At 46.1% G+C, this 288358-nt stretch overlaps 1 protein-coding gene across 1 annotated transcript; it reads right to left on the bottom strand.

Annotated features, from left to right (window-relative positions):
- Positions 1 to 81672: 81672 nt before the first annotated feature.
- Positions 81673 to 218188, bottom strand: AHNAK (AHNAK nucleoprotein). Its single transcript, XM_078660576.1, has 5 exons — positions 217953 to 218188; positions 146647 to 146736; positions 132435 to 132591; positions 131431 to 131618; positions 81673 to 108703 (listed from the first exon to the last, which is right to left on the bottom strand). The coding sequence occupies exons 3-5, from the start codon at positions 132589 to 132591 to the stop codon at positions 82601 to 82603; spliced, it is 26448 nt and encodes an 8815-aa protein (XP_078516702.1). The 5' UTR covers positions 146647 to 146736; positions 217953 to 218188; the 3' UTR covers positions 81673 to 82600.
- Between the last annotated feature and the right edge of the window lie 70170 nt (positions 218189 to 288358).

Genomic DNA, 288358 nt, shown 5'->3' on the forward strand with positions numbered 1-288358 from the left:
TCTATGGCAGGTGCTGTGCCTTTAGGACATTTTAAATCACAAACTTCGAATCAGCCAATCGCTTTATTAAAAGCCAAATCTTTGAGAGTAATTCCAGATGCCAGTAGAAATATAATAACCTCAAACAACATAGTGGTTAGCCAGCCCAATGATGGATGGGTGTGGGAGTGGGTGTTAACACCATCGCTGCTGATGATATTCCTCTCCTGTGCTGGGCCATAATAAAAACGGGTGTGGTCATGACGAGCTCAGCTTGTCATGAGCACCTGAGAGGTATATGCCGACGAGCTGAGCTTGTCATGAGCACCGAAGGGGTTATGACAGCCTCAGGGGATGGGCTGCATCACTGAGTGTCCATCAGGACACTACATTCATTCCAGAATCCAAACGAAAGGATGACAAAACAAAAGAAAACTACTGAATGTGTTGGTCTCTAGAGTCGATCATTAGGACAGCATTGAATGCATTGACTGAAAATACTAGCTGCAAGAAAACCTCTTTGCTCGCATTCACAATTTAACCTGCGTGAGACTGGACAAGAATGCTGGTTGAAAGAAGTCCAAAACCGTCTAGCAGCAGACCGTCTGGAGTCATTGCCAAAGTTTGGAGTTGGTCTGCTCTGCTGGTGCTCCAGATGGTTTGTGGTTGGTGTCAGCATTTCAAGATGAGTGCATTAGGAGAATTGTCGGAGTCCATTGTAAAGTGTCCATCATGAAGCATACTGTGGTGATGTTGCTTAGCTCGCTGAAGACAGTCTTGTTGTGGTGCAAGGCCTTGCTCCTCCTGGAATCCATTGATGGGGCAGTGTAAAGTCCATCTCTTGCGCTTGTGGAGGCCCCTTGGTTGAGTTGCCACAGGACTGCTTGTAGTCTGTGCTGGGACTGCTGGTGTGCCACATCAGGTTTGCTGCAAGACAGCTGAGGAGCCACTTTCTAGTTGCTCATGCAACCACAGGGGTAGATGGGTGATGGTCAAGACATGCTCTTGCAACCGGTATCATGATGGAGGCAGTCGCTGGTTTACTGATTCTTCGCATGGTCATTGGCGCTTCTTGCCTGTAGGTATAATGATGGTGTTTGACTCCACTCTAGTTGTTCAATGCTCCAGGGGTGACAGTGATGACAAACTTGCCAGGGACCGGTGTGGTGGAGTTGCCAGCCATGTGGAGAACCTGTACGATAGATGGACACAACTTGCATTGGTGGTTGCAGGCCTTCCTTCTTGGGTCATCAACAAGTTGGAGTAGTGGTGGGCATGTGTTTACATCCTTTCTTTGTAGATGCGTCTGCATCCTACAGCCTGGATGTTCTGAGTTGTGGAGCCGCCGCCAACTGTGTCTGGATGGTTACGTTGGGAAGTGTGGGGCAGAGACTCAGTTTGTGTATGCTTGTAGGCTTATTCTCCTTTCTCCCACTGTGCTGTCACCAGGCCACCCTCGTTTCACCTCTGTGGCTTGATCATGTGGATAGATGCGCTCCGTCAGTGGCTCCACTTGAGCACACCTTCCACGCCTGGTCACTCTTGATCTTCCCTTCTGGGTTTGGTCAGTCATCAGAGTTTCTAGTCTGAACCGGCTGGTGACATATACTTCCTTCCCTTCTTTCTCCTTGGTGCGTCAAGGAATCAGGCGTGCAATCTGGATTTGTATAGCACAGCTAATCACCATTGAGGTAATACAGGCGCTGAGAATGCTGCTGTAGGAGGCTCAGTTGAACAGCCACAGCACGAGTCCTTGTCTGAATTCCAGCAGTGAGGATGAGGTCCGTTGGTGCAGTGGAAGGAGCTTTCAGGACTTTGCAGTGAGGTAGGAGAAGGAGTGTCCTCCACTATTGCTGCGGTGGATGCGGGGGGTGTGAGCGAGGCAGAGGGAGGTGGAGTGCAAGTGTCTGGAGGGGAGGTGGAAGTTCAATCGGTGGTTGATGTATGTTGGTCCCTCTTTTTGGAGGGCTTTGAAGGTTTGGATCAACATCTTGAACTGACATCTCTTCTGAATGGGGAGCCAGTGGGGCTTCTTGAGGTAGGGGGTGATGTGGGTCTATTTAGTGGGGTCAAGGATGAGTCTGGCCGCTGAGTTCTATATTGTTTGCAGTGTCTTAAGGAGGTGTGAGGTGTTTCCTACATAGAGTGCATTACCGTAGTCCAGTCAGCTGGTGACTAAGGCTTGTGTGACGGTACGTCTGGTGTCGATGGGAAGCCGCTTGAAAAGCTTATGGAGCATGCGAATAGTGAGGAAGCAGGCAGATGATACTGTGTTGATCTGTCTTTTCAATGTGGATGTACTGTCCAGGAAGATGGCAGGGTGCCGCGTGGCGGGTCAGAGTGGGTGAGGGTCCTAGATCGTGGGGCCACCAGGTGTCATTCCATGGGGAGGGGTTGTTCCCAAAGATCACCACTTCTGTCTTTGTCTGTGTTGAGTTGAAGGCAGTTGTCTCTCATCCAGTCAGCGATGCTCGTCAGGCACCTGTGGAAGTGGGTCAGCATGGCAGAGGGGTACTCTGATAGCAAGAGGATGAGCTGGGTATCATCTGTGTAGGATACGATGTTTAGTCCATGCGATCTGATGATGTTGGCCAAGGGAGTCATGTAGGTGTTGAACAGGGTAGGGCTGAAGTATGAACCTTGAGGGATGCCACAGATGGTGTTATTGGGTTCCAAGATGAAGACTGATTATCTAGGTTCTTAAGGTGTGGAAGGAGGCGATCCACTTAAGGGTGTCTACATGGATCCCAATGTTGAGAAGCCTTTTGATCAGGACGTGTTGTGATATTGTCTCGAACACTGCTGAGAGGTCAAGGAGGATCAGTGCCTCCATTTTTCCTAGGTTGAGAAAGGATCTGATGTCATCTGTGGCTGCAATCAGGGTGGCTTCTGTGCTGTGGTTGGTGCAGAATCCAGATTTGGAAGTGTACAGAAGATAGTTGTTCTCCAGGTGTTTTGTGAGTTGGCAGTTGAAGGCCTACTTGAGGACTTTGGAGTGAAAGGGCAGCAAGGAGATTGTTGATAGTTCTTGGGTTTGTTGGGGTCAGCGGAACGTTTCTTGAGCAGTGGCTTGACTTCTGCGTGTTTACATTCTTCGAGGAAGGTGGCCATGCTGATGGATATGTTGAAGTTGGTGGTGAGCTCCCTGCTGATCATCTTACACCTGAGGTTGAAGATGTGGTGGGGGCAGAGGTCTATGGGTGCTCCTAAGTGGACGGAGTTAATGATGGCTGTGGTGCCTTGCATGGTGAGCTGGTTCCAGGTAGAGAGCAAGTGGTCGTTTTCCTCGTTCATGGGGGTGAGATGGCTGAGGATGTTGGTGGGTTGGGGTTCGACGTTTCTCTATATGTTGGTGACCTTGTCGTGGAAGAAGTCCTTTAGGGAGTTGCAGAGTTCCTGTGAAGGGGAGATGATGTTTTCGGTGGCAGAGGGACTAGAGAACTCTCTGACGATGTTGAAAAGTTCCTTGCTGTGGTTGGAGCTTGCTTTGATGCTGTCCACCAGGGAGCTTCTTTCCATCTTTTTCAGGAGTTGGTGGTATTGTTTGAGGGCTGTTTTGAATGTTGTTCGGTCCGTGGGCCCCATGTTGATGTGCCATTTCCTTTTGAGTCATTTGCAGTTGCACTTCAAGGTTCTTAGTTCCGTAGTGTACCAACTGGCTTGCTTGGAGGACCTCTTGAGCTTGGTGGGTTTGCTGGGGGCACTCTGTCGGCACAGTCTGTGATCCAGGTGGTGATGTTATTGATCACCTGTGCTAGGTTGGTTGCGGTGTGAGGGTGGGAGGTGTTGAGGGCATTAGTCCACTGCCTCTCTGAGCTGTTTGCAGCTGTGGTGTGGAGTGCCGGGTGGCTTGGGGGCAGTGCCGGGGGATCCCGCAGTGGTGAAGTAGACAATGGCATGGTCAGTCCAGGTGAGGTTGGTGACATGGCTGTACTTGATTCTGTCACTGGCCATGAAGATTGGGTCGAGTGTGTGTCCTGCGATGTGAGTGGGGTTGGTGACCAGTTGGGTGATGCTGATGTTGCTCATGCTTTCGAGGAGGTTGGTGGTGTGGTATCGTTGTGATTGTTGAGGTGAAAATTGAGGTCGCTATGGAAGATGTCATTTTCAGAGGTGATGGCGAATGGAGCGATTAAATCAGGAAAGGCATTGCAGAAACTGGAGTGAGGTCCTGGTGGTCTGTAGGCAAGGGTGCCTCTGATGGTGGTTTTTGCTGTTGGTTTGGAGTTGGAAGTTGAGGTTTTCCATGATTGAGGTGACGTCATCTGTGGTGGTAGTGCAGTGGATGGGTTCCCTGTGAATTATGGCAATTCCACCTCTATGCTTCTTGATGAGTTCTCTTGTACAATCTTCTTAGATGTCGGGCGTGGTTGAGGAGAGGTTGGGTATTGATGCGGGGTTGAGCCAGGTTTCTGTGAGGAAGTTGATGTCTGGGGTGAGGGAGGTGACGGTGTACCACATTTTGGTGGCCTGCTGGCAGAGGGATCACGCGTTGAGCAGGAAGCAGAGGCAGTGTAGATGGTCTGGAGTGGTTGCGGTAGGCATAGTGGAGGTCACTGTGTGTGCTGGAGCTTTGGTGCTGCAGTAGAGGCAGTGCCAGCAGGTAAACGGTCCTACTGTGGAATGGGGAGAGGTGCAGCAGCAGTTGCTGCTGCAGAGTCCTAGGTCCAGGCTTTGGAACTTGGAGGCGGTGTATCTTCGGGTGCCATAGAGCCAGGGATCCTGGCGCTGGGCACAGACAGGCTTGCCTTTGGTGCGTCTGAGCTGCGTCCTCGATAAGTAGTCCTCGGAGGTGGGAGGTGGGAGGTGGGAGGGGCTGACTGGAGTCAGGAAGCAGGATAGAGAGAGGAGCAGGAAAAACAGCAGGGGGATGCAAAAACGATAGAATACAACAAAACAGAAAAGATACAACAGCAGAAAAAGTATTACAATGAAGCAATACAAAAATGACAGCAGAACAATTGGCGGAATATGGGCAGAGTCCAAGTAAACAATGAGCAATACCTCAGCAGCAAGGGAGCAGGCACACTGACCAAGAGGTCGAGGGACTGCTTCGGTATGCACCTTCTTTCCAATTATGCTGTTGCTAGAGTCTCTTCTCCTTCTGAGTGCAGCGGCATGCACCTTCTTTGGGACTGGCCAACAGGGCCTCTCTGTGGTCAGCTGTCTCAATAGCCGACCACTGGACTCGGTGTTGGGTTTCGGCTTGCCGATGATCAGGGTGGTTGCTGATCCAGTTCTTCTTGTCTTCTCTTAGGCTATGTGGCGTCCGGCCAATGTGTCGTGTATTCTCTCTTCGGGAACCTCCTTGGAGGTCCTAATCCTTAGTGTTGCCTCTTCCGAGACCACCCTCTGTGGGTAGTAAGGGGCTAAGGTTATGCCTCCTTTCTCTGGGTGGCACAGGGCTTGCGCTTTGAGGCTTCACTGCCATCAGGTACGGTTGATGAGTGGTGACATGGTGTGCATAGAGGGTGCGAGAAGAATGGTCCTAGTGTCAGGACCAGAGTCGCAGCACCATACGCTTCAGTCGACCTTCTGGTACGGTCAAGCTTTCTCTGCACCTTCTCCTGCCTGGGGCTGTATACAGATGTCAAGCTTGGACAACAAATGTTGTGTTTCCCGGGTTCTCAGTCTTATTAGGGGGTAACACTTGGTGGGTTACACCGGGTCATCTGGGCTCCTGTGATGCCTCCACTCCTTTGTTGGATTGGAGCGCTCTCCTTTTCGCTGCTCATGTCCGCTAATCCTTTCCTCACCTCATGGGCAAATGGGTTTTGGGCAGTGCCTTGGTAATACAGGTGGGGGTTGTCTGGTGACAGGCTAATCAATAGCACTGCATCCACGTTATTCAGCCACATAGTGTCAATGTGCCCTCTGCCTACATCTCAGTGCAGGGCCCCTCTTTCCTCTATGTCACCTTCGACCACCTGTAAGCAGTGTAGTGCCTGCCTGCTGTCCTAACAGCCGCCGTCCTTGCTATTAGGAGATGGCGCCTGAAGAGTAGTGGAGCGATGGGTAACCTGGATGTAGTGTAGCTTGATGGCAGATGTGGAGCTGCCCCCTGCCCCACCCCCTTAGTAGTCTCTGTGAGGTAACTGGGCAAGTCAATGCCTGTTTGGGATGCAGCAGTCATTTCTATAGCGGTGATTGGATGGTGTAGTACCAGCCCTCGCCTCAAGGGGGCAGCAACGCGATCAGCTCGTCAGTCATGAAGGGGCCAGCAGCAGAGGCAGATCCATGGAGATCCGAGGTGAGTGCTTGGGGAGCACTTGCAGAACGTTGCAAAGAACACGCTTGGGGGCTGACAGCTTCACCCTAACAACTGTTAAGTGCCTCTGAGTTTTTTGTGCAGATTCTCTTTATTTTTCTGCCTGCCGTTTGGCCCCTGGCTGATAGGTGCCTCTGGAGCACCTAATTACTAGTCACTGGCTGGGATTGTAGCGATGAGGCCGGGCTGAGATCCTGTACTCTGGTGCCCTCTGGTGGCATACTAACAATACTGCAATACAGGGGCGATCTCCTCCATTTTCTTTTCTTATAATACCTTGTAGCCTAAGCCTTCGGTTTGCTGCACTGGCATCCGAGCTGACTAGCCAGTTCTCCACGACGCTGGCCTTTTCGGGATGTGGTGCTCCCGGGCCTGGCGTTCTGTTCGGACTTGGAGGGAACCTATTTCGAGGGGGTGGAGCTGCCGCCGGTTTTCCTGCTAGTTATTTAAGTTTTACTATATTAGGCACGAGCGCCCTCTTGTGGCAGCTGCGGGTGCCGTGCCGCTTTATACAAGGTTCCTTTCCCTGAGGGCACTCGACTCAGGTAAGTAGGGCCAGGAGGACTACCAGCATAGAGAAAGGTAAATTGGCAGCCTGGGAGTCCCTCTGCTGAGTAAAGAACTGAAGGCCACATGTAACAGGCATTGGAAATGTAATAGGTTTTGCATTTGTTGGATTTCGAGTTTTTGGTGGTGTAAATGACTATGTGTTATACCCATGTGTTATGAAGTGTATGTATGTGGTGAATAGTGAAATTATGTGGGTTGGATTGGAATTGTTATTTGTGGAGCAGCATAAAGGGCAAGGAAGGAGAAGAGGAGTGTGAGGCCCAAGGAAGGAAAGTGAGGAGAAGAGGAGCGTGAGGCCCAAGGAAGGAAAGTGAGGAGAAGAGGAGCGTGAGGCCCAAGGAAGGAAAGTGAGGAGAAGAGGAGCGTGAGGCCCAAGGAAGGAAAGTGAGGAGGTGAAAAGCAGAGTGAAGCACAAGGAAGGATAGTGAGGAGGTAAAGAGGAGCGTGAGGCCCAAGAAAGGAGAGTGAGGAGGTGAAGAGGATCGTGAGGCCCAAGAAAGGAGAGTGAGGAGGTGAAGAGCAGCATGAGGCCTAAGGAAGGAGAATAAGGAGAAGAGTAGCGTGAGGCCCAAGGAAGGAGAGTGAGGAAAAGAGGAGCGTGAGGCCCAATGAAGGAAAGTGAGGAGAAGAGGATGGTGAGGCCCAAGAAAGGAGAGTGAGGAGGTGAAGAGCAGCGTGAGGTACAAGGAAGGAGAGTGAGGAGGTGAAGAGCAGCATGAGGCCAAAGGAAGGAGAGTAAGGAGGTGAAGAGCAGCGTGGGGCAGAAGGAAGGACAGTGAGGAGAAGAGGCTTGTGTGGCCCAAGGACGGAGAGTGAGGAGGTGAAGAGCAGCATGAGGCCAAAGGAAGGAGAATAAGGAGAAGAGCAGCGTGATGCACAAGGAAGGAGAGTGAGGAGAAGAGCAGCGTAAGGCACAAGGACGGAGAGTGAGGGGAAGATCAGCATGAGGCACAAGGAAAGAGAGTGAGGATAAGAGCAGCGTGAGGCAAAAGGAAGAAGAGTGATGAGAAGAACAGCGCAAGGCACAAGGACGGAGAGGGAGGAGAAGAGCAGCGTGATGCATAAAGAAGGAGAGTGATGAAAAGAGCAGCGCGAGGCACACAGCAGCAGAGTAAGGAAGTGAAGATCAGCAAGAGGCATGCAGAAGGAGAGTGAGGAGGAGAGCAGCGTGAGGCACAAGGAAGGATAGTGAAGAGAAGAGCAGCGTAAGGCACAAGGACGGATAGTGAGGGGAAGATCAGCATGAGGCACAAGGAAAGAGAGTGAGGATAAGAGCAGCGTGAGGCAAAAGGAAGAAGAGTGATGAGAAGAACAGCGTAAGGCACAAGGACGTAGAGGGAGGAGAAGAGCAGCGTGATGCATAAGGAAGGAGAGTGATGAAAAGAGCAGCGTGAGGCACACAGCAGGAGAGTAAGGAAGTGAAGATCAGCAATAGGCATGCAGAAGGAGAGTGAGGAGAAGAGCATAGTTAGGCAGAAGGAAGGAGAGTGAGGAGAGGAGCAGCGTGAGGCACAAGGAGGGATAGTGAAGAGAAGAACAGCATGAGGCACAAGGAAGGAGAAGAAATTCACTTGTTTAAAGGACAAGATTCCCATAATTTCAAAGGCTGCATTGTTATACGAGAGTAGCTGCTCAGTTGATTTTCATTCTCCTGAAGGATTCCTGGTGTTAAGTGACAAAACCCATCACTGAAATCTTAGTTTTGCACCTCCACCCCTTTCGGATGCAAGAGCCGGGCCCAACATGCATAGCATTTGGGTTTGCGGCAACTGGAATATGCATTTGATGTCATGGCCGCAGATTTAAGCCAGGATATCTTTGCCCTTCATCTTCTTGAAGTGATTAAAATGTGTACCAGGGTTTGGTCAACAAAGCTTTTCAGCAGAGGGAGCCATGTTGCAACCAAGGGGGTTTTGGTATTTATTAATAATAAATACAATTTGAAAGAAAAGGGTAAATATATTTTGGACAGGTGGGTGTAACACGGTATTGATCAGAGGTTTCCAGCGAGGGGGCCAGTGTAATGTTGATTGACGTTTCTTGCCGCAACCCTCAGAGCTCTCACCAGGAGCATTTGAGTCTGGTTTCTTGGGATGCCTCCTAGTCACTCTGCAGGGACTATAGCCAAAAACGGGGAAATTTAAAGCGCAACCCGCAGCGGTGGAATCCGGGAGCAGCATACAGGGGTTACTGGCCAACATTGTTTTTCTCCCCGTCAACAGAATAGCTGGGACATACAATGCAAGTTTCAGCAATCTGTTGCACGAATTAGGTGAAAATCGCCATAATATAGTGTTAGTGTTATTTCTTCGTGAAATCTAGTTGGATTTTTTTTGGGGGGGGGGGAACTATATTAAAGAATCTATAAATTGTTCTGGAAATGAGACTACACTTGGAAAAATAATATTGTCGCAAAGCAGAAGAGCATCATAGGCAGTAGAGTCTCAACCAAAATGTGTACATTCAAGCTGTTTCACTGTGAAACGATTGAAGCATTGCACGCTAACATTCCATCTAGATCTTCAATGTGTGAGGACTTGAACACTACACCAACTGTAGTAGTGCATACTGGCCACAGTAGCACTGTACACAGGCTGCAGAATTGGAAATTTATCAACTGTAGCACTGCACTCTGGTTGTAGCACTACACTCTGTGGCCCAGTAAACTATTTATGGCACTCAACAGGTGACCTGCACAGTCTTTTGCAGTGCAAAGTAACCGCACTAAAGAGCATAGTATATAGCAACGCACCTTGTCTGCCACACGGGTCGCGTATTGTAGCACTGCTCACTATTTTTTTTCTTTCAGTTTTATATAGAGCAAACTTGACCCGGGGGGCATGGCTTGAACGCCGACGAGAATGGACGCCTGAGCTGTGAGCTCCGGTCCGATCTCGCCATTTATCCTGCCGGAGAGACTCCCCTGGTGGTGCTCGTGGCCCTGTGTGTGCTCCCTGCAGCAGTGAACCACCCGAGTGCATACCTGGAGCGGGTGGAGGGTTGTGACAGACCTCGGAGGGGCCAAGAGCAAAGGCCTCCCAGGGGACCCCGGCCATCTTGATCGGGCCTGCATCGGGCCGCTCATCCCCGGCCTCCAGTGTGTCTGCAGCCGACGGCCGGGAGCGGCGTTCGGGAGGCGCCTGGGGCTTCTTCCCGGAGAGAGCGGCCTAAGTACACCAGCGGTGGCGGCAGGGGGGCGATCAGGAGCGGCTCGCCGCGGCGGACCGAACCACCCACTTGGCAACTGGCGGCGGACTGTGCCCCCCCCTACCCCCCCCAGGGCAGTGGTGTGAACTCTCGGGGAGGCGGACGCCCTGGGGCGGGTCTGTGGTTGTGCCGGCTGGAGCCCGGGCACCACCCACGCATCAGGCGGACGGGCCGATCACGGTGAGCGGATTGTAGCGGCCGGCGGCCCCCGCGGGGGGTGGACTCCTGTTGGTGACCCGGATCCACGTGGAGAGCGCTGCCGTCCTGGGGGCTTGAGTGTGCGGCCGTGCAGGACGGAGCAGTGCTCGCTAAGCGTGCACGCCGCATTCTGGCCACCATCTGTTGCTAACGTCTTTGGGACTGCTTCGTCCCTCTCCTGCTGATACCACAGCTTTGCCCACTGAGGATTGCGCACCTGGGAGGCGCGCCTAGGCCCATAACGCTCCTGGGGACCTTTCCAGATCGGTGCGGACTACAACGCTGGCCTCACGGTGTGGCGCACTGAGCGCAGAGGCTACCCCCTTGGCTGCAGACGGCGATTGGTACCTGGCAGATGTCCTGACCTGAACTGGTGGTGGCGATTGATGGTGCTTTGGAGGGGCCTGGCGATGCGGCTGTGAGGCTGCCTGGGTGGACGGTGCGTCGCGGCGGCCCTGCCTAGGATGCAGTACTGCTTGCTCCGGCTCAAGCCACCAGGCGCAGAGGGAGACCTGAACTTGCAGCAAGAGTGTATAGAAGGTAGCGCCTTCCAGCTGCGGCTTGGAGCTGGGGACTTGGCGCCCGGGCGCATGACATTGGATGTTTCTATGTCGTAGCCGACTGGCGGGAAAGAACCAGGTCTTGGTTGGGAACTGTTGCGAAGCCCAATTGGATTAGCTCTTGCGTGCCTGATACGGGCCTCTCTGGGCGAAGGTGGAGTTCGCGGGTGGTGCTCTCCCACTGAGGACGATTGCAGGACTTGCGGACCTGTCGCGACGGGGGGGTTCCTACAGCTCGGGACGACCTTCATAGGAGGCTGGCAGGGTGGCCTCTCGGCTCGCCCATCCCACGACCTTGCTGAGGGTGACGAGTGACCGCCTCCTGTCCCTGAGACGGGCGTTTGGAAGTGCCGGGGCTTTGATATTGCACCGGGCAGTCGGCCCGGGGACTGCGAAATGGGGAAACCGCGCAAAGTGCCGGGGACGGCGCCGGTCGACCAGGTTGAAGACTCCCAGGACCCCCTGGAGCAGGGCTTGCCCGGAAGCCAGACCGCAGGACTGCAATAGCAGCAGATGGACCAGATCCTTAAGGCCATATCGGATACACGAACCGCGCTACATCAAGATATCGCGCAGGTGGCGACCAGCCTGGAATTATTAAAGGCAGACCACGACAAGTTGAAGGATCATGTAAAAAGCACCGAGCTGGTGCTGGAATGATTGGAGCCGGCTCAGAAGGCGACGGATGCGACGATGGGCGACCTACTGCGGCGAGTGCAACACTTGGAGAAGAGGGCTGAGGACGCGGAAGGGCGCAATAGACGCAACAACATTCGGGTGGTCAGGCTGCCTGAAAAAAATCGAGGGGACTGACATGGTCGCCTATCTGGAAGCGTGGCTGAGGGATGTGGTTGCCCCTGAGGGCCTGACACACTTTTATACCCTGGAAAGGGCGCATCGAGTACCGGCCCGCCCGCCGGCGCTGGGCCGCCCCCCTCGTCCTGTGGTAGCGCGCCTGCTGCATTTTAAAGACCGAGATATCATCTTGCGACAGGCCAGAGCGTCTGGCCCATATAAGTTGGACAATGCATCCGTCTCTCTTTATCCTGATTACTCTCAGGAGGTGCAGCGAAACCGCTTCTCCTTCCTGGCGGTCAAGAAGGCCCTCCGGGATGAGGGGGTGCAGTATTCGCTATTGTTCCCGGCACGCCTGAAGGTGATGGTGGATGGTGCGGCGACTTTCTGTGACACGCCGGAGGACGCCTGGCAGTGGTTGGAGCGGTACCGAGCGGGCACGGACGGCGCTGGCAAAGGGGATGTGCCACCTGAGGCACGCCCGCAGCCCCGCAGGAGCCGGCGCAACCGGAAACGTACGTCGCCCAAACGATTCCCATCGGCATCGCAAACGGATCTGGAGCGGTCGGCGGCCCTCCAGGCGGTGTCTGTCATCTCCGGAGCAACTGCGATGGCCTCCCTGGTGGAATCTGGTTCCCGACAGGGATCGGACAAGGGGGAATCCGGGGGCTCGGAGGAGGCACCCAGTGAACTACCTCAGGTCACCCCCCGGACTGCTGACGACCTGATAGACGAGTGACCCTCTGGGATGCTGCGTACTGAACAGTAAGGGGGCACGCTGGAACTGTGACATGGAGACGCCTGGGGTGGCTGTGGGGACATTTGCTGGACCTGATGGGGGGTTTGCTTTTCTCCTGATGTGGGGTGGGCTGGGGGGGAAGGGACCCTAGGGGAGGGGAGCGCGGGTGGGGCAGGGCGCTGCTGGGTTGAGGAAGTTGGTAAGTGCGAGATTGGACTGTGGAGCGGGGGTGGGCCACTTGCTGTCCAGATCGGTTGGTGCAGGGTCACCCCCTCTACCTCACGTACCTTGTGAGTCTCTGGTAGTTACCAGAGTGCCTCGTTAGCGGGGGTTTGGGTTTGGATGGGTATCATTGGTTTGGCAGCTGTTCTGGGGGAGGGTGGGCTGAGGGTTGTTGGGGTTGTTCTGGGCTGGGGGGGTCTATCAACGTGCCCACTAGGATGTGTGAGATCGGGCTGAGTTGGTGATTTAAGGGAACTGTCAGTGCGCCTGGGATTCTACTAATGGTTCGTAATGTCTATATACTGCTGAAACGACACAAGGTGCATGCCTACCTAGTCCGCAGAGGGATCCAAGTAGCTTTTCTGCAGGAGACGCATATTGACCAAACCGAGGGGCGGGCCTTGCAGCGCAGGTGGCCGGGCCAGCTGTTTTATACTACTTACTCGGCTTTTGCGCGGGGAGTTTTAATCTGGGTGAGGGCGGGGGTCCCATTCCAGCCCCTAGAGACGTTAGTGGATCCTGATGGGAGATATGTGGCTGTACAGGGTAGGCTTGACGGGAGGGATTTGACGCTGTGCAGTGTGTATGCCCCGAATGTGGAGCAATCGGCTTTCTTTGCGCGATTATCAGGGAAATTGGCGACAGTCTTAACGGGCACGGTCCTCCTTGGAGGGGATTTCAATTCGGTAACAGATGTGGAGTTGGACAGGTTGCACCCACCGCTTGCGCAGTCGGCGGTTCATAGGATGGCGAAAGGGAGACGGGAGTGGCAATCTATGTGGGGATTGGTCGATGCCTGGCGGACGCAGCACCCCGCCGAGAGGGATTATTCCTTCTATTCCTCCCCGCACGATCTCCATGTCCGGCTTGATAGTGTCCTCTGTTCACCGGATGTCCAGGGTCTGATTCGCCACAGCGAGTATTTGGCAAGAACAATTTCTGACCATAACCCTTGCTTGGTGATGGTACGGTGGTTCAGGCAGCGCCAGGCTATTCCCACGTGGCGGTTGAACCCGTTGGCGTTGGAGGACTTGGCCTTTAAGTCCTCGGTGCAAGACAGCGTGAAGGGCTATTTTGCGGCGAATGAGGGTACCGCGTCGAGCAGGGCCCTTGAATGGGACGCCTTCAAGGCGGTGATTAGAGGTGCCTGTATTTCGGCCACGGCGGGGGCCCGCAAGTCCCTCCTGCAAGACCTCGCGCATGGCGAAGATCGGTTGCGTGCGGCGGAGCGAGCTGGCCACGACGATCCCGAGGCTTACAAGGCTGTCTCAGCCGCCCGCGAGGAAGTCGCGGTGCAGACGGAGCGACTCCGCTGCTTCGATCATAAGGAGTATCTTGTTAGGGCGCACGCTGAGCGCGATAAGGTGGGCTCCCTGTTGGCTTGGCTGGCCAATCCTGCGGCCCGTGGCACCCCGATCTTGGCTTTAACCACGGCGGAGGGGCGCTTGGTCTACACCCAAACCGACATCAATGGTCAGTTTTTTTAGTACTATGCGCGACTGTATCAGAGCACGATGCCCAGTGCACCGGAGGGACTAGATGACTTCCTGACCGCCGCACAGTTGCCGCACCTTGAGCCGGAGCATGGGGACAAGCTAGGCGACGAGATCTCTGTGGGGGAAATACGTGCGGCCGTCAAACACATGGCTCGCCGCAAGACCCCTGGCGCAGATGGCCTACCGATTGAGTTCTATGCGGCTTACATTGACGTCTTGGCCCCGCGGCTGCACGCTGTTTATAGGGAGGCATGGGACGCTGGCGTTCTTCCTGCAACCTCCCGGGAGGCCATCATAATACCCCTCTTGAAGCGAGGGGGAGAGGCCGGCTCTTGCCTGTCCTACCGCCCCCTATCTATGCTCACGACTGATTACAAAATCCTGAGCAGGGTCCTCGCGACGTGGCTGCTTGCCCATATGTGCACATTGGTCCACCCGGACCAGGCGGGCTTCATTCCCCAGCGCACCACGGCCACCTGTGTGCGCCGCCTATTGCGGGTCATGGGTGGTGATTTCGGAGGGCTCCCGGAGGCCGCTGTGCTTTCGATTGATATCGAAAAAGCCTTTGACAGTGTGGAGTGGCCATACATGTTCCGGGTCTTGGAGGTGTTTGGGCTAGGAGAACGATTCGTGAAATAGACGGGTTTACTGTATAACGCGGCCACGGCTAGAGTGAAGACGGGAGCTACGATATCGGCGGCGTATCCGGTTGGCCGGGGGACGCATCAGGGCTGTTCCCTATCCCCATTGCTCTTCGCGCTGGCCATTGAGCCGCTGGCGGCTCATGCTCGGATGGGACGGACCTATGAGGGCCTGGCACTGAGGGGCGACCCTCACTACATCTCCTTATACGCAGATGATTTGTTGATGTTTTTGGCAGATACCGATGATTCCCTTCGTGGGGGCCAAGCTCCTTCTTATTCGCTTCGGCGATCTTTCGGGGCTGCGGGTCAATTAGGGGAAGTCGTACCTCTTCACGGTGGCACCGAAGGACGGTGAATCCCAGATGGAGGGGAACCTTCGCTGGGAACACCGTTGCCTCCCCTATCTGGGCACTCAGATTTACCACACTCAATTATATCTGCTGGAAGGCAACATCAACAGAGCGATCAGGAATCTACAGGGTTCCATAGGGTTCTGGCGAGCCCTGCCTCTCTCGGCAGCAGGTCGGGTGGCATTGCTGAAGATGATTGCTCTTCCTCGTCTACTATATTTATTTCGTACCCAGCCGGTGTGGGTGCCAGCGTCGGTATTTCGCAAACTTCGCTCCTTAACCACGGGATTCATCTGGGGATCAGGCAGACGCCGGGTCGCTTTAACAACTTTGATGCGTCCCAGGGCTGATGGGGGGTTGGCGGTTCCAGATTTTGAGTGGGACTATCTGGCGGCGCAACTCCAATGGCTTACTCAAGCAGTGGCTCGCGAATTTTGCGGTCCGAAGGGGCCGCAGGGTAGGCTTTTCCCGAGACACGTCATCTCTTTCATAGTGCTGGGCCAGAAGCTCGAATTAGGCCGCCTTACCCTCGAGGAGCGCACTATTCGCCTCTGTTGGCTCCGGAGTCACAGGCGCGCGGGCACCTCTGGGGATGTGCACGGCCCTCCCACATGGTGGGGATTGGTCGGCGCCGGCAACCTGGGAGGAACTTGGGTTGCACATGCTTGGAGACCTATATCGCGATGGGGCGCTGCTGACCTTTCAGGAGCTGCACGACGCTCATGGCCTCCCGCGGGGGGATTACTTGTTACATGCCGCCCTGGTAGCCAGTATCCAGAAACACTGAGGTGGGGGCCTTGCCGAGCCACCGACTTCTCTGGGTTGCCATTATTTGGGGTCATGGCAGCTGGCACTTCCAAAGCCGTTACGTGTCTATACCGGAGGCTTTCGACGGAGGCCATGTTGCCCCTGGATGTGCTGCGAGGCAAATGGGAATTGGATCTTGGGAGGCCCATCCCTGAAACGACGTGGCCTCACCTGGTTCGGCACGCCTGGAAGGGCACGCGGAACGCCAGGTTCCAACTGGTCCAGTTTTTTACGCTTCATAGAGCGTATTTGACGCCTGTCAAGATTTCGCAATATTTCGGTGGCGCCACGTCCCTCTGCCCAAGATGCGGCGCGGACGGAGCAGACTTCGCCCACATGTTTTGGTCGTGCGCAACGCTGGCGGCTTATTGGACTGCGGTGGTGACCTGTTTGAACGCGGTCACGGATCTGCGGATAGAAGTAGATATGGGCGTTTGCTTGTTGCTCTGGTTTCCGCACACTACCCGGACGAAAGTCACTAGTAAGTTTTGTGATTTGGGTTTAATTATGGCTAAACGAGAACTCACCTTGCATTGGAAGTCACGCCGTGGCCCTAGTTATGCGCGGTGGAAGGCGGGCTTTCTGCGCTGGGCACGTGCTGAGAGCTCTCTCCGACTGCAACAGGCCAGGCGTTTAGATAATGATAAGGCAATGGAAGTAGCTAGGGCATGGGAGGCACTGGTGACAGAGCTGCAGAGACCGGCGGATGGGTTGAGTGACGAGGAGGAGGCTGTGCTGTAGAGCCGGGGGCTGGATGGGTAGCCCGCTTTCCAGCGGACTGTTTTTTTTTTTTTTAACATAGGACTGGTGGGCGTGCACAGAAGTTGTCCCCCTAACGCTATTGGGTAAAATAGAGCACGTTACTAGAAGGAGGGTACTCATGGTTGTTGCATTTATATGAGTTGAGCGGGGCGCACTGACAGGGGTGGGGAGGGTCGTTGGGGGGGGCAAAAAGAGCTTACAGTATAAAAGGCATGACTATCACTGATTATGTTGTATTTTGGAACCGGTGCGTATTACTGTAATGTGGTACTAGATGTTCCTTCTATTTAAGAATGGCAATAAAAACTATATTTACAAAAAAAAAATAGAGCAAACTTGACCCGAAGGTATCAGGTATCAGGGCGCTTTACATGAGCATCAGTTTCGTTATAGATGGACACATTAATTTTTAGGTCTCGCCTAGCTATCGCGTAAGCGATGCTATGCGAGATATTAAGTAAGGGGCTTTCGAAAGTGCTCCCAAAGGCTGCAGGCGGATCGGGTACAGTGCATGTGCGCCGGGCGCGTGCACCATTTGTCGCAGCAGCAGGCAGGAGAAAGTTATTTAAGGAAATAGTGCTCACAGTCTGTAATTAAAACATCCCGATTAACAACCCAAGTAAAAGGGCCAGTCCTCAGGGGAGGGTATTAAGGAGGTACTACAAAGCCTATTGATGAATCAAAAGCAACTATTTAGATGTGACATGAATAGCAGCCGATTAAAAAGATGGGCGGACCTTCAAGGCCATACCTCATTACAGCATGTCTCAAAGAGACAGCGCAAGCGCTGCCTAGGCGAGACCTAAAAATGTTAGGGATTGTGATTTCCTAATTGCGATTCATTGTGATTCGCAATTAGGAAATCGCAATTCCTAATGTACAAAAACATAAAGCTTGTAAACAGCGATTCCTAATGGGGTCTCAATATCCCTATCTCATGAATAATAATGAAGTAGTTTGAAATGTATTGCTCATTATGGAATTACAGCCACCACAGGGATGGCGGGCTGCTAGGGTGAGCAGGGCACCATGTCTGTGATTGCTTTTTAATAAAGCAAACTTTTTTTTTAAATGCACTCCGTTTTCCTCAAAGGAAAACAGGATGCATTTCAAAAAATACAATTAATCTTTTAAGTTACATTTTTTGCGAGTAGGGACACTGCCTGCTCTTAACCCCTTCCATGCTCATGACGAGCTCAGCTCGTCATGCAGTACACTGGTCGTGTGCTTATGACGAGCTGACCTTGTCATGAACAATGGGATCCACGAGACATCAGCACCGGGGGGGAATTGCCTTAGCATTGAAGGTGTTAAAAAGTATTTGTTGCAACATTCAGAAAGGGGAAGGGATCCCAAGGGGAAGAAGCCCTTCCCATTTGCGAATGGTAACCACCACCTTTGAAGTGTTGGTAAAAATAAATGTTTTGTGACTGTAATACGATTGTAAAACATTCATACATATCACTGTGATTCGGTATTAGTAAGGTACACCGTAAACACACCCCTTTCAAATACTGCATTGCTAATCACAAATTGTGATTTGGTTACATGGTACTGAATCACAGTTTGTGCTCTGTACATACGTACAAGCCCTTTAGTGGTCGGAAACTGCAAAAATAATTTTGCCCATATGGCCCCAAAGCCCTGTTCCTTTTGCTTTCACTGTCTTCATTGGGGCCGTAGGTGTTCATCGGCTCCCGTCTGAGCTATCAGTTTAGGCAGGCAGGTTTGGCAGGGGAGGTCTCCTACGAGTACTTTTTTTTATTTCTCTCCTTCTCTCAGGCAGCTTGTTACAGGTGCAAACAGGGCCGCAAAGGGATGCAAAGGCTCTATCCTCCTCGGTGGTGGTGGAAGGTGACCAATATGGAGCGTGTGGTGCTTCCCAGCGCTCATCGTGGCTTTGATTTCCTGCCTTGCTCTTGTGCCGGTTTTTCACTTTGATCTCCTTTAGAGATCCGCTCCCTGTTCTCCCATGGGCTATTGCAGTGACAGCTCCTCCTCCGAGGTGGAGGAGTGTCGCCCCACTGAACAGGCCAACAAGGAAAAAATAAAATGAAAATTGCTCATTGTTATTGTCATTTTATTTTCCTTCCTTGCTCAGCTGGGTTGGGGAGGGGCGAGGCTGCTCTGCTTACAGAGCAGTGCTGGATGGATTTGCCCACTCCAAGTGTGCAAGACGCTTTGACCCGCCGTCTCTGGACAGCCAAACCATCATGCGCACTTTGCATGTTTTGTACCAGGCTGCATTACAGCCTGGGTGCAAAACATGCCTAGCCACCCATTCCCTGGCTGAACGCTGAACCACGGTGCTCAGACCATTCACAACAATTTGATTGGCTATGGGGAGCCTAGGAGCCGGGTGCTTCCTGCTACCTGCCCTGGAAGCAGGCGAAGAAGAACGAGAGGCGGGGCGGCAACAGGTACATGTTGTAATTTTTTTTTCATTCCCTCCCCCCTCTCCCCACGCACCCCTCCACAGCCATTAAATATTAGCTGCCACTGGGCCATTGCTGTTCGCCCCAGTCATTCATTGTTGTACTGAAGGCATGTGCTCTCTCTCACCCCTAGTGCGTGGTGGCGCCAGGCACTTCCTGCTCGTGGCAGTGCTGCTGCATGGCTGCCCTGCTTTCCTCTTTTGGAGGTGAGTACCTGGGGCTCTGTGCAATGACCGCAGAGCGGCGAGGCTTCATCTACACAGGGAGCTCTGCTGGTCCTTTGTGGGGTAGCTCAATGCTGAAGCAGGCTACTTACCCTCGGTAGAGGAATGAACTTGATTCAGGACTCATATCACTGTCACCTCTAGGTTGGCCTCACATGCACCAGCCTTTTCATGCTGAATCTCCTTTCCCTTCAACGCTCCCTCAGTCTCAATAGAAGGCGGGCAGCACTACAGTTCATGCCTCCTCATGCATAGCCTGAGGTGATAGGCAGAGTTGGTCCTCCTCGTCGCTAGGGTTACCACCTGGCATGTTTTCTACCGCTTCACTGGTATTTTAATGTCCCAGCTAGTACACACATAAGCAAAATCACCTACCCTGTATTATAAGCCCTTATCTTTACATACTTCAAACAGCAAATATAAATAGAAAGCACATTTAGATGTGTTCTAGTGCTGCTTTAACGATCCCTGAATAATCGCAGGAGGGGAGGGGATGTGGTGTAATGGCCAGAGCTGCCGACTTTGGAGCTATGAAACTAGGTTCGAGTCTCGGCGTTGGCTTAACATCCTGTGATTCTGGGCACATCACTTAATCACCTACTCTTCACCAGTGTGAAGTTGTGTACTTTAGGCCCGCATGCCGGACTCAATAACGACACAGACTTCAAGAATTGGTGAGGATAACTGGCCCAGGGCATGTGCACCTGGCCCCTTTTATTGGCAGGGTCACTTAACTGGTGACATTTTTGATGGATGGGTGTGGGGTGGGTGTTATAGCAGCCTCAAGGGAGGGGCTGCCTCATTGAGTGCCCAGCGGGACTCTACCTCCAGGACCCCTTATCTTCGCTACAATCTGCGAAGATCCAGTCAGCAATACAACCCGCATAATGAACACAAGATCTCTCAAAACAAAAACGCACTAGCTGTTCAAAATTAATTCTAATCATTCTGTGGTAGGTGCTGTACCTTTAGGGGGTTTTGAATCACACACTCTGAACCAGCCAATCACTTTTACTGATTAAATGCCAAATCTTTTGAGAGTACCTCCAGACATACTGGGAGCAATATAGTAACCTCAATCAACGTAATGGTTACCCAGCCCCTTGAAACCCTTATAGAGGACAGCAGACTGCTATCGCGAGTCATATTCGTGATTGTTTTTATTCTGACTTACTTCAAAGATAAAGATAAACCCGTCCCTAGGTTCACTCATCAACTTTGACTAACTAAGATGCTTCTGCTCTCATGACAGTAAAGCACCTTCCAGTTTCTAACCTTTCAATTCTCCACAGCACGACCGCCTTTATAACTATGATGGCTTGAATCCAACATATTCCTAATGACGCCAATCTTTAATCAGGAATTCCGGATCAGATTCAATATATGGACTGGACCCTTCACCCAATATTGAAGGGCAGGACATGAATCACTTCTAACCACTGGCATGGCTTTCTCTTGACAGCTCACTGGACTCTTCAGCAATGCTAGATTAACTATCGCATGGAATGAGTGCCCTCATCCCCCCAAGTATCGGTCAATCAAGTCCACAACTTTGTGGCCTAAATAAAATCACTCCAAGCTTAAATGATCCCACTGACATGATGACACCACCAGCTCATCCAGTGCTTGAGGCCACAGGGGCAATAACTACAACTTTATCAAAAATAGCGGCCATGATGGAAACTCATCATACTTATTGACAAAACAATTGGAACTAGAAAAGATTTAAAAAAAAGATCTGGCAACAATTTTCAACACTAAAAACCTATTTTTCAAAACACAGAAATCACTGATAAATACAGGAATCCACTCAGCAAATTTGGCCCAGTGGGATGAGATCATAAACCTGCTCCAACTATTATTAGGAAATTGAAATTAAAAGTCTGTGATCCCATCTGTACTATCGCCAATTTGTCCAAGGACCTCGAAGTCCACCGTGTATCCTGGTGGGTACACTGTACTAACAAACACCACAATAAGCGATGCAAACTCGGATTTAGATCCAACTTCCCTTTTAGGATATTTAACCAGTAATTCAACCAAACCCACTGAAAAAATTACCACAGGAACCGAACCACTACCAAAGGCGATAGCCCTAAATTCAATGGTGCACGACCCTTCACAACTGAACTTGAATCTTACAACCAACTATGGGACCATGTTTGGTTATAGCTGAGCACCTTATGTCCAGGGAGGCCATCAAATTGAAAATTGGAAACAGAGTTCAGGTTAACCACCCCAGGACGCAGACCCACCATTTACTCACCTGGGAAACATCCTTTACAACGCGGTGTTTACACCGCGGGGCCTTTACGACGCAGCCATCACAACGCAAGTTGTTACTACGACTTGCGCTGGATGGCGCTCTTGCTCAAGGAATAGTTTAATTTTCTATTTCAACACCTTCCCTACTGTTACGTGGGCTGGAGTTAGAATAGAAAATTAAAATAATCCACAATCCAGCGCCCTCCAGCGCAAGTCGTTGTAACAACTGTGATAACTGCATTGTAATGGTAGCGCGGTTTAAACACCGCGTCGTAATGACATACATCCACTCACCTAGAAACATCGAACAATTGCAATCAGATCATTACCTCAAACAAGGAGGACGAATCAATCGACCCGAATAACCAGTACTTGGCGCAGTCCTGTAAAAGTTCAATACAGATGGCCCTACCCCTGAAGATGGCCACAATGCCAAAATAACTATAGTAGGCTTCCAGTTTTTAACTAAAACCCTCAGTACAACCAATACAAATTCTTGCTATCCCTTGACAGCAGCACCAGTTCCAATATCCCAAACAACTGTCTCTGGGAATCATTCTCACATAAGCATATCTAGACAATACTCCAATTCAAACTTCAGAATTAACCAATTGTCCGGTTCTTTAAATGGTAACTCAATAAAGATAGATCCATCACAGAGTACTAGTCTCTAACAATCACACAATTCCTGATAATCTCATTAGACTTTGTCCCAGAGTATGTCTCAGAGGGTCAACACAGCATCTCAAATCAGAAACATTTCCTGAAGATATTGTCTCAGTTTCATGAAAGTAAACACATATGTTCGGATAATTTCCTGAAAGTCAAGTTTATTCATGGTCCTCTCACCAACATTGAAATAACCCTAATTACTTGGGCATCAGAAGCTATAATTTCAAACATCTGCCTGGGGTATCAATCTCACAAGACCAATCTCTTGAAAGTATCCCCAAATATTGAGACAACACTTGTTTCAGCATAAATCTCCTCACTCATTATTACCCTTTCCAATCACCCGTGGCTAAAAATTCCCAGAAATCTTAAAACCTTTACATAAATATGAGCAAAACCCTGGCCAATGAGCAACAGATCACGCTGAGAAATGCTGTAGAGTGTCAGTATCCAACGGTTAAGCAGTCATCCTTATATACCTAACCAAACCACACAAACTAATGTTACAGATAATATCTTCCTACTATGCTTCTGGAACATCGCTGGAATTAACCCTAATTTTCAGCCAGATGGCAATAAACCTAAGAAATTCTTCTTAAGTCATAATGTCGTATGCCTGCAAGAGTCATGGAAACTCAATTTCTTTAAACTCACCCACTACCACACATACAAAGGTTTGGCCAAGAAATACTCAATGGGTACCCTCAAGCTTGTTTGTGTGTGGGGGCAGAGGGCGGGGATCCCATAACCCAAATTCATAATTGCATCATTTCCAAAATATGTAGGATAGGATTAAAAATAGATTAAATCCTAAGAGTACTAATGGGAAACAAAAAAACAAATCAACTGCTACTTTTAAATATCTATTTTTCTCCAACAAAAATAAATCAATGTTTTTTTCTGTATTAGAAATTGTTCGAAATGGGTGTCTCTAGTTGGCAAGTTTGTACCCTGTCCAAGCAGGGTCCCTTCCTTCTAGTCAGGATAAAGGTGTTTACACACCCACAATAACCCTGGCTCACTCCCTTGGTAGCTTGGCGCGAGCAGTCAGGCTCAGGCGTATCTCAGAGACAATGTCTAAAAAGCATTTGCATATTAAACACAGTGAAAACCCTACAAATGGACACCACTACAGTTCGGAAAAATACAGTCTATTTATCTAACAAAACAAGACCAAAACAACAAACATCCGAAACACAGATATCAAAATATGACTTTTAAAAGGTAAAAAGAGTTCTGCCCATTGATGGACTCTTAGCACTAAGTACCTTGGATGCGTCAAAATTAAAGGATGAAAACTGGCGCAAGGAAGATGATGCATTGGTTCCTTACTCGCAGGGAAAGTGATGCATCGGTTCCTTGCTTCAAGGAGGTGAAGTGTCGGTTCCTTACTGGAGAGGAGGTGATACGTCGGTCTCTTACTGCGAGGGGAGGTGATGCATTGGTTTCTTACTAAAAGCCCAGCTTCAATGTAGATTTGGCACACAGGGGTGATACGTGAGAAAATCCAGGCGCTGCGTGGATTTCTGCAGCCGCAGATAGGTGATGCATCGATTTTTCCAGGTGCACGGCAGGGCCTGCCTCGGAGACGGAGTGGGAGTTTCGGACTTGAGAGATTCGATGCTTGGGACGTGGGATGCGGCGGTTTCTTCGGCCGCTGACAGGCGCTGCGTTGATATTTTCGGCTGCGGCGATGCATGTGGTTTAAGGGCCGCTGTAAGGGTGATGGATGGATTTTCAGCAACAGGAACACCAACACAACCTCCAAGGGCCCTGAATTGGAGTTGGCACCACAAGTCAGATCAGAACTCCCAGCAGTGGAGTTTAGGGATGCTGCACGTGTAGATGTTGTGTCCCTGAGACTTCTTAACAGGAGGCAAGCTCTACATCAAGCTCTTGGAGAATCTTCTTAAGCAAGATATCAAAGTAAAGTTAAAGTTCACTCCTTTCTGCTGTCCACAGACAGAAGCAGCAACTGCAGGCCAACCCAGCAAAGCAACACACAGAGAAGGGGCAGTACTCCTCCTGGCAGATCTTCAGCTCTTCTTCTTGGCATGGTCCTCTTAATCCAGATGTGTTCCATAGGTCGGGGGTGTTAGGTCCAATACTTATACCCCTTTTGACCTATTTTATTTTATTTATTTATTTTTTACAGAGTTTTATATAGTGCGAACTTGACCCAAATCGGGTATCAGAGCTCTTTACATAGCACCAGTTGCATTACATGAAGACACATTCATTTTTGTTGGGCACGGGGAGATTAAGTGATTTGCCCAGAATCACAGGATGAAGTCTTTGTGGTTTACAAGTTCCAACCTTGCCTGGCTTTGGCTCCAGACACACGTCAGTGGGGTGGAGACAGCACTGTGAGAGGACCAGCACAGCTCTATTCAGGGGCAGGTGACAACTCCTCCCATCACTCTAGTGCAGAAAAGGCCATCAGCCTGTTGATGGGCCATCAGCATATGCAGGGCACAACTCAACTCCCTTTGTGTGACTGTGTAGTGTGAATGCACACACAGGCACCTATCAGTCTAAACCAGATGTTGATTCCACAAGCAGGCATAGGTACAGGGTGGTTAAACAAGAAAATGCCCACTTTCTAGAAGTGGCTTTTTCAAACACACAATTTAAAAACCCACCTTCACTAAAAGATGTATTTTTAAATTCTGAGCTCAGGGAGCCAAACTCCGAAGCTCTTTATCTCTTACCAATTGAAAGTTACACTTGCAAAATATTACAAGGCAGCTCCAATGATAACCTATGGGAGAGCTAATCTTTACAATAGTGACAAACGAAGTTGGAAGTATTTTACTAACAGGACATGTAAGACACACCAGTACATGTCCTACTTTTCACATACACTGCACCTTGTCCACTGGGGAACCTTGGGCCTACTTTAGGGGTGCCTTATATGTAGTACAAGAGAAGGTTAGGGCCAGGCAAGAGGTTGCACTTGCTAGTTTGACATGGTAGTTTAAAACTGCACTCACAGACACTGCAATGGCAGGCCTGAGACAAGTTAACAGGGCTACTCATGTGAGTGGCACAACCAGTGCTGCAGGCTCACTAAATCATTTGATTTACAGGCCCTGGGCAGAACAGGCGCACTTTACTAGGGCCTTACCAGTACATCTAATATGCCAGTCATGGATAACCAAGTAGAATTGCAATTTACACAGAGAGCATATGCATTTTATCTCTGATCAGCAGTGATAGAGAGCCCAGAGTCCTAAAGTCAACAGAAACAGGTCAGAAAAGTAGGAGGCAAAAGGCAAAAAGTTTGGGGCTAAACCTGCAAAAAGGCCCAGGTCCAACAGAAATCCTCAAAGAAATTTGTGAACAGTATGCCTCACATCCGATTATTAATACAGGAGATTTTAATGACAACCTCTTACCTTCATACAACGAAGAACTCCCATCTCACGATTGCCCGGACATGTGTTTGGATGACCCGCTGATACCAGAATGGGCTGATAGGAAAAAGTGAGCCTGCAGCCACCTGAAAAACTGCTTTTTGAAATAAGGTTTCACACTCTGAATGGTAGATTTCAGACTGACCAACTGGTTCAACCTACATTTGTAGGCAGGAATGCAAAGAGCATAATTGACTATAGTCTTCTTCATTTCTCACACCTCTCCTAATGCAAAAATGTTAGATCATCCCTACCTATGAACAAGGGTGATCCAAGCCCCCAACAAATTGCCTTAAGATGGAAATATGATCTTTGGCCAATCAGTAATCATAGGAGCAAGATAAAAAGAAAAGAAATAAAGTGAAACAATAACCTAAAATAAAAAATATCTTTGTTAAAATTGCAAGAATTTACGGTCTCATGATTAAATCTCGTTAGCCTGGCAACTAATCCAGCTTTTGATTTGTGCAAGTGGTGGGAACAATTTCTAAACGTAGTCCACAGTTATGTATCCACCAGCTTCTATGCAATAATTCATCATCACTGTGATCAGGACAAATTGATCAAGGTACAAAAAAGGCGTTATAAACAGAAAATAAAGGAATTGCAGACTAAAGGCCATGTTTAAAGTATCACAATTGATTTCAGCCATTCAAACACTGAACGCTGTAAATGACAGAATACAAGTGACCCACACAATTAGCTCTACAAGAATCTCGTTTCTGGATGTCGACATTAAATTCAATGGTAGTGCTCTGGAAACATCCATTTACACCAAATCCACTGATCGCAATAATTTTCTTCATCATTCGAGTTTTCATCAACCCAGTCTCAAAAGACATTTACCATTTTCACAATTATTACGAGCTAAAAGAATTTCTTCAACAGTCGAAAATTACAATCATGACAGCAAGATGATCACAGACAAATTCTTAAAAAGAGGTTACCCCACCCAAGTAGTAAAAACAGCAAACGACAGAGTAACTAAAATTAAACGGACTGACTTACTCAAACCCAAAGACACTAAAGATGCATCAGAAACACGCAGTGTGTTTGTATGCAAATTTTCGACAGCAAGTAAAATGATCAAAAATACCATCAAAAATCATTGGCAAGTGTTACAATTAGAACCAGATTTCAACCAGATTTTCCAGCATCAACCTATATTCGCATACCAAAGATCTAAGAATCTCCAACAGATGTTAAAATCACAACAAGAGAAACCCAAAGTCTACAAAGGCACGATTCCTTGTCATAACTGTTCGAACTGAAATAATATTATCCCTGGAAATATTGCATTACATCCCTCCCAAGGGACCCCGATTCATTTGAAGGTTAATGCAACTTGCGACACCAGTAATGTGGTTTATCTCTTAAAATGTCCATGCGGTCTCCCATTTGTGGGCAAAACAAAGCGCAAGATCAAAATAAGACTAACTGAACATCGTAGTAACATCCGAACAAAGAATTTGAAATCCAGTCTAGCAGCTCATTACATCCAGCAAAAGCACACACTCAGCCAAATTCGTTTCCAGATTTTGAAGGTTGTGAAAAAACCAACTGGCATCGACCCGAAAAAATATCTTTTACAAAGAGAGCTATTTTGGATCCACAAAATGCACGCGATCATTCCAAAAGGGCTCAATGAAAGATTGGAATACAGTAGTTTCCTTTAACTCTTATTGAATGCACTCGCTCAGATTAAGATCTTTGTTCCCTCTTTGGCAGTTCTTCCTTTTCTTTCTTTCCTTTTTTCCTGTTCTCTTCTTTTCTCTTTTCTTCTGTTTTTATTCCCTAGCTCTCTTTCATATATATATTTTTTTCTCCCCGCAGTTTCTATCTGTTCAGTCCTAAATCTCTGCTCGCAGTATCTTCTGCTATCTAATTCAACTTTTTTCTAGCTGTATCATGCAACTCGTGAACTTACCATATTTCTATTTTTATTTCTGACATGTTCCCTAGAATGATGTTATGTTTACTCAGATGACGATTCCCCAGTCGTATTTTACTTTGTTCTTTGTTTTCTGTCATGTTGTAAATATATATCAGATCATGGTTACACATTGTCCATTTTAGTAGTTTCCCCCACTTTCCGTGTAGTTTCTTTCGTGGTTCAGTCATACGTACATTTCTCTTATTCACACTCAACTAACACGGCACGATAGTGGTCCGTTTTCACTGTTGCCAGCTAGCGGCATCCCAACACCCCCTCGGACTTTTCACAGTCCTATTTCTATCCTCATGCACTCGCCATTACCGTACGCACCCATTGCAGAACCGGGCGTTTACCACGGGGGTTCGGAGCATAATACAACTGGAAGCGGCAGACTTGTTCACTTCGGTAAGATGAGTTTCTATATCGCTCTTGACACTTCACCAACTCCGTTAGCAGTTGAGTCACTATTGACGCTTGTTCCCGCAAGCAGAACTCAGCACTACCTGTATTTCACGTGCACCTTTTGATCCATTGTTTAGTCTGTTCACGTCAGTATCGAGCACCTTGTTTCGCACCCACTAACTAGCACCAGCGTTAAATACATTATATTTTAATACGATTTGCCACGTTTTCTGCACCTCATTTTCCCACCTGATCTCGGTTGTCACCATCGCATCTCTCTCGGCATGTTCCTGTTTCTTCTGATTCAGCACGCCTTGCTTCTTCGATTAGTTTGTGTTTCGTTAGATTAGCCTCGGACTCCTGATATATTACAGTTACATATGGTTTGTTTTTCTTTAGACACTTGACCCCCTGAAGAAGAGCCAAGATCGGCTCGAAATGCATCGGGGTGAATCAGCACTGTCATAAAAAGATGAAGTCAATGTTTGGATAATTCATGTTATGAGAAATACGTTTGTAACCAAGAACTACTTTGGAACAACGCATTTATGATTTGATATGTGGACACTTTGAATAAATTGATGACCACAAGAACTCATTAACACGTATGGACTTCATTTATACCCTCATTTACGTTTTATTGGCGTGCTCAAGAGCCCCCACCTTACCCTTGTAAGGTTTTTCCGCTAGTTTACGCCAGCACCTCTCAGACAGAAGGTGAACCTATTGAGCACCCCGACTGTTTGAACCATCATTACACCTCACAGATTACAACCATCTACCAGGGAGTGCAGCGGTACTCTGCTTGTGTCAATGCATGTAAAAGGCAGGACATGTACTTTGAAGTTTTACATGTTTTAGTAGTGAAAAAACTCCCAAATTCGTTTTTCACTACAGCAAGGTCTATCTCTCCTCTAGGATAACATTGGGATTACCTTATTCCATCTTTTAGGTATACTTCCTAATTGTAAAGAGATAGACCTTTCAAGTTTGGTGTCACTGGACTCACAATTTAAAACCCCTACTTATTGTGAAGTCAGATTTTAAATTACAGTTTGGCAAATGGCACTTTTAGAAGTTGGCATTTGCTTACTTTAGTCATTTGGTGCCTTCTGCCTGCCTCTGTTCAGTCTGGGTTCGGTGACAACTTGGCTTTGTGTATTCCCTCTAGAAAGCTACGTACAAAGGGAGCTTAGGTGTGTCTTGATGGGCCATCCTGGGAAATGGGAAAGAGGAGCTGGGCACTGCCTCACACTTACACCTGAATAGGCAGTGTCCTATCCACACAGAAAGGGCTGCATACCCCCCCTGTAGCGAGTCTGGAGCCAGGGGAGGACAGGAGGACCTCTGTGCACTTCAAAGCTTTCTTTGAAGTCTCCCCCACTTCAAAGGCACAACTGTGTTAGAATAAAAATGCTTTTAGCCAAGTTCTCTGTGTTATGTACGGCTTAAGTTAGCATACGCTGCACCATTTTGTATTCAGCTGCCATTTTGATCCATGATCGAAACTAACTTCTGTCTCACTCTGTCTGCCTCAGCAGAAAGCAGCTGCAATATTTTTTTGTATTTCTCCAAGGTTGAGCTTCTCTGTACTAATGAATAGACTGTTTTTTTGTCATCACATATCTTTCTCACTAGATAGGCCTGCTCCCACCCTTAGAGCGGCGCTGAGATAGCATGTACCCGGTTCTGCGATTGCAACTCATCCTTCTGTATCTCCTTTCTTCACCAGCTAACAACTGGAAATTTCCAGTCTGGGCGTGTCTTTAGTGGCTCTGAACATGTACATTACCATGTTGGCAGAAATCACTCCCTCTGCAGCAATCTAAGCAGGCTGGTCAGACCGGACTCCATTCGAGTGTAATTCTAATAAATACCTTTGGTTTGTATTCTCTACTGTCTGACCGACTCTACATTTGTGAGGAAGTCTGAGAGGTGGTCGCGAGTGACCGGGGTGGCCACGTGGGATCGAATGGGAGGACAAGGGATCTCTGCACGAGAGTCTTGTACTCGCAGCTGCCCAGTCTGTCTGACCATCCAGTGATCATCCAGACTGAGGTCCTGAATGGCCAAACCCTTGGATCTGACCGCTTGGTCCGAAGAGTCGGCAGTGGAGAATAATCTCATTTGACCTGTGTGCACCAGGTGAGTTTGCTTTGGTTCTTTGTGGATATGGCGCCATTTTGATTTGTATTTGACACGGTCTGAGGACCGTCTTTGGACATGCGCTTGAGTTTGTTTGAGTTCTTTATGAACATGGTACCATTTTGATTTGTATTTGATGAGGTCTGAGGACCAACTTGGGTAAAGATATTTGCAAATATCTGCTAGACATACATAGAACTTGTTTTCTTGTGAAAATACTGTGCCTTGGTAAGGTGTTTTGTTTGGGCTGTTGTTGTTGTTCTGCTGATGCTCTATTGGAAGCAAGTCAGCCAGCGCCTCCAGAAGGCACCCCGAATTTCAATATGTACGTAAAACATGGCCTTGGCCCTATTATGTTTAGTACGCTATGGCACAAATATACGAGGTTACAATGCCAAGTTGCAGTGGCCGTTGACGGGCACTTTTGATGAACAGAAAATTAATTTACTACATGAAATATTTTGGGCAAAAAGGAGTAGGCAGTCGATGTTTGATTCCCCCAGAACATGGCAAAAGGAGGCTAAACAGTGAAGAATGAAGCAGAGATGGAGGCCCGGAAGGGGAGAATGCAGATATTGACTCAGAAAGCTGTAGCGCATGATAGAGAGAAAATAGAACAAGCATTTGCAATGAAATAGGTCTCACATTTTTGAGAGTTTGAGGTATTGGGATTGTAAATGATAATGCCATTTATTTATCTGATTTGAAAACATGCAAGCGGTGCGTAAACACGCACTTTGTACTTATAGTCGTTGTTTATGAGAAGCAAAGCTGGGGGTAACTGCACCTCTTTTACTGCCAGCCTTGCTTCTCGTAAGCAAGGGCTATAAGTACTAAGTGGTGTTTACGTGCCTCTTGCAGGGTTTCAAAACACATAAATAAAAGGCATTGTCATTTACAATGGCAATAGTTCAAACTCACGCAAATGCGATACTTATTGCATTGCAAATGCTTGTTTTGGATGTAACCACTTTCACTGAAGCAAAGAATCGCCTGCAGGGTGTTGCATGAATCGCTATCTTCCTTGTGTAGCGCTTGCTGGCTTTGCTTCAGCTGATGAATGGACTCACATAAAGTAAAAGCCTCTTTGCTTGGAATTCAGCAGTCGGTGATTGCGAGTGCATAATCAGAATAACAAGATTGGTGGCTCTCCGATCGGCATGCTTCTACAAGGATTCTATTTTTTCATTTAGTTGATGTGAAAAGTATCTAATGTCTTACATTTGTTCTAAGTAATCACCCCTTCATTCTCAGTAATTGAATTGTTATTTTTGTAATGCATAGTTTGAGCCCTTGGTGTAAAGTGTACATGAAATTAAAGTCTGCCTCTTTGGATGGGGCTGCCTTTAGGTTTTTTTTAAAAAAACACTGCAAAGGATGGCGAGTCTTGATCATGGGGTTTATTACATCTTTCAGCTCCCGGGATGCACACTTAGGTTCATTGGCCGTGGGGGAATTACAGCAATACATCTAACTGGAGCTTTCAGTGTCTCCGGCCCCATGTTAGTACAGTATTAATATTCATTTTGACGTCCATGCTTCGACTTCAAAGTGTGCTGTAGACATCAAACAGATTTGTGCTGAAGCTCCATTACAAGAGACGCCCTGCTAATCTAAACTGGAAAGATGAAAGCCCCATTAATCCGCAGCAGAGACTCAGGTTTGCTCAGATATTACAGCGAGCACTGTTCCTCCAGCTGTGCGAGGCTTGTGCCATAACTGCTGGACAGAGTACAGGACTAAAGTGAAAACTTACTATATTTCTAGAGCAATTCCGCTTTCAGCAAGTAGCACGGACCCCGCGGCTGCACATTATTATGAGATATATTGAATATGGTTTCAATCAAATATGCATTTGGTTCTTTGCCTGTTCCTGGTTAATTTCTCTGTTATTTATTAAATACTGGCCCTGTCGAGAAATGGTTTAATCATGTAACAAGCTGCAAATGCCGCATAATGCAGACACAAACCATAAAAAAATCAGTAACAATTGGCATTGAATAAGGGAACATTTCATGGCATGCCCACAACAACACTCTCCAGTTAGCAGAGAAGAGACACAGCACAGTGGGTTCACAATCTCAGCCCTTCTTGAGCACATACCGTCATCACAGTCCCAAACAAATACTGCAGCTGGCCAATGAAAAAGAAAACAAGAGAAAAGAGAACCAAAAGTGTGCGCGCACCACAGAGGAGCAGGGCCAGGAATCGAAACCAGTGGTGCGCATGCACCACAGAGGAGCGGGGACGAGGGAGCACGACAGCGAGGCGAATGCGCGCTGCTGCGCGTAACAGACACGAATGGGAATGGGTGGAGCAAAGGAGGGACATGCGCCTGCCCGTGCCCAATTGCATGCTGGCTTTTTTTTAAAAAAAAGCATGCAAAAGCCAATTGCGACCGGTGAAAGCAAAAGCACACGCACAAGCGTGTGCTCAGCTTTCTGAACCCCCTACATGAGGTCTTGTGCTGCGCGAGCAGTGCTGTGCACGGCAACGCTAGGCGCGAGACCTAATGTAGAATAGAATGTTCTGATAGGAAGTTTCGATTGCAATGCGAAAAGTCTTATGGTGCCCGAGAAGAAAATTATACATTTGTGGTGGAACTGTTAGATGCTCAACCTCCACCTCCATATGCCCCACAGAAAACATACCTTGCCATGCCACAGCCTCAGTCATCCGTTCCTCCTGTCTCTGCTTTTTCTGTTTCTTGTGCTATTGATCAAGCTGTTTCGGCCGCCGCACCTCCTGCCCTTTCTTTGACTTCGCCTTCTCCGGCTACAATGACTGCCAGTCTCTCTACTACGCCTATTGTTTCGGCATCTCTCTTGCCAGCCCTCACACCTACGACACAGTCACTAGCGACGTTGGTGCCTGGTACTTCTGTTGCTACTCCTTCCCTGTTCCTCCATCCCGACATTATTGAGCCGCGGAACACCAGTATGTGGGCTAAGGGATGGAGACTGGGCAACAGCTAGGGAGCGACTGGGGCGAATATTGATACGATCTGATGTGGGAGATGAAGAGAAAAGGGTGATAGCCAATAAGGCCGCTCAGTGGGCTCGTAACCCTTTTATAGTGTGGAAGATGTGTGGAGTGTGATGAAAGATTATGAGCCTTTTGTGCAGCAGCATGCCCTTAAGCACAAGTCGGCTACTTTGATTGGACTGTGACTGATGTAGCACCCCAGATTATTTATGATATTAGGAACCATGTATATGCTACTGATATGGCACCTGGTGAGGTTTTTGGAAATGTCGCAACGCTGTTGCTTATCGGAATAGGCAGCTTGAGAAGAGTCCAAGGACAGTATCCCAGTTTCCGATTAGGTAAGCCCACCCCATATATCACCCTGAACTACCAGAGCTACGTGATCAGCAGAATACTGTTATTAGACCGAGGGTTTAGGTCCGTTTCCAGGAACAATGGGTTTACACTCCGTGGAAAAGGAGTGAGGTTTTGTCCCTGAAGACTCAGCTACCTGACCCTAGGAACAATTCTACTGCATATTATAATAAATTGAGTGAGGCGGCTTCATCGACAGTGATGACACTTGCGGATATTGAAATGTTCTTTGGTTTACTGGTGCCCATTGATATTTGGAGGCAGGTGCACACACAGGACCACATTGTGGAATTGGGTGATACCTGGGATCAGATTAAAGCATGGGACCAGAAGAGGAAGCCTGGGGAGGGGCCTAAGGCAGAGATACTAGCTTTGCCTGGCTGAATTTTTACATATATGCACTCTCTTATTCCACGAGAAGGGTGGATTGGGACAAGTTAGCGGCATGTCATCAGAAGAAAGATGAGAGTGTGTCTGATTTTTTCACTCGGTTTGAAGGGGTGTTTTGGGATTTTAGGAGACAAGATTTGTCGGTGGAGGGAGGTGTCCGATTGTTCGTTAATAGATTTGTTACGAGCCTGCTTACTGAGATCACGACTCGGTTACAGGCCCCGGAGAGCACTCGGACTACCTCCTCCCCTTCTGTAATATTGAGTATGGCGCGGTATTATGAGCACAGGGAGAATGAGGAGAAGGTGGAGAAAAAGCGTAAAGAATTGAAGATGAAGGTGTTGTTGCAGCAGGCTTCTCGAGGGAGTGGCAGAGGTCGTGAAAGTACAGCCCGGCTGTTGAATAGTCCTGAGAGCACTCCTGACGCTTCCTCCAAAGCTGCAAACTCCCAACTCCCTCAGGAATAAATCAACGCAGTCAGGAAATCAACACTGACTGATTTAACTTTTCCCAAAGGGAAAGGGGAAGTGGACCGAGAAAACAAACATACAACAAATAAGAAAATGTTGTCTTCAGAAATAGTTTTCTCTTGTTTTGTGCTCCAGGCCGTCAACTGTTTACTTGGTACGTGCTACTGATTCCACGTAGTATTCTGAAGTTAAAAGACTTACCATCAATAACCCTCCAAAACATCTACTTTAAACAGTGATGACTAAAAACTCTGTTACTGACCATCAACTCTTGCGGCCTTTGTTCACACATTCTTTAACTCAGTATTACTCAGCGTCATTCTCTAGACCCTTGAAAATGAGATTAAAGTCAGAATGTGATCTCTCAAAAAATAATACGTTAACTATTTAACAGGTTAGTGAACTTAACAGAATTCTTCATGCAAACGTTGGTACCTGAAGTCTTCAGCACTCTCTTCTATGAATGGGGATCTGCAGTAGGAAGATAAAAAGGAAAGAACAACCCTTCCCTACTGTAATTATACAGGTTGCCTAAGTTTAGAAAAACCTTCAAACAGTTTCAAACAATTTGCTATTGTCCTTACATTAAACTCTATATATTCAAAAGTTTACAATAACCTATTGAACTATGGTTTCCTTGAGTTTGCCAAGGTTTACTTTTTAGTTAAGATCAAGTCACTATGTCTCTTGGCTTATTACTCACTCCTAACGCTCAACTTCTGTTCACCAATGTCTTGTATTGCCAAGGTTTGTAGTTTTACCAAGACTGTGCGCTTTTAAATCTTAAACTAAAGTTCTGTCTTTTTTTTAAAACAATTGTAGCATTGTTGTAGTTCTTAAATTAAATTAAGACATCAATATCTAATTTGTGAAACAAGAAAAATCTTACTGTCCTTTCATAAGTTTCTGGGCAGACTGGAGTCTCGAACTGCCTGCAGGCACAGGGGAAAGGTAAACGCTATTCCAGCTGACTTGCTGGGAAAGGAGCGGAGCTTCGTTTTCTAAGAAGCCTCCGCGCTGTCTAACGTGGACTGAAGCAGCCTCAAACTGCCTGCAAGCGCCGAAAGGAGGGGGCGCTGTCCCAGCTGACTCGCCGGGTGGAGAAACGGAGCTTCGTTTCTAGAGAAGTCTCCGCGTTATGAACGTCGACTGAAGGCTCTGAACAAACGCCCGCAGGCGCGAGGGAAAGAAAAGCGTAGACCCAGCTGGCTCGCCGGGAAAGGAAACAGAATCTCCACGCTGGGAAATGGCAAGCGGCTGAGCGACGAAGAGCGGGGAAGTATAGGCGGAGAGTTCAAGGGTTCAAGGCGGCTGGCTGAATCACGGACAAGGCTTGAAAGATCAGGAAACAGCGGCGCGCTGTCAGAAGCGCTCGTCAGGGAAATCAACTTTAGACGAAGCGCTGACGGTTGGGAAAGACATCTATTTATAGATGCTCTCCTGCACGCGAGCCAACACGCGCTCTTTATCCAATGAATACCAACCACGAGAAATAGCGCGAGCCCTACCCTCAAGGGGCTTACAGTCTAGACCTAAACAGAAAGCTCAATAAAACATAAATACACAATAAGCATTGTCAAAATCAAATTAAACCCTCCAGTTTAACCTCAACAAGAATTACAGGATTAACATGAGGTTACTAACTCATAATTTTGAAATTAAATATTAAATAGTTTTTTAAAACAGATTCACAATGCTTAAACTGCCTGTAGACAACCTGAATTATGTAAGACGAACTGTATCACCCCTAACAGTTCCCCCCCCCAAAGGTCGTCTTACAGGACGAGGTTTATCAGGATGTAAAGCATGAAAAGACCTGACAATTCTAGGAGCATGAACATTCCTTTCAGGTTCCCAAGATCGTTCCGAAGGATCATACCCCTTCCAATCGACCAAGTAAAACAAAGTACCCCGAATTCTCTTCGAATCTAAAATAGCTTTAACCTCATACTCAACATGATCCCCAACAACCACAGGCGGAGGTGGGTTATCAGGTCGAGTAGATGGTTCAAAAGGTTTCAAAAGAGATACATGAAATACAGGATGAATATTATATTCATCAGGTAACATTAACCTTAAAGACACGGGATTCAGAATTTTTTCAATTTGAAAAGGCCCAATAAACCTAGGTTTCAACTTTCTGGGACCCTCCAACTGAATATTCCTTGTAGACAGCCAAACCCACTGACCTTCTTTGTAAATAGGTGAAGACCTGCGATGAGAATCAGCAGTTCTTTTCATAGTTATTTTACTTTTAATCCACTGTTTCCTAGCCTTTTCCTGAATACTCAACAAAGCTGTCAATCTCTCAGACACAGCAGGCATGAATTGCTGGTCCTCAGGTAAAAGAATAGGAAGAGATCTGGGATGCTGACCAGTGAGAAAATAAAAAGGGGAACAACCCAAAGCAGAATGAGTGGTATTATTATAGGAAAATTCAGCCCAGGGCAAAACTTCATCCCAATGACCAGAGGAATTAGCCAATAAACATCGTAAACCCTGTTCAACATGCTGATTAACTCTTTCAGTTTGACCATCAGTTTGTGGATGAAAGGAAGAAGACAAGGCCAACTCAATTCCCAATTGTTTGCACAATTGTGACCAGAATTTAGATATAAACTGAGGGCCTCTGTCAGAAATTATCTTAGATGGAAGACCATGAAGCTTAACAATATTTGATAAAAACATGGTACTAAATTCCACAGCTGTGGGAATTTTCTGTAAAGGAATAAAATGTCCCATTTTTGACAACAAATCAACAACCACCAAAATAGTAGTAAAACCATTAGATTTAGGTAGATCAGTAATAAAATCTAGGCTGATAGTATGCCAAGGCTGAGGAGGAAGAGTCATTGGACGAAGTAAACCCATAGGAACTGCATGTGAAGCTTTTTGTCTAGAACAAACAGGACAGGCTTTAACAAATAACTGAATTGCAAGAATCATTTTTTCCCACCAAAAATGACGCTGACACAGATCCAACGTCTTATTAATGCCAGGATGAGCAGAAATAGCCAAGTCATGGTTCCAATGCATAACTTCATCTTGTAATTTTTTAGTAGGAACATATAATTTATTATCATGAAAAAACAAACCTTCTCTGACTGAATTCCCTTTTTGAGATAACCATTCTTGAATATTAAATTTCTTTAATTCAATTTTAACAGACTCTAAAAACCCCTCAGAATGAATTTCCGCAACTATTTTTTCTTTAGGTAAAATACTTGGTGGTTCATTTACAACATTTGTATCTTTTTCACAAACTAATCGTGACAGAGTATCAGACAGCAACTGCTTATTTCCTGGCCGATAGGTTATCAAAAAATCAAATTCACTAAAAAACTGTAACCACCTCATCTGTCTAGGAGTGAAAGCCTTCACAGTGGAGTAAAACTGTAAGTTTTTGTGGTCAGAAAATACTGTTATAGTATGTTTAGCACCTAAAAGATGGTGTCGCCATTCCTGAAACACATCTTTAATAGCTAAAAGTTCTCGTTCAGCAATAGTATAATTCTGCTCAGCTATTAATAGTTTCCTAGAAAAGAAAGCAATTGGATGTAAATGACCAGAATTCGAATCCTTTTGAAGCAACACTCCACCAATAGCAGTTTGGGAAGCATCTGCCTCAACGAAAAAAGGTCTATCTGGATCAGGATGAACCAAAATCGGGGCTGAAGTAAAAGCCTTTTTCAACAAGGAAAAGGCTTGATCTGCTTCTTCTGTCCAAGAAAATTTCCTCCCTTTTTTCAATAACTGAGTAATAGGAGTAACGATTTCAGAAAATTTAGAAATAAACCGTCTATAAAAATTAGCAAAACCCAAAATTCTCTGTGTATCCTTAATAGAAACTGGAATTGGCCAGGTTATAATTGCTTCAACCTTTTTAGGGTCCATATGGATACCTTCAGGAGACAAACAATAGCCCAGAAATTCCACCTTGGAAGCATTAAATACACATTTTTCGAATTTAGCAAACAGGGAATGATCTCTCAACCTCTGTAAAACAGCTTGAACGTGTTGCACATGTTCCTCAGAATTTTTTGAATAAATTAAGATGTCATCAATATAAACTATACAACAGACATCCAATAAATCATGTAAAACCTCATTAATAAAATATTGAAAGGCTGCAGGGGCGTTGCAGAGACCAAATGGCATGACAGTATATTCGAAAAGACCAAATTTCGTACGAAAAGCGGTCTTCCACTCATCACCTTCCTTAACTCTAATCAGGTGATAAGCACCTCTAAGATCAAGTTTGGTGTAAATGCTGGAACCCTTGATTTGATTAAGAAGTACAGGAATTAATGGTAACGGATATCTGTTTTTAATTGTTGCTTTGTTAACAGCTCTGTAATCGATACAAGCTCTCAAATCTCCCGACTTCTTGGCTACAAAGAAGAGTGGAGACGAGACAGGAGAAGTGGAGTGCCGAATAAAACCTAACTCTAAGAGCTCGTCTAAATATTTTCTCAAATAATCATTTTCAGGCTCTGTTAACGCATATATCCTGCTACAAGGTAGAACAGCTCCTGGAACCAGATCTATTCTACAATCATAGACTCTATGAGGTGGGAGTTTAGTTGCTTCAACTGGATCAAACACCTTAGCAAAATTCTTATACTCAATAGGGAGACTACTAATCTCCGCATCAAGAGTGGCACAAAAAAGCGGCATCACTGGATCTCTAGTTTCCTGATAACAATGTAATTTGCAAAATGAAGACTCAAGAGTAACAGTTCTTTTAATCCAATCTATTCTGGGATTATGTAATTCCAACCAAGGAATACCCAAAATGACCCCAAAGGTCGGCGCATCGATTAGATCAAAGACTACCTTTTCAGTATGACCATTGTCTGCCACTAAAGTCAATGGTTCGGTGTTAAATCTAATCATTCCAGAAGATAAAACCGAACCATCAACAGCCCTCACGGGCTCTGGTTCTTTCTTGGCAATGAATTTTAAATTCAACTTCTCGGCAAAACCAATATCAAAGAAATTTCCAGTGGCCCCAGAATCCAATAAAACAGGAATACTATGTCTCTGAAGTGTAGTTAGAATAAAAACCATTCGAATAGTGAAATGTTTAGGAATATGTGTAGTAATATTAGTAACAAACTGAGAGATCTTAGACGAAGAATTTCTCAAGGAAACGACCTCGGCTTTCCTCGAGAATTTCAGTTTTCCGACGGTTTTACCACAGAAGTTTCAATTGCCAAGACTTTTTTCTTAGTAGGTTTAACAGTACAGTCTTTAGCAAAGTGTCCAGACTTGCCACAATACAAACACAAATTACCCTTTCGCCTACGTTCTTTTTCTTCAGGAGTTAGTGGCCCCTTAAACCCACCCGATAGAACAGGTTCAACCAAAGTACTCTTAACTTCTAATTCTTTTTTCTCCACTCTAAAAGAACTTCTAAACTCACTTCTCGACTTTTCGTTTTTACGCTCACCCAACCTGTGATCGAGTTTAACCACCAGATCCTGAAATTCTTTAAAATCCTCAGGTAGATTAACTATATGTGCCAGAGAATCCTTCAATTCGTCTCTTAAACCTCTATAAAATAAAGAAATTCTTTTTTCTTCTGGCCAATGAGTTTCAGTCAGAAGCCTATTGAAAGTAGTTATATAGGAAATAAGATCTTTTGCTCCTTGACGAAGACTCAACAACTCATTATCAGATGCCTGAACCAAGGTATGTTTTGCAAACAAATTGGACATGGCTATCTTAAAATTTTGCAAATTATGAAGTAATGGATCATTATTATCTACCAAAGGCATCGCCCAATTTGCAGCTACTCCTCCCAGATAAGAAATTATAAATGCTACCTTGGAAGTATCTGAAGAAAAAATTTGGGGTTTACACATGAAATGTAATTGACACTGACTAAAGAAAGTTGCAAACCTACTGTTATCTCCAGAGAACCTTTCTGGATTAGCCAATGGAACAGGTGTAGGAGTAACTACAGTGACCTGAACTGGTTGCCCTTCTAACTGATCTCCCGAAGAATGCGGCTGACAAATGTCAGCTCCAAACCTTGTCGGCGCTAATACTGGTCTTTTCTCCTTAGAAGGATCTCTCCAGACTGAAAATTCTGCTTTAGTTTTTTCCAATTCCTGACGAAGCGATTGATTCTCCAATCGCAAATTCTCCATCTCTCCAGTCATCTTTTGCACTAATTGCGACAACTGTGAAACTTCCATGAGGGTGAGTTTGCAGGCTCGGAAGGAAACGTTTAAGATTTTGGAGGCTTCGTCTTCTGTTGAATAGTCCTGAGAGCACTCCTGACGCTTCCTCCAAAGCTGCAAACTCCCAACTCCCTCAGGAATAAATCAACGCAGTCAGGAAATCAACACTGACTGATTTAACTTTTCCCAAAGGGAAAGGGGAAGTGGACCGAGAAAACAAACATACAACAAATAAGAAAATGTTGTCTTCAGAAATAGTTTTCTCTTGTTTTGTGCTCCAGGCCGTCAACTGTTTACTTGGTACGTGCTACTGATTCCACGTAGTATTCTGAAGTTAAAAGACTTACCATCAATAACCCTCCAAAACATCTACTTTAAACAGTGATGACTAAAAACTCTGTTACTGACCATCAACTCTTGCGGCCTTTGTTCACACATTCTTTAACTCAGTATTACTCAGCGTCATTCTCTAGACCCTTGAAAATGAGATTAAAGTCAGAATGTGATCTCTCAAAAAATAATACGTTAACTATTTAACAGGTTAGTGAACTTAACAGAATTCTTCATGCAAACGTTGGTACCTGAAGTCTTCAGCACTCTCTTCTATGAATGGGGATCTGCAGTAGGAAGATAAAAAGGAAAGAACAACCCTTCCCTACTGTAATTATACAGGTTGCCTAAGTTTAGAAAAACCTTCAAACAGTTTCAAACAATTTGCTATTGTCCTTACATTAAACTCTATATATTCAAAAGTTTACAATAACCTATTGAACTATGGTTTCCTTGAGTTTGCCAAGGTTTACTTTTTAGTTAAGATCAAGTCACTATGTCTCTTGGCTTATTACTCACTCCTAACGCTCAACTTCTGTTCACCAATGTCTTGTATTGCCAAGGTTTGTAGTTTTACCAAGACTGTGCGCTTTTAAATCTTAAACTAAAGTTCTGTCTTTTTTTTAAAACAATTGTAGCATTGTTGTAGTTCTTAAATTAAATTAAGACATCAATATCTAATTTGTGAAACAAGAAAAATCTTACTGTCCTTTCATAAGTTTCTGGGCAGACTGGAGTCTCGAACTGCCTGCAGGCACAGGGGAAAGGTAAACGCTATTCCAGCTGACTTGCTGGGAAAGGAGCGGAGCTTCGTTTTCTAAGAAGCCTCCACGCTGTCTAACGTGGACTGAAGCAGCCTCAAACTGCCTGCAAGCGCCGAAAGGAGGGGGCGCTGTCCCAGCTGACTCGCCGGGTGGAGAAACGGAGCTTCGTTTCTAGAGAAGTCTCCGCGTTATGAACGTCGACTGAAGGCTCTGAACAAACGCCCGCAGGCGCGAGGGAAAGAAAAGCGTAGACCCAGCTGGCTCGCCGGGAAAGGAAACAGAATCTCCACGCTGGGAAATGGCAAGCGGCTGAGCGACGAAGAGCGGGGAAGTATAGGCGGAGAGTTCAAGGGTTCAAGGCGGCTGGCTGAATCACGGACAAGGCTTGAAAGATCAGGAAACAGCGGCGCGCTGTCAGAAGCGCTCGTCAGGGAAATCAACTTTAGACGAAGCGCTGACGGTTGGGAAAGACATCTATTTATAGATGCTCTCCTGCACGCGAGCCAACACGCGCTCTTTATCCAATGAATACCAACCACGAGAAATAGCGCGAGCCCTACCCTCAAGGGGCTTACAGTCTAGACCTAAACAGAAAGCTCAATAAAACATAAATACACAATAAGCATTGTCAAAATCAAATTAAACCCTCCAGTTTAACCTCAACAAGAATTACAGGATTAACATGAGGTTACTAACTCATAATTTTGAAATTAAATATTAAATAGTTTTTTAAAACAGATTCACAATGCTTAAACTGCCTGTAGACAACCTGAATTATGTAAGACGAACTGTATCACCCCTAACACCGGCAACTTCCTTGTACTAGCCGGAGTACTATGCCTGTAGGGCCGAATCAGTGTGCGTATTGTTAAGAGGAGGGACATTGGCGTAGCGAGTGTCCGGTGTTGTTGCAGAAAGTCGTGACCCCTAGAGGGCGAAGTTCTCATGGGCGAGGTAGTGATGGACAGGACAGAGTTCAACATGGCGCAGCCTCACAGGACCGCTCCGATAGTAACTACTTCGATGACAACAAGGGCGGACAGTATTATCATGATGATTATGGCATAGATGAGGTGACAGGAATATCTCACAGCTAGGACAACCTGGGACAGAGTGAGGGACCAGTTCAGATACCTGTGGATCAGCGCGGTCCTTTTGTTACTGCAGATTTGCATGACTCAGCTAAGGAATTTTGGGTGGATACAGGTGCAATGAATAGCTGTATCTCTCGTTCACTGGTCCCCGGGGCAGCCCTGTCTGGCCATAATAATGTTTCTGTAGGATTTTCTAGTGTACCGGTTGTGAGCCCCTTTTCCAAACCTCTTACACTGACTATATGTCTTTTTACTGTGGATTCACCATTTTTGTTGACATCTAAATGCGGAGAAAATCTGATGGGCTTAGATTTATCAAAGAAGTTGCATGAAACCATTTATTGTTCCCCGGAAGATGTTTATATGACAGTGGGTCCGAATGTGGTCAGCACTAAGAAGTGTCTGTCCAAAGATATACCCCTCCTTACTGAATTTAAGGATGTTCTACCCACATTGTGGGCAACGGGTGACACGGATGTAGGACTATTGCAGATACCTCCAGTTTCTGTTAAAATTAAAGACAATGCCATTTTGCCTCATATTCCTCAGTACAAAATACCGCAAGCAGGGGAGCGAGCCTTGTTGCAGATTATACAGGACCTAATTATGTCAGGAGTTGTTGAAGAGACGACTGCTAATGTGTGTAATAGCCCTATTCTTCCCATTCTTAAGAGGTCACCTTCGGGTTCCTCTGATGATCATCCAGACGTTTATCGTATTGTGATTGACTCATGCGAAGTTAATAAAATAGTGGTTCCTCAGTTCCCTGTGGTCCCTGACATTACTGCTCTTCTGACGATAACTCCTTCCTCTGCAAAATACTTTTCTGTCATTGATCTGAAAAATGCATTCTTCAGTATTCCAATCCATCCAGACAGCAGACACTTGTTCGGTTTTACACTAGCTGGCAGAAGCTTTAGATTCTGTTGAGCTCCTCAGGGCTATACTGAGAACACTAGTATATATAGCCAAGCTTTAAAAGCCCAATTGGACTCCCTCACGCTTCCCTCAGGTATGTCTTGCGACAATATGTAGATGACCTTTTCATCGCTTCTGATACTGAAAAGGGTTGCAAAGACAGAACGGTTAAATTGTTCTTGCATATGGTACTCCAAGGACATAAAGTATCCCTTTCCAAATTTTTATATTGTCGACAGGAGGTCACCTACTTAGGTCACCTACAATGTTGAAGGAGGGTAGGAAATGAACCCCTGAGCGCATCAGTACCATTGTTAAAATGCATATCCCTAAAACCTAGAGAGAGGTGCGTGCTTTTATTGGCATTATTTCCTATTGTCATCAATCGATCCCTAACTACTCATTACTAACAAAGCCTCTGCTGGCATTAACCATGTGCATGAACCCTTTCCTTGGACGCCTTAATGTCAGCAGTCTTTTGAGCAATTAAAAGTTGTGCTTTGCTCTGCGCCTGTGCTTGGTACGCCTGATTATGCGAAGCCGTTCATGCTATACGTACATGAGACGGCTGGTTATGTTCTCTCTGTTTTAACACAGGCCTTTGGAGGTGATAAACAGCCGTGAGCTTATTTTTCTGCTCTTCTTGACCCAGTCGCAAGAGCCCTCCTGAGCTGTCTAAGAGCGGTCGCGGCTGTGGCCATCTCTGTAAGGCAATCGGCTGGGCTGGTACTTGATACTGACCTCCCAGTCATGGTGGCCCATGCTGTGGATACCTTTTTGAATAGGACCAAGACGCAGCACCTCACCAGTGCACGTCTGACCTGTTAGGAGCTAACTCTCTTTGCACCACATGTCACGATCAAAACTTGTGCTACTCTGAACCCAGCCACGTTGCTACCCCTCCCTTCTGACAGTGAGGAAATTGACGTACATTTTTGTATCTTCCGGACGGAGGAAGAGACGAAAGGACAGGTAGACCTGACTGATGTTCCCTTATCTGACCCTCAAGGGGAACTATATGTCGATGGCTCTTGTTTTAAGTTACCAGATGGCACTACAACTGCTGCATACGCAATAAACACTCTACACAGTAGTTGAGACATCACAAGTTCCCTATCATTCGGCCCAAGCTGTAGAGCTCGTTGCCCTTATTCGAACCTGTGAGTTGAGTGAGGAACTGGCTGTCAATATCTATACTGACAGTCAGTACGCCTTTGGAGTCACCCATAATTTTGGGTGGCTCTGGGCAGAGAGAGTGGTTCTCACTTCCCATGGGATGAAGATCCAGCATGGCCCCCTAATACATAGGCTTTTGTCGGCTTTGACACTGCTCAAGAAATTAGCGATAGTAAAGTGCAGCACCCACAAGACAGGTCCCGGTAGGTGGGTGCCCGAGGTCACCATGTTTGAGGATACGCTGAAAAATGTCAAGGAGATATAAAGTGAGGCAACGATTGAAGAATTAGCAATAGGGCAGGAAAGCACAGCACATTTAGATGAGGAGGGGTGTTGGACTGATAAGTTAGGGAAACAGAGATGGATGCTACCAGATCCATATGTTCTTCCCGTAGTCACCATGGCGCACGGACCAGTTCATATCAGTGCTAAAGGTATTTGTAAGTTTTTAGATCCTGTATGGCAAAATGATAACATCCCGAAGACTGACGCCCATTTGGCCAAATATTGTATGGTATGTATGATGCAAATTCTGGCAAAAGTACCCCTAAGCCGCCTGGTAATTTTGCACCTTGCACTTTCCCTTTTGAGGTCCTCCAGATAGATTATATAGAAATGGATCAAGTCAACAATGTGAAATATATGTTAGTGGTTGTTTGTGCATTCCGTAAATGGGTTGAGGCTTACCCCACCAAAGAAAATACAGCCATAGTGACTGCAAAAGTACTCCTGAAGGAGTTCTTTCCTCGCTTCTGCTTGCCCCGTTTGATTTGGAGTGATAACAGAAGTCACTTTAACGTGAAAGTCTTTCAGTTAGTTTGTGAGGGACTACATATCAGACAAAAATGTCATGCTGCGAATCACCCTCAGTCAGCATGGTTGGTTGAGAAGCACAATGGTACTCTCAAACTGAAATTGGCAAAGATTCAGGACAGCACAGGGTTGCAGTGACCAGATGCTTTACCATTAGCTCTTTTGTCCACAAGAACTACATTCCAGGACAGGACTGTCACCCTATGAGGTTGTGTTCGGGCGCCCGGCAAATGTCTGGGGCGTCCCACATCCTCATCGGTTTTCCGAAATTTAATATTCTTTGTTGGTGGACTATCTGTATGAGTTAACTAAAAGGCTGTCTTCTATTCACCAACAGATCCAGGATTCTCTCCCGCCAGTACCTGAGGGGCCAGGACATGACATCCGGCCTAGTGATTATGTAGTAATCCGGAATTTCCTGAGAAAGAAGAACTTAGAGCCGAGGTGGAAGTGGCCAGTCCAGGTGCTCCTTGCCACCTACACTGCAGTCAAGGTCACCGGCCGAAAGAACTGGATTCATAGTCAACACTGCCGCAGAGTGCCTCTACCCTTGCCCTATGATCAGTGGGTCAAGGATGGATTAGGGGACTTAAAGTGGGAGCAAGTCCCACGATTTGTCCCCTTTTTGGATCCAAGCTCACGTGGACCCAAACTGAGGCTGAGAACAATGAGGCACTAAATGCAGCAGTGCCCCTGGGGATTAAGGCAATTCAAGAGTCTTTTCCCACCGGCCCCTCTGTGTCTGACCCCCTAGACCTGGGACCACTGTGCCGGGAAGAAGAACTGCTGTGCTGCTGAAAACACTGCCACTCTGCTGGCCAGCTGCTTTGCTTGGCTCTTGACTTGCTGAGCTGCCTTGGGTGAAACGGATTAGACCTGCATCACTTGAACCCAGAGTGATTCTGAGGGCTAGCTGGCTTGACTTCTGCTCCAAGTCTGAGGAATATCAAAGAGTTCAACTACCTGCATCTGGACTCTACAAGCTGTGAGTCTGCCCTGCCAAGTGGTCCCACCCCAGTCCTGGACCCTTGAAAAGGAGGCCTAAGGTGCTTCTACATCTAAAACCTGCGCATCCTCATGGGAACCGGCACATCTATGCCTTTGCATGAGTTGGAACCGGCGCATCCTTGTTTCTGTGTGGGTCAGACCAAGCGCATGGCCTTCAGAACCAGCGCATCGCCTTCGGAATTGACACATCTCCTAGCGATCATGAGTCACTAGTTACCTCAAAAACATAATTTTTACTTCAAAGAAAATCAACATTAGGAAGTAGGAGTGTGTAGAGCATGTGTTCTACTGCAGCTTATGCTTCACACCAATATTCTTACTCTTCTTGTCCAGTGGGGGGAGTGTCACCTGTTCCCTGCATAAGAGCTCTATTTTGAGCTGTGTGCGTAAGAAAGCCGGGTGAAACTTGGTTATAGATGCACAAAGGGTCTTGAACAACTTCCTCACAGGGTCCTTGAAATGCTCTGTTGAGCCCTTCTGCATATAATTTTGAGTCTGGTTAGGGACTAAGTAGTGTGCTCAGTTTTAGTTGTCCACTTCCTCATTGAAGTGCATAGGGACATTGTGTAGCGGTACTGCTCTATTACTGCATGATAGGCTGAGTGTCATCAGGCGGAGCAGCTTTGCCTGTGTTTGGCTCCAAAGAAGGGCCTTGCCTGTTATCGTGCCAAACAACTTCCTGTTCAATGTGCCCTGGATCATAATTAGTAGGGGAGTGGGTTTGCAGAGATCACTTTTTCAGAGTCTGAGTGTATAAACTATGCTGGGACATTAGTGATGGAGATGGGGTAGTGTCTTCATTTTTTCTTTTAAGGAGTGGGATTGGTCCTAAACTCTTCTGATATAGCCTCCTCCAAAGTAAGGCAACGTTGCTTGTGCAAAGGTTGTGTGGTGGAAGGTGGCTGAGTGGTAATATACAGTTCTCTGCCTAGTATCCAGCTTCTCATTTGCTCCATCTAAAGCATGTGGCATTTGGAGTCAAACGTTTACTCCATCTATGATTCGACCTCAATTCAGAAGGCTAGTCGTCTTCAAGAATCTGCACCTTTGCTTTAAGAACACTCTAGTGTTGAAGGTGCCTACTGACACCTCTGGTCTCAACTTTCCTGTATGCTGTACACTGTCGCACACATTTTTGGGAAGGTTTGTCGGTCAAGGCTTGATATTCTAAGCCATTCCTTGGCATGTAGTACTGACTCTTTTCAAGGTTAAACCCCAGACAGAAGATCCTTTGTGTGACCAGGGATGGTGTCCATCCAAGACCATGGGTATTGTGCTCAACCCTCAAGTCTCAATTACAGAAAGAACAAGCATTTGCAATGTAATAGGCCTCGCAAGACCTATTGTATTGCAAATCCTTGTTTTTCTATTTCTTTATTTTTGAAGCAATCGTGGCACCCGCGCTTTAAAACTAAAGCGGGGGTGCCATGATCGTAACAAAAGTAAAGAATAGAAAAATAGGTGTGCAGGCGCATTTGTTTTAAATTTATTAATGTATTAACTTTGGAAGCAATCACGGCACCAGCGCTTTAGCTTATCGTGTTTAAAGCTAAGGCATGTAAAAGTACAGAAATGAAAAAGAAATGGCGGCCCACGCTTTTTTTCTATTTATTTACTTTTCTTACAATCGCGGCACCAACACTTTAGCTTTTAACATTCAAAGCTAAAGCACGGGTGCTGTGATTTTAGCAAAAGTTAAAGAAATAGAAACAAGCATTTACAATGCAATGGTTTCGCCTTTGGAAAAGTTAGAGCTATTGGCATTGTAAATGACAAAATTTGTATGTGTTGGTTTTGAAAATAGATAAATAAATGGCAGTGTCATTTACATTGCCATTAGCTTAATCTCTCGCAAAGGTGCGCGGAAAGTAACAGCCAACTCGAGTGTCTAGTATTTACCATGAATAGTACGAAAGATACCGTGAGTCTACCATATAAAACAGGCTGTGGGAAAGAGAGCAGCCAGTGATGTGTACAGAGGCTGTGGGAAATGCACCGTCCAACATGCGAGCCGTGCATGTACCACAGGGAGTGATTCTGATACCAGCATAGCTATGTCGAGCATGAGGCGCGGGGAAAATACAGCAGCCAGCGTTTTTGTCTAACATAATATACTGTGGGAAGGAAACCTGCCAACGCGTGGACTAGCACGCAACACGGGGTGCAGGAAGGACAGCAGCCTGAGTCATGTGTGTGTAAGATGTAACTCAGGTGGAGGGAACGAAATCAAACAGCACAGACAGGGTGTTTGAAAGACGCCGGCCAACCAGTGGGTCTAACATGCAAACCATGCTGTGTGAAAGAGCGCAGCCAATACTGTGTAACACAAGAAGTGTGAAAACATTGGCCACCCTGTGGGTCTAAAAGGCAACAGAGGCTGTTGGAAAGAGACAAGCCAATAAGGTGGAACACAGGGTGTGAGAAAGACATCGGCCAACAAGGTGGGTCTAACATGCAATACAAGATGTGGGAAAGAGCGCAGCCAATATTGTGTAACACAGGAAGTGTGAAAAACATTGGCCACCCTGTGGGTCTAAAATGCAACACAGGCTGTGGGAAAGAGCTCAGCCAATGATGTGTAATACATGGTGTGGGAAGACACTGGTCAACCAGTGGGTCTAAAATGCAACACAGGCTGTGGGAAAGAGCTCAGCCAATAATGTGTAATACATGGTGTGGGAAGACACTGGTCAACCAGTGGGTCTAAAATGCAGCACAGGCTGTGGGTATGCGTACATCCAATGATGTATAACACTGGGTGTGAGAAAAACACCGGCCAACAAAGTTGGGTCGAACATGCAACACAAGCTGTGGGAAAGAGCACAGCCAATAATATGTAACACTGAGTGTGGGAAAGACACTGGCCAACCAGTGGGTCTAAATGCAACACATGCTGTGGGTATGCGCGCAGCCAACAATGTATAACACAGGGTGTGGGAAAGAGTACAGCCAATAATGTATAACACAGGGTGTGGAAAAGACATTGGCCAACCTGTGGGTCTAAAATGCAACACAGACTCTGGGTATGCGCGCAGCCAGTAATGTATAACACAGGGTGTGGGAAAGATATCGGCCAACCTGTGGGTCTAAACTGCAACACAGGCTGTGGGTATGTGTACATCCAATGATGTATAACACAGGGTGTGAGAAAGACATTGACCAACCTGTGGGTCTAAAATGCAACACAAGCTGTGGGAAAGAGTGCAGCCAATAATGTGCAACACAGGGTGCAGGATAGAAATTGGCCAACCTGTGGGTCTATAATGCAACACAGGCTGTGGGTATGCGCGTAGCCAATAATGTATAGCACAGGATCTGGGAAAGACACTAGCCAATAATTTGGGTCTAAAATGCAACACAAGCTGTAGGAAACAGCACAGCCAATAATGTGTAACACAGGGTGTGGGAAAGACACCTGCCAATATGTGGGTCTAACATGCAACACAGGCTGTGGGAAAGAGCGAAGCCAATAATGTGTAACACAGGGTGTGGGAAATCAGAGGCGGTTAACATATCGCAGAGAGCGGCAATTTTTGGGTCATACACTTTGGGTCAATATCTAACAGGTAAATGGAAGGACAAAAGCCGACCTGTCTGTATCTTTAAAGTGCAACAGGGGGTGTTTGTAAGATGCCCGCCCAGCCTTTGAGTCCTGCACCCAAACTGAGACCAAGAACCCACAATGCAGCCTGTTGGGCTGTCAGCAGCCCGGCCGATGGGTTTAAGATGTAACACAGAAAATGGGCTGCAATATCGACTGTGGGAAGACGACAGCCTAGCTCATGGGTTGAAAATACAATCACTACTAGAAGGATACCAGCCTACTGATCTAGCAGAAGACCATGCGTGTCTAACATGTAAAAGTGGCAAATATTATAGTCCAATCACTGAGCAGGAAAGATGCCAGCCAACATGATGGTGGAAAACGGCAGGGAGATCGGAGGAACGGGTACCATGAAACCATCCTATGGCGTGAAAAAATGTCCTTCCATCCCAGAGAACTGAGCCCAGCATAAAATAAAAAATAAGAACAGCCAGACCTAGACAACTCCAGCTAAATCTTATAAAGAAAACACAGCAATGCTGCGTCAGGATATTTATCTATATCACATGATTTATGTACAGAGTGCAGCCCTGCCACTGGGCAATGAAGCATGGGGGGAATATTCCATATCTAGGCTGTTACGGGGAGCAATATGCCGCCCTACCCATTACCACACATTAGAAGGGGTGAAGGGGGGGCTGCTCGCCCATCTTTAGGGGGGTCTGAATGAAGCTACAGTTCATGATTCGTGTTTCTCACTCAAAGCTGCTCAAAAGAAAGAGCTGGTATAGCGCTGGCTACTCTGGGCTGGCCACTGTCCTGGTTCCCTGCTTTTCTTCTCGCATGCTAGTGCCGCTGTAGCCCAGTCGCCCAATAGGATCAGTGTCTTGGCAGCTGTGTGCCCGGGGCGCAGTCGCCCGTCTAGGCTCAGTTGTTCCTGGGGCGCAGTCACCCGTCTAGGCTCAGTTGTGCCCGGGGCACGGTCGCCCGTCTAGGCTCCGCCGTGGCCCGTCTAGGCTCAGTTGTGCCCGGGGCACTGCCGTGCGCACACGCTTGGTGCCCGCACACCACTGAGCCAGGGGGTGCGTCACCCGTGTGACCTCGTATGCCCTGGGGGCAAGGCATGGGAGCGCAGCGGCCCACCTGGGCTCTGTGGCTGTCGCCGTTCACAGGCGAAGGCGCCTGGCCAGCCCCTCCGCGCAGTCTTTGTTAACTTGAAAGTCCAGCGTCCCCTCCTCGGACAGTCATGTGCGGCCGGGGGCGCACAGCTTTCATCCGAGAGTCTGATCACAACAGCAGTCCAGGAGGAGGGGTCCGAGCCCCGCACAGACACATGCTCTGTCCTGAGGGGCCCAGCTGCAATCAGCTTTGAGATCTTCAAAGCCTCGGGTGCGATCAAATGGCAAAGCCCCGAGACAGGAGGAGACACAACACGCACCCCCCTCCTCCGACCCCCACAGCCCCAGCTCCTCCTAACACAAGGTCCTACCTTCGCCCATCCAACCCCTCCTCCACAGTCCCTTCACTCACCTACTCATCCTTCCAAGTAATAAACACAGAGCACGTCTAACCCCACTCACCCGACCCTATTTCACATGATTGAACAACTCGAGCCCCGAATTTTACTCACGCGCCCCTTCTGAACACACAGCCCATACTCGCCCCCTTTCTCCTTAAGAAACTGACCAAACACTGCCCGCTTACACACCAGTCTCTGCTGTTCTCTTAGTCACATGCTCCCCAAACCCCCAATTCCATCCACCCTCCTAGGGTAAAGCGCAAAGGAGTGATTTGCAAAAAGAGGGATCCAACAAGAAAGAGAGGAAGAGGAATGGCGGAGAGGCTGATGGTGGCAGTGGGATGTCAGGAGGGCTGCAGTATGCCTTTGCCCTTGATGAATGAAGCTTACTTATTTGTGTTTTACATTTAAAATATAAATGTATTTTTCCTTATTGATTTTGAATAAATTCTCCTTATAGAGACAAGGAAGTCGATCTATTATTCTACAAGTACATTGTATAAATAAAACATACATCAAGGGCAAGTTCTAATCTCCAAGCACTACTTAGGTTCACTAGCAGCTGGAAACAAAATCTGCAAATGATACACAATTAACATCACGTTGACTAATGGCAAAACGTTCAAACACACGCATGCAGCCACACACCCAGTCATCACACATGCTACCATACACAAAATAGTCACTATCACAAATACTGCTAGAAACACAAAAGCACACAATCATCACATAAGCAGCCCAAATCCAATAGTCATAAAAAAACATCCCATATGCATACACAGCCATACGTTCACTGCTCATTCATGCAGACACACACACCACTCACCTATGAACACACACACACGGTGTCTATCACTATCGGGCATAACTGTGTTATTCGCTGTCCTGTTCCACAGCAGGGCTCTGCCCTAATAAGTTCCTGAGTACTCCCCATAGACTTTAGGATCTGGAGGGGGAAGGTGCGACACCCTCTCTACCCGCACCTCACATGCAGGGAATGTCACCTATTAAATACAATTTTAGGATTATGTTTGCTTCCTGCCATACACACACACCGTGTCTTGTCACAGCCGACGAATTTCAACAATTACAGTCCACAAGTAACGTTTCTGTAAGCTAAGAGTGTGTGCAGTTTCAGAAAGCACAATAATAGATTAAGTAAAAAATACACATGCATTAAGAAAATGGGCATGCTTTACCTAAGGAAGAAGAACTCCACCTCTGCAGAGCGCACGAGCGCACGGCTCATTTGCGAAGCCTGCAAATGCTATCTGGGAAACGATGAGGCTGCAGGGGGAATTTGCCGACGATCACACTAAGCTGAGTGTGTCTGTCGGACTGAACGAATGGCTGGCTGGATCAAGTGCGGCCCTAGAAAACTGGTATACGCAAAAATTAAGGAGAGCGGTGGCTTTTAAATACCGACAAAGAGCGACACCTTGGTGCGGTTCGAAAATAAAGGACCTTGTAGATGTTAGTAATGGTATTGCGTTTGGGGGAAATATAGTGAAAACAAGCACTAACGAGTGGCGGCAAAGGCGGAAAGTAACCTTCCCTCATCCCTATGTGTACAGGCTCCTGCCTGCCCTCCGTAAAGCGCACCGCAGAACTCGCATTAGTATTACAGCCACCTTGCTGCTACTGCTGAAATTGACCCTGTTACAGCCGCGCTTCTGCTTCCGGGTAACGTTCGTATTGTGCATGTATGCTGGACAGGCCAGGTAAAGAAACACAAGGAAACAAGGTCAATTTGCGATTCGGGGGCGTGTTTTTCGCCCTCTCCCCTTCCCATTGGCTGGAAGGTAAAATTCCAGCCAATGGGAAGAGGAGAGGGCGGTACTTAAAAAAAGACCCAGAAACGCCCCCGAATCGCGTCAAGGCGGGCCCTGAACTCAGTGACGCTCCTCTCCTCCAATGGCTGGCCAGCATTTACGAGGCCAGCCAATGGAGAAGAGGGGCGTGTTCAGGCCCCCTTACTACACACAAAAGATTTCAGCTCCGCCCACCCACTGCTTACGCAGTGGGACGGTAGCCGAAACCTAAAAAAGTAGATGTGCAGCTGTATTTTTTTCTTTTAATTATTCACTTTAAAAGCAAGCGCAACACCCGTGCTGTAGCTTAAGATGTTTTAAGTTAAATCGCGGGTGCCGTGATTGTAACAACGGTAAGAGTTTAGAAAAAAAAAGCGTGACAAAAGTCTACCATAAGTCGCTTGAGCCTGCGCCTCCACTTCATGCTTTAAAGCCGCCTAGAAGAAGAGCATTGTGCGGCCGCCTATGTTACTGATTAGAAGGCGCTCTGCTTAAAAAATTAATAATGACAAAATAGAAGTGCGAGCCACACGGCCGCCATTGTTTAAGATTTAGAGCGTGCTGCTCTACTAAAAAAGTTGTTTTAAATAGAGTTCGACGAGACGCGCTTGAGAAAAGAAAGGGTCATATGCAGTGTTACCATGCAGTTAAACTCCAGGCTGGGTTGCAGAAGCAGGAGAGCGTGTCCTGTTTGCAACAGCAGCTATGAGAAAGTCAATACTAAAATAGTGCTCAGAGGCTGTAATTAAAACATCGAGAACAACAAGACATGTAATAGGGTCCGTCCTCATGGGAGGTTACAACAAGAGAAAAGGCAGTGGTAAGGTGGGACTTCTAAGCCTATTGTCCAATGAAAAGCCACCATTTACAAAGCACAGTAACAGAAGCCAATTAAAAAGATGGGTGCAAAGTGGGCGGAGCTTAATACCCATATCCTGAGTACAGCATGTCTCGAAGAGAGCACAAGCGATGCCTAGGCAAGACCTAAAAAGGGTACTTATCTGTAACAATAGTTTTGCATCTGATGACTGCTCTGGATTTACATGCTGTATATACTTTCACCACCTAGTAATTGGATCTGGAAATATCAATATTTTTCTGTTCTTTTTTCCTTATGGGCTTTGACCAGTAGGTGGGTAATGCAAAAATCCCTTATGATGTCAAATATGCCCACAATGCCTCAGTATGTGGTCCCCATCTTCAGATCCCCCACTCTCCACCCCCTATGGTGATTTGTGCTGTTTTAGGGCTTATTATCAATTCAATCTAATATTTTTCCATAATTTTTACATGCTTTGCTTTAACCCACACCTAATTTTTGGGGATGTGGGTGAGTTGCATGTGAATCCAGAAACGTCCTCCAGCTGCAAACAGATAATGTTACTTACCCTGTAACATCTGTTCGAAGCATGTGCCGCTGTAGATTCACATGATCTGAATTCTCCTGTCATCACGTGTTGTGCTTGGACATTTGCAGGCTGTTTTCTTTGAAGACGCCATTCAAGTCTCTGGATGCAGTGTGACTCCTTCCTTATTGGGAACACAAATGGGCACGACTCCATGTTAAATAGTTTTTTGCACCGCGGTGAGCGTATGTATGGATTGGCTAGTGAATGTAACATGGTGCACCATGTGTATTGTGGTGTTTCCAATAAGTAAGAAGAGAAGAGATCTGCATCAAACACATGCTTCTGGGGATGAGGCCGGGCACATGTGAATCTACAGCTAGGAACAGTTTCTTGCAGGGTAACATTTTCCTTTTGTAGCATGTGTGGCTATAGATACCCGTGCTCTGCAGAGAATGCAAAAAAGTACCTTCTGTATGCGGTTGTTAGCCCATGGATGGTGCAGATGTAAGAAGCAAAATAGTCAATATTGTCTAGCCACCATAATCTGCTGGCATGCCAGGATATCCACACAGTAGATTTAGTAGATGTGAGAAACACACTTGGATGGGTCCTTCTTTAAATCTGAAGCCTTCTTAAGGTGACAACCAGAGCTTGAAGGTGGAGGCAGTTTTTTGTGCCTGGGGCTCAACGTCGACTCCCTCGGAAGATGTGCTCAGCCTCCACATGAAGCCTTTTATGAGGCGTCGAATGAGTGTCTGAGCCAAGTTCACTCTTGACCCTGGGTGTTTTAGAGGTCCCCAGGTCTTTGGCACCAGCAGGTCTTCTTCTCCATCCTCAGGATCAGAGGCGTTGGAGGAAATATCCCCGGGGCTGGGCATGGCGGGATGCTGGAGGACCTGGTGTCCTCTCCTTTCTCTGTGCCAGAGTCTTATTCTCAAAAGATGATGGCGGTGTTTGTTAACAACTGTTGGTCCATCTTGCAGTGCACACAATTTCTCTGCCTTCTGTACTGCAGGGTCTTTTTAGAGTGAAAGGCGAGGCAAGATTTTCAGAAAGCATTGATGAGGTCAAGAGAGAGGCACAAGTTACAGACCTTCTGATGGTTCAACCACAGGTACTTCTTGGTTATTAATAATTCTTCGGTCCTACTCCTTGGGGATTTTAACTTCTGGCCCAATGACCCAGCTGAAGATGCTGTATCTCGCAATTTCACCGAACTCCTCCTTAGCCTGAACTTTGTTTCCCGTGTTCTTTCCCCCATCCACATTCACGGCCACACTCTAGACCAAATTTGGACCCTCAATACCTCCGTTTCGGCCCCCACCGTCCAGCCTTGCTCTTGGTCGGACCACTTTTTGACCTCTTTTTTTCTGGACCTTAGCGTTACCCCTAATTCTTCATTTTCCAAACACACCTGGGCGGGAAATTGGAGCAGAGTGGACACTCTTGCCCTCTGCTCCTCTTTATCAGCTTCTGACCCAGACCTGGCTGGCCTAGCGCCATCTAAGCAATTGGATGCCTTGAACAGCTGGCTCCTGAGGGCCTGCGATCAAGCTGCCCCTCTGAAGCGTGTCACGATCAAACGCGCCCATGATGCAAATAAATGGTTCTCTCCCACCCTTAAGGCAAAAAAACTGGCAGTGCGTCAAGCAGAGAGAGCTTGGAGGCGTGCCTACTGCCCTCTTTCGAAACTTCGTTACACCTCCATCCTCAATGAATATAAAAAGGATATCCTTCTCGCTAAGACAGCCTCTTTTTCAGGGAGAATTCTCGTTGCAGAGAACCAGTCTAAAGAAATATTTGCCATAGTCCGTGAATTGGCTTCTTCTGATAGGGCCTCTTCCAAAATTCCCCCATCCCAGCTTTTGTGCAACTCCCTCAATAATTTTTTTGGGGAGAAAGTTGCACTCATCAAGGCTAAGATTCCACTCCCTTCCCCTACCTTCTGTGATCCCCAGCCTCCTCCCTCCACGTCCAGCCTGACTCATCTACCCCTCCTGACTAGAGAAACCTTCCTCGCCCTTGTGACCCGTGTTAAATCTAGATCCCCTGTGGATACTGCCCCGGCACATATCCTTCGCAAGATTCTTACTAACTGCTACCTTCCCCCCCCTCACTTTCCTCAATGATTCTCTTGAACAGGGGATTGTACCGGCCCCTCATAAAGCGGCCATTGTTATCCCCATTTTAAAAAAACCTGGGGCTGACCCCGCCTCTCCCTCCAATTATCGTCCCATCTCCCTGCTCCCTTTTCTGGCCAAAGCCCTTGAGGCTCATGTCACCCAGGTTCTTGGCGCCTTCGTGGAGGAGAGTGGGGGACTTGCTTCCCGTCAGGCTGGCTTTCGACCCCGGCACTCCACTGAGAAGATTGTCATCTCTGTGATGGACGAGCTTAGAGAGGGGCTAGATACCAACACTCCCCAGGCCCTCGTTCTTTTAGATCTCTCCGCCGCCTTTGACACGGTTGACCATTCCATCCTTCTCTCCCGTGTCAAGGCGGCGGGCATCAGGGGCCTAGCTCTGACCTGGATTAGCTCCTTTCTAAAAGATCGTTCCCAGGCCGTTCATCTTGCTGAATTTTCTGCCCTCCCTCACTCAGTTCAGTGTGGTGTCCCCCAGGGTTCTTCTCTCTCTCCTTTATTATTTAATCTGTACATTTTTCCACTCATGTTTGCACTTCAGCAAATGGAGGTCAACGTGTATAACTATGCCGATGACCTCCAACTCATTTTCCATCTGTCACACTCCCCAATCAGTATCTTTAATTTCCAATCTGTCATGCTGTTCATCAGTGATTGGATGAACTGCAACCATCTGAAATTAAATCCGGACAAGACTGAACTTGTCCTCACTGGTAGCACCCCCAGCCCCTGGTCCCCCAACTTTTGGCCTTCCTCCTTGGGCACTCCCCCCACGCCTTCCTCCTCAGTCAAAACTCTAGGGATTTCACTCAATAAACACCTCACTCCCCACTCCCAGATCAGTTCAGTTGTTTCTTCCTGTTTTTTTGCCCTCCGCACTATACGGAAAATTTCCCGATTCTTTTCCTTTCCCGCCCTAAAACTGATTCTGATGGCAATGGTCCTATCCCGGCTGGACTACGGGAATATTGTGTATAATGGCGCTCCTTTCGCCGCCTCCAGTTAGTCCAAAATCAGGCTGCCCGCCTGATTTATGGGCTGCCCAGATTCCATCACATTACTCCCCTACTCAAATCCCTACATTGGCTGCCCATTAAAGAACGGGTTCTCTTTAAATTGGGCTGTACCACCTTTCAGGCCATGGCGGGGACTGCCCCAAATTTAATTTCATCCGCCATTAGTGCTTATTGTCCCAATAGAGAGCTTCGCTCTTCTACTAAATTTTTTCTCTCTGTCCCCTGGTTTAAAAAAAGTAAATCAGGGGGTTTGAAATTTACTGTCCTTGTCCCCACCTTCTGGAATTCCCTTCCCCTTCACATTAGATCGATTTCCTCTTATCTTGAATTCCGCAGGGCTCTCAAAACCTTTTTATTTTCTCACGCCTTCCCACCTCAGTAACTCCGTCGCCCTAGCCTTGGGTTAAGCATCCCTCAGCGCCATGAAACCGTCTGGTATACGAGCGCTATATAAATTCCTGTAAATTCAAATTCAAATTCAAATTCATGAGGCACCATGGACAGTTCTGAATGGCAGACCATTCCATCACCCTGTAAGGATCAAAATTCTCTGGTATTGAAGGTCAATGAATAGGCCATGTGACCCTCAAAGGGTGTGGGGGCCCTGACATGTGGAGACTAAGAGTGCAGGCAATGTTCTTCGGAAGGTGTCCAGCAAAGAAACGTGATTGAGGATAGCACAGACTGGTTTTTCTGAGTATTCAGTGTCGAATTTTCACTGATTGGGCCCGAAAAAAACATGTGAAACATTTTGAAGCACAGAGCCCCCTCATTATATGGCAGAAACCCGCAGTGGTCGGCAATTTTCATATCCAGACCTGGTAAAAATGGCACAGAACTAGATACCAGTTTTCTCAGAACCTGTAGACCATATACGTGGGACAAGTATGTCACCCAGAACCAGCCAGCTTAAGCCTAGCAGAATCAAGCCAGGTCCTCCCTGGACCGAAACAAGCATCCTGGGACTGGTTTCGGGGCATCACCCCTCATCAGTCAGGCTAGCTTCAATCCAGTGGCGCAGTGAGCACGGGACCCACATCTGGGCATACCCTTCCCACTTAAGGTGACAACTGCAAAAGAAACAATTGGTGGGCAGAATGCTATACAATGCAAACATTCATCCCCAGTCACAAGGATCTGGGTTTAATCCATCATTCTTTTGCTCACCACACGCCCCAGTTTGGGGTGATGATGGGTGAAACCCTGAAACCGTTCCCAGGATGCTTGTTTCCAGTTCAGGTAGGACCTGGCTTGGCAGTTTGGGCGGGACAGTTCCCATAAGGAACAGGGTCAAGACTGATTTGCGTATAGCTGGGACCGAACTGGAGTGTTGTGGTGAGCAAAATAATGATGGATTAAACCCAGATCCTTGTGACTGGGGGTGAATGATTGCATTGTTCAGCATTCCGTCTATCAATTGTTTCTTTTGCATTAGCCTAAGCCTAGCAGCATAGGTCCTGTTGACTTAGAATTAGGCCATCTAGGCCTACCAATAATGCTTGGAACTATTGGGGGATTCTAGGAGGCCAATAACACTCAAATGAAACAGCCAGTGTACAGGTACATAAAAAACAACCTATCACACAAGCCGACAGAAGACACTCCCATAATCAGATTCCTTATGCACCTATTAGCGGGAACACTGTTGTACACCTTTAGTAAGGTACATATCAGAAATAGACGCGTACACCAGAAGAACTTCAGGTAAGAGTCTCTTTCCCTTACAGCTAGTCAAGACATTTCTAGAAGGGGTAAAGAGGATTGCACCCCCCCTTTTCTAGGTCAGTTCCCATATCTATGTGTAACCTGAACCTAGTGCTAACACAACTAATGAAGACCTCGTTCAAACCTATGCACAAAGCAGGAATGGAATTCCTGACAAAGAAGACAGTGTTTCTGATTGCCATCACCTCACTATGAGGTGTAAGCACTTTAAAAATCCTTGTGGTACAGGAACCATACCTCCAAATACTCTAGGGTAGGGTGGTCATGAGAACCAACCCACAAGGGGAACGAGGCAGGGGTGTCCACTGTCCCCCCTCTTATTTGCTTTGGCTGTGGAGCCGCTAGCGGCTAAGGCTAGGACAGGACAACATTATCAAGGCCTTCATGTACATGGACAGATTCACCACATTGCCCTATATGCAGACGACTTGTTAATGTTCCTGGCGAATTCGAGAGAAGCGCTCCGTGGAGGGAAGGATTTTCTCCCTGACCTTAGCAGGGTGGTGGGGCTTAGGGTGAATTAGACAAAATCCTGCCTATTCCCAACCATTGGTGATAAAGAAGGCCCGCAAGAGACTGCCGGGGTGAAATGGGAGTATAGATGTCTGACGTATTTAGGGCGGCAAATATATAATTCACAGGGAGATCTGTTGGAGGGCAATATATATGTAGAGCAATGAGATGAATGAAGGGCAGCTTTGACTTTTGGGGGGCGCTCCGTCTGTCAGTAGCTGGACGAGTGGCCTTACTTAAAATGGTGACCATCCCAGGACTGTTGTACTATTTTGGGACCTTACCAGTCTGGATACCGGCACAATTTTATATTCAACTTAAGAACATGGTCACAGGATTCCTATGGGGTACCGGTAGAAGGAGGGTGGCGCTGAGAGTTCTAATGAGATCACGGTCAGAGAGGGGTATGGCAGTGCCCGATTTCGAGGCCTATTACTTGGCAGCTCAATTACAATGGCTCACGCAGGTGGTTGCAGCTCGGCTTCGAGGGACGGAAGAGGTGAGGGATATCGCTGCGATTTCTCTCCCAAATTGTCCTGAAGTTACCGGTTTGAACCCATGATCTCCCAGTGGGCCTCAAAATAGCGATACAGAGTTGGAATAGGAGTCTGAAACGAGCTTGGATTGAAATTCCATATGCGCCTGACATCCCTCTGTCCATGTGTGAGGCATTACCTCATGGGGGTACCTGGAAGGGACTGACGAGTTGGAGAGAGAAGGGCCTGACCACTATAGGGGATTCATATGAAGATGGCACTATGCTCCCCTTTAACGACCTTCAGGACCGCGTGCCGCTGATTGTATCCCAAATGGAAGTACTTTGAACAAGTAATGTGAATTGTTTACCACAAACATGAGGTATTTCTTAAACTTGGAAGTAGGAACTGTTGAGGTCTATACTATATAGTCAAATTACTCCGCCGCCCAGACGAGGGTGCAGCTGGTCAAATTTTGGAATGTCGACTGGCCCAGCAGACATTTCTAGCATTGGCAGGGACCGCCATAACGGCGATTCAGGTCAATGCTTTGTAAGATTGCCATTCGGCTAAGGGAAGCGGCAAACTTACGAAAAAAAATTTCAATTGGGATTTTTTTTAATATAAAAAAATTCCCCCATGCCATGGGAGTTTCCTCCCATTGTTAGTGGGGCATCAAGCACTTTTTAATGCCACTTAGTACCAGGTTTTTCCTGGTGGTGATGGCATTAAAAAACAGCTGTATGTCTGCCCATCTAAATTAGGTAGGCGGACATTCAGCCAAACCTCTAATGGCCCATGCTCCATCAGGCCGTTGAAGGGGTTTAACCACAGCAGAGGCAGAATATGTTATGTTATAAAGTTTTCTAGAGAGCAGAGTTTACTCCAGTTGGAGCGTCCTGGCGCTAGGATTGCTGCCCTAACAGGAATAAGAGGGATAAAGAGGCAGCGCAGAAAACGAAAAAGCCTCAAGAGGGAAGAATAGAGCGAGAACCTGGTGAAAGCTGGTACAATGTCACTAGGAGGAATAGCTTTGTCTAAACAGCTAGGTTTTAAGATTTTTCCTAAAAGTAGCCTCATCAGTTTTTACTCTCAAAAGCAAAGGAAGATTATTCCATAGCCTGGATGCACAAACGATGAAAGAGCATCCACCCATTCCTAACCCTAGGACTCACCACGAGTGCAGTAGCCAAAGATCTGAGACAGCGGCCAGGGGAATAGGGTTTTACCAAGTCGAATCGGTAGCGAGGACCTCTGTTGAGAATTTTGTGACATAAACACATAGTCTTAAAGCTGGTATGCTTTTCCAGAGTGAGCCATGAAGTTCTGCCAAGGCTGGGGATACATGTGCTCGTCTTGGGAGCTTTAAAAGAAGGTGGGCAGCTGCGTTTTGCACTCTTTGCAGCCTATGGATTCTACTCTTGGGCTCTCCGATGTACAAGCTCTTGCATTAATCCAGCCTTGAGATTACAAGAGCCTGTATTACCGCCTTCCTGGACACGTGTTTCGCGTTCACACGCCTAATCCCTGCTTATGAGCGTTAATGAATGCGAAACACGTGTCCAGGGATGGCAAGCACACCAGTGAACACCCTCAAGACTCTAAACTCGGGTAGAAGCGCACCCGCTGATACCGACCACATCGAGCATCATGCTCCGGGGTCACACGCTGATGGGACGAGCAGTGTGCGACCTCATTCGGACTTACTATTTATACAGGCTCCCTTGAGCCAGTGGAGGTGACGACCTCGAGACAACGCACCTGCGCGCCTTAAGAGGTATCTGGACCTATGAATATTTTCGGCAGCACACGCAGCAACCCCGTGCACACGCCTAATCCCTGCTGATGAGCGTTAATGAACGCGAAACACGTGTCCAGGGATGGCAAGCACACCAGTGAACACCCTCAAGACTCTAAACTCGGGTAGAAGCGCACCCGCTGATACCGACCACATCGACCATCATGCTCCGGGGTCACACGCTGATTGGACGAGCAGTGTGCGACCTCATTCGGACTTACTATTTATACAGGCTCCCTTGAGCCGGTGGAGGTGACGACCTCGAGACAACGCACCTGCGCGCCTTAAGAGGTATCTGGACCTATGAATATTTTCGGCAGCCCACGCAGCAACCCCGTGCACACGCCTAATCCCTACTGATGAGCGTTAATGAACGCGAAACACGTGTCCAGGGATGGCAAGCACACCAGTGAACACCCTCAAGACTCTAAACTCGGGTAGAAGCGCACCCGCTGATACCAACCACATCGACCATCATGCTCCGGGGTCACACGCCGATGGGACGAGCAGTGTGCGACCTCATTCGGACTTACTATTTATACAGGCTCCCTTGAGCCGGTGGAGGTGACGACCTCGAGACAACGCACCTGCGCGCCTTAAGAGGTATCTGGACCTATGAATATTTTCGGCAGCACACGCAGCAACCCCGTGCACACGCCTAATCCCTGCTGATGAGCGTTAATGAACGCGAAACACGTGTCCAGGGATGGCAAGCACACCAGTGAACACCCTCAAGACTCTAAACTCGGGTAGAAGCGCACCCGCTGATACCAACCACATCGACCATCATTCTCCGGGGTCACACGCTGATGGGACGAGCAGTGTGCGACCTCATTCGGACTTATTTTTCTTTCTACTCCTTTTACTTACTCTGATCCAAATTTAGTTTCAGAATTGAGTCAGTGTCTAAAGGTTTGTTCTATGAAATTGTGTCTTTAAGTTTTGACCAGCAGTTCTCTTTGGGTTTTACATTCCCTTCGACTGCCTCCGGCTTCAGCGTCAATGGTGTTTTCAACTACGTCGGGTTTGTGTTTGGCTCAGTACCACATGCAACACACTAAAACCAAATGTAGGCATTTTTCCATCTGCTCAGAGTCCTTTGTTGTCTTTTTCGTTATCTTTTCTTTCTAGAGTTTGACAAAGGTGCCTTCCGCCTGTTCCTCTGTGCCACTTCCATTTTGTCGAGTGGTTATTAGTCATGACAGACCAAGAACCTTAAAGGAGCCCGTGTTTCTCCCTTATTTTAATAGTTATAGGGGAGGGTTGGGAGGGAATCAACGCAAGCCATACACCCTTCATGTGTATGGTCCTTGGGTAAGCAAAGAACAAACCTTAGATTTGTTCTTCTGACTGAGGTTATGGTGGCAGGTTGGGCAAAATCTAAAGGAGGTATTTTCCATGCCTAGGAGGAACTCCAAACCACTGACTATACATTATCTAACCCACAAAGTTGAAGCCAAAGTATAAAACCTGTTCTTGAGTCTTTCAGTTTTTTTCGACACCCAGTGTTCACTTCAATGATGTTCTATGCTTTTAGGTACTTCCTACTCTCTTTCAGCATGGCCCCTTGCCTTCGCTGATCTGTGACATGGAACTGTGGATGGTGCTTCCGAAACCAATGGCAGAAAAAACTTTTTGAAAATGGTGACCACGCATTGGGGCATTGTGGGTGGATGTTCCACATCATAGAGGGATGGCATTACCCACCCACTGGTCGACAACCAGAAGAAGGGAAAAATAAAAATATGTATATTTCTGGACCCAACCACGAGAATGTGAAATAATAAGATTGTGAATCCAGAAGAGTCATGCTGCAAAACAAGTGTGGACATTGTCCTGGGTGCGGGCTTTTTGGAGAACCCTGAAGAGCCTTGGTCTTCAGCAAATAGACATATCGAACGAGACGCTTGTCTGGACCACTCGTATTTCGGCGTATTTGCAGGCTGCTGGCGGTCTTGCACTTACATGGTAAAGGGGTGTATCAAAATCGACCCGTCACTATATTGAGGCGCTTAGAGCTTAAGGACTCGGGCGTTTGGAGTACATTGGTTATGCCCCTGAATTTTTAAGCCAGATTTATACATAAGAACTATGCGGCAGTTTATTGAACGTCGTATAGTTGAGCTGCTCGTTCTCTCTGAGGCATCCCATGGGAGCTAACTGTGGCGCAAATCGATAATCTGTATTATTGTGGGACTAATTTTCTCCTGAAGAAGGTGTTGGCTCTTTAGATATATGCCCACCGAAACGCGTCGATGCATTTGCTGAGTAGCGATACGCTAAGTCCGTGAAGCAACAACTCTAACCAAGATAGCATTACATGTGACAGAGCGAGATTGCATTGTTTTGGACTATTGTATCTTCCTCAGTTAAATAGGAACTATATTTTCCTTTCTTTGTGTTTCCCACTTGTGTACATTTATGTGTATTATTGCATGACTATGATTTTTTAATTGAACGTCTTATGGAACATGTTTTTAATGTATATCTGAATAAATTTGTATACTTTTTATGAAGCCATTATAATTTGCATATTTTTCCTTTGGCTCCTACTTGGATTGAATGTAGTGCTTGTAATTGTGTATTTTATGATATTCTTGCCCAAAGGGGAAATTCTGTTTTTGACATTTTCAGCAGATAGATACATTTGACCCTGGTCCTATGGATTGTTGGTACCAACTGTGCGTACCCTCATTCACCATTAAAGTCTACTCTGTTGACATTTTTTGTGACGGTAGCAGATGATGTATCAGTAGAGTCCTGGAGTTGCATCGTGAAATAGTGCACACACGTTCGATCAAGTTGTTGCTGAAAAGTCTTTTTCATGCCAAACAAGCGATTTCATTGCTGTCCCATGTCAGGCAGAAGATAGATTCGGTGCTGGTCTGACCATGTGGATTTTCATAAGCTCCTCTCCAAACTAGTAATTCTCATGTAGATACCTGTGTCTGAAGGAAGCAATGGCCAGTCCCAGGAGCCAGTGTGTGCCGAAGAGGTGGAGTCAACTTGTGAAATAAAGCGATGCCCCAGTTCTCACTGCACAGGTTTATCTGTGCCTGAATTAAGGCACTGCGAGTCCTTGGAGCCAGCGTGTGCCTGAGCGGGCGGAATCAACTCATGCTATAAAGCACTGCCCCAGGTCCCGCTGCACAGACCGCGCCTGGGCTGTGTTAAGGGTGGGCCTGTCTGCAACCGGAAGTTTCACCTCAATGGTCTGATTCTATATCTTCCTTGGCAGTAGGTGACTTTTTTTTGCTTCTGATTGATTTTTGTCCCAAGAGTGACCTAGCAGTTTATTAGGAATTGCTTGCCCTGCCTCTTTTTGTGACTGGATCCAATCCCTTAATTTGTAAATATTTGATTTGATTCCCAAGTTTCAGTGGCACTATGGTGAGAAGCAAATTAGGTATGCACAGACCCAGTGGTGTTGGAAATACTACTACACTGGATGGGTTCTTTGTTTCTCTCCTATTTTAAGCATTATGGGGGGGGGGGGTCAATGCAATCCATACACCCTTCAGGTCCTTGGGTAAGCAAAGTGCAAACCTTACATTTGTCCTTTTGACTGTGTTTATGGTGGCAATTTGGGCAAAATCTGAAGGAGGTATTTTCTATGCCTAGGAGAAACTCCAAACCACTGGTCATTAACAAGGAAATTTAGCTTGCTAAAAGGCACCTCTCATTGACTATAGACAATGTGGAGGTGCCCATAGTCACTACGGGGCATGAATCTTAGCCGGGACTAGGGGAAGGTGCTTGACCTGGAATAGCCTCGGAAACAAAATGGAGGGAAATCCCTGCTCACTGCTGCTGACCCCGCACTGCCACCTCCAACGACGGCACCTGTTGTGAAGCGACCAAAGAGGGGTAAAAACTTGAAAACGTTGGTGAGTGGTTCAGGGAGGCCATTTTCACAGCCTCCCATTATGCTCCACTTTAACTTGGAAGCACCTAAGAGTCATAGGCGTAGGAAGTGTGGGGGACACTTGAAGATGTATTCCTCCCCCTCCAGGTTTTGGAGGTGAAGGGACACTGGGTACAAGGGTGGGGGAATCAGGGGGACATGGAATACAAATGTTTAAAAAGAGGCAGCAATGTAGTCCCTGTTTAAACTTCACTCATTTTTAGTGTATTACAAATCATGGGGTCTGAAAAAAGAATTACGTTTTTAATGGGCTGCTGACTGTTTTCCCGAATCCAAGCTCGCAACGCTTGTTGCCCAGGCTGCTGCAGCTTCCATGAAACAGAGGATTCTTACCTGAGCTGTGTGCTGGACCCTAGTACTTCACAGGCCATTCAAAGGCCTTTTAAAAGTCGAGGAGGCCTTGTTTCTTTTTTAATTGCTTCTTGTGCCCCATGCAGTATGCACTCTATAGCCCACTTGCAAGGTGATCAATTAATGAATTGGCAGGGGGGGGGGGTGACAGGTAAACTGAGATGAATAGCCCCATTAGCATATCTCTCCCCATTAACAAATACACTGCAGAAGTACCTTGTCACACTCTTAACTACTACAAAGGCGAGGTAATGCAAGTTTCCTTTCTAAAATATAAATCTTCGGGGTCCAGCTGAGGGTCGCTTCAGGTATACAACGGGTGCCGAGCGTCGAGGGCGGTGTGCCAATTACGCTTCCACCCCCCTCCTGTGACCCATGGTGTGAATCCGTCACGCCTTAAAAGTGCAGAAACCGTAAATTCGGAAGCCTCCTAAACCAGGAGTAAATAGGAAGACAATTTTCTCTTCCTAATTTTTTGCACTTTTTTCACTATTTAATTTTCACTTTCACGCCCCTAGGTAAGGGTGGGCCTTAGAGAGTCCATACCGCCAGGGTTTTATTTCACATTGAGTCCTGATGAATGCCAGGTAAATTTATACCGTTTCATGGCTGAAACATGTTGACTGACTTAGGAAACTACCACTTAATTAATTGTGGACGAATTTCCTACACATACATTTTATTTTTAAGTCCTTAGTGATCATAATAATAAAGTTAATTTTGAAACACTACTGACTTTTTTACCTCTCACCACTCACTAAATATGCTTTGCACAACACTGCCTTAACCCACCAACCCGCTCCGCAGTAGATCTGGCGTTGAAGCACATGAAAGAGACGCTAGGTCTCTTTTGTGGGGCCCGATGATGAAGCATGTCATCACTAGGTGGTGAGTGAGGGCTTTCCTTAACGCCTTAAGTGAAGTCGTTTAATTGCTCCAAACCGGTGGTACGTCACTACCTTGGAACACTCTTGTCTTGTTTATTTGATTCATACTGGGGTATAAGAGTGTCCCACTACTCTCCCTGCCTCTCTTCTTGTTTTGACATAAAATATAAATGAGTCAGACAGTTACATTGTATTATCATATTCGCATTTCAATAGCGGCTTCCTAACTCTTGTGAGTCACAAGGAGCTGTAACTTTAATGTTTGACAGAATATAAATGTTAATGTCTGTTTTTTCATTTTCTTATTTCTTAGTGCCTTGAAACTATCCATAACATAGGACACTATTTCAACACACTCTTTATTGAAAAACGTTATATTCTGTCATCAGGTCCCATAAGTGATTTTATTTAATGGCCCAGCCCTTCATGTCCATCCGCTCTTGTCATTCCAGTTAATTGCTGCGTTTAGCAAAGTGTATTATGGGTGATGTAGGCACTGTTGCACTGTAAACTGCATGTCACATTTTTCTTCTACAGAAGCTGCTTAATGGGGGGTGATTGGGTGAATGCATGGGCCTTTTAACCCCTTCCGCGCTCATGACGAGCTGAGCTCGTCATGAGTAACGCTGCTTTTCGAAAAACGCAGCGCGCAGCGGGAAAACCGCTAGCGCGCATGCGGTTAATCTGCGTGCAGCACAGAGTTTGTACCTCTGAAGATTGGTACTTATCATCTCATACCAAAATAGACCAAACACAGGCAACAAGGCACTCTTACACTTTCCTCCATACATTAGAATCAGTCGAGAGCAGCCTATCTCTCACTCCTTTTCACCTCAAATTCATGCATAAGAGCAGCAAAACAACATGGTAGGAACACCACTCTGATCACTACATACAGCACTGGCATTAAACCATTAATAATGAGGTGAAACGTTTGCCCATAAAGTGTTACGATTTGTAAAAATGGCAATATAATAAATTAACACCATCACAGAAAGTGTCACATTATCCTCAACAATTTGCTTTTTACTGCTGCATAATTTAGCAAATGTTGTCACATAATTTTTTCAAGATTCTGTTGTTGCTGTTATCTTAAGATGGATAAACAAATGTATTTTAATGTGTAGCCAGATCAAGGGGATCTATCTTTCCTAGGTGTTTGAACCTTATTTCCCTTGATTCTTTTAAGGGGTACCTCTCACTTTATGATATAGTCACATAATTTGTCCCTCCCTGATCTGTGGGCAATCCATTGTTCTGAGAGTAAACTCAGTTGGTTAATATGGAGGTGGGAGAGTCAACAAACGAACAGGGTGATCCAAGTCGGAGCTGAGCCAAAGGTCTGGCCTGGCTCTTAGAGTCCGTGCACAAGTTGAGCACTGAAAATGTTTGCCATGAAAATCATACACCAAACATCACTTAAAATAGGATATTGTCTCTTCAAAATTCAAAAAATTGTATTTCTTTAACATCTTTTGATATTAATAAGTCACATTATAGCACTGCACTAAGAAGTATTTATTAAAAGTGATAGTTTTTAAACATGAACTTAGAACCATTTCGCTTCTGACAGTTGTCATGCGAATCCTTTATGCAGTATACACACAAATGAAGCTACCCGAGAATGTATTTATGTAACTGTGTCCCTCTCAACATCCTTCGGTCCTACAACTACACCTGGAGACAGGGATGCACTTCTAATTTTACAATGGGCCAGTGTGAAAAGTACATGGAAGGGCTCATTCCCATGATCATCAGGAAGGAGGAGCAGATGGATGCAGGTTGCCCGTGAGGGAAGCACCCTGAGGCAAGTGTCAGTACAGGGGTTCCTGAGCCCTTCTTCCATGTGGCATGAAACACCCAATATTGGGGTATCTAGGAACCAATCTATATAGGAGGTAGACACAGGTCCAGGAGACAATTTGGAATCTGAAATTGTCCTATTAGGAGCCTGTTTGTTTGTCCTGAAGAATGCTGCAGACTCTATTGAGCCACAAGGCAGAAATATGTTGTCGAGGGTAATCGTGGTGATGGGGTACTAGTTCCCCTTATCCACACATCTTGTTTTTAATACCAAGTACTGTACCCATAAATAAACAGAGTTTGGGGTGCCACATTGGTTTTTAATATACTTTTCAGACGGGCCCTTAAACAAATTAGAAGTGCCTGCCCGTCTCCAGGTGTAGGCCCGCTCTCCACAAAACAAAGTTTTTGGGAGAGCGAAGGGATGTCCTATGATGATGCATGACACCTAGTGGTGTGTGAGGACAATCGGTCACATTTTTGTGTATGCCCAGCATACCTATTGAGGGATGTTGAGAGGGACACAGTAATGCAAATACAAATAAATTCTCAGGTAGCTTCATTTGTGTATATACAGTAGGTTGGAGGCCAGCTCACCCTTGGGACCCCATAGCCTCTAGTTTCCTACCCTGGGTAATCCTAAGGGTGTGTGTGTTTTCATGCAATCCTTTATGCAGCCCACATTCTTATAAATAGATCAACATTATAGTCCATTAAATGAAACACAATAGGTTTTGTACAGCTGCTACTCTGAACCCATGTATTTGAAGGTGCTTTCACTTGCAATAGTGAAGAAAAAGGAAGATGGGTAAAATAAAATATTTTCTTAAGATCACAGAATTTGGTTATAGCGGGGAAGCCATGATTAATCCAGAATTTCTGGTTTCACTTTTATAGATCAGTCATTAAATTGGTATTTGTCTCTCCTTTTTACCTCAAATGTTAATGCTTTGTATTTACCTTTTTGTGAATGAGGATAGAGTGAGGGTGGCAGGCAGAAACCACATTAAAGCTCGGCTTGTCATGGGCTCGAGGTGCCAGCGGGACCCCAATCTGAGCCAGGCCTAGGCTTCAGGCTCGAGCCTGCTTGAGCTTTCAGAGGCTCATCCTTCTCTAATATGATTACTTCAGATAACTGTATGAATACCAGTCGGTACTAGTGCCTTGTGTGTTTATAGACCCATTAAAAATGTAGTGCATACTGCACACATTATAAGATAGACTGCCAGAAAATGTGGACAAAGACTTTAGGGGAAATGGACTAATTAAATTCTCTAGGTTTGCGTCATAAAAAAGTGATGCAAACCTAGGAAAATGTGTTCTGCTGGAATTTACTTTCCAACACGCATCCTGACTTGCATTAGAGTGCTACCTAACATGACATAAAGTAGAACTAAGTGCTACTTTGCAGAAAGGGTATGTTCAATGAGTTGTACATGGGCATTCCCATTAGAGGTGAACGTGCAAACAAATTAACAGGAAGAGCTGAGCCAGAGCAGAGTCAAGGGTCTAGCTCGCATCGAAGAACCCGTGCACAAGCAGAGCCCTGAAATACTTGCTATGTAATTCATATAAAAAACATCACGGAAAATATAGTGAAGCCTCTTCGAAATTCTAAAATGTGTATTTCTTTAAGATGTGGAAGCTTTGACATTAACAGGGAGCATTATAGCTCTCCACCGAGAAGTACTTGTTTAAAAGTGATAGTTTTCTACCAATGGTAGTCTGAACTCACATATTTGAATGTGCTTTTATTGACAATAATGAAGAAAAAATGTGTTTTGGTGAAATAAAATATTTTGTCTAAACTGCACAAGAAGGCCCATGCATGCTCTCTTGCCCCAGTGATGGAGATTTTAAATATTAAATTGAAAATCTCAGCCATGTATGGTGCAGAACTTTGGGGACATGGTAGGTCTGATGAACTCTGTAAGAAAGAAAACAGGATTGTGAGGACTGTCCTTAACGGTGAACAACCTTTACAACGTAACTTTTACAACGCACTACCATTACAACGCGGTCATTACAACGCAAACCATTACAACGCATTGCGCTGGGGGGCGCTCTAGGATAGGGAATACGTTTAATTTTCTATCCAACACCTTCCCTAGTGTCCACGGGGACTGGAGTTGGAATAGAAAATTAAACTTTTCACTATCCAGCACCTCTAAGCGCTATGCGTTGTAAAGGTTTGCGATGTAAAAACCGCGTTGTAAAGGCAGGCGTTGTAATAGCCTGCGTTGTAACGTCATACATCCGTCCTTAACCTTCCACAGAGTGCACCTCGTCTTCCCCAGCTCCTAGACATGGAGTTTTACTCTATTAATCATGCTATCACGGCTAGAACCATCATGTATTGGCTTAGACTTTGGTCTTCAGAGGAATTGGAATACCAAAGAACTTTGATCAAGGCACTTTTAAATTTCCCAGGGTATGAGAAAATCACTGGGCTTGTTTATGTTAAGTCTATACTTTTCAAAATAGGTATCCATTCTCTACTTTTCAAAATAGGTATCCCCTCTCTTTGGGATTCACTGGGCACAGCTAAGTCTGTTGTCCGCTACTTGGTTAAAATCGTTTAAAGTAGCATTTGTAGCTGAGGGAACTGAAAAGTGTCATAGCAGAGAGTATGACAGATTCGTTATTGGATATAAAGATTAAACCTGCTTATGAATTATTTTTCAACACTCTCTCTGACTTTATGCCCTTCGAACTCTATTACAAAAGGAGGAACAGGATTCTCAGGGTGAACAGGGGCAAGAAGTACTGTAGCTTGAAGTGCCCCTCCTGTAAACTTGTGGAAGAAACCCTCCATCACTTTCCTTTTTATTGCCCTTCTTATGCCAAAGCATGCAAGCAATGGCTAAAACCTTTGTGGAAACCTTTGGGCTTCCTGCAATATGCACCTGTACTTCAGATACTGCATTCCGATTCCAGTGAGTTGACTGTAGTTGCAATGGCTACGTTTTCGCATGCTGCCTGGCTTTCCAATATTCGTGGGGCTCAGTAATAAAGTATTGATTCTAGTGTGTCTATTATTGGTGCATTTTTTAATTGTACTTTAGATCCAAGTTCTTATTCTTTTTTTACTCATATTTAACCTGAATGCCATGCTGCTTGTATTCTACTTTTTATGTGCTAATGCACTCTTGTGGCATTGACACTTTGTATGCACTGGCTGCTTTTTACTGTTTTTCACCTTACTAATATTTTATCCTGCTTTTATACTCAAACTTTGAATTTATTATATATTGTGTTTTATGGATTCTGTGTATCCAAAATAAACTACTTTAATGATGATGAAATAAATATTTGCCTAATATCACAAAATTTATGCGGGGAGACTGCAATTTATTCAGGTTTTCTGCTTTCACTTTGTCCAAATCAGCCAATAAATGGGTATCAATTTGTCTTTTCTTAAGACTTTATTTTTTACCTCTTAGTGCATTTGTCTACAGCAAACTTAATCCAAATGTATTGGAGCACATTACATGCGCACCAGTTACAGTATACAAGATACGGTGCATTGTTTACTGGCATGAGGAGATTACGTGATTGGCGCAGAATCACAGAATGGCGAGCCAACGCCGAGAGTCAAATCTGGTTCCACAGTTAGAGTCAGCAGCTCTGAATGTAAGGCCACATCCTGGGTAGAGGGGAGGGTGGCAGGCAGAAGCCAACACTCCGCTCATTGTTGGCTCAAGGTCCCAACAGAACCTCGAGCTGAGCCAGAGCCAGGCTTCAAGCCCGAGCCTGGCTCAAGTTTTCAGTGGCTCGCCCACTTCTAATTCCCATACAACCATCCATGGTTTTTGATGCAAAGTCTTATTTACTAAATAAAAAAAAAGGCAGCCAGGACTTTGTGCCAAAAACTGACACCTTCACTATTTTATTTATTCATTCTTTCTTCTCTCCTACCTTTGTTTGCGTGGCACATGAAGATGCAAGGTTCATGTTTTTGTTCACATATTTTCTATTTACTTTCCAGAATGTAAATAACAATAAAGCCTAATTACAGACTGTGACGACGTGCCTTCCTTTCTTGCTATTTCACTTCAGAACTGTGCGACTTTATACATTTATCGAAGCTTGCAGTTCTCAGACAACAGGCACTTTCATTAGGATCAATGAAAAGTCCACAAGGCTATCCTTGTCCCCCTAGAAATATAGTGTCTCCTACACTCCTCCTAAGAATGATATGGTATAAAGACGCTGGCTGACTGTCTTCGCCCTTTGTATGAATGGTTGGATTCAATTGAACACAAATTATTCCTTCTAGGCTCTGGACAGGGGGCAGGGCCACTGGTGTATGCAAATCTACCAACTCTGCTGTCGTCCAAACCCCTGCGTCAATTTTACCCATGCCCATTGAGACTTTGGAACCCAGACCCTGGTTTCTGACTTGTGTTCAGGAGGCATGAAGCCATCACTGCCCGCTAAGGTTGATCCTGCCCTGAATATCGGGAGGCATATTGAATTTGTATTTGTACTTGTAAAGCGCACTGCTGCCCCAGCAACGGGGCGTCCTGGCGCTGTACTCATACCGCTGTGGAACCCTTCCTGGCTTTTCCCTGTGAAATATCCACGCCTGGGCACCCCCAAGGTGAAGCCAGGCATCCCAGCGCTGTTGGGGCCGTTGTGGAGATTAAGCAAGCTATTGCCCAGAGTTGCAGAGTGGGACCCATGATTAGAATAGGCACCGAGGCGAGAATTATCAGGTCCGAGGAAATTGAGCCCAAGACCCGCCGAGGCAGGAAGTGAACCCTGGTCCCGGGCCAGACCTCTGCATCAGGGTCTGCCGCTCTAACCATTGAGCCACACTTCTCCACGAAGTGCCCAATGTCAGAGATTTTACTAAGGTGCCACATGTTAATATGAGCGAATGTAGTAAAAGCAAAATCCCCTATCTACCGCCAGAGGGATGTCCGTATGTGGCGATTTTGTCAAAGTTCCTAGACTAGATCAGCATGTAACTGAGTCCATTGGGCAGCTAATGAAGACTATGCACTAGTTTCATTTGCATCTTTGGTGTAAGGGCAAGCTGTTTAACTGTATTCTATTTACCCAGAGAGTGGAGTGGGTGGACCCCTTGGATAAGGAATTCCAAGAGAAATGCATCATTAACTTAAGAAATACCCTCATTGCAGGTGATCTCCTACAAGTCTGACCTGTGGGTCCAACTGGAGGCTTGGAGATTAAGGTTTTGCGGCTGGGATTTTTTTCAGAGATTATGGGTTGGATGTGTCAGAGTCACCTTGTCCCCCAGCCACTGTGCCTCCCCCTTATAGGTAGCTCTTTACCAGTTTCCATTGTTAGTCTGCTCTGTTAAATCTACCAGATAACTATCGATGGCAGGGGGTTCGGATGCAAAATAAGTCTTGTATGTTGGCTCAGCCCCATTATTTGATTTCCCCGCTTGGCGATGGCCGCCTTCTCATGTAATCTAACCATTGAGCTGGAATATTGCTGGCATCCATGCTACAATGGGGCTGGACAATTAATTGGATAGAATTTTAAAGTGTGTTGGACTTTGGCCCTTAGGGCAGGTTCACCCCGAGACTTTTTGCTTGAAATGGTGACCTGGAGATGGTGATTTTTGGATTCTGCGCACTTTCACTGTGTCCCAGGGGAAAGTGCGTGCGCACTCTGAGTGCATGTGCTGAGCTAGGCCTGCCCGCCCATATGAATGCATGGGGAATGTATGTGTCCCTGGTAGTTCCTGATGCGTGGGGGGTACAGGCTTGAGTCTGGTATGTGTGAACTCGTGAGAGTGAATGCTGCGCAACGGTATGTGCGGCTTGTATGTGTCTAGTAGCGAAGCGCCATTTCTAGACATGGCTGTACGTGTGCTGTGAGGGTGCTGGCGTGTGATTGGCTGGAGCTGGCTGGCATGCCAGGCTCCAGGAAGTCTGGATGGGTCTGCCCGGTGGTGAGTGGGAGATTAGCATGAGTGATGTGTGGGAGGAGTGTACCTGTGTCCTGGATGGGCTGGGTTTTCCCCACACAATGCTGGCTCCGCCCCCCTGTGGTGTGTCTAATGACCCAAGCCCTGCCAGTGAATAGAGAGGGTGGTTGAGGTAAACAGAGTACTCAAGAACCAGCTGCGACTGGTTCCGCCCCCACTCTGCACCCTTAGACAAAGGAATGCACTGTATAAAAATGGGGCTGTGTCCCCACAGAAGTTGTTCTCTTCCAGGATCCTGAGGGGGCTGTTGCTGCTGCTGGGCCAGAGGACCGCCACTTGGGGTGTCTCCCTGCCTGGAGACCCAGTGTGCTGGCTCTGGGCCCAGCCTTGCCCCCCCCTGCCTTGCTGAAGGACTTTTTGTGGACCTTTATCTATTGCTAGCGCTGGTGAGTGCTTTCTGAGGTTCCTAGCGCCTGGGAGCGCTTCGTTTTCCTTCTAGCACCTAAGAGCGCTTTATTTGGCTTGTAGCGCTTGGGAGCGCTGTGCCTTCACCCCAGCGCTGAGAGCGCTTTATTTTGAATTATAGCGCTTGGAGCGCTGTGATTATCTGCCTAGCGCTTGGGAGCGCGCCAATTGCTGTGCAGGTGCCCACCCTGCTCGTGGTGGCCTAGCGAGTGCCTACCTCGCTTTATATTTGCTTTGGCGGCGCGGGTGCCACCCCGCTCCTCGCCGCTTTGTTGTGCCCGTGATTTAATCGATCTACGAGGGAGCCCACTCCTCGGATCATCTGGGAAGCCGCCTGCCTGCCTAGAAGCGAGCCGCCGCGCTGCCCGCGGCGACCCGGAAGTGGTGAGGCGGTCGGCCAATCAGAGCGCGGCCCCGGGAGAAGCAACCGGAAGTTCCGCCTCGCCGCCGGGAGAGGAGAGCCCAGCAGCGAGGAGAGCAGAGAAAAGGTGCCGGCAAGGCTCCGTCGCGGTGTGGAGAGCCCCGCCGCCCAGGAGAGCCCCGGGACCAGCGGGAGAGACCCGCCTCCGCTGGAGAGCCCAGCGCGAACCCGGTAGGTGCCTGCAGAAGAGGGGGAGCGTCGGGACACATTGCCGGTGTCCGCCCCGCCCCCTCTCTGTAGCGCGACCTCGCGCCTTTGTGTTTTGAGCCTGTGGGCTCAGGGGGCACTTGTGAGCGACCCGAGTCCCCAAGAGGGGGACTCCAACCCGAGCCAGAGAGGCTCCACCGAGAGAAAGCACCTCCGCGTTTGTGGAGCCACGAGGTGCCCCGGGGGCACCAGTAGCGTTAGAGCCCAGCGAGGCTCTTGGCCAGCATTATTGCTTTGGGTCCCCAGAGCGAGGGACCCCCCAGCCCAGCGAGGCTGTACCTTTCTGTTGCTGGAGCCCTGAGAGGCTCAGCAGCCCCCCTTGCTGGTGAGAAAGCCTAAGAGAGGCTCACCAGTGCCACAGTGGTGGTTCTTTGAGCCCAGAGAGGCTCCAACTTTGCGCTAACTTTCCCTGCTCCAGTTGCCCAGCACTTTGTGGGCAACTACCACGTTTAGGCCCTGACATTGGGACACCGGGACAGTCACAGGTGGTGACTGGTGAGTTTGGGGAAGTTGGTATTTGTTCTGCACCTCTGAATGTATTGATTATGCGTCATGTGCCTTTACACCTCTGAATGTATTGTGATGCATCATGTGTTTTCCTCTTTACACCTCTGAATGAATGTTATGCATTGCATCATGTGTTTTCCTCTTACACCCCTACAGGTATTGTAATACATAGGTGGTTGTTTTCTCCCTAGTACAGGTGGTGCTAGTGAGGTCCTGGTTACCAGTGATTACTGGTTGTGTGCTATTTTGTGCTATATTCTATGTACTAAGTGCTATTTCTGAAAGTGCTACTTCTGATTCCTGACAGTGGTCCAGGTGGCCCTGTCTTGTACATATCCCCTGTAAATTCTGCCCGTGCCTCTGGCACATTGTAAAGTGTGTGTTTTATCTAATGTGTTTTGGTGTAATACAAAGGCTATTTTTATATAACCTTGTGTGGAGTTTCCTTTGTGGTGGGCCTTTGGTTGTTGTTGCTGGGGTGCGTGCGCAAATACTTAGCCTACATCGCCTCCAAGTTTAGCCTTGCTGCTCGCGCCACGTTACCTAGAGGGCGAGTAGGGGTTATCTTGGCGTGTAACTCCCTTGCCCTGACTTGGGGGTGGTGGTCTCTGACTGACTTTGGCGAAAGCCCTGGCCAGCCGGGGATCCCATTTCCAACAAAGTGCTATGACATTATCCTAAGGCAAGCCATCTGGGTAACTTCTGATGGTTTTTTGTGAGGGTATTATTTTCCACTCTGTCCCCGCAACTCCTGCCACTGCCGGTCGAACCAGGGCAGGCCTTTGTGCTTGGTTCAGGAACAGTCTGGATCGACCGTATCTTCTAACCCCCACAAGAGTTGACTAATTCACTCTTTTTATGTGAGCTCCAGTGTGGTTTTTACTGTAAATTTACGGGGTCGTAGCAGCAATAATCAAGTAGGTAAGGGCCATGTCCATACCTGTCACATTATATGTGGATGACACCATTTTGCCGGCGAGGCCCTCAAATTTGCTTAAACTTTTGTTGGATGCCTTTGCCGATTTTAGACTTGAAACTAATTTGACCGAAATCTTTGGTATAGTGTGCGGGCCTAGAAATCTTAAGTCTCGCCATACAAGGTTAAGCCATTGCCAGAACCCATGAGTTTCCCTATTTGGGTGTAACATTTGACATCTCAGAGTGGTCCGACAAACTGTGCGACTGATCACTGATCTTTTCTCTTATTGATATTGTTTTCACCCTAGATGAGGTCATTGTGGCTATCACCAATAGTCCTGCCCAAAAAGCTGTTGTGGCGGTTGGAATCCCTATGGATCTCTACATGGTCAGTCTAGAATTCTGGGCACTGCTATTGTTATGAATATAAAGGCTGCTTGTGAGTCTGATTTTGCTCGCTCTTGGTACGCTGTGATTATTGTACCTATATTTTAAGAAAACAAAACCTTGCAAACCCCAGTTGCTTTCATCCGGTTTCCATCTTCGATTCTGCTGTGAAGATCATAGGCAGGATGATGCTTAATCAAATAACACCTGGATGCATACGAATCATGTTTTATCAAGAACGCATTATTGGTTCTGTGTTGGTCTAGGTACGATGGAACAATGTTTTAATTTGCAACTTTTGATCAGGAAGTATACTATTGCTAAGCATAGTTTCATCTTACCTGGCCTTCATGAATCTCTCCTGTGCCTGTGGTAGTGTTGCGAGATCAAAGTTGAGGGACATTTTAGAATCGCTGGGGGTTAATAAGGGCATTGTTACATTTTTTACGTGCACGTCATTACTATCTTGAAGCCTCAGTCAGATATGGCCCGAATGGCGAATGTGCGGAATCATTAAAGATATCTCAGAGGATTTAGCAGGGTTGTCTGCTCACCCTACGCTGTTTCTACTGTACATTAACAGGCACAAAACATTATTAATCAAGCAGGAAAGGAAAATGCCCATGGTTAAGAACAAGGCTGTGCCTGCATTATTATGTGAGGACGATGTCATTTTGCTGAGGAGAACCTCAAATGGGCTTAAACTTTTGTTGAATGCCTTTGTCAATTATAATTTTGAAACTAATTTGACCAAAACCTATGTTATGCCATGCAGGCCTAGAAATCTTAAGTTTTGCTGTCTTGTCATTCAGGGTAAGCCTATTGCCAGAACCCATGATTTTCCCAATTTGGTTGTAACATTTCCCCTTCAGGGATGATGGGCACTGTGTCTGACAAAGAGGATACAGAGGTTTTCAAATGCGGTCAGGTTCTTGTGTAATCTTGCACACTCTATCGGAAGGAGGCCTGTTAACCAACTTTTAGAAGTCTGCAAGAGAAAGTGCCCACCATTCTTAACCTATGGCTCAGGTGTGTGGAGATACAAGAATGTGAAGGTTCTGCAGGCCGAGGGGAATAGGGTTTGCAGATGCATTCTAGGACTCCCAGGTAGCTGTTCGGCTTGTGCAATTCATGAGGAAAATAGCCTCCCCTACCATGAAGGCTACATAAATCTAGCTCATTTGTTGTGGTGTTCAATTTGCTGCAACCCGCAGGCCACTTTTAATAAGAAGGTCTCTAATGACAGCTTATACTCTGACTGGAGGGAGGGGGGTCTGATTCTATGGCTTCCTTACACCAAACTAACCAATAATATGGTGGGTAGGTCTTCAATCTTCTCCAATCCCAGGGCATTAAATGCTAAAGAGAAAGGGGGGTTGAAAATAGATTTTATAACCCTGAAGAGGAAGGAAAGGGAAGATAAATGCCATACATCTTAGGGAAAGCACAACTATGGGTGTGGAGCAATATTTGAGCATGGTGTTCAATACATGGGAACGGATCTTACAGACCAGATTCAGGTTTGGGACGGTTATCATTAATTTTTCCCCTTGAGTCAGTTTGATCGATCAACCATTATGATATGTCCATGCAAGGAACACTCTGTGCAAAATGTATTGCTCTTTACTTTTTCTGAAAGTTTTACCGTGTATAAACTAAAAGATTTTAAATTCTGGTATTGAGGGCGATTGGTTTGGTAAAATGTAAGCCTGCCTTACTTTTTCTTCAGCATTTTAGCTCTGCTTTAGTATGTCTGAGCGTCTGCCCCTTTTGTGTCACAGGAAAAAGCTTACACATTAGCTCTTTCGCTGTAATCATGAGTTTTATTTATTAATTAATGAAATATCGGAATAGCTTGTACAGTTGAACAGCTCTGTGTTTCAATGTATACATAGATTTATTGTGTTTTTATGATTGTTTTTTAATGATCGAATAAAGCGTTCATAGCTCAATAACTATTCAGTTCTGAAGTTGTTTGTTGCAAGATGTACCTAGTGTCTTGATTATTGGTGCCCCAGTCCTCCGCTGTCAAAATCTTGCCTCCAGTCTGAAGTCGTAAAGGAAGCCATTGAAGCACATCTTCCGCCGACAGTGGGAAAAACCAATCAGGGGCGGTGACTGTGTCCGGATCATCAATCTATCAGGATTTATAAAGCACGGCTAATCACCAAATAGGGTATTCATGCGCCTGCAGGTCCCAGAGGCTTATTCGAACAGCCAGATCTTGAGGGCCACTAAAAATTCTGTAAGGGAGGTGATAGTCCGGAGTTGCATGGGGGCTGTTCCAGGTCCTGTTGTGATGTGGCAGAAGTGGTGTCCTCCTCTTCTGCTTCAGTAGATGCGGGAGTATGAGCAAGTGAAAGGGAGGCAGCGCGTAATATTATTATCGATGGTTGGTGGAAGTTCAGTCCGTACTTAATGTAGGCAGGTCCTTGGTTGTGTAGAGACTTGTGTGCGTAGGTCAGCAGCCTAAGATGGCATCTCTTCTGTATGGGGAGTCAGTGGAGTTGCCTAATGTGGGATGGGATGTGGATTCATTGGAGAAGGCCAAGGAGGAGTCTGGCATTAGTGTTGTGTATGGTTTGAAGTCGCTGTAAGAGGTGTGTGGCGATTCCTGTGTAGAGTTGCCATAGTCCAGTCAACTGGTGGTGAGGGCCTGTGTAACGGTGCGTCACGTGTGTTGGAGTAGCCATTTGAAGATCTTACATAGCATGCACAGAGATACGAAGCAGGCTGAGGAGTCGTTGTTCATCTGTGATTTCATTGTGCGCTTGTTGTCAAGGAGGATTCTGTAGTTTCTGGCGAGGTCAGAGGGACTGGTTCCGGGTCCTAGGTCGGATGACCACCAGGAGTCGTTCCATGTGTTGCTGCTGTTGCTGATGCATTGCAAGTTTCAAGAGTGGCATCACAAGTTACCTCAAAACCAAAATTACTTTGAAGAAAAACAGTTTGTAAACTTCCAAGCCCAACACTAGATGTAAGCAGTGTGCACATCACGTGAAGTACAGTACAGTAGCACATGATGCAAACTATGGTGTCTGCGAAAGTGTTAAGACGTCAAAACTAACATTTCTAAAAGGAAGGGCTCACAAACGGCCTTTATAATGGTAAACTAATGGTGAAGCACAGAACAATAAAATAGGGATGCAGCAGTAGATTCAAAATGTGCAGACGTCATTTCTTTTTCTGTAGTAACGGTGTAATATATATATATATATATATATATATATATATATATATATATATATATCTACACTTGATAGACGAACATTTTTTATTCGTCCAACTAAAGAAGCAAAACAGAAAGGCATGCGACCACAATAACATAAGCTCCTTAAGAACATTTTTTGATGAACTGTGTAGAGCAATAAAAAGATTTTACATTATTGTGAGACATAAGTGAGACAAAGCCTAAACTCTTAGGTTAATAAAACAGTTTATTTGCATTTTACAAAATCAATCTTACATTCCTTATCCATTTGCCAGTAAAGTGCTGATAGGTTTCAAAATAAAGACACATTTATTAACAGAATCTAAGATGAGCATCAGAAGAATGGCAGCTGCAAATCCACCTACTGCAGTCCGGAAAGGGATAGTCTTTTTTATATTACAAGTATGATGAAAAGAGGCAATGTATGGATCTGTGGAGACACCGCAGATGAACGATTACTCTACAAATTCCAAAATCCTGTTAGTAATTTTTTTTCCTGGTTTGGAAGTGCCAGCTAATTCCACCTTCCCATGTATAAGAAAAAGATGGGGCTAGGTTCTTGCGGACAAAAATACAATTACAAAAATATAGGGGGTTCTATGGGGAGTTCTGGGGTGCACTAAAAACCAGACCAAACTTCTGTTTGCATGAAAATATGCAAAAATCTGAAGGAAGCACGGCAGTGTCTCCACACGATCCATACATTTTACAGTGTTTTAATAAATCAGTTCTCCAAGCGCACAGTAAGTCCTGACTAAAGGTGAAAATATTATTTTCAGAAATAGGCACTGACATACAAAGCTCAGTGAAATGACAAATTATTAATATAAAATATATATCAAGCCGGTGTGTGGACGGCGACTTTGCATATTATACTCTGAGTGACACCAGGAACATTTTGTGCAAGGCTTACAGTTATCTTCAATACATGTTGGCTCTTTTCAGTGTTTGAACCAAGTATCTTCGGCACAAAGGAACCCTTTTCATGTCTGTGACCGTGGACCACTTGCAGTACAGCTATTGTTTTATTGCCAAGCTTTGGAAGGACACTTATGTTGTTTATATACAAAACGCACAAATGATATATATGTATTTATATATATATATTTATATACTTATGTACACGCACTAGAATTTTACTCTTTCTTTTTTGCTACTGTCAGCTCTACATTTGGAAGCTGGATGCCACCCTTTGTGCCACTGTCATTACTGGAAGATGAAGAAATTCGCGACTTCTTTGATGCCAGCGACACACCACTGCTCTCAATGTTCCCCATGTCCTCATCACTAAATGTCACTTCATAGGAACCCTTCGTTTTAGATCCCAAGCCACCGAAAGTGCCAAACTTTAGCTTTGAGTGCTTGCTTTTACCCTTCTCCCTTTCAATGGAGGCTGTGCCCCCTTTGGTTTCAACCATTCCACTCGGTGTAGTCGGCGGGGACAGATCTCGATCATCACTCAGCGAAGACGATCTGTGCCGGGGCTTCTTACTGCGGAACAGCGAAAAGTCAAATGTTGAAGACTTGGCTTTCGGGGATAACGCAGTGCCTTGTAAGTCTGCAGATATGTTGGTTTCTTCAAGACCACCCTCTGTGGAACCTCGACTTGCTTTGGAACTTTCTAATGCACCCTTTGAGCCAGATAAAGTTATAGAGGCCTCTGGAGGCTCCACACTAATGTCTCCTTTCCCCTTCTGCCTGGAAAAATTAAACTTGGGCATTTTCATTTTTGACTTTTTCAATTTAGTGTCCTGCTCTTCAAAGTCAGCTTCTACCTTGCCAGCTTGAATGCTAATGTCTGGTTTGGGGAAATTAACATCAACGCCAACCTCTCTCCCACTTAATTCAGGCCCTGCAGATGTGAACTTGGGCACTTTTAACTTGGGAAATGTCACAGTGCCTGATGGACTTTCTAAATGTCCTTGTGGCACAGACACTTGGCCCTGGGCTCCGGCGTTCAGGCTTTTGAACTCACTTGTAACCTTTGGTCCAAATAGCTGGAAACCCCCTGTAACCTTTGGTAGTTTAACATTAATATCCGATGACTGTGAAACCTGTGAGGCCTGATAATCCACACTAGGACCTTTAATGTTCATTTGTGAACCACCACTAATATTAATACCTGGACCTGCAATGTCAAGCACAGGAACTTTAACCCTCCCAGACAAATCTCCTTTGAGTGTTGGCTCTTTCAAAGTATGCCCTTTGGTGGATAAGCCAATAGATGACATCTCATTTTGAAGGCCCTGGGCATTATCAAGTCCCTCAATTTTTGTCCCAGGCAGGCCAAATCGTGGTAATTCACCTTCAGGCATTTTGAGCTTTCCTTTATCATTGCTCATCCTCAGACTTGGAAGACCCACTTCAACCTTTGATAGTTCATGGCCACTGTCAACACTGAAATCACCTTTTAATTTCGGTCCGCTGAGATTTATGTCTGGTGCCTCAACATTTGACTTGATATCAGGCACACCTATGCTACCTTGAATCTTGGGCCCAGAGATGTCAATATCGCCTTTTGGTAACACCACATGGAGGTCTGCATCTGTCCCCTGCACCTCTGGACCTGACAAACCAATTTTGGGCATTTTAAGGTTTCCTTCAAAACCTTTCAAAGTAGCATTATCAGAAGCATCTACACCTAAAGTTGGTCTCTGAATAATACCCGACAGATTAAGGTCTCCCTTGATTTTGGGTCCTTTCAGGTTGAGGTCAGAGGCAGATAGCTGTTGCCCTGAGACTGCCAAGGTTGGTGCATGTAATGTAGGTCCTTTAATGTTCAAATCGGAGGCTTCAACGTTTACATCTAGACCAGGAACTCCTGTCCCACCTCTAAACTTTGGACCAGACAAATCAATATCACCCTTGGGAAGTTTTACTTCAACACTGCCATCTACTTCCTTCAAGCCAGGTCCCTTAATGCCATGTTTGGGAATCTGAAACTTCCCTCCAAATCCTTTGACAGACACAGTAGGGGCATCAAGGACCACATGTGGATCTTTTAAATCTTTAGACACATCAAGATCGCCTTCGACAGTTAGTCCTTTAAGATTTAATTCAGACTCCGGCACTGATATTTTTGGATCAGACATGTTAACAGATGGCATCTCAATCTTAGGTCCAGAAAGCTTTAGATCAGGCCCCTTGATGCCTGGTGCATCCAGGCTCAAATTAACACTAGGTGCTTTTAAATCCGCTTCCATTTTGGAACCAGGCACATCCATACTGCCTTTGGGGCCAGACATGCTAAAATTGGGCAGTTTGAACTTAGATTTTTTCAGTTTTATGTCCGGACCTTCCATACTCACATCAGGCAGACTCCCGCTGCCACTAGCAGACAAATCAATTCCTGGCGGCTTAATATCAGCTTTCTTATTTTGTGAAGAAATATCAAAATCGGGGGAGGTTATTTCTCCCTCAATCTTAGGACTTGATAGAGAACCTTCTGATTTAAATTTAGAAGACTTTATATCAAACTCAACATCCGGAAAATGCATCTTCCCAAACAAGGCTTTCTTTGTTTTTGGAGCTTTGACGTTAAGATCTCCTTTAAGTGAGGCTTCAGGTCCACTAATGTCTACATCTAAATCGGGGGACTTCAGGTGTACATCAGCATCAGTATCAGGGACACTAACATCAAAGCCACCTTTCTTGCCTTTTATTTTGGGGCCACTCATATGAAATTTGGGCATCTTAAATTTTCCTTTCTTTGCTTTTCCTCCTATGTTTACATCTGGACTCCCAACATTCACATCTCCTTCTAGGGCACTCACTTCAAACGAAGGGGAAACAATATCCGGTTGGGGAGTTTTCACTCCGAACCCAAACATTCCTTTCTTCGCTTTGGGAATTTTAACATTTCCTTCCAGACCTTCAAGGCCTATTTCTGGAGTATCCACATCTATCTTAAGACTGGGAGCATTCAAGTCCACCTTGGGAGTCGTTATTTTAGGGCTAGAAAAATCAATGTTTGGTTTCTTAAGATCTACATCAAGGCCTGTTGTGTCTAATTTCCCACCTTTGAGTTTTGCATCAGGTATATGAAGGTCCATATCTAATTTGGGACCTTTAAAATCTCCGCCTATTTTGCCAGACAGGTCAACGTCACCATGTGGAATGCCTGCACTTATGTCCATTTCAGGGCTTTTAAATTTTGGGAGCTTAAATTTTGTCATTTTTATTTGTCCTTCAGGGCCTTTAATGTCTACATCTGGTGTTTCAACATTAACATCTGGGAGTTTAACACTGGGACCCTCAATGTTTGGGCTTGAAATATCCATGCCACCCTTCCAAGAGGGACCTTTCATGTCAATGTCTGGCATAGAAACTGTAGGGAGCTTCACATCCATCGAAGGCATCCTAAACTTGGGAAGTTTCACTTTACCTTCTGGACCTTCTAGTTCTATGCCTGAAGCATCTACATCCAATTTTGAACCAATAATGTTAAGTTCACCTTTTGGTAATGTTACATCAACAGCTGGACCTTTGAAATCGCCTTCTAATTTGGGGCCAGAAATGTCAACATCTCCTCCTTTCCAATTAGGTCCTTTTAAGTTCAGGTCAAAATCTGGCATGGAGACTTTAGGAGTATGCAATGATGGCATTTTAAACTTCGGACCTTCCACCTTACCATCTGGACCTTTAATGTCCATATCTGGAGTACTGACATCAATCTTGGGGCCTTTGATATCACCCTTTGGCCCTGTCATATCACCTTTAAGCTTTGGCCCAGAAATATCTACATCCCCTTTCCATTTAGGACTTTTCAGGTTTATGTCAATGCCCGGCATATGCATTGAGGGCATATTAAAATTGAGACCTTTCATCTTTCCTTCAGGGCATTCAAGATCTACGTCTGGGACGTTCATATCCACCTTTGTACCAGAAATGTCAAGATCCCCTTTAGGAAGTTGTACATCAATGTCAGAACCTTCCAGTTTAGAATGAGAAATATCAAATTTGGGAATCCTAAATTTGGGAATTTTGAATTTAGCCTTTGCTTCTGACCCTTCAATGTCAATGTCTGGATGTTCTAGGTCAACATCTGGACCCTTTATATCAAGTTCAGGGCCCTTTAAATCCCCTTCCAATTTGGGACCAGAAATGTCTACATCTCCTCCTTTCCAATGAGGACCTTTCAGCTTCAGGTCAAAGTCAGGAACAGAAACTTTAGGCATTTGAATTGATGGCATCTTTAACTTTGGACCTTTCACTTTACCACCTAGTCCTTCTATGTCTATATCAGGTGCATTGAAGTCAATGTCTGGGCCCTGAATGTCAACATTTGGTCCCTTCAATTCAACTTCCAATTTAGGACTAGATATGTCTACGTCTCCTCCTTTCCAATTAGGGCCTTTCAAGTTGAGGTCAACATCTGGCACTGGTATTGAAGGCAGTTTAAACTTAGGACCTTTCACCTTTCCATCTGGACCTTCTATATCTATATCAGGGGCATGGAGCTCAAATTTAGGGCCCTTCATATCAACCGTTGGCCCTTTCAAGTCACCTTCAAGCTTTGGCCCAGAAACATCTACATCCCCTTTATATTTAGAGCCTTTCAGGTTTATGTCAAAGTCAGGCGCAGAGATTTTAGGCACATGAATTGATGGCATCTTTAACTTCGGACCTTTCACTTTACCATCTGGTCCAGCTATATCAGGGACACTGATGTCAACATCTGGGCCCCTGAGGTCAACATTTGGTCCCTTCAAATCACCTTCCAGTTTGGGACCAGATATCTCTACATCCCCTCCTTTCCAATTAGGGCCTTTCAAGTTCAGATCAAAATCAGGAACAGTGACTTTAGGCACATCCATTGATGGTAATTTACACTTGGGACCTTTCAACTTTCCTTCTGGGCCTTCTATCTTTATATCAGGAGCAGTGACATCAATTTTAGGGCCCTTGATATCAACTTTTGGGCGTTTCAAATCACCTTCAAGTTTTGGCCCAGAAATATCTGCATCACCCTTCCATTTTGGACCCTTAATATTTAAGTCAGTATCTGGCAGCGATACCTTCGGTAAATTAACAGTCATTGAGGGCAGTGTGAATTTGCCACCCTTCAAATTTCCATCAAGGCCTTCAACATCAATTTCTGGAGCTTCAATGTCTACCTTAGGACCAGTTAGATCAATATCCCCTTTAGGCAACTTCACACCAAGCTCTGATTCTTCTGACTTAAGACCAGAAAATTTAAATTTAGGAAGGTTGAACTTGGGCATTTTTACTTTTCCTTTGGCTCCTGTACTATCCACATCTAGATCTGGTGTACCGACCTCTAAGTCTGGACTTTTGATATGAGCTTTCATACCTTTAAGGTCCCCTTCTAATGTTGGACCAGATAAATCAGCACCCCCCTTTAGCTTTTGCCCCTTCAGATTTAGTTCCACGTCAGGCATAGAAACTTTAGGTGATGAAATGTTTAAAGAAGGCATCTTGAATTTAGGGCTTTTTACTTTCCCTTCTGGTACCTCAATACCCACATCTGGTGCACTGAGATTGATTTTGGGGCCCGAAACGTCCATATCCATTTTGGGAGACTTGACATCGATGCTTGGTGTCTGGGCCTTAGAACCTGAAAAATTGAACTTGGGAAATCTAAATTTATGTTTTTTAGTCTTCACTTCTGGTACTTCTAGATCTACCTTTGGAACACCAATGTCCAATTCAGGTACCCTCACACCTCCTTCTACTTTAGCACCAGAAACATCTAGGCCGATGGAAGGGTCTGGCAGATCTGCACCACCTTTCCAGTTGGGGCCTTTTACATTTAAGTTGAAATCAGGCATAGACACTTTAGGTAGATTCATGGAAGGCATCCCGAACTTGGGATCTTTAACCTTGATATCAGGCCCTTCAATGTCTAAATTTGGAGCTTTGAGCGAAAGATCAGGCGCCTCAATATCAATGTTAGGACCTTTTAGATCACCTTCAATTTTAGGCCCAGAAATATCAGCACCTCCCTTCCACTTGGGGCCTTTCATATGAAAGTCCATATCCGGCATATGGACTTTGGGCATATGCATGGAGGGCAATGTAAACTTGCCACCTTTTACTTTTCCTTCTGGGCCTTCAATGTCTATTTCTGGTGTGTCAATGTCTACCTTTGGACCAGAAAATTCAATATCACTTTTGGGGAGGTTAACATCAATTTCACCTCCATCTACCTTCGGACCGGAGATGCCAAATTTGGGAAAACCAAATTTAGGCATTTTAAATTTTCCCTTTGCATCTGGAATCTCCATGTCTATATTTGGTGAGCCAACCTCAATTTCAGGACTTTTGATATCAACTGTTGGAAGGTCTAGGTCCCCTTCTAACTTTGGACCAGAAGCATCAGCACTGCCTTTCCATTTAGGGCCTTTAATGTTAACATCAAAATCAGGCATTGACATTTTGGGCATGTTAAAATTCATGGATGGCATTTGAAATTTGGAACCTTTCAATTTTCCTTCAGGGCACCCAATATCTACTTGTGGTGCGTCAACATCAATTTCTGGACCCTTGATGTCAAGTTTAGGACCTTTCAGATCCCCTTTGATTGAAGGGCCTGACATATCTGCACCTCCTTTCCAGTTAGGACCCTTTATATTTAAGTCCAAATCAGGCATAGACACTTTAGGTAGATGCATGGAAGGCATCTGAAACTTTGGATCTTTCACCTTTATATCAGGCCCTTTAATGTCCAAATCTGGAGCTTTGAGAGAAAGATCAGGAGCCTCAATATCAATGTTAGCACCTTTTAGATCACCTTCAATTTTAGGCCCAGAAATATCAGCACCTCCCTTCCACTTGGGGCCTTTCATATGAAGGTCCATGTCAGGCATCTTGACTTTGGGCATGTGCATGGAGGGCATTGTAAACTTGCCACCTTTTACTTTTCCTTCTGGGCCTTCAATGTCTATTTCTGGTGTGTTAATGTCTACCTTTGGACCAGAAATTTCAATATCACTTTTAGGGAGGTTAATATCAATTTCACCTCCATCTACCTTTGGACCGGAGATGCCAAATTTGGGAAAGCCAAATTTAGGCATTTTGAATTTTCCCTTTGCATCTGGAGTCTCCATATCTATATTTGGTGAGCCAACCTCAATTTCAGGACCTTTGATATCAACTGTTGGAAGGTCTAGGTCCCCTTCTAACTTTGGACCAGAAGCATCAGCACTGCCTTTCCATTTAGGGCCTTTAACGTTAACATCGAAATCAGGCATTGACATTTTGGGCATGTTAAAATTCATGGATGGCATCTGAAATTTGGAACCTTTCAATTTTCCTTCAGGGCCCCCAATATCTACATCTGGTGCATCAACATCAATTTCTGGACCCTTGATGCCAAGTTTAGGACCTTTCAGATCCCCTTCAATTGAAGGGCATGAGAGATCTGCGCCTCCTTTCCAGTTGGGACCTTTTATATTCAAGTCCAAATCTGGCATAGACACTTTAGGTAGATTCATGGAAGGCATTCTGAACTTGGGATCTTTCACTTTGATATCAGGCCCTTCAATGTCTAAATCTGGAGCTTTGAGCGAAAGATCAGGTGCCTCAATATCAAAGTTAGGATCTTTTAGATCACCTTCCATTTTAGGCCCAGAAATATCAGCACCTCCCTTCCACTTGGGGCCTTTCATATGAAAGTCCATGTCCGGCATATGGACTTTGGGCATATGGATGGAGGGCATTGTAAACTTACCACCTTTTACTTTTCCTTCTGGGCCTTCAATGTCTATTTCTGGTGTGTCAATGTCCAGCTTTGGACCTGAAATGTCAATATCACTTTTTGGTAGGTTAACATCGATGTCAACTCCATCCCCTTTTGGACCGGACATGCCAAATTTGGGAAGTCCAAATTTAGGCATTTTGAATTTTCCCTTTGCCTCTGGAACCTCTATATCTATATCTATATTTGGGGGACCAACCTCAATTTCAGGCCCTTTGATGTCGACTGTAGGGAGGTCTACGTCACCTTCTAGCTTTGGGCCAGAGGCATCAGCACTGCCTTTCCATTTAGGGCCTTTAATATTAAAATCAACATCAGGCATTGACATTTTGGGCTTTTGAAAATTCATGGAAGGCATCTTAAATTTGGAACCTTTCAATTTTCCTTCAGGACCTTCAATATCTACATCCGGAGCTTCAACATCAATTTCTGGACACTTGATGTCAACTTTAGGACCTTTCAGATCCCCTTCAATTGAAGGGGCTGAGAGATCTGCGCCTCCTTTCCAGTTGGGACCTTTTATATTCAAGTCCAAATCTGGCATAGACACTTTAGGTAGATTCATGGAAGGCATCCTGAACTTGGGATCTTTAACCTTGATATCAGGCCCTTCAATGTCTAAATTTGGAGCTTTGAGCGAAAGATCAGGCGCCTCAAAATCAATGTTAGGACCTTTTAGATCACCTTCAATTTTAGGTCCAGAAATATCAGCACCTCCCTTCCACTTGGGGCCTTTCATATTAAAGTCCATGTCTGGCATATGGACTTTGGGCATATGCATGGAGGGCATTTTGAACTTGCCACCTTTTACTTTTCCTTCTGGTCCTTCAATGTCTATTTCTGGTGCGTCAATGTCAATCTTTGGACCGGAAATGTCAACATCACTTTTTGGTAGGTTAACATCGATATCAACTCCATCCCCTTTTGGACCAGACATGCCAAACTTGGGAAGGCCAAATTTAGGCATTTTGAATTTTCCCTTTGCCTCTGGACCCTCTAGGTCTATGCTGGGTGATCCAACCTCAATTTCAGGACCTTTGATATCAACTGCAGGAAGGTCTACATCACCTTCTAAATTTGGGCCAGAATAATCAGCACTCCCTTTCCATTTTGGGCCTTTAATGTTAACATCAAAATCAGGCATTGACATTTTGGGCATGTGATCATTCATGGGTGGTATCTTAAATTTGGAACCTTTCAATTTTCCTTCAGGCCCTTCAATGTCTACATCTGGAGCTGTGAGAGAAAGATCAGGAGCATCAATATCAATGCTAGGACCTTTAAGATCACCTTCAATTTTAGGCCCAGAAATTTCAGCACCTCCCTTCCACTTGGGGCTTTTCATATGAAAGTCCATGTCAGGCATGTTGACTTTAGGCAAATGCATGGAGGGCATCTTAAACTTACTGCCTTTCACTTTTCCTTCTGCACCTTTGAGGTCTATTTGTGGTGTGTCAATGCCCATCTTTGGACCAGAAATGTCTATATCACTTTTGGGGAGGTTAGCATCAATTTCAAGTCCACTCACTTTTGGACTAGACATGCTAAATTTGGGAAAGCCAAATTTAGGCATTTTGAATTTCCCCTTCGTCTCTGGGACCTCTAGATCTATATTTGGGGAACCAACCTCAATTTCAGGACTTTTAATATCTATTGTAGGCATTTTTACATCACCTTCTACCTTTGGACTGGAGGCCGCAGCACTGCCTTTCCATTTAGGGCCTTTAATGTTAAAATCAACATCAGGCATTGACATTTTGGGCTTTTGAAAATTCATGGAAGGCATCTTAAATTTGGAACCTTTCAATTTTCCTTCAGGACCCTCAATATCTACATCCGGAGCTTCAATATCAATTTCTGGACACTTGATGTCAACTTTAGGACCTTTCAGATCCCCTTCAATTGAAGGGCCTGAGAGATCTGCGCCTCCTTTCCAGTTGGGACCTTTTATATTCAAGTCCAAATCTGGCATAGACACTTTAGGTAGATTCATGGAAGGCATCCTGAACTTGGGATCTTTCACCTTGATATCAGGCCCCTCAATGTCTAAATCTGGAGCTTTGAGCGAAAGATCAGGTGCCTCAATATCAAAGTTAGGACCTTTTAGATCACCTTCAATTTTAGGCCCAGAAATATCAGCACCTCCCTTCCACTTGGGGCCTTTCATGTGAAAGTCCATGTCCGGCATATGGACTTTGGGCATATGGATGGAGGGCATTGCAAACTTGCCACCTTTTACTTTTCCTTCTGGACATTCAATGTCTATTTCTGGTGTGTCAATGTCCATCTTTGGACCAGAAATGTCAATATCACTTTTTGGTAGGTTAACATTGATGTCAACTCCATCCCCTTTTGGACCGGACATGCCAAATTTGGGAAGGCCAAATTTAGGCATTTTGAATTTTCCCTTCGCCTCTGGAACCTCGATATCTATATTTGGGGGACCAACCTCAATTTCAGGCCCTTTGATGTTGACTGTAGGGAGGTCTACATCACCTTCTAGCTTTGGACCAGAGGCATCAGCACTGCCTTTCCATTTAGGGCCTTTAATGTTAAAATCAACATCAGGCATGGACATTTTGGGCTTTTGAAAATTCATGGAAGGCATCTTAAATTTGGAACCTTTCAATTTTCCTTCAGGACCCTCAATGTCTACATCCGGAGCTTCAATATCAATTTCTGGACATTTGATGTCAACTTTAGGACCTTTCAGATCCCCTTCAATTGAAGGGCCTGAGAGATCTGCGCCTCCTTTCCAGTTGGGACCTTTTAAATTTAAGTCAAAATCTGGCATAGACATTTTAGGTAGATTCATGGACGGCATCCTGAACTTGGGATCTTTCACCTTGATATCAGGCCCTTCAATGTCTAAATTTGGAGCTTTGAGAGAAAGATCAGGCGCCTCAACATCAATGTTAGGACCTTTTAGATCACCTTCAATTTTAGGCCCAGAAATATCAGCACCTCCCTTCCACTTGGGGCCTTTCATGTGAAAGTCCATGTCCGGCATATGGACTTTGGGCATATGGATGGAGGGCATTGCAAACTTGCCACCTTTTACTTTTCCTTCTGGACATTCAATGTCTATTTCCGGTGTGTCAATGTCCAGCTTTGGACCTGAAATGTCAATATCACTTTTTGGTAGGTTAACGTCGATGTCAACTCCATCCCCTTTTGGACCGGACATGCCAAATTTGGGAAGGCCAAATTTAGGCATTTTGAATTTTCCCTTCGCCTCTGGAACCTCGATATCTATATTTGGGGAACCAACCTCAATTTCAGGCCCTTTGATGTCGACTGTAGGGAGGTCTACATCACCTTCTAGCTTTGGACCAGAGGCATCAGCACTGCCTTTCCATTTAGGGCCTTTAATGTTAAAATCAACATCAGGCATTGACATTTTGGGCTTTTGAAAATGCATGGAAGGCATCTTAAATTTGGAACCTTTCAATTTTCCTTCAGGACCCTCAATATCTACATCCGGAGCTTCAATATCAATTTCTGGACACTTGATGTCAACTTTAGGACCTTTCAGATCCCCTTCAATTGAAGGGCCTGAGAGATCTGTTCCTCCTTTCCAGTTGGGACCTTTTATATTCAAGTCCAAATCTGGCATAGACACTTTAGGTAGATTCATGGTAGGCATCCTGAACTTGGGATCTTTAACCTTGATATCAGGCCCTTCAATGTCTAAATTTGGAGCTTTGAGCGAAAGATCAGGCGCCTCAATATCAATGTTAGGACCTTTTAGATCACCTTCAATTTTAGGCACAGAAATATCAGCACCTCCCTTCCACTTGGGGCCTTTCATATGAAAGTCCATGTCCGGCATATGGACTTTGGGCATATGGATGGAGGGCATTGCAAACTTGCCACCTTTTACTTTTCCTTCTGGACATTCAATGTCTATTTCTGGTGTGTCAATATCCATCTTTGGACCTGAAATGTCAATATCACTTTTTGGTAGGTTAACATTGATGTCAACTCCATCCCCTTTTGGACCGGACATGCCAAATTTGGGAAGTCCAAATTTAGGCATTTTGAATTTTCCCTTCGCCTCTGGAACCTCTATATCTATATTTGGGTGACCAACCTCAATTTCAGGCCCTTTGATGTCGACTGTAGGGAGGTCTACATCACCTTCTAGCTTTGGACCAGAGGCATCAGCACTGCCTTTCCATTTAGGGCCTTTAATGTTAAAATCAACATCAGGCATTGACATTTTGGGCTTTTGGAAATGCATGGAAGGCATCTTAAATTTGGAACCTTTCAATTTTCCTTCAGGACCCTCAATATCTACATCCGGAGCTTCAATATCAATTTCTGGACACTTGATGTCAACTTTAGGACCTTTCAGATCCCCTTCAATTGAAGGGCCTGAGAGATCTGCGCCTCCTTTCCAGTTGGGACCTTTTATATTCAAGTCCAAATCTGGCATAGACACTTTAGGTAGATTCATGGAAGGCATCCTGAACTTGGGATCTTTCACCTTGATATCAGGCCCCTCAATGTCTAAATCTGGAGCTTTGAGCGAAAGATCAGGTGCCTCAATATCAAAGTTAGGACCTTTTAGATCACCTTCAATTTTAGGCCCAGAGATATCAGCACCTCCCTTCCACTTGGGGCCTTTCATATGAAAGTCCATGTCAGGCATGTGGACTTTGGGCATATTTATGGAGGGCATTTTAAACTTGCCACCTTTTACTTTTCCTTCTGGACATTCAATGTCTATTTCTGGTGTGTCAATGTCCATCTTTGGACCAGAAATGTCAATATCACTTTTTGGTAGGTTAACATCGATGTCAACTCCATCCCCTTTTGGACCGGACATGCCAAATTTGGGAAGGCCAAATTTAGGCATTTTGAATTTTCCCTTCGCCTCTGGAACCTCGATATCTATATTTGGGGAACCAACCTCCATTTCAGGCCCTTTGATGTCGACCGTAGGGAGGTCTAAATCACCTTCTAGCTTTGGACCAGAGGCATCAGCACTGCCTTTCCATTTAGGGCCTTTAATGTTAAAATCAACATCAGGCATTGACATTTTGGGCTTTTGAAAATTCATGGAAGGCATCTTAAATTTGGAACCTTTCAATTTTCCTTCAGGACCCTCAATATCTACATCCGGAGCTTCAATATCAATTTCTGGACATTTGATGTCAACTTTAGGACCTTTCAGATCCCCTTCAATTGAAGGGCCTGAGAGATCTGCGCCTCCTTTCCAGTTGGGACCTTTTAAATTTAAGTCAAAATCTGGCATAGACACTTTAGGTAGATTCATGGTAGGCATCCTGAACTTGGGATCTTTAACCTTGATATCAGGCCCTTCAATGTCTAAATTTGGAGCTTTGAGCGAAAGATCAGGCGCCTCAATATCAATGTTAGGACCTTTTAGATCACCTTCAATTTTAGGCACAGAAATATCAGCACCTCCCTTCCACTTGGGGCCTTTCATATGAAAGTCCATGTCCGGCATATGGACTTTGGGCATATGGATGGAGGGCATTGCAAACTTGCCACCTTTTACTTTTCCTTCTGGACATTCAATGTCTATTTCTGGTGTGTCAATATCCATCTTTGGACCTGAAATGTCAATATCACTTTTTGGTAGGTTAACATTGATGTCAACTCCATCCCCTTTTGGACCGGACATGCCAAATTTGGGAAGTCCAAATTTAGGCATTTTGAATTTTCCCTTCGCCTCTGGAACCTCTATATCTATATTTGGGTGACCAACCTCAATTTCAGGCCCTTTGATGTCGACTGTAGGGAGGTCTACATCACCTTCTAGCTTTGGACCAGAGGCATCAGCACTGCCTTTCCATTTAGGGCCTTTAATGTTAAAATCAACATCAGGCATTGACATTTTGGGCTTTTGAAAATGCATGGAAGGCATCTTAAATTTGGAACCTTTCAATTTTCCTTCAGGACCCTCAATATCTACATCCGGAGCTTCAATATCAATTTCTGGACACTTGATGTCAACTTTAGGACCTTTCAGATCCCCTTCAATTGAAGGGCCTGAGAGATCTGCGCCTCCTTTCCAGTTGGGACCTTTTATATTCAAGTCCAAATCTGGCATAGACACTTTAGGTAGATTCATGGAAGGCATCCTGAACTTGGGATCTTTCCCCTTGATATCAGGCCCCTCAATGTCTAAATCTGGAGCTTTGAGCGAAGGATCAGGTGCCTCAATATCAAAGTTAGGACCTTTTAGATCACCTTCAATTTTAGGCCCAGAGATATCAGCACCTCCCTTCCACTTGGGGCCTTTCATATGAAAGTCCATGTCAGGCATGTGGACTTTGGGCATATTTATGGAGGGCATTTTAAACTTGCCACCTTTTACTTTTCCTTCTGGACATTCAATGTCTATTTCTGGTGTGTCAATGTCCATCTTTGGACCAGAAATGTCAATATCACTTTTTGGTAGGTTAACATCGATGTCAACTCCATCCCCTTTTGGACCGGACATGCCAAATTTGGGAAGGCCAAATTTAGGCATTTTGAATTTTCCCTTCGCCTCTGGAACCTCGATATCTATATTTGGGGAACCAACCTCCATTTCAGGCCCTTTGATGTCGACCGTAGGGAGGTCTAAATCACCTTCTAGCTTTGGACCAGAGGCATCAGCACTGCCTTTCCATTTAGGGCCTTTAATGTTAAAATCAACATCAGGCATTGACATTTTGGGCTTTTGAAAATTCATGGAAGGCATCTTAAATTTGGAACCTTTCAATTTTCCTTCAGGACCCTCAATATCTACATCCGGAGCTTCAATATCAATTTCTGGACATTTGATGTCAACTTTAGGACCTTTCAGATCCCCTTCAATTGAAGGGCCTGAGAGATCTGCGCCTCCTTTCCAGTTGGGACCTTTTAAATTTAAGTCAAAATCTGGCATAGACACTTTAGGTAGATTCATGGTAGGCATCCTGAACTTGGGATCTTTAACCTTGATATCAGGCCCTTCAATGTCTAAATTTGGAGCTTTGAGCGAAAGATCAGGCGCCTCAATATCAATGTTAGGACCTTTTAGATCACCTTCAATTTTAGGCACAGAAATATCAGCACCTCCCTTCCACTTGGGGCCTTTCATATGAAAGTCCATGTCCGGCATATGGACTTTGGGCATATGGATGGAGGGCATTGCAAACTTGCCACCTTTTACTTTTCCTTCTGGACATTCAATGTCTATTTCTGGTGTGTCAATATCCATCTTTGGACCTGAAATGTCAATATCACTTTTTGGTAGGTTAACATTGATGTCAACTCCATCCCCTTTTGGACCGGACATGCCAAATTTGGGAAGTCCAAATTTAGGCATTTTGAATTTTCCCTTCGCCTCTGGAACCTCTATATCTATATTTGGGTGACCAACCTCAATTTCAGGCCCTTTGATGTCGACGGTAGGGAGGTCTACATCACCTTCTAGCTTTGGACCAGAGGCATCAGCACTGCCTTTCCATTTAGGGCCTTTAATGTTAAAATCAACATCAGGCATTGACATTTTGGGCTTTTGAAAATGCATGGAAGGCATCTTAAATTTGGAACCTTTCAATTTTCCTTCAGGACCCTCAATATCTACATCCGGAGCTTCAATATCAATTTCTGGACACTTGATGTCGACTTTAGGACCTTTCAGATCCCCTTCAATTGAAGGGCCTGAGAGATCTGCGCCTCCTTTCCAGTTGGGACCTTTTATATTCAAGTCCAAATCTGGCATAGACACTTTAGGTAGATTCATGGAAGGCATCCTGAACTTGGGATCTTTCACCTTGATATCAGGCCCCTCAATGTCTAAATCTGGAGCTTTGAGCGAAAGATCAGGGGCCTCAATATCAAAGTTAGGACCTTTTAGATCACCTTCAATTTTAGGCCCAGAAATATCAGCACCTCCCTTCCACTTGGGGCCTTTCATATGAAAGTCCATGTCAGGCATGTGGACTTTGGGCATATTTATGGAGGGCATTTTAAACTTGCCACCTTTTACTTTTCCTTCTGGACATTCAATGTCTATTTCTGGTGTGTCAATGTCCATCTTTGGACCAGAAATGTCAATATCACTTTTTGGTAGGTTAACATCGATGTCAACTCCATCCCCTTTTGGACCGGACATGCCAAATTTGGGAAGGCCAAATTTAGGCATTTTGAATTTTCCCTTCGCCTCTGGAACCTCGATATCTATATTTGGGGAACCAACCTCCATTTCAGGCCCTTTGATGTCGACCGTAGGGAGGTCTAAATCACCTTCTAGCTTTGGACCAGAGGCATCAGCACTGCCTTTCCATTTAGGGCCTTTAATGTTAAAATCAACATCAGGCATTGACATTTTGGGCTTTTGAAAATTCATGGAAGGCATCTTAAATTTGGAACCTTTCAATTTTCCTTCAGGACCCTCAATATCTACATCCGGAGCTTCAATATCAATTTCTGGACATTTGATGTCAACTTTAGGACCTTTCAGATCCCCTTCAATTGAAGGGCCTGAGAGATCTGCGCCTCCTTTCCAGTTGGGACCTTTTAAATTTAAGTCAAAATCTGGCATAGACACTTTAGGTAGATTCATGGTAGGCATCCTGAACTTGGGATCTTTAACCTTGATATCAGGCCCTTCAATGTCTAAATTTGGAGCTTTGAGCGAAAGATCAGGCGCCTCAATATCAATGTTAGGACCTTTTAGATCACCTTCAATTTTAGGCACAGAAATATCAGCACCTCCCTTCCACTTGGGGCCTTTCATATGAAAGTCCATGTCCGGCATATGGACTTTGGGCATATGGATGGAGGGCATTGCAAACTTGCCACCTTTTACTTTTCCTTCTGGACATTCAATGTCTATTTCTGGTGTGTCAATATCCATCTTTGGACCTGAAATGTCAATATCACTTTTTGGTAGGTTAACATTGATGTCAACTCCATCCCCTTTTGGACCGGACATGCCAAATTTGGGAAGTCCAAATTTAGGCATTTTGAATTTTCCCTTCGCCTCTGGAACCTCTATATCTATATTTGGGTGACCAACCTCAATTTCAGGCCCTTTGATGTCGACTGTAGGGAGGTCTACATCACCTTCTAGCTTTGGACCAGAGGCATCAGCACTGCCTTTCCATTTAGGGCCTTTAATGTTGAAATCAACATCAGGCATTGACATTTTGGGCTTTTGAAAATTCATGGAAGGCATCTTAAATTTGGAACCTTTCAATTTTCCTTCAGGACCCTCAATGTCTACATCCGGAGCTTCAATATCAATTTCTGGACATTTGATGTCAACTTTAGGACCTTTCAGATCCCCTTCAATTGAAGGGCCTGAGAGATCTGCGCCTCCTTTCCAGTTGGGACCTTTTAAATTTAAGTCAAAATCTGGCATAGACACTTTAGGTAGATTCATGGTAGGCATCCTGAACTTGGGATCTTTAACCTTGATATCAGGCCCTTCAATGTCTAAATTTGGAGCTTTAAGCGAAAGATCAGGCGCCTCAATATCAATGTTAGGACCTTTTAGATCACCTTCAATTTTAGGCACAGAAATATCAGCACCTCCCTTCCACTTGGGGCCTTTCATATGAAAGTCCATGTCCGGCATATGGACTTTGGGCATATGGATGGAGGGCATTGCAAACTTGCCACCTTTTACTTTTCCTTCTGGACATTCAATGTCTATTTCTGGTGTGTCAATATCCATCTTTGGACCTGAAATGTCAATATCACTTTTTGGTAGGTTAACATTGATGTCAACTCCATCCCCTTTTGGACCGGACATGCCAAATTTGGGAAGTCCAAATTTAGGCATTTTGAATTTTCCCTTCGCCTCTGGAACCTCTATATCTATATTTGGGTGACCAACCTCAATTTCAGGCCCTTTGATGTCGACTGTAGGGAGGTCTACATCACCTTCTAGCTTTGGACCAGAGGCATCAGCACTGCCTTTCCATTTAGGGCCTTTAATGTTAAAATCAACATCAGGCATTGACATTTTGGGCTTTTGAAAATTCATGGAAGGCATCTTAAATTTGGAACCTTTCAATTTTCCTTCAGGACCCTCAATGTCTACATCCGGAGCTTCAATATCAATTTCTGGACATTTGATGTCAACTTTAGGACCTTTCAGATCCCCTTCAATTGAAGGGCCTGAGAGATCTGCGCCTCCTTTCCAGTTGGGACCTTTTAAATTTAAGTCAAAATCTGGCATAGACACTTTAGGTAGATTCATGGTAGGCATCCTGAACTTGGGATCTTTAACCTTGATATCAGGCCCTTCAATGTCTAAATCTGGAGCTTTGAGCGAAAGATCAGGTGCCTCAATATCAAAGTTAGGACCTTTTAGATCACCTTCATATTTAGGCCCAGAAATATCAGCACCTCCCTTCCACTTAGGGCCTTTCCTATGTAAGTCCATGTCAGGCATGTGGACTTTGGGCATATTTATCGAGGGCATTTTAAACTTGCCACCTTTTACTTTTCCTTCTGGACATTCAATGTCTATTTCTGGTATGTCAATGTCTATCTTTGGACTAGAAATGTCAATATCACTTTTTGGTAGGTTAACATCGATGTCAACTCCATCCCCTTTTGGACCGGACATGCCAAATTTGGGAAGGCCAAATTTAGGCATTTTGAATTTTCCCTTCGCCTCTGGAACCTCAATATCTATATTTGGGGAACCAACCTCAATTTCAGGCCCTTTGATGTTGACTGTAGGGAGGTCTACATCACCTTCTAGCTTTGGACCAGAGGCATCTGCACTGCCTTTCCATTTAGGGCCTTTAATGTTAAAATCAACATCAGGCATTGACATTTTGGGCTTTTGAAAATGCATGGAAGGCATCTTAAATTTGGAACCTTTCAATTTTCCTTCAGGACCCTCAATGTCTACATCCGGAGCTTTAATATCAATTTCTGGACATTTGATGTCAACTTTAGGACCTTTCAGATCCCCTTCAATTGAAGGACCTGAGAGATCTGCGCCTCCTTTCCAGTTGGGACCTTTTATATTCAAGTCCAAATCTGGCATAGACACTTTAGGTAGATTCATGGTAGGCATCCTGAACTTGGGATCTTTAACCTTGATATCAGGCCCTTCAATGTCTAAATCTGGAGCTTTGAGCGAAAGATCAGGTGCCTCAATATCAAAGTTAGGACCTTTTAGATCCCCTTCAATTTTTGGCCCAGAAATGTCAGCACCTCCCTTCCACTTGGGGCCTTTCATATGAAAGTCCATGTCCGGCATATGGACTTTGGGCATATGGATTGAGGGCATTGCAAACTTGCCACCTTTTACTTTTCCTTCTGGACATTCAATGTCTATTTCTGGTGTGTCAATGTCCAGCTTTGGACCAGAAATGTCAATATCACTTTTTGGTAGGTTAACATCGATGTCAACTCCATCCCCTTTTGGACCGGACATGCCAAATTTGGGAAGGCCAAATTTAGGCATTTTGAATTTTCCCTTCGCCTCTGGAACCTCGATATCTATATTTGGGGAACCAACCTCCATTTCAGGCCCTTTGATGTCGACCGTAGGGAGGTCTACATCACCTTCTAGCTTTGGACCATAGGCATCAGCACTGCCTTTCCATTTAGGGCCTTTAATGTTAAAATCAACATCAGGCATTGACATTTTGGGCTTTTGAAAATGCATGGAAGGCATCTTAAATTTGGAACCTTTCAATTTTCCTTCAGGACCCTCAATGTCTACATCCGGAGCTTCAATATCAATTTCTGGACATTTGATGTCAACTTTAGGACCTTTCAGATCCCCTTCAATTGAAGGGCCTGAGAGATCTGCGCCTCCTTTCCAGTTGGGACCTTTTATATTCAAGTCCAAATCTGGCATAGACACTTTAGGTAGATTCATGGTAGGCATCCTGAACTTGGGATCTTTAACCTTGATATCAGGCCCTTCAATGTCTAAATCTGGAGCTTTGAGCGAAAGATCAGGTGCCTCAATATCAAAGTTAGGACCTTTTAGATCCCCTTCAATTTTAGGCCCAGAAATATCAGCACCTCCCTTCCACTTGGGGCCTTTCATATGAAAGTCCATGTCCGGCATATGGACTTTGGGCATATGGATTGAGGGCATTGCAAACTTGCCACCTTTTACTTTTCCTTCTGGACATTCAATGTCTATTTCTGGTGTGTCAATGTCCAGCTTTGGACCAGAAATGTCAATATCACTTTTTGGTAGGTTAACATCGATGTCAACTCCATCCCCTTTTGGACCGGACATGCCAAATTTGGGAAGGCCAAATTTAGGCATTTTGAATTTTCCCTTCGCCTCTGGAACCTCTATATCTATATTTGGGGAACCAACCTCAATTTCAGGCCCTTTGATGTCGACTGTAGGGAGGGATACATCACCTTCTAGCTTTGGACCAGAGGCATCAGCACTGCCTTTCCATTTAGGGCCTTTAATGTTAAAATCAACATCAGGCATTGACATTTTGGGCTTTTGAAAATTCATGGAAGGCATCTTAAATTTGGAACCTTTCAATTTTCCTTCAGGACCCTCAATATCTACATCCGGAGCTTCAATATCAATTTCTGGACATTTGATGTCAACTTTAGGACCTTTCAGATCCCCTTCAATTGAAGGGCCTGAGAGATCTGCGCCTCCTTTCCAGTTGGGACCTTTTATATTCAAGTCCAAATCTGGCATAGACACTTTAGGTAGATTCATGGAAGGCATCCTGAACTTGGGATCTTTCACCTTGATATCAGGCCCCTCAATGTCTAAATCTGGAGCTTTGAGCGAAAGATCAGGTGCCTCAATATCAAATTTAGGACCTTTTAGATCACCTTCAATTTTAGGCCCAGAAATATCAGCACCTCCCTTCCACTTGGGGCCTTTCATATGAAAGTCCATGTCCGGCATATGGACTTTGGGCATATGGATTGAGGGCATTGCAAACTTGCCACCTTTTACTTTTCCTTCTGGACATTCAATGTCTATTTCTGGTGTGTCAATGTCCAGCTTTGGACCAGAAATGTCAATATCACTTTTTGGTAGGTTAACATCGATGTCAACTCCATCCCCTTTTGGGCCGGACATGCCAAATTTGGTAAGGCCAAATTTAGGCATTTTGAATTTTCCCTTCGCCTCTGGAACCTCTATATCTATATTTGCGGAACCAACCTCAATTTCAGGCCCTTTGATGTCGACTGTAGGGAGGGATACATCACCTTCTAGCTTTGGACCAGAGGCATCAGCACTGCCTTTCCATTTAGGGCCTTTAATGTTAAAATCAACATCAGGCATTGACATTTTGGGCTTTTGAAAATTCATGGAAGGCATCTTAAATTTGGAACCTTTCAATTTTCCTTCAGGACCCTCAATATCTACATCCGGAGCTTCAATATCAATTTCTGGACATTTGATGTCAACTTTAGGACCTTTCAGATCCCCTTCAATTGAAGGGCCTGAGAGATCTGCGCCTCCTTTCCAGTTGGGACCTTTTATATTCAAGTCCAAATCTGGCATAGACACTTTAGGTAGATTCATGGAAGGCATCCTGAACTTGGGATCTTTCACCTTGATATCAGGCCCCTCAATGTCTAAATCTGGAGCTTTGAGCGAAAGATCAGGTGCCTCAATATCAAAGTTAGGACCTTTTAGATCACCTTCAATTTTAGGCCCAGAAATATCTGCACCTCCCTTCCACTTGGGGCCTTTCATATGAAAGTCCATGTCAGGCATGTGGACTTTGGGCATGTGGATGGAGGGCATTGTAAACTTGCCACCTTTTACTTTTCCTTCTGGGCCTTCAATGTCTATTTCTGGTGTGTCAATGTCCAGCTTTGGACCTGAAATGTCAATATCACTTTTTGGTAGGTCAATATCGATGTCAACTCCATCCCCTTTTGGACCGGACATGCCAAATTTGGGAAGGCCAAATTTAGGCATTTTGAATTTTCCCTTCGCCTCTGGAACCTCTATATCTATATTTGGGGAACCAACCTCAATTTCAGGCCCTTTGATGTCGACTGTAGGGAGGGATACATCACCTTCTAGCTTTGGACCAGAGGCATCAGCACTGCCTTTCCATTTAGGGCCTTTAATGTTAAAATCAACATCAGGCATTGACATTTTGGGCTTTTGAAAATTCATGGAAGGCATCTTAAATTTGGAACCTTTCAATTTTCCTTCAGGACCCTCAATATCTACATCCGGAGCTTCAATATCAATTTCTGGACATTTGATGTCAACTTTAGGACCTTTCAGATCCCCTTCAATTGAAGGGCCTGAGAGATCTGCGCCTCCTTTCCAGTTGGGACCTTTTATATTCAAGTCCAAATCTGGCATAGACACTTTAGGTAGATTCATGGAAGGCATCCTGAACTTGGGATCTTTCACCTTGATATCAGGCCCCTCAATGTCTAAATCTGGAGCTTTGAGCGAAAGATCAGGTGCCTCAATATCAAAGTTAGGACCTTTTAGATCACCTTCAATTTTAGGCCCAGAAATATCTGCACCTCCCTTCCACTTGGGGCCTTTCATATGAAAGTCCATGTCAGGCATGTGGACTTTGGGCATGTGGATGGAGGGCATTGTAAACTTGCCACCTTTTACTTTTCCTTCTGGGCCTTCAATGTCTATTTCTGGTGTGTCAATGTCCAGCTTTGGACCTGAAATGTCAATATCACTTTTTGGTAGGTCAATATCGATGTCAACTCCATCCCCTTTTGGACCGGACATGCCAAATTTGGGAAGTCCAAATTTAGGCATTTTGAATTTTCCCTTCGCCTCTGGAACCTCGATATCTAGATTTGGGGAACCAACCTCAATTTCAGGTCCTTTGATGTCGACTGTAGGGAGGTCTACATCACCTTCTAGCTTTGGACCAGAGGCATCAGCACTGCCTTTCCATTTAGGGCCTTTAATGTTAAAATCAACATCAGGCATTGACATTTTGGGCTTTTGAAAATTCATGGAAGGCATCTTAAATTTGGAACCTTTCAATTTTCCTTCAGGACCCTCAATATCTACATCCGGAGCTTCAATATCAATTTCTGGACACTTGATGCCAACTTTAGGACCTTTCAGATCCCCTTCACTTGAAGGGCCTGAGAGATCTGAGCCTCCTTTCCAGTTGGGACCTTTTATATTCAAGTCCAAATCTGGCATAGACACTTTAGGTAGATTCATGGAAGGCATCCTGAACTTGGGATCTTTCACCTTGATATCAGGCCCTTCAATGTCTAAATCTGGAGCTTTGAGCGAAAGATCAGGTGCCTCAATATCAATGTTAGGACCTTTTAGACCACCTTCAATTTTAGGCCCAGAAATATCAGCACCTCCCTTCGACTTGGGGCCTTTCATATGAATGTCCATGTCAGGCATGTTGACTTTGGGCATATTTATGGAGGGCATTTTAAACTTGCCACCTTTTACTTTTCCTTCTGGGCATTCAATGTCTATTTCTGGTTTGTTAATATCCATCTTTGGACCAGAAATGTAAATATCACTTTTTGGTAGGTTAACATCAATGTCAACTCCATCCACCTTAGGACTGGAGATGCCAAATTTGGGATAGCCAAATTTAGGAATTTTGAATTTTCCTTTTGCCTCTGGAGCCTCTATGTCTATCTTTGGTGAACCAACATCAATTCCAGCACCTTTGATAGCAACTGTAGGAATATCTACATCACCTTTTAACTTTGGACCAGAGGCATCAGCAGTTCCTATAAATTTCGGACCTTTAATGTTTAAATCAACATTAGGCATTGACAGCTTAGGCTCAATGTCAACTTTAGGACCTCTCAGATCCCCTTCAATTGAAGGGCCTGACAGATTAGCACCACCTTTCCAGTTGGGGTCTTTCATGTTTAAGTCCAAGTTAGGCATAGACACTTTAGTTAGATGCATGGAAGGCATCTTAAGGTTGGGATCTTTCACCTTCATGTCAGGAGCCTCAATGTCTAAATCTGGAGCTTTGAGAGAAAAATCAGGAGCCTTGATATCAATGTTAGGACACATCAAGTCACCCTCAAGTTTAGGCCCAGATACCTCAACACCTCCCTTCCACTTGGGCCCTTTCATTTCTAAGTCTATGTCTGGGATGGAAGCTTTTGGCAAATGCATTGATGGCATGATAAACTTGGCTCCTTTCATTTTTCCTTCTGGGCCTTCAAGATCTATTTTTTGAGCATTGGTTTCTAGTTTTGGACCAGAAACTTCAATGTCAGTTTTGGGGATGGTCACATCAGTTTCTGGTGCCACTATCTTTTGGCCAGACACGCCAAATTTGGGAATGCCAAGTTTTGGAATTTTGAATTTAGCTTTTTCCTCTTGCACCTCTGTATGTATATTGGGTGCACAAACTTCAATTGCCCGCCCTTTAATATTAACTTTGGGGCCTTTAAGATCACCATCGACTGTAGTACCTGAAAGATCTGCATCGCCCTTCAAAGTGGGGCCTTTAAGATTAAGATGTACATCAGACATAGAGATTTTAGGCAAATCAACATTCCCGGATGTGACATTAAATTTGGGATCTTTTAGGTTTACTTCAGGTCCATGGATAGCAAGGCTGGGAGCTTGAAGATCAAGCTCAGGAGCCTCAACATCTGTCTTTGGACCTTTCAGGTTGCCTTTTAATTTCGAGCCAGAAATTTCTGTTGTATATTTTCCTTTTCCTTTGGGTAGCTCTATTTTTACTTCTGGGGCTTCAAGGTTTATTTCTGGACCTTTAAGGCCACCCTTTTGACCCTTAAAATTACTTTCAAATTTTGGACCAGATATATCTGCAGCACCCTTCCATTCAGCACTATTCACCTGTAAGTCTGCATCAGCAGACACCTTGGGAAGGTTCATTGATGAAGTCTTGAATTTGGGCTCTTTTATGTTTATTGTAGGACCCTGGATATCAAGATTGGGAGTCTGAATATCAATCTCAGGGGGATTCATATTCACCTTTGGACCTTTGAAATTACCTTCTGTGTTACTGCCAATTAAACCCACTCCTCCCTTTAGGACTGAGCCTTTCACATTCATATCTGTGTCTGGCACTGACACTCTGGGCACATTTACTGAGATCACTGCTTGTTTTACTTTACCTTCAGTGCAAATGTCTGGTGCCTCGATCCCTATCTTGGGAACAGAAAGGTCTGCTTGTAAACTCTGCCCTTCACCTTGCAAACTTGAGAAACCAAATTTTGGCATCTTAAATGTGGGCATGATTATTGTTCCTTTGGAAGGGTCATTATTAACATTTGGAGCACTGACGTCAACACCCGGAACCTGAATATCTATCTGATTCGTGCTAACGCCAGCTAATTTTATTCCAGAACGGTCAACTGTGGGGGGCTTGATATTCACCTGTACATTTGGTGAAGAAACAGTCTCTTTTTGTGGCAGTTTAACAACCGGATCTTCCACTTTAGGTTCGGAGAAGCCAAATTTTGGCACCTTTAATATGGGCACTTTGATTGTTCTTTCCTCTCCTCTCATGTCGCCATTCAGTCCTGGAGCACTTATGTCACCACCCATTCGAGGACCTTGTAAATCCATTGTAGAAGTCTCAATGCCAGAGTTTCCTTGTGCCATTGAAAGTTTGGCAACAGGGAGTCCAAGGTCAACAGTAGCCCCTGGAGTCTTAGATCCATGTCTTTCCATTGTATGAGTTGCAACTGTCGGAACCTTGACATCAACTTGTGAGGCTGAAATGACAACCCCTGAGTCAGGTCCAGCACCCTCGAGAAGAGGCCTTGAAATGCTGACAGGGGGAGTCTGCATGCCAACATTTTGAGTCATTGCAACCCCAGGGCCATGTATCTGTGTACCAGAAGTACCAAACTTTGAAAACTTGCTTATACCAACAACATTGAAATTTCCTGTGCCAATTTGGGCTCCTGTGCCCCCAGCAACAGTTGAGCTTTGGAATTTTGTCCCAGAAATATTCATTCCAGGCACCTCGATTTGAACAGACTTGGCATTTGCTTGGCTAACATCAATACTCGGTAAGTGGATTTCCGTTGTTCTCACCCCTGGGGGCGTGATATCCATCTGTATGTTTTTACTGTCTCTCACAAGTCTGGAAGATGTGGTCATGTGGCTGTGGAACCCCGAAACGGTCACATCTGGCTTCCCCACTTTCCAGTCTTTTTCTGTCGCGCCAGAATCAACAATCCTATGAGTGAACTCTGTCGGACCTGAGACAGTGATGCCACCATGTGCAGTTTGCATGCCTGCACTGCCGTCTTTAATCTGCAAACTTTTTCCGGACAGGTTAGCTGTTCGGATCACAGTTTTCCCCGTAGGTGTCTCAAATTCCATTCTGGACCGTTCTGTAAATTCTTGCCTCGGAATCTTTATCTTGAACTCAGGACTGTCGCTGTCAATGTTACTAGCTCCTTCTGACCCCATAACATCCACAGTATAAGCAGTTACTTTCCTTGTGACCGTTATGGTGCGACTTTGAGTTTCTGTCTCCGTTGGTTCCATTTCTGCTAAATCTTCAGATTTGAGTCGCGGCTTAATTTTCTTTGTGTAAATTCTTTTGTAGTCTTCATCATCGCCACTCTAGAAACAAGAAGGGATATATTTTTAGGAAAATATGAATTAGAACCCTCGCTTCTGCCACTCAATGCGGTAGGATCACAGGTGCATTTTCAGTATTTACTCACACAAACTGATAGATTGAAACTGATCAGCATGTGGCAGCCAGCAGGGCCACAGTCTGAGCGCTCAACCTTTTATTAATGTTGGTGCTCGGCTGCCCTACAGTCATGCACATTCTACTGGAGACCTTCCACCTCAGCCACAGTGTATGGTTAGAACACTCCCTTTACTGCTCAACCTGCCACAAGATTGTTATCAAGCTCACTTAGTAGGTTGCTCTTGTGCCCCTCTTGTCACCTATGCAAAATGAAAAGATGGTGGACCGAATGCTGAACAAATCAAACATTCACCCTCAGTCACAGATCTGGGTTAAATCCCTCTGGCTGATGAGTGGCGTTACCTGGAAACCGGTCCCAGCATGCTAGTTTGTGGTCCAAGGAGAACCTGGCTTGCCAGTTTGGAATGGACTGTTGCCATAGGGAGCAGGGTCAAGACTGATTTGCATATGGCTGGGTCTAAACCGTGGTGGCGTGGTGAGCAAAAGAAAGATAGATTCAACCCAGATATCTTTACTTGGGGGTGAATGTTTGATTTGTTTCGCATTCTGTCCATCATTTGCGTCTCTTTTGACTCTTGCAACCTAAGCTCCTATTACCAATCTCTAACTTCTGGTTCCGTTCTCTCCATTTCCCCCCATTGAGTTCTCGGATCTTTTCATCACCTGTAATCAGTATTTGGTGCATGGCCAATGGTTATCCGGCATGGATCTCAGCGACCATCTGCAACATGTCATGAACATTTAAGCGGTGTTGCCTGGTACACTGTCCTAAATGTTGTAATGCAGTTTGCTTCACGCTTACAAATGGGCAGCAGATTGTCCAGCAATGAAAGTAAGGAAAATGCTACTTACCAGTATGCATCTGTTCTTGGCATGTAGGGCTACAGAGCCACACACTAGTGCATAGATCGCCATCTGGTGGTGGGCCCGGATGATTACACTTTGTTGTTGTCTTGGAAGAGTCTTTGTTTGGTAGATGACTCCTCCTGTAGAGCGTTGTGCGCATGGGCATCGACTCCATCTTCAGATTGTTTTTCGCCATTGGGGAAATGATGGAGTTGTAGGAGTACAGAAAAAGATGTCCATGTCTAGTGTATCTAATTAAGATATTACTGGAATCGATATAGGTAGCCGGGGAGGCGGGTGGGGGTGTGTGGCTCTGCAGCCCTACATGCCAAGAACAGATGCATACTGATAAGTAGCATTTTCCGTTCGAGGCATATGGGCTGCAGATCACACACTAGTGCATTGATTGCAGAGCAGTTCTCTCCCTTAGTGGCGGCCACCAGTATCTGTTGCAGTGGTTTGAAATAACGTCTTGAGTACAGCCTGGCCCACACTAGCTTGTTGTTTTGCTTGCACATCTACACAGTAGTGTTTTGTAAATGTGTGCAGTGTAGACCATGTAGCTGCTTTGCAGATATCATCTAAGGGAATATTTCCTAGAAATGCCATATATGCCCCATATTTACGGGTGGAATGAGCCCTAGGGGGAATGGATAGAGTGCGTTTTGCTTTTTGGTAACAAATTTGAATGCATTTAACAATCCACCTTGCAATCCCAGCTTTTGAAATGGGATAGTACCTTTATGTGGAGGAAAAAAGGACACACACAATTGTTTTGTTTTACGAAATGGTTTTGTCCTATCAATATAGAAGAGTAGCACTGTTTTGACATCTAATGTATGGAGAGCTCTTTCAGCAACCGTCTGTGGTTGAGAGAAGAATACTGGCAACTCAATCGATCGATTGAGGTGGAACTGTGAAATGACTTTTGGAATGAATTTCGGGTTTGTTTTAAGAACCACTTTGTTGTAATGGAGTTGTAGGAATGGTTCTTGAATTGTTAATGCCTGGACCTCACTCACTCTTCTGAGTGAGGTAATAGCAATTAAAAAAGCAACTTTCCATGTAAGGAATTGTAATTCACACCTATGCAAAGGTTCAAATGGAGGACCCATAAGTCTAATTAGAACAACATTTAGATTCCATCGAGGGGAGGGTGATACCCTGGGAGGAATTATTCTTTTGAGCCCTTTGAGTCCTTCCTTCCATAAATGCTTAGATGGCGGGTACTCTAAATAATGACAGATGTTGACAGATGTTGTCTGTTCTGAAGATAAGCTGCTATAGCAGCAATATGTAACCTGATTGAGGAGTATGCCAAACTACATCTTTGTAGATGGAGCATGAAATATATGATGTTTTGGATAGAAACATCTAGTGGGTTACTGTTGTTATTTGTGCAATACACAACAAACCTTTTCCACTTGGCTGCATAGCATGCTCTAGTGGTGGGACGTCTAGCTTCGTTTTTAACATTCATGCAATCAGGCGGAAGATTGAGGTATCCAAATTCTAAGACCTCAGGAGCCAAATCGCCAGGTTGAGCTGCATGGGGTTCGGATGCAGGATCTCTCCATAGTTCTGTGTCAGTAGATGTGGAGAGAGTTTTATTTTTTGATGTGGTACTACTGAGAGTTCTAGTAGTGTGGTGTACCACGGTTGTCTTGCCCATGTTGGTGCTATGAGAATCAATATGAGGGAATGTTGCTGAAGCTTGCGTACCACTAACAGAATGAGTGGGAGAGGTGGAAAAGCATACGCAAATTTGTTTGACCAACTCATCCATATCGCATTGCCTTTGGACAATGGCGGCAAAGCTTGGGCATTTGGCGTTGCGGTGTGTGGCGAACAGATCTATCTCTGGTTGGCCCCACTTGTGAAAGAAAGGTAGAAGAACTGGAGGATGAAGTTCCCACTCGTGTATCTGTTGTCTTTGACGACTTAACAGGATAGGTAATGCTGAAAAGATTTTAGAGCTAGAGAATTGGCTAGCATCCCCAGATGATTTATGTGGAGTAGCTTTTGTAGCGGTGCCCATGTGCCCTGTACTGTGTGCTCTTCCAAATGCACTCCCCAGCCTGTGAGAGATGCGTCTGTGGTTAGCACCACCTGTGGAACTGGCTTTATGAACGGCCGGCCCATGGAAAGGTTTTTGGTGTTCCACCACTGCAGAGAGCGATGTGTCCGCTCGTCCACCACCACCAGATCTGTTATTTGTTGTTGAGCCTGGTTCCATTGGCTTGCTAAGCACTCTTGCAGGGGGCGCATTTGGAGTTTTGCGTGTGGCACTATGAAGATGCAAGATGCCATCATTCCAATTAAATGCATGAAGACTCCAGCTGGTAGTGAGTGTTGCAGCTGCAATTTTTGTATAAGAGCTTGCATACTTTGTATCCTTGCTGGATTGGGGGATGCAATTGCTTTGGAGGTATCTATTATGGCACCCAGATACTGTTGATACAGGGATGGTTGAAGATGTGACTTTTTTTTGATTTACTGTGAAGCCTAGCTTGTGTAGCAGGCAGATGGTCGGATGCGTGTGCTGCATGCACTGGTGGTATGACTTGGATTTTATTAGCCAATCATCTAGGTATGGGAAGACATGATTGTTGTCCCTTCTTAAGTGTACTGCTACTACTGCTAGACACCTAGACACTTTGTGAAAACTTGAGGTGCTGTAGTTTCTCTGAAAGGGAGTACTTTGAACTGGTAATGTTGACAGTCTAGTATGAAACAAAGGTACTTTCTGTGAGCTTGGTGGATAGGAATGTGGAAGTAGGCGTCCTTGAGATCTAAGGTGGCAAGGAAGTCGCCTTGTTTTAACAGAGGCAGAACCTGCTGTAATGTGACCATATGGAAGTGGTCGGACTGTATGTAAACATTTAGGGGTCTCAGGTCTAGTATAGGTCTGAGGGAACCGTCCTTTTTGGGGATAAGAAAGTATAGGGAGTAAACTCCTGTGTTTTGATGGCGTACTGGGACTGGTTCTACTGCATTCTTTTGCAGTAGAGATGCAACCTCTTGTTTTAGGAGAGTGAGATGCTCCTATGACATGGGACGTTGTCTGGGTGGTATTGTTGGAGGAGTGGAAGTGAGCTCCAGGCAATAACCTGACCGAACTATTTGTTTTACCCACCTGTCTGTGGTGATGGAGTTCCAGACAGGTAGGAACTGTTGTAATCTCCCCCGACATGAGTGGAATGGTCTGGGGGGAGGGGAGGGAAGTCAATGTTTAGGAGTGGAGCCATTGCGGTTGTTGTTACCTCTGCCTCTACCTTTAGTGTTGTTACCTCTAAATCCTCCTCCGTAATAACCTCTATTGGGCGAGGATTGGGTGGGCGCTTTATAAGAAGAGGAGTTTTCTGTTTGAAAACCTTTGGAGGCGCCCCTGTAAGAGGAGCGACGAAAGGACGCTCGGGGAGTATGAGTTTGTAAGGCCCCCATGGATTTTGCTGTGTCCGTATCTTTTTTCATTTTCTCTAGTGAATTATCAACTGTAGGACCAAAAAGATGTTGCTGGTCAAGAGGTTGATTCAGGATACTGGTCTGTACCTCTGGTTTGAACCCAGAGATGCGTAACCAGGCATGTCTACGTAACAGTACGCCTGTATTTATTGCACAGAGATCTTCAATCTGTGGGGCGCGACCCCCAGATGGGCCGTGGAGGCATGGCAAGGGGGTCGCGCTCTTCATTTACAAAATGAAAACGTCTGAGACGTAGCTGAAATGCTTTCCCTGGAGTTTTATTCATGGACTGGGAAATCTTAACCAGACAGACATCTAAACAGCCTTTCTACCAGTGTGTTGCTGGCCTGAAATAAATACTAATATGCACAACGAGTTAATCTGCAAATGTAAAGGATTTGCAGATTAACTCGTTGTGCACATTTCCATTTCTTTCAGGCCAGCAGTACACTGGCAGAAAGGTGTTTAGCTGTATGACTGGCTTCAATTTCAGAGAGTGCTGTTGCAGGTAATAGGCAGTAGCGTAACAAAACATGAGGGGGGTCCCCTGGAAGATATGCTGAAGGAGAGCCCCCACATGCGGGGGCCTTTGTTAGGCCCCTGGTTGCCCTAGTAGCATACTCATCTGTGAAGCAAATGATGACAGCAGTGACCAACATTCAGTCTAGCGCTGCACCAAACCCCACATCCATATATAAGATAATTTTTTGCGTTCAAAATTTTGTGATTAGAGGAGCAAATTTCTGCATGCTATTTACGAGGGACCGGTGAATACCCAAGCTATTTCTGGGTGCAGACTGCATTTGGGGGTCTAGAACCTAGATTTGTCGGTAAGAGGGCTATGTCTACCGCCATGTAATGCGAACTAAGCATATGTATTTAAAGTTAACCCTCTGAAAGACCTGAAGCCAATGCTGTTTATTTAGGCACTTTGAGAAGGACTGATGCAGTGTAAAGCAACACACAGACTTGCGCTGCGTTGCCTTACGCCATATCTAGGAGGCCATCAAAAGCCACGCAAAGTGACTTTGCATGGCCTCGTAGATGCACTGGCACTGCAAGAGGCTTATAAATAAGCCAGTATATTTTGGAAGCACCATTTTATCATGAAACATTTTGCACATTTTGCAGCGGTCTATCATATATTGCGTGTATTGCAAGTATAAAAAAAGGACTTACATATTCACAGTGCTTTGTGTCACAGGCTGTGACCTCATAGCTCTAAAGATACACTCCACTGCACCAGCCACAATTTAATCCTGTGTATCTCTGGTTTCACACAGACTTTTGCAGTGCATTAACTGATAGAGGTTTCATAATTTATTATAGTGCTTTTCCTACTGAGTAACAACTTTTTAAAATATATTTATTATTCATTGAAGCTGCCCTTATTTTATATGTAGCTACCAGACGACGAAAGACCTAAAAAACAGGTATTTTTAATGATGATGAATAATGTTCATCAGCCTCCAGTTACAGGCAGCTGTAATTTCCAAGCTGTCAGCATCCCATGAAATAAAGTATGGTTTCCTCTAGTGCCGTGCATTAAAGTTGCAGCCCGTGCATTGCAGCTATTATACCAGGGGACACTGGAATTAAGTGATTTTGCGGGCGCAGCGATTTTTAGCATAATTATAAATTTGCCGTATTTACCATATAATCCATCATCTGCTGCATAAGCTACTGATTTTAACCAAAAAAATGTATTTACTAAAAAGGTTTAAAAGTTACTAAAAACCAGCAACAGGTGTTGCCTCTCTGTAGAAGGCCCTTTGTAAAGCTGTACTGGTCTCCTTTTTGTTGCTTATTGCTATATTTTGGTTTTAAACTGGTACTAATGAGGTGCAACCACAGATTGACCATTTCTCTGGAGATCATTTATGGTTGTCAATGATAAGGACTCCCAGGTTCTAGAAATTTTTGTCAGGAGGGGGTCCTTACTCCTAAAAGATTTTGATGGGGGGTCTTGGCATCAAAAAGTTTGAAGACCACTACTCTAGTGACTGTGTCAGCAGTATCTGACACACAACGGATTGAGGTATTGGTGATGACCTTGCCTTCTTGTATTAAGTCAGAAGCCCTGGCCTTATATTGTTCTGGCAAATGTTGCATAAGTGTTTCTAGCTATCATAATGAGCTCGATCATATCTTGCTAACAGTGCTTGAGTGTTAGCAATTCTCCAGACATTGGCTGCTTGCGAGATGGTGCGTTTTCTTGAAGCATCTAAAAGCTTGGACTCCTTATCAGGGGGTGGAGCATCCCCTGTTGTCTGCGAGTTAGCTCTTGTCCAAGCGTTTGAGACTACTAATTAGTCTAATGGCAACTGGCCTTTGATGTATGCTGGGTCAGTTGGAGCCGCTTTATACTTCTTTTCTAGTCTGGGGTTAATTACCCTGGCTCTGACGGGATCCTTGAATACCTCTGGTGCGTATTTTATTACTCCCTTAGGTATTGGTAATGTGGTTGTGGTTTTATGTGATGACAGTAATGTATCCATAAGGAAGTCTTCCTCTACTGGATCAGTGTGTAAAAACACCCCATGAAAGGTGGCTGCCTTATGAATGAGTTGCATAAACCCTATAGTGTCATCTGGAGGAGATGGCCTAGAAGGGTATGCGTCATCTTGTGGCAGATCTGGTGCATCTGGCGCGTTTTATTCTTCCCAGGGATCATCCGATGGCCCAGGAATATTGTCTGGGTCATCTGTCTCATCTATGGGTTGCTCACTTTCTACCCCTTGTGAATAATTATCCTCATCGTCGTCATCCTCTGGTGCAGGGCTGTGCGTGGTGGATGGTGAGTGTGCAGGGGAAATGTCCAGTGGTAGCTCTGGCAGTGGTGAAGGAATTCTTATGGGGGAGGTTTGAGCATGTTTTTTGAGAGGAACTGGAGGTGGCTTGGGAGAGTCCATTTTCCTCTTCTCATGCACTGTAATTATATGTCCAGTCTTTGGATGAATACGAAGAGTCTTTTGTTTTGGATCTGGGCGGAAAAGCTCTTCTGTGGAATTATCCTTTTTCGGTACCGTCTTGTCTTGCTTGGGGGCGAATTGCTTAGAAGGTTTTACAGTGTCTATTGCAGTCTTTGGAGTAGATCTTGGTTTCGGTTCCGAAGACTTGGTGTCGTGCCCCTTGTTCGGCTCGGATGTTTTCGGATCCGGAATTATTCGTCCCGAAGAACGTTTCGGGTCGACAACTTTTGGTGTCGAAGTGTGTTTTTGGTGCCAAAGTGGACTTTGGGTCGACTTTCTTCGGTACCAGAGTTGGCTTCGGTTCGCTAGGCTTGGGAACTGTTTTTTCGGTGCTGAGCTTGTTTTCGGCTTGACCGGTTTCGGTACCGAGGGTTGCCTCGGTGCAGGAGTTAGTTTCCGTTTGAGGACATTTTGCTTGTTGGGACCGACAGACTGACTCGAGCCCAAGTCGCTTGGAGGTTTTTTAGGATTCTTCGTTGCCGAGCCGGAAGGCGGGGCATCTGAAGTTTTTGGTCGGTGTGCACCTGGACCCGGAGGTGGAGGTGGAACCGAAGCCTGTCCCGGTATGGGGGTGTGAACAGGGTTGATGCTTGTACTCATGACCTGTTGACCAGCTGGAAGAAGATCATCGTCTTCTGATTGTCAGTCGGCTCTGGAAGCTGAATTCTCTGTTTCAGAAACAATGTTGTCCTGCTGTTGTTTTTCGGACTCTAGATCAATTGGAGCCTCGTCTATGATGAGATCTGGTGTCGATGAAGAGGACAGCGCCATGTCTCTTCGAGCTAGACGGTCTCTGATGGTTGTCTTGGACCGGAACGAAAGGCAGGCCTGGCAATCTCAACTCTCATGCTCTGTGGACAAGCACAGATTGCACACCTCATGTAGATCAGTGTGGGGGGAATTTGTGTCCATACTGAGGGCACTTCTTGAAGGGTGTTCTTTCCATGAGCCAAAGGCCCAATGACGCAGTTGGGCCCGACGGCCCAGACCAAAGCTGGAATCGAGAAGCGCAAGCCTTTCTTTGATGCAGGTAACTGGAATCACGATCGTAGACGATACCGATGGTATGATGTAGGACTGGAAGTCGAAAGGAGGTCGGTAACGGGACCGAACAATCAACACATCCGAACCGGATGGCAGAAAAAAACAATCTGAAGATGGAGTTGATGCCCATGCGCACTACGCTCTACAGGAGGAGTCATCTATCAAACAAAGACTCTTCCCATACAACAACAAAGTGTAATCATCCAGGCCCACCACCTGATGGCGATCTATGCACTAGCGTGTGGTCTGCAGCCCATATGCCTCGAACATTATATATATATATATATATATATATATATATATATATATATATATTCCCTCGCACTCTGCCTCGTCGCAGGGGGAACACATTTATGCTGGTGCCATCACCGGGATCGAGGCCGTCTCCCGCTTACATCCAACACAAAAGTTTCAAAGTATTGATGGCACTCCACTCAGAGATTGTTTTTCAAGTTATTTAATGATAACAATTGAGATCGCCTACGCGTTTCGAACTGGAGCGTTCTTGATCACGGCATAATTTTAGACAGTCAGTCCTTCTTTACTTTCACATTAAATACACATGTAAGCAACTGTGCATTGTGGGACTTGTAGTGCAGTTTTTTCATGTGTGCGTTTGAGCAATTTAATTCATTGGACAAATTCGCGCATTATCAATTATTACATTTAAGTACACTTGTACCTTTGAGAAATAGGTTCTTGGGCTTAGTGCCCTTTATGTGCTTTTCTGTTTTCAAGTGTATCATAGCAGATAAACAATTCTGAATGTTTCTCCCTTTACCTATGTGGCCTTGCGGCGAAATGCTTCCAATGCGCTAATATCATTAAATCGCGCATTATTCTCTGATATGCCTTTGTGTGTTTGATCAGGGGTTATATTAGCTTTGGGCATCTGTATGTGTATGCATATACAGATGTGGTTGGGAGCATTTGAGGTTCACGGGCTGAGTGCCCTGGTCACCGCAGTTACTGACCGTAGGTGTATGGGAGTAGTCTGTAATATGTTTATCATAGGGTGCATAAATCTACAGTTCTAGCATGCAATGTTTTTCAGCAGTCACAGTTTGCAATAGTGTCAATATTTACAAATGTACATGTAGTTCAGCGTCTCCATTCAGTCCCTGTGGTTGCATCGTTTGAAATCTCATGATGAGTCTCGACTCAAGTCGTCTCAGATCCAGTTTCCTGTCACCGCCACGTTCGTTTTGGGGTGCCACCGCAAGGCCAGAGTATGTCATGTGCTGCCATGATTTTCCAGGGTGGGTAGCCATGTGCTTTGCCATGGCATACGAGAAGTCTTTGTTTTGGATCGCACGAGTATGCTCCAGGATTCGCTTTTTCAATGGACACGTGGTACTCCCTATATAGTCTTTCCCGCATTTGCATTGTAATATGTATACACAAAGGATGTTTCACATGTTATCACATCTCTTATTTCAAAGTTTTTCCCAGATGGATCACAAATATTTTTAAGATTTTTGCCAATCTGACATGCTTTGCATACTAAGCATCTTGTAAATCCTCTTTTTTTGATTTCTAACCGATTTCTAACCAGGATGGTTTTTTGCATATTTCGAAGTGGCTATGTACCAGGTGATCCGATAAATTTGGTGCTCTTTTGTAGCTCACTAGCGGACTCTCTCCTATGTCCCTGCCAATGTCACCATCCTTTTTTAGAACATGCCAGTATTTGGTTAATATTCTTTGTATTTTGTGACTCTCCTTTGTGTATCTCATTATTAGTCTTGGTTGATCTTCTAGTGTTGTTTCTTCCATTCGGGATGGTTGTTCATCTGTAATTATTGTTTCCGGTTGATTTCCTTTCCTTTTCTTTGGTAATGACCTTTTCATCTTTTTTCCAGATATCAGCATTTCGTCTCTATGCATTTCCCTTGCTGCGTTTTCTCCTCTGACAATATCCTTCATTTTGTACCCCCTCTGCATGAAGCGAGTCTTTGTCTCCTTAAACTTCTGTTCCATTTCATTTTCTTCGGAACAATTCCTTTTCATGCGGAGCAGCTCTCCATATGGTATGCTCCTTTTTAAACTCTCGGGGTGGAAACTCTGTCCGTGGAGAATGCTATTAGTGGCAGTTTTCTTACGATGTACAGTTGTCTCCAGTTTGTTGTTCCTCACATACACTTTCGTGTCCAAGAACTCTATCTCGCTGGAACTTAGGTTGAATGTGAATTTGAGGCCACCCTGGAAAATCATGGCAGCACATGACATACTCTGGCCTTGCGGTGGCACCCCAAAACGAACGTGGTGGGGACAGGAAACTGGATCTGAGACGACTTGAGTCGAGACTCATCATGAGATTTCAAACGATGCAACCACAGGGACTGAATGGAGACGCTGAACTACATGTACATTTGTAAATATTGACACTATTGCAAACTGTGACTGCTGAAAAACATTGCATGCTAGAACTGTAGATTTATGCACCCTATGATAAACATATTACAGACTACTCCCATACACCTACGGTCAGTAACTGCGGTGACCAGGGCACTCAGCCCGTGAACCTCAAATGCTCCCAACCACATCTGTATATGCATACACATACAGATGCCCAAAGCTAATATAACCCCTGATCAAACACACAAAGGCATATCAGAGAATAATGCGCGATTTAATGATATTAGCGCATTGGAAGCATTTCGCCGCAAGGCCACATAGGTAAAGGGAGAAACATTCAGAATTGTTTATCTGCTATGATACACTTGAAAACAGAAAAGCACATAAAGGGCACTAAGCCCAAGAACCTATTTCTCAAAGGTACAAGTGTACTTAAATGTAATAATTGATAATGCGCGAATTTGTCCAATGAATTAAATTGCTCAAACGCACACATGAAAAAACTGCACTACAAGTCCCACAATGCACAGTTGCTTACATGTGTATTTAATGTGAAAGTAAAGAAGGACTGACTGTCTAAAATTATGCCGTGATCAAGAACGCTCCAGTTCGAAACGCGTAGGCGATCTCAATTGTTATCATTAAATAACTTGAAAAACAATCTCTGAGTGGAGTGCCATCAATACTTTGAAACTTTTGTGTTGGATATATATATATATATATATATATATATATATATATATATATATATATATATATATATATATATATATATATATATATATATATATATATATATATATATATATATATATATATATATATATATATATATATATACACAGAAAATGTTTTCTGGGTAATAAAGGAATCAAAATAAAGAAGAATATTTCTGCACATACATCTTGCTGTGCTGGAAAAGGACAGAGATTTTAGAAAGGACAAGAGTATTAAGTATTTTTTTTGTAGCTCTGCTCATTTCACGTTAAATGACACAGCCCTAAAGTGCCCTGCAACCACTGAAAAGTGAAGGTAAACACTAACCAAATAGCACAAAAATAAGACAAGAACTAGCCTTACAGCGTGTCAAGCAGGACTGCTACAGAAAGAGCATGTGCCGCTCTGCCTTAAAGGTGCTGCCCCCAGGAGATTATAAAGCAATTAGGGCATTTCCATTTAAAGCAGTGGTGGCAGCCGAGAGAACCCGAAAATGTGCCATACATTAAATGCTACTTCTGGGCACAGAGGGCTGAAGACCCAACACTTAAATTGTGCCCGTGTTTTCCAGTGCTCAGCACCAGCACTTCATAGTCAGCACTGGCTCTAGTGGCAGTCCACCACATTGTGGCACTGTCTTTTAAATTTGGAGATGAGCTCAACACCGGTGAATATACAATGAAAATGAATAATACCATCCTCTCATGCCAGTATTATAGCTTTGTTTGGCCGGCAATAGACTGAATTGTCACACTTTTTGGAGTGCGATGGCTAGGTGTTATTTTAGTACTGCCATTGGCAGCGCTAGCAAGGCATGGGTGGTGCATGCTGCAGTGGCCTTCCGAGAAGGGCCCTGGCACTTCATATTTTTACAAATTAAGCACTGTGAAGACCTGACCATTAGCCTTCACCTTACCACTAAGCAATAAATGCTTGGCAGAGCTACTCAATCATTCTTTCGGACAGTCAGGATTTTAAATGGGCCGGGTCCCTTCGGGTCTCAGACCCGTTAGTAATTAAAAATGGACATTGAAATGGACACCTATTGGGCCAAAGGATCACAGAAGGAAAATGCTGCTTACCCAGTGTGCATCTGTTCTTGGCATATAGAGCTGCAGAGTCATATGCTTTAGCATAGATCGCCATCTGGTGTTGGGTCCGGATGTTTGCACTTTGTTTTTGTTCAAAGAAAAATTGTAGTTAGGCGGTAGGTGACTCCTCCTTTCGGTGATAGTGCGCATGGGCATCGACTCCATTCTTAGATTGTTTTGCCGTAAAGGGTGATGATGGAGTTAGTAAAGTAATAAAGGGAGATGTCTATGTAAATTGTATCTGAGTAACCTATCACTGCAACTGGAAAGGGTACCCGGGGAGGCGGGTGGGCGTTTGACTCTACAACTCTATATGCCAAGAACAGATGCCTACTGGGTAAGTAGCATTTTCCGTTAGTGCATATGAGCTGTAGATCATATGCTTTAGCATACACTACAAAGCAGTTATTTCTGAAGCAGTGGCTAACCTGTAGCTGTTGCAGTGTTTTGAAATTGTGTTTGTAAAACTGCCTGGCCCATACTAGCTTGTTGTTTTGCTAGCACATCCACACAATAATGTTTTGTGAATGTGTGTGGTGTAGACCATGTTGCAGCTTTGCAGATGTCATCTATGGGTATGTTTCCTAAGAATGCCATAAAAGCCCCTAGTTTGCGTGAAGACTGCGCTCTAGGGGGAATTGTTAATGGGTGTTTAGCTTTGAGGTGGCATATTTGAATGCACTTAACTATCCACCTTACAATGCCTGATTTTGATATTGATATTGGATTGCCTTTATGTGGTAGAGCAAAAGCTACAAAGAGTTGTTTGGTTTTCCTAAAAGGTTTTGTTCTTTCTATGTAGTATAGTAATGCTCTCTTAACATCTAATGTGTGAAGGGCACGTTCTGCCACTGAATCTGGCTGAGGGAAGAACACACACAAGGAAACAAGGGAACCTTACTCACTGAGGAACCAGTGTGCGTACTTTATATAAGAAACAGTGGTTCCGGTGGTGCAATAAATGTACGTTCATAAATTAGTACAAAACATAATAACAATTACAATTTGAGGGATTTGAGAGGGATGCAGGAGGGAAAAGCAAGGATCATAACACCAAATTTTTATATCATCATTGGATTTGTATTATTTCAAAAAGAGATAAATCAAATGTATACATTGTACACACAGTGTTTGTGAAAAGTGCAAAGTGTCCCAAGTGTATAGTGAGAACCACTGAGGCAGTTGAGTGACAACAAGTGAATTATATACAAGGTTTCTGCAGGGGGTATATTACAAGAAAAAGGAAAAAACGACCATGAAAGCAATAATTATAAACAAAAATGTTACAATGACTATCTTCAATCATAGACACTGTTTATATGGTTCATTTCCATAGGGCGTCGACGGCGTTTCGACCCGGAAGTGGATGACGGGTCTCGTCAGGACCAGGGGGATGTGGGACATCTGGGTGAAGCGAGCTCAATTGCTAGGTGGTGAGTGCCAACCATGCGTGAAATTAAGGGTAAAATACTTACAGTGAACCCAGCCGGGTACACTGTGGTCAGTATTATCACGATTGAATGCAGTCTGCCCCGCTCGTTGGTCAGGTGCAGAGACTGTGCCCACATGGGGCTGAAGTATGTAGGAGCGAACCAGGCCGCTGATGATGTTCGGGCTCGAACAGTTGGATTCAGACAGACTGTCAGAAGCGATCGCGCTCCAATCCCCAGGCATTTTCCTGGTTCACTATAAACTATCCGCCAAGAATACGCATCATCAGCGGCCTGGTTCGCTCCTACATACTTCAGCCCCTTGTGGGCACAGTCTCTGTACCTGACCAACGAGCGGGGCAGACAGAATTCAATCATGATAATACGAACCACAGTGTACCCGGCTGGGTTCACTGTAAGTTTTTTACCCTTAATTTCACGCATGGTTGGCACTCACCACCTAGCAATTGAGCTCGCTTCACCCAGATGTCCCACATCCCCCTGGTCCTGACGAGACCCGCCATCCACTTCCGGGTCAAAACGACGTCGACGCCCTATGGAAATGAACCATATAAACAGTGTCTATGATTGAAGATAGTCATTGTAACATTTTTGTTTATAATTATTGCTTTCATTTCGTTTTTTCCTTTTCCTTGTAATATACCCCCTGCAGAAACCTTGTATATAATTCACTTGTTGTCACTCAACTGCCTCCTTGGTTCTCACTATACACTTGGGACACTTTGCACTTTTCACAAACACTATGTGTACAATGTATACATTTGATTTATCTCTTTTTGAAATAATACAAAGCCAATGATGATATAAGAATGTGGTGTTATGAGCCTTGCTTTTCCCTCCTGCATCCCTCTCAAATCCCTCAAATTGTAATTGTTATTATGTGTTGTACTAATTTATGACCGTACATTTATTGCACCACTGGAACCACTGTTTCTTCTATAAAATGAGGGAAGAACACAGGCATCTCAACAGATTAGTTGATATGAAAGGCAGAGATGACTTTAGGTAAGAATTTGGGGTGAGTTCTAAGAACCTCTTTGCTTTGATGTATTTGCTAAAATTGTTCCTCTATGGTTAGTGACTGAAGCTCACCGACTATTCTTAGAGAAATGATGGCTATAAGGAAGACTACTTTCCAGGTGATAGATTTTATTGGACATTTGTACAATGGCTCAAATGGTGGACCCATGATTCTTGTACGGGCTATGTTGAGATTCCAGACTGGAGAAGGTGGAAGTCTGGGAGTAATGAGTCTTTTAAGTTCTTCCATAAAAACTTAAAAGTGGGCCCTCTAAAAAAAGACAAGTGCTGCCTATTTTGAAGATATGCAGCTATTGCAGCGAGATGCAAGCGTATGGATGTGTACACTAAATTAGAACGTTGTAGGTGTGATATATAACAAATTATGTCTAGTGTTGAAGCATCTAGTGAATCGATCGGATTGTTGTTACAATAAATGACAAACCTCTTCCACTATGCTGCGTAGCATGCTCTTGTGGTAGGGCATCTAGCCTCTTTGATAACATTCATACGGTCTGGCAGAAGATTAAGGTAGCCATACTCTAGGATTTCAGGTACCAAATGGCACGGTTGAGCTGATTAGACCAAGATGTCTTATCTCTCCATGGTTCTGAGTAAGAAACTTGGGGGAGAGGTGTTGTTTTTGGTGGGGATCTTCTGATAGCTCCAACAGAATTGTGAAGCAGGGTTGTTGGGCCCATGTGGGAGCAACTAGGATAAGCATCAGGGAGTGGTGTTTGAGTTTCCGAACGACTAATGGAATGAGTCTGAGAGGTGGAAAAGTGTAAGCAAATATCCCGGACCAATTCATCCAGAGTGGATTGCCTTTGGACAATAGGTGTGGATGCCTGGACACGAAATCTGGGCATTTTGCGTTTAGGTGGGTGGCGAACAGATCTATCTCTGGGAAGCCCCACATTTGGAAGAATGGGAAGAGAACAGGTGGGTGAAATTCTCATTTGTTTATCTGTCGTTGACGACTGAGCAGATCTGCAACTTGGTTGTCTACTCCTGGAGGATGTCCTGCTAGGAGATATATTTTTTGAGCTATGGCCCATCTTCAGATGCTCTGTGCTAGCTGTGAGAGCTGGAGAGAGTGCGTCCCCCCTTGCTTTTGTATGTAGTACATCGCTGTCATGTTGACTGTGTGAACCAAGACAGCTTTGCCTACTAGATGAAGTTGAAAAGCTTTTAATGCTAGAAAGATTGCTAGCAGTTCGAGATGGTTTATGTGGAGTTGTTTTTGTTGCAGAGTTCACATGCCCTGAATAGTATGTTTTCCCAGATGTGCTCCCCAACCAGTGAGGGATGCGTCTGCTGTTAGTACTACCTGTGGAACCGGATCGAGAAATGGCCGCCCCTTGGAAAGGTTTTGTATGTTCCACCACTGCAGAGAGCAATGAGTACAAACATCTATCAACACCAGATCTGATAACTGACCTTGAGCCTGGTTCCGCTGACGTGCTAAGCATTCCTGTAGGGGACACATTTGAAGTATTGCATAGGGAACGATTAAACTGCAAGAAGCCATCATTCCGATCAATTGCATGAACACTCGGGCTAGGGATGAGTGTTGAGGCTGAAACTGTGATATTAGAGCTTGCATGTTGCGAATCCTGACTGGGTTGGTGTACGCTAGGGCTTTGCGAGTGTCTATTGTGGCTCCTAGATACATTTGTGTTTTGGATGGTTTGAGGTGAGACTTGGTGAGGTTTACAGTGAACCCAAGCTGTGAAGCAGTTGAACTTTCCTTTGAGTGTGATGTAGGCAGCTTTGTTGTGATCTGGCTTTTATCAGCCAGTTGTCTAGGTAAGGGAAGACATGAACGTGCTGTCTTCTTAAGATGAGCTGAGAGTACTGCCAGGCACTTGGTGAAAACTCTGGGTGCTGTAGTTACTCCGAATGGGAGAACTTTGAACTGGTAATGTTGTCCGTCCACCACAAACCTGAGATATTTTCTGTGAGCAGGGTGAATGTGAATATGGAAACAGGCATCCTTTAAGTCTAGAGTGGATAGAAAGTTTCCTTGCTGAAGAAGTGGGAGCACCTGCTGGAGTGTGACCATGTGGAAGTGGTCCAACTGTATGTACAGATTCAGGTATTTGAGGTCTAGTATAGGATTGAGAGAGACCTTTTTGGGAATTAAGAAATACTGGGAGTATACCCTCTTGCTTTAAGAGGGTGAGATTGCATGTGCTCTTGGAAGAATATTTAGGGGAGTGCTTGTAAGCTCCAGGTAGTAACCATTTTGGATAATTTCTAGCACCCACTTGTCTGAGGTGATTGAATTCCAGACAGGTAGGAATTGGGAGAGACGTCCCCCGACATGAGTGGAATTATCAGGGGGTAGCGGAGGGAAGTCACTGTTTGTTTGCGGGGAAGTGCCTGTGGTATTACCTCTTCACCTACCGTTGTTTCCTCTAAAACCTCCTCTAGAATAAACTCTGGACGAGGGGGATTGGTTGTTGCCCTTGTAAGAGGAGGAAGCATTCTCAGTAGACCCAGTTTTTGAGACACCCCTGTAGGATGAGCGGTGAAAAGAACCTCTACTGGTAGGCAACTGTAAAACCCCCATGGACTTTGAGACCTTCGTGTCTTTTTTCATCTTTTCCAGCAAGGTATCAACAGCTGGGCTGAAAAGATGCTCTTTGTCAAAGGGTTGGTTAAGTATGGATTTTTGCACCTCTGGCTTAAATCCAGAGATTCTGAGCCAAGCGTGTCTGCGTAATAGTCTACTGGTGTTAACTGCATGAGATGCTGTGTCTGTTGCGTCTAGTGCACATTTAATGGCGGTGTTGGTAATGAGTTTACCTTCCTGAATAAGGTCATTAGCCTTAGATTTATATTGGTCAGTCAGGTGTTGCATGAGTTTTTCTAGCTCATCGTAATGAGCCCCGTCATAAAGAGCTAGCAGTGCTTGGTAAAGGCAACGGGCTAGTTGTTTGCTGCCTGTGAAGCTACTCTTTTGCCTGAGGCATCAATAAGCTTTGACTCCTTGTCAGAAGGAAAGATCTCACCTGTGGCTTGCAAGAGAGTCTAAGGGCAGCTGAACTTTAATATAAATACGATCGGTAGGAGCCGATTTGTATTTTTTATACACTCGAAGTCTGATTATTCTTGCCCTGACAGGCAGGCCCGGACTGGCCATTGCGGGCATCCGGGCACTCCCCCGGTGCGCTGCAAGGGTGGGGGCCGTTTTTGTTACAGGGCCGTTTTTGCAGCGGCCCTGTAACAAAATCGGCCGAAAACCGGCCCTGGCAAAGAGCGCGGTTGCACCCCCACCCCCCTGGGGGTTGGGGGTGGGGGGGGGGGCTGAGCACTTTGCCAGGTCCGGTTTTGGTTCCCAGTCTGGCCCTGCTTACAGGATCCTTAAAGACCTTGTCTGTGTGTTTTAACATGCCTTTCAGCATTGGCAAGGTATGAGTAATTCTTTGTGAGGAAGAAAGTGTCTCAAAGAGGAAATCCTCTTCTAAAGGCTCTTTATGAAGTTCTACCCCATGATAATGTGCAGCCCTGTTAGGGAGCTCGAGATAGCCAATGTTGTCATCAGGTGGGGAAGGTCTGGAGGGACACAAATCGGGGTCATTATCTGTATCTGGATCTGTGTGGTAATCTTCCCAAGCGTCAGTGTCCAGATTCTCATCCCCATCCCCATCATCCTGTGGGTCAGGTGTATTAGGCCTTGTTGGTTAATTTAATGGTGTAATAAACAAGTTAGGATTAGGAGGAGGAGAAGGATGTGGAACATAAGGAGGAGACGGGTTAGTGCCCACATTCTTATTCTTAAGAGGGATATGATAGTCCTCTGGCAAGTCAGCTGTTTTTTTGGAATGGTTGCCTGAATATGTCCTGTTTTAGTGTTTATAACCAGCTTTTTCTGTTTCGGGTCGAAAGTTGGCTCATTAGATGGAGGCTCTTTGGGGAGAGTGTCTTTCTCTTTCCGTGGAGATTTTGGCACCGAAGGTTTCGTCTGAGCCTTTGGGTGTCTATTGTTTTGTGTTTGAGCTTGGAGGGTTTCAGCTCAGAGACTTTGACCTTGGAGGATTTTGGCTCCGAGCCTTTGGCCTTGGAAAGTTTCAGCTCAGATTCTTTGGACTTGGAGGGTTTCGGCTCCAAGCCTTTCAGCGTCAAAGGTGGAATCTTCGGTCCCGAAGGTATGACTGATGCTTGGTCTTATGTTTTGTTGTCGAAGGTGTCGGTTCGGCTTCAGAGCAGGGCTGGCTCGAGCCAGAGCCAGTAAGCTTCTCTTTTTGTTTCAGAGCCGGGCCAGAGGGCCGGGCATCGGAAACATTTTGTCTGTGCAGACCTGAACCCGGGGGTGAAGGAGGGACCGGAGCATGTGTCTTATGTGAAATGGGCACAGGGGGTTTACTCACAGTACGCTGACTTGCAGTGATGTCTTCCTCTTCTTCCATGTCAGAGTCGGCCTCGGACACAGAGATCTGCTCTTCTTCCTCTGGCTCTTGTTCTGGATGTTAGATACCGGAATCTTCTCCGAAGATGCCCGGAATAGAGTCGCTCTGATGCTGCATTTCGTGTCGCCGAGCCCGACGATCACAAAGTGTCTTTTTCATTCGGAAAGATCGACTCATGTCACAGTCCTTCTCATCGTGTACCAGGGACAAGCAGAGCTTGCAAATTTCGTGCAAGTCTGTGGGTGGAAATTTCCCATGACACCAGGGACATTGCTTGAATGGAGTCTGTTCCATCGACTGCCACAGGGGTCGGCAGGGGGAGGCCCGGCGGCCTGCCTCGGGTTTTCCGATGGACGGTTTTTCAAATTGAGACGATGCGCATCGAATGACAAAACGTGATCGATAACAATAGCGTCGAGGGTAGTGGATTGCACGTCGAAGGGGTCAGAAAATGGTACAGGAGCGCAGCAATACACATCCGAACCCGTGATGAAAAAAACAATCTATGCATGGAGTTGATGCCCATGCGCACTATCAACGAAAGGAGGAGTCACCTACCTCGTGAATACAAGACTTCTTCGAACAAAAACAAAGTGCAAACATCCGGACCCAACACCATATGGCGATCTATGCTAAATCTACCGCTCATATGCCTTGAACATATAGTTTGTGGTTATGCCACTCCCTTAACTATGCAGGCCACGACCCTTTAGAGACACCCCAAACTTTTTGCACCCCACATGAAGGCCTGCAGGCAGTAAAAAAGGACGTCATTTAGGGGGGTCGCAGCTGCCTGGCTTGCCCCTTGCTACCCTAGGCACTGCTTTTGCGACCCATGGCCTCAAAGGTGGCAAAATCAGTGACTGGTACACAGGGGCAGCTTTTCCTAATAAACGCTGGTTGGATAGCCACTTGGCTGGTTTTCTGTCAATTTTTTTATTATACAAAAATTGATTAATATTATTCATTATTAGTGTAATAAACAATGGAGTAAATTAGCTGGAATATGACCCTATTGGGAAGCTAACGTTAGCAAAAAAATGCTATTAAATATATGTGGCATGCATGCTTGTGGGTGAGAGTATGTTTATGTGTGCAAGAGTATGTGAATACGTTTGTATGTGTAAGCATGGGCCTGTGAGTCAAAATAAAGGCTAAATGGTGTGCAATATCACTTCTGCTACCCTAGGCATTTTGTGAATTGCCGTCCATGGTAATCACATCCATAGAATTCACTCACATTCAAATTTGAAAAGCTACCTAGAATTCAAACAACACTGCTCACACAGAACAGTGTTGGCATCTGTGCTTACCAATCCTCATGGGGTGGGAGCCAACGTACAGACAGGAATAATTTGCTAGGACATTACAAATATGAGGCAGGTTTCAAACACAGCTACGGCATAGCGCAGCGTGAACCTGGGATTAGCTACCGATGTCAATAAATGTCTTGTGAACATTGCCGTCCCTCCTCCCTCTGCAACGGGTTTCATTTCTCTAAATGGGTAACAGAGAAAAAAGCAGCACCCTATTTTGGTGAATTTTAAAGTCTGACTGCATGATTAACGTAGATGACAGGAAACCCGACGGCATCTGCGGCCTGATTTAAAGCTTGTCGCCAGAGCGTAGGTATGAATAGTGCAGCAGGTGCAGTGACACAGAGGGAGGTTTTGCCACCTGACCGGTTTTCCACCTGCACCACCAATATTTTGGTGTCCCACCAGTACAAAAATAAGCAAAATCACCTTAAGCCGGTATTTTTAGCCATCATCTGTACATACAGCAAATATACATAGTAGGCACTTTTAAACGTGTTTCTAGCGCTGTGTTTATGAGCCATGACTAATAACTAAAGTAAACAAAGACAGAACAGTCATGTTAAAAATGAATACATACGGTTTCGTTTTTACTCCTTTTTAATATCACGTCCAGGCCTTTGCAGACTCTTAAAACAACAATAATGGACTAAGGGCTAGATGTAGGTAATTGTAAATTACCGATTCGAAAATACAGAATTTTACTGATTCGGTATTTTCAAATCGGTATTTACAATGTAGATTAAAAAAAAAAAAATCGATAAAAATTACCGAATCGTTAAGATTCGATAATTACCGAATCGGTATTTACCGATTCGGTAATTGCCATTCATTCCTATGGGCCTGGAGGCCCATAGGAATGAATGTCAATTACCAAATCGGTAAATACCGATTCAGTAAAATAGGGAAAGAGTCAAGGGTGGCAGGGTGTCACTTTGACACCTGTTGCACCCCTGATTGGTGCTGGTGTGCACATGTGGCATACATACATGCCCTAAGGGCATGTGTGTCTGCCACATGGCACTGGTGTAAATGCACACATTTGCATTTACAGAGGTATTCCTTATTTACCACCAATAGTTGGTGGTAAATAACGAATCCTTAAGGCACAGAAGCACTCTTCAGAGTGCTTCCTACATGTCATTTAACGATTCTGTAAATAACGAATCGGTAAATGATGATTCGGTAAATACCGATTCGGTATTTACCGAATCGGTAAATTTGCCACCTACGTAGGAAAAGTCTATTACCAGTCGGTAACGGACGATTTCGGCCGTTCCAGACCGGTAATAGCCTTCCTATATCTGGCCCTAGATTTTTCTCTTGGAAAGGTGGCAACCCCACACAGTAGTGCTGAGTCTTCCGGGCCCTGTGCCCTGTGAAAGTATGCCACCAACTAACCTGGGAAAGGGTGGGGTAATTGGTGGTGGATGGGATTTTAACCCCTTCGATGCTTGTGACGGAACCGTTCCGTCATCAGTCACGGCTGAGCTGTGCTGATGACGGAATGGTTCCGTCACGACCGCACCCTGTTCTGGAATGTCCAGCACAGGGGCGGAATCGGCGCCGCACGGAAGCGGTTAGCTAACTGAATCAAGGCCTGTGACGTTCTTGCTAGGCCACTTCTTGTGGCGTTAGTGGTAAGAGACAGTGCTCACAGCATTAAAACTTTTTACCATAAATTAGAAGAAAGGACGGCTGTCTCGGGCAAGCCCTGTTTTTCCTTCAAAACAAAAAGTCACAGTGGCATAACGAAACTTGAGGGGGCCTCCCTGCAAAGTACATAGAGCCCCCCAACGCTACAGACGCAGCCATGAGCTCTCATATCATGGGCCCGCCGCCCATGCACAATTCTGAAGGGGGGCCCTTGCAGCTCGGAGACCCCCCACCGCCACTGAAAACGCATGTATCCAGGGTCTTAGGTGTGCGACTCACCAGCACAACGTCAGGGCTGTTCAGGTTGAACGTCTCTGGAGACCAAGTCATTCCAGGCAGGGGGGATCGGTCCCCCTTTCTCTGTAGTTTCAGGCCCACGGTGTGGTGACCCATACTCGCTAGCAGATGCTTAACCTCATCTGATGACATCTGATCAAAGTAAACAGTGGCACCCACAATCTGATCACCTGAAAAAAAAAAATAGAAGTTCATGAACTGAATTCAGAAGAGGAACAAAACAAAAGACACAGTAAGTAGCGTGTCCTAGCACACATGCAAGGTAACTAAGGCATCTCTTCCAAGCACATTCCAGGGAGGAGCAGAAACCACTAATAAACATGGGAAGACATAGAAAGATGACAAATCCAAGCAAGCTCTGGGGCATAACAGCAGCGTCCGAATAAACACTAGCGACCCGCTTTCTGCCACCATGAGGGTCTAAAGTTGAGTCATGGTCTGATAGTAGGCTCCCGGCCAGCTCTCACAGCCTGGGACGGAGTGCTTGAATAGTGTCTCGGATCATGTCCCCGGAGTGAAGTTACAGTATGATATTGTTGAAGTGTGGGATCAGTTTCCTGGAGTGATTTTGCAGTCAGAGGCAAGAATCCTAAAGTGATGTCACCAACTGATGTTAGGTTGCAGGAGTGGTGTGCCAATGTTGCACTATGTCCAGCCATGGGCAATGGGCACAAGAATAGCCCTGGGGCACCCCTCTATGAAAAAGCGGATAGCACTGTACATTTTTAATCCTCCTCATTGCAGCTATGTGTCCCACGTGTATTGGTGAGAGCTTCTACAGGCAGTAGCTCGGGGCAGACCTTATTGGTGTCATGCTTCATCATCGGGTTTCATCCTGGTCCTAATAGACCAGAATTGGCTGAACCATTTTATAGATGTGCACAGAGGCACAAAGTGGGAAACATATGTATGGAATAAAATGTGGACAATATACATAAGCGATCATAGAACATACACACACACACACACTCACACACGCTACTCACCTTCTTTGACCACCCCGGTGTGACCTGCAGGAGAGTCCTCTACCAGCTGCTTAACAAAGACACCTTCTTCATTCTCTTCTAGGGTGATGCCCATGGAGCCGCTGCCCTGCCAGTTGGGCAGCAAGATCTCCCGCGTCTCTTCTTCGTCTTTCTCCATCTAAAGATCGACAAAGTCGGTCAACATGGGAGAACTACTATATTAAAAGCAATAATGTGAATGCAGACAAATACAAAAAAAACACCACTGCAGAGTGCTCTGGGGGAGAACATGTTGACTGGACGCTGCAGAGCTCTCCGCTGCCTTGTGGCTAGGTTCGTGTCATACAAAAGTCACATATTTGCAAACATTCACACTGCTATGTTTAATTCGGAATACGGCAATATGAAATAAAGAACACTGACCAACTTTGGAAAATTCATAAAAGCAGATAAAACAAATATAAAAGCTATTTGGGAATTTCAATAAGAAGAATGAGCTGTACATTTCAATACAGGTTTAGGCCTTAGAAAAGGAAACTCAAGGAGGGGTGACTAATCATTTGAAATATATTTGGTGATTTCCTGATGCAGAAAAAATTAGCAAATAGTAATATTAATTCTTAGTGCCATACTACAGCAAAGAGACTTGCACCTTAGCTGAGGGCTGAACACAGTCCAAGGTTTCCTGTACCACAGAGGAAAGGTGCGGAAAACTAGTCAAGGGGCTTGGTATCTCTGCTGTAAGAACAACTGCAATCAAATGATTACTTACGTGTAGGAGATGTTTTGCAGCTAGAGGACTTTCTGGATTCAAATGATGTACATTATTCTGCCATTCATTACTTGGGATCAGAATTGTCATCATTTTTTAGTCTTTAGCACTATTTTTTTTTTAAGTGAGCGTTGTCAATATATACTCTCACAAAAAAAGCATCCTGTACCCCTTTGCTCATACAAGAGTAATGAGTATTCAGTCTGGTTCAGGAGTCCCTCACATGTCGCCCACAAACGGTGCCCCTCACACACCCTATTGGTGTCATGCTTCATCATTGGGTCTCATCCTGGTCCCTATAAACCAGGATGGGCTCGACCATATTACAGGTAGCACTTTTGATATTTTCACTGACAGGTATAATTGTAGTGAGATAAAAATACCTAGAGGGTACCCAAGTTTCCATTTAATGTTGGGTCCCTCTGGTATGGTTAAAAACTAGGTGATATGGGTGTCTATAGAGGATATAATGTCCTCACACCTGGATTTGCATCAACATGTTTCAGCCCAGTTTTAGTGGCCACTAGGGCTCCGGGACTTTTGTCAGGACTTAATTGTTAGTACTCCTCAGTCCGTACTTGTCTTTGTCTAGTTACCTACGTCCTGCAATTCATTTTTTTTGTAAAGCACGACTAAACGTGTCATACATATACAGTAAAAATGCAGGCATACTTGCCCGTCACTGGAGCATATATTAATGTATGTAAACACAATGAGGGCCCTTGGAGATATCCCAATACCTAAAGGGTTCGAGAGGTATGACAGTAACCGGAGTACGTCCTCTCTAAATAGTATATATCACAAATGAATACTCCAATCGATCAACCAGTGGTCAGTATCGTTACTGAACCGACTATGTCCAGACCTGGGGACAAAACTAAGAAGAGGAAAAGAACTCTAGTGAAAGGTTGTACCTAACCCAACCATGAATGTGGGGAAAAAAATATTTTTTGTTTAATTACCCTCACACACCCTAGTGGTGTCATGTTTCATCATCGGGTCACCCCGACCCCTATAAGTCAGGGTGGGCTCAACCACAGTGTTGGGAGCTCTTTTGATAGATCAAAGTCAAGGGGGTATAAAGATAAAATACCTAAGGCAGATCCCCGCTTTCCCTTTATTTTTGGGTCTGTCTGGGTAATTAAAATAGTAAAAGTGGGTCTTTGTTGGAGTATTATGGTCCTAAGATCCTAGTGCCGACATGTTTCAGTCCGTAACGTCCGAAAAGGTCCTGGACTTTCTTCAGGTGAAAGATGACCCCCTATGTGAGGGAACTAAGAGGATGGGAGGCATATATTAATGCCTGCCATACAGAAAGAAATGAGAACATACACACATTAATGATGTAAGTCTAGGACATTCAACTCTGAGCATAAAACACAAGCTTCTGATATTTTTGTAACACAAAAAGGACGAACAAAACAACCTATTGTGCACGGCCATGTACACAGAAGCAAATGTGGTGACAAGCATCGCTTCTAGGGAAACCTCGCTTTACCAAATCAAGGCCATTGTGAATTATTACCAACTGTAACCACATACTCATGCCACACCACATATGTGTATATACCCCAGGGAGTATTCAGGGTTACCCCATTTCACAAGGACAGGCTAGAGGGAACATCCCTGTAGTCACATTCTGTGGGAAGGATCAGTCAAAATTGTAATATTCCCACTGAATATAGTTCTGCTCCCCTCTTAACACTCCAAGGTACAGGTGCTGCTATTTCACCTATTTGAGCTCCGCTCCATCCCGCCTTTCATGCCAAGGCATGGAACTGCCGTTTAGAGCTCTTCCTTCCATGTGCATCATCACCCATGCTTCGACACCCAAACCCATTGTTACGGTAGCTTTACCCTGTGCATTATAGCGCACAGATGTGTATTGTTAATATTGTTTAGCCTTTCAAGTAATTTCTTTTTCAGCCTTCTGGCCAATTTGAACATATGTGGAAGGCTGTCCCTCTAGAGTTCCTTGCCTTGATATGAGGGGGGGGGGATATCCCACCAGTTATTTATTCTCTTTGCCAACGTGTATTATTAGCATCCTGTCAACAGTGGAAGAATATGCCTGATTCCGCATAACGACTGTGTTGTGATTCCGCATACCATTATCCCGCAAGTCTTAATGACGACTTGCAGAGGGGGGGCGCTGGATGTTGGAATAGTATAATTTACTATTCCAACTCCAGTCTGTGCGGAAAGTAGGCTAGGTATTGGATTTTAAATCCAACCCCCTCCCCCCCTCCGCAAGTCGTCGTTCCGACTTGCGGAGTAATGGTATGCGGAATCACAACGCGGTCGCTGCAACGACCGCGTTGGGATTCCCTGCGGACAAAAAGTTTCGTTATAAACTTTGTTTACCACAGTGGAAGCATCACACAATTAGGATTATGTCAGTGGTAGAAGTATCAGGGTGGTAACGTAAATACAGGGCTTCCTATGCACTGCACACTACTTGCGGTTTATAGCAAAACCTCTCAATACAGGTACCCCATGTTAGTATTTCAATTAGTTGATTTGTAAGTCTAATATTCATCCTTGATCTCACTACTCACTGGATATAGTGTTGTATAGTGTGTCTGTGACAGGTTAGTGGAATGGCATCATCTTCCTGAATGCAGCATGATCCACGGGATTTTGTCTTTTAGGCCAATTGTATCCGTTTTTAATTTATACATCCATCTCTGCTTTTGTTCGTTTAGATTCGTGGTGATGTTGTTACTGTTGTTATTGAGTTTCTCTACTGTAATTTTGAAGTCATTTTCAGGATGGCCACCTAGATGTGATGTCACTTTTGTTGTGACCCGTTTGCATCTAATGGCGCTTCGATGCTCAGTAAATCTCAAGTCTTGCTTTCCTGGTTGTCATTCCCACACATTTTTGTTTATATGGACATGTTATCAGATAAATCATGTTTGTAGAGTTGCATTTAGTGGGGCTCCCCTGTTCCCAAGGATATCTCAGTCCTAAGTCAATAGTTTTTGTGTGTGATGCAAGAGAGCCAACTGAGCATTAGCCACATGGAATATGTCCCCTCACTTGGGGTAGGCGTCACTGTGTGTTGTGATTCTATTTTTTTAAGGGGTCTCGTGTGGATTAGTCTGTACCAAATGCTGGTGTTTCTCTTGAACGAGAACAGTGATTTCTTTTTTTTTTTTATTGAGGCCGTCACTATTCAGTATGCACCAATTCCTATTTATTATTTTCTGGACCTCATCGGACATGCCTGCGTATGTAGTACCACAGATACGCAGTTGTGGTTCGCTTTTCTTATTCCATGCTTAGAGATTTTCTCTATGGCTGAATCTAGCTTTCTTTTCTGCTTTTTCTATTATGGGATTTTGGTAACCTTTCTGTCTGTCAACTTATTGCTTAACAGCTTGACCTTGGTTCTATAATCTATAAGATGGAAACAGGTGGATCTAATTCAGAAGAATTGCTCTACAAATAAATTTTTTCTAAGGCCACAAGGGTAGGCACTTTTGACACGCAATGTCTTGTCATATGTCACTCCTTTAATGACATCAGACATAAACCCCAGAAGCCCCACATCTGGGCACCCTCAGATTCTTTAATACAGCATTCATGCCTTTCTTCATGTTATGTTCCCCTCTCTCTCCTGTTGCAAATCTGGCACTAATTTTCTGGCAGAGGTGGAAGGGTCGCATGTGAACCCAAAAAACCTTCAAGCTGAAAAAATACTCATAAAAGCTAATTAACCATTTCATTTTGCAGCATGAATCTTTCTGGATTCACATGCCGTGCATAGATTGTATAGCAGTAATTTTGTACCTGCGGGTTGTTGTGTGGGAAAATAATTTTTATTTGGTAACAGGTGTTAAGGTACTTCCTGTCCCACCTGAGCTGCTTTGTGAGCTTGGAATGTCCACACAGTAGTGTTTGGTGAAGCTAAGTACAGAGGACCATGATGTTGCGCTGCAGATGTCACGGATCGAGGCATTTGCTATCAAGGCAAATGTTGTTTTCTTTCTTGTGCAGTGCGCTCTTGGTCTCTCTGGTGTCACTCCTGCTGTTGTGTGACATCTCTGTATCATTTGGACTGTTCATATTGCGATAGTTCCTTTTGAAACCGGTGCTCCTGGTTGCTGGGGCAAAGACGACAAAGAACGGAGTAGTCTTAATATTTGGTTTCGAATGTAGTGCATCACTGCCCTTATTAGGTCTAGTCTTTTAGGGACTTGTTAGGTCTGTTGCATTAGTTGCTGGAAAGAAAATGTCAGTTGTATAGTTAGATGTGAAGCACAAGGCTATCTTGGGTAGAAACTTTAGGTTACTTCTGATTATTACCATGCCCATATGAATTTGAAGGTATGGCTCCAGAACTGTGAGGGCTCGGAGTTCGTTCACCCTGCATATGAACGTGAAGGGTACTCCAAGGCCGTCTACAAAATGGGGAATTGCAGCCCTGCAGTATGCATGGGTTCAAAAGGTGGTTTCATGGCTTGTGTTAACGCCAGGTTTAAATTCCACATAGGTGTGGCAGCGGCTCTGGGAAGTGCCAGTCTTTTTGTTCCTTCCAGGAACCTTTCAACATCTTGTTTTTCAAATAAACCTTTTCCTATTACACCTATTGTGTACGCTACAATGGCTGCTGGGTGTACCTTTAGTGAGGTGTAGGCAAGCCCCATATCCAGTAGACATGATAAGTATGTTAGAACCATGACATCCCCCATTTAGGTCCTGGGAGTTATTTCTTTGGAGCACAACCATCTGAATCTATTCCTCTTTGCGGAATAGTATTCTCTCAATGTTGGTCTCCTCACTTCTTTTAAGACTTACACTTCCGGAAAGAATAATGGAAATATCAACTCTAGGTCTTCAGGAGCCATGCTGCTAAGCTGAATGTTTTTGGTTCTTGGCGAAACATCTGACCCTTCTGGTTGGTATATATGTCTGGTTGTGGTGGAAGGACATTGCCCTACACTAGCCTCACTAGGTCAGTGAACCAGGTATGTCTGGCCCACTGGGGTGCAAGGAGGATAATCTTCTTTGTTGTTTGTTTGTAGTTCTCCATCATTAGGAAAACCTAGGAACTGATCATTCTATCAATAGGGCATTCACCAGTGACTGGTGGTTTGGGTATCTGAATGTAAAGCTTTAGCAATATCCATTTTCCTGGGCTGTGAACAGGTCTAGATGTGGAGTCCCCCCACCTTTGTAAGATCCCATCAACCACTCTCTGATTCATCTCCCGTCATGTGGGGTGTTCTTCGGTCTTCCTCTGCGTTATGTAACCCTGGTAGGTGGACTGCTACTTTAGTTATGCATCTCTGTATGGTCCATGCCCATGTCCTGTGCTAGTTTGGCTAGCACGTGAGAGCTTGTCACCAATCGTTTTGCTTTTTGTGGGAACATGGCGGTAGTGTTGTCCATCTGAATAAGCACTACCCCACCCTTCCTTTGCGACTGAAACAGCTAGAGGATAGGAAACCTTCTTGAATTCCATCACATTTGTGTGCGTCACGGCCTTAGGTGGGCTCCAAAGGCCCCCGACATTCAAGATCCCCATCCCTACCCCATGGAGGAAGCTTCTGTTGTTATGGTGACTGAGGGAGGGGGTTATTTGATAGGCCTGTCTACAGACCTGTTCCTTGAGTTCATCCATTGCATCTCCTGGTGTGACAACCACTACTAGATCCTCCCAACTCTGCCTCGCTTGGGCCAATGTCTCTGTAACCATTCTTGTAGTGGTTTCATGTGGAGCCTGGTATGTGATATGAGTGGTATGCAGGATACCCTCCACATCAGCTTCATCCCAGTCCTCCCTGTCAGATGTACCTTTCTGGTAAAGGCAAACTTGCTCTGTCAATGACCTGATTTTCCTCTCAACAAGGAAAGCTTTATCTTCCTTGGAATTTAGCCTTAACCTGAGGAATGACTTCTCCCTTTCCAATTGAGGGCATGATTTCTCCCTGTTGACGGAGTGCCCTGGGTTGTTTACAGTTGTCATTAATATCTCTATACTGTCCTGGCATTGCTTGAGCAGCTTTTCCTTTACCAGCCAACCTTCTTGGGATAAACAGAAGTACCTTTCCTCCTCAGATGCCCTACTACTGCAGCTAGGCATTTAGTGAACACCCTTATGGCTGATTTTATCCCACATTGGTAATAAACCTTGTCCAGGAAGAATCTCAGATAACTTTTGAGTCTGTCGTACATTGGTATGTGGAGATTCGTGTCCTTGAGCTCTATTGTAGCCATATGATCCCTTTCTCGTAGAGGTGGGATGACCTCCTGCCGCATTGCCATTTGAATCTTTTGCGTTTCGATGAACTGGTTGAGGGCTTTGATGTCCAAAGTGTGTCCAAGAAATTTGTCTGGCTTTGGGACCTGGAAGATGAGCGAGTATACTTTTTGTCCTTTCTCTCTTTCAGTGGTTATTTCTATTGCGTTTATCCTGCCCCAGGTCTCCCACTTCCAGTCTGAGATGTATTAGATCTACTTTGCTGTGTGCTCGTGGGTTTGGCCTGATGTTAGGTAGTGGTTTCAATAGTTCCATGCAGTATCCGCACTAGAGGATGTCAAGTTTTCATTTGTTGGAGGTGATGTGGTTCCGTTTCTTGCGGGATCCTCAGATTCTACCCGCACAGCTATTGTGAGTAAGAGGACCGCTGGATTTAAGCCACTTGCTGCTGTGCCCCACACCCTTTGGTGCTGCTGCTTCTCCCCGGGCCCTCCCTTGAAAGGACTGTCTTGGCATGTTTGAGTATTGGCATTGCGTTGGCCTCCCTGGCTCGACCCTGGTGGCGTGAAATGACCGTGAGGTGTTACTGGCTGTGAACCTCCTGTTGTGGGTGCTCTCTATCTTGGAGTTGAAGCACCTTTGAATTGCCCTCTTAAATCAAAGGGCCGCCAAGGACCGGACAGTGTCATTATCCTGCTTCATTCTCTATAGGGAGTCGTTGACCGGTGCTCCAAAGAGGCTTTCTCTGGTGAACAGCAGGTTTACCACAACGGCTTGTACTTCTGGCACATGTAGCATCTCATTTCTCCAGAGAATTGTTCCGATGCTGAACTGCCTACAGGCTGTATCTGTTGCAGCGAGGGCTGACATGAGAGGCTTATTGACTTTCCTTTATGAATTATATTTTTTGCCTTTTTCTGGTACTGCTCAGGGAGGTGCTTTAGGAGACTCGACTTGTCCTTCCTCTGCAGGTGCCCATGCCGGTTTGGGAGGCACACAAGTTAGCAATCCTCCATAGGACCGCTGCAGAAAGCTCAATTTTTCCTCTGGCCATTTCCACCTTCTTGCTTTCCTTGTTGGGTGTTGGTCCCACTGCTGCAGTGAGGTTAGCCTTTTATCGTGCCACGGAGACCATTATTGAGTTGGCACCACCACAGCTCCTGATGTAAGCTGGGTCTTGATTAGAAGGTCTGTACTTTTTTTCTACTCTTGGTGGTAACTGCCTTGCCATGCTTTCTGAATGCTTCTCTCCCTTGGTCCAATACACTTGGGCGCATGGGCAGAAATTGGTTTTCCTCTGAGAAGGCAGAAGTGTTTCCAGAAGGAAGCAGGATTCGGTCTGCTCTTCTTTTGAGTAGGATATATTAGGTTTCGACAGCCCTTCTACAATTGCACTGTAAACAGCTATGGCGTCTGGAAGCGAGGGTCTCGAGGGTTATGTGTCGGCTACCTCCTCTGGTGATTCGGCATAAAAGTCCTGCTAACCTTTGGAAATTCCATGTTAATAGCGTCCTGCTTTGAAAATTCCTCATGCTCAAAAGATCTCCTCTTCGTGTTCTTCTGTTGGTTTTGGAATTGTTGGCACTTCCAGTTCTTCAATCTCGATCTCTGCTGGCATTTCCTTCAACGTTTGGACCGAATCCTGTATCCCTTCATGGAGTCGTCAAAATCTTTCCCCCCCCCTTCTGATCAAACCCACCATCTCTTCCTCAAGGGTTATTTTCTTATTATTGACGTTGAGCGCCTTCAGTTCGACATCGACTGTCCAATGTTTTAATTTCGGTGCTGAGAGCTACGCAGTATTCCTTCTCGCTCCTATGCTCAGATCACCCTTTAGGGTTGGGCCGGTTCAGACTGTTTGCCACCTGTGGTATCCCTGGTTTTAGATATAGGGGGTCTCTGACCTGGTGCTCGTTCCCCACCACCTTGGGTTATACAGTTTGTGTAGTTTTGGGATGCTTGGATTCCAAGGCACTCTAATTCTCCCCTGGTTGCCTCTGGAATAAGACGTTGTGTTTGCAGCCTTCAGCATCTCTCAACATTGATTTTTTGATGACCCCTCCCTTATGGCACCATAATCTTGCCTCTGCACCATTTCGATACCCTCTCTTGACTCATCATCACTGCATGTCTCCATCTCCTTCCTGGGGGTGTTTGTGCACCTGTTCCATGGCATAGTGCCTACCTTTATTTTTCTCTAACCTTAAGTGTTTTGGCTGGAATTCTGCTCAGACGTTGCAGCCCTCCATCTAGTGATCCTTCGGCTGGAATTCTGCTCAGACGTTGCAGCCCTCCATCTAGTGATCCTTCGGTAGTCACAGGTTACACACCTGTCTTTCTGAGCAAATCTGCAGTGGTAGTCAGGTGGGAACCTGAATGGTGTGTGCTCCATGCACCAACTGCATTCTCAAGCCCACAGGTCGATGACAAAGTGGGCCATAGGGGGGAGGAAAAACTGATTTCCCTTGACATCCTGTCAAAAACTGCGGATTTTCTTCCAAATCTGGCTTCTTTCTTATGCTTTTCCAGGGCTCACTCCCTGCATTCAGACCCAATGGTTGAAAAAAGAATCCGAAAACAGCGAGCACACTGGGGCTTCTGAAGCGTACTTCTGTTGTCAATAAAGGAGGGACACGGAGCACATTTTTAAATGCTAATTTCTCAAAATTGGCTTAACAAAATGCACGCTTTCGGAGTAAACTTCATCCTTTTTTGCCTAATTTGGTGTAATACCATTCAAACATTTTTTCTTTATCGAAGAGCAAACTGTCCAATGGGAATTAACAACGGAAATTACACTTTTGGGATCCCTTTTTCTTGGCCCCTGCTTGACGGAGCAAAACAAACCTTTACATGGAGGGTCCAATATAGATTTTTTTTTTTTTGTGTCGATTTGTCAAATGGCATCAAAGTTAATAAAAAATATGCCTTTCCTACAGAAACTCTGACCTAACTATAACTACACATTGGTGTCTGCCAATGTTTGATGGACAGAGACGGAAAATGTTAGGAGTTTTCAGTGTTCATTGAAGGTTAGTGTATAGAAGTAGCAAGGGGTTTTTGGGGTTCAGGAATGGGTAGTGTATATGGGCAGTGAGGAGTTTTAGGGTTCAGGTATGGATAATATATTGGGGTACTGAGGTTTTTTTAGGGTACTGGGCTGGGTAACATCCAGTGGTAAGGAGTTTTTACGGTTCCAAAATGGGCGGTGTCTTGGGCTAATAAAGGAGTATTAGACTTAAGTGGTGGGTAATGATTATGGTTAGTAAGGGAACTTGAATATATTGGTATTTTAAAATGAATGTATATAAATGAGGAACATTTCATTATTAAAAATATTCATAGTGTAATTTTAATTTTTTTTAATTAAATCTAATAAAGGTAGCCTAAATAATTATATCTATATAGATATCTAAGTACATGTGTGCAAATATTATATACACACACACTATAAATAATATGTATAAAATAAATAAATCGAGTTAGAAGTAATGCTTACATGCAAAGGAAAGAACTGCAGCGAACCCCAGCCAGGCCGCAGACAACCTCACGAAGTGGATCAACAACTGCGCGGATGAACTCGCCCCACTGAGGACCCCGCCCAGCAGACCCGGCAGCAAGAAGGCCCCATGGTTCACCGACGAACTCAAGAGCTCCAAGAAGAACTGCCGAGCCCTCGAGAAAGTCTGGAAAAGGGAACCGACACCGGACAACAGGACCTCCTTTAAACTTGCCACCCGGAAACACCACCAGCTGATCCGCGCCGCCAAGAAAACAGCTTTCAAGGACCGGTTGGACAACAACGCACACAACTGCAAGGAACTCTTCAACATCGTGAAAGAGCTTTCCAACCCCAGCGCAGGAAACAACGACATCACCCCATCGCAAGACCTCTGCAACTCCCTCGCTTCATACTTCCACAACAAGATCGCCGACATACACAACAGCTTCAACAACCAACCAACGCACACTATGACCGAACAACCACCCCCCACCACCACCCTCCACGCCTGGACCCCGATCAGCACCGAAGACACCATCCGCACGATGAACTCCATCCACTCCGGATCACCGACCGACCCCTGCCCTCACCACGTCTTCAACAAGGCCGACGCTGTCATCGCACCCCACCTGCGAGACATCATCAACACATCCTTCGACACCGCCACCTTCCCCGAGAGCTGGAAGCACGCCGAACTCAGCGCTCTTCTCAAGAAACCCACAGCGGACCCCACCGAACTCAAGAATTACCGCCCCATCTCGCTCCTCCCGTTTCCAGCCAAAGTCATCGAGAAGACCGTCAACAAGCAGATGGCCGCCTTCCTCGAGACGAACGGATCCCTCGACCCCTCACAGTCCGGCTTCAGAGCCAACCACAGCACCGAGACCGCCCTCATCGCCGCCACCGATGACATCCGAGCCCTGATGGACAATGGAGAAACAGCGGCCCTCATCCTCCTAGACCTCTCCGCGGCATTCGACACGGTCTGCCACCGCACCCTAGTACGGCGCCTCAGCAACATCGGCATCCAGGACAAGGCGCTGGAATGGATCATCTCCTTCCTCGACGGAAGAACACAGAGAGTCCGCCTACCACCGTACAAGTCAGAGGCCTCCGAAGTCATCTGCGGCGTCCCCCAAGGATCATCTCTGAGCCCCACCCTCTTCAACGTCTACATGAGCCCCCTTGCGGCCATCGTACGCAAACACAACCTCAGCATAATCTCCTACGCCGACGACACCCAGCTGATCCTCTCCCTGACCAACGACCCCGCCGCCGCCAGAGCCAACCTGCACGAAGGGATGAAAGAGGTAGCCGAGTGGATGACGACCAGCCGCCTGAAACTGAACTCGGACAAGACAGAGGTCCTCATCCTGGGCTCCTCACCCTCCGCCTGGGACGACTCCTGGTGGCCCCCCGCCCTGGGCACCGCACCCAAACCGACTGACCATGCACGAAACCTGGGCGTCATCCTGGACTCCTCCCTCTCCATGACCAGGCAAGTCAACAACGTCTCCTCGGCGTGCTTCAACATCCTACGCATGCTACGGAAGATCTTCTGGTGGATCCCCACCGAGACCAGGAAGACCGTCACCCAGGCCCTCGTCACCAGCCGACTGGACTACGGCAACGCCCTCTACGCCGGTACCACCGCCAAGCTCCAGAAGAGACTCCAGCGGATCCAGAACGCCTCAGCCAGACTCATCCTCGACATCCCACGAACCAGTCACATCTCCGGACATCTGAAAGACCTTCACTGGCTCCCCGTCAACAAAAGAATCACCTTCCGCCTCCTCACCCACGCACACAAAGCCCTACACGACCAAGGCCCGAGCTACCTCAACAGCCGAGTCAACTTCTACGCTCCCAAACGCCACCTCCGATCAGCCAACCACGCCCTCGCCGCCGTCCCCACAGGAGGAAGGTCCTTCCTCCTACCTGCCAAAGAGCAACTAAGGAGGAAGTCCTTCTCCTACCTGGCCGCCAAGACCTGGAACTACGACCCTCAGACTCTCCTGAAACTCCAGCCCCCCAGCGCCTTGAGACCCTACGGGTATGTAGAGCGCTTTATAAGTGTCATTGATTGATTGATTGATTGATAGATGTAAAAGGTACTCCTGATGTAAGGACATGTGACATAAATGCATTCCAGATGTAAAAAAACGCAACATAATTACTTCAGATGTACATTTGTAACAGCTGACGTTTGCTCAAACTAGTCTGACAGTAATCCTTATACGTCATCTACACTGGACCTGGGTTGGACTGGAAAACCTCCTGTGATTCTGGGCAAATCACTTAATCTACCCGTGCCTAAAATGAATGTGTGTCCTCATGTAACGTAACTGGTGCTATGTAAAGCGCTCTGATACCCGATTCGGTTAGGGTCTAGTTCACGCTATATAAAACTAGGCAAAAAAATAAAGGAGGGCATTCGGGCAATGGGATGGTGTCTGTGTTACAGCTGTGGGGCCCTTTTCTGGGCTACGTGGAGGACGATTTGGTCTGTGTCTGTGCTGATCAGCTGCCACCAGCAGCCTAGTGGGGGCCTGAGTGGCCTTACTGGAAACAGATGGGTCTTCATTGCCTCCATTTTACTATTCTCAGTCTTTCCTGAGTTGGACCATTAATGTATGCAGATTAAGCAGAGGAAGGGGGGCTGAGCAAAAGTGGCCTTACTGATTCAGATGTGGTTCACCAGAGTGAACTAATCCATGCACAAAGAGTCCTGGCAATATTTGCATTTTTGTTAATCTCAGTGAAGTTAAGAAACATGTCTCTTTTAGATAACCCTCCTCCTCCTTTTTTATAGTACTTAAAACACTGAAGCAGTGTTTTGCGAAAAGGCGTAATCTGCATATGTGGGGCACTTTTTTTAGGGTGACCTGCCCTATTTTGCATTCCGGTCCAACCCTGCACTAGACGTGAATGGCTTGGAGCGTTCATGTTTTTAGGTCGAGCATTCAAAACCTCCTATATATACACACTTTAGTATATACTTATATGTGTATGTACTTTGTGGGCTCTGGAGATCAGCCCTAGGACTGGTCTGCTTCCGCTTAGGGACTTTTTTTCCATTCAACTGCCTCCATTTAACTGTCTTGATAGAAAACGACCAGTAGAGGTCAGTAAAATACCAGGATTTCTTTCTGCTGAGGGACTTTCTTATTTTTTTATATTTCTGGCAACTGCCTCTATTTAACTTTCTTGATAGAAAACGACCAGCAGAGGTCAGTACCACACCCAAAGACAATATTTTTTCAAATCTTGTATTTTCAGTGATATGACCACCGAAGCCCTGATTTTATATTTAAAAACAGAGCTTTGGACGATACCATTTCTTACTGAAAGGCAATTTTTCTTCCCATTTGTTCCTATACCTGGTGTGTCACGCAATTTAGTGCTTACTTTCCCTCCTTGTTAAAGAACAGTAGATGTTTCAGCACCCAGGCTAATGTGCTACATAGCTAAATACATAGAAGGTCCCAAAGGCGAGACCGATTGCATTGCAAATGATTGTTTTTTTATAATTTCCCATTTTGAATATATGTACACGCAGTGAGACAGCGAGACCGCCAGATGGCGCTGTCCTCCTACAGCACGCGCTTCTCACACTTGTTTTTCGTCTAGCAGTGAACGGGCCCATCCCTTCTTTTGTGCCAGATTCCAGGCCACTCCCTTGAGCCTGGGAGCCCGGGATGAAAGGGGCTCCGTGAAGGAGGGAGGGAGGGAGGGGTTGTGAAACACTCACCGTGAGGAGGCTGGTTCTGGATCGAGTCCCTTCCAGAAGGCTTTCTTTTCACTCGCTCCTTTCAAGTAATCCTTGCATCAGGCTTCCAGGCTGGAGAAGAAAGGAAACAAGTTCTGATTATTGACTTATTCAAGAATATTTCAAAGCGAAATCTATCGTGAATGCTACGGGGCTACTTATTTCTCTCCAACAATGAGCACTTTTGTTTGAAATGTGCAGACCACGACACGCTCCCTATATATTGCACACAGGCCAGGCTAGAGCAACCCAGAACACTGTCCCTACAGACGGACACAGACACACACAAAAATATTAATAAGAACCCCTGCTGAGTAGAAACAACTTATTCACTGTTGACTACCATGCCTGCCGGTTTTTATACACATAGATAATTCAGAAATTTATTTTTGTAATTTAGTTTGTGATTTTATGTTGTGCAAAGATGGCCCGGAGGCATCAGGGCGCTTTACAGGATAAGTTATCAAACAGTCGCAGCAGGAGAACACTAGAGTTACAACCTAGTAAGAGTTAGAAGGGATGTATGTCACTACAACGCATGCTTTTACAACGCATGCCATTACGACGCAGGTTTTACAACGCAAATCTTTACAACGACTTGCGTTGGGGGGCGCTGGATAGTGAATAGTTTAATTTACTATTCCAACTCCAGTCCCCGTGGATAGTAGGGAAGGTGTTGGATAGTAATTAAACTATTCCCTATCCTAGAGCGCCCTCCAGCGCAATTCGTTGTAATAACTTGCGTTGTAAAAGTTGTATCGTAATGGTAGTGCGTTGTAAAAGTTGCGTTGTAAAGGATGTTTCCCGTTAGAAGCAAACAATCGAGAGTAAGCGAGAAATCAGCTGTGTAAGAGTATAATTCCCAAACAATCCACATAGAAATATATTTGAGGTACACTATAGGGGGGGGGGGAAGACATTCGAGGATGAATGGGAAAAAAGGAATTGAACCCATGTGACGTTCAAAGAGAAGGGTTTTGAGATCTTTTTGCAAGGTGTCATGGCACGTGGTCATATGGAGAGTTGCAGGTCCATATTCTTGTGGTATTTCCAAAGAGACTGGTTCATTCATCGCGCTCGGGTGAAGGCGGGGGGGCTGAAGGTAAAAAGAATTGAGCGTTTCTTACGCCCAGTTTTGCACCTGAAATTTTAAATTTTTCAGTTCGGTATGCAGGCGAAGAGGAGGGCTGTGTAGTGTGTAGTGCTGGCAGTTTTAAATCGGTCTCTCGTCTCCACAGGCAACCATTGGAGGGGTAGCAGGATGGGATAATGGTGGTAAAGTATCTCGTGATAAGAGACAAAGCAGGCCCCGGCATGTAGAACTGCTCTGCGTAGACCTAGGTGAACTCTGAGGATGCCTGAAGGAGTGAGATACAGTAATCAAGTCTGGGAAGTGCCAACACCTGCACGACTGATTTTAGGCTCTGTTCCCATAGAAGCTTTAGTTGGAAGCAAGCGCTCTTGGTTATAAGCTGGTATATTACTCTGGATTTTTTTTTATTGATTTTTTTTGCAGTTTTTTTTACATAGGGTGAACTCGACCCGAAGGTATTGGAGCACTTTGTATGCGCACCAGTTACATTACACAAGGACTGATTCATTTTTGGTAGGCATGGGGAGGGGACATAAGTGATTTGCCCAGATTGAGCTGACAGAGACTCAACCCTGGTTCCCCAGCTCCAAGAGCGGAAGCGCTGGCCGTTAAGCCACATCCTCCCGACTCAAGGGCGAAACCAAGTAAATTGGCATTCTGACCAATGATGGGGTGGCACTCAAAGTCGGAGAGGAATCCCATCCAATCTTGTTCAGATGCATTGGCTTTCTTGGGAGAAGCAAGAAGGAATTCTGTATTTGCAGGGTTTAGTTTGAGGTGGTGATTCGACATCCATGATTAAATTCTTATCTAGGTGTTGATGGGAGGGTGATGTCATCCGGGGAAACAACCTTCAAGTAGATTTGGGTATTGTTGGAGTACTGGCGAAACCAGATCGCACAGTTCCTAATGGTCACACAGAGGTGCTTAAGATATATATTGAATATGGCGGGGGAGAAGACCGAGTATTGGGGGAATCCTTGTTCCAAGCTAAAGGGCATGGATACAGAACTTCAAATCTTCATGACTTTTAGTGGTTCGTCAGATAGGATGTGAACCAGTTATGGACTCCACCTTTAATTGCCATTCGATTCTTCGGGGTGTTTATCAGCACACAGTGGATTACTGTGTCAAATGCTGTGGAGAGAACAAGGCGGCATGAATTTCCAGTGTCTTGGATGCTGGGAGCATTGTCTGCAATATTGAGAGTTGCAGTCTGTGCTGTAGCCCTTGCTGAAGCCAGTTCAGAGACTGGTCAAGGAGGTGGTTTGTGTGGAAGTGAGATGAATGTTGGGAGGCCACGCAGTTTTCAATCACCGCACGTAAGAGCCGAAGGACGGAGACTGGACAGGCGTCATTGGTGTCCAATGATTGTCTAAAAGTTGAGCAAACCTCTCTTCTAAAAACAATCTGAGAGAATAGCCTGTTTGAGGGAGGAGTTGACAAGGGTGATCCACAAAGTGGGGTAGCTGTTTTGCGGGGTCTTTAATGATGGGGCCAGGGATGGTATCACTAAGATGGTTTGAGGGCTTCGCCTTCGATATTGGTACCAGTAGTTCGGTCGATGAAACTGGGTGGGAAGAGGACCAGAGCCACTGTGCTTTGCAAGATAAAAAATGTCCTCGCTTTATTGCGAAAGGTGGCTGAGTAGGGAGGCGTTGCACTTTTTTGTTGAAAAGCTCCACAAAGACATTGCATAAGTCCTCGGAGGACTTTTATGAGCACTGGAATAACGGTTGTTAGTCTGTTTGATTACTTAAAATAGGAGTTTAGGTCTGTTCTTAGCAGGGTCATGGAAGAATCTGATATGTGATGACTTGGCTCTAAAGATGTGGTCTGTGTAGTTTCATTTTGCAGGGTGTGAATTCTTCTATCAAGGATTCCATGCAGCTGTTGACATTTTCTGTGGCCTTGTTGATGTCAAGTTGGGGAACTACAAGACTATATTTGGGGGAGCCAGGTTAGCAACGGCTTTGATGTCAATGCTTCTGGTGTCCCTAAACCAGATTTTCTCCTTCGGTTGACTGGAGGTTGTAGTGTAGGGAAAGGGCAGCGCGTTGGGGATTAGAAGGTGGTCAGACCAGTCTACCGGAATGTGATCAATGCTTGTTCAGAGGGGGCACCATGGATATGATCCGATCCAGAGTGGAGACCTTGCAATGTATGAGCTTCTGGCAGTGTTGTCGGGAGTCACTGTGCTGGGAAAAGAGTCAAAAGTGTCCATTTGTTAGCTGCCCTCGGTTCCCCAGTGAAGATTGAAGTCACTAAGGAAGATGATGTTGTCCTAGATAATAAGTGGGATGTGAAGAACTCCATGCAGTCTTCCGACAAAAGTAGGGTCATTTTCGCCTGCGGCTTTCGGGGTGGTGTGTGGGAGCAGAGGGAGTAATAAATACGTTCACTCTGACATTGGGAGCAGTGCCCAAGAAGATTTCCAGAGAAATGCACCGGAAGCATTGAAAACAGTTTAAGGAAAGGATCCTGCAGTTTGGTGTGTTTCGGGGAATCACAGCTAGATCCCACCTTGTCGGACTTCTTGGTCGCAGCGTAGGATGGAGTACAGCGAGGTGGTAGAAGGGGCAGAACACTGAGCTATCATGGATCCATGTTACAGTGAGAAACATGTCAAGGCTGAAGTCCTTGCTCTTTTCTAAGATCTCATGGCAATAATATTTGAGTGCTGAGCTGCAGTTATGGAGCACAGAACAGAAGGAAGGTCTGCTGAAGTTATTCAGGGAGGGTGCTGTCAGTAGCGGCTGCTCAGAATTCGAAGTGGCGAGTCAGCGGGGGGGGTGGGTACAAAAAAACCAAACAGACAACATTTTTTTTTAAAGTATAAAACATTGCTTGGCTGCCGCCCCCGCCTTGCTCCTCTTCCTATCCTCGACTCTGGCTGGTGTACACTCCAAAATGCCAATCCCGACACTGCTGTCATGCTGGGAACACCATTACCCAGCATGAGGGGTGCGGTGGGATTGGTCTGAGCTGCCTGGTATGGTGCTCAGACAGTGGGAGACTGTGCCTTTTCTCCACCCGGCTGTGCATCACAGCTCGGGTTGGAGAAATGCTAAGTGCGCATGTCGGTTTGGCTGACCTAAGACAGCCGGCCAAACCATCATGAGCACTTAGCAGTGCCCATCACTCCTTCTCCCTACTGTGATCATCAGATTGCATTGCCCCGCCCTCTGACTCTGCTCACTGGCAGCCTACAGGTCCGATAAAAAGAAAAAGATTAAATTGCTTTATCATTTTATTTTGCATTTGTTTAAATCTGCTGCCACTCAACAGTAGGGCGACGTTCCTCCGCCATAACAGAGGAGCCGCCCCTGGGTGCAGCAGGGACCTGGATAAAGTTAGAGTGATTTTGAGTGGATGAGATTGTTTGATTTTGGGTGGTGGTATGACGTAAGTCAGGGCGACAGGCATTCTTGATGATGGTAGTAATAGGTAGGTAGTTTTGCGTTTGGTTCGGTGGCTGATTGTCAGGGGGTTCGGTGTTTTCATTGCTCTGCGCAAGATTCTGTAGATCTTTTCTCATGGAGGGGATAATAGGTCTGTTTCGATCTAGGGGAGGGGTTATCACTGGAGATACCAATTGGCTGTAATTTATTATTCTGAGAAGGATGTTCTAGACAACAATTATAAATTGTAAGCAAGTGGCTAAATATAGAATGCTTGTGTAAGAAAGAAGATTTTCTTGGTGAGATGTGATAAAGAAGACAGGAGTGCCATAGAAGGGGGGGGGGGGGGAGACATTGAGGCTCAGGTAGGGGACTAGTGCTGTGCTTCTGAAACAGATCTCAAGTGGGGGCTGTGGTTCAGATGTGCCAGTGGAAGGGAAACTAATGGGGGGAGATGAGCAAGGCCCAGAATGGTAGAGGAAGCCGGGGAAGAGGACATTTGATGGGAATGGTGGATGCCGAAAAGTGTAGGGTGGCTTAAGTGGAAAAAGAGTTTGGGAAGGGAGGCCGGATATTAAGTACCAGGTAGCTGAGGGAGAGGTGTTGGGGTATTCGCGAGGAAGGCGTGGGGGGCGTGGCTGGATAATTCTGGGTCGATGAGGGAGAGATGGTGGAGTGAGGGGATGGGAGAAGGGCAAGGGAGCATGGACTGTGAGATGGGGGATTTGTAGCCAATTAGAGAGAAGAGGCCCGGGGATGTGAGGGGGGTAGTTGTTTAGGTGGGATTAGGAGAAAGGGGAAGATGGGTGGGGTGGGTGGATGGGGTGCATGTGAGGGGGTTAGTGGGCTTCGGAGCGAGAGGTGGTGGTGGTAGGAGGGCTAGGTGGACGAGGAGTTTGGAGTTGGAATATTTGGCTCGTGGATTACCTGGAGAAGGAGATAGAGGGCGTGTGAGCAGAATCGGAGGAGAATATGTTGAACAGGGCTGGATGGGAGTCAAGGAATAAGGGTCCAAGAGTAGGAAAGACACTGTTGGCCATGGCCAAGATCCTGCCATTAGCTTGGAACAGGATTGTCTCATTATTAAAAATGAGGTTTGAAAGGTTAACTGACAAGGTGAGAGGAGATTAAAGTTTGCGACAAAAGAGGATGCCGGTCAGTGAGGAACGTGCAGATTATTCTGTAAGGAGCAGGACCACCTGTGCGTGTGGTGGGTGAAGGGGAGCAGGTCAGTTTTGAGGGCTGCTTTCCGAATGCTATGGTATTAGCCTGTGAAATCTCCCAACATCTTCTGTTTCACGTTTGTTTATCAAGTATTTAAAGAGAATTGCTGGAAATGTGATTTTGAAAGCATTGATGTCGGTATTGGAGAAGCATTTCATAGGAAATGTGGGATTGGATTGCGTCATCGCCATGGTTAGGTGGGACTTGGATCAGACGCATTACGACAAATAATGCGCACTGGTTTACAGAAAGAAAATGCTGTCTTTAATGCCACAGGGTTAGTTAGAACAATTACCTTTCATACTTGAATTTCACCCAACCCCTTACATTATCTTTCCATGCATAAGGCACGGGTGCCGGTACCCATTCCGGCATCTGCACAGCTCCCTGTTGTGCCTTCCCTCCTGTGTCACTTATTCAAGCAGTCCCCTGGTTGAGCCTCCACGTAAATCTGGGCCTTTATGCGTGGCATGTGACGGGCCCCATGGGCGCCATGGAGCTGCCACTGCCACCCGCTAGTCCATGGGTCTCTGGTCGGCTTCCTGCCTCAAGGACACAAGATCGATAGGGAACTCCATCTCCCCAGAGCCTTTTACATGAGGTCATCAGAACCAGTGGCAGATGCACAAAGGGCTCCTTGTTTAGAGTCAACTCGTCTGTCTGGTAAGAAGTACCCAGGGGGCATAAGCACTTCTGCCCGCCTGGATGCACAGGACATCAAAGGGCTGGGGCCAGACACTTACGCCAGCCTGGGTGCCTAGGGCACTCTACGCTACAGTTTGGGCCAGGTTCCTGAATGTACGTAGCACTCTACACCAAACTAGTGTGTAGATTTTCCCTAACTTCTTGCTGCTAATTTCAAGTTATCCTTCAGCTGAAGATGGATTTTTATATTATAATATATATATTTTTTAATTGTATTTTGCACATGAATTGGCTGATACATAAATGCTTTTTGCACAATCTGGGATATGTATTGTCACTTCAATCACTATGCTGCTAATTCTAAATTCTATTTGCAGAAGGTGCTATGTGTTGAAAACTCTGTATAGGTTTTATGATATTATTTTAGGTAATAATTTGTATGTATTTTTATTGTGGACCTCATTCGAGTTCCAAATCTTTAAATAAATATTGAATTGAAGTGTGTAGATTTACAGGGCACTGGGCTATGCCACTTTGGCTGATTATCTCAGTCCTTGAGTACCATGGCGGATTCCTCTGCCAGCCTGCCTGCTTAAACACAGGGCTTATATCCGCTGGATAGTTTTGACAGGCTAACTTAGCATAATGACCTTTACGACCAGGCCCAAGTACCTCTACCCCTAAGACAATCCAAGCAGCTGTACTGTATGGGCATTTCAGCTCTACCTAGGGTGACCAGGAGACACGGGTGTGCTGGGCAGCCCCTGCTTTGTTGATCACCTGCCCTGGCAGATTTCACAAAATTTAGCACCTGTCCCATCACCTTAAAGAGGATTGACTGATCACTTAAGGAGGCAAGTTGTTATGAGTTCAAGTGCAAGATTAGTTACCTGCCTATTCAGAAATCTATTTAATTAACACTTCTGATTCTCTGTGTAAACGTTGTATTTAATGCATTTCCCTTGATGCCCTCGTGTCTGTGTTTTCTATATTGGGGAGTGCTGTCTTTTAAGTCATTGTGTGCCCCTTAGTCATTGTCAAATTACTTCTATTTTTGTTAAATGCCCAGGTTTTTGATTTCCAGAATCTAGCCACTCTACCTGTCTGTGCAGATATATACTCCTTCACTTTTAACTATGGGTGTGATGCAGGATATTCGTTAGGCTGAGAAGTGACCCCCAGCTACCTGAACTGCTGTCGAAAAGGCACCCAGTCCACGCATGTCCCCCCTGGACCCTTCGATTCATCGCCAAAGTTGCAGGGGCAGTGACATAAGTAGGGAGGAAGGAGATCGCGAAGTAGACCATCACCTCTCCAAAATGTGACACGTATTTTTGCACACGGCAAAGTATGCACAGCACATACTGGTTGTTGGCACCACGGTTGCTTTAAGGGGGCTGGATTGCATGAGGGTCTCTGCATGTTCAGAGCACCAATATCGTCCCTTGTGGCAAGTACCTACGACAGAACCACAGTGTCTCCACAACACTCTCCGACAACCCTTATTCACAGCTGCATGGTACAGCCACTGGGCCATCTCCTGCCGTGCGGAGGACTTCATAGCTGTAGAGTACCTCCACAATGCAATCCCTGTGACACAGCCTTCTTTGTAGCTGCAGGGTACAGCAGTACTGCTACCACTTGCGAAATAAAGAACCTTCATTGTAGTTGCTTGCTGCTCTGCCACCCCATGCACATGGGTGCCCTTCTATGTAGGTGAATGGTGCAGCTGCAGTGCCACTGCTCGCTAAAGAACCCTCACTCTAGATGCGTGGTGCAGCTGCAATGCCACCGCTCGCTAAAGAACCTTCTCTCCAGATGCGTGGTGCAGCTGCAGGGCCACCGCTCGCTGAAGAACCTGCGCTCTGGATGTGTGGTGCAGCTGCAGGGCCACCGCTCGCTGAAGAACCTGCTCTTCAGATGTGTGGTGCAGCTGCAGTGCCACCGCTCTCTAAAGAACCTGCTCTCTAGATGGGTGGTGCAGCTGCAGGGCCGCCACTAGCTAAAGAACCTGCTCTCTAGATGCGTGGTGCAGCTGCAATGCCACCGCTCGCTAAAGAACCTTCTCTCCAGATGCGTGGTGCAGCTGCTGTGTCACCACTCGCTAAAGAACCGTCTCTCCGGATGCGTGGTGCAGCTGCTGTGTCACCACTCGCTAAATAACCGGTTCTCTAGATACATGGTGCAGCTGCTGTGTCCCCACTCCTAAAGAACCTTCATTAGATGCACTGTGCAGCTGCACTGCCACCGTTCTCTAAAGAACCTGCTCTTCAGATGCATGGTGGAGCTGCAGGGCCACAGCTCACTGAAGAACCTTCTCTCTAGGTGCGTGGTGCAGCTGCAGGGCCACCGCTCGCTAATAAACCTTCTCTCTAGATGCGTGGTGCAGCTGCAGGGCCACAGCTCACTGAAGAACCTTCTCTCTAGGTGCGTGGTGCAGCTGCAGGGCCACCGCTCGCTGGAGAACCAGCTCTCTAGATGCGTGGTGCAGCTGGAGGGCCGCCAGTCGCTAACGAACCTGCTCTCTAGATGCGTGGTGCAGCTGCAGGGCCCCCACTCGCTAAAGAACCTGCTCTCTAGATGCGTGGTGCAGCTGCAGTGTCACCACTTGCTAAAGAACCTGCTCTCTAGATGCGTAGTGCAGCTGCAGGACCCCCACTCGCTGAAGAACCTTCTCTGTAGCTGCGTGGTGCAGCTGCAGGGCCACCGCTCGCTGGAGAACCTGCTCTCTAGATGCGTGGTGCAGCTGCAGGACCCCCACTCGCTGAAGAACCTTCTCTGTAGCTGCGTGGTGCAGCTGCAGGGCCACCGCTCGCTGGAGAACCTGCTCTCTAGATGCGTGGTGCAGCTGCAGGGCCGCCAGTCGCTAACGAACCTGCTCTCTAGATGCGTGGTGCAGCTGCAGGGCCGCCAGTCGCTAACGAACCTGCTCTCTAGATGCGTAGTGCAGCTGCAGGACCCCCACTCGCTGAAGAACCTTCTCTGTAGCTGCGTGGTGCAGCTGCAGGGCCACCGCTCGCTGGAGAACCTGCTCTCTAGATGGGTGGTGCAGCTGCAGGGCCGCCAGTCGCTAACGAACCTGCTCTCTAGATGCGTGGTGCAGCTGTAGTGTCACCACTTGCTAAAGAACCTGCTCTCTAGATGCGTGGTGCAGCTGCAGGGCCGCCAGTCGCTAACGAACCTGCTCTCTAGATGCGTAGTGCAGCTGCAGGACCCCCACTCGCTGAAGAACCTTCTCTGTAGCTGCGTGGTGCAGCTGCAGGGCCACCGCTCGCTGGAGAACCTGCTCTCTAGATGGGTGGTGCAGCTGCAGGGCCGCCAGTCGCTAACGAACCTGCTCTCTAGATGCGTGGTGCAGCTGTAGTGTCACCACTTGCTAAAGAACCTGCTCTCTAGATGCGTGGTGCAGCTGCAGTGTCACCACTTGCTAAAGAACCTGCCCTCTAGATGCGTAGTGCAGCTGCAGGACCCCCACTCGCTGAAGAACCTTCTCTGTAGCTGCGTGGTGCAGCTGCAGGGCCACCGCTCGCTGGAGAACCTGCTCTCTAGATGCGTGGTGCAGCTGCAGGGCCGCCAGTCGCTAACGAACCTGCTCTCTAGATGCGTGGTGCAGCTGCAGGGCCGCCAGTCGCTAACGAACCTGCTCTCTAGATGCGTAGTGCAGCTGCAGGACCCCCACTCGCTGAAGAACCTTCTCTGTAGCTGCGTGGTGCAGCTGCAGGGCCACCGCTCGCTGGAGAACCTGCTCTCTAGATGGGTGGTGCAGCTGCAGGGCCGCCAGTCGCTAACGAACCTGCTCTCTAGATGCGTGGTGCAGCTGTAGTGTCACCACTTGCTAAAGAACCTGCTCTCTAGATGCATAGTGCAGCTGCAGGGCCACCGCTCGCTGGAGAACCAGCTCTCTAGATGCGTGGTGCAGCTGGAGGGCCGCCAGTCGCTAACAAACCTGCTCTCTAGATGCGTGGTGCAGCTGCAGGGCCCCCACTCGCTAAAGAACCTGCTCTCTAGATGCGTAGTGCAGCTGCAGGACCCCCACTCGCTGAAGAACCTTCTCTGTAGCTGCGTGGTGCAGCTGCAGGGCCACCGCTCGCTGGAGAACCTGCTCTCTAGATGCGTGGTGCAGCTGCAGGGCCGCCAGTCGCTAACGAACCTGCTCTCTAGATGCGTGGTGCAGCTGCAGGGCCGCCACTCGCTAACGAACCTTCTCTCTAGATGCGTAGTGCAGCTGCAGGGCACCCACTCGCTAAAGATCCTGCTCTCTAGATGCGTGGTGCAGCTGTAGTGTCACCACTTGCTAAAGAACCTGCTCTCTAGATGCGTGGTGCAGCTGCAGGGCCGCCAGTCGCTAACGAACCTGCTCTTTAGATGCGTGGTGCAGCTGCAGGGCCACCGCTCGCTAAAGAACCTGCTCTCTAGATGCGTAGTGCAGCTGCAGGACCCCCACTCGCTGAAGAACCTTCTCTGTAGCTGCGTGGTGCAGCTGCAGGGCCACCGCTCGCTGGAGAACCTGCTCTCTAGATGGGTGGTGCAGCTGCAGGGCCGCCACTCGCTAACTAACCTTCTCTCTAGATGCATAGTGCAGCTGCAGGGCACCCACTCGCTAAAGATCCTGCTCTTTAGATGCGTGGTGCAGCTGTAGTGTCACCACTTGCTAAAGAACCTGCTCTCTAGATGGGTGGTGCAGCTGCAGGGCCGCCACTCGCTAACGAACCTTCTCTCTAGATGCATAGTGCAGCTGCAGGGCACCCACTCGCTAAAGATCCTGCTCTCTAGATGGGTGGTGCAGCTGTAGTGTCACCACTTGCTAAAGAACCTGCTCTCTAGATGCGTAGTGCAGCTGCAGGGCACCCACTTGCTAAAGAACCTGCTCTCTAGATGCGTAGTGCAGCTGCAGGGCCCCCACTCGCTGAAGAACCTTCTCTGTAGCTGCCTACTCCAGTGCTATCCCCACCATGCATGGTGCAGCCAGAATGCCATATCTTGCTAAAAGAATTTTCTCTGTAGTTGTGTGCTGCAGTCACATTACCATCCATCACCCAGCCTTTTTTAGCTTTTGTAGCTGCGTGGTACATCCACGGTGTCACGTAACTTGCCAAAAACCTTATTTGTAAAGGCATGTGCGCTCAGAGTGCCCTCCCTGCCAGACAGCCTTCCCTGCAGCTTCAAGAGACACTCGAGTCGCCGAAAACAACTTTTTTATTTGAAAAAATATTTTTATTTTTCAGTTTGCTGCGCCTGTCGCACTGGTTTTCTGTGATCCTCCTTTAAAGTTTGTGTGTGTGCCTGAAAGTCACATTTAATCGTTACTGGCTTAACTTCATGAGAGACAAGAAATCTTCAAGGGAATCTTTAGCTCCGCGAGGCACTTATAATGTGGGTGAAGTGCTTTGGACCTAGTAATAAACAAAAACAGATGGGTGACTAAGATGTGCTGTCAGGCAGTGGCGGCTCCTCCGCTATGGCGCAGGAGCATTGCCTCACTGCTTTTGAGCAGTGTAAAGGAAAGGAAATATAAAATGATAACTTGGAGTTATTAACATTTTATGTTTCCTTTGTTGGCGGGCGGGGCTGCTCTGCTCACGGAGCAAGCCAGGAGAGGAGTGGTTTGCCCACTCCTAAGTGTGCAATGAATGTTTGCTCTGCCCTCTCGGGAAACCCAAACCAGTCATGCGCACTTTTCCCCTTCTCCATGCAGGCCGCCTTACAGCCTGCATGGAGAACCAGCCCATGCCCCCATTCCCAGGTTGAGCATTGAACCAGGATGCTCACAACCAATCACAATGCTGTAATGCAGCGTTGTGATTGGTCTGGGGAGCCTGGCTGTTTTTCCTTGCTCCTGCTTCACGAGGAAAGCAGGAGCAAGGGACAAACACACGGGACCCAGAGCCAAGGTGTAGAATGATTTTTTTAAATTTGTTTTACATGGTTTAACCTTGTGCCTGCTCTCGCACCCTCCCCCCCGCCTCCGTCTCACCACCTGTGAGTCATGCCAGCTGCCACTACCTGTGCTGATGCGCAGTGAATCAGGACACTTGGACCCCTAAAGGCCCTCACATGGTTGTGTAATGTTTCCAGACCAGTGTGGGCACGTGCACAAGAAAACAGAAGTGTTAAGTGACCCACGTCTCCAAGAACTATCTGTGGCCTACACACAACTGTGCATACCTAGGACAATGGCTGCAGAACGCACATTTACTTCTGTAAACGAAGGTTTGGCCATAACGGGCAATGCCCAAGGTGTGGTGGACCCGTTCTCCATTTTAAGACAATCATTGGCAAAGCCTATAGGTTTTTGCTTGCATATGAGGTTGACTATTTTTTTAAAGCATGCTGCTGTGAAATGCAAAACCAAAAAGTATTGCTTTCAATATACAGTGCAGCTATGAAACAAAGATTGTAATATATGATGAGTCAGTGCACTTTTGAGATGCAAAATAGTCCCCCATATGGGAGGCGGAATGATACACCAAACAATCAGTATCTTGTGATGAGAAAAAAGAACAGTCCAATGGATGGAGCCAGGGCCCCCTCTAAGAATATTTTAAAGAAGTAGTAATAATAAAGCTCTGTATATTTTAAAGTAGTAGTAACAATAGGGCTCTATATATTTTCAAGAATTAGTGACACTAGATAATCAGCTGTCAAACCAGACTTTAGAAAAAAAATGTTTTAATTAAATACCGTTTTTTTTTAGATCATCATATTGATCCAGAGCAAGAGAAAGGCAAAAAAATAGAAAGTGGAAAGAGAATGAAACAAAAACAAAATAAAGTCAACAAAAGCTCAAAAAGTGAGAACGCAAAGATATTGCAAGAGCCAGAGAAAGTAATAAGACGTGTGAGGTGGTTGAAAATAGAGGCATGCCATGCGCTCGCGCTTGGGAGCCTCGGTATTTGGCAGCAGTCGACATTCCCTTAAGAAGCCCTTCGAGTCCCAGTAGGTATTTATTACAAATGAAGCACCGCGTGGTAGCTCCCCCGAAGCTGTGCGTTAGACAACTCCCCCTCTGACATTTCAAGTGGTACCTGCCGGCTGCCAGTGAGGTGGGTGCCGTCGAACGCGGGACCTACCTTCAGAGGGGGGCTTCGGTGAGCCCCTCGCGGACTGTTTGCAGGGAGTGCACGAGGTGGGAGTTACAGTACAGTCTGCGTCTGGGTCCTTGTTTCTGCAAAGGCCCCACCGGCTGCCTCAACACGTCATCCGGAAAACTACAGAGGATTTCAGACTTTGACCCTCTGTCCTACCTACCAAAGGGGCCTAGGGCCTGATGTAATGCGTGCCAACCCCGCCCTCCTCAGCGGCAAACAGTAGACCCACCTGTCGAGTACTTTTTGGACATTTGCCAGTCTGTAGTGTAGCACAGGCGCTCATGCAAAACCAGTTCTTTTGCACGGAGCCAGGCCTGTGCGCAAACTCGCACAAAGGGTGCTGAAATACCACGAATTATAACAATAAAATAAAAAAGAACAACTGATGGACAGAATGGGCAACAATGTCAATCATTCACCCCAGTACAGAGATCTGGGGCTAAATCCATCGTTTTTTTGCTCACCATGCCATTCCTGTTTAAATCCAGCCATATGCAAATCAGTCTTGACCCTACACCCAATGGGAACAGTCCAGCCCGAACTGCCAGGCCAGCTCCTCCCTGGACCAGAAACAAGCATCCAAGGACCGGTTTCGAGCTTTCAGCCCTCATCAGCCAGGATAGCTTGACTCCAGTGGCATGGAGAGCACGGGACCCATATCTGTATTTCCGTCCCACTGGGGTGACAAATGCAAAAAGAACAATTGATGGACAGAATGCAGAACACTGTCATACATTCACCTCAGTACAGAGACCTGGGCCTAAATCCATCGCTTTTGTTGCTCACCATGCCTTTCCAGTTTGGACTCAGCCATATGTAAATCAGTCTTGACCCAGTGCCCAATGGGAACAGTCCAGCCCGAACTGCCAGGTCCTCCCTGAACTGGAAACAAGCATCCTGGGATGGTGGGACCCTAAACCCTGTTACCCTGAAACCGGTCCCAGGATGCCTGTTTCCAGTCCAGGGAGGACCTAGCTTGGCAGTTTGGGCTGGACTGTTCCCATGAGGTCAAGACTGATTTCCATATGGCTGCTGAGTCCAGGCGCGCAACACCCATTGGAATCAAAGGGCTTCAGACAAGCTCCCGGGCACACACAGGTCTTTAAAAGACCATGTGCATGTTAATGGGGCTTAGTTGTTGTGTCACCCCTTCCAAGAGCCCCTGCAGCTTCACTCTGCCTATTGCTTAAAGTTTCAGCCCCCTTCCCCCGAAATGTGGCTCTAGTTGCGCCTCTGGCTGAGTCCAAACTGGGGTGGCATGGTGAGCAAAAGACCGATGGGGTGAACCCATATCTGTGAGGGGGCGGGGGTCTTTGAGTCATTCTGCATTCCGTCCATCATTTGTTGCCGCAATACCACGAATCGTATCCACCCAGGTGTGTAACGCCAAACTGCCAAGGGGTGCACCGCACACGCCCTCCCACACGCGCACTTTGGCAAACAGAACGATCGGAAGGGACTGTGCCTGCCTTGCGAGCACCTACAGGTGTGTGAATTCCCAAAATGTGGCGCACAGGTGCGTGCCAGGACATCGGGTCCCGCAGAAGCACGTGAGCTCCTTGAACTGACGGCGCCCTCTGCTAAAAGCTGGGCAGAAGCCTGGGCTGCCCGACCCCGCACCAAGCAGAAAACACACAGCACAGCCTTGAGAAGAATGTTTCCCTTCCCTGGGCCACACCCTGAAATGTGAAAAATGCGCTCCCGAAACACCAGAGCGTCTTATTAGGGAAAAACAAACACATCATTTGTCCTGCTGAGGCTGGGGAATGAAAAAACAAAACAAAGATGTGAACAGAAAAAAAAAAAAAGAAAAAAAAAAAAAATTGGCAGTGATCGCTGAGCATCGGGGTTGTAAAGTTGCGCAAGCCAGAGGCCTTCCTTTGAACACGCAGGAGGGCAGGGCATTACTTCTTCAGGGGAGCGCCCTCCTGTGGCAGAGCAAACACACTTCTCCTTCGGGCACATTTTGTAGGCGCGCAGGGCTTTGCCGGGGGGGGCATGGCGGCTGCAGAAGGGCGCAAAGGTGGTGGTGAATGGAATGGGGTCAAAGGGCCATGGTGGCAGAGAGGGCGCATGGGTGGGAAGAACTGTATGCTGGGGAAGTAGGAGGGATGCGCTACTCCTACACAGCAAGGGGGGGCAGGCCCAAGATGGAGAGAGTAAGGGAGGGGCTCCTTTCGGGGACTGGGGCCACACCAGTCTAGGGCCCCAAGAAACAGCCGTGCACGCGCGCACAGGCAGATAAGGAAAGGAGGGATGCTACGGAGAGCTTTGAGGGACGGAGAGGAGCTACCTTAGTAATAATTCAGAGGGCATCTGCAGATCGATATACTACCAACAGTAACCCCCCCAGAGAGACAAGGAGTTATCCAAGCGCCCACCAGCACGTGGCCCCAAAGTCGGGCTGGGACAGAAAAAATAGGACTGAGCATCCAAATAACAGTGAGTCACATTAGTGAATCATATAGTAAAAAAAAAAAAAAAGGTGGCACCATCAGGAAGATGGGAAAAACAACCCAACTGGCCATATAACTGTCCCAAAACGGCTAAATAAAACTGCTCCACACACTGATCTGTCAGGCAGCCCATCAAGCTTGCCTGCTGATGAGCCCTTAGCTAGGGCGAAACGGGTCCTGGCAGTTCAGGCTGGACTATTCCCACTGGAGCAGGGTCAAGGCTGGGTCCAAACTGAGGTGGCATGGTGGGCAAAATAAGACTGGATTGGGGTGCGGCCCGAGTGATTACCTCTGGCTGAGACTAATCCAGGAATTCCATCCATCACTGTTTTATATACTGATTGCTATATAGGCCAGTCCGACCCTCAATGGTCCAATCGGTGACCAAGCATCCACTGAAAGTATCACGCACTGGCCACGGCTTGGTGTTCCCACTACACTGCAGCTAGTTATCATCGGGCAGTGAGGATTGCAAAATACAGGGTGGGATTGGGATCAGAAATAGGCCTGGGCACCCTAAAGAAAAAGTGACCCACATTTACGGATTGTGCCTTTTCGCAAAACACTGCTTCAGTGTTCTAAGTAGTATAAAAAAAGGGGTGGAGTCCCCTTGGGAGGCATGTTTTCTTAACTTCACTGAGATAAAACCATGCAAATGCTGCCAGGACTCCTTTTTCACTGATTATTTCACAATGGTGAACCACACCTGAATACAAGTGCGGCCACTTCCGCTCAGGTTCCCTGCTCAATCTGCACACATTAAAGGGCCGGCCCGGCGAGAGACTGCGAATGACCCCTCTGCCCGCTGGTAAAAGGGAGAGGTAATAGTGGCCCATCTGCCTCCAGAGAGGTCGCTCATGCCCCCTCTGGGCTGCTGGTGGCATCTGAACTGCACAGACACAGCCCAAATTGGCCACCAGGCGGCTCAAAAAAGCAGCCCACAGCTGCATCAGATCCACCCCAGAGATAGCAGGGTGGCCCTGGCTACGCTTTGGCTCACACTGGAAAGGAGGCCTCACACCCACTTAGGCTTGTTACGCTGGCTTTGGAATAAGGGATAGCAGTCAGCTTCCAGCCTCTACTTACAACAACCTTGGACAGCAGTGCCATCCCTCAAGTTGCACTAGTTTTGGGCCACAGCCACCAGTTCCCACCGACATTGTACAGCAGATTCTTGGGCAGTGCGACCGGTGCCACCGCACCGGGTGCCGACTTCAGCGGGCGCAGAGTTTGCAAGTTTATTTTAGTATTAAAAGCACCTGCTGCCACCTTCCTTGCCTCCAGCAATTTTCAGACAACAATACAAATGTCAAGATAACTCTGATGATGAATGTTCTACCCTGAGAGAGATGGAGTTTTGTCTAGTTGAGGCTTGGACTGATAATAAAATAGCACAGAGGGTTAATGTGCCTGCTTCAATGAACGTGTACCATGCAGATCACAAAGTGCATATAATATAAATAGGTCAGTGCATTACTGCTTTTCTAAGAGACATCCTTTTGTTACTCGTAGTTTAGAAGTTAAAATCCAAATATAGAATAGTGAATTATTAACTGTTATCAAAGAACTGAATGCACACTACAAAGTATAGATTAGAGCATAGATTAACGTTGCAAAAAGGGTTTATTTGGATAGAAATTGATTCTTATTATTAAGGAGAACCCCCAACGATTGGTTTCATTTTTCACTTCTGAATGTGTGCTTCTGCAGACCAAACACTAAAACTATACTGCTTACCATTATGGATGATGTCACTCCTACACCTTGTAGTCCTCGTGTCTTTTGTTGCATTTCCTATACACTGAATAACACACACATGATTGATTGTCTCTGTGGAATGTGTACGTGATAGAAAGTGCTCAGACACCTTACATTGGTAAGAGTGATGCTATATAACTAATTAAATGCATCAAAGAGAGAGAGTACTTTTGCAGCCTTGAGGGGCGCTGTTAAAAGGGGGTGGTGAGGGAAGCCTTCACCATAGATGGGGGGATGGCGCCAACACTGTCGCACCGGGCACCACAGCGCTATAGCTGAGCAGACCCATCAGAGGCTGGCACAAACCCCTCTCGTGGTCTGCGCCACTCTCGATTCGGTCGGCTCCCGCCCTCCTGCACCCAGCACCCAGCAGGTGTGGGTGTGGCTGCTTTCACAAGAGATACAAATCCCCCACCAGCAGAGAGGCTGGGCTGGGCAGAGCCTCGGGCAGGTCTGCGTGTTTACTCACAAAGCCAGGCAGGAAGGGAGCTTCCGTGGGGCGAGACGAGAACAAAGCCACAGCGGGTCTGTGGCCCAGAGACAATATTGACAAGGCGCCTTTCCCACTCTTAGCAACACACACACACAGGCCCTCCTGGCGACAAGGACGCATGCTGCTGTACCAGGCGGAGGGCGTCCACTCCTCACTGGGGGGCTTCGTACTCCCCCGCCCCAGACAATGTGTACATGCAAGGACCGTCTGAGGCTCTGAAAGCTCCCCTCCACACAGCCTAGGCCCCCCGGCGTTTCAGATCGAATCTGACGCCACTTATACCCTGTCTCTACCACCACTTGTCCCAGAGGTTTATGGTTCAGGCTGGGCTTCTCGGCGCGACAGAGGCTCGTCAAGCTGTTTACAAACTCAGCTTATCTCGTTCAGCGAAAATGTATATTATTTACGGTTCAGAGAAAATGGAGTCTGGCAGCAAGAAATGGTCGCAAGATATTACCATACTGAAATGAACCGAAAAAAACGCGCATTAGGGTTGGTAGGCCTGCATAAAAATAAAGAAAACTGTTGGCAGGCCTCAAAACTATTTTTTTAAATAATCTTAACTCGTCGAGTTACATCCTCAAACATTTCTCCTTCAAAATGCATGTCTTTTCCGTAAAAGGTGACAGCAAGGTCACTATAGGTTCTGTGGCTATCATATGAGGTCCTTGGAGAGGTTTGTAGATGTAGTCGCAGCGTCGCTTGAGGTAAATTCGGTCAGTGAAAATGGAGGTGACTTGTGAGGATATAATTATGCACTCTGGAAAGCAGAGACAGATGTACAGTAATATAGAAAGTACACAACATTTTCCAAAAGTCCCCACTGTTTATAAGTTGGCTGTTTGTTTTGTCGCCATCGTAAATTGAGTTTGCCTTGTGAGAGATTATCTGGGCTGCCCCAAGTAAATTGACTCGTGCTGTAAGGTCAGCGGGGTGATCAACCATAACTCAAAGGTCTTGGCTGGGTGATTTAATATCTAGGTTATGTAAGTAATAAGAATGGTTTATTCAGTTCTGTTTTATGACGTGTAAATAAATACGATTATAAACTACAAAGAGAGTTCTGTTGGGTGGCACAATTCGTGACCAAGAATTGTGAAAATTGTTGACCATTCAATATTGACAGAAAGGGTCCAGAAATGTCCCCCTCCAGAAAGAATGTCGACTTCTTTTTGAGAGAGAAATATTCAAAACAGAGTACAACCACAAACACACAGCACAAAAAAGAAGTTTTCTAATTCAATGTATTCATTGTCATATATCCCCAAAAATATCACTTTTTTGATATTGGTAAATGATCAGCTGCCAATAACACAAAGAATACATATAATGAGTCACACAAACACATACAGGGTTAAGATTCTTGGTCAAGAATTGTGCCACCCGACAGAACTCTTTGTAGATTATAACTGCACCCAGGTTCTGAGGGACACAGGGCAACCCCATTATACTTAATGGTGTAAATAATTACAGCCGGAGAACTCTTTTTCTCTAACACAACACCCAGTCGCTTGCTATTATAATTATGGTGGTCGGCTACAGTGTGATGATGGCAAATATAGCTACTCATGGGACTTTTTGGCCCCCATGGGTGGAGGGGGTCCCCACCGGTTACTCATAGGACCCGGATCCCCCAGCATGCTCCCCGCTCCCTCCCATAACTTTACAACCCACATGAAATCAACCACAGAGATTTGTGTGGGTGTAAAACGGCCATGTTTAATATTTTGACATCTCATAAACATGACAAGGCATTTCAAAATTCATTATATACAGTTATCAACACAATTTCATTCTTGACTTCGTGATCTTCTTCCGCCAGGTTAAGATTCTAATCCTCCAACCAACACTAAGGGGGGCTTCTGGCTCCCCTCTTCCATGCCGTGCATCCGCGCGAGGTGGAACCCACCTGCGCCCCATGAGGAGAGGGCCCCCAACCTCTGATCCTTGTCCGCCTTCTCCGGGGGCCCACCCTCCGACCACCAGGCTGACCAGGAACCCAGGAGGCTCGTAACCTGTCGCCCTAGCCTCCCCAGCCGGGGCCCTATTTCACAGCGGAGAGCTTACCGTCTCCCCCCCTCAGTGCTGGCCTAGGGAGTACGCAAGGCGGACTCCCGTCTATTCCGTCGGTCAATTTTACTGTTCCAAGGTCTTTCTACCGCAACACGCCCCTCTAATCCACTGAGCTAAAGGGACGGGTGGGTGGGAGTTTAAAACTAGACACGGGGGTGGAGGAGGGACGCTTCTGGGAGGCCGCCACCGGTCCGGTGCAACCGAGGAAGGAGAGGCAGGGGGCCCTGCTCCTGGGACCTAAATAGGTCACCAGGCTCCGCCCTCTGTCACACCGGAAGTGCGTCCTCCTGCCCCGGAAGAGTTAAGCGGCCGGTCGCCCATTGGGGCAGACCGGACGCCCCTATCTAGATAAGGTAGGGGCGGGGGCCGGGGGGCCGGGCCCTAAGTGCGCGCTCACCGATGCTCCGCTCGCGCTTGGCATAGGACCCGGATCCCCCAGCATGCTCCCCGCTCCCTCCCATAACTTTACAACCCACATGAAATCAACCACAGAGATTTGTGTGGGTGTAAAACGGCCATGTTTAATATTTTGACATCTCATAAACATGACAAGGCATTTCAAAATTCATTATATACAGTTATCAACACAATTTCATTCTTGACTTCGTGATCTTCTTCCGCCAGGTTAAGATTCTAATCCTCCAACCAACACTAAGGGGGGCTTCTGGCTCCCCTCTTCCATGCCGTGCATCCGCGCGAGGTGGAACCCACCTGCGCCCCATGAGGAGAGGGCCCCCAACCTCTGATCCTTGTCCGCCTTCTCCGGGGGCCCACCCTCCGACCACCAGGCTGACCAGGAACCCAGGAGGCTCGTAACCTGTCGCCCTAGCCTCCCCAGCCGGGGCCCTATTTCACAGCGGAGAGCTTACCGTCTCCCCCCCTCAGTGCTGGCCTAGGGAGTACGCAAGGCGGACTCCCGTCTATTCCGTCGGTCAATTTTACTGTTCCAAGGTCTTTCTACCGCCACAAAGGTGATCCGGGCCCACAGGTCCGTCACCTTCCCCCACCTGCGCTCTGAATGAAAGACCCTTATCCTCTAACCCAGCTATGTGTACCGATGTCCAATAACTGCACTCCATCGGTGCGATACCATACGAAAACCATTTGGTGCGGAATGTGATACCAGCGGCCCTTCACTGAGCACATCTTGGCTACTTCCCCCCTGGGCTGCATCTAGAAGCCCTGTAACTGTACTCCAACCTTGTGATACCTCACCTCACCGGAGACCCTCCGGGTGGAATGTTACACCAGCGGCCCTTTCCTGAGCACAACTTGGGCAATTCCTTTTTGCGCCGCCTCACCGAGACATTCCAGGCTCTCGACTTCTTCCCGGGGCCACCCGTCTCGGGGACAGCCGTCTCGACACAAGAACATTGTTCCCCTTAGGCCTACCGGCCATACCACTCGCCGCTGACATAGTCACCTCGTAGCCTGACGCACGAACGAGTGCCCCGTGCCCCCGCTACCTTCGCGGGCACACTACTGAACAGGAGAGAAATAGAAAAGTCAAGTATGGTCATTGGCAAATCATCAGCATTTCTGACACAACCATTCTGGCCAAATGGGTCTCATACAATCGTTGGACGACCAGCGCCCGACCTATTCCATTGTGCTGTCTGGTACGCCTGCCTCAGCTGTTAGCATTGCCATACCTATCCTGACAGGGAGGGCCGAGTGTCCCAACGCGCTCAGTCCCAGTCCCACTAATGCTAACCCAAACGGCTTGCTTTGGTACCGCCACCCATAGATGACCCACAACCCGTACCACCCCAGGCCTGACCCACTCCTGCTGTGCGCCTGGGAAACTGTTCCATACATTCCTATGGAAACGGACAGCCCGTTTTAATTCCGTGTATTCCTAAGACAAACTAAGTGAGCACGACTGACTGAGAGAAAGGTGGTGTACAATTTCCATGATCATGGGGGCCAGGGCTGTCCTGTTCTGAGGATGCTAAGACTAGGCGGAGATTCAGGTGACCCCGTGCGCTCGCTGATCCCCGAACTTAACGTATACGGAAGGGGGAGCATGGAGGCTGTCTGCCCATAAAACCTAGTCTATGATATCCCAACCTGACGGACGAGTATAGGGTATATGGGAACTACCCGCTAATTACAGGTGAGGTCCTATGTTATCAGACAAGGTGACAAGACCAGTGAACTCTCGCTACTTCTCATTAACCCGAATCTGGCCTACTCCCCAGGATGATATTTGACATGAAGTGAATTAATAACGCAGTTTATCTTATGGTTTCCACTCCTGAATTAGCAGTACCGTGAAACCGTATGTACACGATAAGCAAACTGTAAGCCACTGAGACCACTATGCAAGGTACACACATGGAGTTATCCCCATTTGTCTCACGTACTAGCAATAAACCTCTTTATTCTATGGTAAGGGAGCACTCCTGTCCTATTTAGATCGCACAGAGCGGTAGCAGTGACAGCCTGACACAGGCACCTTGTTCAAGAAGAATTATTCATGTACACAGTCATTGCAGAGTCCCTCGCAGCTACCTGAACTTCAATTCTTGTACGTTCTGCCCCTACTGATCCCTTTATTCCCCAATAAATATCCACTGACAACCAGTACAGACTTGCACCCTCACGCCAGTCTGTTCCCATTACATTCCTCTCCGGTCTTATTGTGGATCTGCAAACCATATGCATTTACCATCCAAAAACACAGCCATCAAACAATGGCACTTAATTATATCCAGGTCTGATTACCGAAATTCTCATACATGCAGACACAAAGGTCACAGTAATTCAGACTAGATCCATTAAAATTGCTAAAACCACAATTTCGCAGGGATAAACAATTTGTCACTCTTTGCCATGTAACACTTACACCTCCAAGAGCCACTCCTCCGAGAACATCGTTCACGATGCATAGTTTAGGATGATTGTCAATAATGGACATTTTTGCATTCACCCCTGGATGAAACTTTTCGGTTGCCCAACTAAAGAAAAGTAACGCAGTAAATTATGACGCCATCCATTCAAGCCCTTTTCTCCTTTATAAGAGAGGGATGCTTACTAGACTGCGTTTTCTCTGTATTTGCCTTTTTTAAATTAAATGTATTTATCTGCATCTATTTGGGGGCTCTGTTGTTCTGGTAATCAGGCTGCAATTTATTTCTATAACATATCTTCATATAGTAAGTAGTGGTACAAGAAATCGGTTGAGAAGGTAATGAACCAGTAACTTACTGGTAGCCCTTGTTACTCTGAGTCCCCATTTCTCCCATGAGGTTACTTTGGCTCCCCATTTCCTGCCACAATTACAAACCTTTAGTTCCCCTATTGGCATTACAGGAAGTATGGCAGGGGGTCATGTAGGGGCTGAAAAGGCAGGGGAGACACATAAGTATATTATGGGAAAAGGGGGAGGGAGGGGGGGGCATTCAGACTAATTCGCCAGTCCCAAGAGGATATTACTATTAAATCGATTTAAACTTATATTCGGGTGCCCATGCCACTTGATATGAATGCCCCAGGCCTCGCAACCGCTTCGGGCACGCCGGGATAATCTCCCCATGAAAAAGGAGCAATGGTGACCAACCGAAGAATGGTAGACAAGTATGTTGTGTAAACAAAATTATTTCACACTACTGGTTCAATGCATGGTGAGAAACAGTGAAAAAGGTGGCATTTCAAAATTACTGGCATGATACCAGCTAATGTTATTCTATTCCTTCTCTAGGGGCACAGAACATAACAAAATTAAAAGGTGCAAAGCCTTATAGGCCCAAAGATGCAGGACTAAAAACCACAGGTCCAAACAACAGCCCACTTAGATGAACACAGTTCCCCGCTCAGACTGACTTGCCACATGCTAGTGATATTGATGCAAACAAAGGGGGTGGCACGGGCCGAAATAAATGGTTTAATTTCTTTTTGAAACATCCGGTCAGACGAAGACCTGCCGGCAAGTATTGGATATCCGACAAGTGTAAGCCAAACATTGAGGACAGGGCCACATGGAAAAGATGAAGACAATCCCAAACTGCAGGAAACACTTTCATGTTTTAATGCAACGGACAAAACCATAGGCTGAAAACAGGTGACACGCAAGATCAAGTTCAGCTAAAAATGCATTTAAGTAAGAAATGAGGTTTCCGTTACACACTACCAGAGGCAGCAAGATCAGTTACTCAACCGACCGGACACCATTAGTAACTGCCCGACTGGGACGGCACCCGTGAGCAGGGATGTGCCTTTAATATGGAACCTTACCGAGGCCGAAAACTACAGTTCTTATGTTTAATAAACTGATATCTACTAACTGTGAATACTTTTTTAAAACAAATCAGCCGCTAAAGGTGAGGCCCGAACTCATAACCTCGTCATGGCCCAGTGCGAGTACTGCAATACAAGAACCACGCGCTAACTGATAGCGCCACCGGAGCTCGTTAATAGAATCATCACAATTATGGACAAGTAGCTAACACAACGTAAGTCAGGTAGTTGCTCAAACGTACGGTGGAATAGAAAGGAGTTTAACTGCATTTCCGTACACTCATGCTCTTTTAAAAGCCAACCCAGATGCGGCCATTTTCACACTGGTTCATGGAAAAACACTTCCACCTGGCAGAACAGGACATCCATTTCAAACCAACTTGCAGCAGAAAAAGGTGGGTCTACCCGGGTTAACCAGTTCGGATATAATCCCCCGTTGGCTCGTTCCTGTGCAAGGCCGTCACACCGAAGCTGCAGGATCTGCAAAATTCACTACTACTGAAAAGCATACTCCGCCGATCTAACGCGCACCAACGTGCCTATCGATTTTCTGGCATGGTAACGTGGAATTTAAGGGCTTCTGCCTCTCCACAGCCCCCTCATTTTTCTCCGCACGGTGCACCGACCTTAGGTAACACGATTCTGTAGTTTTTCCCTCACCATAACCGCCACAGCCTATCCAGCGCAGCGCACTGTACCGCAAGATCATAGAGTCATGAAGCATCCACCGCCGCCTAATTTCCTGACCCTACACCACCCGACCCATTCAGTCCCCGAAATGCAACCGCAGGCCCCGATGTGACACCATCCCAAGGCTCGAGCCGTGGTCCCCCCTCCCTGTATGAAGGCCCCAGGATAACTGAGCATTCACGAAGCTGCATGGTTTAGGCGGGAAACGCGGTCACCGGTTCCGAAAGGGCGGGAAACGCGGTCACCGGTTCCGAAAGGGAAAGACCCACTCCGACTCCCCAGCAAGGTACCAGCAGTACTGCTCAAATCCGACTGAAAGGGAAAGACCCACTCCGACTCCCCAGCAAGGTACCAGCAGTACTGCTCAAATCCGACTGAAAGGGAAAGACCCACTCCGACTCCCCAGCAAGGTACCAGCAGTACTGCTCAAATCCGACTGAAAGGGAAAGACCCACTCCGACTCCCCAGCAAGGTACCAGCAGTACTGCTCAAATCCGACTGAAAACACCTAAACTTTGTCTGTACAAGGCCTTCTGTGCCGGGCCCTAACTGGCCCGTGTGTATTTTCCCCGTCTACTTATCCAGCCATGCCAGGCCCTGATACCGACCCCCTCAGCCCACCCACGTCGACCAGGAAGGAGCCCACAGGCCCAGGGACCCTGCCGGCAGCCGCAGACCACAGGAGCAGACTCAATACCCAGACACCCCTCCCGTAATCCGCGGCTGCACACAGGCCCCCCCGGCACCCGACTCCTTACCTGACGAGATGAATGGCTGCAATCCGACGCGCTTCTCCTCCTCGTCGTCTCCCATCACGCACTCGGCTGTGGAAAGCCTCGGACATCCGCTCCTACCACCGGCCAAGGGAATTCGGGAATTTAAAAATTTACACTAAGTTTAAAACTAGACACGGGGGTGGAGGAGGGACGCTTCTGGGAGGCCGCCACCGGTCCGGTGCAACCGAGGAAGGAGAGGCAGGGGGCCCTGCTCCTGGGACCTAAATAGGTCACCAGGCTCCGCCCTCTGTCACACCGGAAGTGCGTCCTCCTGCCCCGGAAGAGTTAAGCGGCCGGTCGCCCATTGGGGCAGACCGGACGCCCCTATCTAGATAAGGTAGGGGCGGGGGCCGGGGGGCCGGGCCCTAAGTGCGCGCTCACCGATGCTCCGCTCGCGCTTGGCAATCACATTGCCCAGCGTAATCATTGCACATTTCTTCCTGTGGAAGGCACAACAAACCTGAACATTGTCTGTAGCTGGTGCCAGGAGGTGAACACTGGAGACCAACCCTACCCTCCGCTGAGGAGGTAATACACTATAGGCTAAAAAACACCATATGGTTTGTACAGGTCTTAAAAACTGCTAGATGGGTTGATAGTCCATAATATATTTATGACCTGCTGTGTATTTTTTAAATAACAGGTTTATTTTGGTCCTCTTTGCTTGACAAGGATACTTTTCTCCCCAAACAGTAAAATCTTTATTGAAAAGAGTAGGTTAAAGTTCCAAGTCTCAAAGGTATGTAGTAAAAAGAGAAAAATGTTAATTTATGTGACTGGCGGCCCTTTTGTTAGATAAGCCATTTGTTGCGGAAGACGCGGTTGGCAGCTGCCCTACGGAATGCTGAGCTAACAATGGGGCAGTGATTGCAATGGAATGTCAGGTTATGTTTACCTTTATGGGAAGAATGTGGATCCCAGTCCTGGATGCACCTGAGCTTTCCAGGTTTTCCTTATTCAGAGGTACTGTCACAATTACAGATTAATTAACTGGTAAGAAGAAAAACAAACTAAGAAACTAATGTTCTAGGCCGCCCTTTGGCTACAATGCACGATTCGTGGGTGTGACGCGACTTCCATAAATTGTGGAAAATAACTGACACCATACACAAGTGAAACTATTTTTTAAATCCACCACTTTAATGTATATCATTAGAGAAAGATAATAACTAACCAACATTTAAAGGAATGCCTTTGTAACCAGAAGTCAAGTATACAGTCAGGGAGGAATAACAGATATTGTAGATTTTCTTAAGGCAGTCTTCAAACATAAGACTTTCCCCCCTAATGTTCAGGGAGCCTGGAATGAGCCCTGCAGATAAATGTTCCTGCCCTACACTATTGTACTGGACTTGCACATTCTCGCTACTGAGCTCTCAAATACCAGGCCCATGTCGATTGGGAGTGGCAGAAACATTACACATAATAAAAATCCATGAATTAAAATACATATTGGGTCAAATGTACCATATCGGACAAGGGTGGGATGAAAATGGGGCTATTCCCATAAAATTAACCCATGCCGGGGCCTGTCCATAAAATGTTACCATTGCAAATTGCGAAGGAACTCGAAGTATAGCCCCCCCTCTGCCTGTCAAAAAAATGTAGAGGCGGGCAGAATATTTAGTGAGAAGCGCATCTACCACCACTCGGAGTGCGTACAGGAATTGACAGTAGTCTCGGTCAAGAAGCTGGCCTGCTGGAATGGATCTCACTCTTGCAGCAGGCATGCTCTCCTGCAGCGGGGCTGCTGCAGGGTCTCATTCTTCCAGTCCGCCTGCTTCAAAATGTCCTTCTCACTGCTGATGGCCATCAGCTCCTCCTTTGCCAGAATGCACTTCAAGTCTGGCTCGATAGTGCAGCTGTCTGACTAACCTATTGCCAGGGCCACTGGAATTATGCGGTGGGGAGGGTCAAATTATGCAGCAGGTTGAGTAAATTATGCAGCAAGAAAAGTCACATTATGCAGCATTATGCGGCACATTTTGTGATAGCATTACTTCATTACAGTGCTTTAAATGGGAAAAAATAAGTGCAGGTTATCATTAAAATGAGCTAGAGGTGTAGTGAGTGGGCGGGGCTAGGGGCGGGGCTAAGGGCAGGACATGATGATACTTAACGACTTCTATAATAGTTGCAGCACACACCAAAACACATAATAAATGTGTTTATATAAACAGGTTAACTCATTACACAAAATGAAAGAGAAATGCAATAATATGTTAACATTTCCTTTTTTTGCAATAGTTGCACCTTCTTAATGCCATACTGTTAATTGCTGTTTAGCACAATACTATATATATTTTTGAGCAAGTGAGTAGGAAGAAACTGAAAATACCCCCACCTCGAATCAAAGCTCTTATAGCACCAAGCAAACAAAGCAAATCATCATGACCCCCCCCAGAAGATATCTCTTGTCTCTTCTATCGATCTATCCATTCATCCTTTCATCCAACGATTTACCTGCTGATGTCCACCATTTACCCTTTACATTCTGTTGTCTATTCATTTTTTCATCCATCATTCAGTTGATTTTCACCATCCCGTCTGTCCACCCTTCATATTCAAATCTATCCATCCTTAAACCTATCCATTCATCTTTTCCCTCATCCATCTCTTTATCCACCTTTTCACTCATCCATCAATCCTTTCGCTCATCTATCCATCAACCCTTCACTCCTTATTACATCCACCCTTTCACTCATCCCTCCTTTCACTCATCCAACATGCACCCTTTCATCCACCCTCCCTCCCTTTCATTCATCCAATATTTCACTTATCCACCCATCATCCACCCTTTTATCAAATCATCCACCCTCTTTCACCCATCCATCCATTTACTCATCCAACCATCCATTCACTCATCCATTCATCCATCCATCCATCTGCACATCTACCCTTGCTCATTCATCCATCCACTCCCTACTACGTTATTTATGAAACGTTGTCGCCGAGCAGACATGTACACACAAAGGGCCACCCATTTTCTTTATAATACCTCCTGAGAGTGTCTTGATTCTCTCTCTCACTTTTTTCTGACACAAAACAGGCATACAAATGCAGGCAAACGCACAAACATTAGCAGGCACACAAAAGACTTTGCTATGTTTAAAGCCATGTTATACTCTTCACCATGGCTTTTTTAATTGCCACTGCCAGGGGATTGCCAGGATTCCTGTGTTTGCGCAAATGCAGAGGATGATGTGAATGTGGCTGACAGCACATTTCCTGAATCGACCCCATAGCGGCAAAGGTTGCAGATTGCTATGTGTGACATTTTCATAGTAATTATGAATGATATTTCAATGATATGAGTGACACTTTCTCACTAGCAAAATGAGGGAATCGTATAAATATCAAAAATGACACTCATTTGAGTATAGCTGCTAATGTTTCAGATTGCTTATGTGTGATATTTTCATAGAATCAGTGGATTTACGAGAGTCAGTCAACAACTAGACACTTTCTTGGCACCAAAATCATGGAATGAAGTCAATGGAAATAGACAAATATCAGAAATCACACTCATTTGAGTAACAAGGAAGTCAAACTCGGCAGCAGGTGCTTTTGAAGCTATTATTTAATTTCAATAAAAATCAGCACCCTCCACCCCAACCTCAGCTTCAGGTGCAGCCAAACCACATGTAACAAAGGGATCTCTGTGACAAAAACAGCAACTCACTGAGCTATCCACATACAATACAGTACAATACAATATGCCTTTTTGAAGGCACATTAACCATCTACACTACTTGATGGTCAGAGTGCAAACTGTTAGTAGGGAAAACTCTGACCTCTCTCCAGCGGCAACAATAATCCCGAGTTATCTTTGACTTAGCAAGTCTAACTGTGCTGAGAAAATAAAGGGTGCTGCTTCGTAGTGTCACTGTCAAGCAGGGATGTTAAACACGTTGCACTACTAATAAATCAGCAAAACTGCTAGTTGAGACAAAACGTAGTGCATATTCAGCACAGACAACTCTAGTGTGCCCATTTGCAAGGCCCTATGCTGTGCTGGAGCCCCCTAATCATTTTCGTAACAAACATTTTAAATGTCAGCAGCAGGAGAATATTACATTATCTCTTTATGGCTGTCAGAACGATCCACGCGGGGATCCCTAGCCTGTCTCTTCGTCAGAGAGTCAGACAGTGAGCCCTGCTGCAGGGTCTCTGCCTGTGCCACCTGCTCCCACTATGAGACTCACACTGCCGCGGTGAGTCTGGGGCAGAAGTTGGGCTCTGCTAGGCACAGCAATAGCACATCATGTCGAGGTCAGGAGGAGGTTCCTTTAACTCCATGCAGCAGGGGAATTTCATGGGGGCACCGGGCCCGGCAGGAAATGAAACATCCTGCCACAGCATTGGCATATAAGAAACAGACCGGCCAATTGAGGCATTTGGTGTTAGGAAGGTGGGCACCTCAGTGCAGAAAGCAGTTAGATTAGCGCTCCAGGGGCCTCTTCCATCGCATTGTCTGGGCATTAACCCTCAGATCAAGAGAAAGGACGTGTGAGATTCCTCCGCCCTTTCCTCTGATAACATCTCTATGTTCAAAGTGTAACCCTGCACTGACTTTTCACTACCTGAAGTGCTACGCTTTGAAAATCACAGGCCCACACTAGCAGGTAAAATGACTCTCGACCCAGCTCTGTCAAGCACAGCATGACGGCGAGCACCAGACATTATGCAAAAAAGAGCCCTGCTGGGGCTCAGATGGGGGGGGGGGGCTGCAGCAGTGGGGCCTTGGCTGCCAGAGACACGTTCCACTCCTGCTCACCAGCACCTTTTGATGAGTACCAGTACTCTCCTCGGAAGAAGAGAAGTGCCAGTACTCAGAGTGATAAATGTAAGAAGTGCTGGTACTCCGTACCGGTGAGTACCGGCCCATTTAATGCACTGCTTCATTACTTTGTCGTTATTAAAATTGTTAACACTGTCTGGGCATAGGTTGCACCTCTGTTTAACCCCTTTACCATGGCACGAATTTCGCTGGGGGCCATCATAAATCATGGTAGGCGTGAGCTAAATAACGGTGATGGATCAAGCCCTGATCTTTGGACTGGGTAAGAGTGGTCTGCTTAATTCAGACACTCTGTTCATCACCACCCCCTTTTCTAAATCGTTTTTGGCCACTATAGGTGTGGCAGGGTATACTCAGACATGATTCCCTTGCTCACTGCTCCATCAGGATTCAAGCAAGCCGGGCCGACGAGGCTGAAATGCCAGAGACCGGTCCCCGGTAGCTTGTCTCCTTTCTGGTGAAGAATTGGCTTGGTAGTTTGGTCTGCCCTGTTCCCATGATGCACTGGGCCAGGGACAGACTAATTTGCATATAGCCAGGTTCTGAGCTGGGATGGGGCAGTGAACTAAATAACGGTGATGGATCAAGCCCTGATCTTTGGACTGGGTAAGAGTGGTCTGCTTAATTCAGACACTCTGTTCATCACCACCCCCTTTTCTGAATCGTTTTTGGCCACTATAGGTGTGGCAGGGTATACTCAGACATGATTCCCTTGCTCACTGCTCCATCAGGATTCAAGCAAGCCGGGCCGACGAGGCTGAAATGCCAGAAACCGGTCCCCGGTAGCTTGTCTCCTTTCTGGTGAAGAATTGGCTTGGTAGTTTGGTCTGCCCTGTTCCCATGATGCACTGGGCCAGGGACAGACTCATTTGCATATAGCCAGGGTCTGAGCTGGGATGGGGCAGTGAGCTAAATAACGGTGATGGATCAAGCCCTGATCTTTGGACTGGGTAAGAGTGGTCTGCTTAATTCAGACACTCTGTTCATCACCACCCCCTTTTCTGAATCGTTTTTGGCCACTATAGGTGTGGCAGGGTATACTTCCCTTGCTCACTGCTCCATCAGGATTCAAGCAAGCCGGGCCGACGAGGCTGAAATGTCAGAAACCGGTCCCCGGTAGCTTGTCTCCTTTCTGGTGAAGAATTGGCTTGGTAGTTTGGTCTGCCCTGTTCCCATGATGCACTGGGCCAGGGACAGACTAATTTGCATATAGCCAGGTTCTGAGCTGGGATGGGGCAGTGAGCTAAATAACGGTGATGGATCAAGCCATGATCTTTGGACTGGGTAAGAGTGGTCTGCTTAATTCAGACGCTCTGTTCATCACCACCCCCTTTTCTAAATCGTTTTTGGCCACTATAGGTGTGGCAGGGTATACTCAGACATGAGTCCCTTGCTCACTGCTCCATCAGGATTCAAGCAAGCCGGGCCGACGAGGCTGAAATGCCAGAGACCGGTCCCCGGTAGCTTGTCTCCTTTCTGGTGAAGAATTGGCTTGGTAGTTTGGTCTGCCCTGTTCCCATGATGCACTGGGCCAGGGACAGACTAATTTGCATATAGCCAGGTTCTGAGCTGGGATGGGGCAGTGAGCTAAATAACGGTGATGGATCAAGCCCTGATCTTTGGACTGGGTAAGAGTGGTCTGCTTAATTCAGACACTCTGTTCATCACCACCCCCTTTTCTGAATCATGACGGCCAGGAGCCATCAGAACTCCGCCCGCACAGTCGGGGAATTAATATCGCGTTGGAGGAGTGCCAACGTTCTGACGGCTCCCGGCCGTCATGAGCACACGACCTACCGTGACTCATGACGGCCGGGAGCCGTCATGAGCACTGAAGGTGTTAACACCAAAATAGAACAATAAGCAACCAAATGGTGACCAGTCAAAACTTTCCAAAGGACCTTCCACTGCGCTGCAACACACATCGCTACATTTTTACTCAGATTTGAACTATTTGAGCTAGAAACAGTTCTTTTTGTTAAAATCTGCAGATTATGTGGCAGATGACGGATGTGATAAATATGTCAGATCTACTATTATGCGAAAAATCGCTGCGGCTACACAATCGCATAATTCCAGTGGACCTGCTTATTGTTACATAAAAAATATGTGAAGTAGGCTCTTTGCCTCCAGACACAGAACTTTCCCCCTCACCCAATTCTATTTGATGTTGGGTATATCAAAGTGGCGGCTCCTCCGCAATGGCGGGAGTGCGTCACCCTACTCACTGTATAAGAAAAATGAAACAATAATAAAATAATTTTATTATTGTTTTATTTTTCCTCTGACAGCAAGTGATGCCGAATCAAGTGAGGGGAGGGCCAGGCATCCTGAGTGACAGCCAGCAGGGAGAGTATGAGTTGTTGGGCACTGGAAGTGCACAGGACGGTTTGGCCTACCGTCTTAGGCCGGTCAAACAGTCATGCACACTTTGTTTGCTCCAACCCAGCTGTATTGTACAGTCAGGAGGAGAAAAGGCAAAGGCCACCAGTCACTTACTGAGCGCCTAACCAGGCCGCTCGGACAATTCCTGGCGCTGCTCTCGAGCCACATCTGGATTGGATGGGAGTGGTTGATGGACTGACTTCCGTATACTTCTACACCAAGGAGGCATGTGATTTTTTCTATTATTTGCCCTGCGCTGCCCCATCATTCTTTTTTAGCAGCAGCCGCCCCTGGTGTATCGTCCCACCTCCCTTAGAGTACTTGTATTGCGATGCAAGTTGGAATATTTTATATCTGACAAGCGGTGCTTTAAACTGACGGATACCGAGTAACTACATTGGTTTCCTTTTGAACGGGAGAGTGCCAGCACTCAACAGTAATCAGATCTCTTGGATATGGAAGAGCTCCACATACATATTTCTATTTTCAATCACCGCTAAAAAGTACACAGCATCATCACGCAGCAAATTATTTATCTCACGGGTGTTTTTTTTAAAGAAATATATTTTTTTGATTTATTTATTCAGCGCCCCAGGCATTAAAAAAAATATATTCCAGTTAGGATTCAAAGTGTAAGCCAGACATGTTTGCGCTGCTAATGCTTTTCATATATGAGAAGCTTTGCTAACTTAAAAATACACACTTAGGATACCCTCGCCGTTGCCCAGGGTTCCAGTGAAAGCCACCATCGTCTCAGTGGGCCAGACAGAGCAGCCGCCCTGGCACTGGGCACCATCGTGCCCGGGTCCAGCGAGAGCAGCCTGCGCCGCTCAGGTTTCCAGAGCAGCTGACTGCAGAGGTCAGGGACGGCGTCCTCCTGAACCCGGGCTCAGTTTACCGACTGCAGCACATTGCATCACTACCAAGTGCTGAAGGGGGGCTTGATACCTGCATTCAGTCCCCGTGGCCCTGTGGGCGATTGCGCACTACTTATTCACACACTTCCTGCATCCCAGAATTTCACTCCATTGGCAACAGCCAACCGGGACTTCCGGTGGGGCTACTGTTGAGACCCGAGGCGACTGACGGGCTAAAGTTCCAAAATCTTTATGGTATTAAAAAAAAAAAAAAAAAAAAAAAAAAAAAAAAAAAAAACACTCCTACATTCAAAATAGGTCCAGGCAAAATTTCATTTACGCTATTTAATTGCATAATTTTCAGCATATCGTGTTTCCTATATTTTGAGCTATGGGAAATATCGCTGATTATTCCAGGTGAGGTTGCGTATGTAAACCAGTTCGTGTAAAAATTCTATTATGGGAGCAGTGGGACAACCAAAACGTTAGCAACTGGGCCTTTTTGTTAGTGTGAAACGTGTCCTGGCAAAATGCCAGACCGTAATTTAATCTATTTTTGGGGACAATTTCCATATTTTCCACTATGGAAATGAAGCTCATTTCAACCTGGTCTAAAGACAAACGTGGCAGTGACGTACATACCTACGGCACTACAAAACTGAAAGATAGCGAGCATTATATATAAATTCGGCCTAACGGCTAGGGCGGTCAACCTTGAATCTGGGGAACTGGGTTCGAGTCTCGGCAATGACGCTGATCATACTGTGATTCTGGGCAAATCACTTAATCTCCCCGTGCCTAACAAAAATGAATGTTGCCACATGTAATGCAACTGGTGCCTATGTAAAGCGCTCTGATACCCGATTTGGGTCAAGTTAGCTATATATAAAACTCTGGGGGAAAAAAACTTTTCTTTTTTACCTCCCGGATTTGAACTCAGTATAAGGGAGAGTACTGGCTCCTCAGGAGCAGGGACAGCAAGTTCCAAGTAGGGGTGGGTGGAATTCTGCGTTGTTACCAAAAACTGCAGCGAGATTCTGTGGAGTTCTGAGAGCAGCAGAATTCTGGTTTGTCACACTGATTTTTAGCAACAAGAGCTTGTCCTGCACTGTAAAATCAGCATGAACGGCACCACGTGGCGTGCCAGAGGGCGCTGCTTCTTTCTGCCGCTCAAGTAGATTCGCTACCTGAGTAGTAGGTTTCGCAACGCAAGTGACAACTTTTTCAACGTGAGCGTTAGCGACCTGCCACAACGCCTGTGTTGAGAAATCTCAGCTGGAGGCGGTCTAGCGCTCTTTTTTTCCTTGCTCTCACCCACCAACTTAATGTTCGAGGGCTACATGCCAGAAAAATTCTGCCACATGGCAAATACTAAGTTTTTTGCTGAACTCTTTGCTGCAATACTCAGCAAACTCTGTCGGACGAGCGTAGTTTACCGCCCACCCATAGGCCCAAGCTGACTGCTGCTGCATGTTCAGCAGAGGAAACAATCACTAAAAAGCAGACTTCTGGGGAAGGACATTTATCCTCAGTTTATCTGAAACACTTTGTTTTCTGGCAGCAACCTTTCTCACACCATGTTTGAAGCACACTTTTGAACTTTGCAGACCTCACTCAACATCTCCCCTATACGTCAAACTACATCAGGCCAAATGAACCATGCACTCCAAAAGGGGTCCATAGAATGCAATGCAAATTAGAGTGCTTCGAGGCACTGCCAGGGGTATAAAGTGCTATACTGGTTCTACAATGCAATACAACATACTATGGTTCTTGGAGTACTTGCTCTGCCATAGAACGCTACTTATTCTTCTTGTGTCCAACTAAACAAACCGTATGAATATGAAATTTCACAGTGTTCGTGAGTGGTACAGCATTATTAAAAATGATTGTGAAAGAGAGGTAGCATAAAAGATCAGCAAATGTACACCACCGCAAATTCCTGCTGAAAGTGGACATGGCCTCGTCACGTGTCACTAATCATGTGAGCTGGTTATTGTAAGAGATCACTAAATGTGTAAATGGTCTTAAAATCACAATTAACTAGCATAGAAAATCACCCTTAGAAATGAGTCCATAGCCTTAGAGATAAGAACATTTTTTTGTGAACCAACCAAAGTGAAATATAGCCAAATATGTAACCAGGTACCGTAAATAGCTTTCAGTGTAAAAGTAACCACCAGCCTGACTCACACCTGCCAACTAATAACTTCTAGTAGTTTAAGTATCTGTTTGCTTCTATACAACTTGAGTACATTAAGGGGCTGATTATGATGTCGGTCGGAAAGCAAAAGCGGCCTCCTGATGGCCACTTATGGTCCCCCCTGTCAATCACTGCACCACGTGGCAGGCACTGTGTGGTGCAAACACAGGGAGATGATGGACGGAGCACTGAAACTTTTCAGATACTCACCCCCAGTCACAGATCTGGGTTGAATCCATCATCATTCTTTAGCTCACTTTGCCACCCCAGTTCAGACACTGCTATATGCAAATCAGTCTTGACCCTGTGCCTCATGTGAACAGTCCAGCCCGAACTGCTAAGCCATGTCTTCCATGGACCGGAAGCAAGCATCCTGGGAGCAGTTTCGGGCAAACAGCCTTCCTCAGCAAGGCTAGCTTGAATTCAGTGGCAAAGTGAGCAAGGGACCCACGTCTGGGTATACCCTGCCAACTGTGGTGCCTGACACGCGGTGCAGGGAGTAACAAAAACTCCAATTTCTCTATGGGTGCATGCAACCGCACCATGTGTGGACGCATTGTAATAATGGGGTCAGGACTGCCAACCAGAGACCGCAACGGTGTTCAACATCGTAGTGAGGCACCAAGAGTTCTATTACTTGTTAGTTCTCCCAGGATCGAGACGAACACATGGATCTGAGAATTCAGGAACAAATCTGCACGTTTCCCCTTTCGAGGGGAAATAACGAGCTAAAATCCACAACCACGTACACCAGCTTGGACGAGGTGGTAAACAGGTGCAGGCTTGTTTGGAGGAGCATGGTGGCACGGGATTTGAGTGAGGCAAGAGTCCTCTGGGTTGGGAGAACAGCCACACTGTCTCAAAAGGCACTATCCCAATCCCTCAAGCCTGAGGCAGTCCTAATTCAGAAGTCTGGTTCTTCAATCATGCCACAGGCCCAGTAGTTTCATAGCAGGCACTGTGATCTGAACTGCCTCTAGGAGCTTGAAAGAAGTTAGGGTGTCGAGTTGGGTCAAAAGTGATGGATGGAGACATCTGGTCACCAGTTAGTTCACCAAGCGCATGGGGAAGGAGGGGTCTTAGTTTACACACATTTAATATCAAAATTACACACATTTAATATTAAATTTCTACAGAGGATCCTGGAAGAAATTCCAATTTTGTTCCAGTCAAGATGGTGGCAATGAGTAAAATGAGCTTAAGAGAGGGTGCACAGAGGAGTCAGAGGGGTGGGTATGCCACCACAGTCCCTTTACCTGGCACAGCACACGTAGCAGCCCTGCATTTACAACATCTGTGCACGAAAATGCAAAAATAACTCAGCATGGTCAGGGGAGGAGCATGACCGGCCCCTGCAGCACTTAGAAGAGGCCACTGGACACAGCATGGGAAGAATTCCTGCCACGCTGGCTCAGAAATGTTTAGATGCTATTTTAGAATAAGCCACATGCCTCTTTCAACATGTTCAGACATTCCTCGGCTGCTTCCCATGGCTCAGCCAGCTTCACTCTAGCAGAGGGCGAGGGCTGAGGGGAATCCCTCGTCTCTCGGCTGGGGCCCTTTGGAGATGGTGAGGTGAAAGTGTGGCCCTTGTGCCTCAGCCTGTTATGGAAGAGCCATAAGCTATGAGTGTGCACTGGAGCCGCTTGTACTTCACGAGGTGGCATAGACGTCTTTGTACTGGGATGGAAATTGGGTTTTGTGCGGACACACCTGACTCAAATGAGCCTATAACTTTCTTCTGTGCATCTGGGAGGGGGTTTCCAAATTCGCCTTGTAGGCATGAGACAGTTTCAACTTGCTCAGACTGGATTTAATATAGATGATACTGACCATGCAGTGGGTTTTGGAATATGTTTGGACATCTTTAGATTGGCTGAAAGGAAGGTTCGGTTTCACATGGGGTGAGATTTTGTATTTCATGTAAATACTGAAAAATAATTTGGATCGCTCCAAGCTGAGCTGGAAGCAGTTAGTCTGATCAACTCTAAGATACTTAGAGCCGTAGCACCAAGACACTCCTTAAAACATCTGTGAGCTTCGCAAATGCGGGTTCATCATCAACTGGGCTCAACAGGGGACCGAGTTTCTTTTGGCTCATAAGACAGAGGTCTTAACTACCTCAAGCAACACTGGGCCCTTTATAGTAGGCTTGAGAAGGGATCAACAGTTGCTTTCCTTTGTTAGCAGTCCAGCTAGGGACCTACTATGGTGCTTCTTCAGTGCATGCTTTGGTACGAGCTAAAAAGGTACCCGATGCCCAGCTTGGTGTCAATCAACGCAAACTCCAGAAGCCCCATCGTCTTGGCTTGCACAGACTTGAGGTGTCAGTAGACATCCTGGATACGAGGTCAGGATGGCTAAAGGCTATGGATACACTCATGCAGAAAATGGTGATGTCATCTGGGTAGTGAAACGACCAAGTATCACTGTTTGCCATTGGCTCACTTACATCTGGCTGTACTTCATTATAATTTTCAGGCCAAGGATCATTACAAGAAATCGCATGGATCCCCAACTACATGACGAACGAGGCCTTTGCAGCAAAGTTCACGAAAGGGCCACTTTCTGGTGCTCATAGGCTCCAAAGGTAAACACTTCTCGCTCTTCAGCGATAGCTGCGCATTCCATTACAGGGGTCTGTCTTTTCCTGAATATTTTCTCAACATTTCAGAGCCAACCTTAACCTTGTGGAAGTCGTCACATTTCTGAACTAGTGCAAACTGTCCCTGGGTCTCTAGAACCTCTTAAAGAATACAGGGCCAACACCTCCGTCTTCATAACGCAGCGTATCTACCCCTTGATAAATATCCAAGTAAAGTGGGTAGAGTCCCCACTTGATGGTCCGTGTTCTGGCGTTCTTGCCTTGCTGAATAGAAAGGTATGGGCTATTCCTTTGTCCACTGCATTTACCCGTTCATGCAAATAAAATGTAACTATTTTTTTTAATTTTAAATTAAGAATTCTTTAATTTCTAATTTTAGTCGCAATACTTTGTAACCCGTTTAAACGTATTTAAGGAAATCAGCTAATAAAGACTCACTGCAGTACAATGATCTTAACAAATGCTCTATTACAGAAACATAAAAAAATATGAATTTGTCGCATATAATCAACAGTGTGCTCACCAATAAACAGTTTGAATCTCAATTACCAAAAATTAATACAAATTTCCAAAATCTTGAAGTGTTATATGATGCAGGGCCAACATTATTAAACCGTTGCTCTTCACTGTATGTTACAGTCATTTTTTGTGGGCAATGAATACATTTCCTACAAATCTTCAACACCTCAATGGGCCATCAGAAGCAATTTTCTCCCAAAAATTGTGCACAAAGAAATCTGAAGAAAATCATATCTTCGACAACGAAACCAGGATCTAGCATTTGAATGTTTATGGATCTTCATCGCCAGATTGGTTTTATTTAATTGTGGTAGAGATCAAATAGTATCTTCTAGCAAAAATTAGGCGCAAACGATAACAATACAAGTTTTAAATTCGCTTAAGTGACATATCTTAATTTGAGAAACAACAGGCCGATTTATTTATAAAGCCTACGACCAGGGATAACCTTCTCCATTATAGTAGTTTTCACAACACCTCCTTAAAACGATACAATCTCTTTTCTTAACTTTTGAGAATTAAGAAAATAATAGCAAATCAAGAGGTCTGCAAACAATAAAAGAAAATGGCGAAAAGTGTCGAAATTTGGAAAGAAAGGCGATCCCAGAAAGGTTACTGCAATAACTCCAGATATTCAATGGAAGAATATTTTACGGAGTAAATAAAAAGGCACAACTGTAGAGTTAACCTATATAACAAAATTCTCTTAATAAATTCAAGTAATTGGACCAATCATCTTAAAATGTTTGGAAATCTTTTAATTGAAAGATGGTTTACATGCCTTGTTGTAAGACATGATATATGAGGAGGGGTCCCAGATGGAACAAATTAAAACACAAAAATCAACAATTTGACAAAATTCACTTCATCAATATGAATTTCAAAGAATGTTATTTAATATACATCCTTCTTAGAAAACTAATTACCATGTCTTTTACAATAATATAATTTAAAGCATTTCATGATAAGCCCAGAGAAAAGCGTGAAGGGGGGAGTGAAAGAAGGAAATTTGTGCAACATAGGTTCAAATTAGTCATAGAGAAATAACATAGTATGCGGTCTCATCAGTATTTGCACATGTAGTACCACACTAGACATATACACATTGTCATGTATCAACTCATAAGTTAAAATAATCCTATCCTGTTAATGGCTGGCACAGTCACAAATGAACAGTTTGCCAACAGGTAAGAGCAGATAACAGTGTGTCGACGTTTCGACCCCAGTTGAGCAGGCGACGCTATTGCCCTACAGCGGGGTCTTCCTCAGGACAGGTGATAGTGGGGTGTGGGGGTAGTATACAAGGGCACCTACACGAAGCACGCTGATTCTAATGGCTCCGTCTGATACCGTTGTTGGGCCAAGGGCTCCTAATGTCAAGAGAGCGTGATCCTATTCACGCTGTGGCGCTCCTAGGTGTTATTTTATATGGAAACAGCTTCTATTGTTGAAAAATGTCTCATCATTAAAGAGTGAAACAAGCGTTTACGCTCGCAATGACTTTTCACTTCAAAATTATTTCTTGGAAATGCCGCCTCTTCAAAGGCGCTTGAAAACTCCTCTCGGGTTTCACATGCGTCCCCGAAAAATGGAGAAATGCAAGCGGGAAGAAACCTCGCTGCTCATCAGCACATCACTCAAGTGACTCACCGCGAGGCCAGGAGCGGTAATGGGACAAACCAATCTTAATGGATCGAAGATATGGAGTATTGTAATAATATAAAAGTTATACAAACAATACAAATGATTTTTAACAACAATCAAAAGCAGTCATTTCTTTGTCTATTGTTTTCGAAAAACAACATTGTAAAACGTGAAATAGCTCACCACCCAGAGTACGGGGACAAAATAACATGCCAACTGTGATATGGGGAATTGGCTTTATCAAATCAAATACAAAGCAATATCACAACAGACAACACAAATTATGAATCATTTAATCCGAGACATTTTTTCCAACCATCGCATCATTAGCCAGACAAGTTTTGTTATTTTAGAGAAGTTCTAAAACCATTGCAATGAGTAGGAGATGGGAGCAGAATTTTCTTACAAAAATACCTTTATTGGATTCAGAATCTTAAAACAGTGTTTCCATTAGGCTTAAATGAAGAACTGATTTTGGATGTGTTATATGATTGAAGAGAATCACAATCGAAAAACTACAATGGAAAGCACGAAAATAGGCGAGGGCACATGAACATAAACTAAATCCAGTCTCCCCAAATACAGAAAAGTGACTAACAACAAAGCGGTGCCGGGAACACACAGCTAGAGGGGCTCAATGCTATAGATTTATATGGGTGTTATTCCTATTTCTCTTTAAGTTCATTCAAGAAGATAATTATCTGACAAACTGGATTTGGCCAGAAATGTAAGGAGAATTCCTTCACGGATTATTTTAGACAAATTGCAAATGTATTACATTACACAATATCGCTACAAATATCTGCAAGTATGGAATTCATAATTAAAGTTCTAACAAATCTGCATTTTTGGGGGATGGAACAGTGCATGTAGCAAGCGTGGAATGATTTTATACTATTTTCCTCAGTTTATTCATTGCAGACCAGGGAGATTGTCATGATGCACCTAAGGAAAACAAGACTGAAGGAAACACCAAAACAAAACCGGTATATATGCAAATCCTAGGACTTTGTAGGTGCCTATTCTTAGTTTGTTGGTGATCAAGGTGTAGAGAACTCGGAGCTACCACCAGAGCTCTACTTTGAAGTCTATGAACCACGTTGAGAGCTCTGTCGCATCCTACTGTGTCTGGGTCACCTTCTGGCAAAACCCCACATTGGGTGACATTGGAGTCCCAGCAGGGTTCCGTTCCACGTGTAGTGGGGTGATGTATCAGGCGAGGGCCTGTCCAACATCCCTAGATATTTTGTAAACAAGTACTGATCGTGATGTGGGGCATCATGAACAGTTCTTGTCCTGCTTTTGGAGATACTACAGGTCTTGAGCCGCCCAAGTACACACCACTGTAGGATATTGCATATGGCCAACTCATGCACTGTTCTAATTTTGTAGAAACTTCAATAAAAAGTACTTATTAAAAAAAGCATGTGGAGATATGAGCTACATGGGTTCCAAGACAGATCAATCTCTCTGGGGAAACCAGTAATTTAACCCCCCACCCTGCTACTTTAAGTATGTTGTCCACAGCCAGCTCTTTTCCTCTTGAGGTTTCAGAAAATAGCAAGTTGCAGGAAGGAATGCGGCTGGTGAGCGTTCAGGTGTTAAAAAACATGAAAAGTTACTTTGGAAAAATATAAAACGGCTGGAAAATTCTGAGATTTTGAATAGCTCAAAACTTGTGCTTTAAAAACTTTCGCCAATTGTATGACGGGAACTCATGGAGGCTCAATGGCTTTGCCTTAATGTTAAGATGGCAGGTTTATCCTTGATATTGCCTTTTACTTGCCCAGACTTAATGTGCACCCCCTTTACCAGCATACTACAGAGGGGATGGGCCAACATCCCACAAATATTCAACCGGGGAGTGCTGCTCAAAGCTGACCTTCTCTTTACACAGTAAGTCCCATAAGTCAACAGTCACCAAGATTGTGTTCCATCACCCATGACAACTTAGTGGATTCTTGCCTCTGGCTGCACCTTCATTACAAAACGGTCATTGTTTCTGCGGAGGTCACTTTCAGGCTGGACTGCCGCATCACTAGCAAGAAAGGGCTCATTAAAGGAGGATATTTTCAAACTACAAAGGACCTAAAACTGGACAGCCTGGTTCATAGATAGTAGGCCTGGGGCATGGAGATCATATCACCTTCACCCTCAAAACACTACATTGTCTCCCCTTCACAGAAACATCATGGATTGGAACACGTGCGTAGTCCCACCTTGCAGGCTTCTTACCTTACAGATACGTATGAGCCAGGGATATATCGGTCCAAATAAAGGCAACTTCTCTATGGAAAACCTAGCCTTTCAGCATATTGAGAATGGGTTTCTCAAGTTTCGGAAAGTGCGCCAATAGCCCACTTCTTTTGTTCATTCTGTTCACCTTTTATTAAGATTATACATTAGCCCGAGACTCTTCAGACTCTCCTCCAGCCAGCGCTGCCTTGACTGGTTCATGACCCATTTCATTCTAACAATGATTTTTCCATCCCATCCACTTTGTTCGTTTGGAAAATAGCAATCAACCTTGAACAGAAAATTCCCAATTCCTCCACGAGAACCACTACATCTAAAATAACCTCTCAGCATCCAAACTCTAAGGAATCTTACAACACTTTCTAAATGCAATGAACAAAAACAGAAGGAAAGAAATATAGTTTTAGATCAAAAGCCATTAGCAACAGTACCTCCTACCTTATCCTATGCAATTAACCTCCAACTCACCATCTCTTACCCAACTCAGCCAATTGAGTAATATTCTTTGATCAGCAGATTTGAATCCTGTAGAGACCTAGCAGTAAAATAATGGAGTCATTTCTGGCCGGTTACTGCAGAACGTCAGCCCTAAACCATAACTTTTTCAAGGATAGGTGTGCAAATGCTACAACAGGCAACAAACGCGCTGAAGCTTCCATGCTGTGATATGGAGCGCTGTATAAAACTTAAGGAATTGATTCTGGTCATGCTACATCTTCGGATGTGCTATAGCTGATGTGGGTTTATTTGTAGTCTATTGTTATACTGAAGGGTCTCCTTTGGAAATAAAACCCATGAGGACACTGTCAGTGGCTTCATTGTGTTAGGGATTAGCGGGGAACACCTCGAGGGTCCCCCACCAATTCAAAGCCCATGTGGCAGGATTGAAAGGTCAGAAGTTCCCCCTTTCATGCAAACTCCAGATGTGCAGGCAATTCCCACAGATGACTATCTCCATCCTTGCCAAACATGCAGGTTTGGATCCAGCTCAGAGACAACTATTGGTCTCTTTGTGGCAAGAATTTAAGGGGTGCAAAACACGGCACAAACAGGCCATATGGTTTTTAATTGTAACCCCTAAGGAATCAAGAATATAATCATATGAAACTATACAAACCAGGGCTTATGCCAAGCTGATTACTGGAGAATATTGCGAACCACTGCTTTTGCATACCCACAACATATTCCACCTGGATAACAATGTAATGCTACCCATTCGAACTGAAGACATGCTGTAAACTCGCAGCGTCAACCCCAACGGATAGGAGGTGCCCACAACTGGAAGCAGAACTTGAGAAGCGTAAGTCTAATACCCTGCTCGTACTTCTGCAAAAAAAGCAGTTTTGTTCCAGTTTACTCTTTATGCACTTTTGGCTTTCCGTTAAAGGTACACTCCATTAGCTCCTGTCTTTCCTCAGGCATAACACCCCAAATGTTACTGGACTTCTGCAACTGTTGTTAAGCCTCTCTATTCGTTGAGGGGATTACGTTTGTGCAACTTCCTTTATAACCGTCGCTAGCAGGGAAACCTTCAGATATACAGCTGACCTGCAAATTCCACTAGCGATTCTGCCCAAGATGGAGAAACCAGTGCTAAGAACATGGTTTACGAGAGAATGTCAGATCGGGGGGCTAGGCAGTTGGGGGGGCATCAATTTCCAAATTCAAGGAAACGTTGGCCTTGGGTGCAGATCCCCAAAGTTTTGAACCTCATTTTAAAGGGTCTGGTTTAGGGGTTATGATTTGGGCCAATTTATAACCCAGCAATCGATGGGGTACGCATTTTCCCATACCCTTCTTGTGTTCCTCTCCCTTCTTGGCCCAACCAAGCTGCTCTCAAACTCCTGCCCAGGCAGAGGTTGAGCCAGTACTCACTAAACCATGATGCAGCTTCCCGGAAGAGCTTTTACTTACAGAAACAATTTCCTTTGCACGGAGGTCGTACTAGACCCAGGTCCCACTCATTCACAGTTTAACACGCCACCGGATGAATGTAAACTTCAGAAGTTCCAGGATTGTTTAGATGTCCTACCCCACACAAGGGCATGTCCAAGATCCTCTTTGTTTGTCCTCTGAAGGACAGTCTCTGGTGAAAGGAGAACCAGGGCCAAAATATGCTCTCAGAAACACGGAGATATAAAGATATGGGCCAAAAGCAAAGTGGTAAACTGTTGCTGCCTTGTGGTGGGAGTTTGGACGAGTGAAATCACAACTCAGAAAAACCTGGGATTAGCACGGTTTAAAAAAAAAAAATTAAAAAAATCTACAGGCGTCATGGAAATGGGCATACGGTGATCCTTGAAGTAATTTTCTACTGTCTGTATCTAGTACAAATCATAGTACAAGAAGAGCTGCGGTCACCAAGCAGCAAAAAAATGTTAAGTTACCAGGGGTCTTGCAAGGTGCTCTTTTCACTGCTGTTTTCTTCCTGCGTAGTGTGAAACAGCTGATTGTACACTGCCCAGCCCCTGGGACTCTGCAGTACTGGCGGTACACTATGAGCTTCACGTAGAGTCAAGTGTAGGCACAACTTCCGCTCTCGTCAGTAAAAACACTGGTTCCGCACTACGGGCAGGGCACGTACTGGTTCCACACTATGGGCAGTGAGTGTACTGGTTCCGGACTACGGGCAGGGCACGTACTGGTTCCGCAGTAGGGCAGTGAGTGTACTGGTTCCACACTACGGGCAGGGCACGTACTGGTTCCGCACTATGGGCAGTGAGTGTATTGGTTCCGCACTATGCGCAGGGCATGTACTGGTTCCACACTATGAACAGGTCATGTACTGGTTACGCACTATGAGCAGGATACCTACTGGTTCCGCACTATGGGCAAGGCACGTTTTGGTTCTGCACTACGGGCAAGGCACGTACCGGTTCCGCACTACCGGCAGGGCACATACTGTTCCGCACTATGGGCAGGGCACGTACTTGTACCGCACTACGGTCAGGTCACGTACTGGTTCCGCACTACGGGCAGGTCACGTACTGGTTCCGCACTATGGGCAGTGAGTGTACTGGTTCTGCACTATGGGCAGGGCACGTACTGGTTCCGCACTATGGGCAGTGAGTGTACTGGTTGCGCACTATGCGCAGGGCATGTACTGGTTCCGCACTATGAGCAGGGCATGTACTGGTTCTGCACTACGGACAGGGCATGTACTGGTTCTGCACTACGGGCAGGGCATGTACTGGTACCACACTATGGGCAGGGCACGTACTGGTTCCGCACTACAGGCACGGCACGTACCGGTTCCGCACTATGGGCAGGGCAAGTACTGGTTCCGCACTATGGGCAGGGCACGTACTGGTTCCTCACTATGGGTTTTAGCGCCATGGGCTCTGCGCCACGGCCAGTAATGCGTGGGTCCTCCAGTGTGTTCAATAAAGGCACTGACTCCCCACTGTGGTGTGTAAGGTTGGGGGCTCTTCCAACAAGCATGTCCGCCTCACCTTTGCGCTACTACTGAATTGATAAGTTATGCTTCCTAACCACACCTTTACCCTGGCTATCAGCAGTGAGGTGTAAGCGTTTACACACACTGGTGCATGATTTAAGAGGTGTGTAATCGCTTTTCGGCACCCACACCTTTTATAAACAACTCTGTACAGTAGATATGAGCTCTCCTCGAGCCTTGAAAGGCCTCTGTCGTAGTTTCTGCTGGGAGTGATTGAACGCATTCCACAACCACAAAGCCAGTCATCGGTAAGAGCAAAGTCCTCTCTGCAGCTGGCTCCCCTGTGTGCACTTAATGTGGACACATTGGTAGGAGGCTGTGCCCAGACTGAAGGCTCAGACCTTTCCTGGGCCTGAGACTCCCAGGAGCCCTGAGGCCGAGACACTCAGGAGCCCTGTGGCCAAGGCTCTCGCCGTCGCTCCACTAGAAACCCTCAGTGACCACATAGTGAGACACTTACTAACCCTGGAGCTTAGATTGGCTGCCTCTGGAGCCAGGGCACTTAAGAAACCTAGAGTCAAGTCTTATAATGTCCTGGGAGCCAAGACACATACCCAGGGCCACTGGAATGATACGATTTTGCCGTGTTTTTCACATAATTATAGATTTGCCGGATAATCCTTCATAATCTGCGGATTATAGCAAGAAAACTTGTTTCTAGCTCAAACGGATCAACAGTTACCAAGTGTGGAGACACACGTCCCTGAAAAGGTTGACTGGTCATCTTTCAATTGCTCATTGCTGCATTTATGTGTTAAATTGGTAATAACAGGTTGAAATGTTTGCACAGGCAGTGTTACCATGTGTACAAATGGCATAATACTACAGTGACACGATAACAAAATCTGCTGCATTAGGCCGCATAATTTGCATTTTCTTGACGCATAATTTAGTCAACCCTGCGGCATAATTTGGGCCTCTCCACGCCCTGCCGCATAATTCCAGTAGCCTTGCTCATACTGTCCCAGGACCCAAGACTCTTACCGTCCCGGGAGACTACTCTCGCAGTCTCGGGAGACTAGACTAGCCGCTTACTAGTAAATAATGCAGAGCCAGCAGGACAGATCCCTTCTGACCTTGTTTACTTCCATCTAAAGAGGGCCGCGAGCACGGGGTTTGCGGTGAAGGACAGCAGCAGCAGGCAGGGAAGGCCGCGCCCTCGAGGTGAAGGCTCCAGCAGGTTTAGATAGAGGCCCAGAGAAACAAAATTGGCAATAGCACCTGGCTGGCGCGGAGCTGGATCCTATCCGGGCCTGGGTAGACGGCTTCCAAGCCCAACCCTGAACCACACCTGCTCCCTGAGAAAAAGCACACAGGGCGAGCTGTGAAAACAAGGGAGCGCCCGCGATTAACACACAGCCTTCCCGAAGGCTGGGCATCTCCCGGCGAGCGCTTGCATCTCTCCTGGGCTCTCCGGGGAGAAACAAAGGAGGGCGAGCTAGTGGACGAACCGGTTTCACCGAGAGCGGAATGGCGGCCTGCCAAGGCCGAGCGCATCCATCTTAAAGCTGAGGCAGAGACGCGGTGAGCACAGATGCACTCGCTCATGCAGCCATTCCTACACCCCCTTCGAATACGGAGGCGGTGACACAGAAGCTACCCATGGTCCAAGGCGCGGAGGTCACGACCCTTTGAGCGGTGAAGACGCATGTTTAATTCTACAGGCCCGTGTCTGATTCCACGTGCGAACTTGACGCATGTTTAATTCTACAGGCCCGTGTCTGATTCCACGTGCGATTTTAAGGGTTCTCGGCGCTATACATATCGACATCAAGGTGCCCACTCCCCCAGAAGTCGTCACTCGGTGCCCCGTTGAATTATTCAGCCTCAAGTCAGAACAGTGTCCAGTGACCCAAAAGTGGGTACTAGCTATATCACAGCATGGACATACTATAAATCTGAACTCACCGAAGGACACAAAATTAAAATGTTGAGAGTACATTGTAGCAAGATAACTAAGTCTTCAAATATAAAAGTACATTGTTGCAGAGCGTGTTCCTCTCAAAGCTGATTGCTTCAAATGTAACAGTAGAGAGCGATACTCTGTTTAAGGCGAATTGGGTTGCAAAGGCATCTTTTTAAATACAGCTCACGCTGACCGAAAGCCAGGTGCCTGGGACATCTGGCAAGAATTTCAGGAGAACTTTATTGATCTTTCCGTCCATCCACAGGTGTTTCTCTGGACTTTGCTAACTGATTATGTAGCTCCTAATTGGCGCACAAGTTTGTGGGTGGTAGGCACTAGCACTCATTTTTAGGGTTGGGGCCTTTTTTCCATTATCAGACTTGGCCTAGTGTGTAAAAGAAGAGGCTGCATTGAGTTAGAGAACGAGACATACTGGATGAAAAACAACCTGCAAGCGAGATCTAGAGACAGGGAATCGTGAGGTGGTGGAATCAAGTGCAGACAGCCTTGGTGTTCAGTAGCCCCTGCATTCAGCACTGTCAGCGACACACTCCTGAATTTGGCCGCTGCACCAGTACGCATCAAGCACTAGATATATATATATATATATATATATATATATATATATATATATATATATATATATATACACACACATTCTGAGGTGGTGTGATGTTTGCGCTTCCAGCAAATCATTCATGCCGCACGGACTACCTATTTCGCCTTATGCGGAGTCTGAGAACAAAGGTTCATGAACTCGAATTACAAGCCCTGCAGACTGTACACAAAACCTTTATTCTGCACGGTAGGGTTGGGCAGACATTCATGGTTGTATAAATGCTGTAAAGTTGTCAATCTGCCAAAGTTTTATTAAAAACGGTCTTTTTGCTCCTTAATCCATGTCCCCGTTCTGTGCGTGCACCTCATCTTTTGTCCAGAGGTGGGAATAAACCCTTCTGAGCATGCAATTCAGCGAGGAATACACCCCTGTAAGGGTCCAATGAAGAGGCCTCAGCACTACCCTATGAACCCACAACCTGGCCACACCAGCAGTAACAAAGCCTCCTCGTCTGCCCGCTGCGTGGGATCTTTTGAAATCATCTTCCACCATGCAGTCTTAAATCTTCTATCTTCTGGCCTTTACACGATTCCTCGATTTCAGAAATCTCGCTGTGGTGGTCCAGCTTTCTTCTTTCTAATGACTCAGGTTTGGAACAATCTTACAATGGCTCTGAGGGGTAGAGAAAGCCTATTTTTGGATGGGTGGGCCTCAGAACTTTTCTATTATCATGTCATGGTCCTGATCAGCCTTTGAATTGTTACTTTTGGTATGTGCCCATTGGTAACTGCGTGGACATCTTTTTACGCAAGTTTATGTCTAAAAAGACGAGAAAATACTAGATAAATGATTTTCGGAGGTTTTTTCTATTTTGTAACCCATCTGGTACAAAAATAGCGACCAGTCCAGCAAAATACTGATCAGGTGGCAATCCTACTTGTCCCTGGGTAAGAGCTGTGCTTTATGAGTCAACTAAATGAGTCAACTAAATGAACCAGTCCCTGCAGATAGCTTGGAAAAATTAAGCAGGTCACACTCTAACTCTCTCCAGGTGGCACAGCTTGGCACCATTTCATTGTTTCCCTCTTCACCAACCTCTGTTCAAAACCCGGAGCAAGAAATTCAGAGGGGTAGTTGGAATCAGTTAACCAGGGTTGGTTCAGAATCAACAAGTCCCCCGCCCCCCCCCCCCCTTAAAATACAGGAAAGAAGCGATGGCCCCTGCCAACAAATTGTCAAAAAAACAAACATTTTCAGACAGATGTTAGCGCCAGTCTCGCAACACGTCTGGGTGGAGCTCAACTCCACAGCTCAAACGTCTCTCAGCAAAATCGGCTCCACGCGGATTGGACCAGACGGTATTATTTATTTATATTTCAACTTTCCATTGAAACGCCTCCCTGGGCGCTGCAGGGCTCCGCAGATGCGCCGGAGAAAGGCAGCCGCGGCGTTGCAGAGGCAGCGCACACAGCAGGCGAGCACAGGCAGGTCGGCAGGCCTGCACAGACCTCCGTCATCGGAGCGGGGCCGAGGATTGCAGAGAGGCAGCGGCGCGAGGCGACGCCCACGCCCTGCCGCGCGCGCTGCCACCTCACACTGCACCCAGAGGCCTTTGCGCGAGGGACAGGAAACCTGTCCAAGGTTCCGGCACGCGCGAAGCGGGGCTCTCGCGCGTTGAGTTGGGAGAGCCAACAAATGAACAGGAAGAGCCGAGGCAAGGCTCTGGCTTGGCTCCAGGCAAAAGCCCGTGTACCAGCCGAGCCTTCAAACAATTAGGCATGTAAATAAAGGAAATATATCATGTGAAAATATGATAAAGCCATGTAAAACAAACAAAAAAATTCAAATTAAAATCAACAAAAAAAAGTGTATTGCTTTAACACGTGGAAGCTAAGAGTTAATTATTAAATGTGGTAGTGTTTAAACATGAACTTAGCAAAATTGACGGGCTCTCTCCCCAATGATGACAATGCCACTAGGGAACCAAAAGAAAGTCAGTAGTCGTGTGTACCCTATGTGTGGTCTAGATTCTCGTAATATGTGAAGCAAAGCAACATAGTTTTACATCGAACTGAAGAAGTGTTTATACAGTGCACACCCCGAATTCAAGTATTTGTAGGTGCTTTCCTAGGTGAGAATGAAAAAGAAGGCTCTGTGAAATAAAATGTTCGTCTGGGATCACACAAGTTGGTCAAGCAGTGCAGCTAGGAAGGGCTGAACCAAGTTTTTCTGATTTCACATTGTGCAACTCAGCCACTAGGGGAGCATCTATCCCCCCCCCTCTTTCAATTTTTTTTTTTACATCAAATATAACTGCTTTGTTTTTAATTCTTTGTGCTTCACGATAGGGTGGGTGGTATGCAAAGTCAGATGAAAGTTGGCTCGTTTTAGGCTGGAGAGGCCTAGGGAACCTCGAGCAGAGCCAGACATCCAACTCGAGATGTCAGGGGCTTGCCCAACTCTAACGCAGCAATACTCAGTCAGGAACAGGGGCCTAGCTATCCATAGTGTAGCAGGTGAAGTGGTACTCTGGTTTAGGGTCTCACTGCACTTCTGAAATGACTCCATTTCACTAACAGAATATTATGGTGGTGGTGGTGGTGGGGTTGGGGGGTCTTTGTTTACACCTGTTCGCACAGGCCAAACTTGAGAACCAAACTGATTTAGTGGGCAGTTTACCTGTTTTTAGTGAGTCTGAAGCCTACAGATTATTTAAATTCATGTTACCCCTCTCGTAGAAGCTGTGGTTTGAACCGTTTCATATATGAAAACTAGCTTCTGAAGTTAAATGTCAACAACTTTCTAAAAGGCCCACATTATCTGGAAATGCATGCCTCACTTTAGCTACCGGAGTTAATAACTGACCACACTACACATCAGTGATGTATTTACGTGTTAGGACATGTATAAAGCGAGGTTAAGGGCGACCAAAGTGCTCAAAAGTAGCTCGTGTATGACGTCATTTAAGCCTCAAGTTGTCAGCTGGGTCTCAAAACACCCTGTCATTTCACCGGATCTGGGTCTCATGTCATGCGATGCTAACTCCTGTGATAAGCCTAACGTCTTGTGATATGCTTTCCTGTGAAGTAGTGTGGCTCACTGGTTAGAGGCGGCAGACCCGAGAGCAGAGGACGGCCCGGGACCAGGGTTCGATTCCCGGCGCGGCAGGTTTCTGGACCAGGGTCAGCGGACTCGATAATTCTCTCGCCTCGGTGCCCACTCTGATCAGCGATCACACTCGGCAACTCTGGGCATTAGCTTGCCTCATCTTCACTAACGGCCCCACCAGACCGCCGGGGATGCCTGGTCTCACCCTGGAGATACCCATTAAAGGGACCATCTCTCAGGGAAGCCAGGAAGGGTTTCGCAGCGGTCGAAGCGCCTTGGGACCCTACGGGTAAGTAGTGCGCTATATAAATGCCTATACATTTACATTTACATTTACATTTACATTTACATCATGCCAATTGGCGGTTTTTAAACCAGAAAAATCCTTTATTTTTTATTATAGAATGTTTAAATATGTGACAGATCTCTAGTCATTATTTTGGTAAAGCACACTTTCACTGTATAAGTGGTCTCATGGCGCTACGCTTTTAGTCAGGTGAGTTGATGAGAGCCATGTTGCAAATAGATGGGTGTGACTTGTTGCAGAACTCCATATGATTTGTATCCAAGAACAAAATGGAGCGTCATTTGTCAGCAAGCCTCTCTGTGACTTCTATACACTGCAGAACCCCAGAACAGTAACGTTTCCATAATATGCACAGACACCGTGCAGAAAACCCCACCAGAACTGAACGTTTCTACACTATACACTGGCACTGCTCTAGCTCAGAGCAGAAAACGTTTGTCTCTCTCTACATAACAAACAGAAAACATGCCACAAGTAAAATGTGTAAATAATGTGACCATTAAAGAAGCGAAAAACTTACTTTTTAACAAACTACACAAACGTTGGAGACTACAGTTCAGTAGTTTGGCATTTGTAATAACTGTACACATAGGTGCTGTAGAGACAAAATCCAGAGCTGTGACATTTCTAGATACTGCAAAGAACACATGACGCCCCTGTTATGGCTACTTCCGGTGAGCAAAGTCACCACAGTGAGCACAGCCCTGTTTTTAACACAAAGACCGAGTATAAAACAATGCAGTGACATTACTTCACCCTGTACGGATCCACCGCACAGTACAACGCCCATAACTTTCATTTCTATACATTAGTCACTGGACTAACGATTTATAGTGACATTTCAACACTGAACAGACACAGTACACATCAAAAGGAAAAGCAGCAACCCTGCAGAAAGACACATGTACACGCTCTCCTCAAAGCCCCATGACAGGATAGACCCAACACCAACTAATGACAAAGTGGGCGAGACTTACGGCCTCTTTTAGCATTCGGAGTGACCTGTAAATGCTCCATTTACTAGAAGGAAATGTAAATACAGAGTAAAATCTACTTGTTGAATTTAGATAGGAATACATTAATATTCTTATGGCAGAGGGAATCCAGCCAATACATTCTACCCTTAGTGTTGTAAATATCCTGCAAAACACAACCAATCACCCCTTCTTTTACAATCAAAGGTGGGAATGGCTACATTTTGGTCATACACGAGTAAAGTTCCTCTCAAAGAAACTTTTCAAAGGCAGAATTAAAAAAGAAATGATTGTACAGTTTCCAGTCCTCACAGAAACAGAATAATACAGGGATATGCTCAATTGCTTCAGGTGCAAAGTTTGTTGAAAAGGGGGGGGGCACACTCTAATGAGCACAACTGGCAAAAACCTAATAGCCAATGAACCAAACAATAAACATGATCTACTCTCATTCGTTTTTGTTTCACTCCTTCTCTCGCACAAACAATTTCGGCCGTCCAGATCAAACAATTTTTTCGAGCTTCTGTTAAAAAAAAGAAACATTTTTCGGAAATAAAAACCCAAGATATGTGCAAGTAGCGTTTAAAGTGTATATATTTCTTCCACTGTACTTGCTGCCTATGTTGTTCCATGCTGCTGAATGTTCCCTGGTTATTCAGAGTTCACCACACACACCCTCCACCTTTCTCCATCCTCTCTTGCTCAGGTACCTGGATTTCAGTAGCCCACACACATTTTAAGCATTCTTGAAGACTGAAGTTAGCACTTGTCTCCGCCCTCTCAAGTATATTTCTTCTCAACACTCCCCTTTGTTTGCTCATACCAGAGTTTCCATCCCTCACAGATGCACCTATCCAGCCTCCTTTGCTGTGTTTATGAGCTTCAGAGTTGAAAAGCCAACTGATAAATTCTCTCAAACCAGGCGCATGCAATGCAAGGTCTTCTCCCACTTGAAGGGATAGAAGTTTAGAAGCTCCCTTTGTTTTGATATTTACAGCCTCTCAACGAAGCCCCTGGCCAGAACTGTGAAACCCTGCAATCAGAGAGAAATCCGCAAACGCGTAGAAGAAAATAAAATAGTGCCACAGATTTGAACTGGATCACTTCTTGAAAAGATAAATCATAGGAAAAAGGGGACAGCCGATTGGCTCCTTTCTCCTGTCATTTGTGTAAGGTTTCTCTACAATTTCTCCGACCAATCCATTGTGACTTTCAGATTGTGGGCGGGCTGTCTCAGAAATTGACTGATCCCGAGCGCCAGCTCTAGAAATGCCCATTGAATTGGAGCCAGCTGGAAAGTTCTCCCTTGGTTCAGACACCGCACACTACAGCAGGAGAGATGAAAAGGAGCGGGAGAGAAAACTAGCCAATCCCATGCATTGTGACACTTAGAAACGCAGGACTGGAGGAGAAGGTGACTGGTGATTGGCTGCCAGACATTAAAGCACAGATAAGGATTCTCACCCAAAGACCTGACGAATACATTTATCACAAGGAAATGAAAAAACACTGACAATTTGCTGGACATTTTGCTTTATTATTATTAACAATTTGCAAACACTCACAGGAAGTGCTGTGAGTACAGCACGGGTAGGAGGCCCTTCTACCTGACTGTAGAAGCCAACGTTGCGGAAGGATGGGAAATGCCTTCGCTCTCCGCTACCTGACTTGTCTATTATGACTGTGCTTCATAGCAAAATCTCCTTCGGATGCACCCAGAGGGCAGTGTACCTGCACCCCCTTCACAAGTGCGCTTTATCAGTCTTTTGAAAAACAAAATGGCCATTTGGAAACTGCTAGTTAAGTACATGTTCCTAAAATGTTGATATAGCTTGAAATGGCTGTTATATCACTTTATCATTCTTCTGCCCTTTGAGGGACGCTAGCATGGGCCGGGCTATTTGCAACCTACAATAGAAGGCTTCGAAAGGTCCTCCATGGGGATGTGATTTTCAGTGATGTTTGCTATGAAGCTGTGGAGTTTCTGTTCTCGGGCACGGCGGGTGTAGGCCTTCAGACTCTCAAACCATGTAAGAGTTTGATCCTCTATACCCTCTGCACTCTCCAACCGTGGCAAGAGTTTGATCCTCTATACCCTCTGCACTCTCCAACCTTGTAAGAGTTTGATCCTCTATATACCCTCTGCACTCTCCAACCTTGTAAGAGTTTGATCCTCTATATACCCTCTGCACTCTCCAACCTTGTAAGAGTTTGATCCTCTATATACCCTCTGCACTCTCCAACCTTGTAAGAGTTTGATCCTCTATATACCCTCTGCACTCTCCAACCTTGTAAGAGTTTGATCCTCTATACCCTCTTCACTCTCCAACCTTGTAAGAGTTTGATCCTCTATACCCTCTGCACTCTCCAACCTTGTAAGAGTTTGATCCTCTATATACCCTCTGCACTCTCCAACCTTGTAAGAGTTTGATCCTCTATACCCTCTGCACTCTCCAACCATGTAAGAGTTTGATCCTCTATACCCTCCACACTCTCCAACCTTGGCAAGAGTTTGATCGTATGCCCTTTCAACTATCTAACCTTGGTGAGAGTTTAATCTTATGCCCTTTCAACTATCTAACCTTGGTGAGAGTTTAATCTTATGCCCTTTCAACTATCTAACCTTGGTAAGAGTTTGATTCTCTATATCCTTTTGACTCCCCAACCTTGGCAATAGTTTGATCGTATGCCCTTTCAACTATCTAACCTTGGTGAGAGTTTAATCTTATGCCCTTTCAACTATCTAACCTTGGTAGGAGTTTTGAGTCTCAATATCCTTTTGACTCTTCAACCTTGGTAAAAGTTTGATCCGATGCCCCTCCAGCTCTAGGTCAGCTACAAAACACCCTCAATGACAGCAACTCATCCACAAACAATAAAGCAGGTCCACTCTAACACACCCACTAGGAGCTTAATGGAGAACAATATTCACAATCTTTACTGGAGGCCCTCTGAAGAACCAACAAAAAACGACGGCTGCCTCCACAGCAGAGGCAGGTTAAAACAGTGGAGGGCCACAGGATCTAAAGCCCCAATGTGACGCATCCTAAAGACACACCCACAATTTAGATCATGTCCTCGTGGGTTTGACAGACGGTTGCCAAGAGCACCCCTCGCAACTTTAGAAACAACCCTGGCCCCCAAGTCACACCAGACATGTTCACTTGGGTCACGGCTGGTTGTCAGATGCCCCTACATAGGACTGTTGTTAGTCATATACATAACGCAGACACGACTTCTACAACAAAAGGCATTAATAGGCCAGGTAATTGGCAAGGATATGCTATATGGTTTTACTCATGACATAAGCTGAGGAGGGGTAGTGACTCCAGCTCCTCTCATATTCCCACTGGTCTTCTTGGATCTTCCAAGGTTTGCAGATTGCAACACAATTATTGAGCTTACACTGGCCACCCCAACATTTCAAATCATTCAAATATAGGCAAATAAGTGAAAGGTGTCGCATGAATTCAAGCTCAACACAAGCAGAGGTTTCGCTTCCATCAGAGTTTTGTAAATCAACGGCCCAGTGAACCAATGAACAACAACAGTGTGTGCAGACCAACCATGGTCAGTTCTTGAACCACAGAAAACCTGAAGAGCTTTGTGAGCCAATTCCGGAGGAAACCAACGTGTCACCATGCAATGAGCTACAGAAACCAGTAGTGTAAAAGCAACCTCTGGGTTAGCCCATGAGCCGCACAAAACCTGAAAGCCTTTCATGACAGTTCTTGCCAGGAACCATCAAAGCACAATAGACCCATACATCTTGTAAACCATACATGCCACAGTCAATGAACCATAGAAAACCACATCAGTCCTGTGCAAACCATGTCAAGTCTGTGATTAAAGGAAACACAAGTGAGCATGCTGCTCCCCCTCGAAGCAAATGAGAAAAGAATTGGTTATGTAGACTAGCCCTCGGCCAACCAAACACGCAAAACCAACACAATAGTGTATATCAGTCAAAAAACCACAGAAAATCAAAAGCTCTGCATACTAACAAATGTCATCCAAGGAACTACAGAAACTAGAAAAGCTTTGCATACCAACCCATGCCCAGCCACTGAACCACAGATCTGCACAGCTGTGCACCAAAACTCCCAGCTCTGGAAAGCGAGCAGAGCTTTGCATACAGACCATGGCCAGCTAATGCTCTAAAGAGACCAAGAGATTTCCGTACCAACCTCAGTGCATAGAATCCTTTGATTAACCAATGAACCGCCAAAGATAGTACTTGGTGTATACCAGGTCCAGCTTATCGACCAATGGAAAACGTTGATATGTACACTAAGAACTGCCAGCGAAATGAACTTCTGACCCCAACAGAACAGTGCATAACAGCACAGACCCGCCTACTTCCCCTATAGGAAAGCAACAGAGCTGTGTTCACGAGTACCTGCAAGCTGAAACCCTACCGGGAAATAACCGATTTGAAAATCTAGCATTAACCGCAAGCCAGTGAACCACAAAACCCAAGAACTATGTATAATACCAACCACAGCCCAGCCACTGAACTTAAAAAATCCAACACTGTCTTAAACACCAATCATTTTACAACCAGTGATACACAGTAAACCCAACGAGCCGTGTAAATAAACCATAAACCTAAACCAAAAAAAGTTGTGTATATCAACATCTGCCAGGAGTGCTCGCTTGATTGGTTACAACCAATGACCCAGAGTAAGACAGAGTTGTATGTTCCAAACCAAAATAGGAGCCAAAAAATAATATCTGAATGTATATTAATCACGTCCCAGTAAATGAGTCAAAGAAATTTAACTGAGTTGTCACTAACGATTAGAGTCCCTGTGGTCAGTGCTAAGCAGCTTTAGGGTCTCCAAACCGGTCCTGGAGGGCCGGATCCATGCCAGATTTTTTGGATATCCCCATTGAGATACATGTAGTTATTTTAAAAATCTGGCATGGATCCGGCCCTCCAGGACCGGTTTGGAGACCTCCATATGTGTGTGACATAGACTGTGGTCCGGATTACAGTATACTAAAAATTGAGGAGGTAAGTGCATATAGGAAAGTATACATTTACTATTCTTAACTCCACGTCTACATACCTTGAAGATATTTATGTGGTCAAGATACATATGTGTGCAGTTAAGGATGGAAATTCTATACTTGCTTGGTCCTGTCGATAAATTTGGTCCCGGTATTCAGCGCATGATATTCTGTACCTGCACATGTGGCATACACGTACTTCACAAAACAATACAGCATTACAGCGGTGACCTTGCCTATGGGCTGCACATAACTAAGCTTCATACACCAACCCCAGCCCAGTATTGCACCAAAGCAAGTTACCAAGGGAAGCACATGAAAGCAGTACACCCACCTTCTGAGCCTGCTTAAATCACTACTTGAAAACAAGCATTTGCAATGCAAACGATCTCGCATTTATGCGAGTTTAAGCTATTGGCATTGTAAATGACAACGCCTTTTATTTATGTTTTAATAACGAAAACAAAAATAAAAGGCATTGTCATTTACAATGCCAATAGCCCAAACTCAAAAAAACAGTAGAACCTCCAGAACCCTCTACATGACTGAAGGAATATACTGCAAGGAAAGTAAGATTCAGTCGCCTCAAGCAATACTTGTTCTACCTCTGTTAAGTTGTTGTGGCATCCCACCGTTGGGCATGATGAGCTCTAGTAAAGCATTTCAAGAACTGTGCCACCCTCAGGAGGCAGACACTGCATGAATCATGCCCCCTAGGGATGCCTCGTGGCAGGCTTTCAAGGTGTAATCCCTTTCTTTGCGGCGAGCTCGTCAGTGCTATCGGGTGTTACGTTATCCACTCCTCCTAGCCTAACTCTCTTTGCGGCTTCAAGATACCTTCCCCTCCTGGGAAGTGACTACCCAGGAAGCCACAGCTTGCATCACCCCTCCTGGGGATCCCTCTCTAGACATGCTTTCCAGCTATCCTCCCCTCCAGTCACTCTCACGCTCTCCAGTCTTTTCAGGATTCATCCTCTCCTGGGGAGGTGGCACAATAGGTGGGATTTTCAGGTATCAGCCCCTTCTGGGAAGCAGACTGTCTGTTTGGGCACTTAAATAAAAGAATCTCTCTCCTTAGAGGCCATAGCTGCATCGTGCCCATAGGGAGAGGTTTGGCAGGGTAAGCTTTTCAGGTACCATCCCCTCCTCTCAGGTGGCCCTCAGAGAAGGCCTCTGCAGTACCAGCACCTGCTGCAGATCTGGCTCAGCCATTTCAGTACCATGCCCTTCCGGGGAGAAGGCTCTTCCCGGAGGTATCCATCATCTCTACCTAGGGGGGGGCTTATCGAGGAAGGCCTATCAGGGATCACTTCTTGGGGTGCTTCCTGTCCAAACCAGTCTTTTAGGCGTCACTCCTTCCTGCGGAAAAATCCTCTCTTGGAAGCCATTCATGTATAATTGCGCCTAGCATAGTCATTTTGCCAGCATACATGGTCCCACATTTGAAAAATGATATTGAGGAACTGGTAAGAGTACCCTGCCAGGCCATTCAGATAGAAGGCGGGGAGATTCGAGACATGAGGAAACTCAACCATTTGGAGGTGGTTTTGTAATCCACTCAGCACAGCCCTCAAGAGAAGGCCGCCAAAATCGAACCCAAGTGCCCTATGTAGTAGCAGGCCCTACCCAAGTAAGCAAACAACCAATTCATCCACAGACAAATTCTATATGGAAAGAAGGCTCAACCCTGATCATAGGGAATGATCAACTGCAGTCGACACACAATGTTATGGAACAGGCTCCGTTCAGAGGTACTCCCAGACGGATGAGTTTTAAGACAAACGGCATTCCAAGAAATATTGAGAGCGGATATTGGGGTTGTTCCAATTTGGCTATTTGCCACTCAAGGTAATGCAAACTTCCTTCTTCTGAACGAACACGCCAACTGGTCAAATACCAGCCTTTATTTCCGTTTTACCAGCAATCCATAGTCCGGATTCGGAAAGCTAAAGGCAAATGAACATTGGTTGTTTTTTTAACTCTAATAGGACAACTTCAAAAGCGAAGGTAAATAAATGAGCAAAAGAAAGGTTAAGCTGCAGACCCATCAGGTTGTGTGGTGTCGGTATAAGTAGTGATGCCGTATGCGGAGTCAGTCAGGGTCATTGGTGGGTCAGGCATGGTGTGCCGTGTTGTAGTAAGTAGATCCAGGCAGACTGCTGGATCCAGTGGCAGGTTGTCCTGCAGACCAGTCGATCACCGGTCAAGGTAAACACAGAATGGCAAGATTCCCTCGGACAAATTCCAAGCCAGTTCTCTGGCTTCCAAATAAGGAATGGTTCAAGGCCCCGCCGACCCGCAGACGGGCATTTCCCTGCTCCAACCATCCAATAGAGTTATCCATCTCACTACAATTTAATGGGAAACCCACATTACAAAAGCATATTTTTGGTTAACTGAACCCTCATTACAACTCTTAACGAGGCCAGGCTACTCGCAGTTGAGCCTTATTTTTATTTACCCGGGTTTTGGAAGGAGATTCAGGTTGTTTTCTCACACTTTCTACCCGGATCTTCAAAGCTGACCTCAAATCTCTTCTCTTCCAAAGACACTTTCAGAATTAATACTTTCATTCTCATGCCCCTCTAGGAAGTTCGTTGGTCATTGTAAATTTGTATTTTTTCTTGTACATTCCTCACCCTTGCGTGCTGTGTTGGATTTTGTGTTGGTGTACCCTTCCTTTTAAGTCTCCTGTTTATCTTTGTAATGTTCAATTGTGTAACACTTTTCTCTTGTAACATAACTTGTTCTATTGTACAGCGCTCTGACACCTTTGGGTAATGCCCGCGCTTTATAAACATGCACTAAATAAATAAAATGAATAAATAAAACTGGGGGGGCCAGGAGGAGAGGAGAGGAGCGGAGTTTATGACATCTGCCCACCCTGAGATTTCCGGACAGTTTGGTGCATTCCAAGGACGGAATGCGCCGGGATTCTGTACTTTGGTTGGGGGGAGGGGTGTTAAAAGTGAGAGTCTGGCAGAGGGGTCATTCATAGGTTGGCCTTTCCCCCCTGGTGCTGTGGTCGGTTTTCCCGCGTGCGGGGCCACGCTTTAACCCCACCACGTACCACGGAGCCTCTCTCAACCCTACACCCTCGACGGATGAGCCCTGCTAACACGTGGGCCTACACCCTACGCCCTCCACCGCCAGCCGAGTCCGACCCAGCGCGTGTCAGGGCCCGCAGACCGGCCCGGCAGCCTCCGCGCTCGGCTAAAACCATGAACCATGACTGGGAACGGGAACACCTCAACATGGGCGCGGACAGGAGGCCCTCCCTTTCCAACAGAGGTGCCAAGGCCCAGACACGCCGAGCTAAGGCCGCCATCAAGGCACGGAGGGAAGCGCAAGGACGCAGCAGCTTCCGGCCTGAAGCCATCCCCGAGGGCACCAGTAGCGGCCTCCTCAGCGCCACACCCCCCTCAGCGCTACACTCCCCTCGGCGCTACACCCCCTCCTCCCCCCCTTCAGCGCTCAGAGGGAGAGCTCCGAGGAGTTCAGCGAGGCGTGGGTGGCTGGGCACGGCACCGTGAGATGTGTTTCAAAGCCCTCAACACGCTCTTACTGCAAGCCATGCTGAGCCGTCAGTCAAAGAATTGTATTGTAATTGCATTTATATAGCGCTTACTACCCCTAACGAGGCGTCGAAACGCTTTTTCAGCGAGGAGGACGCTACTCCGGGACCCATAGAGGATTAGTGTTGAATTAGTATACTGAAACATGCAAGTACATTTTAAGTGGTGGGTAGGTTAGTCAGTCAGACGGCAGTCACGCCCAGTGGAAAGAGCTAATAAACAACCATAATCCGGCAACTCGGCCTTTTCTTCAACCATGCCTTGGTCCCATCCACACGAGGTCGTTGTTTTGATGGGAAAAGGCTTCCGTCCTTTATTTAACATCGCGTGTTTATTGCTGCGTCATCCATTAAGCAATCAGCCTCATAAATCAGCAGATGGACACATGATATGCGCGATCAAATGGTAACTCGTGGGGAGGCCTCCCGTTGGGTTAGAGGCTTAATCCGGCCACTAATCATCAGCACCAGGCTGTGTAGACCCTCGGCTGGACTGCAGGAGCTGTACCCGAGACCCCCACTGGGTCACCAGGCACCCCTTTCTACCCCTCTGTGGGGTGTTTTGTTCTTGCTGGTGAGGTTATACCATCATGGAACACACACAAGGTGATGGAGGCATGATCTCAGTTTGTTCAAAGACTGCCAATCGCTCAGAATAACATCCCAACTCATCCTTCTTTGGCTAACCAGGCCACCTCAGTTTGCAACCCAGGTCTGGGTTCACCCTAGTAAAAGAGCCCTTACCAAACTGGTCCAAGGTTGCTTGTAGGGATAACCTGGCCTCGCAGTTCAGGCTGGACTGATCCCATGAGGAGCAGCGTCAATGCTGATTTGCATATGTCTGAGTCCAAACTGAGGTGGCACAGTGTGCGAAAAGCAATGGACGCAATGGACTGGGGCACGGCCCGAGCGACTGCTAGTGGAGGATTAATTCAAGCGTTTCATCCATCACTTTGCTGTTAATTAGCTTATTCCAACCCCACTGGGCAACTGCGACTTCCTCCATCTTTGCTTCCGGTGCAGGCGGGTGGGTCTCGATTCTGCTGACGTGATGGATTGTGTGTTTGGGGGTCACTTACTGTCCTTTATACCACGATCCCCCGGACCTTACTGGTCACTTTTAAGGCTGGACTGTTAATTAGGAGATGTTCCTTTCACGCCATTCCAGCCCCACCCCCCCATGTTGGTTGGGGGTATTGGTGCCAAACATCAACATGGCCTCCTTGTGACGTTCCTTGGGCCTCGAGCCCGCTTAAGGCACCTTCCCATCCATGTCCTTCTGCTTCTTGGCTGGGACTGGGCCTTTGCACTAACCCTGCCACTTAGCTCTTTCTCCAACGTCTCCTGTGACCCTCCTCGGACCCCATTCGACCACACTCAGTTGATGGAAAAAGGCCAGAGTCCTTTATTAAGCATCACATGGCTGCATCATCTGATAAGCAATCAACATCCTAAATCAACAGATATACATAGGATATGCATTATCAGACTGTAAAGTGTAGGGAGGCCTCCTTGTGGGCTCAAGGCCTAATCTGACATTTATCAGCTCCGAGCCATGTAGGTCTTCGGCTGGGCGGCAAGTGCCATGCCAAAGTTCCCGTCCCACACTTCGTCGCCAGGAGCCCCCTGACTTTTGCAATCCGGGGCCCCACTGGGGCAGCAGGTACCCCCTTACTACTCCTGTCAGGTGGTCCTTATCCCTGCTGTTGATGTTACTCCAACCCCTCCACACTGCTCGAGGGTTACCGCCCTCGGGCAACGCCCCCTTTTGTGCCCTACATAGCCCATCCGATAAACATCCCATCAGTTCTAATGCCCCCGTCATGTTCAACAAGAACATGTTAAGCCCATAACCTGATAGAATTCATGGGTACTCACAAACATTTTCGCAAGGGCCACAAAGTCTGATCTGTGATGTGAGCGAGGGCCGCATCGAAGCTAGCAGGGTGGCGATCCAGGGGACGAGAGGCACTTTTGGTGCACGATGGCTTTTAAAATGAAGGTGTTTCTAAAGTTAAGTGGTGCAGGACAACCTAGTTAGTTCCTTTCTTTAACTTCAATTAAACTTTAAATAAAGGCCTGTAATGTAACATCTTTTAATGATAGTGCTGAGTCAAGTGAACAGCAGCCCAGTGCTGCGGTTGACCAAGGGGCTGCATGTAAAGGTCAGGAGGGACTCATTCGGCCCCCGGGCAATACTATGAGAATCACTGTGATAGATGGACCCCGTCCTCATGCCTAACATGTTTATAGGTCACTGCATAGTTTTTATATAATTTAATTGATTAGATGCTTATGGGTCACTGTTTTATTTATCACAGTAGGTAAATATTATCATAACTGTTTTATCTAGGAGTGCTTCACTTTGAAACATTGAGGACAAGATTAAATAAAAAGACAGTTATAAAAAAAAATACACAAGCTTCAAGTACAGTCTGAGCTTATAGTATACAACTTAAGCTAAATAGATCATCTTCCTTGTACATGTATACCCTTTCTATGTAGGCATGTATCTGTATATGTATTACCGTACTCCTATTGTTGAAGAAAGAGAAAAAAACATACTTCACTCTCCAGTGCACTACTCAGTCTCACCATATACCTCTCTAAATATATCCACTACCGCCACTCTGACTCATCCCAAACCCCATCCTTACTACTATGATATCCACAATAACTCTTTCTAGACTTTCCGCTCCTTTAGCTCTCCTGGCTCACCCCAAGCCTCATGTTACTACTGTGATCTCCCAAACAACCCTTTCTAAGTTCTTCCCTGATGTATCGCTCTTTAGACTCATCCCAAACCTCATTTTACTACTATGATCTCCCCTGATCCCTTTCTAGAGACTCTTACCTCCTCCATCTCTCCTTTTACTCATCCCAAACCTCATCTTATTACTATGATCCGTCAAATAACACTTTCTAGACTCTTCCCTCTCTCCCTTATCCTATTCAATCCAATCAACACACTTCCATGTCCACCGCTCAGATTAACTCATATTTCCCTATACTAATCTACCACTAATTCTTCTGGATTCCGGAGTAGCATGCTACTTGCTGAAAATCACATTTAACGCCTCGTCAGGGGTAGTAAGCGCTATATAAATACAATTGCAATGTAGTAACCAGTGACCAACAGGTTGATTACCCCATGTCTGACAGACTCCCGACCCCTGCTCTTACAAAACTTGTACACTGTTATATTGAGTTTCCTATGGGACCCTTCCACTGCGCCCTGATCACGGGGGCCTCGACCAATCAGTAGACGCTCCTGTAGCACCACTTCTAAGTTCTGTCCTGTGTTAGTTGGGGGCATTGGTGCCAAACACCATCTTGCCCTCCCTTTGGTACTCACTGGGCAGGATCAAGTCTCTAGCCCTTCAAGGCCCGTCTGTTTCCCTGGGACTGGGCCTTTGCCCAAACCTTAAATGCGACTGAGTGCAGAGCTGTGGAGGATTCCGTAAACTATTCCACGGGCGGGAGAAACCTCCTGCAGCCCCCTTCAGAGAATAGGAGCATTGGAGTTTGATCCTCTGCCACATCTGTAACCCATGAATTCTTGAGTGAGGTTTGGCTAATTACTACTCGCGCCTGACAAGTTCCAAACCACGAGTGCACAGACATAAAGAGATGACCTCAGTGGGCCATCATAACATCATGTATATCACTGGTGGTGTTTGGGGAAGAGAGCAGGTAGATGTGTGGAGTAGCTAATGAATGTCCACCGTGGACAGCAAGAGTGGGCTGGGTGAGATGGGTGCACGAACGACCAATGAGCAGCGTATGTGCATGCTCAAAGGTGTGGTGTGATCCCTGCAGGCCTTCAAAAACCTATAGTAAATAAGAGGGGTCGAAAGTGCTCTATATCTCTGCTAAGGAGAGCAGGGGTTCCAAGGGTTACGGGCAGGAGACATCCTGCTAGTGTATGGTGTGCCCTCTCTGGTGCAGGGCTGTATGCCAGCCGTACATCCAAAACCTTTAACTCCATGCGTGCGGCGCATTTTCCCGCTATGCGCTGTTTTTTAAAAACCCGCGGTTCATGACGAGCTCACGAGAGGTGTACCTCACGACGAGCTGAGCTCGTCATGAGCGTCGAAGGGGTTAAACACATATGGGTGTTTGCTCGAAGACAAATAGCAATCCACCTAGTGAGAGTATGGGTACAGCATGTCGTTTCTAAGATAGCGGGTGTGTCAAACTCATGTGTGACGTCAGCAGGCACACCCGTGCAGACATCTTCCTGGGGTGTGCATGCCACAGAGTTCCTAGTTCCTAGATAGGTGCCAGATCTCTTACAAGCGCTAGAAAAACTTGCAAAGTTCTATACATCTCCTGTTCAGGTCCATCTGCCTGCAATGACGGTAGGTCCATATTTATCTGGTTGGGTGCCACTATCAGACCAGATATCATGCATCAAAATTTGGCAGATGCCAATCTGGGACAGCTGAAACGCCCTGCAGTAGGCATGGAAGTACCCCTGATCACACTGAGGGCCACTGTGCCGCCACCGAAATGGGCCTCAAGAGAACATTAGTCGGGAGGAACAGAGCCCCCCTGTAGGATGGGGAGGGAACATGTTCTGTACCCCCAGAAGGAAACAGACAGCAAGCTGCTCCTTATCTCCTGTGCGGGCTGCGGTGCGGGCATCCTTCTCAAAGATATGAGTCAACACACCATGGCACATGACGAAGAAACCAGCCACAGCACAGGAACAGGCCATGACACGTGACAGATAACAGAGCCCCGGGCCTATGGACATGCCCCAGCACTGGTACAAGACACACAGCAAATAAACACACCCTCTGCACATCACCATAACGTGCTGCTTGCAAAAGTCCATGTCACTGACGAATAAATATATTCCGGCCTGTTCCCATGAGGAGCGGGGTCAATACTGATTTGCATATTGCTGGGTCCAAACTAGGGTGGAGCAGTGAGCAATATAACCGATGGATTTAGGCCCAGGTCGCTGTACCGGGGTGAGTGTTTGACATTGTTCAGCATTCCGTTTCAGCAAGTGTTCTTTTTTCTTCACTGGTAAAAGACACACTAATAAACACTCATTGTGCGCATCAGCAAAACGTAACACTTGTAACAGTCCATGGCACTGGCGAATAATCATATCCCAGGACCATGGCTACACACTAACACATTGTGTTGTATTGTAATTGCATTTATATAGTGCTTACTACCCCATATGAGGCGTTGAAGCGCTTGTTCGGAGAGTAGCACGCAGGAGGGGCCGTGCAGGAGAGAGCAGTAGGGTTGTGGTGGTGGGGGGCGGGGGAATTCTTCAGACCACTACGAGGGAAAATTAAATAATTCATTTTCCGTTGCAGTCGTCTGACGAAATACCCGGCCCAACCAATCTTACCTGCACGGGCCGATGCTGGTAGCACGCTACTCCGGAACCAAATGGATTAATGGTGAATTAGTATAGGGAAATATGAAATCAATTTGAGCGGTTTGATACTGTGCGGGCACTACGTAGAAGGATCATGGGCACAGACTGAAATTCAGCAACGTCCATTTAAGCATGAGGCTCGCACAGTTGCAGTTACTTGTATACGAGATAAGGCACCCAACTAGCTTGAGAAATACATCTCAGGTCCATGAAAATGAATAAACAAACCCTGGGCAACAGCAAGGCATAGTGCATGAACTCAAAGACACAAAGCGAATAAAGACAGCCTGGGACCAGGAACACACCTTAACATTTGAGGAACAAACACTCCCTGGGCACGACTGCACCCTGCCACATGAATAAACTGTGGTAAAAGCAAACCACATCCTAGGCACCCCAAGGTGCTACATCACATGCATGCCAGGGGTCATGATGAGCAAAACCAGAGTGGCACCTTCAAATCACATGCTTGCTTGGCACAAAAATACCGTTTGTTGATTTCTTCTAGTGTGGCACCAGTCGCTACCATGCTTACTACTGGGCGCCATCTACCCTCACAAGGCCACCTGGCCCATTTAGGGTTGCCACCTTGCTCTATGTTGTCAGGAAGTCGTGTCTGCAGTCCTATGCCTTTGTGTTACATATCACTGTTATCAAGTGTGTTATGCCAATTGAATTAATAGCAAACCAAGCCTACAAATCCCAGAATGCATTATTTGGTGAGATGAAAGGGTAGTTGTGGCAACATTCAGTCTCGTTCAGAGTGCCTCACAACTGAAACGAAGTCCTGGGTTCCAATCAAACTGTGCCACATCCACTGACTCAATTTCTTCCAGATAAGTTTATTCAGCCAAAGCATTGCAACCAGGCAGCAGCCCCTACCTGCAAAGGCTGTCCCCTTCACAGCACTCATCATGTGTTAGCACTATTTGCCCAGCGCCATTTTTTGGGGCCTAATTCCCGCTCCAGACTGGGTCCTCGTGAGCGAGTCGGTATTCCTGTCCTTGCCCATAACAAGATTATAATTTGGCTAGAAACACAGATGTTGCATCCCATGATTTGCAGCAGGTCAGACATGCCCAACTTGCAGGACAAATGTGTACATTTTTCGCTGTTTGCATACACTGTAGAAGAGCATACACCACTGATGCATTTATTTCCACTCTACAATGTCAAACATATAACGCAAATTACCAGGCGCGCATTTTGAGGGGCGCTTTGGGGCAGATTTTAATCCTCTTCCTGTGACTCTCTCCCCCCCCCCCAATCAGCTCCACACCCCCGGCCTGCGCCCACTCCTCCCTGCACATGACTTCTCTGCAGTCGCTCTCACCCAAACTTCGAGCCCCGCCCCTCGCGGCTGAATCCTGCAGAGTTTCTGCAGTTTGCCTAAAGTCTGGTTTCAATTAGTCACTGTTTCCAACCAGCGCATTCCTCAGGGCTCCGGGCGGAGGTCGGGGCCCCACCCAGCCAGGGAGCGAAATCTGCAAGATATTAAGCTGATAGAGGAAGGGAGCGGCCGCGGAACAGACCCCGAGACCAGAGCCAGGGAGCGCAGGAGACCGACCACCCGTCCAAAACAAAGCCCCGGGGAGGCGGCGCACACCTTAAACCCGGGTGGGCGGGGAAGAACTGAAAAATAATAGAAAGAATCTGCAAGTGGAAACAGATAGGACGCTCAAAAGACCCGCGGGCAGATTTACAAGCCCCTTGCGCCACTTTTGCGTCACTTTTCCCATGTTAAAAATGACGCAAAAGTGGCGCTAGGGGCTTGTAAATCTGCCCCCAGACTTCCAAAAAGCAAAACTGATCGGTCCCAGAGTAATTTCTAAGCCACCTGAATACTTAACTAAACGCAGATCCACAAAAAATAAAAAGAGGTCTTTCAAGTCGCACCCTCTCCGCCTAACACTTTCCAGCGATTGCAAAACAACATTATTCCTCGTTTCACGAGGACGAGCGGCTAAACCCCCGACTGCAGCACGTTCACCCGCCGAGCTATCCCCGCAGCCTCGCTGCACCCCCATCCGAAGCCAGGAGCAGCACCCGGGCTGCAGCCCCGCCCGCCCCCACCCCAGGAATGCGGGCCAGGCCCCTCCCGGAGCGGGGACCAGCGCCCAGCCTGCAGCCAAGAGCCGAAGTTTGTTGTGAAAGAGAAGAGTGTTCTCGTCAAAGCTCAAGGAGGGGAGAGAAGGGGGTGGGTGTCCGACTACAAATACCACCGAGCCCTCACCAAACGCAGCCAGGGCCGAACTGTGCAGAGAGAGAAGAGAGAGAGAGATCTTACGCAAAAAAAAAACCACCTCCACAGCGCCCCACGCGTCTCTACCCACAACAGGGGCTGCGGAACGCCCCCCTCACGTAAACAATTAGGGGCAGATTTACAAGGCACTTGCGCCACTTTTCACATGTTAAAAGTGACGCAAAAGTGGCGCAAGTAGCTTGTAAATCTGCCCCTTAGGGGCTTATTTACAAGGATCTAGCGCCACTTTTGCGTCATTTTAACATGGGAAAAGTGACTTAAAAGTGGTGCAAGGGACTTGCAAATCTGCCCCCCAATACTTAAGAACTCATATCACTAAAACGACCACACAAAAAAAAAAATAACACACACACCACAACACTCCCGCTCACCTGAGCCCCATTCTTCAAAATACAGCACTCACCACCGACCACACAGCGCGGATCCCCTACAAAGCGACAAAGTTACATTGCCCCTGTCCCATTGGCATATCTAGAGGACGAAACCTGCCCCAAAATATGAAAAAAGAAACATTTGCGGTTCCGAACGTGTCTTCTCTGCTGCAGAATGTACCAGGGCTTGAGACAGCACTGCAGCTCGCCACACACATTCATTTGTCCAACTACCTTGCCAAATTGCGCTATTTGCTTAAAATGTTGAAAGTGACTTTTTATGTCAGAGTGTATTCCTCAATATATAAAAATAGAAGCACACAGAAGTAAGCACATATATACATACGTACGCCTTTGTAGGTGGTCCCACCTGTTTATTGTGTAGCCCAATGTGTACTCTCTAAAATTCACTTCTAGAAACGCCACTAACACCAAATCACACGGCGCAATAAACACGCCCCCCAAGACGCACACCCACAGCCTCGACCCGGCGCAAGTCTCCGGACCACTCACGCTACTCCTGCAGCACACCTCACGGGCGTGGTCGGAGTGCTGTGCTGCATGCAAGTGAGTGGTTCGTGTGTGTGTGGGCAGCGCTCCTGCGTACACGTTATCGCTGAACGCCGAAGATTTGCTTCACCAACTTTCTGGCTGGTGTCGACGCCACAGTAAGAGTCCGACACCGAGGGCTATAGCGCTAGATTGATCTTCTCGCGCGCCCGCCCTACAAAGCGCTACACTCCACATACTCCTGTGTATCACCAAGGCGTGGCTGTGCTTAAGGGGCACCAGAAGGGGTCCTTTATGGTGTAGACGCAAATCTGCGTCAAAAGAGCCAACACACACCCCTCCCAGTTACCACAATTTGGACCGATTAATGTGCAGAAGCGCTTCAAAGTTGCCCTAAAACTCTTTTGAAGCGAGGAGAAGTCTGTCCGGAGCCCCCACACCGAGGAGTGCGGGGCAAGAAAATCGTCCGAGCCCAGCAAAGTTTTGTAATCCAGGGACACTCTGGAGCCCGGGGGTGTCCGAACGCGGGGAGGGCTCGCGGAACAAGCTTCGAATCCAGGAAAAGTTTCCGAACTTTGGTTCCGGCGCAAAGGTCCAGTTGGGTCCATAGCAAGTGGGCGCAGGTGAGCTCCTTACCTGTCCTTCTGGGGGTCGAGCTTCTAGGCGGCCATCCCGGGGGGGCTCCCTGGTCCGGTCCGCTCCGGCTCTCGGTCTCTGCAGACGCAAAGCTGAATGCCCAGCTCGACTCCCGGGGCTGGGCTCTTGTAACATGGGCTGGGAACAGCCAGGAGCGCCTGGGTGTGTCTGCTCCAGCCCCGGCTGCCTGCTCCCTCCTCCCCCTCGCCCGCACACCGTCCCTCCCTCCGCACTCTGACTGCTCACCAGCCCAGCCTTGCCTTTCTCTCTCTTCACCAAGGACGGCGCTCCCACCAAGAAGTCGGCTCACCAACAACTAGCCCCATCGTAAACCCTACAACATCCCTATTCTCCGAGCAACACTACTATTAATGCAGATGTGGGGTAAAGTTGTGAAGACCCTCTCACTCTGCGGGTGCACTAAACCCGTACGTGGACACCGGAACAGCATGGTTTTCGTTTCACTGCTGGGCACGGGACTCACTCGTGGAGCAGGGACGTACCATGCAATGGTGCAGCAGGTGCAGTGGCACCGGGCCATGGACAGCGAGGGGCCATATAGATCTCGAAGACAGTTTTTTTTGTACCCGCCATGGGGCTCCTTTCCATGCTTGCATTGGGGCCCACGGCCTCCTCTCCAAGTGTGTGTGCGTGTGGGGGGTGGGGGTCCGCCCGCCTCAGGTGACATGGCCGACAAGTACTTAGACAGTACACACCTGGTGACGTGCCCCAAGGCATGTAAAGGTAGTGGCAACCACCCCCATTTTTGGGAAGTAAAACAGCTATGATGACGGGGGAGGGGGGTTGGGCCCCTTAGACTCCCGGTGCCACTGCACCTGCTACACTATTGACGGCTAAGCCCCGCGTACAGGTTCACGAGCGTTGGCCACGGAAAGGAATGCGTTGGCACCTGCCACGAGTAAGAAGCAATGGAGGGAGCAGGCATTTCTTGAACGCCCCCTCCTCCCGGACTCCAGGCGGCTGCTCGTAGCGCCGCCACACCCACCGCTCGGGACTCTCCGCGAACCTTGAAGATTCCCAGAAGGTGATGTCATGTGTTGTGAGGGAGCAGCTCCCAGGGCCAACAACATCCGCCATTGTTCGAGTGTAACGCGAGAACGTGCGACACGGGTGCACTCTGGAGACCCCGCCAAAGTTCTCACTCCTGTTAGTTCCGTCCTTCTTTTTCTGCTGTCGCCCCTCTGTTTTGAATCGGTTTGGGCAAGCGAGAGTTAAATAAAGCATGCTTAATTTAATTCCTCGATGGAGTTTCTTCCACCAGGTAAATTCTCATAAATAAGAAAAGTGCGTGACAGGCACTGGAGGGAATCTGGTGCAAATCAATTTCAATTCGGACATGATCTATTACAAGGCCCCTGTGGGATGAAACACCCTTGAGGTCAATTTAGCCAAAAATAAAACAACCAAACATTGTACTTGGAGAATCCTGGTGGCCGCCAACTCAAAGAATGTGCAAGATCTCTGAGGAAGAGTATGAGCATCTCCAGATATCTTAAAGAACATGTCCCTACCACTGGGTCAACGCTTTGGTCTCTGGCAAGGGTGACCAGAATTTTAAAGCCAAAAACACAGGGACATTTCACAAAAATAGGACTACAATTTTACTTCAAGCGAGGAGAGCGCTCCTCAGCAGAGAATTACAGAACAGGCAGTAAGAACATACATAAAATGCAATTTTTAAGCCCAGTAGCTTACCTGTTAATTAAATCGCTTTCTTGAAACAACTGCTAACTATCCCTGCTTTTGTAAAACATAAAAACACCTCCCACTGTTTTCAGTCGACCCTCTCCAAAAACGGGGACATGAGCTAAATTTCTTGAAATTTGCTGGGACAGCTGGTTAAAAACAGGGACCGTCCTGGCAAAACGGGGACGCCTGGTCACCCTATCTCTGGTACCTTCATCCTGTTGACATTTGAAAATATCTGCAAAGCATACATGGTGCACTGCTGTAACTCCCCTTTTGTGTCCTAATATCTCCATTCAGTCTTCAAGTTCTCTTGCAGGCTTTATGTGGATGAAGGCGGCCCAAGATGAGGAAGTCAAAGGCATACTTTCCAATAGACCCGATTCAGGCGGGAGACTACAGATTTTTCAAGCCAAAAATGGCTTTATTTGAGCTGTCTCCCGCCTGAAATTGCATTTTGTACAACAGAAGTCAATGGGGATTTTCATTCTCCCTATTTTTTTTATTGTAAATCTCCCACGTCCCTGTCCTAAAATGTTGGCATGTATGCAAAAGGTACACAATGCTGAGCAAATAAAACATTCACGCCCCAGTCAAGAGATCTGGATAAAATCCATTGTAATTTTTTTCACCATGCCACCTGTTCCTCATGGGAACAGTCCAGCCCCAACTGCCAAGCCAGGTCCTCCCTAGACCAGAAAAAGTCATCCCGGAACCCGTTCGGGGTATCACCCCATATCAGCCAGGCTAGCTTGAATCCAGTGGCACAGTGAGCCTGGAACCCATGTCTGGACATACCAAGCACATGTAGGGCGGGAGAGCAAAAGACACAGAAATGATGGATGGAATGCAGAGCAAATTAAACATTCACCCCCAGTCAAGAGATCTGGGTTTAATCAATCGTTCTTTTGCTCACCATGCCACCCCAGTTTAGAGCCAGCCATATGCAAATCCGTCTCAACCCTGTTCCTCATGGGAACATTCCAGCCCGAACTGCCAAGCCAGATCCTCCCTGGACCGGAAACAAGCATCCTGGTACCTGTTTCAGGGTATCACCCCTCATCAGTCAGGCTAGCTTGAATTCAGTTACACTGTGATCCCAAGATGAGGAAGCAGCACAAAAAGTACAATCAACCAATGAGCTGCTGAAATTCCAGTCGGCGGTACCAAGGCCGTTATACCAATCCCAGCCTCTTAAGCACCTCCCTAGAGCAGGTCCGCTCCTAGACTCACTGGCTCACACAGTCATTATTATATGGAAAATAAAAAAACAGATGCTGACCCCAAAGGCTTATCCACGCAGTATTTGATTTTCCACTTACCTTTCTCAAGCAAGACATAACTTCAGACCACAAAAAACCTGCAGAATCCTCCATGACTGGTATTTAGCCATTCCACCAGTTTCCCTTCAACTTTAAGGCGTACCTTCAGTCACACTTCGAAATGACTTTCCTCTGATGGTCTTATTTTGGTGACCTAAGACAAGTTGATTGAAATGAACATGGCTCACAATGAATGTAGGTGCGACCATATTTTGCCTTTACTGTTTTTGTTGGACATAGAACTCTGTACTTTACCCTTGCTAACCAGAGGTAAAGGGCCCTTGCTCCTCTTTTCAACATGGTCAAATTGGTATACTTCTAATTGGCATATTTAACTTACATATGTCTCTAGTATATGATGTAAAGTGTACACAGGGCGTGTAAGTTAAATGTCACTAGTAGACGTGGTATTGTGCCACCCTCTACAGTGACAGTCAGTCAGTCAAAATACTTTATTTCGATAATTCAATATCATAAAAAGACGGTGATGCATACTATACAATAAAATACACATTAAAAACAGTTACAATTCATATATTTAAAATATCCCACAAATTTCATAAAAAATTAGGAAAGAAAAACCATTTTACAGTGAAATTTAGCTGCCATGTTACATTGCACAATTAAAAGAACAATATATACAATACAAAATATTAATCTATATACAAATACAATCAGTTACAGTTTATCATTCTCTGATTCCTAACCCTAACAGCACCCACCAGATAACTGGCGACATGAAAAATAACCCTAGGGCTGTTTAATAGTTGTAGGTATAGGAGAGCGGGTTTAACTTGAAAAAACCCTACCTCCTCAAGGAGTGACAGTCTAAAGCATGGATCATTGTAGCCTGACTGTGGCAGTGCAATACACTGCAATTCAATCTGTTAAAATAAACTCCTTTGAGAGGTCAAAACCTCCAGTGTAAATATTAATCATTAACCCCTATACAGGCTTTATGGTTGATGCACAGGATGCATGGAATTTAAAAGATAGGTCTTCTCTGAGCCTCCCTGAATATGCAGGATGGGGCCTGTGAGCATCTTTTTTAGGTCTCGCCTTCGCAGCGCGCATGCGCTGCAGGGCAAAAATACCTTTTCCCGTTGGCTTTTCAGCCAAGCTCGTGCACGCGTTCCAATGCCTTCAATGGCAATGCGTGCACGTCAGGAGATTCACTACCGGGAGCGCGTGCCACCACCTGGCAGCAATTATCGCTCCCGCACGTGAATCGCGCCCGTCCCTCCCCCCCGCGAGTTTGGGCTTGGTATATTAAGCTTTGGACACAAGTTTGTAGGTACGAGATTGAGCGTGCGTGTGGTTCTATGTGGATTTGCCCATCTGCGGCTGTGATACTACCAGCCATTCTGTGAGACTTTGCATTGTGGCGGTGTGCTTGGGTAGTGTCAGTCTATATGTGTAATGCTGCGCTGTGTGTGTGTACCTGTACCTCAGCACTCGTGTCCCAGACAGAGCCCGCTCCTGTGGTAAAGTCATGCAGAGACCGGTGGCTCGCGTGCTCCTCACCTCAGCGGCGTTCTGCTCCCCTGCAAAACACACAAGACGACAAAGGAGAGAGCGTCCGGGATGAGAGCTTTCATTCCTTGGAACTGAAGTCCCCTTTTCTCGCTTAAAAGGACAAAGTGCCAGGAAAGCCAACATGAGGAGAAAAGAAGTCAGAGCCGCTTCTGCCGCCACAGGCTCCAAGGCATTTTCTTCTTTGCCCGAGTTGTGTGTTTCTGCTCTTCTGTTGCACGAGGGGGGCACTCCTGCGCACGCCTCTTTTTTAGACCCCGCTTTAACAGCCCGGCTTTGGACTGCGTTCTTCTCCAAAGCTGGAAGACGCTGAGAGGAAGACGCTCTGCGTGCTTCTGGATTAAAGGCGCGGACACCAATTTGCGTGCAGTGAGGTTGAGTGGAAGCGGGGCAGAGCTCTCTGGGTGGGCACAGATGCCATGGAGGGGCGAGAGTGGCAGCTCCAGGTGGCACGCAGATAATGAATGCAGGAACCAGCCTCAGCTGGCAGTGGTCGTGTCCCGGGGAGGTGTGCATTCTTTGCGCCACACACTCCGACAACAGATTTCCGTTCCTTCTCCAGGCTACATACACACAGCCTCTTGTGCTAAAGAGCAGCGCATCTCACTGGCTCACACAAGGCAACCTCCAGGGGGTAGGGATTTCAGGGAGAAGTATGTGCGAAGAGGCAGAGGGGGCTTTGAAGAATGTCAGTCTCATCACTTTGTAGTTGAATACGGATATCATCCAATAGAATATTAAATGGACTTTCGCCTTTGACAGGAAGCCTTGATAAATGTCAGACTTACTCGCTACAACACAAGGCATATATAAAGGGGCAATACAGTACGTATTGATCTCCAGATGCTCGTCATTTATCTATCATGTAATAGGCCGAGGCAGAGCCTGACACACTAAAACAAGATACTCCATTTGTTATTAAAAGATGAAGACAGACACATACTGGTGACTCAAATCTTTTCTTCCTGCACAATAAAGGTGACCGACCACCTGTCCGCCACTTCATTTCCTCTTGCACAATGAAGTTGACCACTTGTCTGCTGCTACTTCAGGACAGCCCGTTAATTTAGTTCAAAGTCCGTTTTCTTATTTAAATATTTTAAGAATGGCATTTGTCTCCTTGTTTCAGCACTTCAGGTTCGCATGAACATAAACCGGGAGTCGCACGGGACCGGGGCGGACTTGTATCATAGTCTGTAGTGTGACCTAGGATTGGTTTATTGTCATGACCTCGGCAAATTCTGGTTGGCTGGAAAAAAATAATTCAGAAGTGCTCATTGGCTGGAGAGTCTGCAAGTGCCTGTGCTTTGCTTAAACGCTGTCCAAGCCTACTCTGCTTCTGGTTAATGACGCTTCCTGGAGAGATATGGACCACGTGTAGCTTAGTCACAAGTTCATGTTAAAATAGCGTCTTGCCATCTGCTAAATTCAAAGTGTAGTATACAGTGCATCAATTTGTATTTTATGCAGACAGCTCAGTGGGCTACTGCTTTTGCTGTAGAGAGCCTTGTGTAACCTTCAATTTTAATTTAGCCTATTGAGTTATGAGCCCACATCAAGAAATTTCATGGGGACAGCAAGGCCGAAGTGTAGAACCTTACTATTTTTTTCTCGGTCTTTGGTTGGTTGCTAGGATTGCTAAAAACTGCTTATTTTTGGTAGTAATAAAGACTAGGTGCTGTAAAAAAAGCAATTACAAAGCAATAAGTCTCGCATTTACGCACGTTTATGCTATTGGCATTGTAAATGACAATGCCTTTTATGTTTTAAAAACAAAAGAAAAGGCATTGTTATTTGCAATGTCAATAGCTCAAACTTGTGTGAATGCGAGACCTATTGCATTGCTAATCTTTGTTTACATTAGTGTCTAGTCCTGCTTGAGTGTCATCCTGCTTGACTAGTTTGTTTGCTTTACATATAAAACGTTGGGGTATACTTACAAGACAGAGAACAGGATGGTAAGAAATTTTTTGTGCATTTTAATGTCTGATTGCTGGTGAACCCTGCTTTGCCGTACCAGACTTTGGTCTCTGGATTTCACATATAACACAGGGGGTGCACTAGGAAGGGAAACAGGATGACAGAACAATTCTTGTGTACTCACTTTCTGGTTGCTGGAAACCCTACTATTCTACCAGACTTCTGTCTCTTGGTTTATTGTGGGCACAGTGGCTACCTCAAACTGGATTTTAGTGTTATGTGTTAGAGGCCACTAATATTACCATAGTACGCTCCCCCACACATCTCCTTCACTCATACCACACCCCTCCACTGGACGGACCACAGCTGCATCCACTTTATTTACAATAAGACCTCGATCCACAACCACCCTCTACCAACTCTGCGAAGAAATTGGAACAAAATCACCATCGACCAGATCTCAACATCGCTTCTTCAAAAACCCCCTGCCTATTCAACGAACCCTAACCAAGCCGCCATCAACCTCACACAATGGTTAACCCAAACCGCCGACAAATTAGCACCCTTGAAAAAACATCAAATCAAGCAAGGAAGCAAGAACGCCCCCTGGTTCAACGATGACCTTAAGAAATCCAAGAAGTTCTGTCGTTCCCTTGAGAAAACTTGGAAAACAGACCCAAACACTATCACCCCAGCCGTCTTCAAAAACGCCACCCGCAAACACCACCAACTAATCCGGACAGCCAAGAAATCAGCACTCAAAGACCGACTAGACAACAATGCCCAAAACAGCAAGGAACTTTTCAACATCATCAAAGAATTCACCAACCCCACCGCCAGCTCTAACGACATCACCCCCTCTCAAGTCCTCTGCGACTCCCTTGCCTCATTCTTTTATGACAAAATCGCCGACATCCATAACAGCGTTGACAGCCAACCTGTAAACCAGTCCACCCCACTCACCTCCGAACCGTTACCTCCTCCGAATATCCTTTTCGAATGGAACCCAATCACCACAGAAGAGACCATTCGCCTGAGGAACTCCATCCACTCAGGTTCCCCTACAGACCCATGTCCCCATCACATCTTCAACAAAGCAAACTCCATTATCGCACCCCATCTCCGAGATGTCATCAACTACTCCCTTAACTCCACCACATTCCCAGAAAGCTGGAAACACGCCGAACTCAGCGCCCTTCTGAAGAAACCCACAGCTGACCCCACCGAACTCAAAAACTACCGCCCCATCTCGCTCCTCCCATTCCCTGCCAAAGTCATTGAGAAAGCCATTAACAATCAGCTCGCCACCTTCCTCGAAACCAACAAATCACTCGACTCCTCTGGCTTCCGAGCCAAACACAGCACCGAGACCGCCCTCATCGCAGCAACAGACGACATTCGAACACTACTGGACAACGGAGACACAGTCGCCCTTATCCTCCTTGACCTCTCCGCAGCCTTCGACACAGTCTGCCATAGCACCCTGACACAACGCCTCAGAAACATCGGAATTCAAGGAAAAGCATTGGACTGGATCATTTCGTTCCTCGCTGGAAGAACTCAGAGAGTCCGCCTCCCCCCTTTTAAGTCAGAGGCCACTGAAGTCATCTGCGGCGTCCCGCAAGGATCATCACTCAGCCCCACCCTCTTCAACGTCTACATGAGCCCCCTCGCAACCATCGCACGTCAACACAACCTCAACATCATCTCCTACGCTGATGACACTCAGCTGATCCTCTCACTCACCAAAGACCCAACCACCGCCAAAACCAACCTACACGAAGGGATGAAAGAAGTAGCCGAGTGGATGAAGCACAGCCGTCTGAAACTGAACTCGGACAAGACGGAAGTCCTCATCTTAGGCTCATCCCCTTCCGCCTGGGACGACTCTTGGTGGCCAACGGCCCTAGGAAAAGCCCCCACACGACGGACCACGCACGGAACCTGGGCATCATCCTGGACTCCTCACTCTCGATGACCAGACAAGTCAACGCCATCTCATCTTCATGCTTCAACATCCTACGCATGCTCAAAAAAACATTTCACTGGATCCCCACCGAAACAAGAAAAACGGTCACCCACGCACTGGTTACAAGCCGTCTGGACTACGGAAACACCCTTTACGCCGGTTCCACCGCGAAACTACAGAAAAAACTCCAACGCATCCAAAATGCTTCAGCCAGACTCATACTAGACATCCCCCGCACAGACCACATTTCCGCTCACCTGAAAGACCTTCACTGGCTCCCCGTCAACAAGAGAATAACGTTCCGTCTCCTCACCCACGCACACAAAGCCCTATACGAACTTGGACCTGATTGTCTCAACACGCGCCTTTCCTTTTACACCCCCACCCGCCAGCTGCGTTCGTCCAACCAAGCCCTCGCCGCTGTACCGCGCATCCACAAAGCCACCATGGGAGGAAGATCCTTCTCCTACTTAGCGGCCAAGACCTGGAATTCCCTTCCCATCCACCTCCGCCTTACTCAAAACCACCTAGCCTTCAGAAAACAACTTAAAACATGGATATTTGATAAGTAAACCTCCCCCCCCTTCCTCAAGCGCCTTGAGACCCTATGGGTATGTAGTGCGCTATATAAATTCTGACTTGACTTAGCGCCCAAGTTTGGTGTGACCAAAGACTTTTTACCTTCTCAAAAATGACCAAAGTGGTTAGGCTTGGCTCCAGGAACTTTAACCTTACTTGTTAGGGTGCGCCCGGGAGTCATTCCCACCCACAAGCTTGTGCCCGGCATTAATATAGCGCCTCTTGGCACCCACTTCAGAACGCTTCTGGACCTGAGGAAGAACTGGAGAGTATTTGACCTGCTGACTGTGACCTGAGAGGACCCCTGAATAACTGGGCCTGCTCCCTCTTGTATCCAGGAGAAAAATGGGACTCCAAGGCTGACCTCCTGTTCAAGCTACAGGGATACAACACGCTTCAAGAGGATATTCTGCAATAGCCCAGCTGATTAGCAGTAACTGATCTGGACTGGACCCTCCTATTTGTCTATGCCTGCTACCCTGTGAGTCTTTAAGGGCCTGCCCTGATGTCCTGTGGACTTTAGATGCATCCCTGAAGTGGATTGGGACTTAAAGGACTAAAGTTAGAACGTTACATCTTTGACCAGGGTGAATCAGGTTGGTGTATCTGACCCACCCTCCATCGTGGTCGGCTTCAAATTGTGACCATTGAGTATCATTGGCACTGTGTGCTTCTTGGCGCTCGTTACTTAAAATTTGACAAATTCCTAACTTTTGGTGCCATTTTGCTCCCTAAATTTTACTCCATTTTTCTAATCTTGTTTGGATTGTTGTTGTTTTGCATTTTGATTTTATTATTGTCTTGGTACTGCATAAATACTTTTCATATTTCCCTAAATTAAGTCTGTTCTGTGCCATAGCTACCAGGGGTTAAGCATAGCTTAATTTAGTGACTTTAAGGGTTCATCCTGACAAGGGTTGTGATTATTCCATGAGGTCGGTAGTCTTCAACACAAAATAATCCAATTTCTTACATCGACTCATAAGTAAAGTAACGTAGTTGTCATTTTGCAGTCCTGTGCATGATAGCTTAACAGAACAGGATCCTGTCTCATCATAGGATTGACCCCTAACTCCCACACTTGTAAATTCATCCATTACATTGGTAATGGATGGTAAGTTTGGTCACCACTAAATCACATTGATTGACTGGTGATAACATGACTAGATCACTGAGGTTTCTTCTGCACAATGCTCTACAAACTCCAGAGGGTTCAAAGCCATACAGCCCGACCGAGGTACAGCCTTTGCGAGTCCACTCACGCGCTGCCTCTGAAAGCCCATCACTGGTTGCCGATCAGTTTAAGAACCTCTGCACAGTCCATGAGTCCCCTCCTGAGGATTTCCAAGATCTTCCTCTTGGCCACTGGCTTGTCCCTTACAGTCTGCCCACTCAACCTCTTTACCATGTGCACAACTAGTTACCGACAGTTTGCAGAAGGGTTACTATATGTCCAAGGCCCACCCTCTGGAATGCCATCTGTCAACAGCTGAAAATTGAGGAAGACCTCCTGGGTCTCAACAGTAGGGTATGCACTTGCCTCTTCTGGGCCTCCTTGTGATATTAACCCCTTCATCCTGTTTCATGTGCTTCCCATACTGGCTCCCCTTAAATGACCTCTGAAAAGCTTCCCCCCCCCGCAGACTAACCAGGCAAGCTATTTTTTGCTTCTTCACCTAGGCTTTGCAAAACGAAATCCAGTGGTGTTAAAGTAATCAGGACACCGTGTGGATTGCCTAGAAATTGGACAATTAGACCATTGAGGCGGACCCTCCCAATTTCAAGTTCTCATTTGTCAGACTACCTGACCTTATTGTCTTTTATCCTCTGTTTTCACTAAAGCACATTGAAACACCCACAAAGCTGCATAAAGCGCTTTGCAAAACTAAATAAATAACGTGTTCTGGACAGGTAATTGGCCTAAACTCGGAAACTAACCCTGCCCCTAAGCTCTTTAAGACTCCGAATGATCTACGAGTGAAAAGGTGAGACCCCTGCTGCTCGCTTCCAGCCGCATACCAAGCATTCCACGGGTCACAGCGCAAGCACGCAAAATGGACGCCTCTGGCCCACAGTTGGGTAAACGCAGCCATAATAGTTCCGCGTTGTACCCCTCGCACCAGTGAGGCCTTTTGGCACTTCACGGCTGGTATTAATGATAACTCTACAGCCGGTGAGTTTACGCCTCCCAGATAGGTGTAAAACGCACACTGACGCAAGTTATGCTATGTGTCCGGCTTAGTAAAAATCTGTACTAAATGCATAAATGAATTTCCCTTAACTGATCCGGTTTTACCTCTTGAAGGCCGTTCAGACTGTATTACATGCCATAGTGTTTGGGGGAGGGAAAGATGTATGGGTGAGCTTTCTTCTGAACGACCGCTCTTTTGTTTTGAAAAAAGAAGGCTGAATTCTGCACTCGAGCCCAGTCTTCGGTAAGCACGCAAGACGCTGCTGTGGAATCAAGGTATTTTGTTGAGTTTGGGCTCCAAACAAGGTCTTTCATCACAACCTTCCCCCGAAAACTATTCAGCCTGTCAGTGCTTAATTTTTAAAACAAATAAGTGCCAGGGCTCGAGTCAGGAGGCTACCACAGCTTGCACCACACACTGCCCCATGCTATGCTGCAATGATATCAACAACACAATTACTAATCATCACACTTCTACAAGTGGGACAGTTCAATCTATTTCAGGCCCCAAAGCGATGTATAGTGAATTAATAATTAACTGCTGTTGTGGTCATCTCTAAATTAGCCAGACAGCACCACCTTGTGGCAGACTCTCACATGCTCCATTGTTGACCGTTAAGTGCTGGTGCCGAACACTGGAAACCACAGGCTCAAATTAAGCACTGGCCTGGCTAAGTCCAAGTACTAGTTACTCACACATCTCCTGACTTCTTGGACTCTTGGGTTCAGGAGCGAGAGCACCTACATGAATAATGTTCTTTTTGAAAGCGGGAAACGTTTTGTCTATAGGACTCAGAAAGGGTATACCCCCCTTGAGTGTTCATTGAATCAGGTTGCCTTATATTCTGTCTGACGGAATCAGGTATTCGGTGCTGTCCCATGACAGTACATGTGCCAACTGATGCATTCTACAGAAAAAAAAACTTCCGAATTCATTTTTATCATGTTACTTGTTAATGGGTTTTTTCAAGATCCGTGTAACGTGTTTTATGGGAATCAAAAGTCCTCATAATGCAGTATTGACTAAATTGATGTTTTTTAATATTAGCCCAAACACAAGGTGATATTAATTTATTGAAAATTAGTCTGTACCATAGCAGTAATATTGGCCTGAAGGGTTAGTCAAATTTCATCTTTATTGAGAAGACTTCTATGGTTTTCCGCGAGGATAACATAGCCTTGCACCCCTATCCACAATTCCTTTGAAAAATAACCCTGATGTTTAAGTTGACCAGACAGTTCATGTGCCCGATTTCTTTTTAACCAATCCAGCAATACTTTTATACAGTAGATGCCAAAGGACCTTTAAGGTACCAAACAGAAAAAAATCTGAAGAAAGAAGTTCTTTCACACAGCTTGTTTAAGGGGTAGCAACAAATATGTGGGCTCTCGTGTTTAATTAGTTCATAGCTAGATGGATTTATACGATTATTAATACAAATTAAAATGAGCCTTTTCCTTGTAAGCTGCAGTTTTGCTTGGCAGTGCAGAAATATGATACACTGCCACACAGAAATGAGTTGTACTATCTGCAATTATGTACTGCTTTGTCCACTGCCAACTTTATGGTTAGTTGGAGACCCTGTTCACTTTTCCATAATAACTTTCAGGAATGATGAGGAAATGCACATCGAGTGAGAGAACATTGTTTAACTATATGAGTACTATATTAGTTCTCCATATGGGGAATCTCCAATATATTGCTAACTCCATACCTCCTCTGAAGTTAGCAAAACAGCTTGTATGTTTCACAAAGCCTCAAGCAGGACTGATGTTCTGGACTGTGCTGATGCACGCATTGTGGCCGCTTGCTGGCTTGCAACTTTAAGCAGCAACCTCTCAATCCCCCTTGCAACCTGTATAATTTTATTATAAAAATGGCTAATTTCCTGCTTTTCTTTTTTAATTCCTGTCATTTTAATGTGTTTAGTGTAAGCCTGGGCAGTGAACTCTGCTCCGTTCGCTGAGTTTTCGGAGTTTTTCGCACTCCGTGCTCTGCCCAGCTTGCGGAGTTCCGAAAAACAGAACAGAGTTTTTTCCTCGCTCAGCGAACATAAGCAAGGAAAATCCAACGCTAGACCACTTCCCAGCGAGATTTCTCAACGCGGGCGGTCGCTGATGGTCACTACTGCTCGCTTTGAGAAACATTCCGTTCGCCTTGAGTGAGCTGCTGCTCGAGTAGAACTTCTACCCGAGCGGCAGAAAGAAGCTGCGCCCTCTTGCACTGTGTGAGATGCTGTTCATGCTGATTTTATAACACGGGACAAACACGCGCCGCCAAAAATCAGTGCGAATGGCGCGAGGTAACCCATTACGCGGCTCGCGTAACGCTGCATAGCTTGGCAGAGTTTTTATGTCACTTCGCGGAGTAACTCCACGAACTCCGCCCAAGCTTAGTGATCCCGCTTGAACCATGGAAATAGCCTAACAGTTCTTAATATGAGGAAGACGCTCATGAGGAAGGACTATATTTATTTTAAGTACCCAGAGCTTTTGAGATCATATTTTAGAAGGTGGTGCAAAGTAAAAAAAACCCCATAGAATGCAAATCTTTTTCTCACATGTGATTTTAGGGACCGACAACAGAAATTATTGGCGGGCTGGCAACACCTTGACATCACCACTACGCACTCTACAACTCAGAGAGAACAGAAAGGGGTTTGGGGCACTCATCTTTATTTTTTGGCTGGTAGAAGACATCTCATGGATGGTTATATGTTGCAACAGTTAGAGCTTGAAGCACTAAAGGGGCAATGTAGTTCCTTTATTTATTTTTCGTTTATACTATGATGCATTTAACCGTTTTTTTATTCTTTGTGCGTATGCCGCTTTCAGAATCATGTTTTTTTCAAGGCAGTAGTATTTTTATTATAGTTTGAAGTGCAGCTTTCAAGTTCTTTCAAAGCAAGGCATGGAGAAAAACAAGCATTGGCAATGTTAGTAGGCTGCCTGAGTTTAAAGTGCTAGCACATCCAAAGACCGATATAAGTATGTACATGTGCACAGTTGTGCAAGCATATTTATGCACAGGTTTCCATTATAAGGCCACAACTATTGGCATTGTCAATGGTTGTTGTCTTTGCTACTGTTGCCAGTGTTGTGGAGGATTGGTGAGGCGGGCGGGGGGGGGGGGGGGGGTTGGGGGAGCCACGGGACACAATAAAAAAGTAAGTACATTAAAAAAACTTACCTACAGCTGGCAATCTTCTGCTCCTCCCCTCCTTGCAGGCACAGCCTCCCAGACTCCTCTGCGGTCAATCCTGAGGCTGCTCTCATTTAACCGGTTCCATGCTGATGACGGAACCGCTCCGTCATCAGCCGCGGAGGCGCTGTGCTGATGGCGGAGCGGTTCCGTCATGGCCCGCCCGACACGCCTGCGCGGCGCTGATTTCGCGCCTGCGCGTTCTATTAAGTGGGCGCAGCCATGACGGAACCGCTCCGTCAACCGCGGCTGGTGACTGAGCGGTTCCGTGACCAGCATGCGCCCGCCGCGCGGCCCCCCCCCGCCCCCTTAGCGCTGCGGCGGAATAGCTGCTGCAGCGATGTGGTTAATGAGAGCAACCTCAGGATTGGCCTGAGCACTCTGAATTGGAGCTCCCGGGGAGACTGTGCGCTTGTGCTTGCTCTCTCCCTCCCATCAACGCAGCTAGGGTTGAAGAGTGCATCACTGCGCATGATGCTTTGGCTGGCCCGAGATGGCCGGCCAAACCGGCATGCGCTGTGAAGGTAGTGCACCTACCACTCCCAGGCCCCACCCCCAAGACTCGACAGGAAAGCGGAAAGGAAAAATAAAACGTGTTTATTATCGTATTATTTTTGCTTTCCTGCTGTTTTAAGGCGTGGCGACGCTCCTCCGCCATAGCAATGCAGTGCGCGCAACAACATTCGTTTGTTTTATTTAAATGTTTACTTACCTGCAAACCTCCATTATCCATACATTACTAACCCCCACCCTGCCTCTCCCCTCCCCACGTCACTGCCCCGGTAGGTACTCCCCTACCGACCGCGGCTGCAAATATGGCACACAATGTATGTTGGTTATTCTCCATTAGTAATGAGACCTGCTGAATTAGGTGGTAAAGCCTGCGCAATCGGACATTATCCTGCACTGTTACTGCCCAAATTAGCTCGAAGCTATAAATGAGCGGCACCGCGAGTAGAAGTGCCTGCACTCTCAGCCCTGAGACTGCGATGACAAGTGCCTCTGTGTGGATACAGTATTTTTCGCACCTGATGAAATCCAACACTGCTGGATTCAGAATGTACTCATACATGGCCGCTATTTCAAGTTTTGCCCAAAAAATCTATTCACGCCCAGTAATTATCACACCCAGTAATTACCTGGTGTGCTAATCCGTGCACAACTAGCAATTGAGATCCCTGTGCAAACAGTGTTTACACACGTATTGTAAAAATCCAGGGCACTCGTAGTCGTGGCACAAGTCCCTGTCCCAAAATATAAACTAGAGACTGCCCGGCCGAGCCCTACATGTCATCCAAAGGAATCCACCACTCACAGAGCACCCCAGAAATGATGTCAAACAAACATAGTGAACCCCAATTACACCGTTGGAAACTGCTGCTGTGGGAAGATCTGTCCAGAGCATGGCAGAGTGGTAGGTCCCATACTGGACTATTAAAAATGAAGATGGATTCTTTAGTGGGATTGAGCAGCGAAGACCACAGTTATTCAGTTATAGAGGAGCTCCTGGAGATCAGATGTTATTAGGAACATACGGTGCGCTTACAATGCTAATCAAGGCCATAGCATGTACGATAAATTATATTAACATGTAAAGACTCAGAAAGAGCTGGGCTCTCCCAGTGTCAGTTCCCGTTCACCATACTTTGACAAAAGTAACGCTTATGGTGTGGGAGGCTGGGGAACACTTCCTTGGGTCTAAAATTGGGCAGTGGATGTAAAGAAAGAGAAAAAAGCATTTCCAATGAAATAGGTCTCGCATTTGCTAGACTTAGAGCTATTGGCATGGTAAACATAAGGCTAGTGGCGGCTGCCATGTCTCATGGGTGGTGAAGTGGGCGAGGAACAAGATGCACAGCCAAGCTCCCCTGACTAATCACAGCGATACAAAAGGGGATGATGGACGGAGCGTTTGAGCAAATCAAACACTCACCCCCAGTCAACTGATCTGGGTTTAATCCATCACCATTCTTTAGCTCACTCCGCCACCCCAGTTCAGACTTGGCCATATGCAAATCAGTCTGACTCTGTGCCTCATGGGAACAGTCCAGCCCGAACTGCCAAGCCATGTCTTCCCTGGACCGTAAACAAGCATCCTGGGACCGGTTTCGGGTTCATAACCCTCATCAGCCAGGCTAGCTTGAATCCAGTGGCAAAGTGAGCAAGGGACTCACTTCTGAGCATACCCTGCCAACTTAGGGCGAACAAAGCGATACAAAAGGTGACTAATCACAACACTACAATGCAGCTTTGTGATTGGTAAGCACCCAGGCTCCTCTGACTAATCAACGCTGCAATGCAGTGTTGCGATTGGTCTGAGCATTCTGCTTCGATGCTCAGACAGGGAATGGGGGCCTGGGCATGTTCTCCACACAAGCTGTAATGCAGCCTGCGTGGAGAACAGGGAAAGTGTGCATAACTGTTTTGGTCAGCCCAAGCGGGCCAGCCAAACAGTCATGTGCACTTAGGAGTAGATAAATCACCCCCCCCCCCCCCCCAGCCCTGCTTTGAGAGCAGAGCAGCCCCACCCTCCCCCCCCCCCCCCGCCCACAGAGGAAACATACAATGATAATAACTCAAAGTTATTATCATTTTACATTTCCTTTACTTTGCACCGCTTAAAAGCAGTGGGGCGATGGTCCTCCGCCATAGCGGTGTCCCATGTTGCAAATAGGAAAGGGGCGATGTGCCGTAACATAAAGCGCCGTGTCAGTCTATATAAAAGTTATGTGCATGGCGTGTCACATGAAAGCGAGCGCCGCGCTAGAACATGAAACGCGGCGTCTGTGTACAAAAAGTTATGTGCGCTGCGGCCTGTGAAGTGGGCACTGTGGTGAATGACTAGCAAGAAATAAAACAAGTATTCCCTAAAGGAACACATAACCACCTAGGACATAAGTAAAGTGTAGTTGGCTGGTGCTCCTCTGCATAAAACGGAAAAGATGTATTGGGAGCACTAACCAATAAGGAGCCAGGAAAAAAGAGCACAAGTGAACCAATGGCAAGCAGCAGGTGGGATTACACTTCGTACAGTGATTACAACAGGACTTCCAGACAGCGACCTATAAAACTGAACCCAAGAGGTCGCTATAAGGGTAAAGTAACAGCATTTGTGCCATGGTTAAAGGAGAAAGGTACACAAGGTAGGCGTTGCCCCTGCTGAACATCCAAGGTTCCAAGGGCAACAGGTAAAGAGAACACCCCAGATGGATAATTAGACATGTTTACAGTGATATTGGGTGCAAGGCTTTTACTTGGCATCCTGGGACAGTTTGTTTTTACTGGGCTACTACTTTGTCCCTAATTGGACACCAGTGGCCAGATATCGGGTCACCAGGACATCACCACTTTAGGAGCCACTAAAGCTTTTTTATGGGTGGGGATCCTGCTGTTTGGGTTTAAGGTTTTTGGAAATAGTTGTTTTTATAGGGCATTGCCTTTTACTATACATTTACTATTTTCTACTTCTATTACAAGACTTTTTTTAGAAGGGCTGCATCATCAAAGTAAAGTTTGAATCCGATATCCATAACTTTTTTACCTCCTGTCATGCCTTACAAAAAAAAGAGACCTAACGCGCCGAATTTTCTGTGAGCGCATCCAAAAGATAACTTTGGCCATAGAACCTAGGTTAAACTCAACAAGTTTCTGCATGACTCTCAGGTGCTAAACCCAACCCCGTATGGTTTCAGAGAGGGCTACAGTACGGAAAGTGCACTCCTACAGTCTACAGAGGAGATTAGGACCATTCTGGACCAAGGAGGGAAGGCTGTATTGATCATGTTAGACTTATCTGTATCATTTGACACAGTCCATCATGCTTTGCTGATGGACCGATTGGATGAGATAGGAGTCAAGGTCACTACCTGGAAACTTCTTACATCTTTTCTTTCTGACAGAATGCAAACGATGGGCCTGGACGGGTTTGAAGCAAAATAATTTTCTCTACCTTGCGGTGTGCCTCAAGGGTCGTCATTAAGCCCAGCACTTGTTAATATTTATGTGTCCTCATTGGCACCCCTAATTGAATCCTTCGGTTTCGCTTTGACTTCCGACACGGATGACACCCAAATTGTGGTGACTATCTAACCAGAAGTGTTCCTGATATAAACTAGAGACTGCACGGCCGAGCCCTACATGTCATCCAAAATAAATAAATAAAGTTAGTGCTTAGTGCAAGGGACTTGAACAAATATTTGCCGTCATATCTTAGCCTTAGAACATGCTGTAACCCTCTGGTTTTCTTGTTTATATTAGTTTTTAAATACTCTGTTTATTTACCAGCTGATTGAGGTCCTTTTCTATTCACTAAGTAAAGTACTGACTGCACATTGATGTTGACTTCCTTTGAATGGGTCACATTGAATCCAATTTTGAAACTATCTCAATTTCCCTGAGTACACATTGACAATGTGACTTCACTGCCTTGTGAGAGTCAATGGAATGAAGGCTGTAATCTGGTTTTTCCAATTGGATTGCACCATTATTTTGGTCATTGGATACCAGAGGTAAACAACAGTAACCATAAAGCATACTGCCCAGTGGCCACTGACTGCCCAAGAAAAGGCCTCACATTTGTGGTCATGCAGTGAGTGAATGACTTATATTAGTTATAGAGCACACAGCTACTCCTGGGAGTGCCCCGGAGCTAGGGATAAGGGATGCGTAGACCACAATGTTTACTTTTAAATAAAAAGCTAGGTTTTTATAGCTTACAAAATTGTAATTCATGTGTGGTGTTTCAAAGAATAAATAGAAGCTGATTCCATGCTTGAGCAGACAGGAAAGGAAAGGATGAGCTGCCCCACTTCCCCCCCTTTTTTCAACAGATTTTTGGGATCAATAGACTCCAGAGCTTAGGAGACACTCACTACCACTTAATAAAGCTCAGCAGTTAACAGCTTGGTAATATTACATTCATACAAGGCGTTGGAGAAATCTTAACTAAGACTTGGAACTCCCTCTCCTCCCACCTACGGCTGACCCAAGGCCATCTCTCCTTCAGGGTGAGTAGTGCGCTTTATAAATCTGATTGATTGATTGATTGGAAAGGTGCAGAGCTAAAGAGCATTTGTAGGACACAGGGAATCCAACTCTGTAACAAAATGCTAGGATCAGTGGCTGTTTGCCATTTTGACCTCACAACTCAGTGGTGGTGCACTCTCTGAGTCAGGGACTAGTGTGAGTTAATGCACCTAGAGGTTAGGGTTAGTAGTCCAGCCTCTTTACTTATGTCCCCTGGGACACGGTTCCCCATTTGAATTTGCACCCTCTCACGCAGGCTTACACTGCACCCCCCTTCTCTACCCTTAGTTGATCAGAACACCTAGATGGGATGGAAGTAAAAAGAACATGGAACCAGCCCTTGAAGCAAAGGCCAGAAAGGGTGCAAGGGAAAGGGATTTTTAGGTACAGGGCCCACCTAGAGGGCAAAAGAAATGCCCAGAGAGGGAACGGGACAGGACTAAGAAAGAAATGGAAGAAACAGAACGAAGGAGGAAGAGGTCTGAGAAGGATGAGTGCAGATAGCGATTAGAGAATCAGTGGACCAAACTTATCAGCTGGAGGTAACAGCAACTAATGTAATTGAATTACCCCTCTTCAACTTACCGTGCTGTAGGTAGTCAGCACCCCACTTTTCAGTGTTCCCAATGAGAGTGTACTCTCCTCTGTTCACTGAACAACTTGCATAAAAGTGTTTGCCAGACCTCAGGCAGTATTTGGTTTACCTGAATATGACAGATGGCAAACAGCTGGCAATATATTCTGACAAATAGTCTGCTAACCGCAATAGTAATAAAACAAACTGCGCTGGGCCCAATAGCAGAGGCGGCTCCTCCGCTATGGTGGAGGAGCGTCGCTCCACTGCTTTGAGCAGTGTAAAGGAAAGAAATAGAAAATTATAACTTTTAGTTATCATTTTATGTTTCTTTCCTTTGCGGGTGGGCGGGGCTGCTCTGCTCACGTAGCAGGCCAGGAGAGGAGTGGTTTACCCACTCCTAAGTGCGCAATGACTGTTTTGCCGGCCCTCTCGGGTCGCCCAAACCAGTCATGCGCACTTTCCCCGTTCTCCATGCAGGCTGCATTACAGCCTGCATGGAGAACCAGCCCATGCCCCCGTTCCCTGGTTGAGTGTCGAACCAGGATGCTCAAAACCAATCACAACGCTGTAGTGTAGCGTTGTGATTGTATGGGGAGCCAGGGTGCTTTCCAATTACAACACTGCATTGCAACGTTGTGATTAGTCAGGGAAGCCTGGCTTCATGTCCCACAAAGTAGAGCAGGAGCCGAGAAGCGGTGGCGGGACCGGCGGCAAGGTAAGTGTGTAATTAAAAAAAAAATGTTTTTTATTCCTCTAACTCGTGCTTACGACCCCCCTCGCTCACCCGCCCCGCACCCAAAAGTCATGCCGGTCACCACTGCCCAATAAGACATAGGTAGCCAGCAGCAAGGTCAGAAGGCTTAAGGAAATGATCAAGTCCGACCAAGGGCCCCCAACAGGCACATGCATACATTGGGTCCTGTGGGCATGGTCCAAGGAAATGGGAGTAAGGGCACTTCCCCCTACTTCAGGAACCATGGTTGCCACAGGTATCATATACCAGGCCACATCAAACGGGAATGCCTGACAAAAGATGCAGAAGTAATTCCACTGATTACCAATCTCTATTCCAGCACTGAGGACTTTTTCAGTGGCCCAGTAGAAATAGCTCTGGTAACCATGAATGTTGGTGAGACTGCGCCATTAATGCCAAAATCCAAGGGTCTTTCTAAATTGCTCATATAGATGAACAAAAGGTCCCTTTTCTCTTGGACAATGCATCCAACTGGACCCTGGTAGACGTCTCTCTCATAGATCCCACAGCAAATACTGCCTTGGCAAGAAATGGATGGGTAATTCAGGCAGTGGCAATATCCTTTCCTTTACCCTGGCAGAAGTGATGCATCAGCTGAAGGATACAATAAAGCCAGTGAAAGTAGGGATCACAGATAACATAAGGATTAATTACCTGTTGGTCAATTAACTGATATCTCTACTGATAGAAGAGGCAGTCCTAACCCATTCTCAGGAAGCACACCTACCCTCACCAAGGAGGTGCCTACAGAACAGGAGATACCCCAAAAAGAGAGGACAAGACAACAGACCCAGGAAACCTTCAGGGGTGCACTGGTTCAGGATCCAGCACCTCCTCATCCAGAAGGAGAAGATGGTGAGCACCCTGAAGCAGATTGAGTGTTAGAATGTGAGACCATATAGAGATATCAGAAGCACTGGCTCTGAAAGAGTTCCGCCAAGCTTAGAGTGTCCCGCTTTGGTCTGCCGGAGGAAGCAGACTGAAGCTCAGCTCGTACCTCAATGCTTCAAAGTGACCTGGGAACATGGAATCCTTAATAGTAAACCTAATGTCCGTAGCCAGGAGCTACCAGGATGCTAGGAATTTTTCAGGTGCACTGAAATTACATGATGCAACTGACCCTAGAAGTATACTCAGGTGGGCAGTGGGCATCAAGAAGACAATGGAGAAATATATGCCTATCTACTACTGGCACATTAATGGAGAGAATAAAAAAAGATTTTGCAGGACTTATGAGCTGAGTGGCAAGTCGGAGGATCAGGCCAAGGGACCCATGGTGTAATTACCAGTGGTGAGTGTCTCTTTGAAAGGGCGAGGATTAGCATTTGTGGTCCTCTAACCCCGGGCAACAAGTATAATCTTGCTGAAATGGATCCATGTACCTGGTACCCTGCGGCTGTGCCCCTGAGGCTCCAACACTTTGAAAGCTAGGACACTCCTTGACTTCATCTCTCATGGTGGTTTTGCTAGGACTGTGATTTACAACCCAAGAAGCAAACCTTTTGTATTTTTACATGAAGGTTTTTGGAATGCGCATGGTGTTAATTAGCACTTCTAAACATCCTACCACCCACAGACAACTGGATTAGTGGAGAAGTTTAATAAAACCTTTAAGAGCATGATGGTGGCTTGGAAGAATTCCTGAGGAAGAATTGGTTCAGTCGCTTAGACTAATCAACAAACAACCCACCCATGATGTGATAGATTGTGTGTTAGCAACAATGGCCAATGAATGCACAAGAAAAGGATAACCTTCATGCCAGTCAAGAGCTGATGAAGGAATGATTTGTCTGGTTTCCAAGAGGGACAAGTGGTCCTTATCTCAAAGCCTATTTGTCCTCAGGTGCGAGAGGACAAGTGATGTACCCATACCCAGTACGGTACATCGAAACCCACTGGGCATTCAATGTCAGATGCCTTCAGCCTTACCTCTGGGGGGCGGGGTTAGCAGTACTGCTTGTGGCCGGTGGCTAAGCTGAAGAAAATGAGAGCACTTCTCGGACCTGCTGAACGCAGAGAAAAAGGATGCTCCCTAAAGGGAGAGAACCTCTTCTTCCAGCTAACACCAGGCCAATAGGCAGAACGTAAGGAGGTGGGTTAGGCTGCTTTCACAACTGCATAGTATCAGTTTGTGTCCACAACCTAAGCACAGGGTATAGCATATAAAGAGCAAGACTTGGAGGACCAGGTCGAGGATTGCATCAAGTCGGAAGTAGCCAAGATGATAGACATGGGAAACATAGAGCAGTCCCATGTTTGATTGTGCCGGTGCCCAAACATAGGACAAGGGGCCTGCCCTTCTGCTTGGACTATTGAGGTTCCATTTGTTGATCTGACGATCTAATGGTTAAGTTTGGTGCAGCAACAAAATATATCACTACATTTAACTTTATCTTTGGCTACTATCAAATCTCTGTACCGCATACAACCAAGGAGAAAAGCCACTCTTTATACCGTAAGGCCTCTATTATTTTAAGGCAGTGGCCTATGGATTAAATAATGCCCCACCCACGTTCCAGAGAAACCTAACAGGTGGCCTGCCTGGTCTAAATTCCTTTGTTAACCATTGGAAGGGTCATTTGGAACACCTCCAAAGGGTATAGTGTGATCTAGAGGTTTCTTACCTGACCATTGCCAAGATGATTAGTCCTGTATTATATACTTCAGGCACAAGACCAAACCTATGTTAACCAAAATTCAGGTTATGTAGGACTTAGACACCCCTGCTAACGTGATCCAGATCTGAGCCTCCTTGGGCCTCGCCCAGTATTAATAAAAAATAGTAGCCATCTGTGGAGGGGGGCCTAGTTGCCCACTGACCAACATGACCTTCAAGAAGTAATACAAAAAGTAACCTGAAATGAAGAGTGACATAATGCCATACCAGTGATGATCTAAAGCTATGTAAAGTCACTGCACTGAAGGCTCCCAACTATTGTCAGCCCATCGTAACAAACATGGATGCTTCTAACAAGGGAGTTGCAGCAGTCCTTGCTCAACTAAGTGTGAAGGGTAAGGAGTACCCAGTAGTCTACTCCCCATTGAAAAAGGACATTTTTGCTGTAGTTTGGAATTTAAAGTACTTTAGGGATCATTTATTTGGTACTAGATGTACAGAACAGACAAACCACATACCACTTAAGTGTCTGAAGTGTGAAGTCTATGTTGCGTTGGTGGTCCACCTCTCTGGAATGGCTGGGCTCCACTGTGGAACACGTGGTAGGGGTGTTTTTGTGGGACTAATGACACTCTACCTACAAGATTTACCCAATCACGTGACTATGAGTCTCAAGGCCAGGAGTAGCTTTCAGTGTGATCTGAGGGAATATTATGTTGGAATGAAAGCTCTCTGCAATGCCTTGAAAACCTGTGGTGGTCTGCCCATGTACGCTCTTTTAGACAACCCTCTGATTAACCCCAGTGAGTGTGATAATCATGAAACCCCGCTGGAGGTTTGCTCTGTGTCTTAAGTTTTTTCATCATCATAGTTGTGCTTGATGTCAGGGGGAACATCCAAGGTGTGCCCCCTTTCTAGGTGAAAGTGTTTTCTTCCATCATGTTGACACAGAGTAAGCCTCACACTAGTGTTGGAGAGAAGACCTCAGGACCATGGGTGTAAGATCTGCTGAATTGCTGCCTTCCCTCCAGACTGGATCTGGATCTAACACTTTCGCCTCACCAGGGCGGCTCAAGCCTGCGCCCCTTTCCAAGCTCATCAATCTGAGAGAAAGCATCCTCCTGGAAAGGGACCAATAGAAATTACTGAACTACTGAATATTGTCAATAGCATTATTTGGAAAATCTTTGCAGTTTCCAGACATTTAGATTTGGTCTTGGAGTCCTGCCTGCGGCATGCCTCATGCTTGCACCCTCTCCTCATTCAATTGTGATTCCAAGCCTGCTAATCCATTCTACTGTTGGCCTCTGAGTTCAAATCTATCAAAGTTTTCTGCATGTCTTTGGTAATCCCAATCTGTGGGCTTGTTTCAGGATGTCTTCATCAACATCACAGGAGTGTTTTACTCCATTAAATATCTCTTTCTGTTCACCTTACCTCCAACAACTCTCAGGACATGAACATCATACCTTCCAAACCATTGGCTCTTGAATGTGGGTGAAGTCACATGTTTAAGATAATTATCCAGTTAAAGCGAATTGAGACAAAATATTTTTGCAGGGGATGCAGATTTACAAACAGGGCGACCTTACAGATGGCTATGGAGGCACGCAGCTTTTGAGAACGGCGAATATCATTTAAAAGAGAGTGACGCCCACCAAATGAGTGAGTTGACAGTGGTGCTACTTGTTGCTTCCTTTCTGACACCTAGGGTACATCAATCCCACCATAGAGAGATAAGCCCTAACTATTGTATTCATGTATGTATTTCAAAACCTCCAGGAGCACTTCAATTTTAACCCAAAACTACTCAAACACAATTTCTACATACCTGAAGACCGCAAGTTCCTCCTGCTCACTCTACTTACCTAAGGGATAGATCTATACTAATATTATAAAGAGAGAGCCCAAACCTTTGAGGCGGGTAATCTCAGGAACCACAGCACCAATCACAACACCCAATACAGCATTGGAAAGGGCAGTTGCAGCAGAAGGACATAGGCTATGCAGACGCCCACCATATACATTTGAAAGGTAAAAGAACCTTACCAGCAAAGTAGTCCCGCGTGGGCGTGGGCGTGGGCGGGACGCGGCATGACGACAAAAAAAAAAAGTTCCTTAAATGTGTGCGTTGTACTAGGGGCGTGTGCTGGGCGCGTGAACAAGGCCAATGGGCGCGGCAATTGCAATTGCGCGGCAGAAGGGGTGTGGCCAATGGGCGTGACAACCGGCAACAATCGCGCGGCACATCCCCCCCAAAAAAGCGTGCCTTGAGGGCGTGTGGAAAACAAACGTGTGCGTTGGGCCGGGGGCGTGGCCAAGGCCAATGAGTGCGGCAATTGCGCGGTAGCAAGGGGCGTAGCCAATGGGCACGGCAATAGCCGGGGCTTAGGCAAGGGCAGACGTGACTGATCGTGCCTGCGGGAACAATGACTGCACAGTATCCTGCGCGCTGTCAGCCAGTCAACTCTCTGCATAAAGGACCGTGCCTGCGGGGACACTAACTGCAGCGTCTCCTGCGCCCTGTCACACACTCAACACTCTGCATAAACGAATTGATATCAGGCGCACAACATCAACTAGGGCTGGAGCCGGGCTCAGGCGGCGGATGACGCAACTAAGCGCACCTGCTGGGACACTAACCTTTGAACTGACTGCACTTTCACACACGCGCAGCGTCTCCAGCTTGCGCTGTCACCCACTCAACTCTCTGCATCAACGACTTTACACCACAAGCACAACATCAAACAAAACTGGAGCCGGGCCTCAAGCGGGGGATGACGCGATTCAGCGTGCCTGCGGGGACACATGAAATTTACAACTGAATGCACTGTCACACACGCTTACCTATGGAAGTGGAGTACATACACACTACAGACATCTGCTAATACTTCTTACTCCGAGGTACACACAGTATCTGCACACACATGCCTAACTATTGTGACACTTCATGCTAAAATGTTCTCTACCGCGAGATTTTAAAATAAATTTCCCTTGCCTATTACACACATTCTATTTCATACCCGGACAACGTCGGGACGGGCTGCTAGTAGTAGTAATAAAGAGCCACTCTCACTGCTGCCTTTACTGATAGCGGAGCTGTTCATTTACATCCAAAGTTTATAATTGGTACATTCTCGTCATTGTCAAGATCTAATACACTTTCCTGATTATTGGTTTATCATTAAAATGGAGACTTCTCTGCAGTGGATTCCTCCATCACTGTCCACTTCAGTAACATGGCATCTCCCTGTTGCTTGACTGCTACCTGGATTCTGCCATTGCATGGGAGGACTGACTTTCTGAAGGCAGTTCACATTCCAGAACACTAGCTTACTGAATGCTAGTCCAGAAGAAGCTTTGCCCTCAATAGCAAGTGCGGACATCTCTGAATAAGGGTCTATAGAAAAGGCAGGTGAGGAAGGGTCAAGGGATGTGTTTGGGGTGGATTTTGTTTCTGTGTGGAAAATGTATATCTCTCACTAAGAGGAGAAAGGGAAAGCCCAGCTGAGTGAAGCTCTGCATAGAAGACATTGCAAGGCCAGACCATCTTGCCAAAAATCCCTTGACGAGCACCTCACCTGCTAGAAGGTGAGAACATAAGGAAATATGTTCCAGGACTACAGTTGGTGATGAACTTCCACTAAGGTCAACCTCTCACCATTTACACCATCAGTGATAATCCATATCTGTTTGGATCCAGGCCACACAGGATATAAACACCTAGAAAGGTATTGGAGTTGGGCCACATTGGCTGCAGCCAGTCATCCTGACTCCAAAGCGGCTGGATTGGTTCCTAGTTCCAGCCATACCAGAGACGGGTAGCTTTAAAAGTTGCAGCTCTCTAGTGACCCTGAATGCCAATTTGAGTCCCTGTTGCCTGTGCGTGTGGGTTGAGTTGGTGGCTCAACACCATTAGTGCCCTCTTTAACCAAATATATGGAACACGGCTAGCTTGTTCAGTGATACAGGCCCTTGACATGTGTTACCCCCAGGAGACATTGTTGTGTATGCTCTTTTTGTCTGGGACCCTGAGACCAGTTGAGCTCATATATGTTTTCTCCTCCCCACTGGCTCTATTTATGGGACATCAAGAATTTGTGAGCATTGTCATTTGCGGCCCAAATCAACTTCTTGTAGCTGGTGGGAACTCTCTTACAGTCGAGATTTAGAGTTTTAGGGTTCTCTGGTTTATGGACTGTTTTTTTAAGTTGACCCAGCCACACAGACAGGGCTGGATTGGGAACCTAAGGCACCCCTAGCAAAAACTGTCTACGCCAGCCTCGTCTCGCCTCCCTTTTGCTTCCCTTCCTTCCTGTACTTCCTCCCATCCTCCTTAGTTTCTTCGTTTTCTTTTCCTCCATCCCTGCTGTAACAAATCCAGGGGAGCGGGAGAGCGTGTATGAACTGAAGTTCCAGCAGCAGCTCTTGACCTCTAACGCTAAATGCTTTAAAATGCCCAGTCTTACTCTGCCTTGTAACTCAACCCTGCCAAGTTTTGGGGCCTTCTGTCCATGACTGCCAAGAAACTGTGACAGTTATATTGTATTAGACATGGGACATTGTTGCATTCTACCTGGCACCTCCGCTTTATTTACTGGCCAGGGAACAAACAAGGGGCAGATTTACAAGCCCCTCGCGCCACTTTTGCGTCATTTTTAACATGGGGAAAGTTACGCAAAAGTGGCGCAAGGGGCTAGTAAATCTGCCCCACGGTGTGTAAACTCTAGCATCTCCAAAGGCTCCAAGAGCACACAAAATCCCCCACTCCTTCAATAGGATAAAGTTGGTCATAGGGTCTTATGTCATGCATAAAGCACTTTGCTAAACAAGTTTGGGGTTGTATCTTAACCCTAAAAGATGCACTTTCTTTTGTGTGTGCATCTTAATTGAACCTTTGCTATACTACTTAAGTGTAAACATTTATTTCTTTTACACGTGATGACACAGGCAACGCATTTAGGGTGTCATTTGGACCCACGTAGCTGGTCTGCCAGTCAGCCCTATTTAGAGATTCCTCCCTGCCTCACAGGGCTTCCTTTTCAGCAATTACGTTTGCCACGTAGGCACCATGATTAAAGCACTCGTTCTGAAAACTTTTTTGTTTACGGAAAGCAAACTCCCAACGTGGGAATTTGTTTTCTCTTAACCTAAAAAATGGCTTCGTCGTACAGGAAGTCTTCTCCCTTAGCACGTGGGGCCATTGTGCATTTTCCCTTCTCTTGTCTAGCATGCCTCACCCCTCATGTCTTCCTGTTCGCGTCACTCTCTTACAGCCTTCCTCTTAGTCTGTTTTTGCTTGCATCTGCCCCTAGCCCTTTGTCTCTGCTTGCACCCCTCCAAGGTTCCCTCTCCAGGACTCCCCTGTGCCTTCTGTGTGCTGGCACCGGGCGCCCTACACCCTTCTGCTGAAGCAGGGGCCCTGCCGACAGAAAAATGCAGTTGTCGGGTGGAAAGATGTTTCCCTGTGATGTTGAGTCAGATTTTTACTCTGATCATGCCGTGCGGCAAGTTCCTCTTTCAGACTATAATTACAATCAGAAGAAGGAATCCATAGTCACAACACACACAGGAAGATTGCAGTGTGTAGCAGGCTTCAAGTATAGAACTCGGCCTGGTGTGTGCCAACCCGCTGCGGAGTGTTTGCCACTGACTGGTATTTAACAGACCTGGCCAGTATTTTTAAGTCAAGGGCAGTGAAAAATTGGAAAACCATTTAAATCTGGTATGTTTTCCCCCATTTGAAGTGTACACTTAAAAGAGCAAACACACCAAGACACTACTCAAAACGCATTTTAGAGTTGTCTAGATTGTTTCTAAGTCATTACTAAAGCAAACAATTGGGAAACAGCCACGTCAAAAAGCATTCTGACAATTTTGACACAAATTCGCATCTAGCTACAATCTCTTGCCCTTCAAGAATAGCAAAATGTAGGGGTGCCCTAAAGAGTGGGATCGGAAGTGGTCAGTGTGGAATAAGTACTGTGGAGATATTTGTGTGTCCCCTATGGTGGAATTGGAGATGCGTAGACGTACTAACTGTGATGACAATGCGTGATGTATTTTCTGTATTAATGTTTTGCCAAAACGATATATTGCTTGATTTGCTAATGTCGTCAAATCTTATATGTATGGCTATAAATGAACCAATAAACAAATAAAAAAAAAGAATAGCAAAATCTAAACTAACAGCCAGTATTAAAAGTAGCCATTGTGCAGGTGCAGAGGTGGTCATCGCTATAAACCTGGGCAAAGAGAACTCAAATAGTGGGCCTTGTTATGTTATGTTAATGGATATTTGATATAGCGCAACGACTCACCCCCGGAGGGGCATCTCGGCGCTGAGGCAGCAGATAGGTAAGGAAACAGCCAGGTTTAAAGATGTTTTTTAAAACCTGAGAACTCAGCGCGTGCCCTGATAAAGAGGGTGAGTTTGTTCCATTGGTACGGAGCAAGGTACGAGAAGGCTCGTCCGCCATACTTAGATGTGCGAATATGCCGGGGACTAAGAAGAAGATGACTACTTGATCTGAGGTTTCTTCTAGGGAGATTGGGAACAAGTTTGTCCTGTAGATATTTGGATCATCAAGCAGTGGAGTTTCAAAATTGCTCTTTTCTTTATGGGGAGCCAATAAATGGCTCTGAGCAGAGGGGCTGAGGATGTGTCTGTTGGCTGTTTGTTAACCAGCCAAGCTGCAGTATTTTGTCCACCTGCATTTTAGAATGAAGGGATTTTGATGCTACAATAAGCGCTTTTCCTTAGTCCAGGTGGCTGATTATCAGGGCCTGGACGTGGGTCTTCCGAGAGGACAGCTGGAAGATCCTCCTAAGAAGGCACATTGTCCCGAAGCGCATGCCGCAGGTAGATGTCACCTGGTCTTTCATAGATAACTTGTTATCTAACAGAATGCCCAAGTTTCTCACTGTGTTTCAGGGAGAGGGTTCAGGACCGAGTTTTACGGTCCACCAATCCACAGTCCAGTGGAGTTGTGCTTTGCCAAACAGTAGAACCTCCGTTTTGTCCTCAGTTAATTGAAGACAATTCTGGGACATACACATGGCAATTTTTCTCATACAGGATATAAAGCAATGTTTAACTTTCTCAATATCTTACCCAAAGGAAATGACCAATTGGGTATCGTCTGCATAAGAGAGTATTTCAAAACCACAGGACTTGACTAGCTGAGCGAGGGGAGCACTATAAATCTTAAAAAAGTGTAGGGCTCAGAGCGGAGCCCTGCGCCTTTAATTGCATGGCCTAGGAGAAGCAAAAAAAACATTTCTAAACGTGTTCCTTTAGGCTGACTGCTTACCCGGCCGACGCCATTGTGCCTAGAAGCGTGCTTTTATGGTGGTTGGGAAAGTCTTTTGAGCCCAGAAGCATTGGTTCATGATTGGAGGTGGAAGTAAGCCATTCAACATTTGAAGACCCCCTCATTGTTAAGACTATGGGAAACGAATAAATGTGGTGGAGTCTATTTGAAATGCTGACTCCAGAATACATTCACCCAGAGCGGGAAGGGGTCATTTTGCAGTGATACAGCAGGCGAGGCAAGATGACCATCCTACAGATAGCCAAGCACCCAACAATAGACTATGCCAGCATCATCCAAAAATCCAGATCCTGCGTCACCCGTTCAAGATAGGGTTGAATATTATGTTCCCAGGGCCGATAGGGGTCACTGGTCACATACATGCCCAGATTTGGAATCCCTTCCTGAGGATCGGTATGTCGACAGCCCATTCAAGCACTGACTCAGGACATACCAGAGGGTACACCGACAATTTATATTTATTAATGATGAGCCCAGAAAAAGCCCTGAAGCCTCCGAGGATCTGTAGGACACGGGCCCCTAATTAGGGGGTTGTCCAAGAAAATCAAGACATCTTCTGCGTAAAGCATGATCCTGTTGGAAATCCCCAGAGCCCACTCCAGCCCCCTCACCAGAGGGTCCACCCTCAGTCACCCCGTCAGGTGCTCAATTATGATGGCCACCAGCAGGGAGACAGATGGCAACCGTCCCTGCCGCATGCCCATGTACAGCAGGAATGGACCAGTCAATGCACCACTCACTCTTACTCTTGCCTGAAGTTTAGCGTATAGCAATCGTATCTAGGAAATGAATTTGGGCCTCAAGTTAAGTTTCTGCAAAAAGCAAAATAAGTAATCCCATCTCACGGAAGCAAAAGTCTTATGGAAATCCATTAGCAGAATGCTAATCTATATGCCGATGCCAGTGCACTATGTATCCACTGGATGTTGTGACGTGTGGCTCTCACGTCGACCAAGATAGCCATCACTGAACTTAGTCTATTGTCCAGGGTCGTAGCCCAAATCTGACTCCCCTCCGGTCTATGTTTGCAGCATGTGTGTGATGTGCTGTTTAGAGCAGAGCCAGTGCACAGTCTTATTGGTCTTGTCCCCCTACAATTCAGTCGCTCCACCACTCAAACTCCTGTAGCGCCCCTTCAGTGTGGGCTCCTGAATGGAGCTATGGGCCGACACCCCCACACCTGTAGGACAAGTGCTGATCTGTGCTGGCCCACCCGATGTAAACCTCTTCAAGAAGTAGGCGTGGCCATGTATGCCGCCCCAACGCTGCCTCCTACCCAGTCGTAGGAGGCCGGTCACTCTACAACACTTCCCAGATGTGGTCTCCTGATTGGCGCTAGGAGGCCGACACACACTGTCATCTTGGGAGCGCCACACTGCCCCTACAACCGGGTCGCACTCACTGAGCACCGGGTCTCTAGGGCAGTCAGTGTCCTCTCTGAGGCCTCTCAGGAGCAGCTGCCCAACTGGCACCACGGACTGACACCTGCATGCACCATATATCCAGAAGAGGTTCCCCTCTCATCACTAGTCCTCACTGCATCACCTGGCTCCCAGGCCCCGACCTGAGGCATGCCACCTGCCACACACCATCCTTGGGATCAAGTCTCAGGGGCAGGTGGGGCAATAGATGTCCCCATGGGGGTTAGAATCCCCCCTTGTGCGGCATTCACCGTCTGTGTGGGAGGGGCCTCCAGTCACCCAGCGAACAAAAATCCTCTCCCAGGAAACTGCAAGGCTTCCCAGGCGCTGCCTCTGGGCTGGAACCACAGTGACGGGTTGGTCCCGCGTTTGTTCACTCTGAAAGTACAACGCTCGTAAACTCACATCAGCGGTAAATTGATAACTTCGGGAATAAAGTGGGGATTAGCAATAGGGTATGTTCGCATTTAAGTTTCGTTTTTGAGTGAGTAATATCCGCATGCAAACTCGGAGGTACCATCTGGTTTCATTTACGTTACCATATAACACCCATCTTGCTTTATATGTGACACATTGTTTTTCACCAAGTCGTACCATACTTACGTTAGGGGCTATAACAAGTTCACTTCTTAGAGCCTTAATTTAGGTAAAATTAGTTGATTTTGAGTGCGATTTTCATTTAGTAACTGTCATGTTTGTAAAATGTACTGCATGCTTATTTAATATGAAATTTACAATTGAATAGATAGAATGATGGACCCTCATTTATACACATTATTTCTACAGATTCCCCTGATGAAGTACCTGTCATAGGTACGAAATGCATTGGGAAAAGCTCTATATATCTATATGGATTAATGATTATGATATGCTTCACGATGAGAATTTCAACATTGAGAATTGATGAAATAAACCAAATGATGATTGAAATTTGATGAACTCACTAATTACTGGTTTTACATGATTTAAAACAAGAAATAGATCGCAGTGTCGATCCGAGACAGCAGCGCCCAGAGGGTCGCTCCCAAGATAAAGGGAACGCTTTGTTCTACCTGGAACCATAGGGCCCACATCCGCTAGCGCCATTCACCAGCAGGGCCAGACTGGCCATAGGGGGCACCGGGCGATTTCCCGGCGGGTTGGAAGGGTGGTGGACGGATTTGAACCGGTGGGGGGGCCGGTTTTGGTACAGGGGGCAGGTTTTGCAGCAGGGCTGCAATATTGGTCCCTGTGCCAAAAGCAGCAGAAGTGTTTCCCACCAGCAACACCGTGGCCGGTCCGATGTAATTACCAGGGTAGGTTTCAGTTCCTAGTCCGGCCCTGCTTACCAGTGGGAGGCGCCTTCCTGCCGATACACCCACAGGGATCCCTGACTCCACATCCCAGCCAGGCTTCAACCTCAGGCCCCCACCAAAGCCTATACCGGGCCTCCTCCAAGTCGCCTTCTAAAAGTGAAGGCCTTCGGAGCCACGCAGCCACAGGAGAAGGACCTGACTCAATCCCCCGGCTCGGCCCTCTGCACACTGGGCCAGGCGATGCAGAGTCTCCCCAGCAGCAGCGCCCCCAGCATTGCATTCAAGGAGATGCCAGGCTCCCCAACCCCATCTACCCTGCAGCCTTGGGGCTACAGACATCCTGGGGGTCCCTTGAAATTATTGGATGGATGCGGGGATGGCGGCGGAGTTCAGGATAGAGCGGCCGTCATGCTAGGTGTCCTGACCACGCCCCAGATAACACAATCTTGATCTTTTTTATCTCATGGATATTGTAATGTCTCAGTCCAGCTTTCCAGAGAAGCCATGCTAAAACATTGTTACATGAGGCATTTCGAGGTTCTCATCAAGAGGGTTTATGAACATAAGTGCATACCGTTGTCTGTTTGCGTTGGGGCAGCTAATCGAGAATGGAATATTGTATCATGGGCCTTTGAGATCTGAGATTTGGTCAATAGAGTTTTTTTTCGTTCTAGTGTGTTGGAACATGGTTCCAACACTGATGGCCTTCAAGCCTGCCTTTACTCAGACAGATATTCTCATTTTACTCTTACTCAGTTTGACTGGATTTGGTGGCTAGGATAGCTAAGAGGAACATACTTCAATGGCTTCCGCTAGCTACTTGCAAACCTTAGAGTCTCCTTTGTCCTAAACATTTTTAGTGACAATTAGCTTCACTGGACTTACTTCCCTCCCACAATTTTGATTCCTGTATCAAGGCAGAAAAGTCTTCACATTTCCCATAACCCAGTAGTGCAGCCAAAATATTCTCTTTGATGTCTGCTCAGTTAGCTTTGCTGTTGAGCATGCTGTGTTTGCGTGTATATTTGTCAACATCTAATACTTGCTATGGAGGGTGCATGTGAATCTGCAGCACTACATGCTACGAATGGATACAGGGTAAGTAACATACTCCATCCGTGGCGTGTGTTGGCTGCAGATACACATGCTATGCATAGTCTGTAAAGCAGTACCCCTGTTGCGATGGCTTTAGGTATGAAATGGTGCATTTGTTTGAAACTTAAGCCTGTTTGGCTTGAATATCCACACAATAGTGTTTTGTAAAAGTGTGTGGATTTATCCATGTTTCTGCTTTGCAAATATCAATGCGCGGAATATTTCCTAGAAAAGCCATGTTGCTCCTGTTTTTAGGTCTCGCCTAGCGACGCAGCGCAAAGCACTACTCGCTATCGGCGAGCCCTATTGTGGCCAACTTGAAGTCGGAAGCGGGACAGGACCTGTGCACGTGCGTACCGCAAGACATGAGCTGTGCACGCGTATGGCTCCAGCGTGATTACAACTCCTGCTGGCACCATACGTGTGCACATCTCTTGTCTGTGCATTCCGCACTTTCGCGAACACGTGTGGCCAGCGTGTAATTAAATGCATATGACGCGTTACATTAACTTGCAGTAGGAAAAAAAAAACAGTCTTGCGTTTGTTTTTAAAAAAAAGCTTTCATTAATTGGAAGCAAACCTACCCTACCCTGCATGTTCTAGTTCCCTAGAAGCATTCTGTATAGCCGCTTTTAAAAACCCTGTCCTTACGCTCCTGGTTGGGCCCTTACCTCAGTTGTTGCTCTGTTGGCAGCCGGCAGCTCCACAATCTCCACAGCCCACTCACAGTATAGCTTTTTGGCATGGTGGTGCAGCAATCATCCCTTGCCAAGTCCCAGTTCGTGGCAAGGCTTCTCAATCGCGTTGCATCACCATTACCCAACGCACTCGGACAGCCAATGTGCACGCTCATGGCATGTCTTCTCTGGCCATCTCAGTGCGACCAGACAGCCGATGTGCACTCTCACGACGTGTCTTTGAGCTTGGGCCCAGACAGCCGATGTACACGCTCACGGCGTGCCTACAACATGCGCATGGCGTGCTTTCACTTTCCCTTATCATTCCAGCCACTGTAAAACAATGTGAGCATTATAGCAAAGTCTGGAGGCTGCAAATACAGATGGCTGATCCGCACCGGGTGCCCTTCGTCAGTCTTCCTGCCACTCAGGTGCTTATTTTGGATGATGAGGTGTAGGGACAGGTGGGACAAGTGCTAGAAAATCAGCATCAGCTCTTCGTGACGTGTGCTGTGCCCTCGCTGGGACACGAGGTGGATTAAAGACGTCAGGGTCCACTGCAGTTGCTCGAGGCACCCCAGTGAAGCTCCCCATAGGCTTGTTTGAGTCTGGCTTAGAGAGGTAAACGTGCTATGTAAGCAAATGGTCTGGTTTGTGTGATTTGTAAGGGGAGGCAACTTCAAGTACAAATATAATAAAAGCATTCTCTTCAATAGGGGTAGAAACGTTCTACACAATTGCATAAAAATGTACTGTAACCACGCGCTGCGCTAATGGAGAGGGGACGGAGCTAACCGAGAGGGACAAGACGGCGCTAATCGTGGGGACGGGGGGACGAGACAGCGCTAATCTGGTCGGACGGGACAATGACAATCAGGTGAACATACACTTTAACGGACTCCAAAGGCTGATAGGATACAGAAAAGGCTGATAGGATACAGGGAAGGCAGGCACGTCCTCGGGTACCTGGGGTCATAACTGTTGACAAACAGAAAATGAGCCTGCAGGATTATGTAATAAAGTGCACACTTAATACCAAGGGCACACTGTCAAGTCGTAAACTTTACTTTACCCATTACTGCACTCTGATGGTTTACAGTAATTGGTGCCATTAACGAGCATCACTTCTTGACAGGGCGTGTAATCATGGCAGACACTGTAGTTGGGGCTCTTCGACTTCAATTACTGAGTGTCCTCAAATTAGAACTTGTAACAATTAGCTGAGGCGCCTCGGGTGCTACCACACCAGCTGAGCAACACTCCACTTTCAACCAAAAAAAGCATAACAAAGCTAATAAAAACGAGGCTGCAGAACAGATGTTTGTCTTTAAAGTAAAAAGTGAAGAATTTCTTTGAACTTTCCGGAAAAAACAGACTGAGACGCTCCTTGTACCGGCAAATGTTGTGTTCCTTCCCTGCCATGGTCTGCTCTTGAGCAGCTTTCACTAGCCAGCGCTGCAACCACAGTCTGATAGATCACATGCTGCAGGCCTTTGCACGTTTCCAACCATTGGTTTCAATTTCTATTACAAAGTATGGTCAATGGGAAGTTTTAACTACGACTCCAACAATGCATCTCTGTTGCGAACTAATAGCACCCAATTTAACATACGAGTCACGTGGTACTCGGTGTTCGGAAGGCCTCCCGGTGCAGGGTCACTTCAATGTACCATTGTGCTAGTTTTGGGACAAGTGCAAGTCCTCCGCGCTGCTCTCCAGCCCTGGCTGCACGAGACAAGCCTTTTTGGGTGGGGCGGATCACGGCGATCCTCAAGGTGGGGGTGAATTGAAAACAACGATGGGAGAATGAAGGGAATTGAAAGCAGTGACAGGAGGGCGGAGAAGAATTTAAAGCAGATACAAAAGTATGAAAGCAGCATAATTGAACGCAGCAACTGGAGGGTAGGGGGGATTGAATACAACGATGTAAAAGTTTCAAGGCAACAACACAAAAAAAGAAAAAATCTGCTCTTCTGTAACGTAATACAATGATCATGTAAAGTGTTCCAATGACCTTAGCAGAATTTGCACTACATAAAAACAGAAATACTAACTGAATCCCAGTGTGAGCAGCACATGGCCAGTGGAGGGACACTTATCAGACCTGATGAATGTGCACTTGGTCTGTGTGCTGCAGAAACAAGCATTTGCAATGCAATACGTCTCGCATTTGCGAGAGTTTGAGCGGTTGGCATTGTAAATGACAATGCCTTTTATTTATGTTTTAAAAACCAACACGTAGGTAGGGGGCATTGCCATTTACAATGCCAGTGGCTCGGACTCTAACAACTGAGAGGCCTATTGCATTGCAAATTCTTGTTATTGTTGAATGCGCCTTTAGCATGGTTGTTAATGTTCCTTTAGCTTTGGCATAACAAATTTGTATAAATTTAACAATCAATCTTGCTATTCCTGATTTTGAGACAGCATTACTTTTACGTGGATTTGAGACAGATGCAAACAGTTGTGTTTTTCTGAATGTTTTGGTGTGTTCCAAATATTGCAGAAGTGCACCTTTAACATCAAGTGTATGTACTGCACATTCTGCTATGGTTGCTGGTTTTGGGAAGAAGACTGGCAACTCCAAAGTTTGATTTAAGTGAAAAGGTGATATAACTTCTGGTAAGAACTTTGTGTTTGTACGTAAATGCACTTTATCTGGGAACACTCGAAAATATGGTTCTTCAATTGTGTGCGCATGTATTTTGCTGACCCTTTGTAAGGAGGTTCTTGCTACCAGGAAAGCCACCTTCCATGTTAAAATTGCATTTGACAGTTATGTAGTGGTTCAAAAGGTAGTCCCATGAGTCATGTTAACACAGTGTTTAAGTTCGATGTTGGTACAGGTGGTGTATGAGGTGGAATGATTCTTTTTAATCCTTACATGCAGGTTTTTATGACAGGAATGCGAAAAAGGGATAGATGTTTCCTGTTTTGTAGATGTGCTGCAATGGCTGGTAAATGTAGCCATATGGAGGTGTATGCTAACTTTTCTGTTTGCAAATATGATAAACTAGTTGTTCTGTTGGAGAGGATGGATTCATGTTTTGTGATGCACAATAGTGAACCAACTGTTTCCATTTAGCAGTATAGCATGCTCTTGTGGTTTGTCTTCTGGCCTCTTTTAAAATCGACCTGCATCTGGTGTTAGATATAAGTAACCAAACTCTAAATCCAGGAGCCAGATTGAGCTGTTAAGTGTTTGGATGTTTCACCATTCCCCCCCTATGTGTGGGGAAGTTTGGATAATGGGATAGCTTCTCGTGAGGTTCTAGAGATATGTCTAGTAGTGTTGGGTACCATGGTTGTAGAGTCCATGTGGGAGCTATGAGTTATAAGGTTAATGAAGTCTGTCTGAGTTTCCAGAATATATATGGAATGAGTGGGCGAGGCAGAAAAGCATAAGCAAATGTCCCTGAACCGTTCATCCATAGTGCATTCCCCTTGGATTGAGGGTGTGGGTGCTTGGATGTGAAGCTTTGGAATTTTGAGTTTTCAACGGGAGGCGAAGAGATCCATTGTTGGGGTAACCCACCGTTAGAAGAACTGTTGCAGTAACTGAGCATGCATTTGCCACTCACCGACTTGTTGCTGTGTCGTGCTTAGCAGGTCCGCAATGGAGTTGTCCTGTCTTTGTATGTGTTGCGCTAGGAGGTGGACTTTGTGACTGTGCCCATTTCCATATTGTTTGTGCTAGGTGTGACAGTTGAATGAATGGGTCCCTCCTTGTTTCTGAATGTAATAGATTCCTGTCATATTGTCTGTTCATAGAAGGATATTTTTCCCCAGTATGTGTGGCAGGAATGCTTTAAGAGCCATGTAAATGGCTAACAGTTTCAGAATGTTGTTGTGTGGTCCAGTGTTCCTGAACCACAATATCCTTCATATGAGCACCCCAACCCATGAGTGATGCATCGGTTGTGATTGTCACTTTCCGGATTGGGTCCTTGAATTGATAGTGGCGTCCACTTACCACAAACTGTAGATTCTTGAGATGTGCTAGGTGGAGTGGGATGTGGAAGTGTGCATCTTTCAGATTAAACGCAGTCATTAAATTGCCCCTGTGTAGTATGTAGGAGAGTAGGGTCTGCTATCCTATGGTCACCCCAAATTTTTGCTTTTTGCTTCACTGGTTTTCGACTACTGAAGCTGTGGGCCTGCTGATCAGACCCCCAGCCTGCTGTTCTCTCACTAAATTAATGATACATGTGCTATAGGCACATAACACAATTGGAAATGGACTCCTTGTCAGCCCCTGTATAATGCACTATAGGTGCCCAGGGCATAGGGGCCACCAAGGCCTACCAGGGGCTGAAGCATATCTTTTGCCACCCCTGGCTGGTTCTTAAATTGACACAACTGGCTGATCACTCAGCTGGGGTAAGGTGGTGTAATCACCCCTTACTTAGATATAGTATACCTATATCTAAACCTATATCTGGACACATATAAACCTGTGAGCCACTCCTATGGAAGGCCTCATCAATCCTGGAGGCAGAGTGCGTGGTTTAATGTGAGATGGAGCTCTAGCACGAGCTGAGCCTGTCTGCAGCTGTCGGGAACAACTCCCTAAGCTGTTTCAGGATACTGCCATACCATATACTCTTAAGTGCCTTATAATCCTCGCGGTTATATAGCAACTCTGGTTTGGCTTTATCAAAACATGTCGTGTAAGGTGTCATACGATTTGGAATACTATCCCCTCGCCAGTTCTGGCGACGGGGATAGCATTCCACCCCTCTAGAGGGGTAAGACATGTTACTTTACTTAAATGCGGTTAATTTCTAAAAGGACCTTAGATCCACAAAATGGATGCCTCTGCCACAGACAGAAGTCTGACCCCCTGAAGCTGACCGAAACTCAGCCAAATGGGGCCTGGACAAAGGGTTTCCTGTCGCAGGGGGGTGTTACCACCCTCCAGACAGGAGATAGTGGATTGTAGCAGGGAGGTTTGAAAGAAACCAGACACTGCTTGGGGCGCACAAGGCTGCCCCTTGCATAATCCGGCCAAACCGGTTCTGGGGCACTCCAGCCCTCGTGCCAGGGCGGCCTGGATCAAAGGAAAGGGGTGTATCCACCCCCTTCCTGGGTCCCACCCATAGGAGGGGACCTAGCAGGTAATCCAGCCCCCCAGATTCGAATAAGAGTGGGAGCAGTGCCAAGACACTTCAGATTTCCTGACGAAACATAAGAAACGAAACTCTTGACCCTTCGACATCCTACGCAACGTGGAAGCCCGAAGAATCTCCCTTGTGGTCAAGGAGTGACCTCCCTGTGTAAACAGGCACCATCCAGCCATCGACGTCTGCTTTGTCGCAGTTCCCGCCGGAACTCGAGCGACTGAGATTGACGAGATCAAGCTTGCCTGCCTTCCAACAGCCCGATCCACAGTCCCAGCAGAGCTGAGACCCGTGGAGGCGACCGGAAGTGTGGGGCACGCCATCTTGAATTGACCACGAGACGCTGACCGTGCAGCCCACGAGTGACCCTCGAAGCTGTACACCGGGGTTTGAGAAGCCACAACCCTGAGCCACTCTTGCACCGAAGTTCAGCCCTCCACACTCGACGAGTGCTGCGTGGGGCCCTTCTGCTCCATTTGGCTCAATGCGTTGGCCCGGTCACTTGCCAGCCGGCTAGTGGCCCCTGGGCCGACGAACTTTGAAATTCGACCTGTGAATCTGGTTGCTCCAGATCTACACCCGCTCCCCTGAAAAGGAGCCCCCACTCTGACCCTCCTGGTTTGAGTGAGAAGCAATCTCCCGGTTCCGCGTGGATTGCTTTTGCCAAGTGTTGTTTGCTCCAATCTTGAAGCCGACAGCGCCGACGGCGAGAGCCTGCGTGGGACAGATCGTGACCCGCTCCTGGACATCGTAGATGCCCCAGAGCCCACGTGACAGCGGAGAGAAGCTCCTCGACGACCACCTGATTGCGCCCGACATTGCCTGGTTCCGTCCTGGTTCCACCCTGGTCACTGCTGAGTGACCCAGACTCTGTCCCCTCTGCTTTCAGGTACTTTTCGACTTGAGTCCACCCTTGGACTCCACCGGACACTTCTCTTTCACCCCGCCTGCAGCCCTTTCAGCTTCAAGCACCAAGAGCCTGCGTGACGAAACCCGACTCAACTTCGACCCTGTGCACCCGCTTCCTGTGGGTGAGGTAACTTTGCTCCGCCGGTGTTCCCACACTGGTACACATCTCTAGGGTCTGTGTCTTAAGTTTTGTTCCTCTAGGTTCAGCGGAAGTGTCCTTAAACTTTAACTTTACAACTTTTACGCACCATTGGTTAACATTGGTGCATGCGTGCGCTTTCCGCACTGCACCCGAATCCCGCGGGCTTTTCCCGACTTCAGCACTGCTTGTCCCGACTGCTCCCAGCGATTCCCTAGGCCCTAGGCCTAACCACTGTTCGATTGGTATCTCTTATACCACTTGTTTAGTATATGGTTTGAGTGGCCCCCGCCCTCATCCATAATTGTGCAACTTTATATGTTTAAACTGTGCTTTTGATTTAACGCTTGTGCCCCTTTATTCATAAAGAATACTGGGGATTGTTTTTAGTAATAAATACATATATTTTTATAATATATACTTGTGTGGTGTCCTTTCATTTGATATTACAGGATTGTATGTGGTAAAACAGCTCGCTTAACACGACCTCTTAAGTTAAGCCTTTAGGCTGCTTAGTCCATGCTACCCCTAGGATAGCTTGTCTAATAAGGTTGACTTACAACCAGACACCATAAGGGATTGTTTGGTCTGATATCAGGTGGTTCCAGAATTGGAAACATCACCTATCAGGCCAACTTCTCACATAGTAGTATTAATAAGTCTTGCAGAGTCACTATATGGAGGTGTTCCGACAGTTTGTATTGATTGAGGGGGACGTAGGTCTAAGATTGATCGTAGTGAGCCATCCTTTTTTGGTATGGGGAATAAAGGGCGTAGACTCCCTAGTTAAAATGTGTCCTTGGGCAAGCTCTATGGCCCTTTTTTAGTAATAATGCCCTTACTACTTTAAGCAGATGTAGATGCTGTGGATTTAGTATGTGTCTTTTTGGTAAGATATTTGGTGACTGTTGGGTTTTTTCTAGGCAATATCCCTGCCTGATTATCTGTAGTACCATTTTATCACCTGTTTTGTGTTTTAAACTTGTGGTTTTCCCTGCCCATGATTGCTTCCATTTAACGTGTTGAATTGTGGGATTTGCAGTCCAAACTCTGTAGTTTATCCCTCTCATTCCTGGTGCCAATTCAGTTTTCCCTCCAAATTTCTCCTTTGCTCTGTGTTAAGACCTGTATGTTAAAACAGTGCACCCCAGCCACCATTTTGTGTTCACAAGACAGTGAAACCAGCCCCCCTGCACCCCCCCCCCCCCCAGCAACAGGGATATTCTACATCAGAGGGTGCTTCTGTGAGCTCTTTAAACTGTGTTTACTAGGGACTGTGCACTTCGTTTTTTGGCCAGGAGAGGGAGTCAAGTTTTATTCAAACAGTATTGTTAGATTTCAAGTTAGTGAGGCCTTTACCTGCAGAAGTCCAAAGTGTGGATTGAGCCTGTCTGTCTCCTAGGAGATTCTGAAAAGGAGAAGCAGCTTCCAACTCCCTGGCCATCAAACCTTGTCTGAAGTCGCTAGGACCTTAGATGGTCTGCTAGTGTTTGGTACATGTGTAAATGAAATGAAATGAATTCGTACTTGTATAGCGCACTTATACCCTGAGGTGTCTCGGCGCTATACGCATACTGCTGTGGAACCCTTCCTGGCTTTTCCCTGTGAAATGCCCTCTCCTGGGCACCCCCAAGGTGAAGCCAGGCATCCCAGTGCTGTTGGGGCCGTTGTGGAGATTAAGCAAACTATTGCCCAGAGTTGCAGAGTGGGACCCATGATTAGAATAGGCACCGAGGCGAGAATTATCAGGTCCGAGGAAATTGAGCCCAAGACCCGCCGAGGCGCGAATTGAACCCTGGTCCCGGGCCAGACATCTGCATCAGGGTCTGCCGCTCTAACCATTAAGCCACACTTCTCCACACACTGATTGGTGGTTGTATCTGGTGTTTCTATTAGATTAGGGTTAGTGTCCTCATTGGTCGGGTATTTGAGGTTTCTGATTGGTTTCTGGGTCTGTGATTCAATCAATGTAGGGTTGGGACTAGGGCTAGGGTTAGGATTTCTATTGGAAGTAGGGACTAGGGCTTCTGGTGTGATTGGTTGCTGGACTAGTTGTGGGACTAAGAGTAGGGTTAGTCTTTCTATTGGAAGTAGGGACTAGGGCTTCCTGTGCCATTGGTGGCTTGGACTTGGGTTGGGACTACTGGTAGGGACAGGGCCTCTATTGGACGTAGAGATCGGGTTTTTTTTAACTGATTGGGTGCTTGGACTAGGGCTACGATTGGCTGTAATGACTTGGTCTCCTATTGGTTCTAGATTTTAGGGCAAGTGTTGTGATTGGATAGTGTTAGGGCTAGGGTTTCCATTGGCTGAAGGGGTCACCTGATTACTAGGGCTATAAAAGGCCAGGGTTAGGGTGTCTCAGCTAAGGGTGGAGAGGACATGGGCAGTTGCCTGTTTGAGCCTGTTAATAGCGTAGACGACAAGGGCAGTTGCCTGTTTGAGCCTGTTCAAGACTGACCAGGACCAGGGCCAGTAATGCTGCCCAATATACTTACCTCCTTTATGTATCTATATATTTTCAATGTACTTATGGATCTATATATTTATCACTTTCTTCTAATTTAGTATTTCCAATGAACTACCCTATTCCTCAGCCTATACTTCGCTCAATATATCTTCTAGCCCAACCTCCTGACTCATCTCAAACATCTTTCTACTACTCTTTCCAATTCACTACCCTATATCTCATCCTATACATCTACCAATATATCCTCTACATCCACTCTCATTTATCCCAAACCCCATACCACTACTATAATCCCCAAAATAACCCTTTCTAGACTCTCTCCTACTCTACCCCTCCTTGCATCATCTGAAACCTCTTTTACTATACCGATCCCCTAAAACAAACCTTTCTAAACTCTTCCCTCTGACTCCTCCCCTCCAAAACTCCTTTTTATTCTTCCAAAAGCATCCTCCTACTGCAAAAAAACAAAAAAAACATATTTCACTCTTTTATCCCTCCACTGTCCTTTTCAATCAAAATTAACAGACTAACATGTTCACTTCTCAAATTCCATATTCAACTATACTAATTCACCACTAATCCTTTATGGGTTCCGGAGTGGCGTGCTACTTGCCAGTAAAGCGCTTCAACACCCATCAGGGGTACCAAGTGCTAAATGAATGCAAACCTTTCTTCCCCTTTTATCCCTCCGCTATCCTTCTCACTCCAAATAACTGACTAATATCCACCACTTAAATTACTTCATATTTCACCATATTAATTCACCACTAATCCTTTATGGGCTTCCTGAATAGCGTGCGTCAACACCCCATCAGGGGTAACCAGCGCTATATAAATACAAACCTTGTTTCCTCTTCTATCCTTCTGCTATCATTCCAAATCCAAATAACTGACTAACCTATCCACCACTTAAAATGTAATTGCATGTTTCACTATACTAATTCAACACTAATCCTCTATGGGTCCCGGATTAGCGTGCTACTCGCCGAAAAAGCGCTTCGACGCCTCGGCATGGGTAGTAAGCGCTATATAAATGCAATTACAATACAATACAATGCAATAATGGGCCAAATAATGGGGGGTTCCTGGCCCTTTCTGCACAACCTTTTTCTAAGATGTATTTCTTATTATCTGGTTGTAGCTTCTTCCTCAAGCCCCTAGTATGGCTTTTATGGAGCTTGTCCAATTTGCATTGTCTGGAGGTGGGGTGCCATGCTCAATATACATATCCTTTGTGGATTCAGATGCCCCATTTCTTGCCAGTTTGGAAAGGTGTGGCATTACAGTCATTGTTTTCACTCTATCTGTTGGCGTTTTTCTATCAGAATGTCGCACCCTCTCTCAGATGGTGAAGGTCCCACCTGATGGACAGGGATTTCCACAGCTCGTAGTGCGGCGAGGCTTGGACTACTTTCAGAGCATCCACATGATTGTTTATGTCTAGAATTACTGGACATATGAATATAGCATCCGGCTTTGTAGCCCTGTCTTGCAGCTGGCTCACTTTAGATGTAGAAATCAAATGCTTGAAATGCTGATGGACATTATAACAGCTCTCCACGGCCTGCAGTAAATTGCCGTCAGCCTGATTCGCCCCGATCTAAAAGTCGCAAACTGCAGCAACATAACGAGATGAAGGCAATAGTTTGGCGGCTTATTGCAATTATAAACATAATATCTATATCAAAACCGGAATGTTGGTCATCGGCTGGTAGATCGTGACCAAGAGACTTTAAAGTGAGAGAAGTGAGCAGTGCTTGGGGTCTCCATTATAAATAAATTAGGTCTCCTACTACCACTAATCCCTTACCTCTTGCGCCGTATCAACATCTATGTTACTCTCCTTTGTCGTCTTTAGTCTCTTTAACCAACCTCTGCATGTTGCCAGCTTAAGGCCACCATGCAATAACCTCACCAAACCTGTAGCAATGAACTCTGCTCAGGAGTCATTCTCTCTCGCTGAGCTCTCTACTGCCCAGAGGTTCCTGGTAATTGACTGAGTGGCTGCATCTTGACTGGCTGCATGCCTTCTAGGTTAGATGGGTACTGCCCCTCCTAACCTCCGACTGTCCTCTGTTCTTCGGGAAGATTGGTGACAGCAGGTGCAGAAAACTCTGACCTCGTACTTCAGTTATGGATGCTCCTGGTTGGAGACAACCAGGGCAGGACTGGCCGTAGCGGGCACCGGACGTTTCCCCGATGGGCTAGAAGGATAGGGCTGGGTTTGGACCAGTAGGGGCTGTTTTTGGTATAGAGTAACGGTTTTGCAGCTATGCTGCAATATCGGCCCCCTGCATGAAAATCAGCAGCAGTGTTTCCCACCAGCACCCCCCGCCACCCCCTTGTGGCTGATCCAACTCAATTGCCAGGGCTGGTTGGAATTCCCAGTCCAACTCTGGAGAAAGCCCCATTGTTATCTGCTAAGAGAACCCTCACTTTACATAAAGGATGTGCTGGAGAGCACTCGAGGACACTTGAAAGAGAACCTCCCCAAACCAGTTCTGAAGTTTGAGATAATGGATCCACATCCCCTGTCTAAATTTTTTTTTAAAAAAGTGGGATTCAAACACCTCACTTTGTTGCAGTTCCAAGTTCTTCTTGACTAAGGAAGGGAGTGCTCCACAGAGTACTTGAACACCTGCTGTGTAACCAAGACCGGTGTCTCCCTGACAGCCAGTCTCCTAAAGATGAGGGGGTGTCACCTGAAGCCTGCAGTTTCTGCTGGAGGAGCTGAGGCTCTGTCCAGTGCCTAGAAGCCTGCCTGTTTGGAAATGAAAGGAGTATGCCTGATCCTGCAGACGAAGACATTGTGAAGGAGGAATAGGTCATTTATGTATATGGTTTTTGTTGCAGCCAGAGATAGCAGTTGTGAACAGAGAGCGAAGCCAGGAGCGACCCATATTGTGAGAGGGTCCGCTGGTCTCTCTGTGTGGTTCTTACATGAGAACTGCCCCAAAGGCTATGTCCTGCCAGGCAGGGCTATATCCACCATCCGGTGTAGCTGTGAACTGTGTGAAAACTGCACTTGGATGCTGTAAGCCTAATTGGCATGGGAGGTCGCAACTGCCCCGCGCTGCTGAAATTGACTGTGATAATCTGCACCTGTATCTGATTTGTGCCTCTGCCACCAGTTCTGGGGACTGTAGTGCCTAGAACCACCTGGATATTAGACATTAGAGGATATTAGAGCGAGAGGGTCTAACAGTATCTAAATAATATGACCAGGGATTCAACTCTGTACTCATGACTGGATTGCGTAGTATTTAGTTTTGTTTTGTATGTAGTTTCTTGCTTTTATAAAAATACACTCACTAGGTTGGCCATTTAAGTTATTGTGTTTGTTGGTTGACTGTAGAGCTCTGATCTCTTGTACCCCACACTACTTTCCTTTAGAAGTCTTGGGCTGCTCGCTCATGCTACCCTCAGAGTCAAGTGCGGAAAAGCTTGTACTTGGTCCAGTCTGTAGTCTCATAGTAGGATGGGCCCAGAATATCACTGGTAAATGACCTTAACCACCACATTTGGGGTTCAGTAACCCCTTTCTCTTATTTGACACCCCCAAATGGGGTCTGGCAGTAGCCAAGGAGGACTCATGCGCATTGTATCTCAGACAGAAATGAACAGGCTTTGCCTGGGACTGGTCTGTAATGACTGATAGTGTGCTCCTACAGTGGAGTGATTGTTGGATGAGAAGAATGCTCCTAAAAGTTTCAAGAGTGAGAACTTCGAGAGAATGAGACAGAATGAAGAACCTGCAAGCATAATGCTAATGAGGCAGTTGTTTGGGGTCATTGGCTTGCTGCCCTAATGCAGGAGTGCAAAAGATGGTCTTTTCTGAGAGAACCATATGTCAAAGAGGAAAACGGGGACAAGGGGTGTGTTACCTCAGTCCCCAGTTTATAAGTCTAAGAATCAGAAGAGAGGAAATCCTACATGTTCTCCTTTTCTGAAAGAATCCCAAACATGGTCGAGTCTCACCCAAGGGGAACCCCTGGAATCCAAGAGCTCGAAGGTCTTCCAATAGGCCAGGCCCAAGTTACTGCCAAGAAGACTCCCCAAAACTAATCTGGCCCCAGGATGCCATCAATGCAAGGTGCAAGGATCTAAATGCATCTGATTAGACTATGAGTGGATGACACACTGCAGGTTAGCACTGAAAGGGCTACCAACTCCAATGGGTGGGATACGGCACACGGTGGGACCTCGCTTCATTGTTGCAGGGAGGTCCCTGACCTTGACTTGACACTTGGTCTAGTCTGAAAGCTGCATTTTCCACAGCCCGGATCATTAACCGTAGATGGACCGGGAAACATCCTTTACGACGCAACTTTTACCACGCAGTGCCTTTACAACGCAGGTTTTTCAACGCAAGTCATTACAACGAATTGCGCTGGGGGGGGGCGCTCTAGGATAGGTAATAGTTTAATTTACTATCCGACACCTTCCCTACTATCCACGGGGACTGGAGTTTGAATAGTAAATTAAACTATTCACTATCCAGCACCCCCCAACGCAAGTCGTTGTAACGACTTGCGTTGTAAATCCTGCGTTGTAAAGGCATGCGTAGTAAAAGCATGCATTGTAACAACGTACATCCAGATGGACCACAAAGGGGGAGGGGGTGCTCTCAACAGCTGACATGGTCCAGGCTGCTCTGCTTTTATTTATTTATTTATAAAGTTTTGTATAGCACAAACACTAACATGACCCTAGTGGGTATCGGAGCGCTTTACTTTTGATTGCATACTTCACCAGAGCAGATAAGGGACTCTTCTGGGTTTCCCTTTGGGGGTTGTGCTGCCCCTCCTCATCATGAGACGATACATCAAATGAGAGAGTCTGATGTTGTGTGTTCCCAATATTAGCAAATGACCTGTTAACCTATCTCTTCCAGTCAGCTGTTTTTTAAATATATTTTTATATATTTTCTGCTGTATCAGTATGTGTAACTGATCTTTAAAGTATGGTACCCAACCTGCAGAGGGGGAGTTGGTGTTTTACCTGTGAGTGTAGCATGCCTATAGAGTTCTTGGAACACATGGCCCTGTGAAGGCAGTAAGTAAATATATCTGATGTTTGAGAATGATTCCTGTCCCTGCACACAAGTCAGCACACCGGACCAAGATGTGAACTGTGCAGCTTACCACCAACTTAGACACGCTGCCCGTGGTGGTGGGGGTCACAAATGTGGGAAACCAGGGCTCTGATAATGAAAGGGAATCCATGTAGCCAGAAGAAATCCACTTCTAATAAGGAAAGACAAGTGGAGAGAAGTACCTGGAATTTTTCATCATTGTTTTCTGTTTTCGGTGTTTTTTTGTGTGTATGCTGGTGGTATTTTTCTATATTTTAGAATCTTTTGAAAATCAGTGTTTATTTTTGTTTGTACAGCTGTCTCCCCAAAATGAAAAGTGTTTCCAGTATACGTAAAACTAGTTGGTTTCATTCCAGAGAATATTAACAGGCATATTTAACTCTAAATAGGAATACTGCAGGATATGTAGAGCTCTCTCGCTTAGTTCAACTATATCACGTTCTCACACACACATTCTTTCTCTCTCTCAAGCTCACTGCCTGTGGGAACTTTTTCAGGAGTCCCATGGCAACCACAAGTAACTCAAGTGGAATTGTGTCAACCCGAGCTGTTTACCACTAGTGTCCAGGGTCTTAAATCTACTATTCGACGTAAAACTGGACACCAAGTTCACCCCTTTTGCACTTGACCCACAGGTTCAGAAAGTTTAGCAGTCCAAGGCTTACTCAGGGAGTGATGTGAGTTTAGAGATTCCACACACGATGTACATGAGGTTTCACTTAATTAAACACTATCCGTTCACCAGCTTAATTTGGAAATAGAAGAGTACTTAATGCTAACACACAATACAATTATGTAGACAGCCATCAGAGTCCTAATAGGTATTGCTCATTAGCCCATAGCCCTTGCCTGGTTTGCGGGGAGATTTCTCCAACCTTGTTTGGGGTCACAATGACACAGTACCTTTTGTCCTTTGGAGTTTGTGTATGAATGTCAGAACTGCGAGGCACTTTCTGTGGCATGTACCAGTTATGGGCCACCGTGGGGGGCTTGCTGGTCTCTTCCTCGGCCACCACAAGGAGATGATGGACGGAGTGCTGAAACTTTTCAGACTCTCACCCCCAGTCACAGATCTGGGTTGAATCTATTATCGTTCTTTAGCTCACTTCGCCACCCCAGGTCAGACACAGCCATATGCAAATCAGTCTTGAACCTGTGCCTCGTGGGAACAGTCCAGCCCGAACTGCCAAGCCATGTCTTCCCTGTCCCGAAAACAAGCATCCTGGGACCGGTTTCGGGCTAACAGCCCTCATCAGCCAGGCTAGCTTGAATCCAGTGGCAAAGTGAGGAAGGTACCCACGTCTGGGCATACCGTGCCAAAGTAGGGCGAACAAAGCAAACACATGGAGATGATGGACGGAGCCCTGAAACTTTTCAGACACTTGCACTAAGTCACAAATCTGGGTTGAATCCATCATCATTCTTTAGCCCACTTCACCACCCCATTTCAGACACAGCTATATGTTCCTCAGCCAGCCTGACATTAGCTGCAGGTAGATGTTCTATCTTGCATTCAGTCAGATTGAGTGTAGCGAGCGTCAGTTCCTGCAGTAGAGTGGCTGTACGATGGTTGCAATGCATGCACTCAGGTGAGTTTTTCTCTTTGGGTCCTTCCTCGGGTGCAGAAAACAACCCACTATACAAATAAACTAGCAGCCCACCCTGGTTGCAAAGGTGAGTCGGGCAATGCCCAGTGTCCTCAGCCACAACAGGAGCTTGCCTTCCTTCTGGTTACAGCTTGTTCCGGTATAACTACTGATTGCAGTTGCAGGTTGATGGGTGCGTCTAGCTTCTAGGCACTAGTGTCTATCTGTGGGGACACCCACTAAGCACTTAGGTTTTCTTCAGGAAGGCTCCTTCACATATGGTGCTCCCAAGGACTAGCCCCTGCTGCTGTAGCAGTCAGTGACCCGGACCTCACTCATCGTAGTAAGCTGGGCAGTTCCTTTCTGGGCTGCATTGGCCATCACAGTTTGTCACTTTTAAAGTCATGTTTGCGGTCCTCCTGCAAGGGCATCTCCAGAGCACCCCCTCAGCAGTTGGCTTTCTCTTCAGCTTCTCCCAGCAAATAGTTCTGCCATTCCCATGATCGGCTCCCGAAACTGGCAATGGGAGTTTGCTGTCAATACCCCAACCTGGATTTCAGAAGAAATCTTCGGTCACCAGTGAAGTGGGACCTGGGTTTCTGGTGAAGACTTGACACACTGGCTGGAAATGTATCTTTATAATAAAGTTGCAGACACTAGTTGGGTATTTCAGTAGTCAGTTCTGAGATCGGTTCTGTGTTTGGCTTATTCCACCCAGGCTGGTCCAGCCAGGTTCTTTATGGAATGAAATTAAATGAAAGGATTTGATATAGCACAAGCAGCTACTCCGACTAGAGTGTTGTGGTGCTAAGATGGAACATCAGGGCTACGGTGGACATAGTGGCAGGATGCTAAGCTCAGGCTGAGTCTTGAAAAGCCAGGTTTTAAGGGGTTTTCTGAACGTTGCCAAGTCAGCTGAGGTGCTCAAAGATAGCAGGTAGACTGTTCCATGTTTGTGCACTCAGAAACCCAAAGGATCTTCCCCCTATGTGCACTAAGCTTATTTTGGGGAGGCGTGCAATATCTGCAGTAGAGGATCTTATGGTCCTTGTTGGAATGTAGCGGATAACGCGCTTCCTAAGATACTTGGCGCCTTGGCCATGGAGTGCTTTAAAAATATCACCATGGCATAAACTTAATTCTTTCTTTCATTCCGGGCCAGTGCAAAGATTTGAGAATAGGAGTCCTATGAGATCTAGGCTTTGGCATAAGGATCGCTCTGGCTACTGCATTCTGCACTACTTGTAGACGCTGAATGAGATATTCAGGTAGGCCAAGGTACAGGCTATTCGCGAAGTCCAATGTTGATGTCACCTAGGCCTGAACTACAATCTTCCTAGTGTCCACTGACAAGAGAGGGAGAATTTGTTTAGCATCCAGAGCATACCAAAACATGAGCCAATCAGTGTTTGATTCTGGGGGCCCATGGAAAGGACATTGTCAATGACTACACCCACGTTTGTTAACCCTTTCTTGGGCCGAGTGATGGGGAGACAACTCCATTGGCCACCAACCGCTCCACTTACCCACTGCTGGTTGTCCAAAGAAAATAATCTGAGATTTGTCCGGATTGCTTTTTAACTGATTAATTTGAAGCCAGTTGAAAACCCTTGTGAGGCAGAGTCTGATGCTGTCTAAGACTAATTCAGCTCCTTTTTCACATGTAAAGATCAATTGTATATCATCGGCGTAGGAGACAATCTTGACTTCATCTTCCTCTACCAGAGCTGCTGAGGGTGACATATAAATATTGAAGAGGGTGGGGCTAATAAAATATGGGCTGGAAGGCGGGATGGAGGCGGTAGTCTCCAGACAGAAGAAACCCAAAAGTAGGGCACCAAGGCAAGGGAGACTGCCCAAGTAACTGCCTGTTAGCCTGTGGGGGTTGCCTTCCATTGTGTAATGGGCCAAGGAAGGGGAGTGGGGCACTACCTAGCTTCAAATGGGACCTATCTCTGCCCTCCCTAACACTTCTGAGATTGACCCACTACAAGGGATCTTTGGAATGTTCTTGGGAGGGGAGTCCATCATTCTCATCTGCTGACTTGGCTCTCCCTCCAACCCTTCATCTTTGAAACCACTACAATGTAGCATAGACAAAATGGAACCCGGTGCAGCTATGACCACCTGTGTCACATGTGCTCCATACTCACATACTTTGCACACACTAAACATTATGCACTTGCAGCAGCCATGCCCTCCCCCCCATTGATGGGCAATGGACCTGGTTGCAGGTGACTCACAGTTTAATATAAAAACCAAAAAGAGGCAGTTACCAAAACCTTAGCTCTCAGCAAGTAAAAATACCTGTATCTAAAATTATATTGCTGCTACCACTGTCTATCCTTTTACAGCCAGGTGAGCTGACGTTATTCAAGCTCAACAAGGTGGGTGCCTATGGGGTGCACTTGTAGACTACAGCGCCCTGCTCTGGGTCTCAATTCGTGCCACTAAAGCACCTCCAGTACTTTTCAAACTACAGCTTGCTAGAGTTATTTTTTAGGTATGGGTGCACGTTCTCCTGAGCCAGGCAGGCGACCTCACTTCATCCCAACACTATGACTCGCCTCCTGTTGACGTTATCTTATTTACAGGGCCATTGATGGTTCACAAGTTTGTTACCACTGGAGAACTTCCACCCTATCCCTCTTAAATAATGTAAATATATATGAGGGTCAGCACCTGCGAAAAGACCAAATGAATTTGTACATCAGCGTTTTCAACACTGTCTACACTCTTCACAGGCCTACATGGAAAAATACACCTTTTCCAGTCTACTGCTGTTGTGTAGTTGTGTTGTGTAGATACCATTTGGCCCTGTCATATGCAACACTTTGTCTGTCGTGATCTTTGAATCAATTTCACAATGCATTCTGGCACTTGTCATTTTTGTTTTAATATTGTAAGCATGAACTCAAAATCCCAGCCTCCAAAGTGCAGTTGGCCAATAAACTATCACTGGATGAACAAATTGCACAAGACTGAAGGCTACAAGACACCTATAAAAATGGGTTCACAAACATAGGAGAAACACTAGGAAAAGAGAGAACACTGTGACATCATTATAAAGCAAAATACAAGCAAAGTCAAGTCCCTTGTTGCTTACTTGTCATCCATTCTGCTGCCATGCCATCTATGGAAAAGCCACACTGTGTGGCTACTTCAGTAATAATACATTACACTTTATTTTCACTTGATGGTATTTTAGTTTGTGGGGGTGAAGGAAAATGTTTGTTAATCATTTTACAGTGAGAAAGGCTATTTCCTTTTCAGATTCATATTTGGGGTTGGGGAAATACCTAGAGCCGGGAACAGTCTATTCATGAGGTTATCTGAAAATAACCATTGAGCAGAACATTGTCTTTGTATGTGGAGTTCTAGGGGCGAGGGGGGCACTGGGTCTGGAACGGTCCATTTGTGATAAAGGATGGGGAAGTCATTTGGTGTGTGCCTATTCAAGATATAAGCTAGAGAAAGCCATAGAACCTTGATGGGGCAATTAGTGATGAGCTGTGAGGAAGCCATTAAGAACCAGACGGGACCATTCATGATGCAAGCCAGAAAAGGCAGTTCACCCTGGAAGAGGACCATTTTACTGATCGCTTTATGGATACTCCATGTGTGATGAATCAGGCAGAATCAGTCTATTGGTACTCAGAGCTGGCCTAAGCCTGTGGTCTATTGCACGCTATCTGGAGCCATATCCTAGGTCACATGACTTGTATGGGGAGACAAACTGACTCAAGGTAGGTAAAGATATACACATTTCCAGGCAACAGCAGGAAACAAAGACACTTCTGTTCTGGTGCTACATGGTTAGCTTCAGGTTGTGGGAAGGTTTAAGTGCCTCATTTTGGTTTAGGTGTTAGTACAATAGACACCTACCAATGGTGAAAAAAAATATTTTATTTGCTTTGCTTTTGGCGGGGTGGCAAAAAAACTATCCTTGTTTCCAGGAGGATGTCTTCGGTTATGTCGGTTTAGCATGGGCTTGCAGACGGTTATGTTTGATTCCTCCAACAAATTTCCAGTCTAATCCTCCTAAGACTTCACTTTTGAAAAATTCCTATCTGGTTCTCGATTTGTATTTTTCTCCATCCTTAATGAACTATTCTAAGACTGACTCTCAAGTTGGAATGGGAATTCTGTGCTGGGCTTTCGAAAGCTGTGTCACCCTACCTGGCCTGTCGCATCTTTTTAATTCACTCAACTCGACAATCTGAGAATCGATTAGAGTTTCTCCACTTCATAAATTTATTGTTCTATCGTGCTGAGCTCTCTTGACTGGGGACACATAGAGTGTCCTCCCTAAATCCCTAAAATGAGTGATTCTTCCTATGGCTTCTCATCCAAGGCGGTGGTGAGACTAGCATTGAATGTGGATCAGAGCTTCGGCCCATTTTACATACCTGTTTGTGGGGTACACTACCTACCAACTCCCTTGCAAAGGTCTATTCAGTCTCCCACAATGGGGGGACTTATTTTACCTAGCCTCATGTCTGGGACAGGCAAGGGTAGCATGCACATATGTTATATAGTGTGTTTATAAGTATTTCTGTGTATCCAATTGGAGCACTGTGTTCATCGCGGAACAAGATAGTAACTCTCTGAAGGCTGTCATTTGTACATGATGGGCACGACGGCATGCCCAACACCCTCTCCCATTAACCATTCTTACCTGATGAGCAAGGGAGCCTGCTATTGTGAACCCCCACCTCACCTTTAGTAGCTGCCATTCCCTATCAACAGTGACCTTTAGTTGGGCTCTTTCCATGGCCTATACTGTGGATTAGTTTGATGATGCCTTTAGTTGTTTAAATCTAAGTTGTGAGAGTTCTAGTCTCATAAAACACAGCCGCCTATGGTCTCCAATTCGAAGGGGAGAAGGTCTAGGAAGCATTCGTTATAATGAAATCAAACTTCTGTAGTGATTACATACACATTTTAAGGTAAACCCGCCCTCCTCTTTGGGCCTTTAAAGTTCACATCCAGAATCAAATTACTAGATTGTTCTACGCTGCCACTCTCGACACTCCATACGATGCAAAAATAGCATCTATTTATCCACTGGTGTAAAAGCAACCTCAAAATTATGTTGCATCGTATGAGCACCCACACAAATTTTAGTAAATGCAGGCTCTGGTTTCAATCACTTGATCTTGTTCCCTAAGGTCCATGACCAGAAGAAAACCTATAGTTTGGGGACCCTAAAGTGTTTCCATCAGCTGTTTCATGGGTGAGGAGGGAGTGAGAGTAGTCTAGACCTGTGCTGACACATCCACCCACCACGATGGTCCCTAAGTTGGCCTGACTCATTTGTAGGATCTTCTCACAGTGGAACATTTGATAAAATCTATTTCTTGTAACTATATTCACTTGATGTTCCACTTAATGTTTGAAAGTGAAAGAATGGTCCATGGTCCTCCCGTAATTCCTTTTGAGCATTGATTTCCTTCTAGTAATTACAGACATGGACACTCACACACAGGGCCGGACTGGCCGTAGCAGGCACTGGGCGTTTCCCCGGTGGGCCGCTAGGGTGGGACCTGTTTTGGGCCCCTGGGGGCTGTTTTTTTTACCGGGTGCCGGCAATATCGACCCCCTGTAACAAAATCGTCCGAAACCTGCCCTTGCAAACAGCTCAGCCGCAGCCCCCCTGACCCCCAGGGTGGCCAGCCGCGCAGTTTGCCAAGGCCAATTTCGGTTCCCATTCTGGCCCTGCTCACACACTTTTTCACATTTAATTGCTAGAAATTGAGATAGAGTTCATACTTCTAATTATATTGGCTAGTAAATTGGGTTTGATGCAGGTACATGCGGTAGAAAGTAAATGGAGCTGTATGACAGCTACCTCTTAAGGCTAAACTGTGATTATTTGGGAAACACATAGCTAATAATAGAAGTTTGTGATCAGGTGTTTATTACATGATTTGTACCAAAAGTGTCTCTTGAAAACATTGTAAACGTCTGTCAGCTCCCTCAAAGCCACTGTCTAGGAAGATGATGTCTTACCTTCGTCCTTCATCAGAGCCCTCTCTGGGAAAGGTCTCAAATCCTTACTCCTCATCACCTCATCTTCAATGTCTCCATCACTCAAGGCATCTTCATTGAATTTATCAAGGCAGCCCAGATTCTTCCATTCTTGAAGGAACCCACATTAGTCCCCGATAGCATTGCCAACTTCCAGCCCATCACTCGCTTTCCTTTCATTGGTGAGAACATTGAAAAAGCAGTCTATGCACACCTTCAAGATCACATCACGGCCAAGTATCTCCTGCACAACTATCAGTCCATATGGAGATCACACTGCAGCATTGAGACAGCTCGCCCTCACAAATTATAGATGACACCCCCTGAACACAAATAACGATGTTCCTTACCTCCTTACCTCCTGATATCACTGGACCTCTAAACTGCCTTCACCACATTACCATCAAAAGAAAGCTGACCTGGTATCAGCTGTACCTCCTTAAGAATGTGAAACTATTCCCCCCCCCCCGGAAAGCGACTTCAGAAATGCTGGTTAAGCCCTCATACATTTGCATCTGGATGGTGGCAATACTATGCTCTCCTTGCCTCCCATACTTCAACCTGGCCCGTTTACGGGTATTTTTTATATTTTTGTATGCAGATTTATATAGCGCAAACTCGACCCAAAGGTTTTGGAGCACTTTACATGAGCACCGCTTACGTTACACAAGGACTCATTCAGGGACTTTGAGACTAAGTGATTTGTACAGAATCACAGGATGAGGACGCGACCCGAGGCTCGAACCTTGGTTTCCAGCGCCAAAGTTGGCAATCTAGCCGTCAGACCATATCCTACATGCTGCTACATTCCTCATTAGGGGCCTGAAGAAAGATGACCACATCACCCGTACCCTGATGGAATTACACTGGCTTCCCTTACCGGGCTGCACCAGCTTCAAAACCAGCCGCATCATCTACAAATCCATCAAGACCAGTATTCCTGACTACTTAGCTCACCATCTTCAATGGCTCTTGCCACACTCGCAGCCAGGACACAACCAGACTGGAGACGAAGATGGGAAAAAAGAAGAAACAAGACAACACGCCATCTATAAACCTGGGATCTAGAACAATGCCCCCGCATCCATCAGTGCTGCTCGAACCCTGCTGCAATATAGGAAAGAACCGACCATTTTAAGGAACACTACAGCATGATGCAGTTATAGTCAACAAAACTTCTACCCCTCTTATCACACGTCCACTGAGTCTGTGATCCTGTACAGAGATCTGCTGTCTTATGGCTTGGTCTGTTCTATAGAAGTAGCACATAATATACAGGCAACTCATACATCCTATAAACCAATTGTTTGTACTTGAAGTCCAGAATATGATACTAACTTCTGGTTTTCAACCTGTGTCATCATTGGAACTGCTTTTGTCTGCTATGTTTTGCACCCATTGGTGAGTTAAGAGCTAACAGGGTGCAACTTCATTATCCAACTTGAGCACATTAGAATCCGTGACCCTGGTACACCAGTGGTAAAGGGCAGCGCCCAGGCAGCAAATCTCCAAATAGCCACAGCCTGCCCACAACTCCAAGAAAAGCCACCCTTCTTCTGGCTTAAAAATCTTCCCACTCCTTTCCCAGTTTAAATATTTTTAGTGTGCATATTTTGTTAGTGATGTGGTGTTTTTATTTGCTGCACCTAATATACAAATCCATACCTTAAAAGGGGCCAAATTCAGATTGGATGTGTGTGTCAAGTCTCTTGGCAAGCCATGGGGACAGTTACCTCTAATTTCCTAGGCCATTTATCCTTTGCAATTTCCATCTACCAACCTGTTCCAATCTTGTATCCCACTTCGGTTTCTTCATCTGCAGTTTAATCTCATATCTCTGGAGAACCCTTCGTAAACTGTTCCACGGTTCCTCCCCAAATGACTTCACACACATATTCTCCTTCCACCCACAAATATTTAAGTAAAAGCAATTTTCCTGCTGAAACAGATCATTTTTTTGGCAAATGGTGGGAGTTCGTTGTTATTCACTTCTGAAGTAAAATCATATCATCATAACATTTGCAATTCAGAGAACTACAGTAATCCAAAATATTCATTCTAGAACAGCAGTAGCTTCTTTTTTCCCTCCATCGCCCCCTTGCACTTTGGTACAAAGGGCGATGGGCCAGGCAATGAGTGGGAGAAGCTGCCTACAGATTTTGAAAATAGTCAAAAATATAATTCTGTGGGGATGGATGGGTGAGTGAATGATCAAGACTGTGTTTTTCGAGTTTGCACTTCTGTCATTGTAGAGGCGAATTAGAGCTGTTCGTGGGTTCCTGTGATTCAAAAAGACTTACCTGGTGGTCTCAGGGTCTGCCTCTCGTTGGAGGGGAGGAGCGTTGCCCCACTTAAATTACCCCCCAGAGAGGAAGAATAAAATGCTAATTCATTTCCATTTCATTCCCCATACGGAGCAGAGCGTGGGACTAGGCGGGGCCTGCTGAGTGATATCAGCATGGAGGGCTGTGAATGCACTGTTTAAAGTGTGCGTGTCTTTCTGGCTCGCCGTCGCACACATACACACTTTAAATAGTTCTTACCCAGCTGTCTTAAGACAGCTGGCTTAGAGCAAGTGCAGGCCTCCAGAGCACTGTGGAGCGCCAAGTGAGGCTGCTCCCTCCATGATTGGTTCAGATGCTCTGTCCATCACCACCCCCTTTTGTACCGCTTTATTCACCATAAATTGGCAGGGTATGCTCAGACATGAGTCCCTTGCTCACTTTGCCACTGGATTCAAGCAAGCCCAGCTGAAGACGGCTGAGATACCAGAAACTGGTCCTAGGAAGCTTGTTTCCGGTCCAGGGAAGACATGGCTTGACAGTTCGGGCTGGACTGTTCCCATGAGGCACAGGGTCAGACTGATTTGCATATGGCCATGTCTGAACTGGGGTGGCAGAGTGTGCTAAAGAACGTGATGGATTAACCCCAGATCTGTTGACTGGGTGTGAGTGTTCGATTGGTTCAGATGCTCCGTCCATCACCACCCCCTTTTGTAACCCTCCAATCAGGACACTGCTCTCATGCTGCATGAGAGCAGCACCAGGATTGGTCAGGTGAGTTTCCTGCTAGCTGGCTGCAATTGGGGAAAGAAGACGTCGGGTGCAGAGAGCATCGTGTTTATCTTCAGGTTTTGTGTGCACACGCCCCCGTAGATACCAGCTGCCACTGATTGGTCTGTGCCTCTTCACTTTACATTTGGCAGCAAGCAGATGCTGCAAGAGCCCACAAACGTCTAACTGCCTTTACTGCCGCCGTACTGCTGCTGTTTCACTGGACCTTAGGCTGCACTGTCTCCGTGCGACATTGCGGTACCTGGAGACTTGTGGTCACACTTAAGTGTGTACCTAAGTTCCCTTTAAGGTGCACGCCTGTGCGGCTGCGCAGCTCCACTTTTGCTCCTACGCGCTTCAATATGAGGAGCGCGCACACTCCTAAAATACTATCAGGCCTGCGTAAAAAGGCAAATGAAACAGATGCACTGTGTGCTTTCCATCTTAACCATGGCGCTGCCTGAAAGGCTGCTCTTTTGCTCCCTTCACCACTGCCACATCTAACTTGTGAAGGATGGGAGGGATCAGCAGGCGAGGCTTCAACAATGGTGTTGAATGGAGGGACTGAATAGGGCTAATTGAGCTGCCAGGCGGTATTCCCTTTCTTCACCTTTCACAGTGTGAAGATGATCTGTGCGGAAAGGCCTCAGAGCAGGCCCATTGTTTAAAAGGTGCATCATGAGTCGGTGTTAGAGCACAGAAGGTGTCTTTCTCAATGGCAGCTTTAGAAACTAGTTTTCAGCTTTCAGGGGCTAAAAAGAGGACTTTCAAGACTTGTAGGAGAGAAACCCTGAACCACAAGCATCTCAAAGCATGCAGTGGGCCATCATTGGGTGATATTTGTGGCCAGGCACTCTCAGTGTTTAGGAAGAATAGAGATAAAGCATTTACTCAACCTTTTCTTTCCAAGATCACTCAATATGTCCTTTAAGTAAGAACATAAGGGGGCTATTTACTAAGATTTAACTCTGCGTTTGCTACACAAATGTGATGCAAGGGCACTACGTGTTTCTTGGATCCTGTTTTATCAACTTGGACTTTCTGGCAGTTTGCTACGAAGTCTCCGCAGGATCCGATTCTTGTTGTCACTCTAGGGATTACGTTGAGGACTACTTTGAGGAGTGTGTATATAGTGTTTGGGTTATGAGAGTATATATTCATGTGTGTGTGCTATCGAAAGAGTAGAATGTATGTGTATCGAGTGAGGTGCTGTGGGGTGTTCATATTGTGTAGTTATTGATATATATGTACTGATGTATATTTTATGAGTTTATCAACTAATATATTATGTTACGAAATATCCTGGATAAAAAGTGTACTAAACAAAATATGATAAAATGAAAATAAAGATTTTGTACATTTATATTTGGAAGTGTACTGTACCGTGTGACCTTTTTGCCGCCCCTTGGTGAGTTCCTTGTTGTGTTCGAAAAGTTTTGGACTCTGTATGGGCCATTACCTGATCCTTTTGGGTGGACTCTTTCTCGTTTAGTAGTGTAATTATTTTTTTTTACAATTTTTAATTTTCCCCTGACGTCTACCCTTATCTTCTTCAGGGGGCCCCTTTTGTATTGGTTTTCTGTTTCTATGTAGCACCCAAATGCAGTGCTAACATGTATCTGCAGTTTGAGATCTGCACAGGGGCCTCCCGAATCCACTGATCGTCCCTGTCATCACTCCTGATGCATGGAGCATGTCCTTTCCGGAATGCTATTGCACATTTGGGAGTTTACAGTATTCTTGAATCTAGTAGCCAGAATGATGGCTCAGTGAGCTAAACAATTGTTACAGACATATTCAATGTTCTGGAGATCACAAGTTTCAGTCCAGCATGGCACACTCAGCATTTCATCCTTCTGAGGTCAATATACTGAGAACTATAACCTAGTTAATAGTAATACCCACATTTACAGGGCTTACAAATGGCAGAAGTAGTGGTATGAAATGCTATGTAAAAACACATTAATAGTGTACCATTAGTGAACCGGCCTTTCTCAGTCAACTTGGCGTATATGGGGAAATGTGCTTCCTTGTGCCACAGTAGCATCACAGAGAAATAAGATAGTCTGCAATATGTCTTGCAACACTTTTCTTAGAGCTGCATGAATTCTGATTGAATGCAGTTGCATAACGATGGTGCATTGTCTAAGTTGTGTGCACAGGTACTAGCAACTCTGTGAAAACAGTGCACTGTCAAAGCTGTTTTAGTGTAGCAGTGAAACATCAAATGTTTTTTTTTTTTACAAACATATTTTTATTGAAGATTCTGACATAGTACATCATATGATATTACCATCACATTATCCCACACAGGGGACGTTACAAAAATGTATAGGACTTAAACTGTGCAGTGTTACACAACACTAAGGGTTGTCTCATACCCAATCTCATTGTAGTGCATAACTAAGGGGTACAGTTTCGAGCATTACTGGGGCTTAGGGCACATCCCTGTGTTCCGCACAATAAAGCAAACAAAGTAAATCAAATCAAATGCTTTTTAATTGTAAATAAAGACAGCCCCCTGACAACGATACATCAGTGGAGCTATGTGAGTGCAAACTGAAGTCAGCCCTGCCACTGAGATGCATGTCAGAGGTGTGAGAATGCAGTTTGAAGTTGCAATTAGACCGTGTGAATGCTGCCTGAATTGAGCATTATGACTAGTGCCGGCTTCAGCGCTGGTGGGGCCTGGTGCGACAATCACTTTTGGCGCCCCCACGTCCCATGACCACCTCTTCAAATTCTCTCATTACCACCTGCAAATGTGCCCCTCATATCTCCTATCATAAGATATTGCTAAAAACTGCGCCCCCTGAGGTCACAGCGCCCACCTCCACAGGTCAGCGCCCAGTGCGGCTGCACCAGGCGCACTGCCCTAAAGCCAGCCCTGATTATGCCTGAGGTACATTGTCAAAGGTATCAAAGCTGTGTAAACTCAAACAGCTGGAAGTCCTAGGTCTGAGGTGCACGACAGAACTGTGTGAATGTAGGCTGATGGCAACTTTGGCACTGATAATTCATCCTAATTTACCTAACTCATGATCTAAATGTTGCTGTGCCTTTGGTAACAAGTGGAAAATGAATGTAAGATTTACATTTCCCAACCGAGAATCATTTGCTGTCTAATGTAATCCAGACTCCTGGCCCTCATGATAGGTAGGAAAGTTTTCCAGATGTGTGAGCAAACAAGAATTAGTGCCCAAATCGGTGAAGAAATTCTGAGCGTTTCCTTCTCAAATTTTCCTGGGTTAAATGCGACATCATTTGTGCAGGGAAAATGCAGCACATTCCTAGTTTTGTAGCTCATAAAGGGGGAAACATGGAATATTATAGCAGTATCTCTAGTTCTGCAGTAGGGAACTCAGTTATAGGGAGGAAATACTGCGCCTAGTAAATCCTGCAGGCGGTGGTATCTGTATTTACCATCTAAAGTATTACTTCATAAAATAGCAGGCAACTTGTAATGAAACTCTGTCAGGGTAGATATGAAATCACCAAAATTGTAAATACTGTGGCATCGTTCATGTAAAACAAATAAAAAAATTTATGGGGGTGTGGGGCTACCAGGTTCTGCGAGCAATGTCACATGTCACAAGGGGTTACCCTGCAAACTCTTGAGCATGTCTCTTCATGTGTTGTAGTGGGTTAGTACTTACAGGCCAACAGTTTGCAATATAACTCAGGCAGATAAGAGTTTAAAGATTCTTTCCAATTTATTTATCAAGAATATTCTTTCACTCATTTTAAGTGCTAATACAATTAATTTTAAGGATTCCACAAACGATGGCCCTTTCTGACAGACTGATGGTAATGCTTATATTTTTATGGTATTTAAATTGCAGTTATTGAAAGGAGATTTAGGAACAAAGGGGTAGATGTATCAAAATTCCATTTTGCGAATCGCAAAATGGAATGTATGTAGAAAATCGCTATTTTTTTAGCGATTTCTTAGTCTTCCTTATTTGCGAATTCGCAAATAAGGAATAATTTCCCATGCATTCCTATGGGCCAGGAGGCCCATAGGAATGATTGCGAAATATTTCTTAATTTGCGAATCGCAATTTGCGAATTCGCAAATTGAGAATAATTTCAAGGGTGCAGGGGTGTCTCAAAGACACCCTGCTGCACCCCTGAAATTTACATGTGTGTGCATATGGCGCACATACATGCCCTATGGGCATGTATGTGCGTTACATGCCACCTTCACAAATGCCAAATAGGGCATTTTTAAATGAAATCGCAAATTACCACCAACTACAAGTTGGTGGTAATTTGCGATTTCTTAACCCAAATTCGCAATTTCGAAAACCCTCATACATCGCATTTAAGGAATCGCAAAATTTGCGATTCCTTAAATGCTTAAGCAAAATAAGGAATCGCAAATATTTGCGATTCCTTATTTTGCGATTTTTGAATACATTCCAAATAATGCAAAAAAGCCTTTTGCGATTCGCAAAGGCCGAAATTCGCAAAAGGCTTGATACATCTACCCCAAAGTGTTCTTCTGCAAGGAGATTACATGTTTTTATCAACATAAACTGTTGAAGTCAGAGAGACTTGACATTTATGCACCCATTTGCCAATTTCGGAAACTTCCCCCAATCCCTCTTCCACAAGGCAATCCTTCTTTCTGTTATGTCATGTTATTGTAAAAGAGCTATGCCTAGAGCTGCATTGCCAACTGTATGTCCTTAGATTGCTGTGTCAAACATTGACATTAATGTAAAGTGGTCAGCCTAGGTCCACAATCTCCTAATTGGATGAGTTAATCTCTAGCCACTTCACAATGGCATGATGCTCAAAGTCATACCCCTTTAATCCATCACCATTATGAGCCCCAGGGCAAAGCAGCATAGAATTCAGTTCACTGTGTGGGCTATATAAAATATGCTTTGGTATTCTTGCTGTGTTTGTTTTTATTTTCAGCATTTATTGTATTTCTGTAACTTGGAGCCATATTTGGAATTTGATCTTTTTGGTAAGAGAGCTATGTGGATATGTGTTTATTCGGTAGGAAGCTGAAAAACAGTTTGCCATTTAGAAGGAAGATTGCTTCTTTTGTGGTGTGTCATGTTATTTGTGTACAATAAAATCTGTTTTGGCAAACATTTTGCTAAAAGTACTTTATAATGGTACCGTTTTGCATAAAGAATAAAAATTGACCACTCCTAGCTTTCTCTAGTCTCAACCCTACAGCTAGCTTACCCAGGAGGTATTAAGCCGAGGGCCATGGGAAGTGTGCACATAGAGGGTTTCTTACTGCACATGGAGAAATTAAATTAGAGGGTACATTGGTGTGTACTACGTTTGTGGCTCATTTCCAGGCAAGTTTTCAACCTAGTGAATTTCCTCGTCACGTACACACAGCTGTGTACTGATCTGGTGCCTTCCTTTCCCCTTTGGTGATGTTATCATTTGGGCTAGTCAATCACTGTTTGGGGTACTTTTCAACTATTTGGGCAGGGCCTATGCTCCTGTTGGATTATCTACATGTCACTTTACTATCTGCCATCTTGGATTGGACTAAGTTCCTTTTGATAAACTATCTTCACACTATTTCGCTGTCAGCCATCTTGGATTGTGTTAAATTTCATTACACAGAAAATCCTCACTCTGTTTCCTTGTCAGCCATTTTGGATTGGGCTGTATTGTTTACTTTAAATATATTTGCATTGGATTTCTACAAACACTTGTGTATCCTGACAGCTTTTGATCTGCCTGCATTTTCAGCTGCTTCATCTTTTGCTTGTGCTGCTTATGCTTCAAGAATGCTTTCACTAATCACTTAGTTCAAATCTCACCATTTTTACAGCATCCTAGTAAACCACCTATGAAGTGGAAGCCATGGATATGTACCTGTTGACATTTTTAGGGCTCGCCTATCCCATTCCGCAAGGAATGGATATGGGAGAATTTTAGTGGGCAAAATAAGTTCTCAAACCATCGGGCGGATTTCCGACAGTTCACGTGAACACAAGCACGCGCTTTTCCCTCGCTCCCGAGCCGCCTGCCTCCGAGAGCTTCACTTCAAAGGGCTCCCCCGCCCACTGCTTCACACTTCACGGCCGCCAGGCCGTGCCTCGCATTTCTCCTCCCTCCCTCCCCACAGCAATGCCAAGAGCTTGTTTACCATGGGGCCACTTCACTCGAAATACATGGGTGCCATGCTTTCTTGCAGCCTGGCACCCGCTTTAATGCAATCTTTTTCCCTGCATGCTCCTTGATTCAATACTCCCCGTCACAGAGCCATTACTAGGGTGGGCAAGATATGTGACCCATGGCCTCCCAGCGCATTGCTGTTCTTTACCTGGCCTATCAACGCCTTGTTTAAATTGCGGGTTTACCTACGTGCCCTATATAGCGCCAACTTGCAATCTTTTTCCCTGCATGCTCCTTGATTCAATACTCCCCGTCACGGAGCGCGTTACTAGGGTGGGCAAGATATGTGACCCATGGCCTCCAAGCGCATTGCTGTTCTTTACCTGGCCTACCAGCGCCTTGTTTAAATTGCGGGTTTACCTACGTGCCCGACATAGCGCCAACTTGCAATCTTTTTCCCTGCATGCTCCTTGATTCAATACTCCCCGTCACGGAGCGCGTTACTAGGGTGAGCAAGATATGTGACCCATGGCCTCCCAACACATTGCTGTTCTTTACCTGGCCTACCAGCGCCTTGTTTAAATTGCGGGTTTACCTACGTGCCCGACATAGCACCAACTTGTAAATGTATAGATTTTTCAGAGCGCTTCGATCCAATATTCTTCAAGCACGCTGAAACAGAGTGCTCCTTCGAGAAATTGTAAACAAACGCCAAATTAAACGTTTATCAACCACAATATTATTGTGCATAACAAGTAATACGATGCGCATCTGAAACCAAATCATGCCTTTGAGTTGAAAGTAAACAATAGATGTTAGTTATCATTTGCTACTTAACGGGAATAGTTTTAACATGCTCTGAAGATAAGAGGTGCAGCCTGACTGCAGAGATCCACACGCAAAATCTGCAGCATACGTAGAACCTACTCAGACATTTCAGCAGAGGATAATGCGAATAATATATTTTTCAATTTCTTGCAAACAATTGATTAGGAACCGATTTCCGAATAGCGTTTAGTAAAGGTTATCCGAAAATGTGCGTACATAGAAAGCGTCCAGGCACCTATCTTTTCACTACAGCACTCGATGGTTCTCTCTCTCTGTCACTCTCTCTCTCTCTCTCATTCCCATACACACACGTTCACTTTCTATCGCACCCTCCACTTGTGACGTCGCTCTCTGCCTCTTGCTGTCGCTCTCACCCTGTCTCCTTATCCTGTGTCTCTTTCTATCTGCCTGTCACCCCTCTCACAGTCACACCACCTCACTGTCATTTCTGATGTTTGTTTCTTTTAACAGTGGGGAGCAGCAAGTCAACATGTTTGGTTATTTTATTGAGTGCCTGATGCATCTTGGTTGCATTATCACCACCAAAATATATTTTGCCAGAGAGGGAAGTCTCATAGTTGGCTGACAAGATCTCGCAAGGTTGGGTCTCATGCTTGTACCTCACGCTGATACACCAGTTGGGGTTACGTTACGGATGATTCTATGTTACTTGTTGATCACAACACTTCTGATTTTGTTTCACATATACATGACAAATTTGCCGACATTTTTAATGAGAAAATTGGTGTTGTATGCACAAAATTAGATTAAAGAAAAACAGCATTCTCCTGTTACATAAGGTGAGACCAGTTCCATTAAGTGTCAGTTAAGAACTCAACCAATTGCTTGATCACCAGGTTGCTGATGGTGTCAACTAACCTACCAGCACTAGTGGAATGGGTCAGCCCAATTGTTATTGCACGCAAGAAACCAGGTGAGATTCACCTCTGTGCAGATGTTCGTACACCTAACAAAAATATTCTCATTGACTGTCACCCATTACCCAAAATATATGAGGTCCTAGCCAAGTTAGGACAAGCTAAATTCTTCACCCTATTCACCTTTAGGTCTGCATACCACCAAATTCATTTGACACTGGAGTCTCAGGAGCTAACCACATTCATCATAACAGTTGGTGCCTACATGTACTGTAGATTACCTTTTGGCTTAGAATCAGCTGCCAATGTTTTTCACAAACTAATGGATACTATTAATGGACATAACAGGAGCACACCCATTTCAGGACGATGTCTCGATACACAAGCACAATATATCCTCAACAAATTGCTTGCTGTTTTCAAACGATATGGTACCACTTTACGCCGTGAAAAATGCAAATTTTTGGCACATGAAATTGACTACCTAGGCCTCACCGTTGGTGCCATGAGTATAAGACCTACATTTTCTACATTAGTTAAAGCCGTTCAGGATGCAGATGCATGCAGGGACAAGTACACTCTTCACTCTTTTTGGATCTCAGTGAATATTATTTGCACTTTGTGCAAGGCTACACTTTTATACTACTGCCTCTTCGCAACCTACGCAAAAAGGGGGGAGAAGTATGTCTGGTCAACCATGTTATAAGGCTTTTAAGAAAAATAAGCAACTCATTATTTCTGCTCCTGCCTTAAAACCTTTCATGACCGCTTGTAATTGCTCTTTGACTGTTGATGCTAGTCAAGTAAGGCTAGGAGTTGTTCTGTCTCAATTTGTAGATAACAAAGACTGCACCATCGCTTTTGCATCGCGTTCTCTCAAACAGCCTAAATCTACTTACAGCACCATTGAGCACCAAGCAATTGTATGCTGCTGGGCTGTACAGAAATGTAAAACTTTCTTGTGAGGTTCACACTAAGTATGGACGAATTTTGCGGATCTGCGATCCGCAAATTTGCACGAAATCAGCAAAGAAATCCGCCAGTTCGCAGAAAAATCTGCGAACTCGCGGATTTTTAGAGTAGAGTACTTTCTAGCTAATCAGTAAGTGCTACCTCGTTGAGTAAATGTATAGTGCTTTTCCTAACACTACAGCTGCGTAAAGTGCCAGAAGAGTTGTCTCCAGTGACCATGTGTGTGTTACTATGCCATCGTGCCGAAGGGTGCAGGGGTCCCTTGAGTGAGCTGTCCATCATAGTGGGTAAATGGTGGGAAGACGGTGACATCGCGAGTGTGTGGGCGGGGCCAAACGGGCGGGCCTTCTATGCGAGTTCACATGCCTCTTGTGTGTAAAAAAGGTCAGAGACCGATCAGAGCAGCAGATGAGGAGAAAGAAGCTCCTGGTCACAGGAACTGCACGGGGATTGCGCTCGTGAAAGTCAAGGATGCAAAGGCCTCTATCCAGCATCACAGCTAATTTTCGACGGTTTTGATGGGGAGAAAGCACACCTGCCCTGCCTCGACAAAGCTCACTATTGTTTTTGAGCTGATGAATGCATTACTGAACTTGAGCTTCAACTCGGGCACCTGCTGTAAGTGCTTCCTGTTGAGGTTAATTTTTGTGACAGGAGCATCGCGCCAGAATGAACCCTGCCCTTCATATTTATCCAAGAAGACGCCACCATTTTGTGCGATACCTCTACTCACCTGGAGTACTTTCTACTGGCTAGTCAGTAAGTGCTACCTCGTTGGGTAAATGTATAGTGCTTTTCCTAACACTACAGCTGCGTAAAGTGCCAGAAGAGTTGTCTCCAGTGACCATGTGTGTGTTACTATGCCATCGCGCCGAAGGGCGCAGGGGTCCCTTGAGTGAGCTGGCCATTAAAAAAAAACCCGCCCGCGAATTTTCAGCAATTTCGCAAGATTCGCGGATGGCTAAATTGCGGAAAATCCACAAATTTCGCGAGCGTTACGGATTTTTGGCCCATGCTTAGTTCACACTTTGATCTCTACACTGATCACAAACCACTGTTACATCTACTTAATGGCAAGGGGGTTGGTAAAGCTTCTGCAGGCTGTGATGTGTGGGTGTCACCACTAGTTAATAACGCTTCTATTGCAACACGTACATGCCTTGCTAGGAGTTCACATACTGGGCCCTATTACAATGTTGGGTGGAGTTTCCTCTGCCTGACATTGTCTCAGTCATGTAACCAACCGACACCCGGTCGGCGGTCCCAACTGACTAATTAGGATCCGACTGAACACTGTTCGTCGCATTCCTATATTTTACAATGAGAGCATGTATTCTGGCAGAATGCATGCTCCCATTGTAAAATAGGACGTTAAGTTCATCCCTGCACCCCGTGGCAGACAGCTCAAGGTGCCTGCCACAAGGTGCAGGGATCAACAAGCCCCCTAGTGCCCCCTCATCATCCAACCGGAGGCCGTGCATCGAAGGGGGCCCTGCTGGGGGCCCTAAAGTCGAGTTCCGACAGCCTTTTTGTGTCAGAAAGGCCGGCACGGAAAGGCTGCAAAACCCGACATCATAATCCACAGGGCGGTAAGAGCTGCCCTAGGGATTACTGGCCGCACTCCGACTAGCAGATGGGCACTCCAAGCCCGTCGGAAGCCAGTCGGAATGACCATTTGGATTCCTTTCTGACCGTCTCCATCGTAATGAGACAGTCGGAAAGGAATCCGACTAGCATATTATGATGCAATCGAAAAAGGCTTTTGCGACTGCATCGTAATCGGCCCCTATGTGTCTATGGCAACGCGATTTAACGATTACCATGTAAGTGGATTTATTGTATTGTACTCATTTCCGCTTGCTTTTATTTATGTAGTTATAGTGGACAGGTGATCTACCAATACATTGATCATACTTTGTACGCTCCGCAATTGCTTTAATTATTTATTAGACTCTTGCCCTTGGCTCGTACAACGCCCAAGACTCTCTTGTCATGTCAGTGTTTTGTCC

This window comes from Lissotriton helveticus, chromosome 9, assembly GCF_964261635.1.
Source record: "Lissotriton helveticus chromosome 9, aLisHel1.1, whole genome shotgun sequence".
Classification (NCBI taxonomy): Eukaryota; Metazoa; Chordata; class Amphibia; order Caudata; family Salamandridae; genus Lissotriton; species Lissotriton helveticus.

Coding starts and splice junctions, on each gene's coding strand:
- AHNAK (XM_078660576.1), bottom strand. CDS start 132,591: ATGGAGAAAGACGAAGAAGAGACGCGGGAGATCTTGCTGCCCAACTGG. Junction 131,619..132,434: donor CACCGGGGTGGTCAAAGAAG/GTGAGTAGCGTG, acceptor TTTTTTTTTCAG/GTGATCAGATTGTGGGTGCC. Junction 108,704..131,430: donor ACAGCCCTGACGTTGTGCTG/GTGAGTCGCACA, acceptor TCTTGTTTCTAG/AGTGGCGATGATGAAGACTA.